The sequence below is a fragment of the Rousettus aegyptiacus genome, unplaced genomic scaffold (assembly GCF_014176215.1).
Source record: "Rousettus aegyptiacus isolate mRouAeg1 unplaced genomic scaffold, mRouAeg1.p scaffold_m13_p_7, whole genome shotgun sequence".
In the NCBI taxonomy this organism is placed as follows: domain Eukaryota; kingdom Metazoa; phylum Chordata; class Mammalia; order Chiroptera; family Pteropodidae; genus Rousettus; species Rousettus aegyptiacus.
This window is the reverse complement of record NW_023416310.1, coordinates 105280856-105536987: the sequence shown is the minus strand read 5'-3', so window position 1 is coordinate 105536987 and position 256132 is coordinate 105280856. Positions and strand designations below refer to the sequence as shown.

The following is a 256132-nucleotide window of genomic DNA, read 5'->3' as shown; positions in this document are numbered from 1 at the left end:
CTCGACGTAGCGTGCCTAATGGGCAGAGGAGCCAAGATAAGAAAAGGGGGCCTCGTGGGTCACGCTCTAGGAGGCCATGTCTTCAGGAACTACAACTCCCGGCGCGACTCGGCCAGAGCGGGGCATGCTGGGAGTTGCAGTTCCTGCTGGCCTGAAACGCCCAAGAATGAGGGGCATCTTTGGGGACTCTGGTTAGCCAGACTGAGCAGGTATCTAACATGCTCTGATCCAGGCTAGCTCTAGTGATGGGCACACGCCTCCTGTCACTGGAGCCTCCCAACTTCTCCAAGGAGGTATTATTGTTCCCATTTCGCAGACCAGGAGATTGAAGCTCAGAAAGTGGCCCAAAGAGGGGAACCAAAATCTGCGGACCCCAGAGTCTTTGCTCTTTGTATATAGATCCCTGCTCCATCCCCAATCCCAGGGTAGGGAAGAGGCACAAATTCTCTGAGAAGCAAAGGTTCTTTGGCCACGAAACCGTATTATTTTCCCAATTTTACAGAAGAAGAGACGGCGTCACTAGTGCAAGGTCACGTGGAAAGTAGCGGCTGGCTGGGACGCCAGACTGGGGGCTTGGCCCTTGTCCGTCCTTTGCCGCCGGACGCCGAGTGGTCGTGGCCGAACCGCGGCCCACCCTCTCACCGCCCGCTCCCGCGCGATTGGTGCAGTCCAGGCAGTTCCATGCAGGCACGGGAGCGGGGGTGAAGCTGAGCAGCTGGCGTAGGTCCCGCGCGCGCTTGTTGGTGAAGTTCGCGGACGGTTCCACTGGGGCGCGGGGGGGCTGCAGCGGGAGCGACGCGCTGGCCGCCCGGTGGGGATGGAGCCCCGCAGCGTCCCCAGGTAACGCCCGGTCCGGACCCTGCGCTGTCCGGCGCAGAGCCAGCGAGGACGGAGCGGTAGGGGGCGGCCGCGGGCTGGCATAGTAGCGCAGGGACTTCTAGCGAGGCCTCTGCTTGCGTTCGCAGGGCCGGAGCTCGCTGTCTCGGGACCTGGAGCCAGAGCCACTGCTCAGCAGTTTGCCTGCTTGATCAAAGTGCTCCAGTTCGGGGAGCCCCTGGGAACTACGAGGCCCAGCGTGCTCTGCGCATGCCCTGTTCGCAAAGCCCGGCGGGTCACAGGTTTAGCTGTGCTCAGACTTCCGGGACTCAGCCGCAGTCCTTTGGACTCGTCTCCTTCGTTCCATTTTACTAGCGCTCCTTGTGCCAACCGCTTGGGAGCCAGAGCATACTGGGCCCTGCGGGTTTAGGGGAATAGACCACTGCACCCCAGCGGCGTCATTACTGCGTTCAGGATTTTGGATCTCCTGGGAGTACAGAGAGAGTCTGTGTCTTGTCCAAGGTCACACAGCTTCCGTTGTCTGAGGGCCACTAAACCAGAGTGGAGGTGGTACTGGGGATTGGAAAGGCGATATGGGCCAGAGCGGAGTGGTGGTAAGAATCTTAAGTAGAAGAGACATTTAAGATGGAGGGAATTTGGTTGGACTCATCACCCTGGATCTGCTAGACGCCACAACCCTGTAGTCCCGGTTTTCATCTCTAGACGATGTGGTGACGATACCTGCTCCCTCCTCTGCAGACCCTGGGGGTTCCAATAGTGAGAGCTGCAAGGAAGAGGAAGTTAGAAAGAGCCTTTACAAGCGCCATATTCAAAAGCTCTCATATCCAAGCTCAGATCCAGACCCGAAAAGTCAGGCAGGTACCCCCAAAGATGCACAGATAGAGCCTCACTGAGGTAGGTAATCTTACCCCCATTTTACAGCTTGCCAAACTGAGCCTCAACAGAGGTGACTTCTTCAAGGTCACAGAGCTTGTAGACAAAGCCAAGGTCCAAACCCACACAAGCTGGCTTCAGAGTCTCTGTATTTAACCTTGAGTGTATTCCTGCCTTCCCTGTGCTCATAGGAGATGAAACACTGAGCTGGCACATACTAAGTGCTCAGTAAACATCATCTGTCAGTATTATCAATGTTCTGATTTTACACACAAGAGACTGAGGTGGAGAGAGGCCAAATAACTGACACGCAGTTTCAAAGCTGGGGCTAGAGTACTGCAGAGCTGAGCCCTAGACCTGGGAACAGCTTCACAAACACATTCCCACATATGCACAAAGATACTTGTTTTTAGGGGAGCCACAGTTTGGGGCTCAGATGTCAGGGTGATGTGTTCAGGCCTTTCCTGAGTAGAGAGGTCTTGGCAAGGGGCCTGTCAACCCCCACCCTAGTGTATGAGGCTCTGGGAGCTGGGAGGTCTTGGTCCTGAGCTGGCTCCACTAGGCTGTGTGTCCCTGGGTAGTTCCTCAGAATAAAGGAGTGGGGTCTTAGAATAAAGGAGTGGGGTACTTTCTGATCCTGAGAGAGAGAGGGTGGCAGCCGGCTGTCTAGGCTTTCAGGTGGGTGGATGGAGCAGGGCAGGGCCCCAGCAGGAACAGGTGCCCTGCTTTCTTCCTGCTCAAGTGGAATCCCTCCCATCTCCTGCAGAGGAGGGCTGGGAGTGGGAGCTGGAATGTAGCATCCAGTGTTTTGCACTGGAGCAATCAGGATTTGAATCCCTCTACCCTGTGATCTGGAGCCATCCACTAGTCCCTGAGCCTCTAGGGTCTCTCTCCTCCTGCCCCAGGACATCTGTGCTTTTGATTACTGAACAACCCTAGGGAACCCTGTGTTGGCATTTACACAGCATGAATTAGACTTTATGTGGGATCAGAGTGTGGTCCCAGGTTTACCTCTTAATGGCTCTATGATGGTGGGTGGGTCATATCCCTTCTCCCCCAAATTTCCACATCTATGAAATGGGGCAAATGCTGGTGCCTAGCTCTTAGGTCATTGGGCGGAGCAGTGACCCCGATAATCAAGATGGGGCTTGCCCAGACCACGCAGGGAACGCTAGAACCCCAATTTCTTCACAGAATGTCATGGCAGATGCTTGGGTAAGGGTGAGGCATCCCCACTTGTGGTTCTGGAGCCCACTGGACCACACTTCTGGGATCTGTGTCAAGGGGAGTCTCTTCCTGAGCCACTTTGCTCATCTGTACAATGAAAGTATAAGAACTGGCCTTCAAGAGGCTGGAGGGGAGCTGGACTGATGAGAATGAGGCATGCAGGAGGTATGCAGGCCACATGCCCACAGTGGGGTTCCAAAGTATAAAACTTGGTGAGCTTGAGGGGTTTTCACAGGCAAGTCCAGTTTTTTGGCTTTGTGGAAAATCTGGTAAAATTGCAAGTGATTGGTGCAAACGCTTGCTCCAGAGTGATTCTGCATGCATTCAGGAAAGTTTTTCAGGTCAGAGGGAGATGCGTTATTGGCCTCTGGCCTTGGGGGGTAACCCTGAGGGGCTGTGAGGGTTTATTGAGGGCCGCAGAGGGTCATGCATGAGAGAAGCCAGGGCAGGGACTTCCTGGTCCTTTAGCATCAGGGGCGAGAATCACACCCAGAGCCCCCGTCCTTGGGCATCCACCACCCAGTGAGAGCCCTGATGGGGGCAGGGGTGGACAGCAGTCTTGTGCAGTTAGCCTTTTGCTGTCCTGACACAATATGACAGTGATGATGTGGTTGAGGGAACCAGAGCAGCCTACTGCCAGAAGACTTGTCAGAGGCCTTGGGATGCCATCTTTGAGCTGAGCCCCAAAGGTTGAGCAGGGTTTGCCAGAAGTGAGTAGAGGGTGTTGGTGTTGTAGGCAGAGAGAATGGTACAGTCAGAGGGTTGGTGGCTTCAAAATACGCAACTGGATTGTGACTGAAAGGTCACTTTCCAAGACTGTGGAGTAGGAAGTTTTTCTTACTGTGGGGCCTGGGGCAAGTCCGGTCACCTCTTGGAGCCTCAGATCTCACCCATAAAATAAGGCTGGTGGTGTCTGCCTCCCAATGAAGGCTGGAGGATAGATATGCCCTTAAAAACTCTGAACTCCCTCAGGCCAGGAGAAGAGTATTAAGGGTTGGATTGTGACAGGGCTTTGTGCAAATGAACTGCCATGAAGTGAAGCTCAGGCTGCATCTAGCCCTGAGTTCAGAGGAGGGAGTTCAGTACAAGCAGGGAACTGACTTCACCGCTTCCTGTAGGAGGTAAGATGGGAGCAGAGCCTCAAAAGGCAGAAAAGAATGATGAATTGGTAGAAAGGAAGGGAAAGGGCGTGGCAGGCAGGGAAGGCCAGAGGGAGTTCCGCCGTGGTTGTGGGAGAGGGCTGGGGAGAGGTGAACCTGAAGTTTGCTGGGGGAAGCTTGGTAAGCATACCCCTGAAGACCAGCCAGTAGGGAGCCGTTGCAGGTTCTACCTCTACACAGACAAGCAGGGGGTTGTCTTAACAATGTGGGCACCTTCGAATGTGGGAAGGATTTCCTAATGGCTTTTGCATATTGAGAACAAAAAGGTTGGAAGGGATATAGGAAATGGTTAGAGAAAGCCATCACCCTGTATATCCCCATTTATTCTCATGCACACAGAATGTTAACTGTTGTGGAGAGAATTTGGCTTTCCAGGTAATATCTGTAGGAATGCATCATGAACTTGATTTCCCATGCCTAGAGATCTGCAGACAACCCCCAAGTACCATCTTCACTCATTGTGTTGCTGGCTGCTCACCCATGATGCAGTATCAGATTGTTGCTGGTCAAATCAACACTTCAAAGTAAGCATGTCAGTTCCCCATACTTATGGATTTTCCTATTGGATACCTTTCCTGAAGACGGATTTCTGACCCTAAAGGAACAGAGTTTTTATGGCTTAAAGACTAAAAACATTCTCTTTGACAGTAACTTTCTTTAGACTTTCCGTAGGTTATATTGTATAGGTTTTTTTTTTTTTTAAGAGCAAATGTACAAAAGCATATGTAATAAAGAGTTTATCCTCCTGACCCAGTGCTCTATTCCAGTTGTCCCTGAGGACAGTTGTCAATTTCCTGTATATCTTTCCAGAAATATTCTATGAAGGTATTGTATATATCTAATTAAAAAAAAAAAGATACATACTATTACACTCTGTTCAGCATCTTGCTTTCACTTTTTATTTTTAAATTTGGGATTATGAAATATACCAAAGCATAGAAAATGACACTATAACCTCCCCAACCTCCCCAACCTCCCCCCCCCCCCCCCGACACACACACCGCCGTCTCTGTAGCCCACCGCACGGTTTAGGAAACGTTAATATCGTGTGCTGGCATCTCCTTTAGGGGTGTCTTGGAGGTATCCCTATGTCAGTGCAGCTCATACACAGGAGTCTAGTTATTGATTATATGTATACTGCATCATTCTTTATTGGGCCTGTTCCCAGCTCTTGGATATTTAGGGCATTACTGATTTTTTACAAAAAAATTACAAAAAAATTTTTAACAATTAATATGGAGGTAATACCCTACTTTGTATGTCTTCCCAGAGAGACATCGAGACAAAGGGGAAGAAGCTTAACTTTGGCTTAGATTCAAGTACAGGTTCAGCCACACTTCCCTAGCTGTGTGACCTGGAGTGGCACCCCTCCTGATCCTCTTTACCCATCTGTAAAATGGGCAGGTTATAGTAATCCCTCTGTCTCATTGTTGCTCGGAGGAGTATAGTAGAAAAATATACTTTGTTGGGCTCAGTTACCCAATCTCCGTAGGCAAGAAGCATTCCGAAGCCCAGCCTAAGCGGAGAGCACGTAGAGTGTGACACCGCTGCTGCCCAAGCTTCAAACTGTTACCCGCGCCTTTCCCTCACCACACTGGGGGCGGGGTGGTTAAAAAAAAATGCCTCTGTGACGTCAGCGCGCGCAGAGCCAATCCTATTGCAGGGCAGGCGTTAACTCATTTACATGGCTTGCCTGCTATTGGACTGTTGGGCAATCCAGGCTGTCCCAGCTTTTTAAAGCCTCCGCGTAGTATAAACAAGGAGAAGCGCGGAGGCCAGGCCATGATGTCATTTAAGTGCAGTAGCTCTTGGGGCTGACGTCATCTCCGGGGAGGTTGCCGGACCAGGGCTGTTAGGGCTTTCCGAACCACTCGGGCTGGTCTAAGAGGACGTCCCAGCCTGGTCGAAGGTCGGCCTCATTGCACTTCAGTGCCCCAAACGGCGCCCGATCTCCAAGGAAGGGACCATGACACAGTAAGTCCGGGCTGCGGGTTTCCCGGCGGGACCCATTTCTGAAGCAGGGAAACTGAACCTTCCAGGTGCGAGTGGTTCGTAAGTTTGCATAGCAAGTTCTATTTGCAGCTGATTGGTCTTGCCCACCCCGGGGTCTCCCATCTTTAGGTTAGGCCTTGTGGCCCCGCCCCTTGCTTATGATGGCTGCGGTCACTTTAAGTGAGAAGGTGGGGGCGAGGTTTTTTTTTAAAAAAAATCTGCCTTCCAAGATGGCAGCCCACTAATCATGTGCCTAGTCGTGGCGAGTGATTGGCTCTCGGGGCCCCCGCAGGGCGGAGCTCTTGGCGCGAGGCGGGGCTGCTGCAGGCAGCTGCCGGCTACTGTTTGCCGGAACCTCCCGGCGCGCCCCCGCGAGGCCCCTCCCGCCCGGCGCGCGACCCCGCCGCTCCGAATGTTGTGAATCAAATGTGGGGTTTGTTACATTCCGCTGGCGCCGCGGACAGTTCTTAAAGGGCCAGCCGCAAGCAGCTGCGCAAACCCAGCCGCGTCCTGCGCCGCCTCTCGCTCCCGGAGGGCCTGGGCCGAAAAAGGCTGACCGCGCGTGGGCCTCGCAAGGCAGACGCCGGGAGACAAAGAGGGCCCTGGAAGGAGCCGCACTGCCCCTGGACCAGGGGGAGGGAAGGGAGCATATTGTTCCGCAGGGCGGGAGCTCTTAAAGGGTCCAGGCAGCCCCCCACCCCACCCCTTTGCCCAGGTTGGCCGTCCTAGATCGGGAACAAAGAAATCAACGTGTGGCCAGCGGCTGAAGGTGAGTCGGGGCCACAGCCCCCAACTCCCAATTTCCGCATCCTTGGAAACTCCTGACCCCCTCCCCTGGGACTGGGGGCTGTGATGTAGCTGGCTCCGCAGGGGTTAATCACGGGCAGTCCGGAGGGAGACGACGAAACCTCTAGGATCAGAGACACCCCCTTCCCTGCGTCCCCCAAGGCCAGGACGAGTCTCCCTTCTCCCGAGGCTGAGCGCTGCGGTTGGAGAGGAAGGAGCCGCCCCCTCCCCCTGCCGCCGCCACTTCCTTTGTTGTTGCTTTTGTCTCACGCCGAGCACATGGTCCGGGATCCTCCGCTCTTAAAGTCACAGCGTTCTTGCCCAGACGCCGCAGTCTGGCCTCCCGCCCCTCCTGTCTCTCCGAGCGTGGCATAAAGGAGTGAGAAGGGGATAAGGGAGGCCCCCCCCCCTCCGGCCGCGTGTCTACATATCGGCGCTCCGTCCCCATCCAGTCTCCGGGGAGAGGTGGCTAAGGAAGCTTCCTAGCTAAGGAAGCTTCCCGGAGTCCCGTAACCTGTACCTGGCCTGCGTTGAGGAGGGGCCTGCTCCTCAGGGACACTGGTTTCCTACCCCGCTAATGTGACCACCTGGTTTCTTGCGTCTTGTCTCTTCTGGTTTTACTTGGGCGCTATGGGAAGGAGAGATTTCCATCCCCATTTTACAGTTGTGGTAACTGAGGCTCAGAAACGGAGAAATTTCCTTGACCAAGGTCACTCAGGGAGTCAGGGCTAGCCAAGGACTCTTAAGTTCCAGCCTGGCTGGCGGTCCTGCCCCTCAGCCACCTCCAGGCACTTCATGCCCACCAGACAGTGCTGGGCCTGGGAGTGGGAAGAGGTAGAGAAGGGGCTTCTCATCCTGCTGAGTCTGCTCAGAGGCTGGCTTTGTTTATCTGCAGCACAGCCCCTTGTTCCTGCAAACAGCCCCTAGGCCCAAGTGAGTAGAAATGACTGGCTTCGGAGACCTGGGTGGGAGTAGCTGCTGCTGGGGCACTGAAAGTAAGACCTTGGCTGCCTCCTGGGGGAGGACATGGATGCAAAGTGTCTCCGTGTCTGTTTCAGGCAAGGTTGGATTTAGGGATGGGACCCTCAAGACTCTTCGTACAGACCTCATTGAGAGCACAAAACGGAGGAGTGCAGAAGGTAGAGCAGTTAGGAGGTGGCCACTCTTGATATTTGACCTTGAGCAAGTTGGTACCTCTAAGAGCCTCTGTTGCTTCTCTCCACAATAGGACGAATCACAGGCATCTTAGAGAAAACTGTCCTGATCTCCTTTAGGGCCTTGAATAGTTGGAATTAGGCAGTTCTGGGGGTTACTGATGCTAGTGAGAGAGTGAGGAGTTAGGGGAATCTGGGTGCAGGGGGCCAGTCAGGACCAGTTTTGTCTCTCACTGGCTGTGTAACCTATAGCAAGTTGCTTCCTTTCTTTCGGCCTTGGCTTCCTCACCTTTGAAGTGGATATATTATTCCCTCTTTGCCACTTCTGTTCCTAGTGGGACTTCAGGAATCAGGGGCTTTTTCCTTGCCAACTAGAGTATCTCCTAGGGAGGCATATCTCCCAGCTGCTTCCTGCATGGCTTGAAGTGGCCTCTGATTTCTGCTTGAGGGTGAGTTTGGAGAGCAGCCGCTCTTACTCTCTAATAGGGATCGTTCCTGAGCTTTACAGACCACTCCTGCTGTGGCCTGTGAGCAGCCCTCACCAGTCCCCTGGGAGGTGGTCTTTGGTCTGTTTCCATTTGACAGATGAAGAAGCTGAGGCTCAGAGAAGGGAAGTAATATGCCCCAGACTCTGGCCATCTCTGAGCCTCAGGGCTGCTGCTTCCAAGGGTCGCTATGAGGACTCATTAAGATGGCACGTGGGAAGTACCATCGTTATCGTTAATATTCCTCGGCAGAACTCTGGGTTCCCAGCAACTTTGAGGCCAGTTACAGCAGAGGTTCCCAAACTTAGCTGTGCTATAGAAATTTCTGGAGTATTTGATAAAAATCTAGGTGCCCTTGTTCCCCAACCCTCCAAAGAGTCTGATTCAGGAGGTCTGGAGTGGGCAAGGGGTCTGCTTTTGCAGTTATTTGGAGGTTTCTTCTGAGTCTCTCTTGGCCTTTGTTTGCTAGGCTGGATTGTCAGCAGGAATCAGGAAGGTTGTGTTTGTACACACATGTGTAAGGATATGCACTTGACCCACACCAGGTGTCACAAACCCAGTCACCTATGGTGGGCAGGTGAGGAATGGGCCTGGGATGGTCTGGAGAGAAAGCTCATGTACCGAGTGAGGCAGGTCCAGGGAGAATGATGACAGGCCAGTAGAACCAGATTTTCTGCTCCCCCCCCACCACCACCACCTGTTCCCCCAGAAAAAAAAGCCAGATTTGTAGTCATCCCAATACTAAATTAGTACTAACTTCACTGCTGCCAGACTGTGGCCTTGGCTCTGTATGATCAGCTCTCCAGCGTGCATTACCATCGGGCTTGCCCTATGTTGGATATAAGCTGGTCCCAGGCCCTGCCCACCCACTGCTTAGTGCCAGAGCCTGCACTGGATAGGAGAGGTATGAATTCCAGCTCTTCCACTTCCTGACCGGCCTTGATAGGGCTCCGTCCTGTCAGCTGGAGAAGAGTCTCTCTTTAACGCTCATTTTTTGAGAGTTAGGGACAACACTTTAAAGACAAGCACAAAGGAAATGTTCTTGCCACTATTGGCAGGAAGGAATGAGGTGTTGAGGGGACAGTACACCGGCCCCCTGGCTGTGTCAACAGGGATGTGACACTTAAAGCTGGGCATCAAGGATGCGTAGGTGTTTTGTCAGATGGAGAAGGGACTGGGGTGGGGGGCAGTGGGGGGGGGCACTCCCCGTGGTAGAAACAGCAAAGAGCTGGTCCTGTTTGAAGCACCCTTCAGCTTTGCAGGGCCTGACAGGTTCCAGAGCTTTCCTCGTAGTGGGGGCCTTTTCCCAACTTCTGGAGTCAATGAGCGATCTCCCTAACTTTTCCCACCTGGACCCCCAGCTCCCAGGGAGGAAGGAGACCTGCCCCACCCCATTCTCGCTCAACTTCCTCCCTTAGGTTCTAGCTTCCCCTTTTTTCTCAGCAAGCCCCACCTCCCACTTGGGCGTTGTGTGGGGCCCCCAGAGTAGGGGCCTGGCCACATTCCAGACCCACCCCGCCAACCATGGTAGCTGGTTTCCTTCATCACCTCCTGGGAAAGCCCTTGGATTGGACCCCTCCCAATGGCAGCAGGGTCCAGTGGGAAGTTTGTGGTCAGCACACCCCCTAGCTTTGACACTTGAGCAAGTTCCATTCTCTCTGAGCCTCAGTTTTCTCCTTTGTAAAATGGAGTTGACAGTACCGTCTTTGAAGAGTGGATGAAGTCATACATGGGAAGGCACTGTCAGATGGGTTATGGAAAGAAACAAAACTGACTTGTCTTGGAATGGGGATGCCCAAGGGCAGGAACTGGGTCAGAACCTCTTACCTGTCAATAGTGGAAGGAGAACCGGGCTCCAAACTTTATTGAAATCCACCTCAAGCTAGTCAGATAGAAGGGAAGAAGCAGGAGTTCCCCCAGGGACCCCATACCGAGTTTGCCTGACTGGAGTCACCTGGCCCAGAAGCATGCTGGCCAGTCTTCTGAAACCACCATAACCCTAAGGGGCAATGTGATCCCATTTTACAGAGCAGAAAACAGGCCTGGGCTCCCTGCAGGCCGAGCCTGTCCCTTATCTCAGCACTGAGCCCCAGTGCTAAAAAGAGGGCCAGTCCCCCAGCACATGTGCATGGGGAGCCAGGGGCACGATGGATGTCAGCAGGCTCTGGAATCAGACTGGAGATTCGATTCTGTCTTCCAGACGCCTCGTGGAGCAAGCGACTAGACTGTTCTGTGCCTCAGTTTCTTTGTCTGTTTGACTCCTAGGGTTGCGAACCCCAGCCCAGCCCCTCCACCCCTCTGCCACCCCTGATGCGACCATGGGCTCTCGCAGTGACTAGGTGGCCGCCCTCTGCCCCTGTGGGTCAGCGGCGATTGTCTGCAGGACCCAGCAGCACCCCGGGCCAGCTCTGGGGAAGGTAGGAAGGATCCTCCCAGTCCTGCGGACCCCAGAGCCCCTGGTGTCAGGGCTATCAGCTTGGGCCTGGAGCACAGGAGCCAGGGGTGGTGGGCACAGGGCCCTGAGCTATCGTCCTTCTCTAGTGGGTATTGACCGTGGCTTCTCTCCATGCTCTGTGAATGAGTGGTCCCCTCAGTCCTACCGGGGCCTCCTCTCTGTGGTGCAGCCCCGGCCGCGAGGGCCGCCCACCTGCCCAGGATGAGCGCTTACCCTCCCAGCAGCCGCCGCCCCGACTGCCATACCTCCCTGTAGAGGAGCGCCGAGCTTCGGCTCCTGCCGGCGGGAGCCCCCGAATGCTGCACCCAGCCTCCCAACAGAGCCCGTTCATGGTTGATCTCCACGAGCAGGTAGGTAGAACATCCCAACCCTGCCCCCCAGCCTCTGGCAAGCCTGTCTGCAAAGCAGAAGTGGCAGGACCCTTATTTCACTTTAACTCTGCATGTTTGGGGAGCCATTATTAGCCCTGCTTTTTAGGCTGATAGATTGAGGCCCAGAGAAGGGAAGGGCCTGCCCTTGGACCACACAGTAGATGAGTGGTAGAGCTAGAAGCCCCTTCCAGGTTCCCAGAGGGCTCTCTCTGCCCTCTGGGGCCTGGAACAGGCAAGGACAGCCAGGTCTGTAACTAGGTAGGCCCCAGCTAGAGAAAGGAGGGGACTTTCTCACCTGGTGGCCAAGCTTCCTCCCTACAGTTCCCGGGTCTTTCTCCACCCACAGGTGCACCAGGGACCCGTCCCTCTGTCCTACACAGTCACTACAGTGACGACCCAAGGCTTTCCCTTGCCTTCAGGACAGCACATCCCTGGCTGCAGTGCCCAACAGCTCCCAGCATGCTCCGTGATGTTCAGCGGGCAGCACTACCCGCTCTGCTGCCTCCCGCCCCCGGTGAGTGAGGGCCTCTGCCTCCCACCCACCTTTCATGCTCTCCCACCCCTGTTCCCACCGAAAGGCCCTGCACAGGCCAACGGCAGAACTGCTAAGGCTACAACAGTCGTCTGGGCTGTCGGAGTGCCACCCAGCTCCAGGCAGCAGCGCTGCCCAAATAAGCATGTGTTCATGTGCTGTAAGAGAGCGTCTCAGGGGTCAGGACCTCCCTGCACCCAGTGCCTATCTTAGGGTTTGGGATGGTAACTGGGCCTTAAGAGTGTAGCATCCTGCCTGGGTGGCCTAGGCCAGGGATGGGACTGTCCAGAGGGCCTCAGTGGGGACTTCTTGCTGGATAGGATGGCCCTTGGCCCTCATCACAAGCACAACCCCAGCCCAGAACCCAGAAGAACATTCTCCAGCCCCCTACCCCCTCTCTTGGCAGCTGATCCAGGCATGTACCATGCAGCAGCTCCCCGTGCCCTACCAGGCCTATCCCCACCTCATCTCCAGTGACCACTACGTCCTACACCCCCCACCGCCAGCCCCACACCCCCAGCCCGCCCACATGGCGCCGCTCGGGCAGTTCATATCGCTGCAGACCCAGCACCCGCGAATGGTGAGTCTGGGCAGTAGAGCCAGTGCTGGAGGGGTTGCTATTGGGGGCAGGGGCTTCCCTCTCTCTGACTCTAGATGACCCACCCCTGCCTTTTCTAGCCCCTGCAGCGGCTGGACAATGATGTGGACCTACGGGGGGACCAACACCCCCTGGGGAGCTTCACCTACTCCACCTCTGCCCCAGGCCCAGCCCTGTCCCCATCCATGCCCCTGCACTACCTGCCCCACGATCCCCTGCACCAGGAACTGTCCTTCGGTGTGGTGAGTGCCTCCCAACCCAGGGTCTGGGGCAGTGAGAGGTGGCCCAATTGGCTAACCTGTCCCTGCCTGTATCCCACAGCCCTATTCCCACATGATGCCACGGAGACTGAGCACCCAGAGATACCGCCTGCAACAGCCACTGCCCCCGCCTCCCCCACCGCCACCCCCACCACCGTATTACCCCAGCTTCCTGCCCTACTTCCTGTAAGTACCAAAACATCTGCCCCAGAGCCATGCTGCTCTATTTTTCTGGGGCCTCTAACGGTTAGACCCAAACACAGCCAGTGGGGTCCAGGGGACTCTCAAGCCATCTGACACCCCCCCAGCAGGCAGGCAGGCAGACAGACTCTCTCTCTCTCTCTCCTATGAGGTCCAGGGACAAATACTGGGGCCCCAGTGTGAACAGTGCAGAACTCTGGGCTTTGTTTCATGGAGGGAGTTAGGAGCAGCCCTGTGCCCTCACCCCTACTGACCTTGACCCTGGTCCCCCATATCTATCTCCCCTAGCTCAATGCTGCCAATGTCACCAACAGCAGTGGGGCCAACCATCAGCCTGGATCTCGATGTGGATGATGTGGAGATGGAGAACTATGAGGTCCCACGGAGCCCTATCCTGGGAGGTGAGGGCTAGGGGGGCCTCTGGCCTTGGCCACTGCTGACCCGCCCTCCTGCGTGTATACAGGCCCTCCTGAGCCTGGCGGAGCGGCTGGGAGACGCCAAGCCCCGAGGCCTCACCAAAGCGGACATTGAGCAGCTTCCAGCCTACCGGTTTAACCCGGACAGCCATCAGTCCGAGCAGACGCTGTGAGTGCTATGCCCCATCTCCCGCTCTCTGATCACAGACAGGCTGCATGGTGACCCCCTCCTCAGGGGTGGCCTTGTACTCTGCAATGAGCCTTTCCTCAGCCATCATTGTGGTGGTGACACTCTGCCTTCCTCCCAGGTGTGTCGTCTGCTTCAGTGACTTTGAGGCACGGCAGCTGCTTCGAGTCCTCCCCTGCAATCATGAGTTCCACACCAAGTGTGTTGACAAGTGGTTGAAGGTAACAGCCCAAGTCGCTCGCTCCCCAGTGTTCCTCGTGTGGTGAGGGAGGCGGGCGAGCTGGGGCTTCCCTTCTTAGTCATCATCCAGAAGTTCTGGCCTTATTCAGGGGACCAAGTCCCCACCAGGCAGCAGAACAGACTTGGAGGGGATAGGGGACAAATGAGAGGGGGGCTTCATGTGCCCCCCTCCCCAGGCCAACCGGACGTGTCCCTACTCTCCCCAGGCCAACCGGACGTGTCCCATTTGCCGGGCTGACGCCTCCGAGGTGCCCAGGGAGGCCGAATGAGCCCACAACTGCCCAGGAGAACCCTGCTCAAAGCTCTGGAAACCTTCCCGACCCAGGGAGGATGGGGAAGGAATGGCCAGTCTTGCCCTTCCATTCCCACCTGCATCTCCAGAGCTGATACCAGGATCAGGCCTGAGAGAAGCCCCTGCAATAAGCCCTCTGCATTTGCCAAGCTCCAAAGACCCCTTCCCCCGCCTGCCTGCCAGTCCACCTGCCACAGAGCTGCCTGAGTATCCCTGATTCTGTCTCCCTCCTGTTTGCCCTCGGGTCCGTCTTCTTTTTCCTGCTGGCACTGGGAACTAGGGGTTTATTTCTCCCAGCACAGCTGGTGGAGACCCTCGGCCCCAGGTGGCTTTGACAAGCATGGACACACGGTGGTATGCGGCCATTTCCTGAGCCCCAGGCCTAGGTCCTGCCTTCACCCCAGTCAGACTCACAGCCAGCTCAGCCAACTGGCCGTGAGGGGTGGCTCTGGCCCTCGCCCCAGGCACAGCATTCCAGCCCCAACCCCAGGCTGGAGGGCATCAGAGCCAGCCTCCCTTGCAGAAGGGAGATAGGGCCTGGGTCACGCCTGGGAGAGGGACGTCCGATGTTCTGGTGGCCACCCCTCCCTGGCAGTGATGGGGGCTGGGCTCATGTCCAATCTCCCTGCTCTGTCCTGCATGAACGTGAGGAGCAGCAGTTTCTATTTATTCATTTGGCCCAAGATTGCGTACAGGATTTGGGGGGTAGATTTTTAAACAGTTTGTTTTCTTTTCATTAAATGGGGGGGTGGGGTATAGGGACCAACTAGGGCCGAGTGCCCAGGGGACAGGAAATGGTCCAGTGGTGCCGCCCAGTCCGCATGCATGTGCGCGGCTGGGGCTGGGTCGGGCAGCTGGTGGTCATGGGCGAGGGTAGGGGGTCTGTGCTCAGCCAATAACTGCCATGCACTCACTGTACTGCACACGTCCCCAGAGCCTACCGGGACCGTACGCTTTTCAGGGCATTTCTCCCTCCAGCCAGGGCCCGTCTCCCACCTGCCTGGGCAAGTCTTCTCCAAGGAAGTCCCAGGAGGACAGGGACCAGGGAGGGTGTGGGCCCCACCTCCAGAGGCCCCCCTCCCTCGCTCGCCCTTCTGGTCCCTTTCCTGTCCTATCCCCAGCTGGGGTTGCTGCCCCGAACGAACCGCGTGTGGGGCCGGCACATCCTAGCAGGCAGCCCCTGGCGCCTGCTGCCTCAGGGATGCTCCAACCACCCTCGTTCTCCTGGCAGCGGCCCTGGCTCCCACCTCCCCCAGCCTGCCATGGGGCCCCATCAGCCTGGCCCCACCCCCGTGGAGAACCCAAAGTCTTACTGTATATAACTCCAGGTGACGTTTCTATATTTATAGCAGTGTTGAAACCCCACGTGTTTTACACAGAACCATCCTCTCCGACCCCTCCCTTACCCACCCAACAAAAGGTTTTCAAAACCCTCCGGTTCCTGGGGCAGGCGAACAGGCTCGGATTGTGTTGGCTGCAGCAGTGGTTCCAACCAGCAGCTACTGGGGGGGAAACAACATTAAAAAAAAATCATTAAAAAAAATTTATAAAACAATTATTTAGGGTGTTTGTGTTTTGCCGACCTTGCTATAGATGCCATGTTACCAATGATTTCCTGTGGTGGGGGCTTGTTATTGTTTACTCTTATTTACCAACTTCTGGCCTAGGCATGACAGTGGGCAGCATCCCCCAGCCTGGCTGGGCCCAGCACCTGTGTTCTGTGTTAGAAAGGTTTTATATATATATGTAACTACATATATATATAAATATATGTAATTGGGGGGACCCTGTTCCTTGCACATTTTACAGTTACCTCATTTTTCCCATGTATGTATTTGAGAAAATGCTAATATATAGAGAAAAAAAAATGGTTCTTAAAGCTTAAATGTGTGGTTTTTTCCATTCCATTGGATTCACATTGGTTTGTAGCATTTAACATAACTAGTATGTTGTATTATATATATGTGTATACTGATTGAAATTTTTAACAGATTTGTACTTTTTTTAAAATGAAAGTTGCTAGTTCTGCTTGACCAAGTAGTGCAATCATTATTTTTTTTAATATTGTTGCTGATTTCAGAGGGATATTCACTAATAAATGTATGATGTATATCAAGTATTGCCCAAGCTGCCTTTGTGCCTGTGTTCTTTTGGTGGGGGTGGGGGGTGTCAGTCTCAGAGTGGGCAGGGGATGGGGATGAGGGAGGTGGGCAGGGAAGATGGTTGGCCGTAGACCCTTAAGGGCATCTCCTGATGGAGAAGGGTCTCACAAGCTCCATTCGCTGATAACTTCCTCGGCTCCACATGCAAATGAGGCAGGATTCTGTTGGCAAGTGATGGGATTTCATCTAACTTATTTGAGGAAATAATCACTCACTGGTCTGTCATTAAATTATAGAGGTAGGTTCTTCAAGCATAACTGGTGGGAACCACAGACTCCCTTCATCTTAACAACTTTGTTTTGAAGGAGCTTTCTGTGTGGTTCTTGGCAGCTCCAGCTCAGTTTTCTAGAGTCTATCATGCTCTCCATGGGAAAACCATTTGTCCAGGGAATTCTAACAATTTCTGGAATGGAGTCTTGTTATACCAGCTTGGGTTGTGTGCCTATCCCCAAACTCTGCTACTGGCAGGAGCTACGACAACGTGTTTGGCCCGGCCTGTGTTACGCAGCTGCCAACTCTAATAACCTGACCCCAACTGAGACTTTGTGGACTGGAACCCCTCATCCCCAGGCTCAGTGGGGACAAAGGGCCTGAGAGCTACCAAAGGGATCAGCTTGGTGATGTTGTATTCTTCTCATCCCTGTGGTCTTTGGTGCTGCCGGGATGTCGGCTGACCTGTTAGCCTGTCAAAGCAGCATGGTCTGGGGCTCAGAAGACCTGAGACCTTGTGTTTGGGATGCCACTATCTGTAGCTTTCCTTGGTCAGTACTTCTCTATTGGCCTTTGGCTCAAGTGCAAATTAGGGGACAGAGTCAGTTGAATGATTGCCTAAATGTGTTTCAGAGAAAGTCCTGTGGGAGCATGACGATTTGTTCAAAAAAAAGGCTCCGTGTTCAAGTAAGTTTGGGGAATCCCACGTCAAAGGTAACAAGCCTGTATTTCGGGGCTTTTCTGAGCCAAGGCTCTGCCAACGTGTGTTGTAAATCCTGGAGTGGATTTTCATATGGCCACATGTAGCGCTCAAGCCGCCTTCTCTAGAGCACACTGGGAACGGTAGACTAGACTGGAGGTAGCAACTGAGTTCCCTGAGCCCTAGTGTGAGAAAATTGTCAGGTGGGGAAGTTTCTAAGATTTTTTTTAGTATTTCAGGAAGCCTATCGGAAAGAAAAATCACATGAGCATATCAATTGATATAAAAAAAAATTGTCCAAATTCATTCATGATAAAAACTCAGCAAGTAAAGGATAGCAGGTAACTTACTCAACTTGATACAGAGCATCTACAAAAAAAACCCTACAGCTAACGTCTTGCTTGTGTGAAAGACAATGCTCCCCACCACCCCTGCCAGGAGAAAAGCATTCTAAAGGGAGGGAACAGAATGTGCAAAGGCCCAGAGGTGAGGATGCATTTGAGCAAGAGCACAGGAAAAAGTTGGCCAGGAGAGCAGGGGCCAGGTCCCAGGGGCCTTACACACCACAGCGAAAGCTTCATCTGCTCTCCAACACTCTGAGCAGAGGTGTATGTACTACCCTTGGTTTCCATTTGGAGGAACTGAGACTCTGAGAGGCCCAGGCAGAAAATGGAAGAATCAGGAGAGCCCTGTAGTCTCTCCGCCCCTGCATTCTCCAAGTCAGAGACTCTGGTTTTGGATAGCCTTGGCAGAGGCCTCCCTTAGGTCTCTGCCTCCCCCTACTCCAGGTGTCAGGTGGGCCCTTCCCCACTGCCACCCACAGCTTCCTGGGCACCAGAGGCTGGGGAAGTCCTCTGTCCTTTTCAGTGGTTCTTGTGGGGCCGGCAGCCAGCCACTCCAGAAGGAGTTTTGTTTGTTTTTTTCTTTTCCTTTTTTTTATGAAGTCAGACTGATTTCAGCCCCAAATATAAATCTTCTATGTCATTTCAGAGGAAGATGGAGGATGTCAACGGAAATGGATTTCCATGCTTGTCTTTCTCTTGTCTCTCCTGTTTTCTCTGGCTCCCCTTTGGGAGGGGATGGAGGCAGTGGAAGAACCAGTCTCCCAAGTAGGTCTCACTCTTGTCGGCCCCCGCCTCGCCCTCCTCCCCTCCAGCCACCTGCAGGTGCTCGTGTTTTTCACCTGTGTTATGTCGTGTGTTCCTTCTGCTTGGATGACCACTTGCATTTCATGAGTGCCCGCCATGCTGCACTTACCCTCACAGGCAGTCAAACTGTGGCTGCCTTCCTCATAGCGGCCACTGAGGAAACTGAGGCCTGAGGCTCAGAGATGAATTTCACCCGCCCCACCTCCTTGGCCCTGAACAACACCGCGTTGCCTCAGATGCTTTAACTTCTCTCCTCCTGGTAAGCAGGCTCCATTTCCAAAGCCTAGGTCTGATGTCCCCACCTTAGCGAACTTCCCCGGCCCCCTCCCTCTACTCCGGCTTCCACAGCACACCACGGGGCTGGCTCTTCCCCACACACTCACATGTGATCAGTGCTGCTGGTCACCCAGGTCTCTGCTTCACTAGAATGAGGGCCATCACATTCGCCACACGCCCACACCATAACAAAAGGGCAAGGACACAGTAGGCATCAGTATTTTCTGAATAGATAATTGAATAAATGAACATGTGAGTGAGCAGCTAGGAGGGAAAGCGTGTGGGGAGGTGACCCAGTCCCGGGACCCAGCTGATCTTCCGTGGGCCTGCCCTCTCTTTCCAGTGTCCCAACACAGTGAAATTAACTGTTATGTGTCCCATTTCCTATTATTCTTTCATATGATGATGACCCCTCATGTCCCGCCCCCACAGCCTCTGCAGTTCTGGCAAGCTGAGACAAACCTGCCAGCCTCTGCTGTTGTTTCTACCTCAGAAACAGCCTCTGCAGAGGAGAGCATGTTGGGAAAGCCCTCCTAACAACAGAGGGTCAACAGTCACCTGTCGCCTAAGGGCCCGGCACCCAGCCCAGCTCAGCCAGAAATCAGCCACATCTGCTGAGCATGAACGGAATTGTTTCTGCAAATGTATAAACATTGTATGTGATTTTAACCGAAGTATGTCCGGAGGGAAAAAAAGCTGGAAGCAAATATGCAAACTATTAATCATTTCAGGTGATGAGAATGTGAATAATGGTTATTGTTTTCTTTAAACTTTTCTGCAATTTTTAAAAAGGGCTCTGCCTCACTGTATGGGGTGCAACTAAGCACAGAAACCCCAATCTGCTCACCATTTATGCTCCCCCATCCCAAAGGTTGCCTCTGACAACACTCTTCCCACAGCTGCCTTGGACCCACCCTTTCTGAAACCTGAACACCACCCTTTCTGAGGTCTGGCTTTCAATTCTGGGACCTGCCCCATCTTCCAACACAACTGTTTTTTTTTTTTTTTTTTAAATAAGCTAGAGTGGGTTTCTTGTTTGTTGCTTGCCAACTAAAGCCCTCTGATAAAGGCAAGAGCTGTGTGAGAACATCAGGTGTGTTGTGGGGCCTGGGTGTCTAAATTGGCACACCACACCAAGTGTGACTATATCTGCTCTCCTGGCCAGTACCTGGGTTATAACAAAGCCAGAGTTAAACCAGTCTTATATGCAATTCTGGAAGACTAGAATCATGTGGCGTAGGCACTGGCTCTGTTGGCACTTAGGTAGGAAAGTACATGGTGTATCTCGGGGACAAAGAGATCCATGTGGATCATGTGGAGAGAGAGAAAAATGAAGCTATGGCTTCTAGGATGGGAAGTCGGACAAAGGGGGCACTGAGAGCTTCTGAATGCCAGCATGTAACCTCTGTTTTCAGAGAGAAATTGGCAGTAGTGAGGAAGGTAGACTGGTGACAAGTGACTGACAAGTGGGTGCCTACCTCCACCACTTATTCTGGTCTCAATCTCACCTGGACCCTCAGTTGCCCTGAAAGCCTTCCTACACTCTCTCTTGCTCTCTAAAACAGCTATTTCAAACCTACTCAGTCTTCTTAGACCTCTGAGCCCATCTTCTCCCAGGAACCTGACAGAGAGAACAGACACCATTGCACAGGAACACCCTCAACCTCTGCCTTTGAACCTACAAATGCATCGACTTCTGCTGCCATCCTTCTCCTAAGGCCCTGCCCCTCCAGCACCCCAGGGACATCTATCTCTAGGATTCTTTTTCTGTGCATCTTCAACCTCTTTCTCTAAAATTTCATTGTTTTTGGTATGTAGGTATAATAAAGTGTTGTCCAGCCTTAAAACTAGTAAGTATTCTTCCTCACCTCTGGCCCCTCTGCTTGTCCCATACCTTTCACTGACAGATTTTGTGAGGGCTGTGTATATCCAACCTTTCCACTTCCCCTCCCATTTCATTCCTTGTGACTTCTGAAGTAGCACCAGTCAAGGTCACCAGTGACTGTCTTTGTTCCTAAAACAGTTGTCAGAAACCTGGGCACCATCCCCAATTTCTCCTTCTCCCTCTATATCTATTTAGCCTCCAAGTCTCGGGCATGCGCCTTCTAAATAGTGCTCCATCCCTTGCCACTCCTAATCCATGACTCCATCATGTCACCTTAGTCTTGCCTGATTACTTGCCCCCTCCCACCCAGTCTCCTCAGAGGTGATAGATCTGTTCAGAAACCCAAATCTGCTGTCTCTCTTGCTTAAAGACCCTCATGATAAAGTGTACGTTCCTTAACCTAGTTCACATAATCTGAACCCAACCTGTAGGAAAAGAAACAGGGGGTATACTTATTGTGTATCAGGTGTCAGCTGGGAACTTAATTCAGAAAGGTCTTCCAAGAGGCCAACAAAAATGGTAATTGGGGCTCACGGATGACTATGCAGCTCTCACAAAATCTGTCAGTGAAAGGTATGGGGGCACTTGGGAAAAGCCAGAGGAGCCAGAATTGGGGAAGAATATTTATTAGTTTTAAGGCTGGACAAGGCTTTATTGACAGTGGAGATGAAAGTACAATTAACAGGAGGTTAAGAGGGAAGTGGAACCTGGTTGTGCAAACTATCTTGGCAGGGAAGGAGACAAGGCAGTGACTTGTGGGTAAGGCAAGATTAAGGTTTTGTAAGGGAGGAGACACTAAACATTTTTAGATGGAAGATAGAGATATCTAAGCAATTGAAAAGGGAATAATTCTTGGTAAAGGTTTTGGAGATGACAGATTTGGGAGACTGCACACTGCTGGTAGGAGTATAATTTTCTGGACAATTTGGAGATAACACAAACATTTAAAACAATAAAACTTTCCATTCCTTTTTTTTTTTTTTCCATTCCTTTTTTGACTCAGCAACTTCAAATCTAGGATTCCCCCCCCCCCCCGCCCCACCACCCTAATAAGTGTGGATGTGCACGTTTAGCTGCAGGGATGTTTACCAACTTGCTATACAGAAAACAAACAAACAAAAAAAGTTTAACAATCTAAATGTCACAAGAGGATTTTGATCAATTTATGGTACATCCATTTAGTATAATACTGCATAGCCATTAAAAATATATATAAATATGTGAAAGAAATATAGCATTTACCATATTATCCCATTTCTGTAGAAAAAAATGTTTTTATATGCAATGAAAAGTTTGGGAAGAACTACATTAGACTATTTAACCATAGACATTGTGTGGCATTATGATTTTTTTGTTGTTGTTTCTTCATGAATAGTAATTATACTCGAATGAGGAAAACAATTTATAAAATCATACATATGTACATAGTGAGTCCATTTATATGTAGCTTAAGAACAGGCAGAACTTCTGTGGTAAAAGGCGGCAGAATAGTGGCTCTGAGAGGCTAGTGACTGCAAAGATATATGAGGGAACTTTCTGGGTTGAAGCGTTCTGCATCTTGGTTTTGGGGTATACACAGGCAAAGTTTTATCAAGCTGTGGAGATTTGGGCATTTTACTGTATGTAAATTATAACTTTTAAAAGAAAATACACCCACAAGACAAGAGAAAGAGGAAGCAGGTGACATCACAGAACAATTTTGAGGTGGAAAAAGGAAAATGAAGTCTTGTGACGAGACCTCAATTTTCTCAGGAAGTAGGCTTGTAGCAATGGGGTCGGTGTGAGGCACAGGTGGGCTCAGACCTGAAAAAGGGGGAATCAGGAGGTGGTGCTTATGTGGTAGACCAACTGGGGAGTCCCCCAGAGGTGGAGCAAAGGAGTGGGTGCCAAGCCAGGGCTCAGCTTGCTGTGATAGGTGTTAGGTGGCTGCAACTTAAGGAGCAAGAGGAAAGAAATCAAACAGTTGATTTTAAGAAGTGACCCTGAGTACTGGCTCGTAGCAGAGGGGCACAAAGCCAAGATAATTCTGGTAGGGAGAATGAAGACAAGAAAGGAAGGGACAGAAAGGTGAGGGCAGAGAACAGACACCGAGGTTGGAGCGATCAAGTTTGTGGTCAGAGGGGCCGCTTCTGAGGTCCTTGGGATGAAGCAGGTGCACCTGAAGGCCATGCTCACTTAAGGCATGGCACCACTGGGAGGTATGGGGGGAAGGAAGTGAACATTTGCTAAGCACCCATCCACCCACCACTAGGCACGTCACAGGTTGTCAGCTTGCTTAAGGGCAACTGAACATTGCAATGATGTATTGCGTGATATTTATAGATGATGAAACTTGCCCTCATCAGTCAGCAAGCAGCAGAGAAGTTTCAAAGCCAGATTTGACTCCAAAGCCTCTTTCTACCACTCAGCTGCCATAGTCAAAACAGGAACAGTAGAACCGGTTCAGGGAATCCATATATGTAGATGTGAGTCACCTTGGTTGCTGGTGGAGAGGACAGTATCAATTGCCAACATGTGGGGAATGGCCAGTAGCAAGCAGAACTGGACAGTCTAAGCAGATGGCATGTGCTTCAGAGGCACTGACAAGGACAGTGCATCAAAGTGGCCCGATGGAAGTGCAGATCCTACCTCCTGGTACCAAAACTCATGGGAAAATGAGCGGCATCTACTTAAGGGTTTTTTAAAGTAGTGTCTTCAGGGGAAAACCAAGTTTCAGTTTAAAGGGAAGAAACCTGGTTGTTCTGGGCCCCACTCTGAGAGTTAGCAAGAGGGGCAGCCAGGAGAAGGGTTGGGGTGGGAGGTGGGAGAAACTAGGCACTGTCAGCTGGGCTCACAGGCCATGCGGAAGGGACCCTGGGGGTTCATGGCCCCATGTGGTAAAAGTACACATGGAATGCTAACTGCAATGCCAGAGGCGTCAAGTGTCCTATATGATCTGTCCCTAAGCAAAGTCTCAACTGAAACCCCTCCCCTTCATCACATCTAGGAACCTTTAGTGGGCAAACAAATTGTTTTTGAAATAGTAATAGGAGCTATTATTTACCCAACACCTGTGTGCCAGGCACTCTGTAGCAGTTCTCTGAATCTTCAATAGCAATGCTACAATCGGCTCTATTTTACAGATAACACGGAAGCCTAGAGTTGAGGTTACTTAGCCAAAATCATGGCCACAGGCAGACTTTGGAACTAGGTATAGCTGCCATCAGGGTTTGAGTCTTCCTTAACTGTTAATTGATGGCTTTGTACATAAGCTTCACTATCGATGAAATGTTCACTTTCAGTGGATTCTGATCTAAGGTAAATAAACTCTTCCTACAGACTTATGAGACTGAGCAGAAGATATTCTAGTTTACACCGAAGCTGTATATTAAAAAGTGAAGGACCCATATTTTTGGATAAGCAACAGGGCAGATTCTAAAAGATCACAAGAATCTGTAACTCAGATGAATGAGTTCATTGCACAGGACAATGGGGAAGAGAAAGGAATGAAAATAGCAGCACAATGACCTTAGGAGGCAAGTTCCATTTCCAATAGTCCAGAATTTGTTAGATCAAAAATGACTCTTCTATGGTCACTCCTTTGCAAGGACACCAGTTTGTTCTAGCAGGAGAAATGACATTCCTTAAGAAAGTATTACTGCAAGAAAATATTCCTTTAAAATGCTTCCATGAGAATCACTTAATGACATCTGTCAGGTGCTTTATGCACATTTATTCGACTTAATCTACAAACCTAACCTGAGGCAGATGATGCAACTTTCATTTACAGCTGGGGACATTTATGCTTGGGAAAGCTTAAGAACTTTTCTGAGGTCAAAAAAGCTGACATGCAAGCCCCAGTTGGAGCCCAGGTCCATGTGCTTTGTCCCAAACCATGCCACCTAAGCTGCTGTTTTTCGTGGGAACACATTACAGATGTAACTTCTCTTTTTCTCTTGCTTCTTGGCAATGCAACACCCTGTTCCCTCCCCAATGTTTTCCAGCTTTTACTTCACATGTAGAATATCTACCACCTCTCTCCTAGACAGAAAGACCCACAACTTCTCATGAATTTTTTTGTTATAAAACATTTAATGTTAACCTACAATACAATGTAAACTTTTATGAAAAAAATTTAAAGTACACTAGATTTCTTCAGGAAATTACACATTAAACTATTCAGGTGCAGTCCAAGTTGGGGCACTGCATCCTTTGTGGATGGACTTCCTGTTGCCACGTTCCTTACAAGTCCTGAAAAACTGGTTGTGAAGTGGGAATTCTCCTTCAAGCACCAGATACACCCCCCTCCCCGATTTTGCATTCTGGGGGCTATCGCTCCTTCCCACAGTCATCTTCTGGAATTCTTTCCTTGGCCTTGGCACCATTAGCAATTTTCATAATAACTGCTCAGCTGAAGATTCTAGGTTCTTTTCAGTTTTAAGAGATAAATATTCTCCCCTGGCCATCTCTTATCCAAACATCGTAATGGAGGCAAACAAGGAGAAAGAACTATTTGCTGCAGGAAATTCTGCAGAAGTGGAAGAAAAGACTAGAAGGGCCCCACTGAAGCTGCAGAAATTCAACTGACTCCAATGGTGTCTTCGCTTGGTCATTTCCCACGGTCGTGCAGCTGAATCTACTTCAGTCTGGGGAGTGCAGGACAAAATTTGACACAAGTGTTTTTTCTTTAGTTGATGACTTGCCATTTGGAAATGACAGCTGAAATCACCCAGGAGTGACTTGGAAACAAGAGCAAATGCTTGCAGATCGTCAGCTCAATATTTTCTCCCTCGCAGGTCCCATCGAGTTCCCAGAGGTCCCTGGGAATAACACAGATTGTACTGGCATTGACAAAATGTGCATCTTTCCTGAAGGAAAGGAGATGGCACCTAGGCAGCAGCTCTAGGGTCAGCAAGGAGACTGAAATGGGGTCTGGGTGAAGCAGGGCTATTTCAATACAGGCGAGTAAGGAACATGTGCTTCAGGAGAAGCCTCTGGAAACCTAAAGTAAATGCGCAGGCTGTCCCAAGAGTTGTACTGACAAAAACAGAAACTTTTAAATATTCTGGCATCCGACGTCCTTCACTAAACAAGTTATCAAAAGGCAAGAGGCATAAAGTGCACGTTGTAGAATAAGATGCAGATGGAATTAAAGAAAAAAGTTGACAACTTCCCAAAGAGGTGTGGGCAAGGTCCTCAGTACACTCCGACCTAGCGAAGGTCCTGAATTCCCCGGGGTACTGCCAGGGAAACAGCTGCAAATTCACTGGGGAGGGAGGCTGTGAGTTAAGTGGAAAAATTTCTCTTTGCATAGTTGTCAGCAGGAAGCAGACTTCACACAAAGTTGAGTGGAGAACATGGTTTATCCTGGTATTCACTCCAGATACATTTTATGACAATAGAAAGTGATTTTGCACTCATCTGGCCTTGGGACAGCAGGAAGCAAAATATAAGAATAATAGGTAGCCAGAAGCAGAATGAAATTTCTAGAGATGGTGTTCTAGACACCTATGCCAAGACCACTGGGAAACTCTCTCGCTCCACAGGTGATACCCATGAGGCGCCTCGCACTGCAGAGAACGACAGCCAGGTCACTGCTGCCTAAGACGTCCTTGGGTTTTAGTTAAGTAAGAGAGGAAGCCTTTGGAGACTGCAAATCCAGCAAGTTATGCTTTACCTTGACAGGAACCTCTGGCCTCACAGCATGCTAATAACTAGTAACTTCAGGAGGCTGCAGTGTTCTGACAGGAGTCTGCACCAGTCTAGCTATGGAACACTTTGGAATGCTTGTCAGCTCAAGCTGGCATCTGTTAAGATGTGGCCTGACCCATTTACCCATTACTATAAACTCAACCACACAAGACATCCAGAGGTTAAAAAACTCTATTACTTCAACATAGCAATAGAGGAAGACGACAAAAACTGCCTCCAGCAGGTAGCTACATCAGAAACTGAAATCTGCCTTCTAACAGTTTACACAGGCTGAGAGAGATCTTGCTCCCCTCAAGGCCTCTACTTTTCTATCTTTAGACCACCACCACCACGTGCCCACCGAGACAGGCAGCGCACCCTCACGAGGTTTTGCTGGTTCCACCTTGCTAGTCCTCTGGAAAGGCACCAAGCTTGGCAATTCAGGAAAGCCCAGGGCTGGGCGGGAACAGCATGCATGTGTCAGAAGAGGAATGAAGAGCTGCTATCCTTTGGTTCAGACCCCACAATAACCACCTGGTACAGATGCCAAGGAAAGCTGCAGTCACGTGTACAGAGAGTACATGGAACTCACGGCGCATGTATGGGTGTATCTGCACATCACAGCCTTTGCAGGGGCTGCCATCCCAGGTCTCCCACTGCTCCAAGTGGGGTACATAGGGGCAAGAAAGGACAGTAAGAATTGGACCGAAAAGAATGACCTCTCTGGGAACTTGAGAGGGGCAATGGCAGAAATAAGCACAAACCAGCCCGGGGTACTTTTATTGTACTCTTATGGGCTAAAGAGCCCAGGGCATGAATTCATGGGTTTAAGAATTGGCTCTTTATCAGATAAAGAAAAAGAAAATACACCTATGTCAGCCTCATTCCTTTGGTCAATACAAAGCAACAGAAAAAAGTGAAGTTATTCATAAATTGTGGGAAGCTCAAGGAACATCTGAGCTGTGCCTTTTCTTCCCTCTTCTCCAGAGGCAGGAGAAGCAAGTCCTTAGGAGATGCTGCAGTAGCTGGTTGATGGAGATTTTTCACTTTTATTTTCCATAAAAGCGAGAATGAATGAGAACTAGTGGGAATGTCCCCTCCCCAGCTGGGACAATGGCTGGGTTGGAGGTGAAGAGTCTCCTCTCGCTGGAAGGTATGTGGTGCAGAGGCAGTAGGGAAAAGGTGGGCTTGCCGGCTGGGACGTCCACTGCTAACCTCGTGCGCACAGGTGGTGACTCTTGCAGGCAGCATGGTTTCTGATCCTTCCTTAGGATGCAGCAGTTTTTTTAAAAAAAATATTGTATTATAATAATAATAATATGAATTTCTCTCATTTTTTTTTGTTTGTTTTTTTTCCATTTCTTTTAGGGATTGGGGTGGGAGGGGAGAGGAAGAAAAGTGTCATTCGTCTGTTAGGTCCTGAACAAAGAGAACTTCTGTGTGGCTGAGTCCGGCCTCTTGCAGTGTGGGGGGGTTGGGCCACTCCTCTGAAGGGATGCAGGGCAGCACGCGCCGGGGAAAGTTAGCTTCAATCTGAAACTTTTCAGGGCTTTCTTTTAAGGAGAATAAGAAGTCGTGGATTACCTGCAGAGGTCACACAGAAAAAAGGCAGTGAGAAAAAAAGACAACACACACACACTATGAATGCAAGTATCTCCCAGATCTCCCCAGGATGACTGAGACATGAAGTAATCATACTACATTGGAATTCTACTACGAGGTCTTTCCATTTCACAGAGTAAATTCATAAGGCAGCTCTTTAAAGAGATTACACAGTCCTTTGCTAGTCCTACTCTGAATTGATTCATGTTTCTTCTTTGACAACCTGTCTGATATAAAGCTAAAAAATGTTTACTCAGAAGAAAAGTTGGAAGTACAGGACAGATATGATTTTCTCTGAACCGGCTGAGAGTGAGCTGCCAGCCTGATGCCCCATCACTCCAGAATACTTATGTCTTATGAAAAGGACAATCTCCATAATCATAATACTGCCCTCAAAATCAGGAAATTTAATTGATACATTACCACCATAATATAATAATTATTTAAGCCCCATTAATTTTCAACAGTTGCCCTTTATAGCAAAAAAAAAAAAAAAAAAAAAAATCCAGTACAGAATTGTGCATTGCGTTTAGTTGTCATATCTCCTAAGTCTGCTCTTTTAGACTGGAGCATATCCTCAGTCTTTCCTTGACTTTCATGACCTTGACAAGTCTTAAGTTTACTGGGCAGTTATTTTGTAGACTGTCTTTCAATTATTTGTCAGGATTAAATTCCGGTTATACCTCTTCAGCAGGAATATTTCAAAAATGAAGGTGCACTGGGCTCAATGTGTCCTATTCAGGTGAGGGCATTTTCAATGGATCCCATTACCTATAATATTCACTTTGATCACCTGCTTAAGGTGGTGCCTCCAGGCCTCTCCACCACAGTATTTCAAAACTATGGAGACATTCTGTTTCTCAAACTTCAATTTACTTATATTATTATAGAGTCGTGATTTCCTACTTTATTCAACAGGTTTTAATATTACGATCATTATTTGTATAATGTTCAAATTGTTCCAGATGGAGTCCGAAGAAGCCCTTTTGAGCTGGCATCTGTGTCTTTCTAACATGTCTCCATTGTTCTTTGCATAATTACTTGCTTTCTGACACAAGATGCTCCAGGCTGCTCCTGTGTTATCCCCACCCCAGCCCTGGAAGCTACCATTTCTCCAAGGAGCCCTGGCTTTTTCCAATGGACAATGGCATTATGAAAAGCCACAATCTAGGTGCTAGGTATGTTCACTGCTACTGGGGCGCTGCTGCTGCCAAGCAGTCTCCTTGAGGAAGTTGGAGAAGATATGTACATACCACACACCTACATCTACACGCCAGATCGCCACATACATATATCAAAGATCAATTCATCACCCTCTGCACTCGGTTCTGGCTTCAGCACTCCAACCCACCCAAGCCACTTGGGCTGTGACTTCTTTGCATTGGGCTACCCCATGTGGAACCTCTCCTTAACTTGATGGAGATCTGACACCCTCCACATGGACTGCTCCTCTTTGGGAACACCCTCCTCACCTTTCTATGGCTCTGGCAAGGTACAAATTCCTAACCGGAAGTAAGGAAACATCAGGAAAACTCACAGGCCTGAAACTTAAAACATGGGCTACCTATGGAACAGGCCACCTTTATCTTCCTGTCTCTAAATGCCACATGTTAAGAAAGGCACGGGGGATCTGCCTCACAGCCCTCTTCCCCTAACACTCTATTTCTGACTAAGGGATGCACTGTGAAGGCAACGCTAACCTCCTTCAGGTCAATCCCAAAGATGAGGAACACGGCATACCCTTACGTTCTGAGGGAATTTCTATGTTCTTTTGGTTCCACTTCTCATAAGTTATTGCCCTCTGTGTGAAGCAGTCCTTCCTTCACTGTCTTACAGTTATCTCTTTAGAGTATTTAAGGGGCTACAACTCCAGAATTTAAGGAGTAAACCCATGGTCCTCTTATCTAATTCATTCATGATTTTAGTCTATCAACATCAATCATTTTCGGTTCCTTTCTCTGACTCTTTGTAATTTTCATTCACTCTCCTCTTTTCTTGAGATGCATCTATCAGACTTACACCAAGTATTCCTGGTATGAATCCAACATGGATTTTAAGCAAGGGTGAAACAATACTTTGTTGCCTTTCAATCATTGCTTGAGAATACAGCGGTCCTGTTTTCTGTAGGGGGTATGCTCTAAGACCCCCAGTGGATGCTTCAAATTGTGATAGTACTAAATGCTATATATATTATTTTTTCCTATATAGACATACCTATGATAAAGTTTAATTTAAAATTAAGCATAGTAAGAGATTAACAACAATAACTAATAAGATGGAACTATAACAATATACTTAATAAAAGTTATGTGACTGTGGTCTCTTTCTCTGATAACCTACCTGACAACCAAGAGTGGGGTGGACAGTGCACGGCATGGACATGCTGGACAAAGGGATGATTCATGTCCCAAGTGGGACGAACCAAAATTTCATCATGTTACTTAGAATGGTGTGAAATTTAAAACTTATGAAGTGTTTACGTTTGGCCTTTTCCATTTAATATTTTCAGACCACATTATGTGGATGACAGGTAACCGAAACCGCAGATAAGGGGGGACTACTATACTCAACAGTGGTACAAAACTGGTATTTTTGGTTACCACCAACAATGGCTAGCATCATTAGGGGACAGATGGCATCACACAGAAGGTCCATTTTGATTTGCAATGGATAGAAAAATGAGTTCTAGGCTAAATATAATTTAGAATCTCTCTTATATGCTTCATTTAAGAGAAAGTCAGTTGCCATTTTTCTGCCCACTCACGGGGCCTGGGAGATTTGACTAGTTTATCCTTTGTCTTAGCATTTTAGCACTATCAAGAGCTGAGCACTATGTGCAAACTATTTCACCAAATATTCATTCGTCCTTGAGATTATGAAGGGCAGAGCTCACAGGAAGACAACACAAAAATCTGTAAGAGCACTAAAAAACTAGAAATCATTCAGTCGTATGTTATTAACTCTATGAATGTCAAATTAAAAAGGCCAGCACTGCCACTATACTTCTCCTTTACTGTTCTTTCCCATCTTTGAGCCTCATCTCCATTTACAATCAAGTGTCTCACAGTCTGAGGTTTACTTTCATTTTTTAAATAACTTTTACTGAGAACCTATTTAAAAGCCTTCGGAGATTAAGTAAGCTTTGGCCACAAACCTATTCCGTTCCACAATTTTAACAGATTTTCCTCCAAAACTCTAACAAGAGTAAATTCTGGTTAGGTTTTTCATATGCATAACAAGACTTTGGGGAGTAGACGCTCCATAAAGCTCAGGCATATACTATAGTGCAATCAGTGAACGTGCCTGCAAGCTAAAATCCATATGCAAACCAGTAGTTAGGACACATGCCAGGGGAAAGGACGTTACTTAGGAACCAAAACTGCACAGTAGATGCTGTGTGAAGCTCATTTTATCTCAATTAAAGAATTCAAGGCTAGAGATATAAGTACCTTCCCCCAATATAAACAAATGCATAAATGAGATAAACAAATAAAATGAGGAAACTATCTGCTTCCCACTCAAGAGGATGCCTCACAGCTTTTCGCTCTACTTTAGCTCTTTGAGTCTTACATTCCCTTCTGGCCTGTAAGCTGCATGAAATCCAGAACCACACCTATCATTTGTATAACCTCTAGAGTGCCAAAGACAGTGCCTTACGTATCTTTGGTTTGAAGTTATTATAGTTCCATTTCACAGATGGGCTATATGAGGCCCTGTAAGATTCTATAACATGACCACTGTTCTCCAATTAAACAAGGAGGGGTAATAAATGTGCTACCAAGCCTCACTTGACTATAGTGCATCCTCATTTCCATTATGCAATTTACTCCTATTTCTAGCGATCAGAGAAACAGCAGAATCCACTGTAGTTGTAAATTTGAAAAACCAACTTTCAATATAAACAGAAACTTCTTTTTGGTTATAAATACCAAACATAAGTTAGCATTTGAGTGTTTACAATGAGCCAGGCACAATTTGAACACTGTATATATGAACTTAATCCTAAAAACCACTACCCTATCAGAGTATCTATTACGACTGTTTTACAGATGAAGAAACTGAGGCTTAGAGATAAAGACAAGTGATCAAGAAAATACATCTAATCACCTGGGAAGAATGAGAATTTCATTCTTGTTCTGTGAGACTTTAATAAGAATCTCTGCTTTTAAGTACTTCCTTATGGAATGACAAACACTATTTACTCCTTGTGGGTGCCAGATATACATGGCAGCTCCACAAAGTGGGGATTCCTATGGGCTAAGTGGGTAGAAAGGGAAAGTGACGAATGCATGCAAAGTGCACGCACGCTTCTATTCTGAGGGGTAACTCCGCAGCTCCTGAGTGGGTGGAGACAGATCTTTCTCTAGATAGCAAGAGGTTCTGCTGGGATTCTGAAGCCAATGCAAGCCAAGCAGCACAGCAGAGCCTCCCTTCTCAAATGGACAAGTCTTGTGGGACTTCTTGGCAAGGAATCTTTTTTTTCCTTAGTAGAACTCTAATGTGATGAAAGAAAACTTTAATACTGGTGAGTTGGTAGCCAGAACTGAAAGGCATCTACGATAGTTCTCTGTACTCTTCTCTCCATGCTCCCCTTCCTCCCCGGTTCATCAGAGCAGCAGATACACCGATGAGACTCTAGAGATTCCTTAAAAGCCTCCAAGTCTACAGGTCAGACTCTATATACACGTCACACGACTCAGGTGGTCCTTACTGTTAAAGACTGTGAAAAGTGGAATCGTCTCTCTACTCGAGAATCATTGGGTAATTTGAAAATGATCTTGACACTTTCAGGGTCATCAGGGGAAGGCTCAGGGGGCAGGCACTCCAACTTCCTTTCCTTCTCCTCCTGTAAATTCTGTAGAGACACAAAGCAAAGGTGAGGTTACGGCTCCAATAGGGAAAGAGGAAATATAATCATCATGTAAAGCTACCGTGCTGTCAGTCAGAACACAAATTAGTAACTAATCTCCCAAACTTTTTGGGAATAGTCAGAAACAACCTAATTCGAAGTACTATTGCGTCACATGTATTTATTGACTATGTTCAGGTATTTAGCTCTTTGAAATAAAGGGGATGACTAAAAGACACTGGCTATAATCAAGAGGGAACACATAACGAAACAAGGTCACGAATGAAACGCCAAATGAGCTAAAACTGGGACTAAGAACAAATATTTAAAAATTACTGCTGTGAATAGCATTGTGAACCACTTATTACCTCTATTTACTTTTCACTGAATAGAGCTGTTTTGCCTTTTACTCACTGTTGTATTTTTTTAATTAAAAAATTTTTTTTAATTTAAAAATATTTTTATGAAAATGTAGTAAATATAAAAATGGCAAGGAGAATTTAAACCCCCCACAATCCCATCATCTTACAGTTTTTTTGTTTTATACTTAAGAAAAGGCCAGTCTGGGAGCCACAAGAATAGGCAAGTTTGTTACCCGTCGCCGCCGCTCCTCTGCCAACTTTTGCTGTTTCACTTCCTCCTCCTTCCGCCGTTTCCGCTCCCGCTCCTCCCGTTTCTTCCTTTCTTTCTCCTGGTCAGCCCTCAGAGATGCCAGGTACGCCTCATCCTGCTGCTGCCTCAGCACCTGGGTCTGGTTTCGTTCTTCCCTGCGGGCAGATCAAAAGCATAGAAGGAGAAGAGCAATTTCACAAAACTCTGGGTTTTCTTTCCGTTTGGTTTTGGTGATAATAAAGCATAAATTTAATTTTTTTACACTTATGGTAACATACAGCTAGTGATGAGTTGTGTTGGGGTTTATCTGCTTTAAATGTCAAGTTTTAATCACTTTTTCCTTCCCATCACTCACTCATGAGATTTAAAGAAGAGCTTTCGCTTCATTTCTTTTTTCTAGTCTCAACAATATCCTTAGTTATGTAACCTCTGTTCAGGTAGTCTTCAGATGTTCTCCAAATTGTTCTATAATTTGGTTGTAATTTTGATGTGATCACAGGAGGTGAGTACAGTATTTATGTACCCCACCATCTTGACTGGAATGGTTATGTTTTCTTATATGGAAATTTTTGGGAGTAAAAAGATTGAAATCTTGGCAGATAACTATTTCACACTAACATAAAGAAATCCAAAACAGAGCATGGCAGAATCTGAACAAGCCATCTCTTTACCCAGTTTAATTTGGCAGAAAAAGAAATGGTAAGCCTTTCCTTGCCTTTTTAACTTTCCAAATTAAACTATCTTTTTTTCTCAAATCTAACAAAAGTAGCGCAGTATTATTGTTATAAATGATCATTAGATCATATTTTATAGGTGCATACCCCTTTGGGTTACATTTTTGTATATGTTGCTTTTATAAAACCAATAAACCATATATGCACATTTTAGAAAATCTAAATATGCAGAAACACTTTATTCAGAGTTTTAGTAACCAAAGAGAAAACACTAACATTTTGGCACATTTCCTATTTTCTCTCCAAAAAATTGTGTATGCATATAGAATTATGTGTCTATATAATTAAAAAAAAATACATACCAGAATGTTAAAAGTGGTGATAGGATTATGGTTGAATTTTAAATCTCATCTTTGTGCTTCTCTGTTTTGCAAATTTTCTACAATTAATGTAGATTAGTTATATAATAAGGAAAAGTTTTATCCATTCCTCATTTGTTACATTTAAGCTCTTTATATCATGGCTCAACTATTCTAAATGAAATGATATATATTCTTGAGCACAGAGCCCTGTCTTTCTTTTGACTGACATCTCTAAGAACAGATGACCTAACAGAATTATTTATTTCAAAGTACATAAAAGTTTTAACAATAAAAGACATGACTTTTAAAGTTGCCAAGAGAGAGAAGTCATGACTGTGGGGCCCCAAGTCAGCCACCCAAACTTATAGCTGGTCTCTCTCAGATCCCCTGTACCTTTCTAGGCGTTCTGACACCAGGTAAGTCTGGTTCGCATCCATAATAAACGTCAGCTGATTAATGAGGTCATCAGGTTGAATGAGGCCTTCAAGCCGTCCCACCACAGTCATCCTCCGGTCCTTCAGCATGATCATGGCCAGGAATGGATATGTGTTCTCTCGTAAAGCCTGTGAGACTGACAGAAAGAAGACCCAACAGATCAAGGGCAGGACTTTGGGATAAAACAGATCAACTCTTAAGATTTTCCACAACAAGCAATAGAGAACTGCTATAATCCCAGCTGGAAAAGAAGAGTCTGTCTTAACTTTTTCCTCTTAGTTTCTTATTTTATTTTTTTCTTTTTGTTATATATTTGTGTCCTTATTCCCAAGTAATGTGATATAATAGGACAGGCTTTTCTGATGGGGGTGTGGTTGTCATGATGATGCTAGGGAAGGCTGCAGAGTTCAAGGACAATGGCAAGAAAGAATCTATAAAGAATCTGTCTACTGCTTAGCATAATTTTTCCCTGCAGAAGGGGTCCAGCCTAAAGCCAACAAGGCTGCAAGTCTCAGATTTATGCTACTGGTGATGACCTCTACCACGTTCTGTCTTCTCTTCCCCTCATCAAACCCCTTTCTTTCACCATGTCTTTTTATTCCTCACAAAAGAGTAAGCTTTTCTGTTTCAAAGGAGTTTAGAAAGTTGGTCTAGATTTAAATAACCAAGGTTTTACTGCAGCAAACTTTTATGCATGATTTCCTTACAGTCTGAAAGAAGAGATTTTATATGCTTCTATAAAAAAAAAAATCCTTAGTCTCCTATCCACGACCCCCCGCCCACAAAGCCATACTAGAATGGCACAATGCATGCTGCAGGAACTTATTAGATGTTTTAAAATGAACTAGAAATAAAGACTCAGATTGCAGGATGCAGGCAAAACATCTGCTGCATCTCTCAGGATGCAGCATGGGCCTGGTATGCTTGTACACACTCAAAAGTTTCTGAATAGAGGTAGCTACAAAGTAACTACATTACTCTTCACTGGTTGCCTTTATATCTTACCTCCAATTCAGTTATTTTTAGCAAAGATCTGAACTTTCTGAATCTCTATCAGTAAGCAAGGTCCTCAAACAACTAATTCATTGTGCAAGAAACTCTTAAAATTACTGATGATGAGAATAAACTCTTCAGTAAGAATTAAGAAGTCCATTAAGATTAAAGGCAAGCTGCTGGCCGAGGCTGGGTGTTTTTAAGAATAAAACAGGCTCTGGTTAACTATAAAGAATAAGCTAGATTGGGGGAATGGGTGGAAAAAGGTGAAGGAATTTAAGAAGTACAAACTGGCAGTCACAAAATAGTCACAGGGATGTGAAGTACAGCATAGGGAACATAGTTAATCATATTTTAATAAATATGTATAATGCCAGATCGGTATTAGACTTATTGTAGTATCACTTCGTAAGTAATATATATGTGTAACCACTATGCTGCATACCTAAAAGTAATATAATATTGAATGTCAACCGTAATTAAAAAATTAAAAAGAACAGGCTAGAGTCTGACAGACCTGAGCTTGCTCCAAAACTTGCTAAATGTGTGATCCTGGACTGGACTTAAACTCTCTGAACGTGTTTCCTACACCATAGAGTAGAGGTAATACAACACCCATCTCTCAGGAGTGCTGACAAGATTAAATGAGATAATGTATAAATAGCAACTAGCATTGTATCTAGCACAGAATCATCATACCATAAATGACAAACTTTTCCAGATCATTTCAAAGACATCCCAGCAATCACAATGAGGTAAATGAAACACAACTTACCCCTGTAGCCCTCAGGTCTGTTTGTGGAGCATGCCCAGAAGAGCATCCTGGTGTTTATTAGAGAAATAACTTCAGGAGCGCAGAGGGTGTTGCTGTGGAGAGATGAAAAGGACATGAGAAGGACTTGCTCACTGCGAACTCTCAGCAGATAAGGTTAAAAAAGAGAAAGAAAATAATCAACCCACTTACCGACAGAATTCGTCAGAGTCCTGGTGATCATCTCCATGAAGATAAACCAAAAGAAAACGAAGCTCCCGCTTGGCATCGTTCAGTGCCTGTGGGAAACAGAAGATCACTAATTATTATGATGACTGTGCCTTGAGGTTTTAATTAGGCTAAGGGTCCTAATGGATAAAGCTACAAATACAGGAACAAAAGAAGAAATGAGGAAAAAGGTGAGCAAGAAACCAGAGAACTGGGCTCCTATCTTCACACCCCTAGCATTTTTCTCCCTATACAAAGTCTATGCTAACAAGCTTTAATAAAAAGGTTTTGCTGTTGTTAGGATTTAAATTGTATCAAGCACATGAGAGTAGACAGGCTGACAAAGGTCCCCAACAAATCACAGAAGTCAGCTGTTCCCACAGTATGAAGGAAGATAAAAACAGGAAAGTCTGACCATGTGAAAAAGGTGAGAATTTTGCTACTTTACAGCTATGACATCTTTGTAAATAAAAAATACTGCGAAGATGATCCCAGGCTATATACTAAGTAGGGATGAGGGACTATGGGACCCAAAGGCATTCTAAAGAGAATGGGGTTTAAAAGATCTTCGACAAGGCTAGTACCTGAGATTCCTGCATATGCTTTTCAATTTGCATAATCCTGAGGAGATTACAATTCAATTACGATTTCCTGAATGACCAATGGTGGTCTTCTCTCAGGGTCACAGCAAATAGAGTGCATGAGAGGTGCCCCTCTCATTTAATATCTCTAGCACTGAGTACAGTGCCTGGCGTATAGTATGCTTAATGCTTGTTGAGTTGGGTAAGAGCAGCCAATGAGGGAGAGTACGAGAAAAAGCAGATGTGAGAGAGAATCAAAGTAGGAAGCAAGAGTAAGCATCTTTCTTTTTCTCCAGATAGATTTAGGAATCCTGGAAGCTAGAGAATAGAACCACCCTTTGGCCTATATTCATAGTGTTATTTCCATATTTTTCTTTAGCAAAGATAGGCCTAATCCCCACAGACCTCTTAATTTTCACCCCCTGAGGTAGCAAGTCAAAGGTCCGTGTGGTGTGGGTTGAACAAGATCTGCTGTCTCGAGTCTATAGTCTATCCCCTTAATTCAACTCTGTGAGGAATTGAAGGAGACTTTAGGCTTTACCTTCAAGGATCTAATAGCCTGGGATGGAGAGAAGGCACAGACACAACTAACTAAAACATAAAGAAGAATGTGAAATTGCTATAAACTTAAAAAAAAATCTACGAAAGCACAAAAGTAAAGATTACTATTTTAAATTGCAAGGCGGGTCAGGGTAGGGCACAATAATTGGGAAAGGACGTAAGAAGGCAGTGACATGAACTGGTTAAAGGATGGGTAGGATTCCAATTAGCCAAAATGTGAGTATGGCATTGCAGGTGGAGGGAAAGGTAAAAGCAAAGGCACAGAGATGGGAAAGTACATTGTTTGTTCAGGAAACAGTTTAGCTGGAACCTAAGGTACTGGGGAAACAAGTTACACAAGAAAGACCTCAAAAAGAAGCTAGGATTAGATCAAGGAGGGCCCAGCTAAAACATATGATTTATTTTCTTGATTTGTTTTCCCCCTGTAAACAGTGAAGAGCTATTTAAAGGTTCTGAGTGAAAGAATGACACGATCAGTGCTGGGCTATCCTTCCCTTTGCAGATAGAATCATATCAATATATTGGCATCTGTATGGTTTGTGGCACTGACCTGGCTGTACGTTCCCTGGTAGAAGACAGGGTGTGCCCTCCCATATTTCTCTTCAAAAGAGTGCATAAATGAAACAATGTCCCCAACGGGGTCAGTGACCCGGCTGCGAGGGTCAGGCCGTATAAAACGAAGAGCAAACCTGGGGAAGAAGGAATAAATATGACATGAATCGACTTACTGTCGTGTATACGTAGTGGGCCAGTTTGTAAAGATTCCTGTACCAGAGCCAGAGGCATGGCAGCAAAAAAGGTGCATGGTCTGGGAGTGGGCCATCAAATCTAAGAGTATAGTCTGGCTAAAAAGCTGCAAAGCACCAAGTGTTTTTCCACTGGCTAGTCAAGAAGTCAAACTACTAGGACTGTAATTCCAACAGTGGCCTAAACAAATCCTGAAGTGCTTTTTGCAGAAAAATTTAGGGTTAGAGGACCTGGGAAAGGAAGATACAATATCTAAAAAGACCACAGGTTAAGCTGTGTCCCCAGATTCTCTAGAATGGCACTAATATGGGAGCCACTAGTTATATGGCTATCTAAATTTAAAATAATTAAATAAAACACAATAAAAATTTCAGTTCCCCAGTCGCTCTAGTCACATTAACTACCCAAAAGCCACATGTGGGTAATGGCTTCCATACTGGATGGTGCACTTATAGATCATGTCCATCATCACAAAAAGTTCTACTGGACAGCACTGGTCTGGAACAGAGCTCAGTTTCTTCTTGGCTGTCCTATTTGCCTCTCTCTCTTCTTTCCGTTTTAGAGCATATTCCCAAGCTATTCAAATTATGGACAGGAACTTGAAATCTGAACTTGGCAGGCATGACTTACTTGCCTTTCAAAGCGGCAAGTAAATTCTGCTTGGTGATTTATGGCTGATGTCATCATCCATGGAGGAAATCATAAAACTGATCTAGAATACACTGGCAGATTTGGAGACCTGGCAGCCATTAAAAGGTTACCACACATCTGTTTCCAAAGAGTCCATATGATCATATTTGTATAGTACCATTTATTTATCCTTTGAGTTTCCACAGAAGGTAAGGGGGCAGAGGCTTGATAAATCAATGTGCTACATAATATTAAACAATTGCTTGGATGATACAGTTGTATTAAAATTAGTAACACATGCCATGTATATTTTTTCCCCCAAGGAAAATAATTTTCATATAACTTGAGGAATTTTCAGTACAGAAAAGGTGACTAAACTATGACACTTTCCTTACCAAATCTTGAGCCAATTCCTTATCCCTCAAATTCCCCGTGTGTACACAATTTCACTTGGAATTTCTCCAGAATAATCAAATCAAAGTGATTAACACAAACATTCCAGAGCAAATTAAAAACAAATGTAAGAAGCTATGTATGTGAGGGAGTGGTTAGAAATCCGTCAGAAGATTGATGTTCTCATACTTTCTCTGAAATTATTTTCGATTATTTTATTACTCTAAGTTTCTCTTTGATATATAAACGGATAAAGGCTTTAACTTTTTTGTTTCTCATTATGATACATTCTCATGACCTACATAATTTACGACAATCAGCTTTTTAAAAAATATAGATGTTAACTTAGTCTTCACTATGATGTTAAATAAAGGTTTTTGCATGCCCATTCTTAAGTAAAACAGGGGTGGGAAGAGTACTAATTGGTTAATTGGTGACCCCTAAGAACTTTGCTAGAGCAAAGAAGCCATTAAGCAGGTAGTCTCATAAAACGCCAAGTGGCCAAGGTAAAGGTACTGTTTGATTCTTACACTTCTGCAGCTGCTGGGTCCTTACCTCTGGCCTCTGCTCCCTATGACAAGGCAAAGGCCATCCCACACTAGGCAGGAGGTACACGTTGCCTGGATGCCCACAGACATTTCAGTTCCCCATAAAGCCTAAGCATGGGTTCATCAACTACTCAGCTCTAGACCAGACAGCCCAAGCCTGATATGCCAGCAACTTGCACCCCCTTGGACATTTTCTAGCCCTGGCCCCTCCGTAGCTTCCAGAGCTGAGCTCTTTAAAAGGTACATGAAGGAAGCAAGAAGACATGTTAGGCTGTGAAGCAAGGGGTACACATATGGAAGGGATCCAGTGTCAGCAATCTATTGGTTGTACAGACAGAAAATGGTATAGGAGTGTTTAGAGAGGTGAAACTTGTGGGATATATCTAGAGAAAAGTGAATAATCTCAAAGTAAAATATTCTGTTTCATTTGCAAGTTTTCCTTCCCAAATAAGTAGTCAGATGAAGTTACAGATGGTTTAGGATAAAAGTTACAAGGAGTGTGAAGCTCACAGATAATGGCAGTTAGAAAGGAAAGGGTGTGAAGATTAACTAGGGAATGTAGAGGTGACAAAGATGGTGGGAGAAAGCAGGATAACAACATATGCAGGTAAACTGATTCTTGAAAATGAGAGGCAAGACTACTTTAAAAGAATTCCATTTCAGGACATCTTTGTTATGTTGAATAATTTAAAATATTTTCATACTATATTAAAAGACTGTTTAGAAAGAGTATCCATTCAATCTAATGACAAATTGGCAAGTCAAAATTGATAGCGCATAAACTTTATTCTGGTCTACGTTTCAGCTCCAAAGTCTATCTACCCTTTTGCTACTAACACGAATACAAGGGTACGTACCTAAATATATCAAGTATTGTGTAATAGGTAAACCGGAATGGAAGCATTATCAAGTAATAACCCCATCCAAGCAGCCCCTGAAATTCCAAAAACAAAGTTAGATACAATTCACTCAATCTCTCATACCTTACAAAATGGCTAGTTCAGATTTTTACTCTGCTTCGTCCTTCCATGTGATCTCTCCCTCTGCAATACAGTTTCCTCTAACTGGCCACCTCTTCCTTCGAAAAGACCAACTAACTGCCTTTTATCTCAGTTAATCTAATACTATCATATTTTCCTGTTATCACATAATTTTTGTATTAAATCTGCTTCAGCACTTTTTCTGTGGTTACTTCTATTAGTTATCAAATTCATTTGCAAGTTTTCCTTCCCAAATCATAAATATTCATTCTTTCCTTTCTTCAAATTTACACATTAAAATATGGTATATAGAAATAGCAAGGAAGATAACCACTATTACTACCTTGGACATCTGTATATAACTGACAATTACATTAACCCAAATTGTAAATCTCTATATAGCTGCTAATCCTAGCAATGATGTTACTTATTATTTTAACAGTCGATTATTGTTGTTGTTATTAACTAGCATATATATCTGGCTCTACAGTTCACAGCATTTCTTTGACGCCATATTGTGTAAACCCAAGACCCTTCCTGTGTCCAAAGCCAGGAAGCTCTGAAGCCTCATTAGAGTCCCAAACAGCATCAAGCCTAAAACAAACTGAGGACATGCTAGGCATTAACAGGACTACTCCCTGAGCCATACAATAGCTCTAGGAATCTGCTCTTCTACTTCAAAATATCCAAAAATGACAGCTTACAAACTCCATTTTTAAAACAATGTCAAGTAACCCATAAAAAGGTATCATGATGAAGGAAATTCTAACTCCTGCAAAGTTAAAGAGAGTGCTTTCTTGGAGTTCTAAACTCAAGTATAAGAAGTAAGTGTAACTCTAAGAGAAACTCCAACAAGTTTTCCAGAGCTCATTATCAGTACACGCATGTGACATCTCTAATCAGGCAGTCAGTAGTGTGAAGGGGGTGGACTGGCTCTTGATTCATCTCTGGATCCACAAAAGCAAACTACCAGGTATGCTGGAGCATTCCTAAAGGCTTGCTGAAATTTAAGTGAACTATCTCCTTGTCTTTAGTCCTTCAAGACTAATTTCAAAGATATGGCTAAGTTTCTAAGTACTTCCCTAGAATTGACTTAAAATTAAGTAAAATGAAGAAACAAAAAACTCAGTAAACATTCTAACTTAAAAGTGGAAGATCTATTAAACATGTAGCAAACACTTTTAGATATGCAAATAAAACTACTGTGTACTCAAAACAAGGCGCATAAAATTCTTCAAATAACTGGCAAAGAACTGAAAAAAAAAAAAAGGATACTTACTATATCAATTAATTAAGGAATCAAGGAAAAATGATCAACCCAAAAAATCCACCAAGGAGCTAAGTCTAGCTAACAGGTTTACATTCTGAATATTTCTTTTGCTCTCATTACACAGAAGTCAACAAAACCAAGTGAATGGACTTATAAAAAGGGGGAAATTCCAGTATGAAATTAGTAACTTGCCCTTGGCTGTGGTCTTGAGACAACATAACTGTAGATCCTGTTGTCAGCTGTATTAACCTGCAGGGGTCGGGATGGAGGCGGGTTGAAAACACTTGGTACACCCTCTTGCTCATTCAGTCTGTCCTGTACAGCAGCCTGAAAAGGAAAACAGAGTAGAAAGAGTTTCTGTGATGCTCAAATCAACTCAAAAGAAGGGATGAGGCAACTGTTGCTTGGTGTTTTTAAACAGGTCACCTGAGGAGTATACCTTCACTGCAATACGGTTCATTTGCTCTGGTGGGAGGTGATGTGTGGTGATGGCTCCAGAATTCACACTGTAGAGAAGCTCCATTTAAGCAAGCACACTGCTTTTGTTCAGATGGCATGTGTTATTTGGGTAGCTGGGACACAAGGTGTCTCACTGTACAAACCTAAGGAGAGTATACAATGTAGACAGTGCCCCTAGGGGGCTGTACAGTAGAGCAGTCCTGATGGGGGCTGTGTGATGGAGGGCTTGGCTTTGGGGTTGAGAAACTCAGATCTGAATCCTAGTTCCACCACTCAGAAAAGTTGCTTGGCTTATGAGCCTCAGTTTCTCCATGTGCAAAGTGAAAGAATGATATTGCTCAAGGTTGATTTCAAAATTTAATGAGAGGACCACACATAAAGATCCTGATACAATTCCCAGTAGTCAGATGATACTCAGTAAAAAAAAAAAATCTCACTTCTGTCTCGATTTTGTCCCTGAAAATGAGTATCTGTCCCAATGTAATAAAAAAATTGGTGGCCTTAACCTGAGGGAAGTCTGGTCTTTGTCTTTGGCTTCTGTTACTGTCATACCTGACAGGAGGGTCTTTGTTACTGAATCTTAGGGTGGGGCTGGTCATAGCAGAAAAACCAAACCACGTGATTGAGGGTGGGGACTTTGGGTAATGCAGTATCAGTCAACCTGAAGACTGAGTTCAATCTCATAGGCAACCAGTCAAATCAATAATGCCTATGCAATAAAGCCTCAGTGAAAACTCTGGACACTGAAGCTGAGGTGGTTTACTGCTTGGCAAGACTTCATGCATCTTGTCACACATCTATGCCAGGAGGGTAACGCGTCCTGATATGAGAGGAGTACAGAACTTTGTGTCTGGAACTCAAGATTCTGCCCAATGCATCTCTGCCTTTAGTTGATTTGAATCTGTATCCTTTCTCTGCAATAAACCATAACTGTGAGGATAATAGCTTTCAGTGAACTATTCTACTGAATTACCAAACTTGAAGGTGGTTTTGGGAAATCCCTGAACTTGCAGATGCTCTCAAAGTGAAGGTGGTCTTTTGGAGGACCCCTGTACCCTCTAAGCTTCACAGTTGGCTTTACACTTTGCAGTGTGGCGTGGCTAACTCCAAGTAATCCTATAGTTAGTTCATGTATTTGAGTATTAAGGTACAATTCAATGAGGAAAGAATAGTCTTTCGACATCGTACTGGGACAACAGATATCCATATGCAAAAGAATGAAGACAAACCCCTAAATCTCACTACGTATGATTCAGCAGTTCCACTCCTAGATATATACCTGAGAGAAATGAATACACAGGTCCACACAAAAACTCATACACAGATGTTTACTGCAACATTACTGAAGACAGCCAAAAGTGGAAATGACCCAAACATCCATCGACTGATGAAAGGATAAAGATATATTCATACAAGAAAAAACTATTTAACAATAAAAAGGAATGAAGTACTGAAACATACTAGGATATGGATAAATCTTTTACTGATTAACTGATTGATAAATCTTAAAAACAGTATGTTAAGTGAAATAAGGCAGACACAAAAGGACAAATATTGTCCGATTCCACTCATAAGAGGTACCTAGAAAAGTTAGATTTTATAGAGACAGAAAGTAGAACTGTGGTTACCAGAGGCTGTAGAGACGGGGTAATAGAAAGTAATTCTTTAATTACTTTTGATTTTCAAAGAGTTTCAGTTTGGGATGATGAAAAAGTTCTGAAGATGGATAATGGCAATGGTTGCACAATAATGTAATGTACTTAATGTCACTGAATTGTACACTAAAAATGGTTAAAATGGTAAACTTTGTTATGTATATTTTACCACAACACACAAAATGAAGTACTGATACCTGCTATGACCTGGATAAACTTTGAAAACATGTTAAGTAAAATAAGCCAGTCACAAAAGACCACATACTCTATGATTCCATTCATATGATAGTCCAGAAGAAGAAAATCCAGACAGAAAGCTTAGTAGTTGCTTAAGGGCAGGCTGGGGAGAGGGGAGTGGAAGGGATGAGAACAGGAGGGTAAGAGCCAAAGGGTTAAAAGGTTTCTTTTGAGGGTGATGTTCTAAAAAAATTATGTAATGTTTTAAAACTGATTGTGATAATGACTGCATACAACTCTATGAATATACTAAAAACTATTAAATTTCACATTTTAAATTGGTGAATTGTTTCATATCAACAAAGCTGTTATTTGAAAACCACAACCGACAGCATTTGTCGTCAATCATAAAATCAGAGCTTTCAGACAAAAATTACAGAATTGTAGAAAACTTTTATCTGCCATTGTAAGTTTGACAGTTTCCTAATACCTTTTAAAGACTTGTCTGATAAGTTTGGTGGTGCTATTAACAAATCACATTATATAGTAAAAGGCATCAACATTTGGAAGATTAATTCAGTGAGCCAATATTTTCCAAATAACCAATGCATGAAGTTATGAAATCATGCACTGGTAAAAGATCAAAGTGTAAGACAGACCAACAGACTTCAACATAAAAGAGGATGAAAAGTTCCCTGATATGATTTTTAAATTCCGTGTTGCAATTAACCTTTAAGAAGCTACCACAGTATCAAAGAATACCTAGAGTTATCTGAAAAGGCTGCTGAAATACTCCTCCCATTTTCAACTTCATGTATGGGTGGAACCAGATTTTCTTCACATACTTCAACTAAAATTATGTATCACAACAGATTAAAGGCAGAAGCATGTACAAAAATTCAGCTGTTTTCAATTATGTTAAAATATAGTCTGTTATTTTTTAATAAACTAAAAACATATTAGTTTTAATTTGCAATATGGTAATAAATATCAGTAGATATAACCCATATAAACAGAAGCCCTTTGGAGGCTCTCAATAATTCTTAAGAGTGACATCCAAAAGTTTGATAGCCTTTGGTTTATTTGCATAAAAATATACATATATATATTTAGACAGAATTGCAAATATCTGAAAAAATCAAAAATTGTTGACATTGCTACACTGTGTGTGTAGGACTGAAAAACAGTGGTAGGGAAGTGACATGAGTGATTTTTTTTCACACTCCATCTTTACTTGAACTTTTTATTTTATTTATTTTTATTTATTTTATTTTTATTTATTTTTACAGCAGAAGAGAATAGCTTTATTAGAAGTGATATTATACTTCCAGACATGGAAATAGGCCTGAGCAAGAGAAGAGTGGCTCAAAGGCCTGCTTGAACTTTTCAAAACTAAAATTATGTTATATGTTTGATGAGTTACTAAGACTAAAGTGAAAAAAACTATACAGCATAATCTCATTTATGTGCCAAGAAAATTATATATAAATCTGTATAGCTATAGAAATGAACATAAAAATCTGAAAGAATATACAATAAATTTTTTCCTAATCCACCAGTTATTTTAATTAATTAATTAAGTATTTGATTAACAGTGTTTTGACTGAGGAAATACAGTTCAGTGCATTGTTAAAACAATGACAAAGACAGAAGCAACAATAAATTCTTGAAGAAATGTGGCCATATGTCAAGTGATTTACAACTTTGCCTCTATTCTCATAGTAGAGCTCAGATAAAGTACTTTGGGAAAAATTTGGATTCTATCAAAATAATCAGTAGAAATTTGGTTTATTCATTCAGAAAAGAGAAACCCAGAGTGTGCAGATTCATCTAGGCTCCCTCAGCATTTTGTGCAGGTTTCTACTGGAATAAACCTTTTCTTGTCACCATTGACTTATTGGTTTGTTTCCTTCAATAGATCTTATTTTTTTGTTGTTACAATTCAACAGAAAGTCATATATATATTTTGCATTGTATGTTTGCCACACATAGTTATGTTTCTTTCTGTCACCACATATTTGACCCCTTTTACCCTATCTACCTCCCTCCTCCCCCTCCCCTCTGGTAACCACTAGTCTATTGTCCATGTCCACAAGTCTTTGTTTGTCATGTCTGTTTGTTGCTTTTTGGTTTATATCCTACACAGGAGTGATATCATGTATATACACTAAAATTTAACACTAAGCTATTCATGAAGTGATGGGATTAAGGATGAGCATTTTCTTCTTTATGTATTTTAAAATTCTTTGCCTGTGTTGGTATGTACATACATGTGCATTTAATATTTCTGTAAATCATTTCATATTAAAGGATGGCTAACATTATACCAGATAACTGTAAACCAAGAAATAAACAAAGCAGGGGGCAATATTAATAAATCAAACTAGAAGTTAAGGCAAAAAGCAGCATTTGGTATTAACAAAAGATATCACAAGAAAGTTCTAACAGCCATGTGTCTTTATGTGTCAAATAAAACAAGCTATATTAAACTTAGAAAACTGTCTCCCACCAATAGACATAGAATTTATTAGTGTATTATATCTGCATCGCGTACTGCCTTTCCACAGCATGCACAAAAAGCAGGTATTCTCTTCGGCGTATCTGTTATTAACACTGGACCAGTTAGTATACACCTATCATCAGCACAATAAGCAGGGCTACAGATCTGAGAAAGTCTAAAAGGATAATACGATGCACTAAAATATCAAATGTGGATATCTCAAGTATGATTATCAAGAAGTTTCATTTTCAACTTTATGAAGTGTATTTCAAATTTTTGCAGACATATTATTTTTGTAATTAGAAAAAAAGACATTACCAATGGGAAATAAATTTATAAAAACACATTCTAGCTTGTTTACAGCCATGCCACCCTGAACAAGCCCGATCCCGTCTGATCTAGGAAGCTAAGCAGGGTCAGGCCTGGTTAGTACTTGGATGGGTGACTACCTAGGAATATCAGGTGCTTATTGCAGGTGTAGAAAATTAAAAAAGAAAAAAAAAAAAGGAATTGTAAATTGACAAGGTCCTTGCAATCTGTGAGGTCAACCAAAGGTTGCCTCACCTTTAAAAAAAAATATATATATATATATATATATTCTAGCTCATCATGTCAAGTAGTCCATTAATAGGAAAAAGGAAACAGATTTTATGTGTACATTTAATAATACAGACAGTAAGCTTTTACCCCTCAAAAAACACATTGCTTGATCAACACCTAGTCATTAACTGTAGTTAACTTCTGGGAAAGATGGAAAAGAAAGGGAGGGCAGGGTACAACATTTAAGCTATTTACATGGGGCCTAGGTTTTATCTAATATGTTTAAAAGAAATTTGAAACAAGTATTGCAAAATGTCTGGCTTTCAAGAGCTGGATGGTAGATCCATGGTTGTTCCCTTTATCTCTCTATTTTTCTCTAAGTTTGAAATATTTAATAAAAATATATATATTATTTAATAGTAATAGAAAGTTATTAAATTACAAGGGCCTCAACAGATACCTATATGAAATAAAACAAGCAAAAACAAAAGAGCAAGCTTCTAGGAATTCTAAATATGTTCCTCGGTAACTCTTAGGCTAAAGAATAAAATAAAATGCTAGAACATAAATACATAAAAGCGTGAAAATATATTAAAGATAGAATTTAATAAACAAGAAAAAGAACTGATAAATGAGAAATTTTCATAAAAACAAAACAAATAATAAAATAAACCAATCTCTAGCAAACCTCGTTTTTATAAAGGAAAATAAACATTTTAAAAAATGAGAAGAGAGGATAACATGATGAACGGATACAAAGACGAAGGAAACAAATAGATTATAAATTATGGGGAAAACATGAAAGTTAATAGCGAACAGGCAGAAACAAGTTTTCAAGTGCTGTTTTTCAAATCTATGCTATTTATACATCTCAACTCATTTAATCAAATCAGTCATTTTACAAAGCCAGCATATTCTTGAAATGAAAATCTAACAAGAAGACAGCACAAAATGTCATACAGAGGAAACACCATTTCTCCCCGAAATTTTCACACTTGTCATTCCTTTTCATCATTCAGGTATCAGCTCAAACATAACCTCCTCAGAAAGTCCTCACTTGACCACCCTTTTTAAAGTAAATTCCCAGATCCTCTCTGTTATGTTTCCTACGTTCATCTTACTCATAGCATTTATTACAAACTGAAATTATCTTGAATTAAGCTCCATGAGAGTAGAGACTTAGCCTTATTCTCTGGTATAATGCCAGAACCTAAAATTTAATTGCTCAAAAATAGGTGTTGAAAAACTTAAGTATCACTTCAGAATATATTTTCAGAAATTGAGCAGCCTGTAAGTTAACACACCACAATTAAAACAGTAATTTCAACAGACATAAAAGGGTGTGTGATAAAATTCTACATCTACTCTTGACATAAACTATTAAGATGCCAAGAATGGACAGTCAACAGATATTTGAGCCTATGAGGTACTCAGATCAGTTTTAGATGCTGGGAATACAGCAGTTAACAAAACAAAATCTCTACTCTCATGAGACTTACATTCTAGTGGATCTATCTCAGTACAACCAACATCACACTTGATAAATAAAACATAACAGGCATTATAGTGAGGACGAGATGTTTGCTATTAAAATTATCAACTGACATTGTTCTGAAGTTCTAGCTAATTCAATAATCAAATAAAAAAAATAAGATCCATATACTGAAAAACAACACTGATTTGCAGATGATGCAACTATCTAGAAAATCCAAAAGAATAAACTATAAAATATGTAATAAGAAGGTTCACATTGAGGTATCTGATTACAAACCAAATATATAAAAAACAAGTTTCCCCAAAGAGCCATTAAGTTAAAAAAAAAAAAGAGGGGCACTATACTGAGAGATTTGGTCACCATCTTTTCTATGATTTTAATCTTTGATCATAAATCTTCACCTTTTCCACGTGTTTGTTTTTATTTTTTAAAGACTTAAAATGTTGGAAGTTTTTAAAAAATTTACTGAGAGAAAAGATTCCTGCTGTGGAAAAATACATGTCTTTGAATCATTATGAAACCAGGGAAAAAGAAATAAGCTCAGAATAAATCCTATTATACCTCTATGTTCCAGTTATGTTGTTCCAAGGTATGGCGACATTGATCCATAGATTCTATGCCAGTCAGATCCTGAAAAGGATAAAAACGAAAAGTTACTTAGGGGAAAATCAATTGTACATATGTAGATATTTTTACCCCTAATAGGATACTTATGAATACTTCTGGGGAAATACACTAAAAAGTGTTGAAGGTAGATGTTCGAGTATGGTAAAATTTCACTATTCAGAATTTATCTAGTCATTTATAGCAGCTGTTACTCCCACAGAACAAAAATGAAAATTTCTTGTCTTTTAAAACTTCAAGGCATTCAATTAAGAAGGCTACCGATTAAAATCAATTCTCTTCTCAAAGTCAAGTATAAAAAATTCAAGATTTCTTCAACCCCTGGGTCCAGCAAAATATTTTTTAATGCTAAACAACTATTCTCTTTATAATACATGATATTAGGTTCTTGCAAAATATTAATGCCTTTCATTAACTTACGACCTTTCTACCTATTGGCATGTAACCTAGCTTATAATGTGAACTGTGTATACTTTTTATTAAAGAGTCTGTAATTCAGAAGTTTCCCTACCGTAAGTATTTTCCCTACTCCCTTCTTCTTGGACTGTTCTGAGGTTTCTTGTCTCTGAGCCACTCACCTTCTCTGGCTGCTCTTCCTCCATCTTTCTAAACCTAGGAAGTTCCCTAAGGGTGTGTCCTTGATTTTTATCTCTTTCCACCTCCCTCACTGGCAGTCTCATTTAATCCTCAACCTTGGACCACCCTTTCTATTCAGATGACTCCTGATTTAATTTCTGGGCCCGCAATCTCTTCCGCAGTTCAGGAGCACATTTCCAATAGCCTATTGAATATTTCCACCTAGATGTGACACCAGTACTTCAAATGTATCATTAAAACTACATGTGTATTAACACACTCACCACTCTCCCAAATATACAGGCTAAGATGACATCTGGAACTCATCTGTAAGTACTCAATCCCTTGAACTCCACACTTCATCAGTTATCAAGTTCTGACCGTTTCTGTACTACATCTGTAACCACATTTCCATTCCCATGGCCAGCATCTTTAATCAAGCTTTTATAACATCTCAAGTGAATTGTCAAAATACTTAATTTCTCTCCCTCCTTCAGACTTCTTCGTGTGTGTGTGTGTGTGTGTGTGTGTGTGTGTGTGTGTGAGAGAGAGAGAGAGAGAGAGAGAGAGAGAGAGAGAGAGAGAGAGAGAGAGAGAGAGAGACTCTCTTCTGCTCAAAACTCCTCAGCTGAATGTAGAATAAATTCCAAAATCCTTAGCCTGGCATACAAGTGTTCCTATAACGTGGACCCAACCTAGTTTTCTAGATTATTTTTCCTTACTCAACTATTTCCCTTACTCAACAATACTTAACAAATCTAACAGTTTGTGTGTATATCTAATGACTAGAATTTCCACAGAGCTAAATCCTTGTCTTCCTTCAAGATCTAATAAAAAAGCCAAAATATCTAACCATTCTTTCATGCAACAAATGTCCATTGTTATTGTCTATTCATTACTACATCCAAGGGATTTAGAGATGAATACAATAATAGTCTCTATTCTCAAGAAATTCCTCTTAACAACCAGCAAGCAATAGGAGAAAGAGATTGATCTCAACCTGACAAGAATGTGGTAATATGCATTGATGAGTCAGGTGCCTCAGGTTTTTGCCTTGATTCTGTGACCAAGGACTAGATGTGTAACCTCCACATTTTAGCTACTTTTATGTGCAATGTAAGGGATTTAATTTGGACTACATATCCCTTCCAGAACTTAAAAAAAAAAAAATTCTTCAGGTATGCAGTAGTTTATTATTTTTTTTCTGGCTTTATTGAAATATAACAATTAGTTGCTCGTATTTACATTGTACAATTCACTGAGTTTTTTTTTTCAATTATAGTTGGCATACAGTAATATATTTGTTTCAGTTGTACAGCATTGTGATTAAAGATCTATATAATTCACAAAGTGATCACCCCACTAAATCTAGTACTGCTTTTCCCTCTTACATATTTATTACAACCATCTTCCTCATGACACTCTACATGTCCATGTCTATTCTGTAACTATTCATTTGCACCTCTTAATCCTTTTTTCCTTTTTTTGCCGTCCCCCCAACCCTTCTCCCATCTAGTAGCCCTCAAAATTTTCTCTGTATCTATGAGTTTCTTTCTGCTTTTGTCGTTATTTTGTTCTTTAGATTCCACATGTACGTGAAATCATGCAATATTTGTCTTTCTCTACCTGATACATTTCATTTGGTGCAATACTGTAGTGGTTTATTTTTCAAAATTACACCGGTGGTACATAAACCATGCTGATAACATTTATTTTTTACGTTAAAAATGCTGTAAAAATTTCATACGGAAACTGAAAAGCTCTGTTAAGAACTCTAGAGCTTTATCAAGAGAATCCCTAGCCTGTTTTTAAAATATATATTTTTAATTTTTCAATTACAGTTGGCCTACAATATTCTACCCTGCCATCTTGATCAGAATCGTAGAGAACCACTAGCTTTATAGTATAGCACTGACAGTCTGGATTTTAGTTCTTGACCATTCCAGGCTCTCATACTAGTTTGGCTATTGCCTTCTGGGTTGTAACAGGGCTCCCTCCTTAAACTCCAATTTCCATACAGCCTACTGCAGAGGACTGGGTTGTCTTTGCACATTCTCTTTCAGAAGTGGACTCTACTCTTACCTTCTTTTCAGAGTGTAAATGACCACTCTGTCTTTAAATACAAAAGTTGTTTTCTCTCTCTCATGCACCTATTATGATTCCACCTTCGATTACAATTATTACGCTCATTCTACTGCCTTGCTGGAGGACGCGGGCTCCTTGAGATCAATGTGATTCACCTTATGTAATGCTCCCTAGTACCTAGCACATGGTAAAGGCTTAAAAAGTTGTAGAAAAAGTTAGACCAAGTTAAAAGAACCTCTTTGTATAAGCTTCAATTGTTTTAGCTATACACTAAAATCCTCCAGCCATTTTCACCAAATCTTACTGTACAGAAATACCCGAGGTTTTCCAACTCCCAATGTTCTGACTAATGTGAGCTGGCTGTTAAAAATACAAATTTGTAGAATCTTCCTAGAGACTAATAAGTCAGGAATGGATCCAGGCAATCAGTGCTTTTTTTAAAGCTTCTCAGCTGATTCTAATACACAACCTGGCTGGAAAATCCATGGTACTGTACAATTCTATGTAGGACCATAGATTATGAGTCACTTTTTAAAAAAGGTTATAAACACTGTAGGAGAGAACAATCAGCATAATTGCACATTTCAATATAATGAAACACTTAACCTAATTTGCAAGCAAAACCTTTCTGTAAGTAGTCAATCAGGGTAAGCTGGAAGCCCAACTGAACCAGCCTGCTTCCAATCACTACTGTTGAGTGTTAAAAACATGCTCTAGGAATAAGCAATGCTGGACACACCTAGGAATCTAGCAACAAATATTTACTGACCTATATAATTTTATTAACCAATGTCATCCCAAAAAATTTAATAAAAATAAAATAAAAATTAAAAAAAATCACAATACAAACAAAAAACCTCCCAAGAACCCACAAATATTCAATGACCCAGATATTCACTTTTTCCATTAAGTTTGCTCTCATTAAGTTTGTATCCTATTGGAGGGAGACTGACCAAAACAAACCACACACTGAGCAAATAAATGAACAAAATTTTAGTCTAGGAGATTCCTTCGGACTGGGGCTCAAGGAAAATGATAATATTTCAGCAGAGATCTATCTTATAAAAGGTACAAATCCAGCCATGGCAAAACATACTGAAAGTGTATTCCAGACAGAAGGACAATAATGCAAAAACTGAGACAAATGGATATATGACACCACGCATTTCTTAAAATTCACAGAACTTTACAGCAGAGTAAACCTTAAAGTATATAAATTTAAAAAATCATTTAGAAAGTCAGAGGATCCCAGGATGGAACACAGACAGACTTTGGCAAAGAATCTAACTATTACAAATATATGAAACCACCTCACTGAAGGTGATAGGGGAAAGGTGCTGACTTAAGTAACTTTGGAAATGAGTGGTTTCTATACGACTAAAGGCAAAAGGAACTGCACATAAGCATTATTCTCTAGCTGATAAAGTTGTTTCCCATGTGTTAATGCAGAAGCCACTGTATATATATACTGGAATTGAACAATTAAATAAACAGATGGAAGGAGCCAGTTTTCTTACTGTTGAAGTGAGAAATTACAGGTAACCAAGGGGAGAAGGCTAAAACGAACCACATGGTAATGGATGAGAGCTAGAGACATATGAATCAACGAACATGTGTTTAGCTTAATATAGATGGTTACACACAGAACAAGTTAACTCCGTAGACACACGTATGGCCTTGCTGTCAGCTGAGCGGGTCTACAAACAACAACACCCCCCCACCCACCGCCCCATAGCAAGCACACATAATGCCCAGATCTCGGTGTCTAATACCAGTCTTCAATAAAAGGAACTAGGTTCCTTGGAGAAATAGCCAATTCCAGGATTGGGGCAAGAAATACACAAAGTGAGCCTGGAGAATCTTGTAGTGCTGAAAAGTAAGGAAGTGCTCAAAAAGGCCCCCAAGATATTAGGAGGTATGGCAAAGGCATACAGAAGTCAATTGAAAGAGCTCCCAGGGGCGAAAACTGGTTTAGGCTGAAGAATAAAATAAAGTAGTAACGGATTATAATACAAAATAAACATCTGAGTTAACACTGATATAAGTACATGACTGAATAAATAAATAAATGGAGGAGAACAGACAAACATCCTATGCAGAAGAATTCCAAATTATTATGTAGATACTTTGCCTTCAAGAAGGTGAAACATAACTCTACACTCCTGAAGTGTGGGCTGTGCCAAGTTACTTTCTTCCAAAGAGTATGGAAAAGGAGGAAAAAAGATGAACTTCATAGTGGAGAAACCTGACAAACAGTACCTCAGCCACGTGATCAAAGACAACATCAACAGTGATAACTCATGTTGAGGGTCTGTACCCTCAATAAGATGTAAAGGCACTTAACCTCTGTGATCTTCCTCCCAAAATCCCATAACTCCAGCTTAGTCATGAGAAAAACATTAGAGAAATTCCAACTGAGGGGCATTCTACAAAGACCAGTATACCTGAAAACTGCCAAGGTTATCAAAAACAAAGAAGTCTGAGAAGCTGTCACAGCCAAGAAGAGCCTAAGAAGACCTGACTACTAAATGTGGTGTCCTAGATGAGATCCTGGAATGGAAAAAGGATAGCTGGTAAAACTAAGGAAATCTTAATAAAGTATGAACTTTAATTATAAGTATCAATATTGGTTCATTAATTGTGACAAATGTACCAAATTAATAACATCATACGTTACTAAGGGATACTGAGTGCAGGGTATATGGGAAGTTTGTGTACCATTTTTGCAGCTTTTCTGTAACTATAAATGTATTCTAAAATAAAAAGTTTACTTAAAAGGTGAAAAGACAAAACTTGGGGAGTACTTCTGAGACGGAACAAACTTAGCAAGATGGCAGATAAGGTCTGGGTAATAGGTGCAACAGGACATTCCTCTAGAGCAGTGTTTCTCAACCTCCTTGCATATCAGATGCAAGAGGGGAATCACAGATGTCACCCCACCGCCACCCTATGCCATTTAATCAGATTCTCCAGATGTGTAGCACAGGTACATTTACTCCTGAGGGAGGGGCACCTTCCAGGTTATTCTAATTTACAGCCAGGGCTGAGAATCACCAATCCAGAGCCTAAACAGACAGTTTTAAACAGTTAGTCGGGTTGCTGTGTAAAGAATTGTAGAGGGCATGAAAGAAAGACACTAGCAAGGAGACTCTATAGAAATGCAAGAGAAAGATTGGTGGTTTAGAATAGGATGGTAGCAGTGAAGAGGTAAAAAGGAGGGTAGAAAGAAGATACTGTAGAGTCAAAAGGATCAGATGATAAACTAAATATGTGGTGGTGGTGAGGCTCCATAGTGTAGTTAGCGCATCTGCTTTACATGCAGAAGGTCCTGGGTTTGCACTTCAGGTAGAGCCATGGACCATACCCTGGTGCCAGACCCTGGGTGCACCTCTAGTGCATGCTGCGAGCAAATATATATGTGGTGATGGAAGAGAAATATTAAGATGGACTCAAGTTTAAATGAATGGGATGATAGTGTCATTTACTCAAAATGAGAAAAACTGTTGGAATAATTTTGCTTATCTTTGTGAGAAAAATTTATTTCTGGTAAAGTATTGTAAAAGATGGGGGGGGGGGGGGTGGAAACAGACTGCCAAAGATGGATGCACTATTTATTATATCATGATGCTACATGCACCATGGGAGCGGGTTGCCTGACCTCAATGCTAGCCAGCAGGATGGCTAGTGAGCCATCCACAGGGTCAAAGGAAAAACATGCTGAATTCCTCTGGCATTCACTGTCTCAGAACAGCTGCACTCATAACCCAGATAGAGTTGCCTACCTAGGTTTTCTTTTGGTTTTGTATTTTTTAAAACCTAGTATAAGTTAGGTTAAGAAAGTTTAAATATTAGAGAAAGATTAAGGAAGGGGGAGGTTTCCCTGTGGTCCCAAATGCTTTAAACTGGTTTAAATTTTATTATATTTCTTTCTAGCTCCCCACTGGTTTAAATTTTATTATATTTCTTTCTAGCTCCCCACACTCCACAAAAAGGATTTAGAGCTTAGGGTTTTGATTCAACTGCTTTTCCAAATTTTTTTTTTTTTAATTATAGGAGAAACTGATTAATAGGCTTGGCTTCTCCTTTCTAGACTGCAAGTATCTTCAGAAAAATCCATTCACCTTTGCTTTTTGATCTTCGTAGGATTCTGCTGGTGTTTTCTCTCCCATCTCTCCACCCTCTTTCCCACTATCCAGTGCCAGTTCCCGTATCACTGCATATTGTGTAGGTTTGAGAAATTTTATTTTCTCTTCTCTGTGAGACTCTGCTCTCTCAGATATGTACAATGTTGAGTACTTATTAGACCAAGTACTCCCCATGCATTAGTCTTCACAACCATTTTAATTACATAATATTCCAATTGGCCAAAACAATTTATAAATGTTATAACTGCTTCTGATTTTCCACTATTAAAATAGCACTTTGATGAATATCTGTTTATAAAGTTTCTCTGTAATTAGAATTTTTTTTCTCCTTAAGATTTGGTTAAAATTACGGGCCAAGGAATACGCATACTTTTGAAGTTCTTGATACAAAATGACAAAATGTACTTCGAAAGACTATTCCAATTTACACTGGATAGAGTTGGTTTTAATGTGAGTCAAAAGATAAATATGTCTCAATATTCATCCCCATTTCAATGCCAATATGAGTTGTGTAATGCCAGCTTTGTTCAGAAAGAATATTGCAGTTTTGGCTGAAAACATTGCATTAGCTTTGCTACCAATTCTTTCCTCGGCAATAACATAATGTTTAGCAGCCAGCATTTGTGAAAAGAGAAAGTCAGGGAAAGTCAAGGAAATGTTAGATTCAATAACTTTAGTCACTGGTTTCAAGCTCCTCCTACATTAATTTCTTTAGGACAAGAGGTTGTAATTCTTTTACAGAACTTTCATTTCAGGAGAGAACCTATTTATCTCCATATCCCCAAGACCCAGTGCAGTGCCTTAGCATGTAGGAGAAAATATTAGAATTAATAAATGAATGAAATCTACCTCATGCCAATAATCAAAGTTTGTTTAGCTCTCTAGTTTTTAAACACTGTTCTTATTATCACTCGTTTATTCCTTCTTTGTGTTAGGATCCTCAGTACATTTTCCTCAACAATTTTATGAGATAGATATGCCATCAGGCTCATTATTGGTTGAAAATATTCCAATTCTTTAAAAAGAATTTGGTGGAAGCACCCCACACCAATTCAGGTACACACAGTAAGTGCTCAATAAATGTTAGTTAACTCTGCAATCTCTCCTAACTGGCTTACTCTTCGGAACTCTGGTTTACGTTTATATCTACTAACATTTGAGGTTATTTGAGCTGTCACTGGACAAAATAGCTGCAATGGATATAAAGGTTAACTTTGGTACCTGGATATATAGGTTAACTCTGGCACCTCCTCCTCCCTCTAATCTCTTAAAGCCAGTGTATAATTTCAACTGCTACCACAAATATCCTACTGGGCAGGTCCATCCAGGTCTGTCTTACTGAGAAACATCCTTTGCTCCAAGATAATCTTTCCCCTCAGAGCTAACTCCCCTTCCACAAATTGCTCTCCCAAGGATTTAGGATAATACTGGATTTCATCACACAAAGGTGTAACGGATAGCATTAGTAGGAAAAGGGCAGTATTAATTTTTAGGGCAAATACCCTGAACCTCAATCAATCTCTAGTAAAATGCATAAGAGAGATTGGAAGAAGTGGGCGAATTACTCTACGCCCTTCTCCCACTCCAGCCTTGGTCTAACTTCTCTCTTAAGTCAGAAGACAGGAGGATATCAACACCACTTGGCAACTCACTTCTGAAATATTGTGATCCCTAATATATCTTTTGCTTAAATATGATTCAAGGAAGATATCACAAACAATAGATGTAGTGTTTTAACCAGATGTCTCATTTGACTATTTGGACAGGGACTGGATATCTAATCATTCTACCCAAGTCTAATTACTAGCTTTTCTAAGTAGTGTTTCTCTTTCCACACCTCATATGTTTATACTAACACTGTAGGAGGCCAGTGTGAAATCTCAGTTGAAATCTAAGTACTCCCTAAATTCCGGTTGGCTTGTTGGCTCTAGCTTGTTGAGGATGCATATTTTAACTTGTTTTTAGTTATTACTTGGCAACGCCAGGGAACTTTTATTCTCTCCTTCCCACCACAGCAGCTTCCGTTTCTAAGCACCCATTACTATGTGATGGTACTGTAAATAATAAAGCTCTCATTTTCACCACTGAGAAAGAGGTTATGTACCTTGTCTAAGAAGATCCTTGTCTAGAACAACAAGTGGTCTACGGCCATGCCACCCTGAAAGTGCCCGATCTCGTCTGATCTTGGAAGCTAAGCAGGGTCGGTCAGGCCTTGTTAGCACTTGGATGGGAGACCACCTCAGAATACCGGTTGCTGTGGCGTTAAATAAAAATATGTAACAACAAACAACAACGACAACAACAACAACAACAGAATAACAAGTGATGGAGCTGAGATTGAAACCTAGAACTACCTCCAAAGTCTCTCCCTATGCCACACTGACCTGTTTTATTATTTGATTAATTCGTGTTAGAAAATAAGGAAGTTTTCAATAAGTTCTCAATTTAAATAATTTCAATTTTTTGTTTGATAATAAAATATCTAGAATTTTTCTAATTTTCACATTAAAGAGTAAAGACAAGTTGAAGACAATAACTCAACCGCTCATTTTGCACAAAAGAAAACTGAGGCTTAGTGGAGTGAACAAGCTTTCTCAAGTCTCAGGCAACACGGGTGGCAGAACTGTTCAGTCTTTGTACCCCTGGTCTCCTTTCTTCATTGTACTTTCTCAGAGTTAAATGTCAGCTCATAAATGTACATAAAATGGTTCTCCTTTATGTCCAGGGTCAACAATTTATTGGTATAGTTCTGCTTTATAGACAAAGGGTTTTGTGTCGAATAAGACTGGAAAACGCTGCATACCAAATCTCCTTTTTGGAAATCCCCAGTACATCTTTTAAAGGTCTTGAAACCCTGCCTTTATTTTAAAAGAAAATTTAACTTCGCAATTGCACACAGGGGAAAAAGGTATTTTAAAAAAGAATACTCTTACTAGCCAATGAAGAGTTTTCCTATAGAATTAGTTTTGGAACCACAAGTTTAGACCATTATTGGAGGCCAAACCAAATGCTCCATAAGAATCAAAAGATAACCAAATCCACATAGCATATTCTTAAATATGCTGATTGAGTGATTGGATGCTATGACAGTACAAAGCATTGATGTTGTGCAACTATTTGAATATACATTAAAACAACACATGGATGAACATTTCCAAAAGAAACTCACACTTCTTATACAAACAATTAAAGAGTAGGTAGAATAAGTGGTTGAGCTTTGTTAGAAAATGAGAGAACACCAGAATCTTCGATAATCCTTCATTCTAACTCTACCACTGAGCAGTCTGGTAACCTTAGGCATCTTTCTGTTGTTTCTTTATTGATAAAATGTAAATAAAAATAGTGATTAACCTATTGGATTGTAAAGATTAAGTATGATTCTTATGGAGCTTAAGTTAGCTATCATTATTAAGCAACATGAAGGAAACGTTAAAAATGAGAATGTTATAATAAAACCTGTGAAGTTTCAAGTGGACAGGAAACATATTTGTACATCAATTTGAGATAACTGGATTTTTCCCTCTTCATTTTGTTAATGCAGTATTTACACTGATAGATTTCCATATACTGAACTATCCTTGCATTCCAAGAATCAATACCACTTGGTCATGATGTGTAATCCTTTTAATATGCTGGTGAATTCAGTTTGCTAATATTTTGTTGAGGAATTTTGCATCAATGTTCATAAGGGATACTGGTCTGCAATTTTCTTGTACTGTCATTATCTGGCTTTGGTATCAGAGTAATGACGGCCTCTCAGAATGAGTTAGAAGTGTTCTCTTCAATTACTGGAAAAGTTTGAGAAGGATTGGAATTCATTCAAATGATTGGTAGAATTCACTAGTGAAGCTATCAGGTCCAAAGCTTTTTTTTGTTGTTGGGAGATTTTTGGTTATGGATTCAATCACCTTACTAGTTACAGGTCTATTCAGATTTTGTTGCTTCGTGATTTAGTCTTGGTATGTTTTGTGTTCCTAGGAATTTTTCCATCCCATGTAGGTTACCTGACTTGTTGACATATAACCATTCACAATACTCTTTTAAACATTTTTATTTCTGTAGAATCAGTAATAATGTCTCCATTTTCATTTCTGATTTTAATGATCTGCACTTTCTCTTTTTTTCTTTACCTAGCTAAAGCTTTGTCAATTTTGTTGATTTTTTTCAAAGGATAAACTTTTGGTTTCACTGATTTTTCTCTATTGCTTTTCGATTCTTTATTTTGTTTATATAGGCTCTAATCTTTGCTATTTCCTTCCTTCTGCTATCTCTGGATTAGTTTATTCTTTTTCTAGTTTCTTAAATTATGAAGTTAGGTTACTTATTTAGGATCTTTCTTGTTGTTGTTGTTGTTGTTTTAATTTAAGTGTTAATAACTATCAATTTTCCCCCTTAGTACCTCTTACGGTGTCTTATAAGTTTTGGCATGTTATGTTTTCATCTTCATTTGTCTCTATGTATTTTCTAATTTCCCCCTTGTAATTACATCTTTGATTCATTGGTTTCTTAGAGTGTGCTGCTTACATAAACTAGTGAATCATCCAGTTTTACTTCAGTTAATCACTTCTAACTTTACCCCCTTGTGGTCAGAGAAGATATCTGTATGATATCTATCTTTTTAAATCTATCAAAACATAATTCTTATATGTAGAAAATCCTAAAGTAGTCACAAAAACACCCTGCTAAAACTAATACATGCATTCAAAAAATCAGTTGAATACAAAGTTAACAAGTTTCAGTTGTATTTTTTTACACTAACAATGAACAATCTAAAAAAAAAAATTAAGTAAGCAATTCTATTTACAATTTCAAAAAGAATAATATATTTAGGAATTAACCCAACAGGGGAAAGATTTGTTGTACAAACATTGCTGAAAGAAATTAAAGAAGACCTATATAAATGGAAAGACATCCAGTGTTCATGAATTAAGGCTAAATATTGTTAAAATGTCAATACCTAAAGTGATCTACAAATTAAAAGCAATCCTATGAAAATTCCAATGACCTTTTTGGGGCAGAAATAGAAAAACTAATCCTAAAACTCATATGAAATCTTAAGGGACCCCCCTCCGATAGCCAAAACAATCTTAAAAAAGAAGGAAGCTTGAGGACTCATACTTCCTGATTTAAAAATTTACTACAAAGTTACAGAAATCAAAACAGTGTGGTACTGACACAAAAAGATATATAAGCCAATGGAATAGAATGGAGAGCTCAGAGATAAACCCTTGCATATATGGTCAAATGATTTTTGACAAGGGTGCCAGGACAGTCTTTTCAACAAATGGTACTGGAAAACTGGGTATGCACGTGCAAAAAAAATGAAGTATGATCCTTACTGTGAAATAAGAAATCACACACACACACACACACACACACACACACAGGTCTCTGCCCCAGTTCCTGACATAGAACTCCTAAAATCTTTATAAACAGAAGTTATAGGAAAATCTTTTGTTCTAACATTTAGTCTTTGACCCAGTTCTTGACTCAAAGCTCCTAAAACTCCTACAATTTCCTAAGTGGTAAGAGAACTAGAGGCATCTTTTGTTCTAATATTTGGTCTTTGACCCTGATTCCTTAGGGATCTTAAATCTCTTGGAATTTCCTGGATGACAGCTGTGTCTTTTGTTCTAATGAGGTGACTCTTGGTGGGCTCCTGGATAGGTGCTGGTTACCAGCAGACCAAGGCATGATTAGAAGCTTGGCATTTTTCAGGTCCACCTACCATTCTCCACGAAAAGGGGGGGGGGGCTGGGAATGGAGCTAGTAAATCAATCACACCACGTACCTTCATAAAGATCCCAATAATATAAGATTCAGTGAGTATGAGTGTGTGAACACATCTATGTGCCAGGAAGGTGCCACATCCCCACTCCACGGGGACAGAAGTTCCTGTACTTAAGACCCTTCTGGACCTCGCCCTATGTACCTCTTAATCTGGAGGTTCTTCTCTATTCTTTATTATACTCTTTGGATAATACCAGTAAACAAAAGTGTTTCCCTGATTTCTGTAAACCATTCTAGCAAATTATTGAACACAAGGAGGGGGTCATGGGAACCTCAATTTATATAAGGTACAAGTGACAACCTGGGACTTGGGATTGGCATCTGAAGGAGGGATACCTTGTGGGACTGAGCCCTTAACTTGTGGGATGTGATGCTAACTCTAGGTAGAGAGTGCCAGAATTACACTGAATTGAATCTAGGATAATTGTTTGATGTGTGGAAAACCCACATATTTGGCAAGTGTGGCAGCAGTGCAGGAGTAAAGGAGAAACACAGGAGAAGTATGTTTTTCCTACTCATCTTCTTGATACCATATACAAAAATTAACTCAAAGTACATCCATGACCTAAATATAAGACCTAAAACTATAAAACTCTTAGAAGAAAACAAGACAAAGGCTTTCCAACACTGATTGTGGAAACCTCGTCTTGGATATGACACCAAAGGCACAGGCAAAGGCTCAGGCAACAAAAGGAAAGACAAATTAGACTTCATGAAAAAATTTTAAAACTGTGCATCGAAAGACACTTTCTACTGAGTAAAAAGATGACTGGTTACTTTTGGAGGATGCTAGGAAACCCACTCATTATTTAAAATTTAACAAGTAACTGAAAGAATCAAATGTTTATTCTGCCTTTACTATATATACTATAACTCGGTGTAACTGGTGAGGGAACATATATCTTTATAGAGGAATCCCTATTAGTAAATAATTAGAATGTCATCATTTTGTATGTGAAAAGGCTAGGACAAAGCTAATAAATATATTAATATTAAGCTTGTGGAAAATGTGGTTAAGGATGCTAAACTGCAAGCTACGTTTAAATTTTTTACTTTTGCAAAGTTTGAATTAAGTGAAAAAACTCTACAAAGTCTAATTGTCAACACTTTTACTTCCCAAACCACAGATTTAATTCTGTATGTTTTATTTTATGTTTTTGCACTGAAGCTTTCAACATTTTATTGGGAAACGGAATACCTTATCATCTGAAGAGATAAAATAAAATATAGTTGTTCTTTTAGAATTTCAATAGGAATTTGAAGAAGCCTAAGAAAGCTTGTTTTTCATATAATCACATAACAAATAGTAAATGTTTTAACAATAAATATTTCTGAAAGTAGAAATCACTTATAATTAAAAAGTGCTGAACTTCACTTTACAAATTTTATAGTTCTTTGAGCCTGTTTAGAAATGGGAAATTTTCCTATGTTGTTATCAGAAACAAACAAACAAAAAATTCACATTTTTTTCCTATTCTGGATGATGGTATTATAATTGGGATATATCACAGATCTTTGGTTTTCTACCAGTCTCGAGGGTACTAGATTTCGTCATCACAAACTGTGAGGATATTATATCAGAAAAAAATATACTTAAATCTTAAGGTGAAATGTATTTAAAGAATAAATACACTGTGCTTCATTCATAACAGAACCTATGAACTACTAGTAGATAGTGAACTACTATCTTTTGAGTAATAAGAACATAGAACACTGAATAGTATATTATTTTAAAAAATAATAAAAATTCCACCTCCAAAATCTGAATCTGTTTAAAAAGGTGACCATAAAAAATCATATTTAACACCCCTTATACAGATCTCTGGATGGTTCTCCAACTATCTCTTCTTAGTTAACCTCTGTGGGCCTTGGTGTACTTGGATCCACACTTACTGAACACATGCTCTGTGTGGTTCACCATTTGTAATACAGGAACGACCAAAGTACCCATCAGAGCTCTAAACTCATCCATGACTCAGTTTGGAGTCAAGACTGAATCCAATAGGTGTCTGAAGAACAACAAAAATAAAAAACAAAAAATGACAACATGAACGATACTAGGTGATTAATTTTACAAAGAAGCCATTTTCTAGTTCTATATGGAGATTATAGTTTAACTTCTATTTATTTATTTTTTAACATTTTTTTAAATTTCCCCTCCCTAATTCTGTACATTTTAATAATGAGAGACAAGTCTCCTATATGTAAAATCTTTTCTATAACCTTTTTGAAAAGGACTTGCATTCCTTCAAGAATATCTTAGGCTCCTTGATAAGTGTTTAATCCCAAAATTTCGATTTTAAAAATACAACATTTTTGCAAATTCTCAATCCCACCATTTATTAAACATATCCTGGAAAAATAAAGAGAAATGCAAAAGAATATGTGTACAGTTGAGTATTCACCTGGACTGCCCCCTTTCTGACAGAGCCCTGGTATGTATCAAGCACTGTACATGGATAGTATCACTAACCCTTTTAAGAACCCAAGAACCCTTTCCTGATAAAAACTTAATACAAGGGAGTTTCTTCTCCACCACGAAAAAAGGCACCTAAGGAACACTCAGAAGGGTGGCTCCATAATGTACTGGTTAGCATGTCTGCTTTACATGCAGAAGGTCCCGGGTTTGTGCCCCAGGTGGGGCCACGGACCATACCACCAGTCCACCAGGCCCCCACCGTGGGGGCATGCCCCAGCATGTGGGAGGACACCCCCAGCCTTCAGAGATCCAGTTCTTAAGGGGAAACAGCAACATCCATAGGTCAGGGGTGGAAGTAAGTGGGTGGGGGAAATTAAAGGAGGGTGGGTAGAAACACTCACAGTTAACATAATAAGGACTGAAAGAATGCTTTCCTCCTAAGATCAGGAAAAGACAAGCATGTTTGCTCTTGCCACTTCTATTCGACATTATACTAGAGCAATTAAACAAGACATAAAAGAGCAACCAAATTAAAAAGAAGTACAATTATATTCAGATGATATGATCCTGTATATAGAACATCCTAATCTACCAAAAAAAAAAAAAATTGAATAATGAGTTCAACAAGGTTGCAGAATATGAGATCAATATACAAAAATCATTTCTATTTCTATACACTAGCCATGAACAATCTGAAAAGTATTTCCTTTTACATCACCATCAAAAAGAATATTTAGAAATAAATTGAATAAAAGAAGTGTAAGATGTGCACACACAAAACTAAAAAACACGGAGAGAAATGAAATATAAGTGGGAAGACTTTCCATGTTCATGGACTGGAAGACAGTATTGTTAAGATGGCAACACTCCCCATATTGATCTACACAGTAAACAACAATCCCTATTAAAATTCAAGGTGATCATAAAAAAGGAAAGGAACCCAGAATAGCCAAAACAATTTTGAAAAAGAACAAAGTTAGAGGACTCTCACTTCCTGATTTCACACTTATTACAGAGCTGCAATAGTTAAGACAGTGTGGTACTGGCATAAAGATAGATTGATGGAAATGAGGTCCAGAAATAAACTGTTAGTTTTGATCAACTGATTTCCCATGGTCATTCAACAGGGAAAGAATAATCTTTTCAACAAATAATGTTGGGAAAACTGGATATCCCCATGCAAAAGAACAAAGCTAGATCCCTACCTCATATCCTTTAACTAAAAAGGATCAGATCTAATGTATAAGACCTAAAACTGCAAAACTCTTAGAAAACAGGAGTTATTCTTTGTCATCCCAGATTAGGCCATGGTTTCTTAAATGTCACACCAAAAGCATAAGCAACAAAAGATACAATAAATAAATCGGACTTCATCAGAATTTAAAATTTCAAAAGATACCACTAAAAAAGTAAAAACACACATATAGGACTATGTTTTTGCCAATGATAGATCTGATAGAAAACTTGTATCCAGATTATATAAAGAACTCTTATAGCCCAACAACAAAAGACAAATAACCCAATTAAAAGGCGGGCAAAAGAAGTTAGCATTAATATGATGGCCAGGCGGAGGGCCATGGGAAGGAGGGAGCAATTGGGGGGTTCGTTTTATGAATTATATAGATGTCTAACCAAGGTACTATATATTTGAAACTAATTTAAATAAATTTTTTAAAAAATGAGCCAAAGATTTGAACATTTTTTCAAAGATAAACAAATGGCCAATAAGCACATGAAAAGATGTTCAACAACATTTCAGTCACTAGGGAAATGCAAACCAAAACAGTGAAATAACACTTTACACTTAGTAGGATGGCAAGAAGATGGACGATTAATAAATGTTAGTGAGGATGTGGAGAAACTGGAACTCTCAGACACTACTGGTAGGGAAAATGGTATGGCTGCTTTGGAAAAAGTTTGGCAATTAAAAAGTTACAGTTACCCTGTGACCCAATAATTCTACCCCTAGAAATAAAAACTTGCCCACACAAAAACATATACAATATACAAATATTCATAGAAGCATTAATAATAGCCAAAACATGGAAATGATCCAAATAGTCATCAAATATGAATGGATAAACAAAATGTGGGTTTATCCACACAATGGAATATTATTCGGCTACAAAAAGGAATCAAGTACTGATGTAGGCTACAACACAGATGAACCTTGAAATCATTATGCTAAGTGAAAGCAGACGGACACAAAAGGCCACAATGCATATGATTCCATTTACATGAAATACTCAGAACAGGCAAATCCACAGAGACAAAATAAAGATTAGTGGTTATCAGGGGTTAGAAGGAGAGAAGAACGGGCACAGGTTTCTTTCTGGGGTGGTGATTGTATCCAACTTTTATTTCAATCAAATTGTTATTTAAAACATAAAAAGAGCCAAAGCTAGAAAACTATTAGTGATGATCAGAAAACATGGTAAGAAAATGAGTAGAAGTTTCAAAAAACTCAAGGTAAATGTTCAAAATTCAACAGCAATTTTTTCAAAATAAAGAACTAACCCATTCACGAGGGTAACCAAAACTACAAAATACCTAGGAAAAGCTTAATAAGAAATACACAAAGTCTAGATGAAGTTACAAAAAATATTTTAAAGGACATGTGACATCTGTATGGAGATGTACATGTTCCTGGGGGTCAACAAGTCCCAAATTAATGTATTTTATACAACTCAATCCCACGACTGCACAAAATGATCTTTAAATATATATGAAAGAATTTATAAGAATTATGAATAATTTTTAAAAAAAGAACTGGGAAGAGTCCTGTCCTATCCGACATCAAAACAGTGTGAAACTGTTATTAGATTCAGTAATGGTACCAACAGACAGATTAAAGAAACAGAATATAGTATGACAAAGAGGCTACTCAAATCGGTAAGGGGAGGGTTGGATTATTCAGCTAACCTACAGTCTCTTCTGGAAAAAAATGAGGTTAAGTTCTTATCGCATACATAACAAAAAATAAAATTCTCCATAGATTAAAGATCTGATTTTAAAAAGAAAGCTATAAAATATTTTGAAGAAACTAGAGGGAACATTTGTATACTTCGTTAAGTGGAAGGCATTCTTAGATAAAACAGAATTTCCAAGTCAGGGGAAATGCCAATTTGATGAAATAATATTTCAAACAAGTGTTAATAAAATAACAAAATTAAGATAAATGATATCCCAAAAGAAAATATTTGCTATGTATTATTAATATCCTTTTCTAAAAATATATAAAGAACTCCTACGATTTGGTAAGAAAATGTCAAATAATCCAACAGAAAATGAACAAATGATAAGCAATTTACACAATACCTAACTATAAATAAACAAAAGAAGCTCAATCTCATTTGTAATCAGTTTATGGAACAATGGGATTCACCGTCAAATCAGCACTTTCTATTCTACAACCAACTAGGGCAGAAACCAAACCTTCCATACACTAAGGGTTATCCATCTGCATTATCTCTTAAAAACTAGAGGCTGAGACCTCAAAGGCAAGGGAAGTAAAAGCTAAAATAAATAACTAAAATAAATAAATGGAACTACATCAAACTAAAAACTTCTGCTCAGCAAAAGAAACCATCAACGAGGTAAAGAGACAATCATCCAAGTGGGAAAATATATTTGTAAGCAATGCCTCTAATAAGGGCTTAACATCCAAAATATGCGAAGAACTCATACAACCCAATAACAACAACAAAAACAAACGATACAATCAAAAAATGGGCGGAGGACCTGAACAGACACTTCTCCCTAGAGGGCATACAAATGGCCAAAAAATACATAAAAAGATGCTCAACATCACTAGCTTTTGGGGAAATGCAAATCAAAACTACGATGAGATACCATCTCACATCTGTTAAAATAGCTATAATCAACAAGACAAGTAATAACAAATGTTGGAGAGGACAGGGAGAAATAAGAACCCTCATACACTGCTGGTGGGCCTGCAAATTGGTACAGCCACTATGAAAAACAGTATGGAGGTTTCTCAGAAAACTAAGAATTGATATACCCATGATCCAGCAATCCCTCTACTGGATATTTACCCCAAAGACTTGAAAACTCATATCCAAAAAGATATTAGCACACCAATGTTCATAGCAGCATTATTTATAGTGGCCGGGACATGGAAGCAACCAAAGTGTCCTACAACAGACAATTGACTAACCAAGCTGCGGTACGATGGAATAATACTCAGCCATAAGAAGAGATGAAATACTGCCATTTCCAACAACACGGATGAACCTCAAGATAATCATACTAAGTGAAATAAGCCTGACAGAAAAGTTGAAAGTCACATGATATTACTTATACATGGGCTATACACCTAAAAGCAACAAATGAACAGGACAGAGACTCATGGACATGAATAATGGACTAGTGGTTGCCAGAGGGGAGGGTGGAGGGAGGGTGGGGGAAAAAAAGAAATAAAATGCTAAATAAATAAATAAAATGTTAAAAAAAAAAAAAGATGCTGATAAGCCAACCCTTCACTCTTATGTCTGTAATACTTCCTATTTGAAATAGCTTAAAACAAGCATTTGCGTTAGGTATTCAAACTCAACTGATTGTAAAACAAAACCCAAAACTACAACCACCACTACCACTAGACACGCAAATTAAAACAAGAACTTTTAAAATTTAATCAGATTGTCAAAAACTAAAAAAGATACCATCCAATACTGGAAAGGGTGTGGGGAAACAAGTCCTCTCTCACATCCTCTTGGTGGAAGTGTGAGCTGCCAAAACTCCCTGGAAAGCAGTCTAGCGGTAGCTATTAAAATGTACAAAGTGCATTTATTTTGACCCAGTAAAACCACATATTTAAGACATTAAACAAAAGCCCTGCTATATCAGAAACATTTCCTTTACCTTCATGTTCTAGTTGAAACCTGGTTTCCCTTGAAGCCCTCTCTCCCCTGTTTTCTCTCTTGTATCTGTGGGTATGGAAGTGAGAACTGTCCTCCTTTCAGAGACTCATCTTCCCTTCTTAAAAAGTCTACCTTCATGTAGAGTAGATTAAGAGAAGTACCACGAGTGACAAGGTCCAGGATCAGAATCACGCTTTCGACTTCCTTTGCTGTGTTCAGTTTCTTAAAACTAGTACGTAGCTCCTTCTGTTGTCCCCACTCACTTACCTGTAGTTGAAACAAATCAACATTTAGGGCCAGAGAGACAGTGCTAGGTGGTAGGAAAGAAATCAGAGTTCTGGATTCAAATTTAAGCTCCTACTAACCTGTGCTAATTACTCACTAATCCTAGTTTACTCATCAATACTGGAACCAACACCACTTGTCTATTGGGAGGAATCAATGATACAATGGATCTAGAGCACTTTGGGAAAAGTAAATGCTCACTAAATGTATAAATGACATCAAAAACGAAAACACGTTCAAATCTCAAAATTTCATCAGTGCATACCACTCACAATCCCTTCTTTGTTGGGAGTCATTTGCTCACTTCCAATCACTGCCTTTCACTCTAAAATTTTAGCTCCTGGCTTCCTATCATTCTCTCCAACCATATTAGTATCCGGGTGATCTTACTATTTGCATAATTGTTCGAATAGTCTGGTCTCTCAATTCTTTGTCTATCACTCCTCCATTCACTGCTGGGGTCAAACCGTAGACCTCACTATCACCAGTAACTGCAAGCCATCCACACGCCCCCAAAACATCCTTTCACCTCTTCAGCTTCCTCTTTCTAACGTCCTGTCTCTAAATTCTTTAACCCTGCAGGGACCTACAGTCCACTGATCCTACTACCACCTCATCACTTACTGCAGTGCCACTCATGTCCTCACTTCCCATCTTACTCATCATAAATTCTATAATCAAATATTATAATCACTCCCATGCATACATCCTCAATTCCTTTACCACTCTATCATAATCACATTCCTTTGGCTAAACCACAATTTTAAATTCCAAACCTCTGCACTTGTATCCTCACAGCTGAAGGAGGCTGAGTGTTCTTACTTTAAATAAATTTACGATCACTAACCTCAAGTGGCTCCATAATACTGCCTGGGCTTTATACTAGTTGTCTAGTCCATTCACTCCCACTTTCCTAGATGACCATACCTTTTCTCTCCTCAAACTTCTAACAATACCTCCTCCATCCTTATTTAGTTCATAATCTTGTTTCTTATATCACAGAGAAAATAATTAAAAGTTCCAACCAGCAAACCAACCCACCTACCTGCACCTGTGCCACCATTCATCTTTTCTTTTACTATGGATAAACTTAATTGTGTTCCTGGCAAAGGCCAATCCCTCCTGTCTGTACACCTGATCCTCTTCCCTCTCATTTACTCAAGGATATGGCAAATAGCAATTCTCCTACCTCTGCATCAGATTTCCCCTCTCTAATGCATGTTCCTCATCAGCATACAAAAACATGCTGATATTTCTTCCAAATTAAAAGAAAAAAATCAATCGCTCTTCCCCACTCCAGCTTCTGGCCAATTCCTTTCCTCTTTAGAGCAAAACCTGCAGAAATCTCCAATTTCTCATGCCATTCTCTTGAACTCACTCCAATCAAGACTTCACCTCCATTCCAATGAAACTTCTTAGTCAAGGTTGCTGTGATCCCCATGATGTAAATCAAAAGATTTGTTCTCATCCCACAAGTTTCTTCACTTGTATTCTAGGGCAATACACTAATGTTCTTTCTACCTCCCTTGCCATTTAGTCTCCATCATATCCTTAGAATGCTACAGACTGAAGTACCCCAGATTTTAGCCCTCGGAGATTTTCTTCTTCGTGTATACAGTAGTACCCCCTTATCCAGGGTTTTACTTTCGCAAGTTTTGGTTACATCCAAAAATATTATATGGAAAATTCCAGAACAATTCATGAATTTTAAATTGTGTGCCATTCTGAGCGGCGTGATGAAATGCTGCGTTATCCCATTCATCCCGCCCAAGACCTGAATCATCCCTTTGTCCAGTGTATCCGTGCTATATACGTCAGTCATCTAGCAGCCACCTTAAAACTATTTCTGTCACATGCTTGTGTTCAAGTCACCCTTATTTTACTTAATAATGGCCTTAAAGCACAAGCGTAGTGAGGCTGGCAATTCGGATATGCCAAAAAGAAGCTATAAAGTGCTTCAAGTGAAAAGGTATGTACATATAGGAAAAAACACAGTATACATGGGGTTTGGTATTACCTGTGGTTTCAGATATCTGCTGGGGGGGCGGATCTCAGAACGTACGCCCTTGGATAAGAGGGGACCACTATAGATTCAGAATCCAACTCCTCCTCATGACCACTTCCTCCTTCGTCCTGATCTAATTAGTTCTGGACCACTGCAAAGATTTCCTAATTGGTCTCCCTACCTCTCCCATATCTTGGCTATCCTCAAGAAAACAGCCAGAGTGACCCTAAAAAATCACAAACCCTGTCATTACTCAAAATCTTGCATGGCTACCCATCTTACCTCAGAGTTAAAGCCAAAATCCTTACGACAGCCTAGAAGGCCTTCTATGAACTCCCCTGCCTCCCTGCCTTCAACTCTGACATTTTCTCTTACTACTTCCTTCCTCCCACTCAGTTCTAGACACACTAGCCTCCTGGCCATTGCTGAACAAGGTCCCTGAAGATCACGCCTTCACACTCTTGCGCACTTTATTCCCTCAATCTGGAATCCTTATACGTCTTTCAGGTTTTCATACAAATGACACTTTCTCTGAGAGACCTTCCCTTGATGCTCCTATTTAAAATTACACTCTTCTGCTCCTCAAAATCCCCTAATTATGTTTCTCCACAGCATTTACCACCATCTAACAAAGTATATAATTCACTTATTTATTCTGACTCTTCCTGGCCTCTTCCCACTGGAATGTGAGCTCCACAAGGGTAGAAATTATGTTTAATATGCTGCTGTATCCTGTGCCTCGAACTATAACTAGCACATAGGTGCCAAATACATAAGGTATGTTTGAGAATGGGATAGATGCATACATACAAGGATATTCACTGCAGCATTATTTATAAGAAATCAAAAAGTGAAAACCACCTGATTATCTTGTCTACTAAAACTACACAGTAATAATTATGTGTAATAGTTGAGCATTTAAAGTTTGCCAGGGCTTTAGGAACACTAACATTTAATTATTGAAACAACTCCATGAGGTAAGTAATATTACCAGTGCATAGATGAAGAAACTAAGGCAGAGAAGTGACTTTCCCAAGGTCACAAAGTACAGCAGGTCCTCAAAATCATTCAGTTCAACTTCATTTCTTATAACGATTGATGAGTTGCTATGCTGTAGGAACTTAACTCTTGTTTCTGTTACTTAGCCTATGGCAAAATTGGTTTCATTACATGTTTTTTCACTTAACGTTGCAGAAGCTTTTTTCAATGTTAAGTGAAGACTTACTATAATTAGAGAAGCTAGGATTCAAATCCAGGCTATCTTCACGACCACTTACTATGCTATATTTTCATAAGTAAAATATGACCCTATTGCAATAAGACAACGAGAACAGAGCTCTCTTTTCCAATGAGAATGGGACCCATAATTAGCCAATTAATTAAAGTCACTTTAAGTGAGAAATAAAAACATTTCATACATTAAACACTTCATTTAAACATAAAGCATACACGTTTATGTGGCAATTTTTTGATAAAAGCCCATCTTTTTCCTTAGGGAATGGGCCCACTAACATTCTTTTGAAGTCTTTCTGGCATAAACCATGTCCCTAAGACACTAATTTGATTTCCTGACAACCCCAAACACTTGCTAAGCAGTAAGTGCATAATCCTTACCTGAGTGATTTTTCCCAAACATATGTTTACACCTATCCTGCCCACACCTGAGTAAACAGAACTCTTTAGCAACTTGCCTGCTACAGCCTTTCCAAAGCATTTATTTTTCAGATTAACAAAAACTCTTTTTGACCTATTTTCGTGGTTTATGTAATATATTCATATGACAAATATAACGAGCACACATTGGTTTGAGAGCAAACACAAATGACTCTTGTTAAGAGCACAACTCAATTTGTGAGAACAAAACTACCTGGGCATATTAGAGTACAGACCTCAGAAAATTGAGGACATTTGTTCAGTTAAGAGCAACTTAGGGTAAGAGAGCTTATACATTAAGCATTTGTGTATCTGTACAGGCAGAAGAGAAAAGTATCCAAAGATACACAATAACCTGGAAATGAGGATGAGGGGGGAAAAGGTGAGATTTAATTACCTTTTCTATACAATTTTATGCTGCTGACTTGCAATAAGCATATATTAACTTGGTGTTTTAAAATAATTTTGTAAAATTACAGTTGGAATATGATATATTAGTTTCAGGTGTACTGATAATTTTAAATAAAAAAGATGTGTACTTGAAACTAATGTAAATAAATTTATTTTTAAAGATAAAAAAATAAATAAGATGTGAATTTGGTAAAAACCTCTCCATTTATAGACAAGAAAAGATTCAAAGACGTGAGAATTTGCCCAAGGTTGCAGAACTAACCAGATGCTAAGTCGGAAGGCTAATTCAGGTTTGCCTCAAGTTTAAAATCTCATGTTTCTCTACGACACCAAATTCCCTGGCAAAAAATTCAAAAAGATCTATGATTTTTTTTAAATACATAAAAAACACTATGTATTTTTTCCTTCAGGTAACAGTCAGATGAAGCCAAAAGAGAAAATTTTCAAAATGAGTTTGATTCTATAGCCCAGAGTTAAGGCTTAATTTTCTATAATTTAAGAGAACAAGAGTCAGACCTTAACATTTATTTAAGAGAAAAGAAATTTCTTATTCCAGTATAAGCAGAAAGAGATGATGTTTTCCTCCACCGGCCGTGAATAGCTATAGTTTTAGTCCCTTCTCTCTGTTCACGTCATCCTTCTCCAGGTGTTCAAACCGAAAGGCAGCAAACCAAGGGACTAAGGGAGTCTGCCAATATTTGGAAATTTGGGAAAGTGGACTTCAATAAAAGTAACCTTCCCCATACCTGCATTAGCTCTTCTTAAAATCTATTCCTTCCCATTGAAACAGCATAAAACAAACGTCTGCAGTAGTTATTCATACTCTAATGGTTCCAAAATAAATAAGAGAAAAGGGTAAGTACAAAAATCTTGGAAGACATGAAACAGACTGAGAAACATGATAAGTATACCCTAGGGAGTTGTGATCAAATCACATGTCACAAAAAAGTAAAATAGAGGAAACATGAGATAGCCAAAATATTTTACTTTTCCTAACTTCAATATATCGAATGAAGCAACATATTGAGAACCAGCTCCTAGCAGTGTCACCCTGTTCTGTCTCGACCCCTGTGGAGATTCAAAGCACATGCTCCATACTGTTAGTAAAGAAAATCTGAAACCTAGTGTTAAGTCACTCCTTGGCTGAAAAAAAATTGTGATAGCTCCCATGACTACAGATTAAAATCTAAAGCATGTGTTTTCCACTTCCATTTCTCTAAATCCATCACAAGAAATACACTCCATGTCCATCCATACCTTCCTTGAACTGATTTCTCAACTTTGAACATCCTCCTGCCCTCCACCTGTTGAAATCCTTCTATTCCTCCTGCAAAGTGGCCAAGCACAGTGGAAAAAGCCCGTCCTTGAAATCCAGATCCAGACCCACTAAATTTTTTACTATAATTCCATCTCCACTACTTGACAGTTAAATGACCGTAAGTGAATACTTAAATAGATCTGTTTCCTCACCTAGGAGCAGGCATACCACTTCCTACACTTTACAAGGCTACACTGAAAATTAAGTACAACTGGTAATAAACTACTCTCTTGCCTAAGGCCTAGTAGATACTTAATGGTAACTACTAAGCCATTCTTCTCTCCTCCTCCTCCCCTTATCAATATTCCTATCCTTCCCTAAATTCCCACAGCACTTTGTTTATACCATATCATACTCTGAGCACTAACGTAACCGCACAATACTCATTATTTATGTATGTCTCTGGCTTCTCCATTAGGTTATAAACGTTATGGGTATGGATTTCTAAATTTCCAGCCACTTAGTAGTTGTGCAAATTACCTGACCTCTCAGAATCTATTTCTTCATCAATAAACTGAATGGGTACTAACACCTTACAGTGTTATGCAGAGGTTTAAAAGAGTTAATGTACATCAAATATCTGGTATAGCGCTTGACACCTAGTAAGTTTCAAAGACTGTTTAATAGCAATCTGAATGATGACTCTAATGCAGCAACTGCTTAAAGAGCACATAAATGTAAAACACATTTGCCTTATTAAATACAATTTCATAAAGCAATCTCAATACAACTTTAACCTGCTACTCACCTCTTACTGATATAGATGTCCAATGAAAACTAAAACAGAAGTTCCTGGGCGCTTTACCTCAGAAATGCTACCACACATTTATGATCTTCCAGTAGCAGACTAACTACATCATATTATAACTCACATCATCTCATTACATTTTAACATGAGGGCTTATTCCTGAAGATTTGTAGGGGGTGAAATGGTCTGCCAAAGTTACTCCAATCAAATGTCAATTATTTCTATGATAGTATTTTTCCATTTACACGCTTCCAACCCACTGCTCAATTTTTTTAAATTTATGTATAATTAATATACAATATCCTATAAATTAAAGGTGCCAGTACTCAATATAAGAAAAAACACTTCAAAATTAATTACAGTGAAATCTAATCATGGTAATTAAAGAGAAGTGAGAACTTGCTAAAAAAAAAAAAAAATCACAGCATTTGCATTCCACTCAGTTGAACAATGATACTTACACAAGTTGTATAGCACACAAGTCAAGAGCTAAGGAAAGGTTCTCTAAAGATGGACCTGGCTTTAAATCTGACACCACCCCTTACAAGCCGTGCAACCTAAGCATGTTACTTCTTAAGCCTCTTATCTCTCACCTGTAAAATAGGGATTGTAATAGTATAAATCTTAGTGTTGTATTAAATGTGATAATGTATGCTAAGTGTTTAGCAAAGTATTACAACATCATACTCAAATGGTAGTCTAAATAGCAGTGCCTGAGCACTAAGGTTCTTGGTAAACTGCTGAAATTAATAAGCATTTAGCACATTTTACATTAGGAAATAAGTGTATCATTATCTTTAATTCTCTCATAAGTTAAATAATGATTAATAAGCAGCAATACTGTTTGAGAGCATTTTAGTTTACGAAGCCCTTCATAAACCCATAAACTCATTTGATCTCCAGAACGTCCTTAGGAAGTACACATTTTTAATACACATTTTTAAGATATATATTTTAGAAGAAAATTGGTATCCATCAGGGTAACAGCCAAGATTACCCATCCTAGTGGTCCTCTCCACCTAGATTCTCCAGCTCAGAGATAAGAGCTCAGTGCGAGAAGTTCTTAACCTCATATCCACTAAAAGGAAGATTTCTGCAAGTTACCACTCTCCTCAAGCAGAGTCAAGCACATGACTCCAGGAATAAACCCAGGGTAGTAAACCCCGTCAGAAGGCACTGATGACATTTATAATGTTGCATTCATTTGTTTCCTTACTTGGTGTCCTCCCACACCTTGAGGGCGGGGGCCAGGCCTGCCCTTCCCGCACCAAAGCGCCCAACACAAGACCTGGCACCCAAGAGGCCCTCTATAAATATTTGTGGAAATGGCACGAAATGCTCATAGGAGGTTTTCTAGGAACCCGAAACGAACAACTCCGCAGTGGAGATTAAGCGTCCCAGGTAGATCCAGTCGTTGGGCAGAGAGGGTCCGACCTGGGAAAGATGGCTGAGGACGGGCGCCGCTAAGGGACACCAGGGAATCTGAACCGCTGACGGGCGAGAGCAGAAGCGGGTCTGGCAACAGCCAAGGCCGAGGACCGACAGAGGTTCGGGGGTCGGGAGCAGCAGGGCAGTTGGCGTCGTAAGGGGGGGGGGCGCCTGCTGGTCTGAGAACTTCGGGCCTAATCTCAGGAGGGTTCTGGGCTCCTGTTGGGGCCCACTTCCCAGCCCGCAGCAGCACGTGCTGCACCGAATGTACTCGCTGCTACCTGAAACTGCAGCAGCTTCTCTGTCTGCTCCTGGGTTAGATCCCGCTCCTCAGGCGCCGCCATTTTGCCGCCGCCTCTACGCTTCTGACCCGTCCGCACCGTCACCCGCCGGAACTGATATCAGCAGTCACCACGTCCGGTGAGAACGGCCGCCGGCGCGCAACTGCGTCTGCGCGTACTGGCCTAGCCGGGGCTGGTAGCTGTAGTGAGAGTTTTTGCCGCCAGAGGGCGCCACTTTCGGGCCGATCCCGAACGCTTCCGGAAATCGCCGAGGGGCTGTCGGTACCAGTCGCCCTCACGATTTCGGCGAAGAACGGATCCGCTACGGACCTCTAAAGAGATTGCCAAGAGCCGAGAAGTCCCGAATACGCTCGACAAACTCCGGAAATTCCTGAATGCCACTCCGTAGATTTCAGCCGCCTAACCGTTTCCTCGTAATCTCTGATATTCTTCAACATTTGTTAGGAAATCGTGGCAGTTCCGAAATGTCGGCCGTTTGACGTTTCATTCCTGCCCTAACATTTCCAGACGCTCCTGACCATCTCTCTCTCGGGCGATTCCGAAAGTCCCCGACTACTAGTTGTCCCTTTCTGACACCGCCTTCGAGCCGGAAGCTGTGGAAGGCTGTGGCCGCGGGAAAATCGCTGCTGGAAAGTCGCTCGCTAGGATTGTTTGGACTCGGCTACCTGGGTCTTTGATGTTTAATGGCGAAGCTTGCCGTCCATTCCCGTGCGAGTGACTCTACTGCTGCTTCAGGCCTCGCGTCTCTACCCACCGGCCGTCTTCCCTGTGACTGACAGAAGGATGATCCCGGAATGGGATCAGGAAGACAGGTTGTGGTGCAAGTGCCTACCTTGCAAAGTGCTGGACATCCTTGGGGAAACCACCTCCTCTCTGGGCTCCGTTTTGCCATTGGTGGCGTGAGGTTCCCCAGTAGACCCTGACTCAGTGCATTTTCCTCGGATACAGACCCTCACCCTTTGCTCGGTCTTAACCCCACCCCTTAATCTCTGTGCTTTCCTTGTCCCTTCCAACTTGCCACTTCTCTTCATATCTTTCTTTTGCCTTTCCACTTTTCTCCTGCCATTTGCCTCTTCTGACCACTGCCCAGAAAGCCTTGGGGAGGCAGAGGAGTCAGGGTCTCATGCAAGCTTTTCCACAAACTCCCAGTGTGACTCCTGACAAGTCCCCCCCACCTCACCCCCCACCCCCACCCCCGTCCTCCCCTTCTGCAGAATTCCACCCCTGCCCACTTCACAGGTTGGCCAGGTGAGACAAGAAAAGGCACTTTGAAAGCTAAGTCCTGTGAAAAGTACATTAAGAGATGGTAGGACTTTGGTTGTGGCTACTTCTTTTCAGGCATGTGTCAGTTCTTACCAGGTCTGCACGAACTTCTCAAAAATATCTTGGAATTTTTCTTACACCTTTAAGGTAAAATTGGAAGTAAATAGCTATGACTTTAGAGAATTTATTACATAGACTCAAAGCTCGGAGGAGACATACTGTCCAACATCTCAGGTAATGTTGGATTCAGACAATCTAGATGAGGAATGGCCAAGTCAGATGACCTCTGGATTTGTTGCACAATTCTGATTTAAGATGTACTCCTTCGACAGACATACTTTATAGTTATATTAAACACCATTGGATGTTTTTCATTTCCTCAAAGAGACATACATATTCTTGGTCTACATTTCTGTTTTCTTCTTTGAATGAAGACATAGTTACAAGAAATATTTCACTTCTTTTTTTTTTTTTTAACTCTACCATAGGAATGTGCCTCAGTGTGGGGCATACAAAATGGCAAACTGGAGAGTCCCTTCCCTGTCCAAACAAAGGTGATTTCTGCTTTTAGCTGCAGCTGATGGCTTTGGTGTAAGACCGGTATAGCCAGAACTTCTCATTTTTAGAGAGTGCTTAAAATTTGGGTTTGCATGTTGAATCTCCCCCATTTTAAAATGATGATAACTCAGTTTTTTAGGAAAACAGCTATGAGAGCAAGCCACTTTTCAGCTTGTGAGCGACCAGTCTGCCCCTCTGACTGTCATGGTCTCCTTTGCCCTGGAAGAGGCTGCCCTTGGAAAAAACCCGAGTTTTTTTTATATATATATAAATTCAAGGTGAAGAGTGTGGAAGTGTCATTAATTATCGCCTTGCCCTCTCCTTTAAGAAGTGTTTTTCCTTGGCCTTTATTTTGCCTTGTAGAGCAGTGCTAGCCAATCAAAATATAATGTGAGCCACATGCAGAATTTAAAACACTCCAGGAGCCACATTTAACAGGTGAAATTAACTTTAGTAATATATTTGGTTTAACCCAGTCTATCCCACATATGTGTTGTTGTTTTTTCTTTTGGTTGTTTTTTTGGTACTGTCTTCAAAAATCTGATAAGTGTTTTACACTTAACCCCATACCTCTTTTTGGATTAGCCACATTTCAAGTACTCAATTGCCACACATGGAGAGTGGCTTTTGTATTGGAAATGTGGTTCTAGAGCATTCCAAAGACCTTTTAAATAGATGTATTAATTATATCCATCTACAGATTTTAGGCATTCGTTCCACAAATATTTATTGAATGGCTCTGGATCAGATGCTGCAAAGGTAAACAGGACACAGCACTTCTCTCTAAAAAGACATAGTTTAATAGAAAATTAATTTCATCGCTCTCTGGAAGGATTTGTGTGTGTATGGGAGAGGTTTCTGAGTCCCAATTCTATGCTTGTAACACACTGGGCATTGTGACTGAGAGATGTCACAGAGAATCTAATGAATATCTGTTTCTCTAATCCTAGTAATCAGGCTTTGCTGACACCTTACCATTTTGTTCTTAGTAAAGGACAAATTCTGTCCTACTGAGTCATAGAATCCTAGAACAACCCCTCGATTTCTGAGTAGTTGCAACATAAGATATTTCCTATGTGTTAGGGGCACAGCATCTTGATTGCTGAGTAAACAGACCATTGAGATGTCAGCAACAGTTTTTGTTTGGCCTCCTACCAAATCAAATTGGTCATTATAGGTTAAGTGGAACCAACAGGAATTAAGGTGACTCATCTAGATTCATCCAAAAAGTAAGAGAAGGGATGAGAAAGGTAATACCAGCACCCAATAGTATGTTATAGAGCCTCAGGCTTCTGCTGGACGTATTTGGACTGATGAAACAAATTAAGGGTTGAAGGCAAAGTTTTGCCTTACATAAGTTACACATTCCTCTCTGCTCTTCAGGGAGACCTGAGTACAAACTCTGATGCCACCATTGACTGTGTACTTCGGCAAGGTAACCCTCTCAAAGCCTCCCTTTGATTACCTCTCAGCTGTAAACAGAGTAATAGTTCCTACCTCACAAGGTCACGACAAGGATGCAATCATTTTTAAAAAGTAAATCAGATCCTATCATTCCCTGGCCCAAAACCCTCTATTGGCTTCTCATTTTCCTCAGAATAAAATGCAAGCTCCATACCATAGCCTACAAAACCCTACGCGATCTGGCCCTACTGCTTCTCTGACCTCATTACTGGGAACTCATTACTCTCAAGCCTCCACCTCATTATTCTCATTTGTACCTCAGGGACTTTGCACTTGCAGTACCTTCTGCCTGGAGCCTTTCCTTGAGCCCTCATATGGCTGACCCCTTTTGACATTCAGATTTCATCATGCGTGTCCTGCGTCCTCAGAGAAGACCTAAACATGTTAAGCTTTCTTCAAAGCACTTATCACTGGATGATATTATCTTGTTTACCAGCTTATTGTTGAATTCACAGCTCTACATTCCATGAGGGTAAAAGAGGCCAAGTTGGCCTGGGCCACCACTGAGTCCCCGAGGCTAAGAACTGCATTGGGCACAGAGTACAAGATCTATAAATATTGGTCCCAGCCAGATCCTAATGGCAAAGGCTTCATGAATGTAGGTGGACCTACGGGAACAAAATCAGAAAATGAAACTAAGGCCTGTGGGATAGAGAGGGATAGTCTTTAATTAGAGCATCTCAAATCAGAAGATAAAAGGATCACCTCGGTTTTGGACGATGGAGAAAAGAATGCCGATAACAGTTGTCCTTTGAAGCAGAGATATTTTATTGTTCTTTTAAAACCCCTATGTTCATAAAAAATTACATTATTCGTGAACTGTGAACAAGTTCAAACAACACCTCAGTTAACAGGATGGGCAAGGGAGGGAGAGCAGTTGACCTATTTACAGATTGTTTAAATAACCCAGATGCATTTAAATTGTCCCCACAATTTTAGACTCTGTATGGTTCAGAGGAGGGAGAGCATATGTCCCAAGGGACAGAGTATGAGTTCCACTGAACTGGGTGCTGTGATTACCATCCAGACACTTCGGACTGTTATGCCTAGAGGTGGAGGCATTATCACCTGGCAAGGTAATGTTCCTAATTACCAGGGGCCAGGGGTGCTTTTCTACACAAGAGTCAGGAGGAGTCTGTCTGGAGCCCCGGGGCTTCACTGGGACATCTCTTGCTGCTTCCATACCCAGTGATAACAGAAAATAAGCAATTGTAACAACTATAACATGATGAGGGCAAGCTAACTAAAAGATCAGACCTTTCAGAAATGAAAATTTTAGATCACTAAACTGGAAATTGATCAGGCCAATAAAAGTATTAGCCAAGAGCAAGATAATCTAGAATGAATGCTGGAGGAAGGAGATGATATGATTACAACTTTCAGGCTTGGGACCAGCTGCAGCCACAGAGACCTAGAGCTTGTTTCACTAACTCTTGCTCCTGAAGTGTTTACTGAGGTTATGGCTGGCTACCAAATGCAAGGGGATTTTGTAAATAAATGGTTGGACTTGTATCTCCCCTCTTGGAAGGAGGGAGGGCATTTTGTTCCCGTACTAGTGAATTAATATTGAGGTAGGAATCCAGATATAACAGGAAGAAATGAGCACCATCGAGTGGTACATGGGGTGTACTGTGTCAAACATGTCATGTTTCACCATCAATTCTGGCAGTCACACCCGTCTCCAAGGCCCCTGGCCACTTGTTTCACCTCAGCCATTTCTGTGGTGACCAACTCTACCTGGATTCTGTCCAGCCTCCACCATGATGACCAACTTACCCAGACACAACCCACATACCACAAATCTCCTGCCTCCCACGCTACAGTTTGCCTCTTGTTACTAAAGTATGAGACACCACGGGCCAGCACAATGCCCACACGCACATAACCTAGAAGTGTAGAGGAATTAATAATGCCCCATGAGGCAAAACCCTGACCAATAAGAGATGAGATCCACCAGTAAAAACTCACTTCCTGTCCCATGATGGGCTGTCTTGAGATGCAGTCGTTCATCTGATCTCTCTGAGGTCTCATTCCAGACACATGGGATAGAGCAATGCACTTCCTACCAAGCAGTAACCAGCTCCTAGTACTTACCCTTCCTCTTCACTTGCCTCACTCCCCTGTTCTGTCATGTCTGATTCCTTGGTATTGCACTTCCCAGTAAAGTATAAACATGTAAGCTTTTGATTCTGCCTATCTTTTCTATTGAACCTGGGCTATGACGCTGTATATCAAGTCAGCGACTCAAGCACAGAGAAAATAATTTTCAAGTGAATTTAAGCACAGTAATTTGCCTACATATTTCCTACAGGTTATAGTATAAAAGCAGAAAGAACAGCAAAGAAATCTTAAATGATATTCAATTATCACTGTGTCTGTAATAATACTGATTTTGTTATTTTTAAACTACATATACATGTAGCTAGATATAAATAGGACAAAAAAGAATAATTAGGTAATGCATTAGACCATGATTTTCAGTGAAAGAAAAAAATATATAAAAATCTAAAATCAAAGAGATTAATTGAAGATATGATAATGTTAATTTTGAATTAGAAATATTAGTAAGAACACAATGTATTTTTCTCTTTCAAACAGGAAATATAGTTTCTGGTTCTGTTGACTGAAGAGATCTGTAAGAAATAACTACAGAGGGGCCCAGGCAGTGGTTTCTAAATGTAATTTCCAATTTCTTTGAAGAAATGACTGATTCCAGTCTGGGATGAAAATGTGTAGGATGAGTCAGGTACATCTTGCTATACCAGATAGCAAAGAAGCTATCAAATTGTTACAAGAAGCCAAAGACAGGAAAATTTAAGCATCAAAAAGGGAAATGATTATCTCTTCTCCACGGATTTGCCTCTACAACTTTATTAGAAATAAGTTGCTGTATATGTGTAAGTCTTTTTCCAGACTCTATTTTTTTTTTTTTATTGACCCTGATGCCAATACCACACTGTCTTGCTTAGAGTAACTGTATGGTAAATCTCAAAATCAGATGTTAGCCCTCCAGCTTTACTAAATTGTCTTGGCTTTACTAAAATTGTCTTGGGTATTTTAGTTCCTGCCAGAATTTTTACTATGATTGCATTGATTCTATAGACGTATATGAGGATAATTTATATCTTAATATTGAGTCTTCTAATCCATGAACAAGGACCGTCTCTCCACTTATTTAGATCTTCTTTAACTTATCTCAGCAATATTTTGTAATTTTTCATGTGTGGGTCTTTCATATCATTTGTTAGATTTATCTCTAGATTTTTATATTTTTGATGCTATTACAAATGGCATTTGAAATTTTACTTTCCCCTTGGCCATTGCTAGTAAATAAAAATACAATGTATATTGTATCTTCCTCCTGCTTCCCTTGACCTTTCTAAACACACATATTAGTTCTAATACCTTTTCTGTAGAATCCATTTTTTATGTAAGACAATCGTGTGTATATAAAGGTAGTTTTACTTTTTCCTTCTAAATCTGATCTCCTTCTCTCTCTCTCTCTCTCTCTCTCTCTCTCTCTCTCTCTCTCTCTCTCTCTCTCCCCTTCTCTCTCTCCCCCCCACCTTTATTATATTGCCTAGAACCTCGAAAACAATGTTGAATAGAAGTTATTCTTGATTTTAGAGGAAAAGTTTTCAGTCTTTCACCATTAAATTTAATGATAGCTGAAGGTTTTTCAGAGCTATCCTTTATTAGGTTGAGGCAGTTCCTTTCAATTCTTAGTTTGCTGAGAGTTTTTATTAGGAATTGATGTTGGATTTAGTCAAAGGTGTTTCTGCATTGAGACGGTCACGTGGTTTTCCTCTTTTGGTTTGTTAAAATGGTGAGTTATATCGATCGAATCTTTAAAAATTGTGGTAAAATTCACATAACAAAAGTTATAGTGTACAATTCAGTGGCATTTAGTACAATATTGTGCAACCATTACCACTAGTTCCAAAACATTTCCAGAACCCCAAAAGGAAACGCCATAGCCATTATCAGACTTTCCCCATTTCTCCCTCCTCCAACCCCTGGCAACCACTAATGTACATCTGTTTCTATGAGTTTGCCTATTCTGGATAGTTAATATACATGTAATCATACCATGTGTGTCCCTTTTGTCTGGCTTCTTTCACTTAGCATAATGTTTTAAAGGTTCATCTACATTGTAGCATGTATCACTGCTTCATTTCTTTTTTGTGGCTGAATAGTATTCTGTTGTTCCTACATACCATAGTTTTTATCCATTCACCAGTTGGTGTACATTTGAGTTGTTTCCACATTTTGGCTATTGTTAATAGTGCTGCTATGAACATTCATGGACAACTTTCCGTTACAATATCTGTTTTCAATTCTTTTGGCTATACATCTAGGAGTAGAATTTCTGGGTCAAGTGGTAATTCTATGTTTAACATTTTAAAGAACCATCAAACTATCTTCTACAAAGGCTGCACTATTTTACATTCCACCAGCAAGATGTGAGGGTTCTCATTTCACAATATCCTGGCCAACACTTATTTTCCTTTTTTTAAAAAATTATAGCCATTCTAGTGGATGTAAAGTGACATCTCATCGTGGTTTCAATATGCATTTCCCTAATGAATAATAATGTTGAATATCTGTTCATATGATTGCTGGCCATTTGTGTATCTTTTTTGGACAAATGTCCATTCAAGTCCTTTGTTCATTTTTTAAATTGAATTGTTTGTCTTTTGGTTGTTGAATTTAAAAAAATTCATTATATGTTATAGATACTGGACCCTTATGAGATACGTAATTTGCAGATTTTTTTTTCTCATTTTATAGCTTGTCTTTTTGATTTCTTGGTAGTGTCCTTTGACGCATGAAAGTTTTAAATTTGGACGAATTCCACTTTTTCTATTATATTTTTTCTTTTGTTACTTGTGCTTTGGTGTCATCTCTAAAAATCAATTGCCATAACCAAGGTTGTGAAAATTTACTCTAATATTTTAAGAGTTTTATAGTTTCAACCCTTACATTTAAGGCTTTGGTGTATTTTGGTTTAATTTTTGTATGTGGTGTGATGCAAGTGTCCCTCATCATTCTTTGGCATATGTATATCAAGTTGTCCCAGCAATATTTGTTGAAGAGGCTATTCTTCTTCATTGAATGGCCTTAGCACCCTTTTCAAAAATCACCTGAGTGTAGGTATACGAATTTATTCCTGGACTCTCTATACTATTCAGTCAATCTATGTCTATCATTATGTCAGTACCACACTCTTGATTACTGTAGCTTTGTAATAAGTTTTGAAATCGAGAAGTGTAAGTCCTTCAATTTTGTTTTTTCTTTTTCAAGATTGTTTTGGCTATTCATGGTTCCTTGAGATTCTATATGAATTTTAAAATAAACCTTTCCATTTCTGCAAAAATGATCACTGAGATTTTGATAGAGGTTGCACTGAATCTGTAGACCACTTTGCACTGCACTGGCATCTTAACAATATTAAATTTTTAATTTGACCCCTTTAATCTATAACCACTGAATGTCTTTTTATTTATGTAGGTCTTCTTTAATTTCTTTCAGCAATGTTTTGCAGTTTTCAGTATAGAAGTCTTAGACTTCTTTTGTTAAGTTTATTCATAAGTATTTTTTGATGCTATTTGAAACAAAATTGTTTCCTTAATTGCGTTTATTTTTTATTTTTTTGTTGCTAGCATATAGAATTGGACTGATTTCTGTGTGTTGATCTTAAATCTTGAAAATTTGTCAAAATCATTTATAGCTTTTTTGTGTGTGTTCTTGAGAATTTTCTGTATGTGAATCCTCATCTTCATCTATGAATAGAGGTAGTTTTACTTCTTTTCCAACTTGGATGCCTTTTATTTTGTCTCCTTGCCCAATTGCTCTGATTAGAAGTTCCAGCACAATGTTAAAGAGAAATGGCAAAAGTGAGCATTTTTGTGTAGGAAGGTTTTAACTACAAATTCTATTTCTTTAATAAATGAATGGGGGAAACTGGGCATGGGCTATATGGGAACTCTCTGAACTCCCTTTCTGTAAATCTAAAACTCTTTTTAAAAGTAAAAAAAATAAAAAAATTAATGATATAAATAAAACTTAAACTTACTTCTAGTACTCAGACTGTAAAAAAGGAATGAACTATTGATACGTGGAACAATATAAAAGAATCTCAGAAGAAGTATGCTGAGTAAAAGAAGCCAGACAAAAAAGAGTGAATACCGTATGATTCTATTTATATAAGACTCAAGATGATACATAAAGTGCATCAGTGGTTCCTGGGGATTGCAGGGTCGCAGAGAGGTAAGGAAAAGAGGAATTACAATGGGCACGAAAAAAGTTTTCAAGGTATTGGATATAGTCACTGTTTTTATTTTTTTGTGGTTAGGGTTTCCTAGGTATACACATATGTCAAAATTTATCAAATCGCAAACTTTAAATATGTGAAGTTAATTGCATGTCAGTTTTATCTAAATAAAGGTGCTCAAAAAGTATGCTTACAATGAATTGAAACCCATTAAATACGTATAAATCCAGGAGTTCATTATCATACCAAAAAGAAAGCAACCCACAAGTAAATAGGTCATTATTTACTTTTGGAGATTGCCAGAACATCAATTCATTTTTCTAAAGGCTAGTAAATTAAGAGAAACAATTAAGCGTTTATATTACTTCTACCTTTTGAGCAACCAAATTGATAATGAGTGAAAGTTCTTTTAGAATTTCCAGCTAATGCAGAAATACTGAAGGAGAATCACCACAAATTTTCAACCCTAAATAAAGTTATCGATTTAGATAAAATTTATAAAGGCTGCTAAAACCTGAGGTAAAAAGCTGATCTGGAATTTTAATATCAATGGACCAGGCTGATAGTACCTAAACCTGCTGATCAGTATTCATGTCACATGATGTGATATCTGACATGATGCAACGGGAATTTCTCAACAGCATGTACGAAACGTCCTTGCAAAAAAATTCCTCTGGAATCTGAACAAACCCCTAGACCAGGTTTTCTCAACTTGGGCATTACTGAAACTTTGGGCTGGATAGTTATTTTTTATGAGGGGTTGTCCTGTGCATTGTAAGATGTTTAGCAGCACCCCTGGTCTTTACCTGTTAAATGCTCATAGCACCCCTGCAAGTTTTGACAATACAAAAAGCTCTCTAAATGTTGCCAAATGATCCCTGGAAGGCAAAATCCACCCTGGTTGAGTAGCATGCCTCTTGATCTGACTACCAATTTATAGGAAATAATAAAAGTTCCAAAGAGCATGCTGAATGCCACCACAGGAACTCAACCCAAAAAATCCACATTGAGAGAAACTCTACCAACACAATAGGGTTTTTTCAACAATAACAACAAATTGCAAGGAAAAAAGGGGGGGGGGAAGGGAAATGTGGCAAAAAAAAAAAAAAATCAGAAAGAAACATCCTTTCTTTCTTAAAGCCAGTGAGCTAGGAAGCACCCCACAGTTAAATTTCACCACACATGAAAAGAGTGAGGTCCCAAGAGACCCCAAACCAGAACTTTAAGGAGGAATAGGATATAGACCTCCAGTAACAGATACCAGGTACCTGTCCAGTACAGGTGATTAACAGAAGTGAACATGAAGGAATACTCCAGTTTACATCATACCAGGGAAAGGCTCCTCAAAATGCTAATTTAGAATTATAATTCAGGGTTTGCTTCACTGGCTTTTACCCTGCAGAAAAGGAAAAGGGCAGACCCATCTCCTGAACATGCCCCGTAAAGCCAGCTTCTATGCAGAGCCCAGGCCCAGGAAAAAGCGGGGCTACCTTTGTGGGCAGTACAGATGCTCAAAGTTGGGAGAACAAGAAAGGCATTGGGCAGATTTCAGAGAAGAAAATGTCAGCTTCATGTTTGGTCATAAAGAGAGAGTCCTGTGCATTTGTGTGGCCTCTGAGGGCCTGAATCTTCTAGGCAGAAACTGGCAGTTCACAGACAGTGACAGACATCTCAGGAAAATTGTGAAATCCCCAGATCAACAACTATGGTGGAAGCATCCTTCTTCCATGCCCCCCAGGGACCCTGTGCCCCATCCAGCACTGGCCAGGATGCACCAAGGGTGCTAGGAATCTCTGAATGCCATCACCATTGGAGATGTGTCAGCTGGTGAGTCCTCCTCCAGCGCCTTTTGAGAAATTTTGCTCAAGAAAATGTCTCTGTCTAATTTCAGCAACTCCATTAACTCTCATGGAAGCACATTCTCTTGAAGATTAACTCTGCTTTTTTGTAAGCAATATTTATCCTCTACAAACAAATATTCTTTTAAGAAAATAAAAAGATTAAAAGGAGATTTTTCTACTGACTATGAAGGAGCAACAGGGTTCAAAATTACTCTCCCACCATAAACAACTAGAAAACTGGACAAAATATGTGATATGATTATTTTAAGATGTTAGTAGACAGCACAGAACTGTGATTCCTGAGAGAAGAGAAACAAACAAGTAAACTTTCTACTTGGAGGAATGTCTAACTACTGAGTAGGAAGGAGAATCCAAATAGAGCCCAAATAGGCCGTCCTGCGGGCCCCCTCCCTCGGCCGGTGACATCACCGCATTCCAGTCCCAGCTCCTCTTAAGAGTCAAAGAGACAAGAGATAGGAGTTTGGAGAGGTTGAAGTGGCTGGGATTTACAGGGCAGAGTACTGGAGGGGAGGGAGCTAGGCAGAGTAAAAATTCCAGAAATATACATAGGAGTTGCCCTTGAACCTTTGGCCGAATAATAATCTGCATGTGATGATATGATCTTATATGTAGAAAACCTTAAGGCTTCCACAAAAAGAACTGTTAGAAATAATACATGAATTTAACAAAGTAGTAGGATACAAGCCAATACATAAATTTAAGTTGCACTGCTTTACACTAACAATAAACATTTTGAAAAGGAGATCAGAACAGAACACCATGTGGAGGTGACTATCAGCACATAGCATGTTCACTAGTCCCAGCTCCGCAAAACCTGGAGTTGACATTTATGGCCAGTTTGTTAACTAGCAAACTTTCCAGGTCTTTTCAGCACCCCAGCCTGTGGTTGGGAAAACGAGGAAGAAGTGTGAGATGATGGTGGGATGGTGTGCTTGGACCAGGCTGAGCAAGGCCTTCAATTTCTTTCTTTCTTGTTTACACTACTAATAATATTCTCATTACAAGAGTGAAACCTACATTGAGGTACTACTGAGCATAACTGAAATAAGCCTTCACTCCAGCTCTACTTCCACCTCCTACCCACTAAGGGAACCGCTCGCTACCCAAGCTGTAGGTGTATCTTTCCTTTCTCTCTCCCAGTTCCTCTTTGATCTTCAAGTCTCAAATCAGAAAGAGAAAATCCCCAATCCCATATCTGATGGCAGTCCCCTGGATTTCCTAGTGCCCTGTGTCTAAATGTCAGAGCACCTTGCACATGGGCTGTGACTGGCTATTTGCCATCTGTTGGTCCAATGGAGTGCAACCTCCCCATGGCCAAGGCTGTGTTTTACTACATTTTATTGCCTTAGTGCTTGGGGCAGAGCCAGCAGGAAGGAGTTATTCCAACTATTTTTCTGAGGGCCACTGGGTGGAGTGGCAGGCTGCCTAGATAAATTTTCTGCCTTTCTCAGGCCAGTTCATACTTAAGGAGCCCAGCCTCTAAGTAGAAGTGCGGTCAGGTCCTACAAACTCCTGCGGTCTGAGCAGAAGTCACTCTAAATGAGAAATTTTTAAGAAATACACTGAAGCAGTGCTGCCGGGTGGGAAAGGCTCTGGACTTGCAATGAAGTGGTGAGACTTAGTGTCACCTCTCCTAGCCTCAGTTCCTCCTCTGTAAAGAGGAAAACACTCATAATAATTGGATTCATAATATCTGCCCAGTTTAGGTGAAGAAACTTTGTAGACTGGCTCAAGAGCACGGTCTGCGCGGCGGCCAACCCCTCGGTGCTCCCAAGGCCCGGGCTGTCTTCCCGCGGTGGCCACTTTGTCCAGTCCGCTTCGCCTCTAGGTGGGTCGGAACTGTGTGGCGTCCTGGCGTCCTGGAAATGAGCGCTCTGGCAGGGAGTGGGAGCGCTGTCCCGGCCTCCGGGCCCCTCGGGCTTCGCCGCCGTCTTGCTGCCGCCCTCCTGTGGCCGCTGCGAGGCGACCTCCGGCCGTCCTGCGGGCCCCCTCCCTCGGCCGGTGACATCACCGCATTCCCGTCCCAGCTCCTCCCGCCAGCACCGCAGTGACAGGCGAGCCGGGCCCGGTGGAGACGAGGAAGTGCGGGCCCGCTGCGCCGAGCCAGTCCCCGGCGAGGTCGGCTCCCTGGGCACTCCGGTGACAGTGTCGCGGCCGCCGGGCGCAGTGCGGAGCACGCGCCGGGCAGAGCCGAGCGCCAGGCGGACGCTCCAGGAGAGACGCGGGGAAAATGGCTGATGACTTTGGCTTCTTCTCGTCGTCGGAGAGCGGGGCCCCCGAGGCTGCCGAGGAGGACCCGGCGGCTGCCTTCCTGGCCCAGCAGGAGAGTGAGATCGCGGGCATAGAGAATGACGAGGGCTTCGGGGCACCTGCCGGCGGCCAGGCGGCCCTCGCGCAGCCGGGACCCGCGAGTGGGGGTGAGTCAGCGCAGCGGTCTGGGAACTGGGGTGGGGGGGGGGCCTGGGGCTCACACCGGGGTACCGGGCCAGAGCAGACTGGGCCTCCAAGCCCCGCGGTAGAATGAAAAGGGCCTGCTCCCCACCAGCCAGACGCAGGCCTGGGGCTGTGTGTGTATGTGGGGAGGACGGGGAAAGTGTGTGTGTGGGTTCTTCTTGAAGATCCCCATCTAAGGCCCCGCCTGGAGCTGTGGATCTGGTGGCTCCGGGGACAAAAATTTGTCGTGGTATTTCATCCCCAGGCCAGCTTCACTACTGCCAGTCTCTGGAATCCAACACGGCCCAGCCCTGAGCGTCTCCCCTGAGCCTCCGGGTGATCTGGCTGTCTCCGCTGCCAGTAAGCCCTGAAGGTGGGGGCAGAACAGCAGATCTCTCTGCCCCTCCGACTTAGCCCCCTCCTACAGCCGGGAAAGCAGGAGGCAATGGATGCTCCAAGAACTCACAAACCTTCCCTGGGGACTATCTGCCCTCCTGCAGTCACTGAGCTAGACACTTCACTTACATTTAATAATGTTACACGTGTTATTCAACTCATCTCAGAGATAGCAAAATCGAGGCTCAAAAAGCACAGTATTAAAACAACGAGTAAGTGGCACAGCTAAGATGGTTTAGACCTATTTCTGTCAGACTGTAAATCCTTTCCACCTGATCAGACTGTCTTCTATGTGCCTGGCTCTGAGTTAGACACTAGGGTGGGGGCCAAGTACAAAGGGCTTTTAGTCAGGTGTGGTCCTGCCCTCCTCAGTTTTCCAAAGGTGGTCTGGCACTATGTGGTTAGCTTCGTACTCAGGTTTCCGGGCCTCGTCTTTGTGACGGCACATTTATAAATGGTGTCCCTGTTCTGGTTCTGGCTTGAAAGAAAAATTTCTTAAAATATTTAGTAGCAAAGCAGATATCACCTTCGTGGGTGCATCTAAAACAGCCCTTGTTTCCTGTAAACCTTATTTTGGTGAGGATTTATGGGCCTGTTGGAATAAGTTGTAGCTTACAAAATTTTTTAAAGCGTTTATAAATGAGGTTCCTTATAGTCACGTTTGATTCATTCAATGTTTAGTAAGCACATACCGTTTGGCAGGCCCACTGGAGGGACAGACATGAATAGGACAGTTCCTGAGAGGCTTGAAATGTCTCCGTAAGCCCCTTGCTATGAGAAATATAACAAGCCTTTTGTAACATGTAAGAACCTGGAGTCCCAGAGAGCTTGAGTATCTTGCCCAAAGTCACACAGCTGCAAGTGACAGACCTGGGACTTGGTCTGTGGTAGTCTTTTGGGACGTGATAGGTTGAGGGGAGGGTCTTTTGTTGCTTAACCAAGCCAGCAGTAGAGGTCTGAAGCAGCAGCTCCTAGCAACTCAGCATGGACCCTCACACATTCCAGGAGATGCCTTCCCATGTTCCCTCACCAGTATTCATTTGTCCACACCTCCTCCTTGAGACCACCAGCTTCCCCAGCCTGGCTTGGCCTGGGGGACACCCTGTTCAAAAGAGCCGATGTCACAGCCCCCTGAGAGAGAAGCAGGTAGAAGTCAGGCTGAGGGCAGCCAGAGGTGGCTGGGAGTTGAGCAGGTGTGGCGTCTCTCAGGACACTGCGACTCCACGGGCTCACAGCCTAGATGGAGATTCCCTCTCTGGCAGGGGTGGGGCATGGATTGGCCGCATGCCGGAGGTGGCAGGGAGAGAAGCAGGGATGTAGCACTCTGAGCGTCTCTTGGATTCACACCAGCCACAGCTGCAAATGTTTGGCTGACCCCCTGAGTGGGTCAGGGGGTCTGGAATGGTGACTCAACTGGTGGCCAGGCAGAAAGGAATTGATCTTCCCTCCCAGGCCTAGGTAGTGCTGAGTAGGCATTGCCCTCCAGCAGCGTTCGGTGCCAGAAGCTGGGATGGGTGGGGAACATGTGCCTCGGCCCACTGGGAGCTGGGCGGAAGCTGGCTTCTGCTGCTGCCACCAGTCTGTACATCTGAGTCTTGTCTCCTAGACGATGCCCCTGCGCTGAGTGCCCTGACATTGGGCCCCAAGTGCCCCTGGGGAAAGAGGTGTCTGGTGCAGGCCTGAGCCTGAGCCGCACTGAGTCTCTCCTCTGGGGCTGGGGCTGGGGCCAGCCTGAACAATGGACACTGTTTCCATTCATCACCTTGGGTAGGACCCAGAAGGTTTACTTTTTCACACCCAAATAGCTGAGCGCCCAGCCAGGCACTGCCCCTGACTTGCCTAGTCAGTTCCTGGCAAGCCTGTTTTCCCAGCTGGGCCCCAGTAAGCTCCCAGGAATGTTCTGGACCCTGTCTGCCCTGTTCAAAAGGGGTCAGGAATCTGAAGGAAGCAACATGCAGGGGTTATGCCCGGGACTCGTGTCTGCTGCGCTCCTGTTCTGCCAGCCTCTGACTGCAAATGTGATTCCAAACGTGCAATAGATGGATCAGAAATTATTGTGGGAACGGATACTTGTGATCCTGTAAGTGGGTGTGTGTGGGTTCTCAAAGAAACTAAAACTTTATCTCTAGAGGAACGCTCACGGGACTGACAGACTTGGCCCAAGAGACTTTCTGAGGCCAGCATGAGCCTGAGCCTGGGGCTGGTCAGGGTGGAGGAGGGTGGTACAACTTCCTGTCCAGAGAGGTTAAGTGCACAGACCAGCATCTCATGAATGGACTCTGATAATGTAAGGCCTTGGTGGAGGAGATGCCCCAGGAGAAGATGCTACCACTGAAAACCCATCAGCCCATCTGATTTAAGCCCCCAGGCCACCCAGGCAATCCCTCTCTGAAGAAAGATTGACAGTTGACATAGCTGGTCAGAACCACTACCTCTGACAACAAAGTCGATTATAATTTATACCGACTCGAATTATTTCCATGGATTAAATGTCTCTTCCTTCAATCCCTAGATTGAAAATACAGTCGCTGCTACTTACAACTGTCTGGCTGGTAAAGGGGTACTTATCCATCTGTGGTGATCGTGTGGCCTCATGTGCCTTTTTGCTAGAAAGTACTGCAGTTTCTGAGAGGCTTCAGACAGCCTTTGCAATTAACAGTGTGCCCCAAAAGAGCAATTTGACTTCCATTTAGCCCATACTTACTGCATTCATCCATGCTGTGCAGGAGCCCTCAGGAGCTGAATAGATTCCTGATAAGAAAGTACATGACTCCTGGGAGGTCACAAATAATTGTATAAGAGGGTCAGGAATGCTGTATAGTACTCTGGAAATACACCAGAGGTGACACCTTCCATCAGTGCCTAAGGAAACAGGAGCAATAACAGAGGGCTTCCCAGAGGAGGTGACTTATGAACTGGGCCTTGGAGAATGACTGGATCCAAAAGAGCACTCTTTAGAGAGAGGGAAGGGGGAAGAAAGGCATGGAGTATGGAGTGGTGTGTTTGTGGAAGGAGGAAACCAGAACAGGGTTTGTGGGAGGGACCAGTGGACAGTGAGGAAGGAAAAATGGGTAGGGCCATGTTGTAAAGATCCCCAAGTCTGTAGTCCAAGATTTGACGTGCTCATTTGACAAATATTTATTGGGCAAACGTTACGTACCAGGCACGGGTGCTGGGCCCCAGCTGTGGACAAAACAAAGTCCCTGTCCTCATGCAGGGGTCCATTCAACTGGGGAAGACAGATAAATACATAACCAAATAAACATATCAGTCTGTGGTACATACTATAGAGAAAATACTGCCAGGGAGGAGGGGGTGCCCGAGGGGTGAATGTTGGGGGTGATCAGGAAAGGCCGATAGTAAGGCAATGTTTGAGCAGAGGCTGAAGGAAGCAGCCCATGTGGAGACGGCGGGGGTGGGGCGAGGTGGGGGGCCTTCCAGGCAGAGACAACCGTACCTGCTGAGTCCCCGAGGCAGGAGCAGACCCTATTGGCTTCTATGGTCCACAGGAAGTAGATTTCTTTTTAGTTTGTTTTTATTATATTTTTAATCAGAGAAGTGACATCAGTAAGTGCATGCTTTACAAAATGTTAGCCCTGGAGTTGGTGTGAAAGAGGGTTGGGAGAGAGTGAAGCTGCAATCAGGGAGGCCTGTGGGTGGACAAAAACCAGTCACTCTTCCTTTAATGTATTTATTCATTTGTTTATTCAACAAACGGTTTTTGACTCTTACTAAGTGACAAATACTATGCGGGGCTCTGGAAAGGACAGTGGTGAGGAGAAAGGACACAGGTGGGCTCCTCCAGGTGTTTGCCACTAGCAGGGCAGATAGACCAAGGCAGCTGTATGGGTGAGAGCCGGGGCTGGGGCCTGGCAGGGACCAGAGAGCAGAGGACAGCTTTGAGGGTCATTGTTGCAGCAGAAATCACGGGGATTTGTGACTAATCAGGTGTCAGGGATCAGGAGAAGTCCTGTTGAGAGCAAAATGAAATCCTTCTGGGAGGGGCGGAAGGACAGAAAAACAGGTAAGGTGCTGCCAGCTGGGGGCTGCAGTTCCTGCTCTCCCAGGTGGAGCAGTTGCTTAAGGCACTGCAGGGACAGGCAGAGACGCGCAGGTCCCTCTTCCTTAGACCTCACAGACCCCGCCCGGAGCCCACAGCGCCTCAGCCTGCTCACAGGCACAGGCTCTACAGACACTTGGGCCATTCCCAGCTCTACAGATACTTGGGCCATTCCCAGCTCTACAGACACTTGGGCCATTCCCGGCTGCAGCAGAGGGTTAATCCATTTCAGGTAGGTGAGGAGTTATTACTGACTGATAACCTTGAGAGATCATTTAGACTCTCTGTGCCTCAGTTTGAGAATCTCTAAAATAGGTTGATAATAACTCCATCGCAAGGCTGTAGTGAAAATCAAATGTGATAAAGGCTGTGAGAAGCCATGGTGAGCAATCAAGGACTGAGCCAAGTTGCTCATGTTTCCAGTATATGTTGGGGGTGGGTCAGTACGCACATAGGCATATACAGGTGTTGGCTTTAGGCGCTAATGTAGGACCATTCCAGGCTTGCTGTAAGCCTAGCAACCAGTGACGCTGTCTCCTTGTTCTTTTTCTAGCTGGTTCTGAGGACATGGGGACCACGATCAATGGAGATGTGTTTCAGGTAAGCAAGAATCTGCCTTAGCAGTGGTGGGGACGGACACTGAAATCTCAGGAACTTCTTGCCCCATCATCGGTAGGATTAGGGCTTCCAGTCTTCTGTTCATTGTGCCTGATACACTGGGACGTTTTTATGTTGTTTTTTGTTGTTGTTGTTGTTGTTTGTTTTTTGTTTGGTCATGTAGGAGAAAGCGATGAGAAATAGGGACCACTAGAGACAGGGATTGATGGGCTGTGGCCTCAGGCTGCCTGTGGCGATGTCCTGCTTCTGGAGGAAGGGATAAAGTGCCCCACAGTGGCATGGACTGAAGGAAACACAGGGTCCTGCACATGTTGGCCTACCAGGTTGGGCTTAGCGGCCATTTCTAATATATGAACATTTTAACTGGGCAGGCCTTTGACACAGAGATTCCACTTCTCAGAATTTTCCCTAAAGAAATAACTGGACAAGGACACCTAGAGTCTTTGGAGGATGATGTATAATAGCAGACCAACTGAAAAACAACCTAAGTGGCCAGCACTGGGTACCTGGGTGGGTAAACCAGAAACCTGCGCTGCCGTTAAAAAGCAGCTGGAGCTTTCTGCATTGACTTGAAAAGTCGCCTGCAATATACTAAGTGGAAAAGCAGCTTTCAGGATAATATGCACAGTATGGTCCTACTCTTTGGTTTAGAAATATGTTTGCACAAAAAATCTCAAAGGATACGTACCAACTGTTAACAGTGGTTAGCTCTGAGGTGGGGGTTTGGAAGGGATAAGAGAAGGGCTTTCACTTTCACTGTTTAAAATTTTTTTAAAGTAGTCCCATACCCCGCCCACACACACACCTAGAACACCTAGTAAGGATATTTCTAGTTAAAGACTGCCTCTCTATGTACCCACCTAACCCTTCTCCCCTCATATATACATACATTGGTTAAAAAATTCTTGGACTGTTGAATAACTACATTGTATACCTAAAACTCATTAATACTGTATGTCAACTATAATTTTAAAAAAGTATTTAGACTTAGAGGGCTTGGCCAGCAGATGGCATCCCCGGGATGAAACAAAACCTTCACTGGATGAGCCTTAATTTCCACAGGACCGGATCAAAGACCCTTTTGCCCCTGGGGCTGCAGCTGTCTCCGGTGGAGGAGCTGGCCTCCTGAATCCTGCTGAGAATAAACAATACTTTCTTATGTAAGAGAGATGGGCTGGTACCTTCTACAGGGAAACTGGCCAAGTCCCATCTCTGGAAAATTACTCAACTATCTGCAAGCTAGAAAAGTCAGCCTCTAGGGCGTTAGGACTTCATGTCTCCGTGGGCCTGAAAGCCCCAAATATTCAGCATTTCCTCCTGTTCAGTTAGGTGTGTCATTGAAACCCAGGCTGCTCCCCGCCCCCACACACACACTCAAAGGTCTGTGTTCTAAAGTGGACCTGGAGCTGGACAAATATCTAGAACACTATGAGGAGGATATTTTTCCTTTTCTACAGATTAAGATCCAAGGCCTTCTCCCCCCATACCCTCCGGCCAAGGCCTTTTGTGTGGCGGATCTGAGGAATCCTAGGTCTCCTCCCCAGTCTCGGTGGGAACTCTTACTCTCATTGATGCCAGTAACAAACCCAGGTACATTTATTTGTAAATCGTTTCACATCTGGGGGCATCCTAGAAACCTTATAGGAGGGGTCACAGATGAGGCCAGTCTCTCAGAAGCCAGGTCCACCCAGACCTCCTGCCCCTGATCTGACACTTTTTGTATCACATCCTTGTTGCTGGAATGTGCAGGCCACAGCGGCCTGGTGGCAGGTGGCAGGCCCCTGCAGACCCTCTTTAGAACTAAACATGGAGCAGGGTCTGGCTTGCGCTGCAGAAAGAAGAGAAGCCTTGCCTGCCCAACACTTTCAAGGGTTTGGGACAGAGCTTTTTGGGGGTGTGTGTGTGTGTGTGTATGGTGTGTGTGTGTGTGTGTGTGTGTGTGTGTGTGTGTAGGCCTGTGAGCCACTAGGGGGTCCAGCCAGGAACCTGATCCCCAACAAGGTGAAAGGACAAGCCTGCCAGGGGCAAGGGTAGGAGGCCCCTTGAACACTCCCTCCTCCTGCATAAATTCTCTCCCTTCTCCTTCCCCGCCGCCCCGCCCCCCATCATTCCCCTTTGAGCTACTTAGAGGAATCAACAGCTCAGCTTAGCTTAGCTTTAGCTGATCAACCCCAAAGGCGGATGTGCCTCATCCTCCTGGCTGTGTCTGGCGTCACAGAACGGGCTCAGACAGCATCGCCCACAGAGGTGCTCATGTAGTATCTAGCAGAAAGGTTCTGCAGGACAAGGATGCTGGGAAGCTGGAGCAAGATAAGCCTGGCCCTGACTGGAGCCTCCTGCCTTTTACTCCTGGCCATTCCTGATCCCCTCTCTCTCTAGCTTGGGAGGGGTTCAAAACATTCCTGCAGCCGCTTGGTGAGTCCTCCTGGGGCTGCCAGCTCTCATGGCAGCTGACCCAATTTCCTCACTGAGACATTCAAGTGATTAAACAGGAGCCCTGCTATGGCCCTCCTCACTGCTTACCGGCAGAGATAGGGCCAAGAAAACAAGTCCATAGTGGCTGGAGAAGAGGAACCAGCAAACGGCTTTTCAGGACTTTGTCTGCTGGCAACATCACTGTGCCTTTCCTGGTCGTGGTGCAGTGTGGCTGACATGCAGCAGTGAGCCACACGGCCTGCCAGCCCTCTCGTATGCACACCTGTGACTGGTACAGGGTTGCATGGAAATTGTTGCGCATGGGCCCTGCTTCGCACTCCGAGTGGGATGTTGCAATTCTCCTTTAACAGGTGATGAAGCACAAGAAGCCCAGGGAAGGGACTCTCGAAAGTCCCACATTTGTGAGTGGCAGGAAGTGACTTAAAGCCCAGTCCCTCCGATGCCGTTCCCGCGCCCTCCAGACCGCTCCGTAGGCAGCCACTCGCTCCTTCGCCGAGTCAGCTCATGTTCCCCGAGTGCCGCATGGTGCCAAGGTGGTGGATATAGAGGCGAATCCAGTGTGTATTTGTCCTCAGGGAACTCCCCTCTAACAGGACAGAGACCTGGGAAGAAGGGATGGTAGTACGGATGGCAGAGGCTCAGGGACTGGGGTAGCATGAGGAGCTAAGAATCTGGTTTTTACTGTATGCCAGGCACCACCCAAGAGCCTTACATGTAACACCTCATTTCACCCTCCCAGCACCCCTACCTTGTAAGTTCTGTCATTGTCCCCATTTTATGGATGAGGAAGATGATGCACAGAGGGATTAAACTTGCTCTGGTGACTCAGCTGAGAGGAGGTGGGACTTGAACCAGGCCTAGGCACCAGGAGCTGCACTAAAACCAGGGAGTGCCACAGGGAGGGGGTGCCGGAAGTGGTTTTGAGACTGCCCAAGGGGATGTCCAGCCTGAGGGGACAGCGTGTGGAAGGCACAGAGGGTAAGACAGCGGATCCCAGCTGACACAGCTTCCAGACAGCACACGTTAGTGGGCCTGGACACCGGTGTGAAGTGGTGGAGGAGGCGGACCCAGCTCAACCAGGGCCCGAGGCCTGGGGCACGGCCCCCTCCGGGCATGACGTGCTTGGAACACATTGAGTGGTGCCTCTGGATGTGCAGCTACTCCAGGGGTTCCAAGCGGCCCTTCAAGGCTGCCTCCCTACCCAGACTGGGGCAGGAACCAGCAGAAGAGTCTAGATGGAATCAGACAGCCTGGGCTTCATGTCCAGCTTTTCCTAGTCAGAGGAACTTCGTCCAGTCTTTGTCCTAAGCTGGGTATCTGATTCGTAGAATGGGGATTAGAGGCCCTGTCCTGCTGCCCCCACAGGTCTGTGGAGAAAAGTACTCTGCAGCCTGAGAAACTTATAAATTCCTTATCTAGCCACCGAGTGAGCCCAGGGGCATGTACATGGGTGAGAGGGAGAGATGGGGGATGGGGTGTGGGTAGGGCAGTCGGGAGAAGGGGCAGAGGCTCTACTTCCAGGAAGGCAGACTTATCATGCAGTCAAAGAGTAGGTGCACAAATCGTGTGAAACAGAAGTGACTTTGGTCCCTATTGGCTAATACACCCATGACTTCAGTTAGAATCCTGGCTCTGCCAGTGCTTGCTAGGGTGACCTTGGGACTTTGGTGTTAGACTTTCCCTACTAGTAAAACAAAGATAATAAAACCCATCATGTAGGGTTGTAAAAATCAAAGAGAACCATTTAATTGCAAGTTTGCTGCAAGTTCTAAAGCTTTGTAAATTAGGAGTCTTCATTTTAGGGCAAGCTTTGTGGAAATGGTGGGCCCTAAGGGATGCACAGGATGTGACTCCTGCCCAGAGGACTTTCTTTGCCCACATCTCCAACCTCGTGTCCTCCACACCCAATGGTATCTCCGTATTCAGAGTTTCCCAAAGGCACCAGCCCCACATGGCCTTTATGCTGCTGGCTCTTGGCCCGAAATGCCCTTCCTCATCTTCTCCCATCTTACTCTGCTTCCCAGTCTAGAGTGGGTATACCCTCATCTGTCCCCTCTTTTTACCTGACCTGTATCACAATGCATCCTCCAAACGTGGTCTTCATTTGTAAAGGGCTCCCCTGCCAAGCTCCCAGCTGATGGCCCATCTGGTTCATCCCTGTTCCCAAGCCTGAACATGTTAATTCATCCAATAAATGTTCTTGAACTCCTCCTATAGCCAGGCCCTCCCTGTTCTGGATACTATACACAGACAGGCTGTCTCTGTCCTCAAAGAGCTCACTTTCTTGGAGGGAAGAGACAGACAGTAAACACTAAACGAACCAGTCCTTTCAGAGTGGAATAGGTGCCATGAAGAAGATAAAACGGCAGCTGGGTAAACACATGCACACAAAGGTAACTGCGGTTGTCCGCAGACGGGACTTGTATAGGATTGGGCAGGGGTGCTGGCAGCTGGGCCTTAGGGCTGGGTTATTCCCCGAAGTGGATGGAGTGGGGCTTACTCAACTGCAGTGCTTAATATGTGTTCTCTAGATTCAAGCCCTGGAAAGGCCCCGTGGATGTCGTGAGACTTTCTAAACTCAAGAGTAGCGCTGTGAGGGGAGGGGAAATAAGATCTGCTTAACTGCCCCACCCAAGGGTGGGCCTGGATCTGGATGCCAAGCTGCACCACCCTGCCCTGGGCCTGCCCTGCCCTGTCCCCAGACAGCCAGAGATGCTGTGTGCTCCTTCCCTCTGGCTGCCCACACCCGTTGGCCAAATGCTTTCTGACCTCCATCCATGCAGACACTGCTTACTGAGCACTGACCTTGTGCCCAGGACAGTGGTGGGTACGCTGGACAGAGAGCATGTCACATGCAGCTGTATGGGGAGAAACGTTAACACCAGGATTCATGGCAGTTTTGATGAGTGCTTGAAGGAGGAGCACACAGAACAATGAAAGGCAGCAACAGGAATTCGGAGGCTATAAGCGAGGTCCTGGCCTGCCTACTGGGAGCTTGGGGTCCAGCAGGAGATGATTAGTAGAAGGTGAAGGCTGTGACAGAGCAGAGGGGAAGGGCTGCAAAATCTGCTTGGGATTGGGAACTATCCCAGAATTGGTGACTTTTGAGCTGGAAGCTCATAGGATGGAATAAGATTTCATCAGTTGGAGAAGGGAGGGGAGACAATTGTAGGCTGAGAGTGAAGGCGGGCCGCAGAATTGTGTGGGATGTGTGCACACAGGAGTGTGGAGTGCATGCAGAGCACCAGAGGGGTGGGAAATGGGGCTGGATCCCAGATATAAAACGTCTCTGGCTTGGCAAGACCAGAGCGAAGCCACATCCTTACTGGCCTGAGCTCTCAACCCCAACACTAGAGTCCATGGCTCTGGTAGGTGGTATGGAGAAGTGGCCAGAGCCCATCCTGGGAGTCAGGAGGCCTGGACTCTGGCCCTGGCTCTGCACTACGTCATGCCATCTATCTTGGCCTCAGTTTCCTCACTATAAAATGGAGATGAATAATAAGAATTCTAGCTACTATCACTGAGCCATCATTCCACGCCAGGCACTCTTTAAGTGTCTTGCTAGTATGGTTGCACCAAATCCTCACAACAGCTCTCAGAGGTAGTTTTATTATTATTCCATTTCAGATGAGAAAACTGAGGCATAGCAAGGTTAAATGACTTGCCTGGGCTATATGCATATCCAGTAAGTGGTAGAGGTGGGGTTTGAACTCAGACACTCTGGCTAAGAAGTCCAAGTTCTTTACCACAATCCTAGCCACAGCCTTCCTGCCTATCTCAGGGCTGCTTGTTCACTCAGCAAATATTTATGGAGTATCTGCTATGTGCCAGGCACCGTGCTAGATGCTGAGGACACAGCAGTGAACGGGACAGACAAAGTCCCCATCATCACAAAAATGAGATTCTGATGGAGGAGACAGACAATGGACAAGTAAACATACTATAAAGTGAGATAATTTTTGACTGTGTGTCATTGGGTAAATAAAACTGTAATAGTGTGACTTTAATGATAGTAACACAACAGACTCACTGTGTGCCAAGAAGCATTAGAAGTTCTTTACATTTTTAAAAACTCATTTCATCTTTATTATCAACCCTAAGGAGTGGGTACTCTTATTTAGCTCACTTTATGAGGAGGAAAGTGAGGCACAGAGAGTTGAGGAACTTGCCCAGGGTCACACAGAGGGAAGGGTTGCTATGGCAGCGAGTGCGAAAGAGAGAGTGGGAGTGAGGTTGTTTGAAATGTGAGGAGGTGTCCTGGTCCTTGGTGGCGACAGGGGGCAGGTAGATGGGCTGATGGACAGCTATGTATTTGTGTCTTAGGAAGCTAATGGCCCAGCTGACGGCTATGCTGCCATTGCCCAGGCCGATCGGCTGACGCAGGAACCCGAGAGCATCCGCAAATGGAGAGAGGAGCAGAGGAAACGGCTGCAAGAGCTGGGTGAGGACAGGGCTGGGCCTGGGGTCCCTCGCGCACCGGGCTTCCAACTGGGTTGGCTGTTTGGGATGTGGTGGGGGGTGGGGAAGCCTCAGGGTATATGGGGCCCCCCACTGCCTTAACGTGGGAATCGTGTGGGGATGGGGCCTGAGGGGGTGGGGGTGGCAGGGAGAAGCAGCCAGGGCAGCCCTCCGGTCCTTACTGGAAAGCTGCCACACATTCTGCTGTGGGGGTCACAGATGCTGCCTCCAAGGTGACAGAACAGGAGTGGCGGGAGAAGGCCAAGAAGGACCTGGAGGAGTGGAACCAGCGCCAGAGTGAACAAGTTGAAAAGAACAAGATCAACAACCGGTGAGAGGAGCTATGGGGACACCAGGGGGTTGTGGAGACAGGAGGAGGCTGTGGGAATAGTGAGAGGAGCTATGGCATATGGTACTGTCTTGAAAACGGGTGAAAGAACATGAAGGAGAAGCTGAAACGCCCAAGGCTGCTCCTCTTGGTTGCCTGTGGAGATCAGAGCCCTGAATTCCAAAGAGCTGGTGCACTGTTCAGCCTTCACCTTGTCACCACGACAGAGAAAAACGAGGACCCTGGGATGTGAGCCAGATTGTACTGGGGCCCAGTGGGCAACAGCTAGGCCTGGGACCTCTTTAGCATGGTTAGTGTCACAGAGTGCACAAGCCTGGCTGGGAGTGAAGAACTAATCTGGGTCCAGGATTCTGTCGCTTTTAGAAATGACAGTGCTCTGACCCAGGGTTGCTACAGCATTAAAGGAAATTAGTAGCCTGTATAACTATAACTGAAAAGCCAGGGGTAGGATGGCAGGTATAGTGGGCTCAGGGGCTGAAACAAAGTCAGTTGGCACCCACTTTTACTGTATCTTAGCTCTTCTTTCCTCTATGGTGCCTTCATTCTTGGGCACACACCCCTAGGATGTGGGTGAAGGTGGCCACCAGCAGTTCCAGGCTTCTGCTCTAGTCTCTTGAAAATAAAATAGCCTTTACTCCCAATAGCTCCAGCATAAGTCCTTGACCTGACCCTCATTGGTCGGGCATGGGTTAGGACCAGTGACTGTCCCAGTGGTGGGGGGACTCTCTGATGGACCCATCCTGGGCCATAGTCCCATTATCCGGGTTGTGCATGGGGTCAGTCCCATCCAAACCATAGGGACTGAAGTGGGGGCAACCTGATCCTGCAAAGGATAATCAGGGTATCCTGGAAGAAGGGGGATGAATGCTGGGCAGTCAAAAACTGCAGATGCCACCAAAAAACACCTTCATGGAAATGGTCTCAGAGTATTTCTGAGATGCTGCACAGGAGCCCTGCCTTTGAGGCTATGCTCTTCAAGGTACCAGGCCTGCCAGGAAGGGAAAGGCCAGCTCTAGAAAGCCACCACACTTCTATTCAAGAAGCTGCTGCATGCCAGGCTCTGGGCTGGGTACCAGAAGACAGAGATGAGACCAGAAGACAGAGAAGGACCCAGTCTGTATCCTCAAAGAACCCAGAGGAGAGAAACATTCCTGTCCAGCTGAACACAACAGTAGGGCCCTCTGCAGGGAGGCTGTGGAAGCAAGAGCTGCTGTGCATCTGGGGGACTGCGCTTTGGAGGATGATTAGGGGTTTATCAGGAGAAAGAGGGAGTTGGGAGGGAAATCTAGACCAGGGAACAGAATGATATGAAAGGACATTGTGTCTTGGGCAACAGGGAGTCAGGGAGTGGTGAGAGAGAGGTCACCTGTGCAGGGCCTTGAATGACAGGGTTGGGCAGAAAGGGGTGGTGGGGAGCCACTGAAAGTTTGTGAACAGGCGGAGTAATGTTTTAGAAAAGGCACTCATGTGGGCGGTGGAGGACCCCCACTCTGGGCTCTGAATCATTTGTCGCTGAGCCGTCTGGAACTGTGCTTCCTAACACCTTTCCAACTGGAGGTACTAACGCTGTCTCTCTTTCTCTTTAACCCTCTGCCTCTTTGTCTGTCTTGTCATCCCGTTTTCCCTCACCTAACCCCTTTCCCTCAAGGATTGCTGACAAAGCATTCTACCAGCAGCCAGATGCTGATATCATCGGCTACGTGTACGTGGGTCTCCTTTGCTCCTCTGTCTGGGGCGCTGGAGAGGGAGAGGCCCCTGTGTGTGGCTGGAAGTTTTTTGAGTCATCTGCTTGTGGGGTTTAAGAGTGTGCCAGTGGGGGCAATGACCAGAATGGGAGGTGAATCCCCAGCACAGTGCAGGACCTTCATCCCTCCAGCAAATGCTGACTGAGGTCTATTCTTCAGGAGGCAGCTTTGCTAAATCCAGGAAAAGAGAAGAATGTACTGGCCATCCCTGGGAGGAGGGGCGAATGGCAAAACAGCCTCTTGGGGGTGAGAGGTGGGGTGAAGAGGTGTCTGTTGGACAAAGCAAACAGAGTGCCAGTACAAACTCATCCCTTCTGCTGCTCCCAAATGGACTCTTCCTTCTTAGAGCACCCCTCACCCCCTGCCCCAAGTTTGATCACGACACCTACTCTGCTCAGACCACCACTGGGCTCTCTCATGTGTTCCTGGTTTGGGGTCTACTTGGTACTGTGACTGATCCAGACAAGAAATGGCAGAGGTTCCCTTTCATGTCACCCTGATTGGTTGACAGCGACACCTAGGGGTATGGGGATTATGAAGCTGAAGGTAAAAAATGCAGTGATGAGTGTGTGAGGTCACTCGGGTGCGCGAGTGACAAGTACATGCTGTTCCCGGAGCTGGGCGAACTCTCGGCAGGTCTCTGATGCTGTCTGGTTAGCCCTCCTCTCTCAGAACCAGGACACCCTGGAGCCACAGCCTGCTGTCTTTTCTTCCACCCATCTCCTGACACTCCAGTCCTTATGGGTACTTTCCCTTGCCAATGTCTGCTCAGATAGGAATAAGAAGCACACTGTTTGTCCCCCAAGTTGCTTATGGTCAGGAACATGTGACTAGAGCAACCTAGAAGGACACACCAAGCCCTTGGAGCCATGCACTTCTTGGGGAGCTAGGGCAGGCTTCAGAGATTTGGGACTATTAGCTGAACCTTAAGGGGAAGGTGGACCCTTGGTGGGGGAGGGTGAGAAGAGGGGAAGGGCATTGAAGGGGTGAGAGTTGGCAGGCAAGGTGTCACGGGAGACCCCCAGGTGCCTGTGGCTGCGGCTGTGGAGGTAGAAATGGGTGGAGAAGGTCAGCTTGGGGCCAGCTGCAAAATGCCTGTTGTGCCAGGCTAAGAAGGTTGGACTTATCCAGAAAGCAGTGGGGAGCCACAGCAGGTTTCAAGCAGGAGAGCAGAGCCAGCACTTCCCAGACTTTCTCATGCCTGTGAATCACCAGGGTCTTGTTCATATGGCGATTCTGATTCAGTAGGACTGAGATGAGGCCATGATTCTGCATTTCCAACAAGCTCTGTGGTGATGCTGGTGCTGCGGGATCACGCACTACACTTTGAGCTGCTAGGTTAGCGGGAGCCTCTTGACTGGCAAGGACAACTCCTAGGAAAGCTTCCCTCAGCCCCACAGGCCATACAAGGCCACACAGCATACTACATCTCCTCAAGCCTGCAAATATGTCACTCACAGATTCTCAGGCCAGTTAGACAGATGAGCAAGGTGCAGGCTCTGATCCTTTCTTTACAGGTAAGGAAGGAGCACCCAGTATGAAAGCAAGATCACTAGGGAGGGCCAGGACACCTGATCCAGGGCCACTTCATCCTTGGCACAGCCCATGGGGACCGCCTGGAGAGTTCCCCGCAGTCAGCAAGGGTCTGCCCCTGATGAGATGCAAAGGGGGCTTTGAAGAAGAAAGGGGCATTCCAGGGTGCCTCACTGGTCAAACAGGACACAGACCCAGACCTCCCCACCTAAGAATAGTTTAATGCCTCTTAATGATGCCCACATTTAGGTTTTGTCTACTAAATTGTATTTACTATACTTTGTCTCTCCATTCTTCCTTCATCATTGACTTCTATAACTGTTTGCCAGAACTTCTGATGACAAAGCTACCCATTTTTCCCTAACGCAATTCCAAAGAAAAGCAAAGCCTCGAATGGAGCAGCCCAGAGGCTGTGGTTCCAGAGAACAGTCACTCTGGGCTAAAAACTGCAGTGCCGGCAGACGTGCTTAGGATATGGTGGAGTCTGTCCCCATCGATGCTCCACCGATGCTCATTAGCACATGAAGGGCTTTGAAAGTCTGCATTTGAAGAACTTCCTTAACTGTTTTCTGTACATGTTTGACTAAACTATTTTCTGGAGACACAGGGTGCACAGAACACTGAGGCAATGCTGACCCAGGTACTTGAGTGAAGTAGGTGGTTAGTCAAGTCCTGTCCCTGCCAAGTTTTTGGAAACACTGAAAACAGCTGAGATGCCATGTTAGTTCTCCCATGGGCCTCTAGGTGTCAGGAGCGCAGGCCAGAAATCCCCATGGAGGTAATGACCAGAGAGTGCCTAGGCCGGGTGATGGGAGGGCTACCCTAACTTGGGTGGCAAAGGAAGACTTCTGTGAAGGGGGAAGGTCTGCACTCAGTCCTGAATCACAAAAGGCAGCAAGACGTGAGCAGGTCTGGGGAAGAGCATTCCGGGAAGAGGTGACGGCAAGTGCAGAAGCCGAGGCAGGTCCAAACCAGGCTTCCTCTGGTGCCAAGGATGTTCCTGGGGGCCTGAGGTCAGAAGAAACAGGGCTGGGGAGGAGGCCGCTGGACCAAGCAGCCTGCAGAAGGCTGGGCAAAGCCACCTGGCTCAGTGGGGGCAGAGGGTCATTGACGCAGGGGACGACAGATGGATCTGAGACGTCTGCCTATCTCCACCTGCAGGGCATCCGAGGAGGCTTTTGTGAAAGAATCCAAGGAGGACACCCCAGGCACAGAGTGGGAGAAGGTGGCCCAGCTGTGCGACTTCAACCCCAAGAGCAGCAAGCAATGCAAAGACGTGTCTCGCCTGCGCTCGGTGCTCATGTCCCTGAAGCAGACGCCGCTGTCCCGCTAGGTGCCTGCCACAAGCATGGCCACAGAGAGTGGGTCGGGCGGAGGTGGAGCACCTGCTTTGGGTGGGAGGGAAATGCCTCCGGCAGCTGCTCCTTCTCCACACATCCTGCTCCATTCGACCCTGTCTCCCAGGGCTGGGAGTGGGACCCGCACCCCTCTCACCTCCGTTCCCTCCTGGCCCTAAGGCCCAGCACCTCACAGCTCAGTCCACAAAATTGTGACTGTCTTTCTGATGTATTTTTGTCCTTGGCTTAAAGGGTGTGTTGTTAACTCTTTTACACTTATTTATCATCATTCTCATTTCTCTGGAAGCCCCAGGAGGAGTCGGGGTTCAATTTGTGCTTAGAACTCTCCCAGCTGTGGCCTTGAGACAAAGCAAGGCTATTCCCCTGTAAACCCAGGGACTCCCAGCTGGAAGTGGGTGTCCCAAGCTCTCTGTGTCCGCTGCCTGCACCCCCAGGAGGAAAGACAACCTCTCACGGAATGTTTTTGCAACCTTGATCCTTCCTGATGCTTGAACAAGCCTGTGAGATAGGGATTCTGTCACACAGCCTCAGGCACCAAGGCTCCCAGAGGGCAAGTGGGAAGGAAGAGGCAAAACCAGTGGTTCCCAGTGGAGGCTCTGTCTAAGCCTGGAGAGAGGCTGGTGAAGGTAGCCTGTGTCAGATCCCCTTCCTGGGATCGGCCGGGCCCCACTGGGTGTGGTGTGCCCACTGCGGTCCCTCATTCAGCTGTGCCCCTCTGTGGATTGGGGATTGATGTCCAGTGACTGCACCTCTTCCCCGTCCATCCGGCCAAGGTTGCAAGCTGGCTACATTCAAAATATTGTGACTTGCATAGTGTTTAAAAAGATATGAGCAATTGCCAACCATGTTAGTTTCCTAGGGCTGTTGTAACAAAGTACCACAGTGTCTAGGTTAGAACAGCAATTTATTGTCTCACTGTTCTGGAGGTCAGAGTCTGAATTCAGGGTGCCAGCAGGGCATGGTCCCTCTGAAGGCACTTGGGAGGGATCTGTTGCAGTCTTTTCAGGCTTCTGGCAGCCTTCGGGGTTCCTCGGCTTGTAGATGCATCACTTTGTCCTGAGTTCATCTTCACATCACCTGTGCATTATGCATATCTGTCTCTGACAAAATTTTCCCTTTTAATAAGGATGCCAGTCGCATTCGTTTAGGACCCACCTTAATGATCTCATTTTAACTTGATTACCTCTGTAAAGATGCAAATAAGGTCACATCTGAGGTACTGGGTTAGGATTTCAACCTATCTTTGTGGGGACACAATAATGCCTACAGTTAAAAAGCAGTGACTGTCTTCTTTAGAAGTGCCATAGTCCTTACCACTTCATAGCCGTTCCTTGAATCTTGAGGCCAAGGTCACCACAATGTACTGCTCTACATCAGTCTTTGCCTTACAGCTGAGAGTCATAGTGGGGGCAAAAAACTTAGCTGGCCCTGGTCACACACTCCTCCATTTAGAACTCCAGACTGTGTCACCGTGCTCAAAAGTGTATGTATCTTCACGCCCTGTTTGGCAGCTTGCAGCTGGTGTTGATACTAACAGTCGCACATGGAATGAATCTGCGTCTCAATCAATACGTAGCCCTATCACAGACCAGGAACAGCTGTTAGGAGACTTTACATGAATGTGAAAGCACGGGTAGCCTGTTTTCTAGAGTTTGCTAAGGTCCCAGGCCTCCTTTTTTCCTTAACCCTAAGACGCTAGGTACACAAACCACTAACAAGCATTAGGCTATGCTCTGTTACACCACACTGCTTCTCTGAGCCTGTTTCCTGTTTTCTAAGATGCACCAAGAACCAAGCAGAGATGGTCTAGATCAGTGGAACTTTAGATGTTCTCAGGAAGAAAGAGTGGGGCGAGGAGCATGATCCTCTTGACAGGACCATGGCAGGCCTCATCTGAAAGATATTTCTACTGTAAGTCTGAAATCTGTTGGGAAGATCCATGTTTTTCCCCAAATAGTTGTACCCCAGGGAATCTCTAGTTTTAACCGGTGCCCCAGGTGCAGGAAAGTTGGGAATCATTAGATGATGTAATTTCTAATTGTCTTTTCCATCTTTAGTTCGTCTCCTAAAACCAAAACCCAAGAACCTTGGGGATGAGACAGAATGAATTCATCAAACTACAAGTGGATCAGAGTTTATTAAGTAGGGAGTAGAGAATGTGTGGCACAAATAAACCTATGCAACACTTCAACTGAACCGAACCTGAGATTCCTAAAAAAAATCTGTCGGTTAGCAATTGGCTACTTCCATCCCCACTGACACGGGAGCTTGTCAGAGGAGATGAGGGAATACGTCCCGTGCAGGACCGGTGGTTGGTTACTCCTGGGGCTGGGAATGATATCCGCGAAGCTTTCAAGGTCAGGCCGCGCCGGCTTACGGTCGAGACTTCAGAGCGGATGCAGCCAGACCCATCAAGATGGCTACGACCGTGAAGCCCTGGGCGGCGATCCGGGTGCGCATCATGAGCTGGGACCGCTGGCTCTGACCCCGGTGGAAGCAATAGAGGCCGTAGGTAAGGGCGGCCGCCGTGCCCAGGCAGCCTGAGGAGGGGACAAAGCAGGTGGGGAGTGCCATGTGCAGCCCGAGACGTCCCTCCCCGCTTTAAGCTTCCCTCCTCCTTGGTCAAAATCTCTGAACGGCAGCGGGGGATGGAGGGAACGAGGTGGGATAAGTTGGTACCAGGAGGGGACTCGGACCTACAGAGTCCTGGCCACTGAATCTCACCCTGTTCCTGCTTCAGTCAAGTTTACGCCATATCGCCCCGGCCCCTCTTCGGCACATTTCTGGTCCAGTCTCATTTCGGTCCCCCCTGGCGTCCCCGTCCTTCCATATTTCATTCCCCCCGACATCACTGTCCTTTCGGCCTACAGTTCCTTCAGCACCCGCTTACCTATAGGTACCATGGGGTTCTCGCGGGTCTTGCGAAGGAACTTTTCCTTGAAACTTTCCGTAGTGCTGTAGACACTGGGGCTAAAGCCCTCAATGACGGGAGGTTGTGATGGTTCAAAGGGTGTCCCCGGAGTCATAGGGCCAGGAGTCGTCATGTCCCCACTACCAGCGGTAAGAAAAAATGGGGACCTTAAACTACGCCTCCTGATTACGTCACGACAGGGGGCGGAGAAGACGGCTTTGCTAAGCATTGTACGCAGGCGCCACAGCTCTTTGCATTCTGGGAGTCGTATTTCTATGGGGACGACTACATTTTCCAGAGAGCCTGTCCAAAGACATGCGCATTCTCGCCAGAAGGAGTTTGCTACACGAGGTCGTGGGAGTGAGAGCACGGACTCTGAGTTACCTGTGTGGTGTTCAGCGCGATGCCCAAGGCCAAGGGAAAGACCCGGAGGCAGAAGTTCGGTTACAATGTTAACCGAAAGCGTCTTAACCGGAATGCTAGACGGAAGGCAGCGCCGCGAATCGAATGGTGAGCGGGGGGGAGGTGTCGGAGTTCAGGAGGCTGGGGGCGCGCGCCGCCGGGTTGGCCGGCCAGATGACAGTTCCGTGATCTCCCTCTCTTTGTCCGTAGCTCCCACATTCGACATGCCTGGGACCACGCCAAATCGGTACGGCAGAACCTGGCCGAGATGGGGTTGGCAATGGACCCTAACAAGGCGGTGCCCCTCCGTAAGAGAAAGGTATTGATAAGGCAGAGTCCCGGTCCTTGCCCACCGCAATATTTAGCTGGGTTTCAGAACTTGATCCTGCCTATTACCTCCCTCACGCCCTTCCTGGGTTTGCGGTCTCCCCACAGCCCGCTCGGCCAGTCTTAACTCGCTGTGGTTGAGGGTCCCTTTTAGAACTAACTCGTATTCTCTCCCTAGCACACACATTGGACCGGGGTTCCCTTTAACTTCTCAACTCTTTTATTTTTTCCCTCTGAAATTAACTTGTTTAGGTCCATTAGTATCTCAATGGTATTTTTCAGAATTTATTTTTTTCTGCCTTTACCTTCCCTAAGAAGGACTCCCCAGAGTTTGAGATCTTTACTTAATATTCTTTATACTTCCCCCTAGTCATCCAGTCACCTCAGACATCCAATCCTGAGGCTTCCTTGCTGCTAGTTTCCTTGGAATAAGTCATTTTCTGGACCACCCTTTCAAGAATAGCACCCTTTCTCACTCAGTAAATTTTCCTGGTTTTGTTTTAATTCATAGCACTTGTAAATACTTGATGATAATTTATATATTTATTTGTTCATCTGTTGTTTGTGCCTCATTCCCCAAACATAATCCTCTTGGGGACAACGACTTTATGTTTTGTTCAGTACTAACTCTCTAGTACTTGGGATGTGACTGTGACTAGTGTTCAGTAAATAGTTAGCCTACCGAGTGAGTTTTCTAATTGAACTTGTCCTTAAATTCACACTTACTTTTAGGCAAGTTTCTTTTTATCCCTTTATGCCAGAGGGAAATGGTACTGTTTCTAGAACAGATGTAAAGCTGTGGCCAAACACTGTCAGGTTATGCCTCTTCATAGAAAAGATATCGAAAGTCTTCCCCTCATTGTCAATTTTGGAGTGCTTTCATGTCAGTTGTTTCATTCGATTATCACCCAAGAGGTGAGGCAGGCAAGGGGCCTTATGGCAATTTCATAGATATGCACAGAATGAGAAATTGCTAGTTTGAGTCTCTTGGGAACCATGAAGCCTCCAGGGCATTGGATCTCCTTAGCATCTATTCCTGCCTGACCTCATATCAGGATTCTTATGGGTAACGCAGTTGTGTTGGGATGGGCAGTAGCTTCTAGAATTTTTCCTCATCCAGGATCCTTCCTTTACCTACTGGTCTCATTGGCTGTATTCGCTGCAGGTCAAGGCCATGGAGGTGGACGCAGTGGAGAGGCCTCAGGAACTCGTGCGGAAACCCTATGTGCTAAATGGTGGGTGCTGGCCACATTTCCTCTAGGTCACCATGCTGAACTGTTAGGGCTGGAAAGAGTCCTCACAGGTCCTCATTTTACACCTGGAGAATGCAAGGTTGAGAGGCAAGAAGTGAGCAGGTCCAGGGTTCACAGTTAGGACTGTGTCCCCAGCTGGGACAGTTTCAGTCTACTGACTCCACTCAAGTTTAGTGAGGTCAGAGATGTTCAGGTCCCTAGAGGACAGAAAAGAAATAGTTAAGTCTCAGGCATGCGTTTCGGCCTCTTGTGAATTTAAGGATGAACAGATTTTTAGAGATTCCACCATCTCATTTAATCTTAACCAATAACAAATCAATTTTATGTATATTAAAGCTATAGTGACTATTAAAACAGAAGAGTAAATTCCTTAGGGAAGCAGGAATACTCTAGAATCCTCTACATATCCTTTTTCTGACCTGAGATTTTTAAAAAAATTTTTATGAGTTTATTTGAGCCAAACTAACAACATTGTTGGGAAGCAAGATCTCAAATGCTTCCCTGTCTGAGATTTTTACCTCCTGAAGGCAGAATGATTTGAATGGCTGGACATTTGATATAGAATCCCTTGAGTCTTTTGTGTGTCAGTGATTCTCATAAGAATTACTATAGTAGTGGGTTGTGTACACGAAACCATGTACTTATTATAGGCAAAGCTAATTTTAAAAAGTTTTAATTCTTTAAAAAATTTTTAGGGAGTGGCTCCGTAGTGTAATGGTTAGTACGTCTGCTTTACACACAGAAGGTTCTGGGTTCGCGCCCCAGGTGGAACTGCAGACCATACCCCGGGTGCATGCCATAAGTGCTTGGGAGGGGGAGGCCCACCTTCAGAAATCCAGTTCTTAAAAAGGGAAACGGCAACATCCATGGGTCAGAGGTTGAAGTGGAGTTGGGGAGAATTACAGAAGGGGAAAAAAGTTTTAATTGTGGTAAAAAAACAGATTACATAAAATTTACTATCCTAATCATTTTTAAATCTATAGTTTGGTAGTGTTCAGTATATTCACATTGTCATTCAGCAGATCTCTAGAACTCTTGCATCTTCAGAACTGAAACTATACACATTAAACAACAGCTTTCCATTTCCCCCTTTCAACCCTTGGCAACCAAGGCAAAGATAATTTTGACTATAAGTAATTTTAGTACTTAACTCCTGGAGAAGATTTGAACACCTTGTTTTCATGAACTAGTTTTCTTCATAGATAAGAAATAGGGAGTTTTTGCCTGGCTATTTTAAAAGTGAAGTCGTTATCGGCTTCATATCTTGACTTTTTCCCTCTCATGGAGCACAGAGGGCCCTGGGCCCGGCCTTAGGCCCTAGTTACTATAGCTCATTTATTTCCATATCTTGTATTGTTGTAATACTTCAAGAAAAGAGGTTCTGAGAGTTTTAGAGCTGGAAGGGAGCCCTGCCCTGTGGGCAGGCAACATTTCTTCATCTCTGTCCCCAGGACCTGGCACTAAGTAAAGATTATTAGTTTGGTGCTTTTCTTTTTTACTCATCTGAGGCTCAAAGAGGTGATGTACCTTTCAGGTAGTTGCTATACTGATAGAATATTGTGCATAGGCAGAGCCTGGGATCCAAGGGTCTGGAGAAAAAGGTTCTATCACTGAGTATGGGGATGGAGAGACAGAGCCCATTAGATGGCTGGTGTAGCATCTCTTGTGGCTTGGGATTTGGTGAAGAGGTAACTGGGCAGCTCATATAGTGTAGGAAGCAACACCTCATTCCTCGTCTTTGGTTTCTCTCACCTTAGAGCTGGAGGCAGAAGCCAGCCTCCCAGAAAAGAAAGGAAATACGCTGTCTCGGGACCTCATAGACTATGTACGTTACATGGTGGAGAACCATGGGGAGGACTACAAGGTGAGTGGCCCTGGCTTGCCAGGAAGAAACACTGGGCCCGTTGCAAAGGCACCCTGGACTATTCGTGATCTGATCTGCTCACCTAAGGCCTATTTCCTGAAACTGAGTGGAAACAATGGGAAGAAAGACTCTAGGAAATGGATCCCACTGATAGAATGCTTATAGATGGGATAGACTGGGTGGCTATCTGATGGATATGTTGTTTCCCTTGCATGGTATTTTTAAAGAACTTGAACAAGTTGCCATTTTAATCATGGGTGGTTTCAAATAAAAGTCCATATTTTTTGCTGCTTTTAAAAATCAAAAGATCTGGATATACCTGATGACCATGCCCAGATGGCAGTAGTTGGCTATGGATGGAGCATGAGTGCTCAGTTGGCCCCAGCTCCTACCTGGTGCCTGAGGCGATCTGCACCCATGTCCCCCAATATACAGTGGCTTTTAAGGTGAGGAGTCTGAGCCTCTGGGACAGGAAGTGGCTTGCCTACCACTGGCAGAGCTAGGATTTGAACATGTGCTTGTCCAGTCCTCAAGTGGCCCTTCTTCCTTCTTAGGCGATGGCCCGGGATGAGAAGAATTACTATCAAGACACCCCGAAACAGATTCGGAATAAGATCAACGTCTATAAACGTTTTTACCCAGCGGAATGGCAAACCTTCGTTGATTCTTTACAGAAAAATAAGATGGAGGTTGAGTAAGTGGTTTATACCTGCCCAGGCTGAGGCTTCCTCCTGGACCTGAGAAGCTGGAAGGAACCAAGGTTTAAGGCAAGGAAGGGTGTGTGGCTACAAATGAGGCTAGCCAAACCCCACGGAATCAAAAGGTTTTCTTCTCTCTCACTCCCCTCTCTGGGGAAGGAACTGCCTCCTGGAGACTCCAATTTCTTCTGGAGGCTCCAGGAAAAGCCAGAACCTGCTGTTTTCAGAATTGGTGGTTTGTTTGCATATGGTCTGTACAGAATAAAACAAGGCTCTTTTATGTCTCTGATGGTTTTGTGTTTGTCCCTCCGAGCTAAGCACTACGGCCACCCCTATAAGAACCTACTCAGCCAGGGCAGGAGGGCCATCTAGCCTTTCATGTGCCCTCCTAGGCATAGCCTCTTCCGCCTTCCCCTTTCCTGGTTCCCTGGCCCTACCTTGGTTTCCTACACAGTCCCATTAATCCTCCTACAAAAATCTGCCAGGAACCCTGGGCTTCTTGGAAGGGGCCTGCCTTGCCATTACTAGCCCCACTCCTATGCTGGGGGCTGTTGGACTGGCTCTCCACACCCCAGCCTCAGCCTGGCTGTGGCTTAAATGCTAGAGGTTGAGGAGCTGGCTTTTGGTCTGCCTTCTGCCTGCCTGTCCTCAATGCTCTTCTTCAGGTTACTTGATGATCTTCAGGTGTTGGCCTTGTCCTGAAGGGAACCCAAGGTCCCCAAACCTGCTTTCTCAGACTGGTGGATTGCTGAATATCACCCTAATATTTGTCAAGCCCTGGGCTATACGTTGCATGGCCATTCTCTGGGGCCAGGCCTGTGAGGAGGAGGTGATGACTGTTCCATAGCAGGATCACAAGTAGGGTGTAGGGTGGTCACTGGGTATTTGGGACTTTGTCCTCAGTTGTTAATAATACAAAAACCTTCTTATTCCTAAGATTTCTCCTGGAAGCACCTTAACTTCTTTCATCACTGCTCTTGAAAAGGGCATTTTGCATAAAACCCTATAGGGTGTGTGGTTTTATCATCATCTTACAGGTAAGGAAACAAGCTTGAGAGATGTTAATGGAGGTTTTGACGTCAGGTCTTTACAACAGCTAATACTAGGCTTTCAGTTGCTGTCCTCCCCTTTGGATCCTGAAGGAGTCCATCTGTCCCATACCATCACAACAGGCTGGGAGAGTCCCAGAAGCCCCTCCTCTATCAGACCCAGCCTAGACTCCAGCAGTGACTGGCCACTAAGCATGGCAAGCACAACCTTTGGGGTCTAGTCTGCAGCAGAGCTGAGGGCCTTCATTATTTGGCCTCATAACTTTGGTCCTTTACAGTAGGATCCCAAATTCAGGCCTTCGACGAGGATGGCCCCTTGTTTTGTTACTCAGTTCAGTTGCTAATTTTTGGAGGCCTATCCTACCACTGTCTCCTGTCCCCAGGCTTTATACATGTCCTGTAGTCCCCGTGCCCCAGATTTCTGTAGCAATAGCTATCACAGTCATAACTGCCTTTTAATCTGCTTGACATCTTCAGCTGGGTAAGTGTGGGGACCTTGCCTGGTTATCCTTGGACCCTGGCCCCAGGCAGTTGCTGAGGAAAGGCTTCCACCATGGCTGACGGCATAGGCCCTTCAGACAGGCCAAAATTGTGAGATTTTCATCAACACCTCTCTGCAGAAGACCAGGAGGCTGAGGCGGACTGACTTCATCCCCTACCAGTTCTTACAGCTGGTTCCATGGAGTCAGTACAAGCTGGTTTGGTTGATTTGATTCTAACCAAAAGCAAAGCCTTGAATGGAGCAGCCCAGAGGCTGTGGTTCCACAGAGAGAGCAGTCATTCTGGGCTAAAAACCGCAGTGTTGGCAAACGTGCTTAGGATATGGTGGAGTCTGCCCCCATCGCTGCTCCACCGATGTGCATTAGCACATGAAGGGCTTTAAAAGTCTGCATTTGAAGAACTTCCTTAACTGTTTTCTGTACATATTTGACCACACCGTTTTCTGGAGACACAGGGTGCACAGAACACTGAGGCAATGCTGACCCAGGTACTTGAGTGAAGTAGGTGGTTAGTCAAGTCCTGTCCCTGCCAAGTTTTTGGAAACACTGAAAACAGCTGAGATGCCATGTTAGTCCTCCCATAGGCCTCTAGGTGTCAGGAGCACAGGCCAGAAATCCCCATGGAGGTAATGACCAGAGAGTGCCTAGGCCGGGTGATGGGAGGGCTACCCTAACTTGGGTGGCAAAGGAAGACTTCTGTGAAGGGGGAAGGTCTGCACTCAGTCCTGAATCACAAAGGCAGCAAGACGTGAGCAGGTCTGGGGAAGAGCATTCCGGGAAGAGGTGACGGCAAGTGCAGAAGCCGAGGCAGGTCCAAACCAGGCTTCCTCTGGTGCCAAGGCTGTTCCTGGGGCCTGAGGTCGGAAGAAACAGGGCTGGGGAGGAGGCCGCTGGACCAAGCAGCCTGCAGAAGGCTGGGCAAAGCCGCCTGGCTCAGTGGGGGCAGAGGGTCATTGACGCAGGGGACGACAGATGGATCTGAGACGTCTGCCTATCTCCACCTGCAGGGCATCCGAGGAGGCTTTTGTGAAAGAATCCAAGGAGGACACCCCAGGCACAGAGTGGGAGAAGGTGGCCCAGCTGTGCGACTTCAACCCCAAGAGCAGCAAGCAATGCAAAGACGTGTCTCGCCTGCGCTCGGTGCTCATGTCCCTGAAGCAGACGCCGCTGTCCCGCTAGGTGCCTGCCACAAGCATGGCCACAGAGAGTGGGTCGGGCGGAGGTGGAGCATCTGCTTTGGGTGGGAGGGAGATGCCCCCGGCAGCTGCTCCTTCTCCACACATCCTGCTCCATTCGACCCTGTCTCCCAGGGCTGGGAGTGGGACCCGCACCCCTCTCACCTCCGTTCCCTCCTGGCCCTAAGGCCCAGCACCTCACAGCTCAGTCCACAAAATTGTGACTGTCTTTCTGATGTATTTTTGTCCTTGGCTTAAAGGGTGTGTTGTTAACTCTTTTACACTTATTTATCATCATTCTCATTTCTCTGGAAGCCCCAGGAGGAGTCGGGGCTCAGTTTGTGCTTAGAACTCTCCCAGCTGTGGCCTTGAGACAAAGCAAGGCTATTCCCCTGTAAACCCAGGGACTCCCAGCTGGAAGTGGGTGTCCCAAGCTCTCTGTGTCCGCTGCCTGCACCCCCAGGAGGAAAGACAACCTCTCACGGAATGTTTTTGCAACCTTGATCCTTCCTGATGCTTGAACAAGCCTGTGAAATAGGGATTCTGTCACACAGCCTCAGGCACCAAGGCTCCCAGAGGGCAAGTGGGAAGGAAGAGGCAAAACCAGTGGTTCCCAGTGGAGGCTCTGTCTAAGCCTGGAGAGAGGCTGGTGAAGGTAGCCTGTGTCAGATCCCCTTCCTGGGATCGGCCGGGCCCCACTGGGTGTGGTGTGCCCACTGCGGTCCCTCATTCAGCTGTGCCCCTCTGTGGATTGGGGATTGATGCCAGTGACTGCACCTCTTCCCCGTCTATCCGGCCAAGGTTGCAAGCTGGCTACATTCAAAATATTGTGACTTGCATAGTGTTTAAAAAGATATGAGCAATTGCCAACCATGTTAGTTTCCTAGGGCTGTTGTAACAAAGTACCACAGTGTCTAGGTTAGAACAGCAATTTATTGTCTCACTGTTCTGGAGGTCAAAGTCTGAATTCAGGGTGCCAGCAGGGCATGGTCCCTCTGAAGGCACTTGGGAGGGATCTGTTGCAGTCTTTTCAGGCTTCTGGCAGCCTTCGGGATTTCTCGGCTTGTAGATGCATCACTTTGTCCTGAGTTCATCTTCACATCACCTGTGCATTATGCATATCTGTCTCTGACAAAATTTTCCCTTTTAATAAGGATGCCAGTCACATTCGTTTAGGACCCACCTTAATGATCTCATTTTAACTTGATTACCTCTGTAAAGATGCAAATAAGGTCACATCTGAGGTACTGGGTTAGGATTTCAACCTATCTTTGTGGGGACACAATAATTCCTACAGTTAAAAAGCAGTGACTGTCTTCTTTAGAAGTGCCATAGTCCTTACCACTTCATAGCCGTTCCTTGAATCTTGAGGCCAAGGTCACCACAATGTACTGCTCTACATCGGTCTTTGCTTTACAGCTGAGAGACCATGGCGGGGGCAAGAAACTTAGCTGAGTCTGATCATACAGTCCTCTGTTTAGAACTCCAAACTGTCAGGGGGCTGAAGAAGGAAGTGTGTCTTCATTTTTTTTTTTTTTTTGGCAGCTTGCAGCTGGTGTTGAAACTGACAGTCACAGATGGAAGGTATTTGGGTCTGAACCAACACTTTAGAGCTGATTGCAGACTAAGAACTCCTGTTTGAGACCTTGCATAAATGTGAAAGTCAATAGTTGCCTTCCACTTTGCTGAGGTCCCAGGCCTCCTTTTTCCCTTACACAAACCACTGACAAGCTTTGGGATTATGCTTCTTCCACGACACCAGATTGCTCTGAGCCTGTTTCCTGTCTGTAAAATGAACCAAGAACCAAGTGAAGATGGTCTAGTTCGGTGGAGTTTTAAGTGCTCTCAGATGGGAATGAGAGGAGAACAAAGTACAATGGAAGGCAGAAATTCCTGCTGCTGACAGGACCCTTGCAGGCCCCATCTGAAGGAAGGTTTTCCTACTGAAAATTGGATATAGTTGTAAAGATCCTTACTCCCCTCCCCATATAGTATTACTCCAGGGAATCTCCACTTTTAACAGGTGCCCCAGTTGCAGGAAAGTTGGGGAATCATGAGATGATATGATTGCTAACGGTCCCTTTAATCTTTAGTTTATTTCTCCAAAAACCAAGAACCTAGGGGATAAGACAGAATGATTTCATCAAACTACAAGTGAATCAGAGTTTATTAAGTAGGGAGTGGCTAAGGCGTGGCACATATAGATGTATGCAAAACTCCGTCTGAACCGAATCTGAGATTCTTGAAAAACATCTGTCCCTTAGTCAAGTGGCCACTACCATCCCCACTGATGGTGGAGGGAATGGGTGGCATGTTAGGGCATGAGGGAAAACGTCCTGTGGCAGGACCAGTGGTTACTCCTGGGGCTGGGAATGATGCTGTGAAGCTTTCAAGGCGAGGCTGTGCAGTCTTATGGTGGAGACTTCAGAGAGGGTGCAGCCAGACAGCAAGGTGGCTGCAATTGCGAAGCCCTGGGCAATGAAAGGTGCTCGTCATGAGCTGGGAACGCTGGGTCTGACCCTGGTCAAAGCAGTAGAGGCCATACATAAGGGCGGGAGCTGTGCTCAGGCAGCTTGAGGAGAGAACAAGGCAGGTCAGCCACCCCGGAGGTGCACCCCACTGTGGGCCTTCTTTTCCCATGGTTAAGACTCTAACAATAGCTGGCGGGGTTGGTGTGAGGCCGAGGTGTAGGTTGAGGCAGGGTTTGAGAGTTTAAAGGTGCATCATTCCAGGCCCTTAATCTCATCCCTTCTACTCCAATAAGGTTCAGTCATCGCCAAGGCCCCTCACCACATCTAGTTCAGTCTCATTCAGGTGCCCCTGGCGTCCCCGTTCCTACTCTATTTCATTCTACGTGTCATCACTGTCCTTTCGGTCTATAGCTCCTTACAGTACCTGCTTACCATCTATGGGTACCACTGGGTTCTTGCGAGTCCTGCGCAAGAAATTTTCCTTGCCGGTTCCCCGAGTGCTGTAGACACCCATACTTTATCCCTTCCAGGGCCTCTTAGACCAGCCCACGCCATCACACCTGAGTAACAGTGCATTCTGCTCCATTCGCCCTCCATCTCATCTTTGTTCTGGTCTAGCCCAAGGAAGCTGCGGAAGCAGACGGAAAACTGGACTCTTGAGGTCCAGCCTTAGGATGTCGCAGCTGCAGAAAAAATGACCGAGTAGGCCACCTCCAGACAGAACACCACGTCTTTCCTTGGCTTACAGGGTCTATCTCCAACCATTTCTCAAAGACCTTCCTTGCCTCCTCCCCCTTTCCCGAGCTGAAAGCGTGGGAGAAAACCTCATTCTGCCTGCCAATTTCAGTTCAAGGGTGGTTTCTCCCGGTGCTGGACCACCTCGAACTAGGGAAGTCCATCGGGTGCTCACACCCCGGAGCAACAGCCTAACGTCCCTCCCACACCTTCCACGAGATTCGCTTGGAGAAAAGACTTAGGGCGAAAGCAGCCGGAATCAAAGACCACCTGCCGGCCGCAGCATCCCGGCAGGCGTCCCCCGCCTACGCGGGCGCGGTTTAAAAGGACAGGAGGGTCCTCCGGGGCTGTACCGCCCCTCCCCGTTCCCGCCCTAGCCGCACCCACTTGGGGGCGGTGCGCCGGGGCCTATTTCTCCCGCGGCGGGATTAGCAGCCCTAAGCGGGGGCGGGACTGCGTGTGGCAGATCCGGGGCTATTAGGACTTCGCTGGGGGTCACGGGCCAGGGCTGCTGGACTCAGGCCGCCGAGGTCAGGTAAGTGCGGGAGAGCAGTGGAACGGCCCCGGGAAGCGCGCGCGGCGTGCACGACGAGTGCGGCACGGTTCAGGCGTGGGGAGGCCTCTGCGGCGCGATGGTCCCGTGGAACGATAGAGGGCGGCTCCGTGCGCCTCGGGTTCCCAGGTTTTCCACCATAGCCCGGCCTCAGCCGCGGCTCTGTAACATCCGGCGCTGCTGTCGGAGTGGGGAGCAATGGGAGGCAAATGGCTAGCGGCGCGGAAGTTGGCCCTCGGCGCTCGCCGTAGCACGGCCTAGGAGGCGGGTGCTGAGTGTCGGGGCACGGTGACAAAAGGAGGGAAGCGGAGGGCCATTTGAGATCGGGGAGATAGAGCGTGGGGTTGGGACATCGTCACTCCGGAGGAGGCCCTGGTCAGCCTGGCATCTCCGGGCCTCCACGCAGGCACCTGGGTCGCCTAGCCCGGCGCGGAGAGCGAAGGTAGCGGCGACCACAGCGCCCCCTCTGGCGCGGCGGCGCCGTCTCAGGGTCCCGGCGGCCGGGCGGGGCGGCCGCGCGCGGCGGGCGGCGGGGCCGTTTGCCCGAGTGCGGGTACTGCATAGGCTCGGGCCTGTCCTTCTGGGCCCGGGGTCTCCACGGAAGCCAGGCTTGGGTCCTCAGCCCTCTTCGAGCTGCTCTCCGACAGGCGGGATGGGATGTTTTCACTCCTTAGGTCCCCCGGGTCGGAAAGGGGAGCCTGGCCCCTCGGGGCCCCGCAAAGTGGAGGAGTTGACAAATCCGGTGAAAAGGGGGGCTGAGCCTTTAAGAAGTTTGGGCACAATCAGAAGTTTGTTAGGCAGAGAGAGGCTGTGATCCTGTGACTTGGGTTCCTGGGGGTGGGGATGGGGATGGGGATGTGGAGCCTTCGGTTTGGAGGAGGGAGTGACCTGAAAAAGGGAATAGTAGTCGGGTTTGACAGATTTCCTCTCTTAAACCCGAGGAGTAGGACGTCTGGTGGACCGTGCCGTAAGAGAACAGCTGTGGGTGTTCTCTCTACATCGGGAAAGTGCTTTGGTGTCCTGGGAGAGGGGCCTGATGGGCCTTTGTGGTGTCGGGGTGTCCTCATCACTGGGCCAGAAATGTGAGCTGCAAGGCAGTGTAGCCGGTAGGGCAGGACTTTTGAAAGGCCTGCAGAACAGTTATTGGTGTGTTTGTTGAAGAAGACAATGGTCAGGAAACTGCCTCTCAAGGCAGAATGAAATTAGATATGTGCAAGCAGGATGGGCAAAAGCAATTTCTCCAGGTTCTCTAGACGCTTTCTTGAGGGTTCTCAAAATTGAAACCAAGTTTCCCCCTCTATTTTTCAGTCTGAAACAGGCAGTTCTCCAAGTGTGGTCAGCAGCCTGTTTCCCACTCACTGAAAGGCTTTGTAGAGCATTTGTTAATTAAGGAATATTTTTTGTGTGCCTACTGTGTGCCACCTGCAAACAATTTACAGCTTCGTGGGCTCCTAACCGAACCTTGGTCTCTGGGAGATATGTTTGAGGATTCACGTGGTGGATTTGATGGATTTAATTTGTTTGGCACCTGATGACTTAATGCATATTGAAGTTTGAGAACCAGTCACCTAGGGCAGAGGTGGCCAAACCATAATCAGCTGACCAAATCCAGCCTAATGCCTGTTTTTATATAGCCCTTAAACGAAGAATGGTTTTTACACTTTTAAATGGTTGGGGGAAAAAAAATCAGAAAAAGAGTAATGACATGACATGAGAGAATTATATGAAATGCAAATTTCAGTTCCATAAATAAAGTTTTATTGGATCACAGCTACCCTCCTTCATTTATATGTTGTCTGTGGCTGTTCTTGCTACAATAGAGCTGAGTAGTTGTGACAGACCGTATGGCCATAAAGCCTAAAATATCTGGTTCTTTATAGAGAAAGTTTGCCTGCTGCTGGTCTAGGGAAAGAAGGAAACATGGTAGGAAAGGAAAGCATCTTTCCAGAACAATCATGATTAGAATTAATAGATAAAATTGATTTAGGTGAATTTTATTATTTAAAAAAAAAAACGGAGGGAATAGTATATTCTGCATTAATGCAAAAGTATTTAGATGAGTGGAGGCGTGTAGGTAGGATTTTCATAGAGATTGTGAGCCTATACCCCTAATAAGTGGGCTAACCTTTATGTTTCTTTTCAAAGGCTAGATGAACTCATGGACCTGATACTTTTCTTTTGAGAAACAAATTATATTGAAAGAAAAATGGCATTTGTTGCAACACAAGGGGCCACAGTGGTTGACCAAACCACTTTGATGAAAAAATACCTTCAGTTTGTGGCAGCTCTCACAGATGTAAATACCCGTGAGTTAATCTTTTTTGTTATTAAGAACTACTTTAGTGTGACTCCATCTCTGTTGACATAAATGGTAACATTAACTCTTATTCTAATTTCCCCTTTCTCTGCCTTGTGGAGAAGCAAAGTGATGAGCATTACTGGCTGGAGCCCCAAAGAGGCATATATGTGTGTGTGTGTGTGTGTGGTCTATGAATGCACACGTATGTCTGGGAGTATGAATGTGTGTGACTGGTTGTAGGGAACTAGTTATGTGCCTTCTGTTGGACCATGACAGTCAAACTGATAAGATCTGATTGCTTCTCTTATTAAATCCAGTAATTTTAAGAACATTCTTAACAATTTCAATTACCTGATGATTTGTTTTGCCATTTACAGCTGATGAAACAAAGTTAAAAATGATGCAAGAAGTTAGCGAAAATTTTGAGGTATGAGCTTTATATTTTATAATTTTCATTTTGAGGTAAATATTCTCATGGACTTTCCGGTTGCTTCTGTTAATCTTTACTAGAAACTCAGAAAACATCTCTGTTTTTGTAATTGTATATTAAAATTGAAATTTGAAAATTTGTATGCAGTGCTGTTCAACTTCTTCATACTAGTGATAATTGCTTTGGTTTTGGTTGGGTAACTTTTTTTTTGTTTTTTTTTTTTTTCATTTTTAACGTGGTAGCTCTTTAGCCATATCCTGTTAGGATGTATTCAAACATTTGCTGTGGACTTAATGTTCAGGAAATAGATGGTATGTTTCTATGGAATGAGAGATGGATGTCAGTTTTGGCTCCATTACTTATAACTTCTGTGGCCTTGATCAAGCAATCTCTCTCTTCTGGGCCCAAGTTGCTAACATTAGTTGTTAAAACAAAACAAAACAAAACAAAACAAAAAAACCCTAAAAAGGTGGGAGGTAGAACAGGATACACCTACGTTCTGTATTTTATTGGAAGAACTGTTAGGAGACACCCAGAGACCTGGCAGGTGTATTTGAGAGGCTGAAATCACAGGGTGCATTTAAATGAACCTGTAGGAACAAGCACATTGGCTAGGCCTCTCTGAATGTGGTTGTGGAGCTCTCTGGATCAAGTGTCTGACCGCTTTCAATCCCATTTAGTGTCTGACAGCAAGTTAGCTCCTGGATTTTCTCTCAGATGTATCGATTAAGTAAACAGAAGTAAGTTTAAGTGAAGCAATTTATTTGGGCTTTTCTAAACAGTGATTTGAAATCTGTATGACATAGTCATCTGAATTTAAGGTAAATGTCTAAGTCCTTCAAAGAATTAATTAAATACTGGAATGACCATTAGTAGGTTGTTCTAAATTACCAGCACTACTTTCTCAGGAAAAAAATATTTAAGTGAAGCGAGTGAATTTAAAAAGAGAAACAATTCCCAATGATTTTAGGAGTCTTAGAAATTCATTTCACTAACCACTTAGAGATAAGATTCTAGGCTACATAAGGAAATCTTCGAGTTAGAAATCACATGAAAAATTCATATGGATCAAGAATTTGGGGGCTGAGTTAAAGAACTGGCAGAAATCTATGGCCATGTCACCCTGAAATTGCCCGATCTTGTCTGATCTTGGAAGCTAAGCAGGGTTGGGCTTGGTTAGTATTTGGATGGGAGACTACCTAGGAATACCAGGTGCTGTAGGTGTTTTTAAAAAAAATACTGGCAGAATAACTGGACAACTTATTGAATGAGTCTTTTTTACAGAAGAAATTCGATACTCAAAAAAAAAATTTAATAAGAGTTAATTTGAGCCAAATTGACAACATTTACTAGGCGAGCAAGATCTCAAATGCTCCCTGACACTCAGGTGTTTTGAAGGCTATGGACTCAGTGGTTGATATGGGCATCTGAGCAGATGAGCTCAATTTCTTGATAACCTTGGTAATGTTCCAGTATGAAACTTTTCTCTCTTCCTTGAATGTGAGTGTTTCATAAAAACTTGTAAGCTTTGGGGTTGAAGGGTGAGCACAGTTCTTGTCCCCAATGAATTCACAGTCTATTTTATTTCAGGAGGCTGTGGAGGTACTGCACAACTCCTGGGGGTGCCTCCCAAATGGTGTTCAATGCAAATGGAGCTCCTAGAATCGTACACTGGAGTGGCCCTGGGGGTGCTGATGCTCAGAGGCGCCTAATCCAAGAATCATAGTACTTTGTTTTTGCCCCTTTGGCAGCACCACACTCTTATTTATTTATTGCCTGTTTCTCTTTCTTTATAGACTACTCTTCTGAGATTACCTTATGTAATATACAGCCCCAAATACTTATCTTCAGCCCAGATCAGTGTCTTGAGCTCCACATGCTTAGATTTCACTGCCTAGGTGCCTCGTCTCATGGGCTTGTTTGACTCAATAATAGTAAAAGTTTAACTCCTTTCTCATACCTCTATTCCTGCCATCCTGTTCTCCTTAGTGCCTTTTATATTCAAGCTTTCTCATAATTTTGTTGTGCCTTTGCACATGCTTTTCTTAGAACTTTCTTCTTTTTCACTTTTCACATGGCTAACTCCTGGCCTTTAAGGTTTTAGTCTAATAACACTTCTTCAGGAAGGCAGTCTCTGCCATTGGTTCCGTCCACAAATTATGTCCATCATTAGATGTTCCCTTAGTTGCCAGCACTTCCTCCATTATAATTCTGCACTGTTCTTTTCTTGATATTTATCTTCCTCACCACACACTGCTGCTTTCCCCATCTCTGAGGGCATCAATTATGTACTTCATTTTTTTGCCATGGAACACATGCTCTAGGAGCTCAATATATATTTGTTGAAATAGCAAGTGACACCTGAAAAGGGGGAAAAAGACTTGGGTGTTAGGTACACTTAATTTGAATGTATTTCCGAAATTTAATGACTCTGACATTCAGTAATTTTTTTTTTTTTTTTACTTCTCTGAGCTTCTTTCTTCATCTGTGGAATGGGTATAATACTTAGCTTAGGGTTGGTGGGGCCAGAGTGAGAATAAAAGGCAAATAGCACAGTGCTCTGTAAATAATGACAATGTTGAGCTTTTACCATAGACAGTGTTGTAAGCTTTACATCTATTAACCCATGTCATCTTTACATAATTACCTAAGGTAGGAAATATACTCTTAACAGATGGGGACACTGAAGCACAGAGGTTAAGTAACTGTTTAGAATTCTAAGTGGGATCCAGAAACTGCGCTAGTAGCCATTTTCACTATACTATCTTCAAACTATAGTTTTGTTTCCTATTTTCCTCTTAAAATCAGTGCTAAATCAGGGATAAAGAATCAGAGATTTGATTATAATCTAATTCATTTCGACCTAATTAGTAAATTAGATTTTTAGATTAGGATTAGTAAATTATATTTTTAGTTTGTTTAGGCTCTTTATATTTTCCACATGGAGAAACGCAGCCCTAGAAGCTAAATGACTTTTCAGAGACCTTAGAGTGTGGCAGAGCCAGCCTAGAACTGGTTCCAAGTTCACCGCTTTCCACAGCATTAGTATTTCTAGTTATAACAGTAAATTTTATCATTTACTTCTCTCGAATTGGATTTCAGAAGCAATAGTCATCCCAATTTATTTAAAACTACATTATTATTAAAGCATCAAAAGTTTGAAAAATTACTGTTGGCTCTTATAAAATATTTCATATTCTTTTGAGGTTATTATAATACTATGTGAATTTGAAATGAAAATATGTGCACAAACTTAATGGGGTTTTCTTTTATTTTTATGAAATTAGAATGTAACATCATCTCCTCAGTATTCTACATTCCTGGAACATATCATCCCTCGATTTCTCACATTTCTCCAAGATGGAGAAGTTCAGTTTCTTCAGGAGAAACCAGCCCAGGTAATCTGTTTACAAATATCAATGAGAAAAAAATGTCATGTAGTAGGATTGCAAGCATTTATGAATTATGACAACTCAAAAAAACTTATAGTTCCACTTAAAAATGAGAAAGGTTTGTTACATAAGGATAACTTTTTCTAAGGCCATTACCTCCTTAGTTAACTGTTTTGGTTACATTTTGTTGAGGCCATCTCTTTTACAATTTAAATTAATTCACCTTTGCTGACTGTGTATGCTATTTATTATAAATGAATTAGAATATATAGTTTAATGACTCGCACCCTGCCTATTATCCAACCCCTATTAATTGCAATTTTTACAGTTCACAGCCAGTTTTGTTTTACCTGTCCCCTGCACACTCTTTTCATTTCTTACTCACCTTGATTATTTTCAAACAGTCCCATATCATTTTTTCTATAAATATTTCAGTTTGTATCTCTTAAAAATAACTTAAACATTACTGTAATACAAGTGAAAGTATCTTGCTAAGTAAAGCATTTTTGTGTTGTACTAGTTTAAGATGTATATATTTGATCTACCTTTTAGTTGCCAGCTTCGTAGATAGAATCATGAAAGCTTAGCTTATGACAGAATCAGTCCTTGGGCTCATGGCAATTGGAGAGGGCATTATGGGAGCTGAACTGAAATTATGAAGGGAGATCTCAAATGAAGTTATTTGTGTTTTGCTCTTAAATCCACTCCACATTTACACACAGATGTCCTTTCTGCTGGAAATCAGTTGTGAAAGGAAAAATTTGGCTTATTTGATTTGGTATACAGTTGTAGAAATACAGAAAGTAATGGTTTACAGTACAGGCTTTGGATTATCTTGAAATAACTGACAGGACTGTTTCTAAAATGGGATCTACCTGTAGTATGTTGGTTTTCAGTGCTAGGTGCAGATAGCTGTGTGATACTTTTAGAAAGCAAAAGAATTACTTTGGAACTCTGGAAGGGTTTCGTATTTACATTTTTTATTTTTCTTCACCAGCAACTGCGGAAGCTAGTTCTTGAAATAATTCATAGAATACCAACCAATGAACATCTTCGTCCTCATACAAAAAATGTTCTATCAGTGATGTTTCGCTTTTTAGAGGTAACCTTTTGAGAATTCTTGTTATTTAGCGATATTTAAAACTTTCAATGACTTTCTTATCGTAAAATACAGTGTTATATAAACTTTCAATAAAGTTTTGATTCACATGAGTCAAAATTCTTAATGTCCATTTTTCTCCATTTTGCTAACGAAATTACCGAGATTATTAATTGAAGATCGTTTTTCTTTTTGAGTCATTGATGAATTGACTAGATATAGTGGAAATCTTTGAAAATAAGTTGGGGGGTGGTCTACAAATTCAGAGTACAGGGTTCTTTGGCTTCGTGTTTTCTCATTTGTATGTCAAGCACTGTAGATGCTCATAATGAGTATCTTAATTTTAAGAGTACTTTGTAAACAGATTACCTGGGCTGGTAAAGATGCTCATATTCTTGGAGCTAATCTATCTGGTACCTGTTAAATTAAAATTGTTTTCTTGCTGTTCCCAGTCTTGATGTGTTTAGAATTCTGTTGTGTGGGCCCCTAGGAAAGATGAGCTTTGGAGGGGGAGAGAGTTGGATTCGGATCCTGGCTCCACCATGTATTAGCTGTGTCATGTTAGTGATGTGGTGTACCTTCTCTGAGCCTCAGCTTCCTTGTAGGTACATTGTGCCTGGCACACCCCCCGACTCAGGGTGTATGTGACATGTTTAGCACAGGCCTAGTACATGGTGGGTGCTTAGTAATTGTTTATTCTTTTGTCAATACTTTCAAGCAATGGAAAGTATCAGTTGAGCCACTAGTCATAAGGTCATGGTGTGACTCATCATAAATGCCAGTTGACTGATTTGTTAATGTTACTCACCAGAGCTCACTGGTTGGATGCCCTTCAGATGGTCCACCAGAGATCACAAAAACTTCCTGTCTGGGACAGCTGTGTTCTGTGGGTTAATGAATTTTTTTTAACAAATCAAACCTAAGTTGGTTGATAGAAGGTGTGTATGCAGAAAAATGCTTAGAAAATAGTCTTTAATTATAACTCTTGAATCCTTTTTTTTTTTAAAGACGGAAAATGAAGAAAATGTTCTTATTTGTCTAAGAATAATTATTGAGTTGCACAAACAGTTCAGGCCACCCATCACACAAGAAGTAAGTGTTTATCCCGATAGAATTTATAAAGTGTGTTGACAAGTTCCTTCTACTATGTAAATTTTTACTCTTTTAGAGTTGAGGGAACACATGATACTTTTGAGTGTAGAAAATACAGCACGAGTCGGGGGTAATTGTTTATGGGTTTAACAGTTACCTTGTTTATTTTGAATGTATATATGAATATTTAACTGAATTCGTTTAGCAGTTGATATTTGTTAACTAACCAAACTGTCAGGGCTGTGTTTGGGTGGTTCTGGTATTGATATTTGATGTGCCAGAGGTTCCACTCATTTTGTTATACAGAGGTTAAGATGTGGGTTCTGAAATCAGAACTGTGTTTGAACCTCAGCTCTGCAATTCAGTAGCTTTGTGACACTGGGTAAACTTGTCTTTTAGAGCCTTTTCTGTGAAATGAGGACAATCACAGTATAACCTCAAAGATTGCTTGAAGGATTATAATATAAAAGTGAGAGTTCTTAGTACAGTGATTGGCACCTACAGAGTAAGCATTAAGTATTCTGTTAGCAATAATTAATACAGTATGTTCTCTGATCACGTTAGTAAATGCCTGTTGTAGGTAATTTGGAAATTAGAAGCAGAGCGATGAAATAGAATTCTTTACGTCTTAAAAACATTGATTTTCTTTTCTTTTTCAAACCTTATGTATGTGTATATTTCCTATATAATTGCAATAATACTGTAGATAACATTGTATTTCCTGATTGTTTCTGTTCACATTCATTTTATGTATGTATTTTCTCAATCACAAAAGTTCTTTATAAAATTAATTTTAAATGGATGTATAATATTTTTGCATCCATTATATTAGGATATTTAAATTATTTCAAAAATTTTTATTTTATGACTATTACTGAATATTTGTTTAAAGTTCCGATCACTTCATAGACTGGGTTTGTCGAAACAGAATTACCAAGTCAAAGGTATTAATATTTTAATGTACCTGATATACGTTGTTGAACTGCTTTCTGGAGGATTTCAGTAGTTTATGCTTTTTTCATAGCACCTGAGAGTCTCCCTCTCGTTGCAGCCTCTCCACCATGGTGTAGTATTACTTTTGAAAGGCAAAAAGTGGCATTTATTTTAATTTTTATTCCTTTGCTCTTCCTGAGTTAGAAAGGTTGTTTCCCGTTTGTCAGTCTTTTGTATTTATTTATTTTTTTGTTCACATTTATTGTCTGTTTGTATTTTCAGTGATTTTTTTTTTACCTGTTCCATGAATTCTTGTATATTAAGATTGTTAGTGTTTTTCTTATTGTATTTTCTGTTTATAACTATCTTATGCTTTTTTTTTTTTTAGATTCATCATTTTTTGGATTTTGTAAAACAGATTTACAAGGAACTTCCAAAAGTAGTGGTATGTTTTTAATATTATTTGAATTTATTATTTATATTTATTTGTTACTTCCTTAATCTAAAGAGACTTAAGAGCACTTGAGTTTAAGGGATAATTGGGGAATGCTAATTTAAGAATGGGGAATGTTTAGTCATGGTCAGAATTAAAATCTAGGTTGATAAATCAGCTATTTAAAATTCTGACTTCACCGTTTATATTAAATATTTTATTTTTGATATAAAAGCAACATGTTATAGAAATTTTGCAAAAATTATCATTCTGTCACTTCTAAGTAATCTTTGACACTGTTTTGTTTTGTGTTTCATGTGGTCCTTTTTAACGATGGCCGCACGTGCTCACAGTCGTGAAGCCTTTTTTGTGGGGGTAGTATATACTTTCAGCATTTTTTCTGTATCATTAAAATTCTTTTTTATATTGAAAGAACTCTTTCCCAGCTGTGCTGACAGTGTAAATAAGTGTGTGTGGAATAGAAGAGGAACATCTCTTCCCCCTTTTAAGTCTCACTTGTTAGAAGGACCTGCCGTTATTGCTTGGAACATCTTTCAAGACTCTTTCCAGCAGTCATAATTCTTAGTGGCCTCCATAATTTACTGTCATGTGCATGTACCTTGACCATCTCCCCGTTGTTGGTATTGCCAATTTTAAATTCTTTACCATCACAAATGTTTGGTAAAGATCATTGTGCATAAATTTGTGTCAGTTTTTATTTTAAAGATTCTTTATGCTTAATTTTTTAAATGAACCTATGGTAAAATTGACTCTTGATATTTTAAGGATTTCGTTTATAACGTATAAAACAATTACATTCTGAGTTACCAAGTCATGTCACCTACCATTTTGGCCAGAGCTTTTCATAAGAAGCTGTCCTGTTGAATGTGAAGTTCAAATTCCATTGAGAACTATGGATGAGAGTGAGGTCCTTCCTGGTCTTTAAAAATGTCCTCTGTGCTTTGCCTCTATTCCTATCTTTGAACTCTTATTTAGAAGACTGGAAAGTGAATTTTAGGGGTGGGGGCCATTCTCCCCGCCTCACAGAGCATGCATGTCATCTTTTCTCAGTCAGGAAGAAGTTGCAGAAAATACTAGGACAAGTTTTTGTTTTCTGCTCTCGGAGGTAGAGAACGTTGTCTCTGTCATGTTGTCTTCGTGATCTTACGTAAAAGAGTGCCCTGAGTACTGTGGGGTCGGTACAGCATAAACACGTAGCCCATTGGTGTTTTCCACTACGTGTCAGGTGTATTTTATTAAGAAATAATGTGTTTGACTTTAGGGAACATGGTTTCTGTTCTTTTTATGTAGAACCGCTACTTTGAGAACCCTCAGGTGATCCCTGAGAACACAGTCCCTCCCCCAGAGATGGTTGGTATGATCACAACAATTGCTGTGAAGGTCAATCCTGAGCGTGAGGACAGTGAGACGAGAACAGTAAGTTTTTTCAGTTTTGCTTTGTTTTTTATTCATGTCTCCTATTCTTGGTAGAGGAAAAAATGAGATACCAACTTTTTTTTTTTTTTGAGGCAATACCGACTTTTTAGACCACTTAAGCTTTTTTTTTTTTTTTTCCTTAAACATTTGGAGGCATTTAAGATTAACAAATGGTGTGCATCAGGAAGCATCACCGATTCTGCTGTGCAGCCTCAAGGTGGCGCAAGTGAACTGCCCATCCTTGATGCAAAGATACAGATCAAATTGTAGTGGAAATCCAGAATCACCTGATGGAAGGAGCAGCTGACCAGGGTGGGGGCCTTTGTTCCGTCCTTAGCTTGATATTAATGAAGTCCCTTTAAACAACATATAAACCGTAGTTCAGTGCCTGAGAGCATGGGCTCTGGCGACAGCAGCTCTGGGACGATGTTCCAGCCCCACCACTTGGGTTTTCTGACTATAGGAAAGTTCATGAATCTTTGTTCTGGCCTTAATTTTTTCCCTCAATATCTGAAAAACATGTGGAATTTTGTGATGGAAGTGTTGATGTTTTCTGCAAGTAATGTATTTGTGGTATCTGCCATATTAGTAACAGTAGTGAACTTTTACTATATTTTTATGACTGAATTAAGAATAGCATCTATATTTGTTTTATTGAAATGGTTTTGCAGAAAGTTTTAATTTGTGCTAGGATAAACGAGAAACTGCATTTTGAATAAAGATTTCATTTCTTTGTTCTTCCTGAATTAGAAACTTGTTTTTTTTTTAATCCATCTTTTTTTTTTTGCTTGTCCATTGCGCATTTGTATTTCAAGTCTGACATTTTCCTTATTTGTTTTATGACTTCTTATCTAATAAGACCATTAATTTTTTCCTATATTTATTGTAAAAATTTCTCTTTATAGGTATCTTGGAAAAAAAGGGTAAATTTGTACTTGTTTTGATATAAGTAACATAATAGATATTAATTTAAAGTTTTCTCAGATGATTTGAATCTCTCAGTTTTGACAAATTTTCCTGAAGATTTTTTACTATAGGCGATTACATTGGAAAATAGAAAAACCTCTGTATTAAATGATAGTACTGTGTACTTTGTTTTCAAAGTAGTCTGGGTCTTTCGATCCAGGTATTTACAAAGATGTGTTAGTGTTCTGATTATTTCAGTGGGATGATGCTCAATAGCAGGGTACCGACTGGGGCTATTTTAAGTCCTGTTTGTTTCTCTTAATAGCATTCCATCATTCCAAGAGGATCTCTTTCTCTGAAAGTATTGGCAGAATTGCCCATCATTGTTGTTTTAATGTATCAGGTATGTGTATTAGTTTCTTGGGTTTGGGACTTGTTATTTTATGACAGAGTTCACATCTACTTATCTGTAGCAGATAGATGAGTATGGTACACATGTGCTAACTAATGCGATGACTCCTGTAATTTCTTTGATATGCCAAATTATTTTACTGTAGCAGAATGTAAAAGCATGAAAATCTGATATGTTTGCTTTTAGCTCTACAAACTGAATATCCACAATGTTGTTGCTGAATTTGTGCCCTTGATCATGAACACCATTGCAATTCAGGTATCCGCGCAAGCCAGGTGAGAGTTCTCTGGACGGCAATGTAGCTGATTGTCACAGTGCTTTAATTCTAAGTGAAAACGCTATTGTCACTTGTAAGACCTGAAAATTTTAAGTAATAAAATTTTGGTAAAATTACATTTAAAAAAATTATTTCAACTTGTATTTCAATGATGATTGTAATAGTTATTCTAGTTCCATATTTTGAAAAGATGAGCTAACACCTTGATTTTTGATGTCTTCTAAATGTAGAACTGTTACTAGGCATTGCTGTACTCGTAGCTATGGGATCGCCAAGCCTTTCTCATTTTCAGGCCTTTGTTCTTGCTCTTCCTTTCAGCATGAGTGCTAGAATATTCTTTACTTTATTCCTCCTCACCTTTCACCCTTGATCACTGACTAGGGGAACTGTAGTCATCCTTTGAACTTTTTCAGTGAAGCTTTTTTTTTTTTTCAAACTTTATAGCATCCTTCTTAAGACCTTTCTTTATTACTTACTTTCTTGACTTGTAGCCTATCTGGCTAAGTCATTTTAGGGCAGTATCTGAGGGGTAAATCAGCTCCAACAACCCTGTGTCCATAGCATGGGGTCTTTCACTGAGCAGTAGGTCCCCTTAAGCTGTTGGCTGGATGAGAGGCTTGTGGGATGCACATTGTAATTGCTGTGGAATGGCTCGGAGACCTGCTTGCTTTATGCCTCTAACCCTTTATGTCGTTTGGAACTGCATTAAAGTGTAGAGTATTTTTTCTTGTCGCTATGTTGTTCTAGTCTGTGTAGAAGTCAAACTTTGGGGCTCAGTAATTATTATAGGCTTTTAATTAATATTAATTTTATCTAAAGAGTTTAGAGCTAATATTGTAAATTTTATTCGCTTCTCATTTAGGCAGCACAAGCTTTACAACAAGGAGTTGTATGCTGATTTTATCGCTGCTCAGATTAAAACATTGTCATTTTTAGCTTATATCATCAGAATTTACCAGGTAAGTTCATTGACTTTTGTTTTAAGTCAGGTTTACTGACATGTAATTTATATGCAATTAAGTTAATCTTTTGTAGCTAAACAGGTCTATGAATTGATAAATTATATAGTTGGTAACCACCAACATATCAAAGTATAGAATGTTTTCATCACCTTCCTGCCAATTCCCTTTTATACATTTATAGTTGACTTCCTCTTCCCACCGTCAGACCCTAGCAAACACTGAAAATGGAACATTTGATTTAAAAAATCTGAATTAGGTACCCCTTAAAATTTTAGTCACCTTAAGTTTTGATGGTGAATTGCCTTCCTAAACACCTCACAAGGAGATTGTGATTATAGCTCTTTCTGAGTCGATTATAGGTGCCTCTGGTATCATTCAGAAATTGCATTAATGGGATGACTAAGTAAAGAATATTTCAAAAATTTCAATATTTACTTCTTCCTTTTCCCTAATAAAGGAGTAGTATATATTCACTATTAAAAGTTGGGAAGATTTAGAAAAATACAAAGAAGACACCCATAATCCAATTAGGTAAAAGAAATTACGATTTATGCTGCCACCCATCCTTCCAGTGTGCAATATGTGCACACACAAAAGCTTAAAACTTTTTGTATAACACTTGTTTGTTAGGCCTATTTTCTGAGTGTCCTTTGAGTCAAGCTTAATCTTACTGAATTTTTAAAAATGTTTATTAAATTGAGGTTTTTCTTAACACCTACCAGTCAGTCTAGCTGTGTTTTCCTCTTATTTTTCAGGAGTTGGTGACTAAGTACTCTCAGCAGATGGTAAAAGGAATGTTGCAATTACTTTCAAATTGCCCAGCGGAGACTGCACACCTCAGAAAGGAGCTTCTGATTGCTGCGAAGCACATCCTCACGACAGAGCTAAGGAACCGTATGTCCGTCTTGTCTGTCATGAGTCCCATCCACGTCTTCGGGGGTGGGACTATGCTGACATCTCATTTATTCGTTGTGGTACATTAAGAGTTTATTAAGGGAACCCACCTGTGAAGCATGTCTGTTGTCCTGGGTAGCGACAAGATGACGTAGATGTCCTCCGCCTGACATGCCATTGTCGTGTGAAGTCTTTTGCTCGCCCCAGTGCTCAAGTATTTTAGGCTTAACTTGTCCTTTATTGCTGTCTTGGATTTATTTCCCCATCTTTCTCTGCCTCTCGACCTTCCCCTGTCCCTGCCTCCCACCAGCGTTCTCCCTTTCTCTTCTCAACAATCTCATAATTTGATAATTTCCTTAGCATAGCTTATGTTTTACATCCCTTGGTACTTTTCTGCCTTTTGACTATATATCTTTTTAAATTGCAGATAACCATTTGCTTTCTGATTTATAATTTTAATACTTAAAAAAAATTTATCTTTTTTTATTATGGTGACATTGGTTAACAAAATCCAGTAAGTTTCAGGTGTACAATTCAACAGTAAGGCATATATAAATATTGCATTGTGTGTTCGCCGCCTATAATTAGATTTCTTTCTGTCACCACATATTTGACCCCTTATACCTTACCTACTTTCCCCCTCCTCTCTCTAATTTTAATACTTTTTATATTAGGTGTGTCCAAACTGTTAGGTTGAAGATACATCCTGATTGTTTTGAGATAATAATCATTTCCCTCACTAATTTTTCAATATTGAATGTTTGTAAATCAGAGCTTATGTAAACCTGATTTTGGGCTTCGTTATATAGTTTTTAAGTATGAAAAGAAGAGTATAGTTTGAGTGCTTACACTTGAATTAAGTAGAGCTCACATACTTTTGTACTTTTTAAATATAAATTGTAGCGTTTCTTGTATGCGGATATAGCTAAAATGAAGTTATACTTAAAACTTTTTTTTGAAATGTAACACATATAGCAAAGTGCACAAAAGAAATGTATAATTTCACCAAAAATTATAGAGCAAACACGAGTGTGAGCATCACCCAGGTGGAGAACTTGAGCACTCCTGGTGCTCACAGCCCCACTTGCCTCCAGTGCTGACGGCCATTGCACTTGTCCGGTGACAGCCACCTTTGCTGTTTATGGCTTTTCCTGTGTGTTCATCTCCGAACAATGTCAAAATAGAAGAGTTTTATATGGAACATTTTAAATTCACTGAGGTGGCTGGGTTGTGCCTTGAGTACCATCCTCAGATTAACTTTCCACCTTCCTGCCATTCGAGTAAGAAGGACTTTGGAGAGGGGCGTCTGGGGAGCTGTGTAGCAGGAGCTTCCTTGTTGAAGTGCTGACAGATTAAAAACCATTCTCATGCTTTTCATCCCACATGACTAGGCCCTTTTTTGAGGCCATAAGGCTTATTTTCCTGTCTTGTTCAAACCCGCTCCACAGGGGTCAGCTGGAGCTCTCCAGGGGAGCTCTCGGGGGTTGGTCATGTTAGACTTGTTAAATTCAGCTTTTAGGTTACTTTGTTTTGAAGGCTGTAGTGGTTTCTGGACTTAAGTAGATCACAGCATCACATCTCAAAAACGTTTATGTTGAAAGAAACATTTAAAGAATCATGTTAAATGTTAACCACATTATTATAAAATATAAAAATGTATGCATGTAGTTAAAACTTTTATATCCACAAGCATTTCACATAGCCTTACTTTTTCGGCATCTCAGATAATAGCAAATGGTAACTCGTTTTGCCTTAATTCTGAAGAGCAGTCATTTGAGAAAACTTGATGGTTTAACAGAGTTGCCATTGTTGTAAAGATTCTGATTCTGTCTTGTGGAGGACATGACAGTGCTGTACAACTTCATTTCTTATCCCTTCTCTTTGAGTATTTACTCATCCCCTAGCTAGCCCTCTAGCATTTGGTGTCTGAGCCCTTTGCATCTTTCCTTCTGTGTGTCCTTCCTCTTGGCCATCTCACTGAGGATAGCCCAGGCATGTTCCTTCCTCTGAGCTCCAAGGGACCGCCTGTTGCTTCTCTCATTTGGCACTTCTCTTTTGGCTGCCCTGCTTTGGGAGTTAACCAGAGATGTGCCTTGTGTCTTTCCAGTGTATGCATTTCTTTGCTATCTTTGACCCTCAGTAGTTGTTTGCTGGTGAAGAGTGTACTTTATTTGACTTACAGAAGCTGCCATAATGTCAGGCTTGTTTCAGAATCTAAACATCCTTTGGATGTTTGTGGCCAGAGTTTCCCGAGGGGTGTATAGAATAGAGGCCTAGAAAATGCGGATTGCCACCCTGTCTGTACATCCTCAGAAATGAGAATTGTCTCTGAGGGGAGATCAGGTTTTTCTACTCCTGTTAGGTCTTCAGGCCTACAGGGGAGAGAGAGGAGGTTTGGTGATAGTTCCATCTGCAGGACTAGAGGGACAGACGAGGCTCTGTGAGTTTCTAGGCAGTTTCATCTGGGGGCTTGGGACCCCTAACCTGGGACCTGTGCCAATGAGAACACTAAAATTCCCTAGACATTTATAATTTATATGGAGAAGTATCCTAATTTCTCTTTAATGACTATAAAATATTTAAGAGTGACTTCAGGGCAGTGGATAAAGGGGCATTTAGGAGATACTGACCCTTCTACAGATGGGTTTTAGGTGGACGGCGGCAGCTTTTAAGGATGCTGGACCGTGACTCCAGTGAAATATTGGGGGGCAGGTTTCCTGTGAGGGAACATGAAGCTTACTTTTCTTTTTCTTAGTTTATTCTGATGTTGAATGTGATCCAACTGCATTTTTGTCAGCAGATGGCTTATCAAAGCCAGTGAGTGTCTTTGACTAAAACATGGTATAAGTTGCTTTTCTCCTTTTCAGATCCGGAGTGCTAATTGACTACAGATTGGCTACTGTGAAAGTACTGTTAAATAATTTAATATCTAATTGGTTTAGTTGGTGATACGTGTAATGGATGTTTGTGTTCTAGAGTTCATTCCTTGCATGGACAAGCTGTTTGATGAATCCATACTCATTGGTTCAGGATATACTGCTCGTGAGACTCTCAGGTATGAGATTAAATTGATGATATCTGATTGATTAAAATGCAAGGGGCAGTGATTCCTGGCACTTTATCTTATGAGCTATATTATGAGTATTTCAGCAAACATTGGCTGTTGGGCCCTCACTACCATTGGATTTAGAATTGCAGAAATTTTTGGAAATGCCATAGATTACTTTTTGTGCCTTAGCGTAGAGGGGAAAATCAGTAATTTTGATTTCAGCTGTAGGTAAAACTATCTGACTAGAATTAGCATTTTTTTCTTTCTATGTAAGTGAATCTTTTTATTATAAAATAATATTTTGATAACCTTCCGAGAAGAAAGAAGGAAAGAAAACCTTTTGGTTTTGCACAAGGAGCTCTAGTAACATGGATGCTATTTTGGTATATTTCCTTCTAGCTTTTATTTCTTCTTATGCATTTTACAGTGCGTAAGGTAAATGTAGTTGTGATCATGCATATTATTTCTCAAGGAGAAAACTAAATCATCTTTTACAATGAATCAACGTTAGGTAATGAATGTTTTTAAAAATATGCAGAATACTTTAAATATGATGTAGACTGTTTACTGTGTTTGCTATATAAAACAATTATAAAATCGTAAGACATTCTTTATAACTTGGAGTTGAGCTCCCCTGAAGTTGGACCTTAGATCATGTCACTCCTTCTTGAAACCCTCCAATGGCTTTCCTTAAGGAAAAACCCAGACTCTTGACTGGGCAGCCACACAAGCTTCCTAGCTCCTTGGCTACTTTAGGCAGTTCCCACTTGGGGCTCTTATTGTTCCTATTTCCTTCATCTGGAAATTTCTCTGGCTTTTGCTCTATAGCCCCTATTTGTTCTTATAGCCTCAGAAGCAGTGCCACCTGAGAGGGGCATTGCTAGGCATCCCATCCCCCACTGGTCTCTCTCATAGTGCTGTTTTCCCATCTCCCATAGCACTAATCCCATTATTAGTTCACGTTAAGAAGTAATCAGGTTATTTCTTAACGCGTGCATGTCCCCTCTTATAAATAAGCTTCCTGAGGGCAGGAGCTCTGCTACTTTGGTCACTGTGGTATCCTGCTGCCTTGCCCAGTGTCTTGCACGTGGCAGGTGTTCAAACATTTAGTGAAAATTACTTGATGGCCCAGGCATTTTTTTTTGTATCTCTGTAAAATCGTTCTAGTATATCAGTTATTGACACGTACTGTTTATCTCTGAGCAACAAAACCCAGTCAGTGCATGATTGAGCTGGTAATTATTTCTGTTCATGTTAACTCCATGTGCCAGTGTTACTGTGACATGCATGACCTTGGAAAGTAAAGATTTAAGCACTGAGACTAGACTTTTAATCGCGTCACTGGGGAAACTGGAACCATATAAAGCGTGCCTCTGACATGCCATCCCACAACACCAGTCGTGGTGTTCCTGGTCAGGGAGTGGTCGAAACAGTGGCCTGCAGATGTGGCCCTGTGGGGATGTTGAGACACACACTAGGAGAGCTCTCTGCCCGCAGGCCCCTCGCCTACAGCACGCTGGCCGACCTGGTGCATCACGTCCGTCAGCACCTGCCCCTCAGCGACCTCTCCCTCGCTGTCCAGCTCTTCGCCAAGAACATTGATGACGAGTCCCTGCCCAGCAGCATCCAGACCATGTCCTGCAAGCTCCTGCTGAACCTGGTGGACTGCATCCGCTCCAAGAGTGAGCAGGAGAGCGGCAACGGGAGGGATGTCCTGATGCGGATGCTAGAGGTACTGGCTGTCCTGAGAGGCCCTGCATGCTGCTAAACTTGTACCTGTGCTGTACTGGCAAGTTTGTGGGGCTGCTGTGTTGCCAAGTGAACCCACGCCTTAGACCACCTGGGTTCAAACCCCTGCTCCCCCATTAATTAGCCAAGTGTCCTTGGTGGGGTGCTTAACTTCTCTGTGCTGGGTTCCTCATCTTCTAACTAGGGATAATCACAGTGTCTGCTTCAGAGGGTTCTTGTGGAGACAAGTAAAACCATGCATGAGACCTCTTAGTACAGTTCCCAGCAAGCCCCTGGGGCACTGTATAGCAAAGTGCCCAGTTAGCTGTGACCATCTCTGCACAGGTTCCCAGTTGGTTTGTGGGTAAGGGGTAGAGTGTGATCCTGCAACCAGCGGGCTGTAGTATGGACTGTAGAGCAGTCCTGAGTTGGATTCCGGCCTTGCCTTTCATGCCAGTCACCCAGCTATCCTGAGCGGATTCTTCCCAGGGGTGGTAGAGATAGTCATACATCCGTAGTTACTAGAGGGGAAAAAACAGTGCATTCTTATTTATATGAAGCAGAATTATTTCAGCACGTGGTTTCAGGGAGATTTTCTCGTCCTCTCTGCAAAGGTTTTTGGCCTGTGGAAGAGCAATGATTTTTGTCTTCCCCTTCCCTTTTCTCTTCTTATTAGGTTTTTGTTCTCAAATTCCACACCATTGCTCGGTACCAGCTCTCTGCCATTTTTAAGAAGTGCAAGCCTCAGTCAGAACTTGGAGCCGTGGAAGCAGCCCTGCCTGGGGTGCCCGCTGCCCATGCAGCTCCAGGCCCTGCCCCCTCCCCAGCCCCTGTTCCCACCCCAGCCCCGCCTCCACCCCCTCCCCCCACCCCCGCCACCCCTGTGACCCCAGCCCCTGTACCTCCCTTTGAGAAGCAAGGAGAAAAGGACAAGGAGGACAAGCAAACATTCCAAGTCACAGATTGCCGAAGTTTGGTAAAAACCTTGGTCTGTGGTGTCAAGACAATCACGTGGGGTATAACGTCATGCAAAGCACCCGGTGGTAATTCTGCTCTTGAATTTTTTTCAGTAAAAGTTGTTTTTCACAGTGGGTTTTACTCGTATAAACTTACTATACTGTCTCTTTTCCAGAAGCTCAGTTCATTCCCAACAAGCAGTTACAGCCCAAAGAAACTCAGATTTACATAAAACTTGTGAAGTATGCAATGCAGGCTTTGGATATTTATCAGGTAAGGAAGTGCCCGCAAATCAATCTGAGTATAGAAATCACCTCTTAGAGTCAGAGATGCTAGTGATGGAACGGATCTTGAGAGACATCTCTCATTTTGGATAGTATACAGTATTCGTATAGTCCCCAAGTTTGCTGTTGTTCGGTAGCACAGCACATTGCATTTACGGTGAGAATTCTTGTCACTGCGTATTTTGTGGGGGAGATGGTATAAAATGGAGTGCAATAGAAACAAGATTTAAGTTTACTAAATTGGTTCCTTTTTGGAAGAGCTAGCAGTTGCTAAAAAAAATTATTTTCCAAAATTAAGCTAAGAATATAGAATTTAAAAGATTTTAGCGGGGCATTATCTAATTCAAGTGCTCTGTTTTAAGTAAACTGATCTGCTTAGGTAATGGAATATATTCAGAGATGTTCTCTTTTAATGCCCACTTTTTTTTTTTTTTTCTGTGCTAGGTCCAGATAGCAGGAAATGGGCAAACATACATTCGAGTAGCAAACTGCCAGACAGTAAGAATGAAGGAAGAGAAGGAGGTATTGGAACACTTCGCTGGCGTATTCACAATGATGAATCCCTTAACATTTAAAGAAATTTTTCAAACTACAGTCCCTTACATGGTGGAAAGAATCTCAAAGAATTATGCTCTTCAGGTATAAAACTCCTTTCTTAAATGCTTTCAACATTAACTATAAAATTCTTTGTTCATGTGTTGAATTCTTGGTATTCGATTTATTTTGGGGATTTTCGAAATAATATGTATAAGTATGTACTTGAGCAAAATGTAGAGAAATATTAGGCCAAGACATGAAATTTTTTTTTCAGAAAGTCAAAATCCTTTTGGACCAGTTTCTTTCATTAGTAGAAATTAAATATGCGTTAGTGTAGGCACTTGGTATTTCATGGTAAGGATAAAATACCAGATTAAGTACATGAATCGGGTTGTTCCACTCAAGGCTCAGTGAATCTATTTCATTTTTTTCCTTTGGTGGATAATTTTTTAGAGTCTAATACAGGTTTGATTTTGTATTTTTGGAAAGTTCATTACTTTCTTTTAAAGCTGCTTTGAGGAAGGGATGATTTTTGTCATTCTTTTCTTGTGTTGACAGATTGTTGCCAATTCCTTCTTGGCGAATCCTACTACCTCTGCTCTGTTTGCTACAATCCTGGTGGAGTATCTCCTTGACCGCCTGCCAGAAATGGGTTCCAATGTGGAGCTCTCCAACCTATACCTCAAGCTGTTTAAGCTGGTCTTTGGGTCAGTCTCCCTTTTTGCAGCTGAAAATGAACAAATGCTGAAGGTAAAGCTCTTTCAGATCCAAGTAGTGTTTTGTTTCAGGGCTTGTTGTTGAATTCCTGTTTTCACATTTTTTCTTTTCTTTTCTCTTTTCTTTCTTTTTTTTTGCCAACACAATTTTTTTAATTTATTTTTTATTGAAGAGATGATTTATTTTTATTTCCCCTTGTCTACCTCCCCCCTTCCCCCTCCCTCTGGTAACTACTAGTCCATTGTCCATGTCCATGTCCATGAGTCTCTGTTTGTTCTGTTCATTTGTTGCTTTTAAGTTTATAGCCCACATATAAGTAATGTCATGTGACTTTCAACTTTTTCTGTCTGGCTTATTTTCGCTTAGTAGGATTATTCAAGGTCCATCCATGTTGTTGCAAATAGCAGTATTTCATCTCTTCTTATGGCTAAGTAATATTCCATTGTATATATGTACCACAGCTTCTTTATCCAATTATCTATCGTAGGACACTTCGGTTGCTTCCATGTCCTGGCCACTGTGAATAATGCTGCTATGAACATTGGTTTGCAAATATCTTTTCTGATAATGAGTTTTCAAGTCTTTGGGGTAAATACCCAGTAGAGGGATTGCTGGTTCATATGGTATATCAATTCTTAGTTTTTTGAGGAACCTCCATACTGTTTTCCATAGTGGCCATACCAGTTTGCAGTCCTACCAGCAGTGTATGAGGGTTCTTATTTCTCCACATCCTCTCCAATATTTGTTATTACTTGTGTTGTTGATTATAGCTATTGTAACAGGTGTGAGATGGTATCTCATTGTGGTTTTGATTTGCATTTCTCTAATAGCTGGCAGTGTTGAGCATCTTTTCATATATTTGTTGGCCATTTGCATGTCCTCTAGGGAGAAGTGTCTGTTCAGGTCCTCTGCCCATTTTTTGATTGGATGCTTTGTTGTTACTGAGTTCTTCATCTATTTTGGATATTAGGCCTTTATTGGAGGTGTTGCTTGCAAATATATTTTCCCATTCAGATGGTTGTCTCTTTACCTTGTTGACAGTTTCTTTTGCTGAGCAGAAGCCTTTTAGCTTGATGTAGTCCCATTCATTTATTTTTTGCTTTTACTTCCCTTGCCTTTGAGGCTAAATTCATAAAATCCTCTCTAAGTCCAAGGTCCTTGAGTTTAGTTTCTATGTTTTCTTCTATGCGATTTATTGTTTCAGGTCTTATATTCAGGTCCTTAATCCATTTTGAGTTAATTTTGGTGTGTGGTGGTAGACAACAGTCTAGTTTCATTCTTTTGCAAGTGGCTTTTCAGTTTTCCCAGCACCATTTATGAAGAGGTTTTCCTATCTCCACTGTGTGTTTTTGGCTTTTCTGTCAAAAATTATTTGCCCATATAACTATAGGTTTATTTCTGGACTCTCGATTCTGTTCCACTGGTCCATGTGTTTGTTTTTCTGTCAATACCATGCCGTTTTGATTACTGTCACTTTGTAATATAATTTGAAGTCAGGTAGAATGAAGTCTCCAGACTCATTCTTTTTTCTCAAGATGGCTTTGGCAATTCGGGGTCTTTTGTGCTTCCATACAAATCTGATGATTTTTTGTTCCATTGCTTTGAAAAGTACTGATTGGATTTTGATGAGGATTGCATTAAATCTGTATAATGCTTTTGGTAATATGGTTATTATATGGTTATTATAACTATGTTGATTCTTCCAATCCAAGAACGTGGACTATCTTTCCATTTCTTTGTATATCCTTCGATTTCTTTTAAGAGTGTCTTACAGTTTTCATTATACAGGTCCTTCACATGTTTGGTTAGATTTATTCCTAGGTATTCTTTCTGTTGCAATTGCAGAAGGAATTATTTTTTCCACTTCTTTTTCTGACACTTCATTATTAGAGTATAGGAACACTATGGATTTTTGAACGTTGATTTTGTATCCAGAAACTTTACTGTATTTACTTATCGTTTCTAGTAGTGTTCTTGTGGAGTCTTTAGGGTTTTCTATATAGAGAATTCTGTCATCCACAAATAGTGACAGTTTGACTTTTTCATTTCCTATTTGGATGCCTTTTATATCTTTCTCTTGTCCGATTGCACTTGCTAGGACCTCTAATGTTATATTGAGTAACAATGGTGATAGTGGACAGCCCCGCCTTGTTCCTGATCTTAGAGGGAAGGTTTTTAGTTTTTCACCATTAAGTATAATGTTGGCTGAGGGTTTGTCATATATGGCCTTTATTATATTTAGGTATTTTCTTCTATACCAATTTTGTTAAGTGTTTTGATCATAAATGGGTGCTATATCTTGTCAGAGGCTTTTTCTATATCTATTGATATGATCATATGATTTTTATTTTTAAATTTGTTTATGCGGTATATCGCATTAATTGATTTGCCTATGTTGAACCATCTCTGTGCCCCCAGGATGAAGCCCACTTGATCGTGATGTATAATCTTTTTAATATGTTGTTGTATTTGGTTTGCTAGTATCTTTTTTAGGATTTTTGCATCTGTGTTCATGAGAAAGATCGGTGTATAGTTTTCTTTTTTTTGTGTTATCTTTACCAGGCTTTGGTATCAGGGTAATACTGGTCTCATAAAATAAGTTGGGAAGTATTGCCTCCTCTTTGATATTTTGGAAGAGTTTGAGGAGAATAGGTATTAAATCTTCTTTGAATGTTTGGTAGAATTCACTGGTGAAGCCATCTGGTCTTGGACTTTTACTTTTTGGTAGGTTTTTGATGATTGTTTCAATTTCCATATTGCTATCAGTCTACTTCGATTTTCTAGTTCTTGATTCAGTCTAGGAAGGTTGTATTTTTCTAAGTACTGGTCCATTTCTTCTAGGTTATTAAATTTGGTGTTATATACTTTTTCACAGTATTCTTGTATGACCCTTTGTATTTCTGCAGTGCCTGTCGTAATTTCCCTTCTTTCATGTCTGATTTTGTTTGTTTGTGTTCTTTCTGTTTATCCTTTAGTCTAGCCAGAGGTTTGTCTATTTTATTAACCTTCTCAAAGAACCAGCTCTTTGTTACATTTATTTTTTTCTATTGTTTTTTGGTTTTCTACTTCATTTATTTCTGCTCTAGTTTTGATTATTTTCTTCCATTCTGCTGTCTTTAGGCTTCACTTGTTCTTTTTCTAGTTTTTTAAAGATGAAGCATTAGGTTGTTTATTTGGGTTCATTCTTGTTTTTGGAGGTAGGCCTGTAATGAAATGAATTTTCCTCTTATGACCGCTTTTGGCATTTCCCAAAAGTTTCAATATGTTGTACTGTCATTATCATTCGTTTCTAGGTATCTCTTGATCTCTCTTTTAATTTCTTCTCTGACCCAGTTATTCTTCAGTAGCATATTTTTTAACCTCCATGTATTTGTGGTTCTTCCTGATTTCTTTTTGCAGTTGACCTCTAGTTTCAAAGCATTATGATCAGAGAATATGGTTGGTGTGATTTCAACCTTCTTTTATTTGTTGAGGCTATCTCTGTGTCCCAGTATGTGGTCGATTCTTGAGACCGTTCCATGTGCACTAGAGGAGACTGCATAAGCATCTGTTTTGAGATGGAAGGTTCTGTAAATGTCAATTATGTCCAGTTGGTCTAACGTGTCATTTAAGGATGTTATTTCCTTATTGATTTTCTGTTCGGATGATCTGTCCATATCCAATAGTAGGGTATTTAGGTCCCCCACTATAATAGTGTTTTGGTCTGTTTCTTCCTTTAGTTCTGTTAATATTTGCTTTACATATTTTGGGGCTCCCTGATTGGGAGCATAGATACTAATAAGTATTATGTCTTCTTGGTGCATAATTCCCTTTATCATTATCGAGTGTCCCTCAGTATCTTTCTTTACCGTTTTTGTTTTGAAGTCTATTTCGTCTGATATTAGTACCGCTACTCTTGCGTTTCTCTGAATGCCATTTGCTTGAAATATCATTTTCCACCCTTTCACTTTGAGTCTGTATTTGTCTTTGGAACTGAGATGTGTCTCCTAGAGGCAGCATGTGGTTGGATTTTGTTTTTTTATCCAATCTGCAACTCTGTGCCTTTTTATTGGTGAGTTCGGTCCATTTACATTTAGGGTGATTATTGAAATATAAGGTCGTCTTATAGCTATTTTATCTTTTGCTTTCTGGTAGTTTGGTGTTTCCATTGCTTCCTTGTCCTTGTGTTTGTATTCTTTATTTTGTTTGGGTTTTGTGGGTTTTCCCTCTGGTCCTTCTTGTTTTATGTTACATACTTCGATTCTGAATCCTTGGCGTGTGGTTACCATATTTTTTACAAATATGTGAAAGATAGTTATATATATAGTCGTCCTTTTTCTTTTGAGAGTGCTTTATTTCTGTTCCCCTTTGTGAATTTGGATCTTTGAATTTTCCCCTTTTTAGTCATTGTTGTCTCAGTTTGTCCCTATGTATGCATTCAATACCATTTTGCTATAGCAAATCTCGTTATTTTTAAGCTTATCATGCCCTGTTCTTAGTAAGGGTTGCACTTTTCTGCTTCTATCAGCCTGCTAGTCATCTTACTCCCAATTATGTACTTTTTGTCATTTTGTTTTAGGTGAGCCTGACCCCTTTCAGTATTTCCTGTAGTGCAGGCCTTGTAATGGAGAATTCCCTCAATTTTTATATGTGTGGAAAGGTCTTTATTTCTCCTTTATAACCAAAGGAGAGCTTAGCTGGTTACATTATTCTAGGCTGGTAGTTGCTTTCACTTAATAGTTTGAATATTGGATTTCACTCCTTTCTGGCTTATAAGGTTTGTGCTGAGAAATCCGATGATAATCTAATGGGTTTTCCTTTATAAGTTACCATTTTCTTCTCCTTGGCTGCCCTAAGAATTCTGTCATTGATTTTTGGTAATTTTAATACAGTGTGTCTTGGTGAAGGCCTTTTTGAGTTGAAATAATGGGTGTTCTATTGACTTCTTGAATTCCAAGCTCCAGCTCATTCCTTAGATTTGGGAAATTCTCATCCACTATTTGTCTGAAAATGCTTTCTAATCTCTGTTCCTTTTTCTCCCCTTCGAGAATTCTCATTCTTATGTTTCTCTCCTGATGATATCAACTATTTCTTGTATTTGTTTCATTATTTTTCATTCTTTGGTTTCTCTCTTCTTCCTTCTGATTTATTTCTAGATCTGTTTTTGATATCACTGATCCTTTCCTCCATTTGGTCGACTCTATTTCCCAAGCTTGTTATTTCATTTTTCAACTCTTGTAGTGTTTTCTTTATCTCTAGAAGGTCTGTTCGGTTCTTCTTGAGGCTTTTAATCTCCTTGCTAAAGAACTCATTCTGCTCATCTAGTTGCTTTTTCTGTTTCTGAAATTGTCGATATGACTCCTTTTGGAACTCATTGAGTTTTTTCAGCAGTACTTCCCTGAATTCTCTGTCATTTAAGTCGCATATTTCTATGTCTGTAAGCTTATTTTCGGGAGATTTTTCTTTCTTTCTGAGATGCCTTGTCACCTTGGTTGTTTATGGTGTTTAAGGGACTATTTCTCCTCCTGGGCATTAATGGAAGTGTATTCTGCTCCCCCCCACCCCCCGCCCCAGAGAGAAGATTTATTATATAAAGGTCTCTTTAGTCTGTTGCAAAGAAGGCATTTTTCTTTTGGTTTCTAGGAGGTGGTGTCTAAGCCTCTTGGATCCCTGCTTTGTATAAAGCCTTAATACTTTTTTTTTCTTATAGATGTTTAATCATGCTCACTACTCGCAATCTCATTACCTGTCAGTATTAGCAACAGTTTCAGTAGCATTTACTCAGATTCCCCTGGGGCTCTGTGTTGTTCAGTCTCAGAGGATGTGTGGGAGGGGCCCCCTGGGTTTGGGGTTGGGAGCTGCGGCTCAGCCTCGGTTTTGTAACTGGGGCTGGTAAAAATCAACTGTTGTTTCTCTGCCATCCCTACTTCTCTGCTTTGTGCCCTGATGACTGGGCCCTGCTGCCAGCCATGGGGAGCTCACTGCTTTCCCAGGCAGGGCTGTTCAGGGAACTCACCACTCCTTCTCCCCTCCCTCTCCTCCTGCAGGGAGCTCTGGCGGCTGCAAGAGGCAGCTTCGTTATTTCTCCCAGTCTACCACCCGACATCTGGGTTTCTGACCTGTGGTATAGCTCTTATGTGCAGATCCCATGCTCAGACGTGCTGGATATTTTTTGTTGGGTTTTATATGTTCAGCTTAATGTTGCTTCAAGGGGAGAGATCTGGGGACGTCTCTCACTCTGCCATGTTTCTGACATCATTCCCTATTTTCATTTTTTAATAAAGTATTTGCAACAAATAAGGGCCATGTGTGAAAAACATTTCATGTATTTCTAAGCAGAGCTCAGTTTATTTGGTAATTTAAAATGGAAACTTCAGAACTTTTACAGTAGGCAGTGGGTTTAGTGTTCCCATCACTAATTTTTTTAAAAATTCAATTTCTTTTTCTGGATTATACAGGTGAAATTAGGAGAACATTGTCCTTATTTTAAAAATTGAGTGGTGCAGAAGGATATAGAAGGAAAAGAATGTCTTTAGTTGCCCCTCAAATCCGATGAGCTATGTCAGCTGTCTTCCACTTTAACTTTGTTTCTTCTGTGTGTCCATAGTCTCTGTGGCAATACATAAACATTCCATTTCAGGACTATTTATTTTTTCTACTTTAAATATTCTAACCATTTTGTGTTTCTTAATTATGATTGTGTTGGAGGACTGTATCTCTTATGTTTTTATAGGTGACTGATCCTGTAAAATTTGATCCATCAATTATTTGATTCTAGAAAATGGCTAAAAACGTACTCTTAGTTATATCACCCATTAAAAGTAGCAGATGAGAGAACAAAAACCTTATAAACATTTATTTCTGCTTATGGTAAAATACTTTAATTCCTATAGAAAACTGAATGTTATCACCAGTTGAGTTTGAAGAGAGATGTTTCACATGGGCGAGATTTTGAAGATGTAAACAAGATCTATTTTTTTTTTTTTTAAATAATAAAAGTACAGAAGGTGATAAAAAGCAACAGAATCTGTGCTTTTATGTGATGGTTCCTCAGCTTTTTTCAGTTATACAGTAATCAGTTACTAATAACTCTAACATTACTTAGTGTTAATATGAAAGGAACATACTTTTTAAAAATAAAGTATTTAAGTGTAATTGATGTCCACATAACTTGGTGTCTGAAATCAGTTTGTGCTAACATTAGATACATCTGTATAGAATAACAAAAATAGTGAAACCTAATGGTCATATATTCAAGAAAAATATTCAGACAACAAATTCAGAGAACTTTTTGTCAAGAGAAAATATATACAGTGATTTATTCTGCAGAATAAATATATCATGCCATATACAATAACAAGTTTGGAACTGTATTAGTGACTATACCAACAGTTCATATACTTTACACCTGCAAAAAAATGACGTCTTAAACTTAAACATGTCACATATCAGAACCAGGATTCGAAATATAAGATAAAAAGCTAGTGTATTTTAAAATGTTGTTATAAGCTAATAAAGTGCTTTTTATTAAAGAAATATCTTTTTTCGACTAAAACTTCCAAAGCCTTATAATCTTAAATGTCTTTTGAGGCATTTGCTTACATCATATTTTATTGATAGTGGAGTTTCGTTTCTTTAGGTTACCTTTTGCATTTTAATTGTTATAGGAAGCAGGCCACGTTCGTCTTGTTTATTTGGTCTTATGAAGGAGTGGCTGAATTTGTAAGAACTGCAGAGCTGGCAGACTTAGTATTTGCTTCCATGTCATCTTTTCAACATCATATAAGCACGTAGTGAGATAGGAACATGTTAAATGTTTCTCTCACAAGCAAACTGGTGGAAATCAACATAGATATTTTAAGAGAAATTAATTTGAGTCAAAGGTTGGAAAGTTCTTGTTTTGTTTTACCTTTTGGAATAAATTTGTCACTTATCTTCCATTTCTGTCTGGTTGCATTGGATGTTTAGCACAGTTCTGGAGGGTGTGGACCCTTCTCACGTAGAGCCTCCTAACCTGCCTTCTCTCCTTCTGCAGCCTCACTTGCACAAGATTGTGAACAGCTCAATGGAACTCGCACAGACTGCCAAAGAGCCCTATAACTACTTCCTGCTGCTTCGGGCGCTGTTCCGCTCCATTGGGGGAGGTAGCCACGATCTCCTGTATCAGGAATTTTTGCCTCTCCTTCCAAACCTCCTGCAAGGTCAGAGCAATGATTTTGGTTGCTTTTTAGTCTTGTTTACGTGCCTCAGTCTGGCTGCCCTTGGTTGCTGGGGTTCATCCTCTGCACCCAGTGAAGGTCATGGTGAGTGGGGATATTCGTGCATGTTCCCCTGAGAGAGAGAGAGAGAGAATGTGTGTGCGCGCCTGTCCCCATGTCCTGCTCTCTTTAGTGGCAGTGGGACTTTGAAGGGAGCCCCCCTGTTCAGGGCTGGGCTACCCCTTCAGAGTTGTGTTGGAGTTGGAAGGTTTTAGTCACTCCAGTTTTTATATCATTTTTGTAGCATTTGGTAAGCAAGTCTAGCAAGAAAGTTGTTTCTAATGGTTTTGTGAGATCAGGAATCCTTTGATTTGAAAGAGAATTAGAAGGGGAAAAAGCAAGTTAGAAACCTAATTTAAAAGTTTGTTTTATTTAGTTGCTAATTTACACAACCAGAATCCTATAATTCCTGTATACTTAGCTATGCTTTCAAGATACAGAGGGAAGGGGAATCTTGAGTCCATTGAATGTTTATGGGTGTGAAGTGATTAGAAATGCTATTGCAGAACTCTTTTCTTCGGCAGGGTGGGGTAGTAAGGGAGAGCTCTTGGCATCTTGGCAAGGAATTTAATTGTATTTTTGCAAATTCTTTAAAGAGAAGCCATTTACAATATAGTACATCCGGAGAAAACTAGGAAATATTTGGATATATCTTAAGCAGGGTGCTTAAGATAGCCCATAATTAGGCTTCATTGTCCACGTTTAACCCCATCCCCAGTCATCCCTCAGCTTGAACCTCTGCTCTGATCAGGCTGGTCTCCTTCTGTATGCTCTCTGCTGTCCCCAAGCTCATCTCCCACCTAGTTTTGTTCAGGTGGGTCCCCTTCTGAGAACTTAACCTTTCCCTCACGTTGTCCTCCTGCTGTGTGATGCTTTCCTTGATGACTCCTCTTTCCTGAGCTCTCTTTGGCCTGTATTAACCTGGGACCCACCATGTGTTGGGCCCATTGTTGTGTGCTTCTCTTTTTGGCTCGTCTGTAAGTGCTCTGTGAGTTGGTCCTGATCTGACTTGTCTCAGCTTGGAAGGAGCCCAGTGAATCCCTGGTCACCCTCATGAAGAGGGGAGAGATTGACTTTGTAAGGAGAAGGTTCCTCTATAAAAAGCAAAAGTGGAGTTTTAGAAAAATGTGGAGTTTTAGGGTATAGACATCAACTGGTCTTCTAGAAACTTGAAAAAAGATGTAAGGTTGTAAACCTCAAACTCGAGATGAACTCATCATATCATAAAGTATCTTTAGATTGGGCTTATTAATAGTATAAGACAATTTTTAAAAGATTGAAGTATACTATTTATATTTATAGGTGCATAATATTATAATTATAGGCACTTGTCTATTGTCACAAGAAATACGGCAGACAGGAGTGGGGATCATAGATGCAGTTACAGAACAGATTTAGTGAAGGCAGGTTATAAGGCACAGACGATCTTCCTGTCCTGATGCTGATGTTTACAATAAGAGGTTTACCAGTTATTTTGTACAGTTATTTTGCCTTGCGTCTGGGAGGTGCTTTCCCCCTCTGACTGACTGCCTTACATCCCGTTGTTAGGATTGAACATGCTGCAGAGCGGCCTGCATAAGCAGCATATGAAGGACCTCTTTGTGGAGCTGTGTCTCACAGTGCCTGTACGGCTGAGCTCTCTCTTGCCCTATCTACCCATGTTGATGGATCCTCTGGTGTCTGCACTCAATGGCTCTCAGACATTGGTCAGCCAGGGCCTGAGGACTCTAGAGCTGTGCGTGGACAACCTGCAGCCTGATTTCCTCTACGACCACATTCAGCCAGTCCGTGCAGAGCTCATGCAGGTGAGTTCGGTTCTCATCAGTGCCAGCAGAGGGCGTCAGTTGCTCGCATAACTAGTTTTTACTGAGGATTTTAGGCTAGAGATGAGCTCTCTTGCTCAGTCGAGGGGCACTCTGCTGGATAAAGTGGTGTGGCTTTTAACTTACTTTGTGAAGAGATGTGAAGAAATACTGTAAGTATTGGGTGGATGTTTGTTTTGCAGTATTGCCCCCTTTCTCAGAGGGCTTTCACAAGTGTCATGCTTTCATGAAGTTAATGACTTAAAAAGGCAGGTGTTGTGGCTGCTATTACTTTCAGGGAGATCCATTATCTACAGAAGAGATGCAGATTCTGAAGGGGGAAAGTATAGCTCTTTGAAACATTTTATATTTTTTGTTCAGTAGAATTCATATGTCAAATATCAGCTTTTTCCTTCATGTTTTGCCACTGTTACTGATTCGTAGGATGGTTGGTAATCATTAGAGGTTTAGGCTGCCTGTTACTCACATGCCCCTTTAGTGTATTTGACTTCAAGGGGTCAGCTTGCTAGCTTTCTGTGATGGAGACTCAGGAATTCCTAAAGAACAAGAGTCTGGACATAGTAGATTGGAGACAGCAGCTTGGAAGACCTGACCCAAGTGTGGGTAGGCAGTAGGGAGGGGTTCTCAGGCCTCCTGCCATTCCATGGGGCAGATAGCCCTAGGGAGAGATAGGTTCCAGGCTGCTACTTGGTTTTAGAGGCACAGTAACCCATCCATTAGACAGGTGTCACAGGCTTTCTCCAGCCGTATCTCCCAGCTGCGTCCACATCCATGTGTGAGCACTGTGACATGTGAGCACTGAAATGCAAAGCGCTTATTCTGGTGCCACCCCCTCCTGGGGAGTCGAACCAAAGTCCCTTCTGAAGATATGTGAGGATTGGGTGGGCCAGGTGCAGGGGGTGTAGGTGAGGAGGCTTGACAGCACCTCTCAGTAGTCGTTAAGGGCAAGCCTATAGAAACGTGAGGGAAATTGAAATTTTGTTTTAGAAAAAAGTACCAAGATTTTCTGTTGACTATTACTAGACACTAATGTTGGGCATTGTTACAGAAGGTGACTTAAGAAAATAGGCTTAAATAATGAGCCATGGTAATTTTCAAGACATGATAATTTTGTTAAGAAAATGTGAGAAAATTGCGTTTTTGGGAACAGTTGAGTACTTGTGTTCCTTTTACTAATTGTAAGTACCACAAGGTACACATTTATTCCCATAATGCAGGTCCCTACATGATCCATATTTTCCCACTTTGCCATCCTTTCTAATTGTGAGATTTGAAATGTAGGTGGTAATTTCTGTATCATGTTTGTAAGTTAGAAAGCCTACTAATAGAAGTAAAAACCCGAGGACTCACCCTCTAACTCCAGAATGAGAACTTTTCCAGTGAGTTGCTTTTCTCTCTTTCCAGTTCCTGATCTTGTTTTGTAAAAATGCCAAAACAATATATTGCTTATTTTTTCCTTTTGAGCTCTTCCAGTATTTGTAATATGCTACCATTTGTATTTTAGGAGCATGAAAGAACATATATGTATACATGCAGTTTTGTAAAAATGTTACTAATGTACATTACTATAAGACTAATGACATTGGTTTCTTTCCAAGGGGAACTTGTGTGTTTGGGGGACAGAGATGGAAGGAAGAATTTTCACTGTGTGGTCTCTTATAACTTTTGATTTCTGAACCATGTGGATGCATTACCTTGAAAGGATTTTAATGAAAACATGTTGATTTTTAGGCTTTGTGGCGCACTTTACGCAATCCTGCCGACAGCATTTCTCACGTGGCCTATCGGGTACTGGGTAAATTTGGTGGCAGTAACAGGAAGATGTTAAAGGAATCCCAGAAGCTGCACTATGTTGTGACCGAAGTTCAAGGCCCCAGTATTACAGTGGAGTTTTCTGATTGCAAAGCATCTCTTCAGCTCCCAATGGAGAAGGTAAATTTGGAAGTCTCTGGGAACTTCCTAAAGATACTATAAGTTTCATCTTAGGACAGTTAATTTCTATTTGAAAATTTGAATAAAGCATACTTTTTTGGGAGAGGCCAGCTTGATGGGCGAGGGGGCTTTCATACTGCCAGAGGGGTGCTGCCCTTGAGACTTTGGAACTTTGAGTTCCATCTTTCCTGAGGGAGCAGGAGGGGACATTCAGCCCTGGAACTTAGTCTGTTTTGATGCCCAGTGGGCTTTACTTCAGTGTCATTTAGAAACCAGTTCCGTTCTTGTCTCTCCACCCTGTCAGTCTGTAACTGGTTTTCTCCTCTCCTCTGTCTGTCCAAATAGCTCCTGCTGTCTTTCCTGGCTACTCAGCCAACTGCAGGAAGCTCTTTGGTTTCTCTCCACATGCCCTTTAGAACTCTTTTATGTTGTGTAAAAAAACATGTTAAAAAACATAAATGTCAGCTGTACTTAAAAAAAAAAAACCCCGCCCTCCAATCGAACAAACTGTCCCCAACATCATGCAGTGTCCTGCAACTGCTTTTGCTTTATCCTTATAGATAACTTACCCTTCACTGTACTGACCCTCCTGAGTCCTTTGTCACACGCGTTGTTCTCCTTAATTGTATTCTACATGGTTGCATTGGACTTTTCCTCCTTATTGTATAGCCAGCCCTTTCTCCACCTAATAGCCTTTGTTACCATATCTTTTCATAACATTTATCTAGTCGGTGTATATTGAGTATTTTTAAAAGGGTATTATAGTGGCATTTTGTGTGTTTTGAGTGACTTGGTCATTTCAGTAGACCAGTGTCAGCTGGGGTTCCCAAGCTCCTCACAGATCTGGTCTTAAACCAGCATTCTATATGACCTGGAATGACTCAAAGCCCTCCCTTCACTCAGGCTAACCCTGTTCTGTTGCCTCATGTTGTAGAACTCGGCATGTTTATCTTTCTGTATAAGAAATTTACCTACATACTGAGTTCTGTCTTTTTTTTTTGTTAAATTTATTGGGATAATATTGGTTAATAATATTATCTAAATTTTAGGTATACAACTTTATAGTACGTCTGTGTGTTCTAATGTGTGCTCACCACCTGAAGTCTAGTCTCCTTCCTTCACCATGCATTTGAACCCTTTTACCTTCCTTGTCTTCCCTCCACTCATCTTCCCCCTGGTAACCAACATTCTGTATCTATGAGTTTGTATCTATGAGTTTGTTTTACTGTTTGTCTGTTCATTGCTTTTTGTTTTATACGTGTGAGTGAAATCATATGATTTTCCATCTGATTTATTCCACTTAGCATGGTACTATCAAGATCCATCCATGTTGTCACAAATGGTAATATTTCATCTTTTTTATGGCTGAGTAGTATTCCATTATATGAAATACATATCCTTTATCCATTCGTCTTTTGGAGGACATTTCCATATCTTGGCTATTGTGAATAATGCTGTTATGAACATTGGCGTGCATATATCTTTTTGAATAAGTGTTTTCAAGTTTTTCAGGTAGATACCCGGAAGAGGGATTCTGGGTCATATAGTAGCTCTATTCTTAGTTTTTCGAGGAACCTCCATACTGTTTTCCATAGTGGCTGTATCAGTTTACATTCCCACCAGCAGTGTATGAAGGTTCCCTTTTCTCCACATTCTCTCCAGCACTTGTTATTTCTTGTCTTACAATAAATTCTAACAGGTGATATCTCATTGTGGTTTTGATTTGTATTTCCCTTATTGTGATGCTGAGCATTTCTTTCATATATCTGTTGGCCATCTATATATCTTTGGAAAAGTGTCTGTTCAGGTCCTCAGCCCATTTTTTAATTAGATTTTTTTTTTTTTTTTGAGTTGCATGAGTTTAGTTTTTGGATATTTGCCCCTTTTCAGAGGTATTGTTTGTAAATATCTTCACCCATTTGGTTGGTTGCCTTTCTGTTTTGTCAGTGGTTTCTTTTGCTGGACAGAAGCTTTTTAGTTTGATGGAGTCTTATTCATTTATTTTTGTTTTTACTCCCTTTGCCTTTGGGGTCAAGTTCACAAAACCTCTCTGAGACCAAGGTCTGTAAGTTTAATGCCTCGATTTTCTTCTATGTATTTTATTGTTTGAGGTCTTATAGTCAAGTCTTTAATCCATTTGAGTTAAATTTTTTTTTTTTGAGTTAATTTTTATGTGCGATGTCAGTAGTCTAGTTTGATTCTTTTGCATGTGACTTTCCAGTTTTCCCAACACCATTTGTCGAAGAGACTTTCTCCATTGTATGTTTTTGGCAACTTTGTTGAAAATTAGTTGTCCATATATGTGTGGGTTTATTTCTGAGCTTTCAAGTCTATTCCATTGGTCTGTATATCTGTTTTTCTGTCAATACCATATGGTGTAGCATTGTAATATAGTTTGAAGTCAGGGAGTACGATACACATGGCTTAGTTCTTTTTTCAGCATTGCTTAGAGCATTTGGGGTCTTTTGTGGTTCCATACAAATTTAGGATTTTTTGTTCTAAATCTGTGAAAAATGCCATTGGTATTTGGGGAGTGCATTAAATCTCTATATTGCTCTAGGGTAATATGGCCCTTTTTAACAATGTTAATTCTTCCAATCCATGAACATCCACTATCTTTCCACTTCTTTGTCTTCAGTGTCTTTCAACAATGTCTTATAGTTTTCTGAGTATAGGTCCTTTGTCTCCTTTAAGCTTATTTCTAGGTATTTTGTTCTTTTTTCGTTTGGGTTGTAAATGGGATTTTCTTCATTTCGCTGACATTTTGTTATTAGTATATAGGAATGCCACGGATTTTTGCATATTAATTTATATCTTGCAACCTTATTTCTAATACTTATAATTTATTTATTACTTCTTTACTTCTAATTTATTTCTAATAGTTTTTTGTGGTTTCTTTAGGGTTTTTGTATATACAATCATCTGCAAATAGTGGCATTTTTTTTTTCTTCCCAATTTGCATGCCTTTTATTTCTTTTTCTTGCCTGATTGCTGTATGTCTTCCAGTACTATTTTGAATAGCAGTGGTGAAAATGGGCATCTTTATCTTGTTCCTGATCATAGAGGAAAAACTTTCAATTTTTCACTTTTGAATATGATCTTAGCTGAGGGTTTATCATATATGGCCTTTCTTGTGTTGAGGTACTTCTGTACCCATTTCTATTGAGTTTTTTTAAAATCACAATACTGATATGTATCACATTGATTTACAGATGTTGCACCATCCTTGCATACCTGGAATAAACCCCCCTTGATTGTGATATATTATCCTTTTAATTCCGTGATTTTTTTTTTTTAAAATAGACTTTACTAAACATTTGGTAGGAAGCGTACTCTTTATGGGCAAAAGTTACTCAGGAATTCTTTTCTATCATCTCTCAGTCCACCTGTCTCTCCACTTCATCAAGCAGATGCCATTGTCCCCAACCCTCCTTGGCCCCGCCCCTTGGATCAGTGTTGCCCTTTCTAAACCTTAGGGATGAGGTCTCATCTCAGCCTCTCAAACGTTTATCAAAATATTTACCAAATAAACACTACTTTTATCTTAAGAGGATACCGACAACTAAAATTCTTTGTCTTTACGTGTTACAGTGAACATCCTGCGTTTGTAGCCTGTTCTCACATATTAGGCTATTTCATTGTTAGGATTCTGTTTGCTTCAGCTCCGTCAGTAGTAAGATTGGTATTAGTAGTGAAAACTAAGGCATCTGACTTTTAGTTGACCTTTGCATAGACTAAACAGAGCAAGAAAACCCCTTTAGAACTTGTTCCTCAAAGCTTCTAAAGCATAAGAGAAACCAGATTTTGAAGATATGCTTCCACAGTCTTACAGAGATTTCATGGTGCTGGCAATACTCCTTTCTGGCAGCAGCATCCTTGGGCCGCAGCTCACCCTGTGGAGCTGAAGGAGTTGACTAGGTGAAGGGAATGAACAGGGTGGCCAGGTCGATTGCTAGTGAATTTCCATGAAAACAGTCTTGCTTTTGGCATACTTTTGCAGGTGATTGGCTCATAGGTTACATTGATCCTTAAAAATAAAATTTTAAAAATTGGCCCCATATGATTTATCACCTATTGCTGGCTAGATTAGAGGCAGTAGGAGAAACAACAGCTCTGCCATGCCCCAGAAGGACTCAGACGTGTGGCTGGGGTAATGTGGGGAGGAGCCGTGTCACACTCGCATGGCCATGTGTGCTACGTCCCCTGGCCAGGTCTGGAGGGCAGGGCCTCTGTTCCTGTAGGTTCTCTCTCTGGCTCTTCACACAGAGCCCGGATAAATCTTTACTCTTTTGACACATTAGTTCTTTGAAACGTATGTACATAATTATCATTAAGGTTAATATCTTAGCTGTTAAAGGGTTCACATTATCTTTTTGTGTGATTGTGCCTCTCCTGCCTTTCTGGTCAACCTCATTAAAATGAAAAGGACTAAATGTTTATGCAGCTATGTCGATTTTCTGAAAAAGTGTTGTAAACTTTTTCTTCTTTTAAAGAAAGAATTTAGTGAAAGCCATCTTTTAAAGATGGCTTAAGGAAGCCATCTTTTAGTTTTGAACTTTGACATAGGATAGTCTGTGGTCTGTAGAAAGTTCATTATTCTTATGAAGACCTCGGTAAGTGTGTCGATGACTCAGTATCTAGTTTAATCCAGCAAATCCGCTGCAAGGGGCCTTCTGAACTTACTTAATTTCTGGAATCTCCCATTGGCTATTTAAGACAAAATTAGTAAACTCCATTTTATATTTTAATTTGAATCGTCAATTCCTTATTTCATACTTCTACTGCCTTTGCGGGAGGTTTTGTGTGGTGAATACCTGCTAGCCTGAGTAGGCCTGCTGTGCTCACTTCAAGAGAAAATACATGTTAAGATTCTTTTGAGTATTGCATATGCTTTCAGTGAAAGCTTGTCAAAATCGTGTAATTCAGTACAAACTATTATGTTTGTGTTTCTTTGTTGTAGGCCATTGAAACTGCTCTGGACTGCCTAAAAAGTGCCAACACTGAGCCCTACTACCGGCGGCAGGCGTGGGAAGTGATCAAGTGCTTCCTGGTGGCAATGATGAGCCTAGAGGACAATAAACATGCTCTCTACCAGCTCCTTGCACACCCTAAGTATGTTGGTAATTTAATTCTCTGTGATTGGTTCTATCTTGTTTTAGGAATTAGGGATAGAGAGGATCTCCTAGTTTTCTTAATGTTATGAGCATGTTCCTTCAAGTCAGGAAAATGATGTTATTTGCTTAGTAATGTTGCTCTTGGCATCTAGAGAAAATGGAAAGGAGAACTTGGGTGCTTGAGAATTAGAATTTATCTCAGTCATGATTTGCCTTTGTTACTGCCTCCTTACTAGCTTGGAAGTTTTGAGAATCAAGGGTCATGCCCTTTTTTGTCCTTTCTGATCACCATTATCCACAACACCTGTTACATGATACGTATTTAGTGGATCTTTTGATTTTCCTGTCCATAGTGATATTTTCTTTCTCTAAGTATTTATCATGTGATATTTGTATTTTTTCTTACAATGAAAGGTTGTCATCAGTGGTTGCCCTAGGGGTGGGAGAGTAAATTGACTTTTTGGGGTGACGTTATAAAATTGGATTGTGGTGATGGTTGCACAACTGTGTAAATTTAACTGAAACTCATGAACTTTGTAGTTAAAATGAGTGAATTCTATGGCATATAAATTATTCTTTAGTAAAGCTGTAAATAATCATTAGAACAGTGTCAAAAATTGAGTTAAATACTTGTTTTAAAAATGGGAAAAATACAGCAAATTAAAGAGAAGAAATAAACAAAAGAGGAGAACTACAATAGAATGGTTCAGTAAATCCAAAAGTTGATTATTTGAAAGAGTAATAAAATGGAAAAGCCTCTGGTAAGGGTAAAGAAGAGAGTAAAGTTTCTTTTTTTTTCTCAGAGGGAAGAGGAAAAGGCACAGTTAACCAATATCATAAATAAAAAGGCATTGGCACTCCTGATGTTTTTGACATTAAAAAAGCAGTTATAAGCAACTACTTTGCTCAATAAATTAAAAAATTTCAATGAAGTAGATAAATTCATAGAAAAATAGGATAGTTATTTGGCTTTTCTTTTTCTTTTTTTATATTGATAACTTTTGGAAAATACAGACCAGTTACTTTGTAGAATATCCCTCGTGTGGATTCATCTGTGTCTTCATGATTCTCTTCAGACTATGCATGTCTAGTAGAAACCCCCCAGAAGTCACATCAAGGACTGTTCGATTGTGGGTTGTCCCATTGGCTAGAATGTTGTTGGTCCTGTCTTCATTGTCAGGTTCTTTTACTGTTTGTAATTTATAAATAATTGGTGGGGAGATAGGTTGAGACAATGTAAACATTTTGTTTTTCATTGAAGTTTTATCTCCTGGTTACAGTATTTATTGATGATTCTTCCCTGAGGCCACTATTGGTATGATGATTATAAAATGGTGGTTTTCTTTCTTTTTAACAACTTTATTGAGGTATACTTTTATCCAGAATCTATCTACTTCAAGTGTACAATTTAATGATTTCTTAGTAACTTAGAGAGCATTGCAAATATAAACCAGATTTAGAACATTTTTATCCCCCCAGTAACATCCTTCATTGCCCGTTTACGGTTAATCCCCATTCCTGGTCCCAGGCGACCATTAATCTACTTCCTGTCTCTGTAAATCTGCCTTTTCTGGATGTGTAATATTTAATGTAGATGTAACCATACAATATGTGGTCTCTTGTGTCTGTCTTCTCTAACCTGATACAGGGCTTTTGAGACTCATTCACGATGGATGGTTTGTCAGTGGTTTGCTCCTTTTTATTCCTTGGTAGTATTCCATTGTATGGATATACTTCCAGTTTCTACCTCCAGTTGCCCTTTTTTGTAAAGTAAGGAAGAGCTTTTCTTTTGTTCTTTAATATTTGTATATAGCAAACAGTATAGGCTCATGGATTCTTATTTGATGGATAACAATCCATTACTTGGATGGCCAGATTGTCCAGATTTAGTCAGTGGGAGCCCCTGCAGGCTGGCTTCTGTGTTGTTTTGACATGTCCCCACTGGTTTTGGAGTACTCAAGATTTGTGTCCAAGACTGCATGCTAGCCTTAAGGAACTAATTACATTCTAGTGGGGGACAGGATAATTAGAAAAAAACAAACCTATACTATTTCAGATAGTGATAGGGTGCTATTAAATATATCAAGTTAAGAGAATAGGTGCGAAAATGGCAATTTGAAAAATAGGGTGGTCAGAGAAGTTCTCTCAGAGTAGGTGACAACGAACAGTGATCACAGTGCAGTTTGAGGGAGGAAATTGTGAGAACCTTCAGAGGAACTTTGGGAAATGCAAGCCCAGAGGCCTCCTGATGGGGGGGCACAGCAGGTGCCACTCATTGGAGAGGTGGGTGGGGCAGGGCTGAATAGGGCCTCTTGGGAGCTGGGTGAAGACTTTAGATTTTGCTTGATGTGGATGAAAGGATCTAGCTTTGACTGCAGATTTTCGTGGCTTTAAGCCAAATGCGCCACTTACTGGGTTGTTGGGAACACTGGAGAAGAGCAGGTAGGGGGGATACTGGGAATCAAATGTCTGTTTTGGGCACCTTGACCACAGTGGCATATAAGGAGCATTGTCATGACTGGAGAAGAGCCGAGAAGACTCAAGTGTAGAGTGGGGGGCAGCCTGACCTCTCTTTACTGTCTGAAGATGTTGCATGTGGGAATGGGAGGTCTCCATGTATTTTATTAGCTTCAGAGGCAGAACCAGAGAGTCAAAAAAATTAGAGGCAATTTTTTGTCATAAAAAGAACTTTCTGTTATATGGAGCTGTTCAAGTTTCAAAGAAACTAGTAATTTTTAAAATATTGATGATGACTTTTATCTTTGTGTTTGATATGTGTTTTCCTGACTTTCCCTTCTTGTGTTTTAGTTAATCTCGTATATTTGGTTATAAATGCTTAATCAATGAGCATTTGATTCTGTTCCTGTGGCACAGTGTTCAATGTATAATGGATGTATAGCTGCCTTTAAGTAATAGCATTTCCATCCCTATTTGATAATGATGGAGTTACTTCTTAGAATTCGGCTTACTCAACTGTAAAATATCAAAATCGAACATCAACTTACAAGAAAGAATTGTGAAGACACTGAATTGGCTGTCACTTTATAATTTACCTCTGATTCATTGACTTTGCTCACATTAGGGAGAGCATATTTGGTGTCTTTTGAACCATTTTTATTGGTTATAAATGTTCACGATGAAACCCGTCATGTTTGATTCCAGGTATTGCTGAAATTAAAGCAGAGAAATTAACTCAATCAGGCCTATTTGAATGAGGAAGGTGGGCAGGTTGAAAATAAATAATGGTGGAATCATCAACTGAAGACCTCGGTGTTGTGATTTCATTTTGTCTTTCAGCTTTACAGAAAAGACCATACCTAATGTCATCATATCACATCGCTACAAAGCACAAGACACTCCAGCTCGGAAGACATTTGAGCAGGCTCTGACAGGGGCGTTCATGTCTGCTGTCATTAAAGATCTCCGGCCCAGTGCCCTGCCCTTTGTAGCCAGCTTGATTCGCCACTACACGATGGTGGCTGTTGCCCAGCAGTGTGGTGAGTGGAGCAGAGGAAGTGGTTGTTTGACTTTTGTAGGGAGCTTCAAAAACTTGGTTAGGACCTTGTGGTGTTTCAGAGAAGTTGAGTTTGGTTGTTGGGTTTTGGCCTTTGTTTTCTAATTTTCCACCTACTTACATTGAAAAAGGTGCTTGGTATTTCAGTGAAGGGTACTGCATTATGAAAATTGTTACCAACTGTTATCTATGAAATACACTCGATATTTTGGCTCTTTTGTTTTTCGTGAAAAAAGAGGGCCGAATACTCTTGGGTGCTCAGTTTGTAGTCACACTTGCACCTCTCTGCTCTGTCACCTCCTCTCCGTTCTTCAGCCACCTCCTCAAGGTCCCCTTCTCAGTGCTTATCTCTTCTCCTACGAAGGTCACCTGCCTCTGCTGCAGGCATTGTCAGGCCCTGGGTGGTGAAAGACCAATTTTGTCTGTCTCTGGTTTTATTTCGAATCCACTGCAGACTGGTGCTTTATGTTTCTGAACACTTAAACTCCAAATGTTTGCAACACTTGCCAGACCAGCGTCGTCAGCAGCCAAAGCAGTAGCACTGCTCTTGTGTGTTTCCTCAATGTCCCCCACTGTCACGATCCCCTAAAAGCTTTCTCTGAACCTTGCAGAATACATAGAACTTTCCCCTTTCTAACTTCTTGGCCAGAATAGTCAGTACTATCCAGTTTCACACTTAGGTCGTTTCTCTGTGTTACCTCTGTATTAACATTAACTTACCAGCATATCAGTGAGTGTCTTGATAACTCCCATCTTGCTGGTGCTGGGTACCTGCGAGGCATTAATTAATAGCTGCTGGCAGGTCGTTCCGTGTGTGTGTTGGGTGTCATAGTTGTTGCCTTTTATTGTTGTTTGTGTGTCAGGACTATCCAGAGAGTAACCCAGCGTTGTTCCAGTGCTCTGCCCCTTGGCCTAGTTCATAATTTTTTTCCCCCATGAATTTTTTAAAAGGAAGATACTTGATTGCAGTTCTCATTTTCAGTGAATATGTTTTTGAGTTATGATTGAGAAATCTAAAAATAATACAATGTAGAATGGAAAACATTCAGAAAAATAGCCTTAATGTGACTCAGACCACTTAACATAATGACAATTTAATAGAAGTTGGTCTAAAGTACTAGCGCTGGTTTTTATCAAATTCTTAACCTCAAAGAAAAAAAAATGAAGTAGTTTTGCATTTCGAGGGACAAGAATGTCAGTGTGCATATACTCTCCTCTCTCACACTCCCTTTGTCCCTGTAGGTCCTTTCTTGCTGCCTTGCTACCAGGTGGGCAGCCAGCCCAGCACAGCCATGTTTCACAGTGAAGAAAATGGGTCGAAAGGAATGGATCCCTTGGTTCTTATTGATGCAATAGCTATTTGTATGGCATATGAAGAAAAGGAACTTTGCAAGATTGGGGAGGTGGCCCTCGCTGTGATATTTGATGTTGCAAGTATCATCTTGGGCTCAAAGGAGAGGGTAAGGAAAGATTGAGGGTGTCTTTTGTTTTGGGGGTGTTTATGCCAAAGAGTAGTTGTTCTAGAAACTAGTGGTTTAAGAATCGCAGTAACACGTTCTGGTTGTGTGTTTGTTTTTCTCGCCAGGCGTGCCAGCTGCCTCTGTTTTCTTACATCGTGGAACGCTTGTGTGCGTGTTGTTATGAACAGGCCTGGTATGCAAAGCTGGGGGGCGTGGTGTCCATTAAGTTTCTCATGGAGCGGCTGCCTCTCACTTGGGTTCTCCAGAACCAGCAGACGTTCCTCAAAGCGCTTCTCTTTGTCATGATGGACTTGACTGGAGAGGTAAGTGATGGGAGGCACCAAAGCTAATAACCAAGCTGTTTCAAGAAGCTGATTTGCCTGGAGAATAAATAGTTAGTGTGAGACAGTTCTGCAAATATGCCGTTCTAGAAGCTTCGATTTCATTACAGCATCTTTAACAAAAGGATAGATGAGAACCCCTCTGGGCTTCCTCTGGGCATCAGATTCCTACCTGGCTTGATAAGGAACAGTCAGGCCAGAGAACTAGCAGTGCGCCTGTGTCTCGTGGTGGGGAGCACCACTACTCAGTCTTGTCATAAGGCTCAGCAGTGCATGTGCCGCATACATTCCTACAGAGGCTGCATTCTTTGTGAACCTATGTGCAGATGTAACTCAAGCAAATAGAATATGGTGGGCGTTTGGCAGCTTGCTTGACTGGTAAATATGGGGACCATGTCTGCATTTACATTTTCTCTTATGGATGACAACAAGAATTATGTATAGAAGGTGGTTAAGCTACTGAAGTACCAAGTGGAGGTTATGAAATAGTCTTGTTAAATTAACTGGCGTGACATTAGGGGTACAGACTCCCCTGTGACAGTGTTTATGGCATGCAGGTTGTGTAGGAGGTGTGGGTGCTGTGGGCAGCATCACCCCCCTTTGGAACTAATGAGTTCCTGGCTTGCAGGTTTCCAATGGGGCAGTTGCCATGGCCAAGACCACCCTGGAGCAGCTTCTGATGAGGTGTGCGACACCTTTAAAAGATGAGGAGAGGGTGGAAGAGATCGTGGCAGCTCAGGAAAAGTCTTTTCACCACGTGACACATGACTTGGTTCGAGAAGTCACCTCTCCAAATTCCACTGTGAGGAAACAGGCTATGCATTCACTGCAAGTGTTGGCCCAGGTCACTGGAAAAAGTGTGACAGTGATAATGGAACCCCATAAAGAGGTGAGATTTCTGTCACTGGAACTAGATAATTTGAGCAAAACTTTTGAGACTTTTTTCCTTCAAATTCAAGTTGTAGATGATACGTAATTTATAATTTTGTGTCCACTTCACAAGGTGCTATTATACATGTGTTTTTGACCTCAGATATGCAAAAAGCAATGTGCTTATATTAATGGTTATATTGGTAATTTTCAGTGTAAAGAGAATAGAAGGTTGATTTTCTGTGTTGATAGAGCACAGTCTGATAGTTTTTTTGTTTTCTTTTAAGAGAGCTTACTCTGGAGCCTTAGGAATTAAATGCATCGGACATCCACAGCCCAGTTTTAGCACATGAAACACATCCTTCCTCCCCTAAGAGACATCCATAATAACTTTTTGCCTTTTATGGTTTTCAAATTGGTAATTGTTTTTGAGTGTTGTGATGAGAGGTATTTGCTTTTCACGGGACAGCTGCTTATTGGTGCTTCCTCCTTGCCTATCCTAGGTCCTCCAGGATATGGTCCCACCTAAGAAGCACTTGCTTAGACACCAGCCTGCCAACGCGCAGATTGGCCTGATGGAGGGGAACACGTTCTGTACTACGTTGCAGCCCAGGCTCTTCACAATGGATCTTAACGTGGTGGAGCATAAGGTGTTCTACACAGAGGTAGGGGGGTGGCGGTGCGGTGTGGTGTGGATGATGGTGACGTGTGTCTGGTAACCTGTCTTTGTGCGTGAAGACTGGTCAGGCAGCATTCAGAGAAGGCCTGGGCGGTGGCCACAGGGACCAATTCCGAGGGATGGCACTTTACATAGGTATGGTACACCTGGGTGTGGGGAGAAGGTACACCTGGGAGTGGCGACTGCAGATGTTCAACAAAATGTGAGTGTTTCCCAAATCCTCTGAACAACACTGTTAGTGCGCTGTAGGGGACCTTGCTCTTCAGGGCCTTAAAGTCATCATCTGGAGATAACACTGTGCCATCTACCTTAATTGCTGTTCCATCAGCTGGTGCCCAGAACAAGACTGGAACAGAGCAAGTGTCAGCTTATTGAATTTATTAATCACTTCAATGTACCATGCATGCCTGTTGGGAACTTATTTCACATGAATGCCCCTCTGTAGCTCTGGCAGCACCCAAGAAGTGTGGACACTGAGTTATTCTTATTTTGCAGATGCAGAAACTGAGCCTGAGGGTTCGTTATACTCTGAAGGCCTCCAGCAGGGGACCTATAGACCTTAGGTTGCTTTAGAGCCTGAGTCCTAATCACCGCACTGTCCTGCGGGTTCTCTACTTGATTAGTGGACTTGATTTGCCCTTCGACCCAATAAAAGATGGCAAGTGGCATCTTCTAAGTATTTGTCACTGTAAACATTCCAGTATGTGGTGATGCTAGACAGTGACAAACAGAAATTAAACTTTAGATACAAATTATAAGCGGTAATTCTTAGAATACAATAATGCTCTGGTGATCAGTCTCAATTTGAAATTTTTGCAAGACATGAATCATACTCTTAGAAGCATTATCAGAGTAAATTGAGGCAAATGTCCTAAGGAAGTCAGTTCATCCCGATGCACACTAATTCTGAATTTCCAGTTGTGAAAATTTACCTGTGGACTTTTTAAGTCCTGTGTGTATGCTTGAACATAGGGTCACTGAATCATGTGTTCCAGCTTTGATCTTGTATACCTTTTTATAATCCCTGTATAAGAGTCATCACTCCTAAGCCTTGACTGAGAGAGAGTCCAGGAGAACCACCAGTGGGTTTTGGGGGCAGCTCCCTCCTAGTGGTTCTAGAGGCAGATGTAGTTTAACCTGTGTGGAAAATTCCTCACTAAGTTCAAACCAGAACCCAGTAGTGTTGAGTGATATATCTTGGGGAATGAAACTGGTTTTCTAGGTGATTGTCAATGTGGTGCCTGCATCAGAACTTGCAAGGATCTTGGAAAAAGAGAGTCTCTTGGGTCCGTCCTCTCTCTGGAGATTCGGGTTCAATAAATTTGGGGTCAGACCTGGGAACCTACTGTCCGAAAGTGTCCCAGGGGTTCTGATGTGTGGTCACGTTTGGAATCTGGCTTTATGTTATAGCTACTTAGATATAGATATAGGTGTCTATGTCTATAAGCGTGCATACATACACCTGTTTACATCTGAAGAGTATTTTTGAAGGTCATACAAGTAACTACTAATGGTGGTTTCCTAGGGGCATGGAATAGTGTGCTAATTTGAAGTGCTTTTCACTGTATATCCTTTCTTATTAGTCTAAATATTTTATTAGTGGAAACCTTTAAGGAAAAAAAGGTATAGTCTATACCATTTTTTGAGGATATAAATAGAATGGGAAGATAATAAAACACTGTATGATACTTTAGATACTAGATACATAAATATATACAAGTATGATAAAAATGTCTAGAGGGATAACCACTAGAATCTGAGTTATAGTATTCCCACTGACTTTCAACTTCCTTCTTTATGCTTTTCTGTACTTGAATAGAAAAAATATTACCACTCAAATATTTGATTGATAGCACATACGTTTGCTGAGCACTGGCCCAAGGCACTGGGAAGCAGCTCTGAATGAGGATGAGATATGTCTACCATCATAGAATGAGCAGTTCAATAAAGTGACAATTTCTCTGTAAAGAAAAATGTGGTATCGATGGGTGAGAAAGTAAAAATTTACTTTCTTACTTTCTGACTGAGTTTGCTTTAGAATAAGGAATCTCAGTCACAGTTTGATAAATTATTTAGGCTTCGAGTTTAGTTTGTCAATTGTTAATTGTGTTGTGGGGTGTGTGGAAGATTGCTGTGTTCTTTTATTTGCAAGGTTATTATGTCTTTACAGTAAGAGCAGGTTAAATTGTTTTATTTTTTTGCAGCTCTTGAATTTGTGTGAGGCTGAAGATTCAGCTTTAACCAAGTTGCCCTGTTATAAAAGCCTTCCGTCACTTGTTCCTTTGCGAATTGCAGCATTAAGTAAGTTAATGTAAATCTGAAGTAAATCACTGGGTACAAAAGTGAAAGGGGACAGTGGCCTATTTTTGTTTATTTTTTGGCTTTTTATATTTTTAATTTTAATTTTTTTTAATTATAATTTTTTACTCCCAGAAATATTTTTGTCATTTTTAAGTTGGGATCAAAAAATGTGTATATTTATTTATCAAACTATCTAATGCTATTAGGATTTAAGTCATTTTTAGCTATAGTAAACTATGGAATTTACTCTGTAGAAAACTCTTTATAGTTCTCTTATGAATCTAATATTCTGGTTTAGGAGTTGTCATACTATTCAAATAGTGCCATTTAGGAGTTGTCATACTATTCAAATAGTGCCATTTTCATCTGCATCGAAGTATATATACAGTAGGTACATGACAACCTTTGTAGACTTTGTAATGATTCAGAGGCATTTGCGAACCCTCCTGTCTGTAGGCTTTCATGAACGTCAGTTATCAGTGTTTAGCATAGGAGTCCTGCAAAGTTTAGGATAATACACTGTCAGTGCTCACCCTTGTACTTAGGAACAGTCATCTGCACCTACCTTGCCCTTTTTTGGTAAATAAATACCCAGTGCAAGTTTTTTTAGATGACTTTGTCTCTTACTTTGTTGGTATTTATATCCTGAATAAAATATTGTCAGAGTCCTTGAATTAGTGGTAGAAAAGCAGAGACAGAGACTGTCGTACCCAGGCTTGAGGACAGGGCTAGGCTGTTTGAGACATCACAGGTCAGAGTGAGGGTGGTATGCCGCAGGGGCATTTGGCAGCTTTGAGCTTTTCCTCTTGGGGTTTTTCTTTGGGGTGCTTCTCATACATTCTTGATAGCTAATATAGGCATTAGTCTGGCAAGAATGTTATCTTTTAACAGGGTAGAGATGTGTCCCCTTTCCTAATGTATTTTCAAAGCCTTTAACCCTATAAGCTGGGAGGAGGCTGCCTGATTAGACATGGATAGTGGAGAGAAGCCAGGCTGTGTGTGTCTGTTCCCTTGGCATGAATTCAGCATGTCTGCCCGCAGGTCAGCCATGCTCACCCTACATGAAGACATCTTGGGGGTAGCAGTGTCAGTGGGGATCTCTTTTATTCCTCCTTAGGTCCTCTTCTTCCTAGCTGGAAGATGTAAGAAGGGTGTAAGATTTCTCATGGCTTGTCTGGATTGTCTGGCAGGCTGTTGATTTCACTCATATAATGTGAAATCTGGCCTCAGGAAAGACAAAAGAAGACATGGTCTTCTTTTGTCTTTCTTGAGGCCAGATACTAGGAAAAAGGTATCTTTTCTGTTGGTTGGTAAGAGCCTTTAGACAAAGAAATTGTTCATGTATTTTCAGGTTAGTAATGAAATTGTATTGATTTTTCTCCCTAAAGATGCACTTGCTGCCTGCAATTACCTTCCTCAGTCCAGAGAGAAGATCATTGCCGCCCTCTTCAAAGCACTCAATTCCACGAATAGTGAGCTCCAGGAGGCCGGAGAGGCCTGTATGAGAAAGGTGAGTGAGCGGGATATGTCTGTGTGCGCAGGTGTGTGTGTGTGATTCTGCCTTAAAGTTCTTTCTGTTTACCTTGGCTGTGTGCCTGGGAGTCGCCTGTGGTTAATACAAACTGAATTGTAATGATGTCTTTACCTCTTCTATAGTCATACTGAACCTTTACAAACATTAAACAGTAATGACTAATCTTCCTCATTTCATCAGCTTCTGAAGAATATGTGGTTACTATTCCGTTTTCCCAAGGGAAGACAAAAACTTGCTGCTAGAGTTGCATGTGTGTTTCATTCTGCTATAAAGTCTATTCTGTTATATGTTTTCATTTGTAACCTTTCTTTTTAAATAGTTTTTAGAAGGTGCTACCATAGAAGTAGATCAAATCCATACACATATGCGACCTTTGTTGATGATGCTGGGGGATTATCGAAGCTTGACACTGAACGTTGTGAATCGTCTGACTTCAGTAACTAGGCTCTTTCCAAACTCCTTCAATGATAAATTTTGTGATCAGATGATGGTAAGCCAAATGCATATAAATATACTCTGTAATAAACAAGAAAAAAATTTTAAATAAGCAATATACTTACACAGTTTAAAACTCAAAGGGTATGCTGTGAAAAGCCTCCCTCCTTTCTGTCCTCCAACTGTCTGCCCCCTTCTCGAAGACACCCCATTTTAACAGTGTCCTGCATGTCTTTTTGAGATGTTACATTGTAATAGAAGATATGTTCTTTTGTTTCTCACAAAAGGAAGCATGATATACACACAGTTTTTACTTTTTCTATTCACCGCCCCATCATTTTATATCAGAATATAAAGTGCTTCTTCATTCTGTTTAATGGTGACTTAATATTTTGTGTGGACATGCCACAATTTATTTAACCATTCCTCCACTGATGACCAATCAAGATTGTTCCCATTATAGACGATGCAGTGAAAAACTTGCAAGAACTCTAGAGGTCCTTTGGGTTTTTAGAATTATCAGTGAAATCAGTATGCAAATAAAATATTAGTTTGGCAATGTTTAAATTTGAAGTGTTAGCAGATGAAGTAGGTTCAGCTATTAACTTATGTATTCACTTTTGCTCTGGTAACTAGACAGTTATACACAACTTGTTAACTTATGATTTTATGGTATGTTACTACAAAATGTGCCTTTGGCCATTTAGATATTTTCAGGTACTGGATGTGTTATTTATTTTTTGATACACTTTATCCCTAGCAGTCAATAGGAATGAGTAGATAGCTAGATTTAGGTATAGAGTGGAAGGAATGTAGATATGTGTATGAAAACCTCCCAGCTTTTTACTTCATACTGGTTTCTTTATATCTATAGACACATGAAAAATGAACAATGACCAAAACACTTAACTGGGAATTGATAGTATTATGATTGATCCTAAAAATTGTAATGATGCCCTAATAGTAGAGTATAATTGGGAAACGTATTATATGGAAGCAATTTTCCAAATTGGCTTCCAAATATATATAATACACATACTTACCTACTGGTTTACACGCATTCATGAGTTTGGTTAAAGTAAGTGAAATTGCATCACCTCCTAATCAGAGCACGAGTATATACTCTATCTTACATAATATAACTGTTCTTTCAGATATGAGATCCGTGCATGTGTTCTCAATGTCCTAATATTTTTGTATTTGTCTCCTTTTTAAAATGAATGTCTCTTACCTCTGTCAGCTGTTCTTTCTTAGTGTCTGCATGCTTGCCTGAAGCAAAGTTGGTGGATTTTTCTTTTTTTTTTTTTTTTTTTTTTTTTTGCATTTTTTGTGCGTCCCCACCCTCCTCAATTTAACCCTTCAGGTCTGCCGTGAGCTTGGAATTCATTCAGTAAACACTGTTATCTAGCCTTTTTTAGAACAGTGTGAAGAGAACTGTCTCACCATCTAGTTTCTGACTAAGGCCAGGAGTGTCTTTATCTATAATAAAGTGCATGGGTTTTGTGTTTCTGGTTTGTTTCAGAGGATTGTTTTTCCTTCTCTGGCATTATAGCGGCTTTCTGAGTGGTTGAAAATCCTCTAAAAGCAGAGAGCGATTGAAGCTGCTGTTTGTTGTAGCTATTTTCATCTACCAGTCATCTCACCCGACTCCAGCCTGGACCTGTTGTGTTGATGCTGTTTTGTGTTTGTGGCTCAGTTCTTGCCGACCTATCCTGTGCCCACTGTGCTCACCAGGAGTGGTGACCAAGGACACATTTGTCCTTATTTAGTCATGTCCTCCAGAATTGTGCTCACTTAGTTTATTTCTCCTCATACGATGTGCATTTGAGGCTACTCTGCAGGGTGGGCCTTCATAGAAACAACCCTGGACATTTTTCTTTCTTAGAATTTGAATGGCTCAACATTTGGTCTTGAAGTCTCTCTTGTGATTAGTTGTTTTGGATATCTCCTTATCAAACTAAAAATGAATTTTATATACCAATTAGCATTTTTTTTTTTCTTTTGGGACAGCCAAAAGTAGAATGAATGGTGACGTAGTTGGCCATTTTCTGCACCATTAATTTTGTTGCTTTTATGTCTTGGTATAAATAGCTATTCTAATAAGATATAGGTTTTATGAACATACAATTTGGTGATATCTTTCAAGGAATTTTATTGGTAAAATGTTAGCTAAGTGTACTTTGTTTCTTGAAGTGTGTGTTGTTTTAGTGTTTCTCCAATATGTGTTCCTTGGAACATTGGACCTGCAAAATGTAGGTTTTTTTTAATGAAAAACAGCTCGTTGGCTAAGTAAGTTTGGGAAAAACACAGCTAACTGTATTCTCCTCTTGAAGTTTTACATTAAAGGCTCAGAGAAAGTGTTTAGGTGTATTTAAGCCATCTGTCCCCAAGCCTGTTTTACCATGGAGTCTTTTTCGAAGCAATTTGTTAACTTCCTGTAGAACATCAGTGTTTTGAAGAACAAGTTGGACAGCGTAGGATAGTGAAGATACTTCTCTTATTTATTTGGGTGCTCTCATTGTGGTCTTAGTTGTAGGCTCCAAGGGCTAGTCTGCCGGGTTTTGCTGGACACCATGGGTGGGACCCTGACTATCATATGCCTGGGTCAGGCCACAGTCGCTTTGGGCTCAAGGATCACTCTCCACGCTCTGGTGGCAGAACACAGCCAATCACAGAACAATTGCCCTCGTTCTGCAAAGAAGGAAATTGCTATCTATCTGTGCTAACAACATAGCCTCTGACCAGATGGCAGCCATGCTCATCTTCACCAACCCTTCCCCTGGGATCCGTTTGCGTTTCTTATCCTCAGCCATAGTGGCCACCTTTCTGTTTCTGGCTTCAGGGACTTTGTCTCTCATTTTCTCTGCCTGGAGTGCCCTCTGCTTGTGCTTCTGGCATGTGTGCCTCAGCAGGGCCCTCCCTGGCCTCCTCAGTCCTCTAAGCCTTGTCCTTGTTATCCTTCACAAGCCTTACTGTAATTGTTGTTCCACACAGCATGCACCTGTATTTTACCTTGTTCTTGCTGGAACCTGAACTCCACGAGGAGGGATGTTTGCGCGCTCATTTCTCTACCCCAAGTCCTAGCATAGTGCCTGCAGAACTCAGCAGCTGTGACACAGAGTAACACAGTAATATGGTGACAGTAGTGATGAGAGACACTAGTGAACATCCTGATATTGGAATGGCCATGTTTTGGGATGTGTTCTGTTGTAGCAGGGTATATTCAGCCTGTGTATAGCACGTAAACAAATGCCAATTATCTCACCACTAGTTTGATGGTTTGGCTATTTCAGTAATAGAAACACTACTGTTCTCACATTAAATGCGATGGAAATTAATGATTGCATGTGAATTTTTACCTAAGAACGGCATTTAGGAATTGAAATGTTCCTGTTGTGAGGAAGAAATGTCTAAGGATTTATTATTTTTTTTAACAGCAACATCTGCGAAAGTGGATGGAAGTGGTGGTCCTCACCCATAAAGGGGGCCAGAGGAGCGACGGAAACGTGAGTGACTTGTTTGTTTCTGGGAAGGGCCACCCTGCCGGGCGCTGCCGTTACCAATGTTAATATCGGAGCAGTGCTTTTAATTAAAATGCCGGTCAGAAATCTAGTTTTATATGATTATAGTTCATTTAAATTATAAAACGTATTTTAGTAGCATTGTATTTCTTTTTTCCTTAATTGTTGAAAAAATTCCTTTTTCTGTTTCTTTGAAAATCTTCTTTTGTTCACTTTACTGTGACGTTTTTGTTGATGAGAATTCTGGAAAGCTTGAAATGTTAGTATTTCAATTTTACTAGTTTCACTTTAAGATGTATAAAGTGTATTTTCTAGACTGTTCTTGGCAGCTGTTGTTTGCATGGTGGTGCATTCTCAGCTGTTGTTTTTCATTGCTTTTCATCATCATCGCCTCATAAAACCAAATAGAGATTTTAGGACTTAAGAAACCGTTAAGGAGAATGTAATAAAGCACCACATAAAATAAAAGAATTTGTGTTTTCCTGGTTTAAACCTCCCACTCCAATTGTTTGCCAAAAGTCAAATGGCCAGTACTTCGGAACACATTTTTATGGTTTTGAGGGAAAACCACCTTAGTTAAATCTTTTTAAGTGTCCAGTGTTGGTCATTAAAGACTTTGTCTCTTAAAAATGAATGGTTGTTACTGTTTTGACTCTAATCTTACTTGTATGTGTTATTATTCTTGTAAAATATTTTTTAAGTTGATGCTCGTCCTGTCAGTGAGGTTGTGTTTTCCGTACGTTCCTGTTTCGTCCGGTGAAATTGTGCAGCGGTATCCTGATGAGGGAATCCGGTAGCGCGTCACAGGCATAAGTTACCGTGGCTTTTGTCCTCCGTGCCTACTTGTCAGATGCTGTGCTTCATTCCAACCTGATTTTTTTTTTTGGCTTTCTTATGCTTTGTTTTGACCATTGTGTGTCAAGTGTTTTATTTATGTAAGTCTTGTTTCCTGCTGCTTCTAAAGAGCCAACTAAGCAAAACTAAACCAAGATTTTTAACTTTTTTTAGGAGTGTTATGCCATCCATGACCTCTTTAAAGGTTTGTTATTTATGTAAACAGGAAAAAAATCAGGGAGTCTGTGGGGGAGAGCAGAGTGTATTTTAAAAGCATAAGTTCTTGGGAGTAGGTGCAGGTGCCTCTGCTTTTTCGCCCTGTCTTTCATCTGTTAGCTATTTTTGCTCTAAATTTTTTATTTATTTTTATAGTAAGCTGGTAATTATCTGAAACATATAGCCAGTTCTAGAATAAATGTTAAAAAACCTAGTGGGTAGATGAATGACTTCTATTAGGTCAAAAAGAGTTCACAAACTTTTATGCCAAGTTATTCAGAGGGGTTGGGGGTGGGGCATTTGTACAAGGGATGGAATGGTGGGTTGGGAAGTCCTTGAGCTCCTGCTGAATGAAACATGCTGGTTGTCGGATGAGTGTATTCCCCGAGCAGCCTGGAAACATCCAGCTGTGTTTGGGGTCCACAGGCAGCACGGCCATGCTCCGTCGCCTCAGCCCCGGGCCAAGCGCGCCTTTCTGCTCCTGAACGCTGGCCATTTTTTATGGATGCTGTCCAGGACTAAGAATGGGTCTTGGAAAGTAGTTTGTACCTATTTGGTCAAGTCCCCAAATTACATGGCCTCGTTGATAAACTATAACTGAAGACATATTAAATAGTTACTAAAAATAAATAAAAGCTCTTCTGTAATGTCGCACACCCCCGATGATCAGAGCTTTGCACCATCATGTTTAGGAAGGTTTGCCTATTTAGCATTGAACTTACAGGACAGAACTCATGACCACCTGTTATGCCATCACTGTACACACACATGCGCGCGCACACACACACAGATGCACGCATACTTCCACCATGTGCACACCCCGGTACACACCCAACATGCATATGTGCATACACACACACATACACACACACACACACACAACTTCATAAGGTGCCCAGGTATCTGATCATCGTGGCTGTGGGTTCTTCTGAGTGTGGGGGCTTCAGGCATGACTAACTGATGGGGCTTAAGCCTCCTGGACTCTCCTAATTTTAGCTAGGAAAGAGGGTTTTTTTTTAATATCTTAGCACTTCACATAAAATCTTAAATTATTCACTCTAAACAAAATAGTTTTTAAATGTGTTTGCATACAAAAAGGTCTTACAGTTTCTCCCCCTAGACAAGAATTCCAAAATTCCTTTTTTTTTTTAAGGAAAATTGATTTACTGAAGGAATACACTCTATTCGACACTATCAGAAGGGCTGTTTGACATCTGAAGGGTGGAAGGTGTTTTTTTTGCTGTTGAGCATTTATTAATTATTGTGTGCTTTCTGATAATTGTGTCTTTACTGTCTTGTTTACCCCAATAATCCTTACTGTATATGAGTATATGGGAAGTTTTTGTGTAAATAACATAAATAGAAAAAAGATGATTTTCCTCCCCATCCTCAGGAAAGCATTTCAGAGTGCGGGAGATGTTCCTTGTCTCCATTCTGTCAGTTTGAGGTGAGAACAACCTATTAATAGTCAGTTTATGACTTGCAATGTGAAGAACAGTTTATATTTTCTTTTCTTTTCTTTTCTTTTTACCTTTTTGTTGCCTTTTTTCATGCTGTAATTTTTGTTTTGGTTCAGCCTGCCATGGAAGGGGTAGAGGTGAGAATTTCAGTAGAGGCTCAGGAGGGGGTCGTGGTCGTATTTGGTTTTGCTGTGACTTGTGGTTCTGTGATGGACAGAGTGCGTTGTGCCTTTGAGTGCAGTGAGCCGTATTGTCTGTCTGTGGCAGAGTTGTATTAGTATCATTGCTGTGAACTGTCCGGGTGCCACGCATGTTTTCTATTAGGATGTTTTAAGCAAGATTCTAAGTTTTTTGGTTTTCTACACGTTAGAATTGCAATGTCTCCATATTTAATATGCAGTTGGATATTGCTATCATAATGTTCATATGAACTCATACATTTAACAACATCTGGAGAGGAAACTCCACAAAGGATATATTATACCTGGAACTGGGAGAAGTTATATATTTTGTCGCACTACTGACTGACTGCCTTGAATATAGAACCTCGTTGCCTGCCCGCACCTAGGCCCCTGCATTTCTCGCCCACCACACCGATGTTGTCACGACACTGTGATTTTGGGCAGTCAAACTCTGAGCTTTCCCTCTTGTAAAATGGGGATGATAACATCTGTCATTCCTGTCTTTCAGTGGTGTGAAGACCAAAAGAAGTGATATTGTAACAGTGCTTTGAAAAAGAAAAACCATGGTATAAAAGTAACATTGTTAGAATGTTATTCTAATTTCAGGGTAGAGCTTTGTCTGTCCCAAGACTGAGAACTTTGTAGAACTCGAGAGGTGGCATGGAGGCGACACCAAACTGATTTTCCTTATCAACGTATATCATCACTCTTTTGCCTTTTGGTTTAAAGAAGCATTTTGGGAAGTATCTCAAATGCTGCTGAGATACGGTCCCTCACAACTAGTGTTTATCATCCCCATTTTACTGCGTGTAGAGTAAGGGCTGTCCAATTGCACACCTTGTAGGGTGGTGCATCAGGGAGTCTTCCCTTCCCTGTGGTCGTGGGGAGTTATATTGAAATGCAGACACAAAACTGGGGAACTGAAACTGAGAACAGAAAGTTGGAATGACACTCAGAACAATTGGCCACTGAGCTGTTAGCACATTAAATGGTGCAAAATTCTTGGTGTTTCACATTTTTCATATTCCAAATAAAGCAGTTTGTCGGCTTTATTTTTAGGCCTAATTGACAAACACTTAGTATCATAGTCAGTTATTTGCTATTTAATTTCCAGGTTAATTAAGTATTTTTAAAGAACTTTTTGATAAGTTTTGAGGCAAAACAAATCTTTGCCCCCAGAGTTTAGTGCGTTGGGAAGACCCCGTGATGTCACAGCAAACCGAGGGAATCCTAACACTCTTAGAGCTACGGGCATGATCGTCCCCTTCTCTGTGAGGGGCCAGCCCAGGCTACCTGTAAGGTCTCTTCCACCACTTGTCAGTGTGTGAGAAAACAAACACAGCACAGTCACGCCAGGTGTACACAGTCAGCTCCCTCTACCCTCCACTGACAGATAAAATCTGAAGGCCAAGGGCAGTTAGTCTCCTTAGGCCACAGCTATGCTGTGAGATCGGTAAGTCATGCTTTTTAGACGTTAACTCTGCTTCTGGTAGCCTTGCGAATGTATCTAGACCGTAGCAGGGCCTGTAGGAATGTATCTGTAGCCAGCAAAATTAATTGGCCTATTTTGTAATTTCTGGTTTTCTTCATTAGGAAATGAAAATTTGTTCGGCAATTATAAACCTCTTTCATCTGATCCCAGCTGCACCTCAAACTCTGGTCAAGCCTTTGTTAGAGGTTGTGATGAAAACAGAACGGGCTATGTTGATTGAGGTAATGGCCAAACTTAGGATTAATTCTGATTCTTTCTCTGCCCGTTGCTGATAATATTTTCATGTTATATTTTAGATGTATTACTCTAACAGTGTAAAGATGCTAGATGTTAATATTTGCTCTGGTTGTTAGCATACTCCAGTTACAAGGGGGAGAAGTGTACACTTCTATTGCATTAGGTCCGTAGAGCAAGAGCAGCCTCCATCCTTGAGAAGAAGCATTTTCACCACATGTTTTGTAGGCCGGCAGTCCCTTCAGGGAGCCTCTGATCAAGTTTCTGACTCGGCACCCCTCGCAGACTGTGGAACTGTTCATGATGGAGGCGACGCTGAATGACCCGCAGTGGAGCCGAATGTTTATGGTAAGGGTGTCAGGAGCTGGCAGCCAACCCTGCAAATTTGTGTCAGCCAGTGTGCTCAAAAATCCAAAACTTATCTCTCACTATTCAGTGTCAGGCTTTATTTTTCTATAACGTATTTGAATATTAGAAACGTGTGTATGAAGAGTTCAACTTCAGGAGTCTCTGTAAAATTTTGGTAGTGGTAATGAAAGAGCTGATAGGATTATCAAAATCTTAATCAGAAAGTGTGATTACTGTTTAAAAAGCATTTTTTGAAAGGGTGCTTACAGTGTTTTATTTTTTCTGGCCTGCCTAAAGAGATTTAGAAAGAATCTTAGAGTTTATATTGTATCTGAATCTTTTGTGATTTTCTTTTTTTTTTTAGCTAAAAACAACTTGTTTTGTTTTTAGAGTTTTCTAAAACACAAAGATGCCAGACCTCTGCGAGACGTGCTGGCAGCTAACCCCAACAGGTTCATCACCTTGCTGCTCCCCGGTGGTGCCCAGACCGCGGTGCGCCCCGGCTCGCCCAGTGCCAGCACGATGCGCCTGGACCTTCAGTTTCAGGCCATCAAGGTAGCGTCTCTTCATTAAACACTGGAAATCTTAAAAGTTTAGTCAAGACACAGAGAGAACCTGCCAGTTCCCTAATTGTCTCTTCTTTGACAGATCATAAGTATCATAGTTAAAAACAATGACTCCTGGCTGGCCAATCAGCATTCTCTGGTGAGCCAGTTGAGACGTGTGTGGGTCAGTGAAACCTTTCAAGAAAGACACCGGAAGGAGAACATGGCTGCTACAAATTGGAAGGAGCCCAAGCTGCTGGCCTACTGTCTGCTGAATTATTGCAAGTGGGTACATTTGTCATGCTTCACATCAAGTGACTTGTTCTGTCTAATAAGCTAAACTGGAGCCTCTTTCCTAATTTGCGTATAGCTGTGGTTCATTGGAAGTGTGTAGTCAGAATGGTGTAAAGAGTGGGTTGTACCATAGCTGTTTAAAGATAAGTCAGAGATAATACATAGTTATGAAACTTGCCAAAATTTAACCTATGTTCCATTTGGCCCTTCAGAAGGAATTATGGAGATATAGAATTGTTGTTCCAGCTGCTCCGAGCTTTTACTGGTCGTTTTCTCTGCAACATGACGTTCTTAAAAGAGTATATGGAGGAAGAGATTCCTAAAAACTATAGCATTGCTCAAAAACGTACCCTGTTTTTTCACTTCGTGGACTTCAGTGACCCTAACTTCGGAGATGAACTGAAAGCCAAGGTGAGTCCCGCTGTTAGGCAGTAGAAGCCACAGGTGTTTGAGCTAATTGTCTAAGGAACCAGGGACACTATTTATCTTCTGCTGTGTCTGTTTTGACACTTAAATATAGCCCGGCTGTTTATGAGGAAAATGCCATTGTTGGGAAACATAAGGCAGATCCAGCAGTGAACAAGTATTGAAAAGTAGTTCGTTAGTTTCCCTGTTTTTAGAAAGTGACTTGTTTGAGATGAGAAGAGTAAACCAGGCTGACATCTGTTTTCCCCAGGGTTTTAACTTACTTTTCATATTGACTGTTTAAATAAGAATGAAGATTGTCAGTTGCATAGAGTTCTTAGATAAAACTTGATAGAGTTCTGACTTTATGGGTTACAGTAGGATCAAACTGGTGGGTCTGCCCACTTTATTAAAGAAATAAAGAGCATGACTTTGTTTTCCTCCTCTATCATTCTGAAATTTTTTTTGTAGGTTCTGCAGCATATCTTGAATCCTGCTTTCTTATACAGCTTTGAGAAGGGGGAAGGAGAGCAGCTCTTAGGACCTCCCAATCCAGAAGGCGATAACCCAGAAAGCATCACCAGTGTGTTTATAACCAAGGTGGCTGACTAACAATGCATTGGCATGAAAAGTAACTTGGCAGATGAGTGTGTGTGCGCGTGAGATGGGTTCATTGAAATAAGCTTAATTCCCTAGGGCTTTTATTTTTCGTGATTGCATTAGTCTGTGGCATTAGTCTGTAACAGTCCCCTTTATCCAAGGAGGGATACGTTGCAAGAGCCCCCAGTAAATGCCTGAGACTGTGGATAGTACCGAAGTCTACATATTCTATTATTTCCTATACATACACACCCATGATGTTTAATTTATAAATTAGACACAGTAAGAGATTAGCAATGATAGTAAAATAGAACGGTTATAACAGTATGCTGTAATAAAAGTTATATGAATGTGGTTTCTCTCCAGTAATTTTATATTTTTCAGTCTAAACCTATTCCTGAATCTGTGTGACCACTTTTCCTTACTTGCAGTTAATGGCTTGGTGTCATTCATTTTACGGAATCCTTTGCTGAAGTCTTTGTATAGGTTCAGTGCTTTCTGGCACAATATGTTGCCATGATTGGAACACATTTTCTGCTTATATCTTCTACCCACAAATGTAATGTTTTATCCATTTTAACTAAGCACTTATCACACACTGTGGCTAACTTTTGCATGAGGTACAATGGCAAAACTAGCTCGAGTTTCCTTTTTTATTTTCACAATTTTACAGATACAAGATTCGTTCTTATTGTAGATCTTAGCAACCTAAGCATGGGATAGTTTTCCTTGTTAAGTCTATAATTTTTACTTTTTCACCTAAAGGAAGCACATTATGGCTTCTTTTCAGCATATCTGAATTGCCAGCATCACTACTTTTTGGGGTTATTAAGTAAAATAAGGGCGACTTGAACAGAAGCATTGTGACACCTCAGTAGTGGATCTGATAACTGAGACAGCAGCTCTGTGACTAACTGGCAGGGAGGGTCTTCGGCGTGGAGATACCAGACAAAATGATGGTCCATGTCCTGGGTAGGATGGAGCCGGGGTAGTGAGAGATTTCATCGTGCTACCCAGAATGGCACACAATTTAGAATTTATGATTTTTTTTCTGGAGTTTTTTATTTAATGTATTCGGAATGTAGTGGGCTGCTGGTAACTGAAACCATAGAAAGTAAAATCATCGATGGGGACGAGGGGTGATCACTAGTATATTATAATTTTTATTAGTGAAATTTTTTATTTTTATTTATTATTACTTATGCCTACAGCACCTGGTCTTCCTAGGTGGTCTCCCACCCAAGTACTAACCAGGCCCAACTCTGCTTAACTTCTGAGATCAGACATTGGGCTTGTTCACAGTGTCATGGCCATAGACCATGGACCATGACTCCACTGGGGTGTGAAACCCAGGACCTTCTGTGTGTAAAGCAGACATGCTAACTGCTACACTATGGAACCACATCCTGTTAGTGAACTTTTTAAGGCACCCTCACTTTGGAATGAATTAACTTTTCTACATTAATAGATTCTAGTGAGAAACAATATAGCTCAATGAAAATTCAGATATTAAAGTTATTTTGTAAAAACCCTATTGCTGGTCAGTAGAGTTTTAATACTATATTTTCATCTTTAGCTTTGCAAAGGAATCTGCTGAAAAGCCAGGGAGACTGTTAGACTGGATACAGTTGTCTCTATGATCCTTTGTTGCCAACTTAATGAAACATCTTTTAGCAGTATGATGTCTGAAATTAGCTTAAGTTTTAAGTCTTTGCATCTTTTACAATAGCACTTCCGTGTGCCCTAAGGGGGTGTTTTTGAATTGTTTCTCAGCACTCCTTGGCTGTGCTCTGCAGGTTAGGCTGTTGAACTTAACAGGAAGGTGTTGTGTTTGCCTTGAGGTTGTTAGAGTGTTCTGTGTATATGTATGTATGTATGTGTGTGTGTATGTATGTATGTATGTATGTATGTATATATATATATATATATATATATCTCGTTTGTCGGAGTGCTGTGAGCAATTTGTTTTCCACATCTGCAGTGTACCACGTATACATTATGCTCTTCAGACGGACATGGTTCTCTCACCTGTTCTGTCACCTGTTCTGTCTTGGAGTTCAGGCAGAGGGGACTATTGTTTCCATCAGCAGGTTACTGGTCGGTCTTACTTTGTGCCCTCCCTGCAGTTTTGACCCCACCCCCATCCTCCAAGGGAATGAGAGCTAAGCCCAAGGAATTATTTTTGGTCCACATACTGACTTTACACAAGTGAGGAGTTGGGACTTTGAACGTTGAATGAGGATAGATGGCGTTGGGCAGGGTGGAGCCCCGAGAAGGGGCCACAGTGAAGAGCAAATCCAGGGGAAAGAGTTGGGGGAGATTTTGGTGTTTTGGATCTTTCTAGTAGACAGTAGTCAGAATACTCAGTTGAATGATGGTCAGTATACTTGATTCAATAGAGACATGTAGAATAGTCTTCAAAGAGTGAACATATTTTCTTATATTTATGAAACAAAATCAGATACTTGATTACATAGAAAAACATAACAATTTCTTAAAAATAGAGATTTTCTTCTAGGTAACATTTTCTGATTGTAATACTGAAAAACAAGGACTAGGTAGTTAATAATTGACCAGGAAAAACGTCTCAACTACTTAGAAATTAAGAAACTAAGTTCTAAATCACCTTCTGTCAAATAGGAAGTCCTCTTTTTTCACCTGAAGCCACTTTACTGTCTGCATTCTGAACGTAGGCCTGCTTTTTATTTGCAGTGTTGAAACAAATTCAGCGAGTTTCTGATCCATATGTATTAAAGGGAAGTTGGTGTGACATTGGTTCCTTCATTGTAAAACTTTATATAACTTTATATATATAGTATGCATGTGAGTGTGTGTGTGTGTGTGTGTGTGTGTGTGTGTGTGTGAGGTTTAAACTTGTATGACCCTTAGTGGGTGACACAGTTCAAAACGAGAAATGAATTCTTTTAGCTCATCTCTCCTGCAGGTCCTTGACCCAGAGAAGCAGGCGGACATGCTGGACTCCCTGAGGATTTACCTTCTGCAGTGTGCTACGCTGCTGGTGGAGCACGCCCCCCACCACATCCACGACAACAACAAGAACCGCAACAGCAAGCTGCGCCGACTGATGACCTTCGCGTGGCCCTGCCTGCTCTCCAAGGCCTGCGTAGACCCAGCTTGCAAATACAGCGGACATTTACTTCTGGCACATATCATTGCCAAGTTTGCAATACATAAGAAAATTGTTCTTCAGGTACTTTACCAGGCTCCGTCTGGTTCCCCTGATATTCATACATGTACACATTGCTCCCCATCGTGGCCTCTCCTCCTCTGCTGTCCTCGTGCTTGTCTGCCAGCTCATAAATACTATGAAAGCTCCCACAATCAATCATTCTTCTTTTCCTGCCCATTACTGCTCTGCTCTCGTTTCTCCGCAGCCTTGCTTTGAGAACAATAAAATGTCTGTCTCCTTTGTCCACCTCCTGCTCCTCTACCCACGCATTCTGGCTTCCAGTTCTCCATTTCATGGCAAATGTTTTGGAAAAGGACCCCAGCCCTTTCCTTAGCTACAGACAGTGGGCACTTTGGAACCCTTATCTCATAAACCCTCTGCCATATTGGTAATCTTGAGCACGTCCTCCCCAGCTCCCTCAGCGGTTTAGGCTTTGGTGTCAGGCAGCCCTGGGTTAGAGTTTTGTGACCCTGAGTGGATTGGTTACTGTGTCTGTAAGAATTCAGTGTAGTAATACACTTGAGTGCTCAGCCTGTCTGTCCCGTTAAGCATTTGGTAAGTAATCACTCTTTCCTATTCTGCGAGTCACTCTTTGTTTGCCTCTGAGCACTGTGTCTCATGGACATCTGTGGTATTAAGACCCAGGTCCCTTAATAAAACCTGTGGTACCTCAGACATCCCCTCCCACAGGCACTTGAAATATAAATGCAATCTCTGCGATTGGCACTACTCTCTCCCAGTCAGCCCAGTTGGAGATGGGAGGGCCACCGCCGACACCCTCTTGTTCTCCCCAGCGCCCAGGCATAGGCAGGTCCTGTTGATTTCCAACACCTTTCCTATCCCTCCACCCTCAGTAGCAATCAGATTGTCTTTGTGTTGCCTTGAACTTACATCAGGACTTCACTGCTTACTCTAACTCTTGCAAGACTGCCTCTGATCAGGCCCTTTTCATTCCACTTTCTATACTGTGGCCAGAGTGAAATGATCTGTATACCTCGACCGACTTTCCACAAGTTACGCTGGGCATAACTCTGCAAGGAGCTCAGTTTCATTCGCCTCAGTGTGCTGCACCCCAGCCTGGCATGGGCATGTCGTAGGTGCTCAGTAAATATTAGAATGAATGTACTCATTCATCAAAACTTAATGAAGGAGAAAGCAGCTGTGTTGTTTACCAGTAAGAGAGCCCTGAGGAATTTTGTAAGAATTGTTTTGCAAGAATATTCCTTAGTTCTAAGTTGATTGTTTTTATCTTGTTTTCAAAGCCTTCATTCTCACTTTAGGTAAGAATTTCTCTCTTGTTTTAGGTTTTTCACAGTCTTCTCAAGGCCCATGCAATGGAAGCTCGAGCAATTGTCAGACAAGCGATGGCCATTTTGACTCCGGCAGTGCCAGCCAGAATGGAGGATGGGCACCAGATGCTGACCCACTGGACACGAAAGATCATTGTGGAGGAGGGGCATACAGTCCCTCAGCTCGTTCATATTTTGCATTTGATAGTGCAGCATTTTAAGGTACGTAGAGAATAATGTAGGTTGATGTGTAATGCATTTTCAGCCGTCTGATTTGGACTTTTGCCTATTTTTCATTTTCTGCAATAACAAGTGGTTGGTTATTCATCTTTTAGTAAAAGTATTTCTCTTTCATTGTTTCATATACATATATGTATGTGGCTTTATCAATGTGAGAATATCATAATTTAGAGAATGTGTCAGGTGGATGCTACTCTCTGTCTAGGCTGCATTTTTCTTGTAAGCACTCAGTTAACAGTGAATACAGGTGAATTAATTTGGGAGGAGTCATCGTAAACTCTAGTTTTTGGTAACTTGGCTTAAAAAGTTGTTCTTATTGCTGGCATCTCTTCTCAATAGCCAGAGTGCCTACTTTGTTAGATTCGTTCATATGTAAATGTTTTTTGTAGATTTTGGGTAGAGGAGAAGGGAACTATAATGGTATTGAGTTGAAAGTGTTTACAGCCAGTTCTTTTAGATGTGGGAATCTGCTTTTCAGCGTGGCTAGACTGTTATGTCAGGTCTGATGCATGTGACTAGCCTTGCCTCCCTGAAGAGAATTGAGTGTTTCAACATTTTTTAAAGATAATGCTTAAAGTCTGAAATATACTGTAATGGGACTCAACCAGGGATAGGAAAGTGATACACACACACACACACACACACACACACATATGCATACAGTAATGAGAATTTCCTCATTAAAGTTGTGGTTCAGAATTCTTGAGCAGGAGGTTGGCTCGTGAGTATGTCGTGAGATGGGTTGTTTGCATATGTGCTGGGATCACAGCGCAGAGTCCCGGCCGTGACAGAAGTCCCGTGCCCACAGGTGTACTACCCAGTGCGGCACCACTTGGTGCAGCACATGGTCAGCGCCATGCAGAGGTTGGGCTTCACACCCACTGTCACTATCGAGCAGAGAAGGCTGGCTGTGGACCTGTCAGAAGTTGTCATCAAGTGGGAACTGCAAAGGATCAAGGACCAACAGGTAGAGACGTTAGCCCTCTGGTGTCTGCCCCGACTGTATTCCTTTGCTTCTTAGTAGAAATCAGTAAAGTCTAATATGTGTGTGTTTTTTAAGCCGGATTCAGATATGGACCCAAATTCAAGTGGAGAAGGAGTCAACTCCGTCTCATCTTCCATTAAGAGAGGCCTGTCGGTGGATTCAGCGCAGGAAGTGAAACGCTTCAGGACGGCCACGGGAGCCATCAGTGCAGTAAGAGCACGTGCACACGCCATGTGTGCTTCCTCTTACAGACTCTCCGCTTCCTTTTGGGAGTTCAGTCACTTAGCAGACTTAGAATGTGGGTACACAGCTGGGAAAGGCCGCACTCAGCAGAGAGAAACCGAATAACATGTTACTCACCCAAAGTGTTTTCCAGGTTACCAGACACGTTTTTCGGTACCCACTTAATACCATTAGAGTTCTGGTGATGATGGTTAATTACTTGCAGAAAGACATTACGACAAACTTTGAGGCAAGAAAAGTGATTGAGAATGTGCCCATGTCTGTTCAGTTTTTAAAAAGACAATGTGTATCTTATTTGTTCGGAAGGTAGCTGCCAAGAGAGCCCTAGGGGTGCTCACTCACCTTGCCCTTTGCTGAGATGATGGCTTTGTAACTGTCTGTCTAGGGTTAATTTCTCTGCGCCCCCCCTCTATTCCTCTAGAGTATATGGCCCCTGCCTCCACCCTGTGCTCAGATTAGAAACCAGGAACCGTCTGTGATTTGTCCCTTTCCTTCTCTCTGCACTGCTGGTCAAGTGCAAGTCATGTCAGCCCAGCCACAAATACCCATGCCCTTCTCTCATCTCTGTCCACACCACCGTGGTATAGCAAGTGCCCCACCATGCCTCTCACTGGGATTACTGAAACAGCCTTCCAGTTCCGCTCACTGCTCTACCTTCATCCCTCTTTATATACTTTCACAAAGTAGAATACAAAAACACTCTTTTCAAACTTTAAGTCATGGGAACCTGGGTGAAGGGGACATGGGACCTCTGAACTGTCTTTGTAATTTCTTGTGAATATTATAATTGTTTCAAAGTAAGAACTTCATAAATTAAGTCAGACTGTCTTGCCCCTTAGCAAGCCCTCCCCTTGACTCTGGCCCCTGAGGCCCATGCGACCTGGTCTTTCTGATGGTCTTTCTGCCCATGCCCCTTGCTCAGCTGCACAGGCCTTCCCTCCATCCACTTCAGAAACACCCAGTTCCGTGCTCACTTAGGACTTGTCTCCTGGCTCTGTTTCCTGTCGCTGGCGCAGTTTTCTCTCCTCCCATGGCTGGCTGCTGCTCCCCCTGAGAGCCACCTTGATGTTATCCTTTAACTTCCTGGACCACGCTCCCTTCAGTCTCGAGCACATGACCCATTACTTTTCATGGCTACTTTGTTAGTTGTCTTGTGGCTACCATGCCTGCCTCTGGTGTTCCCAGTGCCCAGAATGGTGTCTTTCCCATTAGTGGGCTGCACGTGTCAGTGCCATACATGGGAACACATTGTTGAGAAAGTTCTTTCCACCTTTTCTAGGTGTTTGGGAGGAGCCAGTCGCTGCCTGGAGCAGATGCCCTTCTTGCCAAGCCCATTGATAAGCAGTACACGGACACCGTGGTGAATTTCCTCATCCGCGTGGCTTGTCAGGTGCGAGTGCCGAGTGTCCTATGGTCAGGATTCTTCAGAACAAAAACGACAGTCGACTCGAGTGTTTTCTGTTACAGTTTAGTTATAAAAGAAATAGACAAACCCAGTTCTGTCACTTTCATATTAAGTTCTGTCGATTTCATGACATGCTAATATTTCTGAAATCTGCCTGGTTTTATAATTGAAATGATTTTTTTTACAAATTTTCTTTTAGTGGTGATAAAATTCTGATGAATGGAATCTTGGTGTGGGTCAAACATGGTAGTTCAGTAATCTTGGGCAAGTTATTTAATGTCCAGGTTACCTATCTCATAAAGGTGCTAGGACAGTCGAACACATTTAGTAACTTAAATGCTTTTTATAACTTGCATTTATCATTCATATTAACATTTCCATGGATTTATTGGAGATCCATTCTGAAACTTTTCATTTTTATATTTCAAAAAACATTGTAAATGAAATTTTTATAAATATTTTTTTTCACTTTGGGAATCTTAAGTATTTATAATTATTAAACAAAATAGTGTATCTTGCAATACTATTGAACTTTGCAAGCACTGAAAAGACCCTATTAAACTATGTAACCCCTACTTTTTTGCCTGCTGCAGTGTGCCAGTGCAGCCTCAGTGGTCCAGAGGGGAGGAGCACGGGCCCTGCTCTTGGAGGAGCCTCTTGACACTAATCAATCAATCACAAATGATTGCAAATCACCACTGACCCCACTGCAAGGTGTAGGGAGGGTGCCGTGGGGGAGGGCCCCTGAATAGATGGCTGAGTTGAGTTAGGTGGGAGAAGAGATGGCCGTGGAGAGCTGAGATGCAAGGGTGTAGGGCACGGACAAGAAGCAGTGCCACATGGCAATGACTGTCAGTGCCTGTGCAGCGAAGCATGGGCTGAATGTGAGTGAATTTCCAGGTTAACGACAATACCAACACTGCCGGGTCTCCTGGGGAGGTGCTGTCTCGCCGCTGTGTGACCCTCCTAAAGACTGCGTTGCGACCGGACATGTGGTCCAAGTCTGAACTCAAACTGCAGTGGTTTGACAAGCTGCTGATGAGTGTGGTAGGTGTGGGGTCGGGTGGTATTGCTTGGGTTCGGGGCCGGGCCCTAAAACCCAAGCCTTCTATTCCTTGGCCAGTTGTGGCCCCTTGCGCTTTCTCTTCTGGCCACTGTTGACCTTCAAAATAAAACAGCCAGTTATTTTACCAGCAAAATGGGTTTATTTGGAAATAGCAGAGGAATTGCAGGCTAGAGCAAAAAACGTAAGCAAGTCCAGCAAGCAAAGGAGAGAAATGTTACTTTCTGGAGAAAAAGGGAGGATGTTGGGAGGGATGGTTTTGAACAAAAAAAAAGTCTGTTGGAGGAATGGAGGAATGCGAGCATACAAGGTGGCAAAGGTTTCTAGTTGGATGAGTTGATGGGCAGGGAAGGAACTTTTCTTTCCTCCTGCTGGAGTAGTAAGTAGGGTATGTTGTTTTTCTGTTGAGGTCTGTAATTGATAATTTTTCCTGTTGGAGGTCTGTAACGGACTGGAGTGGTACTGCCCGAGGGCTTCCCCTTCTGGCCTTTTGACTCCATTTTAAATGAGGTTTCCTTTTATTATTTTTATACTGCTAATACAGAGAAGGGACTTTCACTTCCTGAAAATGGTTTTTTAAAACCTCAGCTCTCACTTCCAGCCCAGTTATTTTGGAAATATAGTAGTTCTCTACTATATTTATATATTACAGTTGTTGCTTTTTGAAGTCTTATTTCTTAAGTGACACTGGCTTGAAATAAACATTATTAGTTGATTTATGCAACAACCTTTAAAGTAAATGAGTTTTTAAAGTATATGGACATAAAATTCGTTATTGAGCATGGTATAGTCAGGTGACAAAGAAATAGTCCTAAATGCTGATTATTTGGTGGGGTTTTGCTTTGTTTTATTTCTATAGATACCTCAATACTGTAATTTTCTGGTGTTGTTGCAAAAATTGACGTTGTTGCTGCAGTTTCTTGAAAGGTTATGAAGGTTACTGTGCTATCAAAACGGCAGGATTGTAGGCCCCTAAGTCTGAGGCTTAGACTTTCCTTACCACTTCTGGATTGTCTGCAGTCCGTATTTTCTCTTTGAAAGGTCGAGTTACTTTCCTATCACATACAGTCACAGTTGACTCGAGCTCAGCCATAAGTGGACAGCCCCTGTTAATAAACAGGCTGACATTTTCTTAACGCATTGTGCCATGCTCATAGAGCCTTTCCACCTGTTTCCCATAGTGAGAGATTTTACCTCACAGCCCATTGCCTACACATAGCATATCGGCAAGGCGTGCGCGCACATAAACCACAGGAGCAAAAGTTTTACGGAGCAGTACTTTACTACAAACCATGTACTCTTTTTTTATTGTTTGTTTCTTGTTGTTGTTGTTTTTTTTGTTTTTTTTTTTTGAAATTTTGGCATCTATTAGGTTGATTTCATGATACACAGTTTCAAAGATATTTCCTTTGGAAGAATATTTGGATTTTAACTAAAAAGATGGAGACAAGCAAAATTCATTGCAGAATTGCCTTTTTAGACCAGATTTTAGTGATTTGCAGAATTTTAACCTTACTTAATATTGACTATTAATATTTTTAATGCGTTTTCAAAAGGTTCAATTAAATATTTAAAGCAAACTTATTAAAATAAACATGAAATCCTACTTATTAAAATATGCTGATCACATGTTTTATATGCATGTGTTCATCCCTTAGTGTTTTTTTACTTCATTTCTACATACTTAATAACACATAGTATTAAATTTTGTTTGACTTACGTTTCTGAGCTTTATTGTACTATAGAGTGTTTCGTCTGTGTGTGACCTGTGTTCTCCTTTCCAGGAACAACCTAATCAAGTGAACTATGGAAATATTTGCACAGGATTGGAAGTGTTGAGTTTCTTGTTAACTGTCCTCCAGTCTCCAGCCATCCTCAGTAGCTTCAAACCTCTGCAGCGTGGAATTGCTGCCTGTATGACGTGTGGAAACACCAAAGTTTTACGCGCAGTCCATAGCCTTCTCTCACGCCTAATGAGTATCTTCCCAACAGAGCCAAGTATGTGACCTTTTCCATTGGTGCCTGTCTTGTTGAGTGGATGTGGGCACAAAGCTTATTATTTGAGAGTGTTACTCTATGGAGCATTTTATTATCCCACTTTAATTTGTACTTTCAACTTTTCTTTTTAAAAAAAAATTGACAAACCGAATGGCAGTAGTCATTGCATTAAAATATTAGTCTGCTTTGGGAATGCATTTCTTAATCTGTTGAACATTACTGTTTTCTTAATGCATTAAAAAGAAGTTAGGTTAAAGTGTTTTGTCAAATGCTGAACAGTTGACAAGAACGAATTTTGGCATACTGTAAATACCATAATTGTATTTAGAGCATGTTCAGGTAAGGCTTGATGACATAAAAGGTCAGTTAGCTCCATAAGATAGGAGGCAGCCCACAGGTGAGCACAGTGCATCTTGTGGTGGGGTAAAAGTGCCCATGCCAGTTGCCACAGATCCCCAAATAATTAAAGCTCAGTCCCTCGTGAAAGTTAATGTCCCCGGGCCTGGGCAGGCCCGAGAATCCAAACCCCAGAGCCCAGGTTTTTGCTTCTGTTTCAGGCACTTCAAGTGTGGCCTCGAAGTACGAAGAGCTGGAGTGCCTCTATGCGGCTGTCGGGAAGGTCATCTATGAAGGGCTTACCAACTACGAGAAGGCTACCAATGCGAATCCCTCTCAGCTCTTTGGTCAGTATGTGCTTGACTTGGTTCCCCATCAGTGGTTCAGCTGGGCATCGATTTGTCTGTGTTCCCTGGATGAGCTTTCTTTAGAAGGGAAAGACTCAGGATGTTAGGTGGAGCTTTGAGCTGACGTGTTGTCAAGGGTGTTTGTGTGTGGTTTGGTGCATAACAGGCCACGGTCCCCTGTGGTCTTTGAGGTGAACAAGCCCATTCTGCCCAATGCCAAGTTCTTCATGCCTCAGCCTCTCATACTGGGTTTGGTTGCAAGGGGAAGTGCCCCGTGGATCCTGCCGACTCCATTTTGTACCAAACCCAGAGATGCTGTTGAAGCAGGGTGCCGACATGTAGGTGTACTGCCTTCACAGTGCGCTCACCTGCCGGCAAGCCACTCAAGCCAGGAACTCATCCCCGTCTACTTGATGAGCCTCTGACTGCCCCAGGAAATGAAAACTGGTTTCTTGGGTAATTGGGGCAGGTGTGTGACTTTGGCCTCCCGGTACCCGGAAGTCAAATGTATACTCAATCTGCTTTTTGTCAAACTCGAGTCTGTGAGTAGGATTAGACTTCAGGTTAGCAACTCTAAAATTTTTTTCTCCCTTATTACATGTTCATTGTAGAAAACTTTGAAAATACAAATGAAGGGAAGCTAAATAAGTTACCTGTAAGTCTCTCTACTTAGTAATACTCAACATTTTGGAGTATTACTTTTATCTTTTTCCTATACATGTGTATGTAAGTATATAGAAAGCCATTATTATGCATACACTTGTGTCTGTGTTTGTAAATGGAATACATTATTTTTAAATGAATTTCTTGATCTCTAAACTCTTCCTACTTGCTACTTAAAATTTAGGAGTGAGATAAATTTACTTAAAATCATATTCCTTGCTATCTACACTTGCTGTCTGTATTCTGGAACCAGATAGATTTTGCGGGTGAGGAATGCTTTTGTGACTATTTTTTTTAAGTAGGCGTACACAGTAGATCCTGCTTTGTAGTCTGGCTTCCATCACAGTATAGCATGAATATCTTGTTTTCGAGAAGAGCTAACCGCTGTTGGCTTTGCTTCCCTCCTGTGTTAAGGTGACAGCAGGCAAGGGGCAGCCTGTTGAGCTGGCCACACTACTCTCCTCTCTGTGATGGACAGCAAACTTGACTTGGCCCTCATGTTTTTTCCTGTTACTGATCTCATGTTTTTTTCCTCTCTGCACAGTAAATGTGAGCATGGCTGCCAGTAACAGCCAGAACACATTCGCCATCTTCATCGTTGTCATCAAATGTCATGGGTTACCTACTGTAGAATCCGATCGGTCATATTTACTACACTACTAAGAATTGGTCATATTTACTACACTACTGAGCCTTTTAACAAAGCAAGCCTGAAGTTATCCAAATCTGTAAATGGCTAATAAATACCCTTTTTTAGTTCTGTTAATGTGTAGGTCAGGGTCAATATGTATATAAAAATGCTGGTTATGAAAGATAAATTTTCTTTACATGCTCAGTGTTCATGTTCTGATGTTAGTTTGCTGTTTTTTAATTTTTTAGATAAGGCAACCCTTGGTTGACCTCACAGATTGCAAGGACCTTGTCAGCTTACAATCTCGTTATTTTTTTAATTTTTATGCTTACAGCACCTGGTCTTCCTAGGTGGTCTCCCATCCAAGTACTAACCAGGCCCGACCCTGCTTAGCTTCCGAGATCAGATAGGATTGGGCTTGTTCAGGGTAGCATGGTCGTAGACAAGTTTGCTGTTTTTTATCGACCTTATTATAACATAATTTTTCAGAATAAAGTGCAAATTGAATTCTAACATTTGTCATGCCCAGATAGTCTAGCTAGAAAAAGAATTTTTCCTCTTCCCTCACCCCAAGCATATCATGGGACAAAAAACTTTACCTAGGGTGGTTTGCCATAACATAGATAAAATCCAGAACTAAAGGTAAGAAGTAAAGGTACCAAAGCACAGAAATCTGTTCTCATGCTTATGATGCTGATCATGACTTAAGAAGAGTGAACATATAATGCTTCACAGTATATTAAGTGCCATATAAAATCTTATAATGTTGACATTTGGGATTAATCTGTACTTTTGTTGGAAATAGCACATTTTTGTTTAGCACATTTTAAAATGTTTTCAATAGCACATTTTTTGTTAATTGCTCAATTTTAAATTTTCTAAAAAAACAATTTCTGCCTTTTAGGAACCCTCATGATTCTCAAGTCTGCCTGCAGCAACAACCCAAGCTACATAGACAGGCTGATCTCCGTCTTTATGCGTTCCCTGCAGAAGATGGTGCGAGAGCACCTCAATCCACAGGCGGCGTCGGGCAGCACAGAAGCAACCTCAGGTAACAAACTTGACTTGGTCTTCACATTTTTTCCTCAGACTTTAACACCTAAACAGTGCTAACTGTGTGACAATTCTAAAGCGAGCACTCACACCTGTTGTTTTGTGCAGTTCCTCATCATTTGCCCTTAACAGAGTTTCTAAGCTTTTTGATTAAAACCAAAATGAGACTCCTTTTAAAATGAATTGCTTTTAAAGTTCGTGACTGAAAATGAAATTTTTAAATGGTTGGAAATTTCTGTGGAACACTAAATGGGAGTGATCTAGCAATTTTGCTGTAAAACAGATTGTTTAATCAGAGCTGTTGCATCTGACAAAGAATTAAGTCACAGGTTCCAGGCCTTAGGAGTGGGCTCCAGGGTGACATGTTGAGTGTGTGGGATTGGCAGTGGTTGGCACTGCTGCGCCATGCTCCTTGGAACATAAGTGACATGAATGTGACTTCACACGTGGCTATACCTCAGGGTTGTTCACACGGGTTCCATCAGCTCCATCATCCCCTTCCCCGTGGGGAGCCTCTTATAGGGCCACCCTTTCAAGGTGGTAGAATAGCAGGAATGTGATCAGGTACTTCAGATTACAGAGCTCTAGGTGCTGGAGAAAGTATTTGGGAGATAATGGGCAGAATCAATATGCCACACAATGCGAAGCACTTGCCTATTGGTGTTCGTTGGTAGACATTGTTGGGGTGTTCTTTCTCCACTTGAGCAGGAACAAGTGAGCTGGTGATGCTGAGTCTGGAGCTGGTGAAAACACGCCTGGCTGTGATGAGCATGGAGATGAGGAAGAACTTTATTCAGGCCATCCTGACCTCCCTTATTGAAAAATCACCTGACGCCAAAATCCTCCGGGCTGTGGTTAAAATCGTGGAAGAATGGGTTAAAAATAATTCCCCCATGGCAGCCAATCAGGTGAGGGGCTGTGCTCTGGCCAGATGACCTTACTTTGTATGTAAAAGAAAATTCAGGCGGCATCACTTTCTCAGCTCTTCCTTCTGAAAGTTCTCAATCAAGCAAAACGTCTGTTCGTCCTATATTTACATTCACAGTATCTCTTTTTAAGTTGGGTTTTTCTCACTGTATTTAACAGATTTTATATAGAAACTTAATGTGGTTTTACTTTTGTCAAAATGTTAAATGAACCTTACTTGTTAGTCTTTTCTGGTGGTGAAGGTGAGCCAAAAAAAAAAAATAATAATGAAGGACTATTATTTAATAAGATGGTTTGCAGAGTTCTGATTTGTTTTATAATTTAGTTGCTTTCTTTCCAAAGTGAACTGTAGCCCCAAGGAAAATTATATTGGCAGCTGTCTTGATTTTAAGCATCCAGAGATAACCAGGGCCATCTTTGATTTTTGTCGTTGTTGTTGTTGAGATATAGCTGTCTTACTTTACTTGACAAAATTGTAGGAGCTTAAAAAGTAGTAGAGCAGATGCCTGAAATACTTTTGAACATGTCTTTCTCATATAGAAATAATCAACCTTTTCTTTTGAAAAAATAAATTCATACAGACACCTACACTCCGGGAGAAGTCCATTTTGCTTGTGAAAATGATGACCTACATAGAGAAGCGTTTTCCAGAAGACCTTGAATTAAATGCCCAGTTCTTAGACCTTGTTAACTATGTCTACAGGTAAGTACAGCCATTAATTAGATGTTTCGTTTATCCGTCTATAATATGTTCTTTGGTTAGCCAACATTACGTGACTTCTAAATTTTTTTGTTATACCTAAGTTTTATATGTTCATTTATAAACTAAATCACATAACATAGTTTGGCATCCTAATGAAACCTTTTGCACAAATGCTACATCAGCCTATGATGATTTATAACATGCTCTTGGTTTTTGTAAAGGCATTTTGGGAGGTTGGTACCTACTTGTTTTTTATTGGTTTGCTTATGGCTCGTGTAGCTCTTCCATCTCGGTGTTTTCCCTTCGACTGCAGGGACGAGACACTGTCTGGCAGTGAGCTGACTGCGAAACTTGAGCCTGCCTTTCTCTCTGGGCTACGTTGTGCCCAGCCACTCATCAGGGCCAAGTTTTTTGAAGTTTTTGACAACTCTATGAAACGCCGGGTGTACGAGCGCCTGCTTTATGTGACCTGCTCCCAGAATTGGGAAGCCATGGGGAACCACTTTTGGATTAAGCAGTGCATTGAGGTAGGTAAAACTCAGCTCACCATCTGCGGCTGTGGCACCAAAGCTGGGAGGTGTCCACACACACTGAGATGATTTAGAAATCTCCACCATAAAGCCTCTTTTAATCTCTAGTAGGTAGAAAAAAAGACTTTTAAAGCCATGTTTTCATCTGAAGCTTTTTTTGGGGTAATTTTAAGCCCTTCAATGAGAAAGTTAAGTAATATTCCTTAGTTTGTAGTTAAAGATTAGTTTTTCTGCAAATATAAGAATTGCCCATTTTGTTTCCATGCCCTAGAAGATTTAACATGCTGTACCCAGTCAGCTCTCGTCATTCTTAAAGCAGGAAGGTGGGGCCAGGCCAGCCTGACATTGCCAAGGGCTCTAGTCCCTCCGGGTGAAGGGCCGGCTGCTGGTGACAGAGGCCCATGTAAAACAGACAGTTTCAGGGCACGGTTAAGTCAGGTGTTCTTTGATTTTTTTTTTTTTTTTTTATGGGATTGTAGTGAGACTTCTTGTTTTCTTGTTTCCTTGTTATTCAAGTCAGCTGTCTCTTATTCTTTGGCTTAATCATCAGCTTATTGTACTAGAAGACCTGGGTTTTCCCGTAGCAGGTTACTGATACTGTGCAGGTAATTCTAGTCTACTTAACAAGAGTGAATGAGACTAGAAGGTTTACTAAATTACTTTGTCTAATGAGACAGAAGGTTGTGAAATTCTCTTTGAGGGAAAAGAAGGGACTCATGATGCCGGGTTTCACTGAAAGCCTGTTAGCATTTCTGTTTGTGCTGAATGCATGTTTTCTTAGTGCCATATGGACACATATTTGGAGCTTTGCGATAGAGGACGAGGCGGGCTGTAGGGCACAAAGAAGGAGTCTCTGTTCCTTCTCTCCCTCGTCCTCTGTATCTGGTCCATTATCAAGTGTTACCTGATCGAGGCCGCTTGCTTTTCTCTCTTCCCTCTTCTACCTCCCCCTCTTGGCCACCATCATTGCTCACAAGGATGACAGGAACAATGTCCTTAGCATTCATCTACCTTCCCTCTGACCCACCACAGTTTTGTTGTTGTTGTTGTTGTTACAGAATTCTTCTTTAAGAACAAAGGAGATTGTATTGCTCCTTGTTATTTTGCTTGGTACAAAATCAGCCTCCAGGTTATGGTCCTTCTGGCCCTTAGTAACCAGACCCTTGCCTCTCTGTTCAACCTTGTGCTGTCCCTCTCTCCCTCACTCATTAGCCTCCAGCCTTATTGGCCCTCCATGTTCACAGACATGCAATGTTCTTGACACCTAAGCTAAGGCAGGGTACCTTCTCTGTCAGCCTCCCGTTCCTCTTTGTGTCAGTTTTGGTCTTGTCCTTCCCGCTGACTCTTCAGCTGCATGAGGGTAGGGAATACAATCTCTGTGAAGCTGACAAATGAGTCTCTGGGACCTTACACAGCACCCGGCAGGTGCTCAGTGAATACCTGTAGAAAGAATGCTAGAGAGCTTGACTGGGGAGCACCATGCGCAGAGGCCGGTAGTGAAGCATGTGGGGGGCGAGGGACAGTCACAGAAGTGTTATGTGCAAGTCGGAGTGTTACGTTATGGAAGATCTTGTGAGCCACGCTGAGGAGCTTGCCCTGTCCCTGGAGGACTGTGGGAAGTCATTGGAGGGTGTAGGGAGGTAGCTGTGTGGAAGGAGATGGGTTTGAGAAGGGCATGTCAGGATGAGCCAGGAAGTTATGTCTAGGCAGGAGGTGACAGCTGCCCAGCTGTTCAGGAGGACTTGGTGATGTGGTATGGAAGATGAGAGAAGGAAGAGTAGACAGATGAAGCAAAGGAAGCTGTCTTCTCTGTGGGAGATGCCTCCGAGATCACAGGAGAGCAGCCTGTCCTGTGGGGGGAGGTGCCGAGTTGTGCTTTCGCGTAGACATGGAGTCAGAGGGGTCTGAGTAAGGGCAGTCTGGAGGAGAGGGTCAGGCTTTCCATCCAGGTTGTGGGCCTGAGAGTCATTAGCATGTGCATACACGTTGAGATGACTAGGTGATGAGTGTGGGTCCCCACGCCCCAGATGCCAGGCCTGTGTCCTAGGTTTTGATTTTCGTCTGCAAATCCTCTAGCTGCTGTTGGCTGTGTGTGAGAAGAGCACTCCCATCGGTACTAGCTGCCAAGGAGCTATGCTCCCATCCATCACCAATGTCATCAACCTGGCTGACAGCCACGATCGAGCTGCCTTCGCCATGGTCACACACGTCAAGCAGGAGCCACGGGAGCGAGAGAACAGCGAGTCCAAGGAGGAGGTAACGGCGGCGTGTGCGGTGCCCTATTCAGGGCAGAATGCCCATTTCTCCAAGTCTGTGGCGGCCTGAGACTGTTTTAGGGCGAGAGTGCTGTATTAAAACCCGTCTGCCCGAAAGCTCTGAACGTAGTATCTGTGTTCAGTTAGGTTTTTTAAAAATTGAGATATGGTTGACATATAACATTATTGGTTTCAGGTATACAACATAATGATTCCATATTTGTATGTATTGTTAGATGTACCACAGTAAGTCTTGTTAACATCTGCCACCGCATGTAGTTACAGATTTTTTTGCTTGTGATGAGAACTTTTAGGATTTATTCAACTTACATATATGTAACACAGTATGATTAACTATAGTCACCGTGCTCTACATTACATCCCCAGGACTTATTTATTTTATAACTAGAAGTTTGACCCCCTTCATCCATTTTCCAGCCCCACCCTCCCCAACCCCTGACCTCTGGCAACCACCAATCTGTTCTTTGTTCTTTTTTTTCCCTGTTGTTTTTAAAAAAGGTTTTACATAAGTGAAATCATACAGTATTTGTTTCTGTTTTATTTCACTCAGCATCATGCTCTCAATGTCCATTTATATTGTCGCAGATGGCAAGATTTCATCTTATGGCTAAATAATAATCCATTGTACATATGTACCACATCTTTATCTGTTGACCCATTGATGGACACTTGAGATTATTTCTAGTCAATTAGATTTTTTAAAGTTAGAATTGATAAGCATTTCATGTTGCCATTATGTTTTGAGATAAGTAACTTCATCATGAGCTTGTGCTGCTTAGTACATGGTATTTTCCTGTTTGGTAACTTTTCTCTCCAAGGGAAAAGCAGCCCATATTGTATTTTAAAGCACTGCTCTGGGGAGTGACTCCACTGTAACGGAATCATGGCTCCAGCTGGTTCCAACAGCAGTGGGCTGTGACCCTCCCACATCTTTGCCTGGTCCCGGCAGAGATAGCTGTGGAGGCAAGAACTGGCCAGCAAGGCTGTTGCCTTTGTCCTGATGGCTCTCAGTGCTCCATGAGGGAGTGGCTGACACCGCTTCGTGGACCTTTAGGTTGTATTTCCCTTAGGTTGTTGGCTCTTGGAAGCTCTGTCTGGAGTGTTGGGTTTTAGATGATAGCCACCCAGTAATGAAGGAGGCATCCTTTTTGCTCTAAAAGTGGTGGTTTGTTCCCTCTCCTGTATGTGAGGTATTTACTCATTTTATTAACAAACAAAAACTAAAAATTTTCTTCACTATATTGCTAAACACTAGATCGTTTGGTGGCATGATCTTTCTGTAATCCCTCTGCATGAAATACATTGTTAACTCTGAAGTGATTTTTCTGCATTTTCAAGGGTCTTTACCAAATGGTTGATAACTTACTTAGAGGCTAATTTGGTGATTGAACTTTGTGACTTCCCAGAAACTTCAACAAATAGGGTTTATTCTTTTTTGGAATGAGTCGTATCAAACATCGTGCCAACAAGGTTCTGTGCGGTGGCCCTGACACTTTTCTTAATCTGAATGAGGACATTAGCTAGGCAACTAGACTGCATTTCGATGAATGATAGGCTGTAATTCCTAGTGATCGTTATTGTTTTTATTGTTTATAGTTTGTACTTTATTTTGCTTTCTGTAATCCAAAGTAAATGGTGACATTTTTATAGTGTCATCTAAAAAGAGAAAGATAGGTCTAGTTTTAGTTAACCTGTTTTAGAATTTAAGGTTATTTAAATAATTATAAACTTCCAGGAAATTAACTAAAATTTTACTTGCCAGAAGTGTGTAACAAATTTATGAGAGCTGTGTTTATTGGGTTTTCTTTAACGATTTGACTTTTTGTTTCAATGTGTATTTGTATTTGTTTTTAGGATGTAGAGATAGATATTGAACTAGCTCCTGGAGATCAGACCAGCACACCCAAAACCAAAGAACTTTCTGAGAAGGACATTGGAAACCAGCTACACATGTTAACCAACAGACATGACAAATTTCTTGATACTCTTCGGGAAGTGAAGGTCTGTGTGCAAGTTTGGAGGGATGATTGTGGGTTTTTTCTCCTCTGAATATTTTGGATCCTAAATCAGGATTATTCTACAGCAGTGCAAAGTTTTCTTTTGTGAGTAACACTAATTTTCCTTCCACAGTTGAAACCGGTATGGTTCTGTGGGACTCTAACGTGGATGTTTTATGTAAAGATTTGAGAATTACATTTTCTTATGGGAGAAAATAAGAAGAAGAGGTTAATTTCTTATTACTATCCCGTGAAAGAAATATAAAAATTATTTACTAAATATATGTGATTCGCTGCTGAATTGTTTTTCAAGTGTAATTAAAAAGAAAATGAGAATGCGTTAATGTGGTAAATCAAGTCCCCTTTTAGGGGAGAGAATCTCCAACTACACCTATCTCGAGATCTATCCAGATGGAAGCTCTTTGGTCTCCACAAAGTCGCAGTTTATAGATATGATCATTTTTTGGGTAATGACTCCGCGACTCTCATGGCTCCGTGTATCAAGTTACTTCTGGAGAGTATTACAAGGGAGCAGGGATACTGCTGTTCACATCAGGAGTTCCGTGGGCTCCTTGGGCTTCAAGCAGGCTAGAAACCTGGCTGTTTATTTAGAAGTGCTGGCAGCTAATTTAGATTTTCAAGCACAACAAAGCTGTGGACAAAAATGCGTCTGTGGATTTGATATGCTCTTTGGGCCCTTGGAGTCCAGCTCTGGCCCCTTTTATAGAGTGTTGTGTTCACTTCATTCCAGTTACTTTTTCATCTCTTGTCCGTTGTCAATTGCATAGACTAAATTTCCATCGTTCTTGATTTGTTCTTCAGAATTGTACTTGGTGGCAAAAAATTTGCCTTACATGCATGTGTGTTTCCTCTTGCATGTTTTCAGTGGCCTCTGGTTTGATGGTGCCTGTGTATCTCTCAGGTGCATTTTCAGCATCTGCATGTTTGGAATTGCCCTTAAAGTTAAAAAATGGAGGCATGTCACTGATGAGCCCTTACCCACATCTGTGCTTGGCTGCTGAGCACACCATGGGTTGGTTTCTGGTGCTCAGAATCTGTGTTTTCATTCTAACATGACGCTCAGATTTCCAGAAGTGTGAAAGTGGAGGGGCGTCTGTCTGGCACGGTCTGCGTCAGTGAGTCTGCTGAGCGTGGATGTGTGAGGCAGCTGCGTGGCAGGGTGGTTAGCACCAGCCCGTGCCCGGCTACCTAACCGGTTTTCTTTCTGTAGACTGGGGCCCTGCTCAGCGCTTTCGTCCAGCTGTGTCACATTTCCACAACACTGGCGGAGAAGACGTGGGTCCAGCTTTTTCCCAGATTGTGGAAGATTCTGTCTGACAGACAACAGCATGTGAGTATACATTTCATATCCTGCTTTGGAAAATGTAGTTATAGCTTTTGAGAAGTTTTTATGAAAAATCTTGATTAAGTTTCAAGGGATGAAGAAACTACTGTCATGTCAGAGTGAAGTATCAAAGGTTGGCAGATGCTGTGTGAGAGAGTCAAGATGTGCAGATTTTAGAATGAAGACCAAAATTAACTTTGTCTTTGGTTTCAGGCTCTGGCCGGTGAGATTAGCCCATTCCTGTGCAGTGGCAGTCACCAGGTGCAGCGGGATTGTCAGCCAAGTGCACTGAACTGCTTTGTGGAAGCCATGTCCCAGTGCGTCCCTCCGATTCCCATCAGACCCTGCGTTCTGAAGTACTTGGGGAAAACACACAACCTTTGGTTTCGCTCCACACTAATGCTAGAGCACCAGGCTTTTGAAAAAGGTCTGAGTCTGCAGATTAAGCCGAAGCAAACAACGGAATTTTATGAGCAGGAGAGCATAACTCCACCTCAGCAGGTGAGGCCTCTTCGCATTTGTAATTATGTCTTCCTTGTCAGTACACCCTTGATAAACATCTCCCAGGGGATTTTAAATTCCAGCACAGCAAAACTGATTTTTTGGGGAAAAAAGTTTTTGTCATGAGCACTCAGAACCATGATCTGTGTTTTTAGGAGATACTGGATTCCCTTGCTGAACTCTACTCTTTGTTACAAGAGGAAGATATGTGGGCTGGTTTGTGGCAGAAGCGTTGCAAGTATTCGGAGACAGCAACTGCCATTGCTTACGAGCAGCATGGATTCTTTGAGCAGGTAGCCACTGTCAAATGAAATGGTTGGGTTCTATGGTTAAGGTGCATAATTATAATATTCTGGTGTTCTTAAGTCAGTTCACATTTAAGTGGGACGTTTATTGTTTTATTTGAAGCATGTATCTTACAAATAAAGGCCCTTTGGCTGAAGATGCAATTTAAGAGAAACATACATGGCACAAATGTTTTTAAAGCTCACTCCTAAGTCATTTACTGTTAGAAGATAGTGGAGATGCCTTTTATCTGTACTCATTGGTCCTTTTGGAAACGGTGGTTGACATTTCGTGTTTAAATTTTAATCCTCCTGCTTATCCTTTCAGAGTAGCATGGGCCATGGTCCCAGGGTATAGTTCTCAGCTTTGTTTAGGACACTGAGCCCCAGAGACACCAGAAGCATAGGTACAGGCTGCAGCCCTTGCTCTCATCGCTGGAGGATGGAGCAGTTCACCCCGGGTCCAGGCGCTTTCCTGCTCCTTCCGTTCTGTGTGGGGAATTGTGCACCTTAGTTCTTTCTCTCTCTCCTGTTCTCCGTGAATAGAGAATTTCGGGGGACAAGTGATCGTAGAGAGTGTGAGGCACTTCTGGGTCTATGGTCCACCCTGCCCTAAATAACTGAGCAATAGTTGAGGAAAAGTTTCTAGTTAAACAGTAGTTTGAAAGCACTATTAACTTTCTTAGGCACAAGAATCCTATGAGAAGGCAATGGATAAAGCCAAAAAGGAACATGAGAGGAGTAACGCGTCCCCTGCTATCTTCCCGGAATACCAGCTCTGGGAGGACCACTGGATTCGGTAAGCTGGGTGGTGATGGGTTCGAATCAATTAAGGCAACTGTGAAAAATCTCTGAAATTTTCTCATGAGTGTTTTTAAAAGGGAACTTTGTTACTTTCTTTATGGTCCCATGGAAAAAAGAACAAACGAACATCCGCAAATAGTTTTAAAGTCTCGAGAAATTCAAAGTGTCTGTTGGAGAAACAGTGGCTGTGGTGCGCTGAGCTCTCTGCTGTGCGGTGGGCGGTGCTGGGCGTTCCAGGGGTGTAGTTTCTTTCGGAGGGCAGGTGACCTTGCCCAGAATCAAGCCTGGCATCCCACAAAGCCCACCTTTGGGGCGGCGGTGTTTTCTTTCTTCCATGAAAGGGAAGTGAATGACTGTCCTTGCCCTTTCATGAATCTGTTGGTTTGTTGGTAACAGCTTTTGCTCGCGACTCCCTGGTCTTCTAGGTGCTCTAAGGAATTGAACCAATGGGAAGCCTTGACGGAATACGGCCAGTCCAAAGGTCACATAAACCCTTATCTCGTCCTGGAGTGTGCTTGGCGGGTGTCCAACTGGACCGCCATGAAGGAGGCGTTGGTGCAGGTGAGACCTCCCTCTCACCTCCTCGCTGACTCGTCCACTCTCAGATCACATTCCCCATAGATGCATGGCGTTTTTTTGCCAAAGTCGTGAATCTTCTCTGGAAATTTCTCTTCACTTAGAACAAACTGGGCATTTTGGCAGATGAAAGATAGCTCTTGGGAAGCAAGAATTATTTTTGGTTATCTCTAATACCTTTCCTGATTTTGAGTGAAATTAGAAATTAAATATATATTCATCATCCAGTTACAATAATAAATATGGGGTGTGGAGACCTTGGCTTCTATGAGAAACAAATTAATAGTGCCCGGAGAAATTTGGAAGAACAGAATCAATTTTATTGGTGGATTTTATTGGCGGAAGCACTACTAGAAGTGAGTATAGCAAGGTTGAATTGTACAGGCCCAGCGCCTGGTAGGTTAGTTGCTGTCAGTAAAAGTTTGTTGAATAAAAAGGTATTGTATTCAAAGCATGTTACGTGTCATGCAAGTGATGGTGTGTAGTGTAAGTAAAGTTGAGTTATTATCTTGGTTGAACGCCACATTTTTTAAAAATTGAATTCTGTCCAGAGGAATTTGGTGCATTATGGGCGAGTGGGCACACAGTACAGTTCCCTTTTTCCCACAGGGAAGCTTCTGTTGGAGGCATCAAAAGCTGTTGGACAGTATAGCTCTGTGTATTATCTGAACCCCACAACACATTATTATTACTGCTTATTATTGTCTTCGATTGCAGCCATTCTTGTTGCTCTTTATTTTTTCCTGCATATGTGCCCATCCATCAAACTCTCCCTTGACCGCCCTCCCTGCTGCTGCTGTTCAGGTTTTGACCTTTTCTGTGTGCTGTTTCTGTTAATGGGGTTTAAGGGAAGGAAATGCTTTCCTCCTTTTCTCACCGTTTACCTAGAGAAAGTTTACTTAGATTCACACCAATGATTTTCTTAATGTGGAGAGTGCAAAAGCACATTGAGATTATAGGCCACTGTCTTTGAAATGAGAAACCTAAAATTTTAACCTGTATTGTAGCTACAGTGCATATTTCATTACTAATGTCACTTTTCAACAAAATGCAAAAGATTGAAGAACTGAAATAGTCACAAACTATTAACCACAGAGTGGTTATTAGAGCCAAAGTCTTGATTTCAGATTGGGATCTGGGAAATTGCTCATCTGATGCAAGGAGTTGTATTACTCGGAGAAAATAACCAATTGCTTATAAAGGTTAAAGAATATATATACACATATTGCTTACAGAATGCATTTAATCAATTTTATAATTGATTATTCTTTATTCTGATAATCATTCCGCTGAGTCAATATTTATAGCTCACTCTAATTTTTAAAAATCTTTCCAAGGTTTCACTTAGCTGGGTATATGCTGTATCTTATTGTCCATAGGTCTGACAAATGAATTTCCTCTTTCACAAAGTCCTGATTATTTCTAAAAATTGTAAGCCATTTTATTTACTGATTATAAAAAAGCTCAAAGTTTGTGAATAAACACTCTGGGTAATTTTTAGTAAATTAATTTTAAATGGTCTTGATAGTACTAATTTCTTTACTCATTTGCTTTAAAAAATTCATTACTTTATACTCCTGCGAAGTATGATTATAAGGCTGCTTACAGTAGTATGTTTTTGGTATAATTTAATAGATGGGGTAATTTTTTTCATTGGGGGGAAAATGTAAAGCAGTGTCATTGTTCTTAGAGTTACAGAGTGATGTGATTGATGAAAGCCCATGTTAAATAGTGTTTAAATTCAGAAAATGTGAGAGGATCATGTTGGAAACAGAATTGTTCACAAGTTTGCTTTGTGGATGTTGGATCATTGGATCATTGAGATCTAAGGGGCTAGGAATGTGAATGTGCTTTGAAAAAGTAAGACATTAAAAAACAAGACCAGGGTATTTAGAAATGCTAGATGGCATGATTACTACCATTTTTACTTTTGTATCATTTGAATAGATAGCACATGACACTAAACTGTGTGTGGTTTTTATTGTTACTTCTCAAAGGTGCTTCAGAATAAACATTTGTTGATCTTCTTACAGCAAGTCCTATACAGTTTCTTCAACAGAGATATCCTTTCATCTTCGTATATGCAGAGATTATTTTTTAAAAGGCTTTAGTTTTTTATCATTTGTAGTTTTAAATGGACGGAAAAATACGATTAGTTCTGATGCTTTCTTAAGAAGGTGGGGAGCACACACAGGCTCTTGGGGTACACCTGGAGCCCTTACCTGGCTGTAGCTGTGTGTGTGGGGCTGGGCTTAGGGTTAAGGAGAAGGATGTGATGGCTCCGTGAACTTCATGGTAGAACACATGACCAAGATGTAAGAAGTCTGGGGAAAATTTCATAACATGATAAAACGTGGCTTTTAAATGACAGTAAAATTTATGAATGTTGACTCATTCTTACAAACTTGAATCATTGCCTCTGCTTTCTTGTATAAGTGTGGGACAAGTTAATTTCCAAGGATAACAATTGAATTGGAAACAATTCAGAATTATACTGATATTTATCAGAGTGGAGATGAACATATATTTAACACTTTAAAACTTCAGGTGGTGACGGCTCATCTTGTCTCCTGTAACAGTGTTGATTAGTTTACTGTTTTTGGAACTCCTGATGACCTGAAAGCAAGGAGCCAGTGGCATGGTTTTGTAGCTGGAGAGGTTGGCCATTGACCAGTGTTCAGAAAAGGAGAGTATTCAGAAAAAAAGCAAGAAAATAAATGTTTATAGCTAAATTTCTGCTTACTACTTTGCTTAATTGGCTACAAAAAATCGACTTTCTTATTGTTGCTTTCTGCTGAGAGGAAGAATACCTACCCATAGCTGCCTGTGTAATGTTCTTTTACCACCAGGTAGAAGTAAGTTGTCCAAAGGAGATGGCTTGGAAGGTCAACATGTACCGTGGATACCTGGCTATCTGCCACCCTGAGGAGCAGCAGCTCAGCTTCATCGAGCGCCTGGTAGAAATGGCCAGCAGCTTGGCCATCCGGGAGTGGCGGCGGCTGCCCCATGTGGTGTCCCACGTGCACACACCTCTTCTCCAGGTGGGTGCAGTGCGTCAGTGTGAGCAGACAGAGTACTTCCTGTCCAGGCCTCGGTCCGCGAACCGAGCTGGGCAGTGGAGAGGAAACTCCTCCGCATCTTGCCCCCTCTGTTTAAACTCATCCCCATTGAGAGAGAGGCCAGAGTGAAAATGTAGAGCACTAAAATGTTACTTTTCCTTTCTGGAGCTTCTAAGGGATTTAAGTGACAAGTCGTTCTTGGGAGTGATTTTAATGATTTTTATTTTTGCTTTAGGGTTGTTTTTTAATGCTTACTCTGCCACCATCAGTGTGATGCCACCATTTCGTTCCAAAAGGTCTCTTATCCTCTGTGACCCTTAAGACTTCTGGTTAAATTTCAGAAATCTAAATGGAATGAACTAAACTTGAAATATAGATGAAAGCATAAATTCTTGTAGGCAATTTAGACCAAAACATCTGAAATTAAGTCAAACAACAAGATACTGAGTACTGACCTAGATGCTATGTTTGGGAGATGCAAAAAAATTTTAAAACATAGATTCTGCTCAAAGGAGCATCCAAATGGAGTGAAATGACATATGCATAAGAAGCAGAATTTAAAAAGGGAGACTGTGATTCAATGCCATGCAGGCAGGACAGAAAATAAACATAAGCATTTAGAGAAAGGAGAAATTCCTGTGGGGGTGGGGAGGTGGAACTCGATGGGTAGAATTTGGATAGGCTTAGAATTGTGACCAGGGCGTTCCTGGTAAGGAGACGGCACCAGAAGTTTGGAGCCAGCAACACATCTGGAGTTTAAAGGGTAATAAATTGGATAGGCTCATAAGGGACCTGATCGAAAACGTGTATACTAGCCTAAAGAGATCATCAGAACCATGTTTTAAGATGCTGAATATGGCTGTGGGATTTTGAATGTTGACGGAAGGAAAGCTTGAGGGCAGGGCCACTAGGCTGTTTTCCTAGACATTGGTAGACAAAGAGCCAATCACAGTTGGAAAAGGGAATTGTTTTGGGAGCTAACCATGAGCAAGGTTTGGTGTCCGCACCATTCTTCTCCCAGTCTATCTTGAAGTAGCCATAGAGCTGAGGTTTTAAATGGGAGGGTGGGGTGGGGCTGGGGGATCAGGAGAATAGTGTCGGAGTTAAAAAATAAGTTTAAATATGGAATTTAAGGTATCTGTATAAGCTAGAGGGCTTCCTTTCATAATTGAATTATGGTATCTTTACCATAAATCAGCTTCCTGATTGACTGGTTTATTTTCTCGTTTGATCTTTGGTGCCGTGCCTGCTGTGGAATCTCTCATGCTCGTCCCATTCAGGCAGCCCAGCAAATCATTGAACTTCAGGAAGCTGCGCAAATAAATGCAGGCTTACAGCCAACCAACCTGGGGAGGAACAACAGCCTGCACGACATGAAGACAGTGGTGAAGACCTGGAGGAACAGGCTGCCCATCGTGTCTGACGACTTGTCCCACTGGAGCAGTGTCTTCATGTGGCGGCAGCATCATTACCAGGGTAAACCTACCTGGTCCGGCATGCATTCATCATGTAATTTTCCAGACACCCCACTGTTCTGGTTTCATGTCTTTTTTTTTTTTTTTTTTAACCAGATTTTCTATTTTTTTTTTTTTTTTGGTGGGTATGGTGGATGGTGGTGGTATGGTGAGGGTAAAGATGAAGGTGGTGAAAGATGGGACGCATTTCCCCCTCCCTGTCACGTTTTTCTAGCTAGAACAGAAATGCTGCTGGACATTGACTGTTGCATCAGGCTCAGGCTGGTGCCCTCGGAGCTCCAGGTTGTGGCACTCTTTGCTTTGAAGCCCCCCCAAGGAAGAGCTGCTCTCAGTGGCAATGCATAGCCTTCTCCAGTTTTCTGGTCTCCTCTGCTCACCCCCTAAACCTGCCAGGCATGTTCATTTAGAGCAAGCTTCATGATTTAGGTAGCCAAGATGGTAACACTCAGTTATTAGTGCTTTTTGTGTTTTACTTTTGATATACACAGAAAGGTAACGAGGGTTTATCACCGAGCTCCCCGTTTTCATAAAGCCATGTGTGTTCGTTTTTCATTTTTTATTTAAGCCTATGGAGGAACACTTTGAAAATGTTTGGCATAGACTGATAAGTCATTTCTTTGCTCTCTAGCTATTGTAACGGCGTATGAAAATAGTTCTCAGCATGATCCAAGTTCCAATAACGCTATGCTTGGGGTTCACGCATCAGCTTCAGCAATCATCCAGTATGGAAAAATTGCGCGAAAACAAGGGCTGGTCAATGTAGCTCTGGATATATTAAGTCGCATTCATACTATTCCAACCGTTCCTATCGTGGATTGCTTCCAGAAGATTCGACAGCAAGTCAAATGCTACCTCCAACTGGCGGGAGTCATGGGGAAAAACGAGTGTATGCAGGTAGAGTGCCAGCGGGGCGCGGTGCCTGCTCCAAACTGGGGAGGTTCAGTAAAGAATGACGAGAGTGTTCTGTGGAAACTCCTGGTGCAGATAATAGGGAAGGAGGATCAGAACTTTCTACGAACATAGCCTTAGTAGTGGGGAACAGTCCTACCAAAGCAAGAAAGGAAAATGAAACCACTTAAGTATGTGAATTATATTTTATTGTTTCTGTTCTATAGTAATCACCTTAAAGTGTTTAGAACTGAACCTGACATTTAGTGATTCAGTTTAAATACTACTTGTCAGTCGGCAGACAGATCTGTTGTCAATTTAAAGTAACACTTGTCAGTGACCTTTAGGACTTACTGCTTAGATAAATATTTTAATGAAGTTGTTATATTATTGTCTAGAAATTCCAAGACCTTTTTTGTCTCCTCTTTTTTTAAACAGGGCCTTGAAGTTATAGAATCTACAAACTTAAAATACTTCACAAAAGAGATGACAGCTGAATTTTATGCACTGAAGGGAATGTTCTTGGCTCAGATCAATAAGTACGTATGTTATACAGGAGGAGAATAAAGAAAAACTCAGCAGATTATTAAAATAGGTATTTATAACTTGAAGCCAATGTGAAGGTCCATCTGAAAATTGGTATGATTTAGTGATAAATGTCAGGCATGATATTTTAGGTAGTATACCTCTGCAGAGATAGTAACTTGCAGCCGATTGATAAGCCAGTTTGTTGTGTAGTACTTTAAAAGCTTTTGAACAAGGAGTTGCTTGAACACAGAACTGCCAATAACATGGCTTCATTTCTCCATGTCTCAACATACCATTTTGGAACAGTTAATCTCTTTTATGAAGATGATTTTTGTTTTAGAGCAGGGATCAGTCAGCTGTGGCCTGCAGGCCAAATCCAGCCAGCGCCGCCTGGTTTTTATAAATGATGCACTGGAACACAGTACACCACTGATGTGTCTATGGCTCTTCACGCTTCAGCCACAGACAGACTTGAGGAGTTGTGACAGAAATTGTATGGCCCACAAAGCCTAAACCATTTATTAATTGGCCCATTACAGAAAAAAGTTGCTGAACCCTGTTTTAGAGAAATGAACGTCACATGAAATTTTATAAGTATACAAATGAGATATGCTTACAAGATGCTGCCTGTTGCCATATATAGGGCTTTTTAAAGCCCATTTTTCACATTTTCAGTATATAGGGTTTGCATTTTTAGCTTATTTTAGAATGAGGAAGTGATTCTATCAAGATAAAGGGTTTTATGCTTTAAAAAATGTTTTAAAGTCATATGACAGAATATACCATTTGGAAGTGTACAGCTCAGTGGGTTGTATACTATCTTCACAGCATTGTACAACCATCATTACTTGGTAATTCTAGAACAGTTTCATTGTTCCCAAAGGAAATCACATACCTGTTAGCAGGCACTTCCTGTTCTCTTCCTTTGTCCTCTGACAGCCACTAGTCTTTCTGTCTCTACAACTTGCTTATTCTGAATATTTTTTATAAATAGAACCATACACAGCGTGGCCTTTTGAGTCTGGCTTCTCTCACTTAGCACAGTGCTTTCAAGGTTCATCATGTTGTAGCCCGTGTTGGTGCGTCCTTCTTTTTCAGGGCCGAATAACATTCCATTTCATATTCATGTATTTATTCATTCGACAATTGATGGACATTTGGGTTGTTTCCACTTTTTGACTATTATGAATAATGATCTATTAGCATGCATATACAAGGTTTTGTGTGAGCGTGTTTTCCGTTTTCTTGGGTATATGCGGAGGAGTGGAATTGCTGGGTTATATGGTGCTTTTTTATCTTTGAGAAACTCCCAGTTGTCCATAGTAGCCATACCATTTTACGTTCCCACCAGCATCGTTTGTGCTTTCCATTTTTTCAGGTTTGTATTTTTCTGGTTATAGCCATACTAGTGAGTATGAAGTAGTATTTCATTGTGGTATTAACTTGCATTTTTCTAATGATTAACGATGTTGAGCATTTTTTAGGTGCTTCTGTACCATTTATATATCTTTTCTATAGAAATATCTATTCAATTATTTTGCCCATTTTTAAATTGAGTTATTTGACTTGTTCTCGTTGAGTTCTAATTCTTATATGTCTCGATGTAAGTTTCCTTCAGATACGTTATCTGCAAATATTTTCTCACATTCTTTTTACTTCCTTGATAGGGTTCTTTAATGCACAGTTTATCATTTTGATGCAGTCCAATTTGTCTGCTTTTTCTTTTGTTGCTTGTACTTATGGTTCTGTATGTAAGACACCATTGCCTAACTCAAGGTTACGAGCATTTACTCCTATGCTTTTTTAAAAGAGTTTTATAGATTTAGCTCTTACTTTTATGTTTTTAACCTATTTTGAGTTAAATTTTTTTATGTGGCATGAGGCCATATTTTTGCATGTGTATATCCTGTTGTCCCAGCACCATTTTTTGAGAAGACTTTATTTCTGGACACTCAGTTCTGTTTCGTCGATGCGTATGTTCATTCACCCTTACATTGGTGCCGCACTGTCTTGGTTACAGCTGCTTTGCAATAGGTTTTGAAATTGAGAAGTATCCTTTAACTTTATTCTTTTTCAAGTTTTTTTTTTGGAGGGGGTCAGCATTTCATTTAACAATATTTTATAGTTTTCAATGTATAAGTCTTACATTTCTTAAATTAATTGTATTCTTAAATATTTTATTCCTTTTGTTGTTATTTTAAATTGTTATTTTTTTCAGATTGTTCATTTCTAAGGTACAGAACTACAGCTGAATTTTACATATTGATCTTATGTTTTTCAACTTTGCTGAATTTATTTGCCGTAATAGTTCTTTTGTCAATTCTTTAGGGCTTTCTCCATATAAGATTGTGTACTCTACAAATAGAGATAGTTTTGCATTTTCCATTATAATCTGGATGCCTTTTCTTTTTCTTGCCTAATTGCTCTGGCTAAGCATTCCAGCACTAAGTTTATTTTATTTTTATTTTTTTTTGATGACCCCCTCACCCCACTTCCACCCCTGACCTATGGGCATTGCTATCTTTTATTAAGAACTGGATTTCTGAAAGCGGGATGTCTCCTCCCACATGCTTGTGTCGCAAACCCAGGGCTGGAGCACCCCAGGGGCCTTGGGGCAGGCATCCAGGGCACCTGGCTCATGGACCGTGGCTCCACTGTGGCTCGAACTCAGGACTTTACTATGTGTAAAGCAGATGTGCTAACCACTACTCTATGGAACCACCGCCCCCAGCACTCAGCTTAAATAAATAAGTTTAAGGAAAATGGACATCCTTTTCTTGTTGCTGATCATAGAGGAAAACCTTTCAGTCTTTTATCATTGAATGTGATGGGCTTTTCATATGTGGCATTCATTATGTTAAGATAGTTCTATTCCTAGTTTGTTGAGTGTTTTTATTGTGAAAAGATGTTAGATTTTGTCAAATTCTTTTTCTTTATCAACTGAGATGATTTTCTTTCTCCTTTATTCTGTTAATGTGGTGCATTACATGGATTCACTTTGTATTTTGAACCACACCTTTCATTGTCGAGGTAAATCTCACTTGGTCACTGTGTCTAATCCTCTAAATATCTACTCGATTTGGTTTGCTAGTATTTTGTTGAGGTTGTTTGCATCTGTATTCATAAGGGATGTAGGAATGTTGTTCTCTTATGGTATCTTATACATTGTTGGTGTGATACTAACGTGATGTAACCACTGTGGAAACTATTTGGCAGTTCCTCAAAAAATTAAGCATAGACTTATCATATGACCCAGCAATTAGACTCCTAGGTTTATACCCAAAATAATTGAAAATGGCTGCTCATGTAGGTACTTACCTGCTCATGAATCTTCATAGCAGAACTGTTCACAATAGCCAGAATATCAGAACAACTCAAATGAATAGGTAAACAAACTGTGGCATATACATAGGATGGAATAGTATTCAGTCATAAAAAGGAATAAAGTACTCATATACACTATAACATGGATGAACCTCAGAAACACTATGCTAAAAAGCCAGACACACAAAAAAATCACATGATATATGAGTCCATTAATATGAAATATGCAGACTTAGGTAGGTCCTGAGAGACAGGAAGCAGGTTGGTGGTGACCAGGGGTTGGCGTTTGCAGGTGACGGACGGTGGCAGCTTAACGGCTTGGGATTTTCTTTCGGAACTACGTAGAGGTGGTGGTTGTACAACATTTCGAATGTACTAAACTCCACTGAATTGTTCACTTTATAATGGTTAATTTCATATTATGTGAAGGTCACCTGGAAACAAAATCAAATTTGTGTTGATTTCTGTGTCCTCACAGGTCTGAGGAAGCAAACAAAGCCTTTTCTGCAGCTGTGCAAATGCATGATGTGCTGGTGAAAGCTTGGGCCATGTGGGGTGATTACCTGGAGAACATCTTTGTGAAGGAGCGGCAGCTGCATCTTGGCGTGTCTGCCATTACCTGTTACCTGCATGCATGCCGGCATCAGAATGAGAGCAAATCAAGAAAATACTTAGCCAAGGTGAGGCCAAAAGACTTGACCAGAGAGATTGGTTGCCTTTAAGTTTGGATGAAAATTCAGCTATTTCTGAACCTGTGCTGGCTGTGAGGCTTATTATTTCATGCCTTTACTCTGAATTCTCATCTCTCTTCAAAGTATCTTCCATAGTTTTGTTTTAAAGTTGAGAAAACTGAGGCCCGGACATATTCAGGGTCCCAGGACTTTAAAACAGCAAAACCGAGCCTGGAGTCTGGGTCTTAGGACACAAGTCCAGTGTTCCGTGTGTGACCTCACACTGGACAGAGGTTCCTGCAGACTGCTGAGGGGTTTTTAAGGAGAACGGACCTGCGAGACACTTGTAAGATTCTGATCTCTCATTTGCACGGACAGTGCACATAGAGCAGTCATCTCTAGTCTCAGGTCACACTGAATCATGTGATTTCTGCACACACTGCAGGGTGAGGTCACAATTGCTGGCATTCTCATCCCTTATTGTCCCAGAATGGCATTGGGCACAGGGGCAGTGACTGACATGCCCAGTGCCGATTGCTTGAGGTATATCTTCGTCAGTATTGCTGCCTCTTGTCACTGCCAAGAAACAAATAAAAGCCAGAATTAATTGTAGCAGAAAACTTAATAAGTTGTTCTGCTTTTCTGGTTCATTCATTAAAGGTTTGGGTTTTTTTTAGAATTCTTTGATGTGGTGTTAAAATTTGGATGTACATCAGTACATAGTCGTTACAGCTGACTGTAGAAACAAACTATCTGTTATAAGACAAACTACCTGAATATCTGGCTCCAAATTTGCTTACTTCCAGATTGTCTCACAATCTATGAACACTAGGCAGCCAACATGTGGCCCACCTGATACTATGGTGGTGTTCATCTGGGATTTTTAGCAAAAGTCCATTTTGTTTTGGTGAGATCCCGAGTGTGAATTGGCAGGTTGGCAGGCCCTCGCCACCTGCCCGTTGCCTCCTTAGGTTCACCGGCCACCACTAGCCAGCCGATTGAATCAGTCGGTAATGGTATTAAAGGTAAATCTGGATAACAACTTTATTTAAATTTCAGTTTTATTTAAGGTTTATCTGTTAAGTTTGGCAGTATTGTTGGCCCTTTGGTAGATGTTTCCACATTGCCAGTAAAGCTGCTCTCTCTATGTGGTATTTTAACATTGGGAAGAAGCCACTTAAGGGTCTCAGAATTTATATTCAACTCAGACTTTTTCCTTCCGTCTTAGGTGCTGTGGCTTTTGAGTTTTGATGATGACAAAAATACTTTGGCAGATGCTGTCGACAAGTATTGCATCGGCGTGCCGCCCATCCAGTGGCTGGCTTGGATCCCTCAGCTGCTCACCTGCCTGGTCGGCTCTGAAGGAAAGCTGCTTTTGAACCTTATTAGCCAGGTGGGAATAAAAAGGTGTTTTTGTGTACACACACACACACACACACACACACACACTCACACTCTCTCTCTCTCTCTGTGTCTCTCTGTCTCTTCCTGTCTCTCTCTCTCTCTTTTTTTTCCAGAAAGAAAATGTGCATGTTCAAATTAATAAAAATAAAGAGATGGGAACATGCACACATTTAGATATCACTTGATATAAAGCACAATTAAAAATTGTTGAAGAAATACCCCAGGGTTGAAATGAAATAATCTACTGTAGCATTACAGTATTAAAATGGTAATTTCTTTACTTGAACACATTGCCACATAAAATGCAAGTAAACATTCTCTCATATAGCTGCTTTCCTGTTATATGTTAGGAACTCTTTAGAGCTTCTCTTATGAATAAAATTCACCTGTGAGTGTGATGGTTGTTGGCCTTTGTACGGTTGTCCAGCTGCTGCTGTCTGAGGCTTAACTTTGTATGCACCTGGGGGTGGGGTTAGAGATTTGGACAGGTGGTTTTAATGACCATTATTTGAGAATTGTTCTAGAATGTCCCTCTTCTGTGAGAAGACTCCAGGTAGAAGACAGACCAAACAGTAGAAATTTGGAGACAGTTCAGTCTTGGATACAGTATCTTTGAGCTTTCTTTTATAAATTTATAGTCATAAAACTTTTCATGAATGAATAGCATTATCAGCAAGCACTAAGCAACATGCTGCTCATCTTCTTTCAGTTTACTTTGCTTTTTACATGTGGTGCATCATCTCCATCATACCTAGAAACTGTTTTAGTTTTTCCTTGAGGGGAGGTAGCTCTTTCTGGATATAGGCATTTTTCTTGGGAATTATCTGTAGGGATGTTTATTCGGTCTATTTGCATTGTCATACATGGGACATCTTTTAATGTTCATTAGCCAGCCACTTTGTGGCCTGTGGCCGAGCTAGATAATATACACTCAGCCCTTTTGAAGGAGCTGTAGAACCCCAATTTGGTACAACTGATTCTTATTACTGTAAGTAGAAAATTTTCAGTTTCTTCCCTGTTGCAGTTACACAGGGTGAAGTTATTCATTAATGAGCCTGATTGTCGGTTAGCTAGAACCATATCACAGTTCCTGGTGAGCGGCACCAAACACAAGGACTGACTGGGGTCGTTTTGTGTTTGCCCAGGTGAGACTCAGGATCTTGTGCATTTCGCCTCCCTGAGATTTACTGAATCGTGGAGGTGTGGTTTCTGTGTCGTTACTGGTCCCCACACAGAACTGCTGAAATGCACCATGTTGATCTTTCTTGGATCTTTTAAAACTAAACTAGATGTTTTACTTGCTGTTTAATCTGGCCTTATGTATTAAATGATCAGTGGTGCAGTATTTGTATCCTTGGTCCAAATGCAGACAGCTCCCCACTTAAGATTGACATCAGTTATTTCGATCAGTTATTTCGATACAGCCGTCTTCATCCAGGAGCACCGTGGTGAGCAGTGCTCTTCATTACTCCATGTCTCTGAGCAGGTCGGACGAGTGTACCCCCAGGCAGTCTACTTTCCCATCCGGACCCTGTACCTGACCCTGAAAATAGAGCAGCGTGAACGCTACAAGAGCGGTATGTTGTGGGTGGGGCTGGCCGGCCAGGCGGCAGAGGGCTGGATTTGCGGGGCATTCCACGTCCAGACTGCTGTGCACACACTCCCGTCCCACAGCTGACTTCTTAGAGCATGGGCCGGTGTTCCCTTTAGCCAGTGAGAGGACACTTTGGGGCCAGAGGGCAAAGCTGATCTCTGCATGAAATTTCTGGTTCTCCTTTGCCGTTATGTAATTGGGCATCCATTTACCTGAGTGATTGGATCCTTAAGTAGAAATCATATATGAAATTTTTAGCTATAGAAAACTAAAAAGTTTAATTTGTCTCATTAGTTATAAAACACCTTGGTAAGCAGTATAAATATCAGTTACTCTGTTATTAAGGTTGCAAGTAATCTGTGAGAAGATTCTTCAACTCTCAGAAGAATCAGCATAGAAATCAATCTTAGCAGATGTAAAAATTTACTCAAAATATAAGATTGGATCTATATTTTAATCTATATCGAGCAGTCCCAGTTTGTAAAGAAATAACTTATTTGATGGTTTCAGTTACCCATTACGCGTGATACTTTGTAAACAATTAAGGAGTGTTTGCTTCACAATGTTTTTAATACCCAGGCATTCATGCTGCCAGGCCAGAGTCTTCCTCAGGAGACTCTGCTGGGCTGTGGAGGCATTGCCCGCTAATGAGCCAGGTGGGCTAGGAGATCGTGCAGCACACATCAGCTCTAACCTCCTGGTTCTCCCTACGTAGATTCATGGTTTGGTCATTTGAAAATTAAGATTTTTTTATTCTAAGTGAGCTGAAGCTACAAAAATGAGGTTCAGGTGTTTTATAACCTATTTCTCGTATAGCAAGTGACTATATTTTTGAAAAATAGCCATTTTACACATGTGGTTTAGCTTTCCTAGATTAAAAAATGTAGACTTGCTCATTAACTACTTTTAGATTCTCTGAGCCGTATAGTACAAGGAATGTATTGCAAATAACTTTTTCTAAACATTTAAAAAACGTTCACACTTAGAGTCAAGTTGAAAAGGAGGAGTTCCCCGAATACTTGTGCAGCCTCACCGGGCTTGCCAGCTAGTGTGCTGCCACGTCTGCTTTCTGTCAACATGTATACTGTGTTCTGAACCATTCGAAACCAGCTTGTAGACAGTCCCTCTCGGTGCCCAAGGCCCTGAGTGCACCTCTTCTTAAGACCAGGGCATTCTCCCACACAGTCCCTGGGGAAACAGCCTCGTGACAAGTTAGCACACCGGCAGGAACCAGTGTTCCTTTGGCCGGTGGGTCCTCTAGAGCACCAAGCTCTAGCATCGGTCAGTTTTGCGCTGACATTGGCATTGTGTGTGTTGCTCTCAGATTCTGGACAGCAGCAGCCAAGTTCAGTGGGTAACCAGTCCCATTCTGCATCAGATCCAGGGCCCATAAGAGCAACAGCACCCATGTGGCGCTGCAGCCGAATCATGCACATGCAGCGGGAGCTCCACCCAACCCTCCTGTCTTCCCTGGAAGGCATCGTCGATCAGATGGTCTGGTTCAGAGAGAACTGGCACGAAGAGGTATTTGGCTGTGGTCTCAGGACTGTCATTCTGTATGCTTTTGTGGTGGTGTGACCCTTAGTTAGCTGCCTGGTTATTTCCTATATTTGTTGAACAACAGAGCAGGCAAATGTTAATGCTGCATGTGAGTGCAGTTGTATTTAGGGTGGTAGACTTCAAAAGAAGACAAAATTACGAAAGCCATTGCTGCCCTAAAATGCTTGCTTTGCTCACTTGTATGTGCTCAGTCACTTCAGTGCCACCGATTGACCAGGCAGCAGTGGTGGCCATGAGTAGGAGCAGTGGCTTAGGTAACTGACCAGCTTTTAATCCCAAGAGGTGGGAGTTAGTCTAACCCAGTGATCTTTCCAGCAGCCAGGCCACCCCCTTGATGGTGTTTGTATAAGTTGGTGATAAAACAGTTAGCCTTGCTGCCCAGGTATTTATCTAGTCAGCCACGAGGCGCCCTCGTTACTGCCGTGTTCTTCCGTGTGTGCGCATGCAGACATGCGGCGTTTAGCACTGAAGCCTCTGAAAATGAACCAATAGAGGGGTACGTGTATGACCCAAAAAGAGAGGGTGGGTTTTGTTTTTCATTGTTACAAATCATAGCTCATGGTGTGGAGCACACTGGTTTGACACCGACAGTGTGCCAGTGCCACAGAGATTGCCCCGGTTGTGGTGGGGACATGCTGGACAGATGCTTTTTGGTCGGTTAGTTGCTTGAATGGAGAGCTCTCTTTTGTGAATTGCATTTGGTTTCTTTTCCACCAGGTTCTCAGGCAACTCCAGCAGGGCCTGGCGAAATGTTACTCTGTTGCATTTGAGAAAAGTGGAGCAGTGTCAGATGCCAAAATCACCCCCCACACCCTGAATTTCGTCAAGAAGTTGGTGAGCACGTTTGGGGTGGGCCTGGAGAACGTGTCCAACGTCTCGACCATGTTCTCTAGCGCCGCCTCCGAGTCTCTAGCCAGAAGGGCGCAGGCCACTGCTCAGGACCCTGTTTTCCAGAAGCTGAAGGGCCAGTTCACAACTGGTGAGTCTGACTTAGTTCCTTCAGCAGTGGGGAAGTTTGCACTCACTCTTTTCCCTCAGTCTTTAACATATACAGTAACTGTATTCGTTTATTTTCTTACCACTTTCCTGAGCAAGCTGGTTATACTGTGTTTAGATTCAGATCACAAGGGAACCATGAGAGTTGCCAGCCTGGGGCTAGGGCTACCTGTCCTCTCCAGTCGAAGGGTCGAGGTTTGGACCCAGAGCGCCAGGCTCTACTGCAGGGTTTGGAAATAGGAGGGTTTTGGGCTGAACTTTCTGCTCCCTGATCCCTTCTTCCATTTGGTTTTTGTGGGGAAACTCAACAGTGTAAGATAAGTCAGACTCAGAAGTGCAGGGCTCTAGGTGATAAGCAAAGTTCATACTTGTAGTGGATTCTGGTGGCGGAATGATAGGGAGATTATGCTTTTATTGCTTGTCCCTGGTTGAGGTTCATGCATTTTACTAGACCCAAGGAACGTGAATCTTGGCTTCAACAGGTTCTGTATGATTTGAGCTAAATGGGCCAGTCTCCCTCGGCCTAAGTTTTTATCTGTCAGACAGGAATTCTCATCCCTCCAGCATGAGCAGATATGACGGTGTCGTCTGGAGCTCGGAGCATTTGTCCCACTCCTGCTGTGTCTCCATCCCACTGTTCCTCGGGCAGAGTATCTGGGGTAGGCTCTCGCCTTCTGGGAACCCCAGGTCCCAGACTTTAGCCTGAGTAACTTTTGAAGGCTTTTATGTTTTGAGTATTAAGCTATAAGTTATTATCATGTGAGAACAAACTTTGGTAAAATCTCCCAGAGCTAAAAGAAACATTTTAGCTTAATTACTGCTTTTGTAATTGTATTTAAATTATTCTTCACTGATTTGTTAAGCCATAAAATAAATGGTTAACATTTTTAGGTGTTTAAAGTATCTTTTAAAGACACAGTCTTTTGTGGTTAAAACGTGTGCGTGCGCGCGCGCGTGCGCGTGTGTGTGTGTGTATATATATAGAGAGAGAGAGAGAGAGAAAAGGTCGAAACAATGTAAAAGAAAATATCCCACTAATTGTTAAGGATACTTAGCAGTTGCCACCATGAGTTACTCTAACTCCGTAGGAAATACAGCACAGGCCCAGCTGTCATGCTAGGAGGCCCCGAGGCACGGGGTGGCCAGTCTCTGAGGCCCGAGCTACTGAGCCACCACTTGGGAACATGCTCTGAAAAATGAGTCCTGCCCTTATATCTTTTACCCTGAAGTGCTTCCATCGTCTTAGATTTTTTTGATAAAGGTCACATGATGTGTCATCTGTTCGCTTACTCTGGGAAAGGAAGAGTTTGAGGTGAAGGTTTTACGGGAATCATCGTTTCTTACTTAAGTGACACTCAGTATGTCTTCATCTTCAGATTCCAGATTATTAAATCAAATGTAGTCTGAAATGAAATAATTAAAAGTGGGACACATCATTTGGATTTGATGTAAAAAAAAAAAAAAAAAAAAAAAGACAAAATTGAAACTTGAAGAGAGCCATTAGATCTGACCACTCTCAGGTACTCAAATCTGGAGCTCTCCAGCCCATCTGGTCATCTGTGCCCAGGAAGGACCATCTTTGTATTCCAGCACTGTGTTCCAGCTATAACGAGTTAAAAGGAGGTCCAGACACAGAGCATCAGATTATCCCAGAGAGTGATTTATTTTCATGTAGAGACTCACATACGAATGTTCATAGCCACTTTATTAGTAATAGCCCCAAACTGAAAACTACACAAATGCCCCTTGGAGAATGAATAAACAAAGTGCGATACTACCATACTGACACAAAATAAATAAATAAAGACTTAACACACAGCAACTTGGATGAACCTCAGAGAAATTATGCTGAGTGCAAAACACCAATCTCAAAAGAATACCTACTGCATGATTCTTGTTTATGAAACATCTGTGAAATAATGTAATACTAGAGTTGGAGAAGTGATTGGTGGCCAGGCATTAGGGTGGGGGACGAGGTGGGTGTGGCTGTCAGGGGCTCCTCGAGGCAGCCTCGGGATTGACAGGAGAGCACCTTGACTGTGGTGCTGGTTATGCTGGGGACAGGGTTTTACCCTCTCTGGTGCCTCCCGTGTTAGTATCAATCAGGCTCTCACTGGTTCCTGGTTCCAAACTCATGTTGTTGACCCCTCAGCCGTATTTCACTCTAGTCCAGCCTACAGCAGCCCTCGAGAAGGTAGAGGTGGGGGGAGGCAAGTCTTTGCTGAGTCTGCAGGAAGCTCTGCCTCCAGCGAGGCTGTGAGAAGAGAGGACAGGAGTCTGGGCAGGACCTGTGCCTTCTGGGGTAGTCCTGCCCAGATTCACTCCACGCGTCCTAACTCTGGGCAAATGAGAATGCAGAAGAGCATTTGAAAGGGGCTCTGGAGAGCCCTGGCACCTTTGCTACTGTCAGCGTGTGTGTGAAGGCGCCTCTGCCGCACCCATATCACTTGGGCCTCAGCATGAGGGCACTGCTTACTTGTAGTTCCTGTGAATCCATGTTTTAAACAGAAATGGTTGGACTTTTCCTGACCTTCAGGCTCTGGCAAGTTAAGTGATGAGAATCCTTTTCTCCACTTGTGCTAATCTGGGTGGGAAACGAGGTGTTTTTAAAGAAGGACTTTTCAATTTCATTGACCTTTTAATATTGAGTATTAAAAAAATTGAATACCAATCAGGGTATTTTTTAATTGCTTAAGCAAAAATATGTTTTCCATTTTTGTCATTTTGATTTCTTCCTGTAATTCCTTCTGGTGAACTGATTTATAATTTAGTATTCTCTTGGGTATTTTCTCCTGTAGCTTTAGCTTAATGACTGTGTTGGCTTTGACTCAAGGGTCCTGGGTGATGCTTGTTTTCAGAGGTGACCTTTAGGGCTGGCAGGTGGGCTCTGGGCACCTTTTGGAGGGCTTGATGCCGAGACGTTTACGTTGCGGCCTCATGGGTTCCCTGCGTTTTTCCTGAAGGGAGCTGGTTGGGCGTGAGGTTCCAGTGTTGTTCATCTTGGTCACCAGGAGAGCAGGCCCTCGCCAGGGCTTCACTTGCTTTCTCCAGCCCCAACTGACCCTTTAAAGAGCAAGAGGGGTTCCGGGACTTGGCGCTCGTGTGTCGCTGGGAGGTGCTTGAGCAGACATGTGGGGGTAGAGTAGAGATAGCCCAGATGACTGACGATGCCTTTAATCATATTTTATTTTGAAGATTTTGACTTCAGTGTTCCAGGATCCATGAAGCTTCATAATCTTATTTCTAAATTGAAAAAGTGGATCAAAATCCTGGAGGCCAAAACCAAGCAACTTCCGAAATTCTTCCTCATAGAAGAAAAGTGCCGATTTTTGAGCAATTTCTCAGCACAGACAGCTGAAGTAGAAATCCCGGGGGAGTTTCTGATGCCGAAGCCGACACATTATTATATCAAGATTGCCCGGTGAGTGCTCCCGGCCCAATCATGAACTTGTCCCCAGCAAACGGAGCCGTGACAGGCCTGCAGGGCAGACCCCGTGCAGCGTTTCAGAGAACACAAAATTGTTCTAGAATTTGAGTGATCAAGCAACTGAAAGGGACTGGTTTGATGGGTTAAACGTTTGAGTCAAGTTTGTGTTTGTGTCTAAAACAACCTTTCCTAAGTCATCATGAACTTGACAGTTTCCTAGTCTTTTGTAAACTCTTAAAGCGCAGTATTCAAAACAGAGTTGGACAGTTGTAAAATTTCATAGAGCATTTTGCCTGTCATTTGAAATGTAAAGAGTGCCGTGAAAAGCCTTCCCTCAGCGCATACGTGTTTCATTTTATTTCCAAATAAGAGCAAGGCTCTGCTTTTCCATTCAGCCAGGATTCGGTTCCCCTTTCCTCCAAAGCCAGCTCGGGCCCTGGCCAGCCCTCCTCGTCCCCAACTTCGTCAGTGGCCGAGACCCGCGGTAAGCGTGAAGGCAAGGGTGTGCCAGGACCCACGCTTGCTCCTCAGGGCACCTGTGAGTGCCAGCCAGGACCATCCTCCTGACGGTCAGCCCCAGGCCCTCCTAGCTCTGCTGCTGTGCTCAGGGCCAGGTTCGCAGCCTGTCTCCAGCTCCCGGGCTTGGACCCCGGCATGATTCTTTTGAAATTCTGGCTTCATCTTCTCTTTTGCCTTTTGTTCTTCCTCTGCCACGGTTTCTGCTATTTCGTGATGTTATTGCTCTGTAACTACATAGTCTGTTTTTTCCATGACAGTTCTCACTGCCACTTTCGGAAAGCTCCGCCTTCTTCTCAAAGAAGAGGGTTGGCCATTGAGACTTGGAGTCAGTGCTTCACGGTTTGCTTGTTTTGGTAGGTTTATGCCCAGGGTAGAAATTGTGCAGAAGCACAACACCGCAGCCAGGAGACTATACATCCGCGGGCACAATGGCAAGATCTACCCGTACCTCGTCATGAATGACGCCTGCCTAACAGAGTCCCGGAGGGAGGAGCGCGTGCTGCAGCTGCTCCGCCTGCTGAACCCCTGCTTAGAGAAGAGAAAGGAAACCACAAAGAGGCACTTATTTTTCACAGGTAGGAGAGCCGCATTGGGGGTGCAGCGCAGCAGTGCACATTAGTCCGGGAGTTTTCACATGCACCCTTTGTCAGCGACTGGGACCGCATCAGGCTGCAACAAGCTAGGCAGTCCTAGCGAGGAGAAACAGGTCCCTCGGGCAGAGCCCCCGCTCCTGGAGGGAGCCCCTCCTGGCCTTTAGGCTCCTAACTGCAAGACAGGTGCTTGGACGAGTATTGGAAAGGGAGGCCCCGTGCATCTTTGCTTCCCTGGGAATCCTCCACGCCCTGGTGAAGCCTGGGCTGACGGAGGGCTTGTTGTGGGTCTGATACCAGCACACTTCAGCGTTAGGTGAGGTCTCTGAACTTCTGGACCTTACGCTGCAGCCTTGTGGGCACTGCCCGAGCTTGCCTTCAGGGAGAGAGATGCAGGGCCTGGGAAAGCCACAGAAATCTTGGTCAAGTGACAACCAACGGCATCTGAGGGAGGTCTTTCAAAACTGAGTTGTCGTGGGTGTTTCATGAGTGACCTGGTTTCTGTCTGGAACGGGCATAGATGAGATGCCTGTGGTTCCACGCAGAGGAGAAAACCACTGTTAAAACTTTTTATCATTTAGTCGCTAAGGTTAGGAGCGCATTTCAGTGCATATTATCTAGTTAGATACGGAAATTTCTTCTGATAGCTAAGGTGTAATCCAACCCATTTTGACCTAAAATTTCTTACTCTTAAGTTCAGTATCCCCAAATTAAGAGGTAGGTTAAAAAACCAAGTCTATAGGAAGCTGTATGCATTTTAACATGTATGTAACGTGATCTATAGTGTTGATCTTGGCTGTGGGTAATAGGTTGTTCTTTGCTTCTTCTAAAGAAGCAAATTCTTGGTTGTTGTCAAATGGTAATGCAGATCCACGCCCTGGAGTCCTTTTGGAATTTCTTTATGGATCAGAACCATGGCAGCAAGCTAGTGGCTGTGGTTTAAGTGACACAAGGCTAAATTCTTTTCATCAGAAGTCAGACCATCTGTGTGCACCACGCCGGCACGACCCACGGGCAGGCGGTCCCCACAGCCCAGTGACGGGCAGTGCAGGCGCAGGTTCGCAGCTGCCGCCCGCCGGCTCAGCAGCCCCAGTGCAGCTGGCAGAGTCTCTTATTTTTTGTTTAAGACTGCTGCCTCCTAATGAATTTCTGTTCATCCGTGTCTTCAACACAGGGCGGTGGTGGCTCAGGCTCTGTCACCAGTAGATTTGAGCTTCATGGTACATGCTGTGAGCCCACAGTTCTCCCCCCTTTACCCCATACTCGCTTCCTCTGCTCATGGTGGGGGCCCAGTCACCTCTGCTCCCAGATGTCCCTGAAGGTGAAGTGACGCTGCCCCCTGGTATTTTGCTCTCAGCTGCCCCCCCATATCTCTCACCCTTTCTCCTCAGTTCCTCGAGTTGTGGCGGTGTCCCCGCAGATGCGCCTCGTGGAAGACAACCCCTCTTCTCTCTCCCTCGTGGAAATCTACAAGCAGCGCTGTGCCAAGAAGGGCATTGAGCACGACAACCCCATCTCCCGTTACTATGACAGACTGGCCACGGTGCAGGCGCGTGGGACCCAAGCCAGCCACCAGGTACTGAATTGGGAAAGTCAGGACTTTGAGCTGCTGCCCGAGGCCTCAGATGCGGCTGCTTTCTGGCTGCTTCTATGACAGGGTGCTTAGAGAAGTGGTGGGTGTTGCGGGGCGGGGTGAGAGCTTCCTGTTTTGGACTTGTGAGGTGAAAACGCGCTGGCCATGGACCTCAGCGAGTGATATCTGCTGTAGGCCATTTGTTACAGCAGGACAGAGGTAAGTTTTCAGCCTTGGAGCGTTTCTTAATCCTTTACCTGCACTTAAAACAAGCTCAGAAATTAGAATTTAAAAAATATGGCAAACTCATTGGCAGCCAAACCTGGTCTAAGTGATGTGAAGCTGTTTATCCACTTAAGTTTGTGGCTATCGGTCGGTTTTGCTGCGGCGTCAGGTAACATGCAGTCTCTGTACTGTATATACTTCCTAAAATACAGAAAGTGGCAAATCTGGAAAAACATTAGGCCCAGCTGTTTTGTTGCCTGGGGTGGGAGCACAGGGTCCCCCCGCAGGTCACTCTGTTCCTGCACTGGGTGGACAGTGGGGCAGATGTGGGCTCTGGGTGAGAAGGATTTCCCTGGGATTGTCGCCAAGAGACAGCTCTTTTAGCTTGCTTCCTAGATGCCGCCGTGGTCCTTCCGGTGCTTTCTGAGGGGGCCTCCTGGGTTCTAGACAAGAGCTGGAAGCTGTGACCTTGCCTCCATTCTCCCATGGGCTCATTTCTGTTTGTCTGTTTAGGAAGGTGGAGCCCCGCAGGGTGATCGTTTCACGTGATGGCGGTGCTCAGGGTGCAGGCAGGACCCGAAGTGGTCCAGGCCATAGGGTCTGCTGCAGCCTCCCACCCCTGTGAAGGCAAAGAGAACAGAGGCCCTCTGTTCTGAGTGACCTCTGTGGACAGCATGCCACCTTCATTGGGACACAGGGCAGTTTTGGGGTGTTCGTGGGAGATGACTGGATTGTATTCTTCAGGCTACATTTACCTTTGATGGTGTGGGAGTCAGTGATCTCTATTTGTAAATACATGCCTCTACTAGAAATCCTTTATTGTTTGTAAATAGCACGTGTAACTTAGGAAGTTGGTGATTGGTCCAGCTTAGAAACAGTGCTGGTTCCTTCTGGGCCAGCTAGAGATGCTGACAAAACAAAATAATTCCAGCTCCTGCCCTCCTTTTACTCTTTGTACCCTAGTTGCATTATTAACTTTGATCTTCTGTCCTTTGAATTTTTTTGTAACATCTTTATTGAGATGTACTTCATATGCCATAAAAAAAAAATCACCCTTTAAAATGTACAATTCAGTGTTTCCAGTATAGCCACAGTTTTTCAGTCACCATCTTTAAAACATTTCATCATCCCAAAAAGAAACCTCATGCCTGTTACGAGTCACACCCTATTCCTCTCTGTCCCCAGCCCCTGGCAGCCACAGATCTATCTCTGTGAATTTTCTTATTCTGGGTGTATCATATCCATGGAGTCATATAATATGTGGGCTTTTGTGGCTGGCTTCCTTCACTTAGATACTGTTTTTAAACTTCATTCATTTTGTAGCATGAGTTAATAGTTTTTTTTTTTTTGCTGATGGACGTCTGGGTTCTTGATACTTTTTGAGTATTGTGATTAATGCTGCTGTGAACATTCATGTACATGTTTTTGTGTGGACGTATGCTTTCATTTCTCTTAGGTATATACCTAGTAGAATTGCTGGGTTATCTAGTAACTCAACATTTTGATGAACTGCCAAACTATTTCCCGAAATGACCGCAGTGTATGAGGATTCTGATTTCTTTTTGATTACAGCTGTCCTAGTGGGTGCGAAGTGCTAGCTCATTTTGTTGATAGTGATATTGAACATCTTTTCATGTGCTAATTGGTTATTTGCAAAATATTTTTGGAGAAAAGTCTATTCAAGCCCTTTGCTCATTTTTAAATTGGGGTTTTTGTCTTTTTATTGTTGATTCTAAGAGTGCTTTATGTATTCCGGATATAAGTGACTTACTAACTTTCCTGTGTATTGGCTGTGTTTTCCTGATTCTTTGTATGTCATAATTTTTTGTTGATAACTGGACATTTTAAATAATGTGGCAACTCTAGAAATGAGATCCTTCCTTCTCCCTTCCATCTAAGGTTTGTTGCTGCTGCTGTTTGTTTAGTGACTTCTCTGGACTTCTATAAAGTCTATGTTTTTGTCATGTGCAGCTATCGAAATCTGCTCAGTTAGCTCAGTCATCAGCTAATGGTTTGAAAGAGATTTTCTTACATGCCTTGAACCAATAAGTGTCACTTTTTTGTGGGCCTTTGTGCATGTGTGTGTCAGGACATGCCTTCAACATGGCCGGGTAGTTTGCAGCTCTGCCTTAACCTTTACTTTCCGCTAGTGCAGTGTCTCAAGGTCAACCAGAAATGAGTGCGGACGGCCTTCTGAGGTTTTTCATGAGCATGAGAATGGCCTTCTAGATTCTCAGGAATATAATACATTGGAGCTTCTCAAATGTCATCTCATTCTGCAGCTCTTCCTCTTGTTTGGCCAGGCTCTGTGCACTCCAGCTGTATCCCTGCCTCAGCACCTGCGGTGTTAAACTGTGTCACTGTGCGGTTTTCAGCAAATGCCTTACAAATAGGATGTTCCTCACTGAGTGGACTCTGAGTTCGGTCAAACAGACATGATCCCGACGAGTAAGACTTTTCTCTGGAAGCTGGCAGACAGGTTGAATAGTGGCATTTCTCTGGGGATGAGGCTCTTTTGGGGATCACCAAACCCATTCCGCTCACTACAATGACAGGTTGCAATTTTTTGTAGCTGCCAAGGTTGCAAGGCTGTCCTAGAGCTGTGGAGAAAAGGGGATGGGGATGCAACAATTAAAATGCCACAAAGCTTACTGTTTTCACCAAGATCAGCCTTGTTTGTTTTTTTTTTTTTTTTTTTTTTTTTAAATTTTGAATAAAAGCTGCTCAGATTGTTGTAAGCCTTTGTTTAATTTTCAGAGTTCTGGAAAAGGTGATTTTGATGATTTTTATCATTGTTCTTAACTGCTTTTCTGGAGGAGCAGATTTACTCTGCTATCTCAGAAATGCTTCTTTCCATTTTACAGATGAAGAAATGGACAGAAACCGAATGCGTGATTGATGGTCTGCATGGTTCTTGGTTTGCTCGGGGCTGGCATTCTAGTGGTTATTCAGAGAACACGGGTAGGACTTAGCCCAGAATAGACTTTGTATTTTTACCAATTGGTCTAACAGGAACTAAATCAACTCAGTAAGCTTTTTATTGAGGTTATCTCTTAAATCGTGATGTTTGCAATAGGCTTGTGAGTCTTCCAGTACCAGAGTTCAGTTTAAAGTGTTGTGTGGCATCTGATCTAATTTTAGACTGGCTCCTTCGGTTTGTAAAACTTTTTTGTCTTTCATAGTCTTAGATGTGAAGTGGTATTGTTGGTAGCCAGCCGTTCTCTTGTTCTTTTTGTTAACCGGCCTGGCATGTTTTGTAGTTATTCAGATATTTACCTAATTTTTCGGTAAGACGGGTGTCGCACATCCAGCACCTGAGGCTTTTATTTAGACAGCTCCGTTGTTGCTTTGAGCACAAGACACGGAACCCCGGGAGAGAAACCGACCAATCTTGTGCATCCTCACATTTAGTCAAAGGATACTGCACATGGTGTTTGTTGACAAAATTCACTGTACTGGTGCTAAGAAATTATAATTTGAACATGTTTTCCTTTTGAAAAAGTCAGGCAGAAGAGTCACGGAGCAATATATTGTTTCAGGTTCTTCGAGACATCCTCAAGGAGGTTCAGAGCAATATGGTGCCACGCAGCATGCTGAAGGAGTGGGCACTGCACACTTTTCCCAACGCCACAGACTACTGGACCTTCCGGAAGATGTTCACCATCCAGCTTGCTCTGATTGGCTTTGCGGAATTCGTCTTGCATTTAAATAGACTCAACCCCGAGATGTTACAGATCGCTCAGGTAATTTGGTGTCAACAGCCCGACTCTCTCCTTGAGACAGGTCTGCATTCTGCTGTTGAAGTTCCTAAAAATGTCTCCTTCTGAACTTTAGGACACTGGCAAACTGAACGTTGCCTACTTTCGATTTGACATAAACGATGCCACTGGAGATTTAGATGCCAACCGTCCTGTCCCTTTTCGCCTCACACCCAACATTTCTGAGTTTCTGACCACCATCGGCGTGTCTGGCCCGTTGACCGCCTCCATGATCGCTGTTGCCCGGTGCTTCGCCCAACCAAACTTTAAGGTAGGTCGTGAAGTCGTCTGTGAAAAGCACAGGCTGCGGCTCTCAGAGCACACTCTGGCCTCACCAGAGGTGCCGACCTGCTAACGGGGCCCACGGCGTCAGGGGAGCGCATTGTTGCTGTGCCAGGAAAGCTTATGCACCTGGGCAGAGTAAAATGCTCTTTATCCAGAGTGTTCAGGATGTTGGGGAATCTAGAAGCTTCTATCGGATAATTTTCCCCTGCTGTTTCCATTACGTGCAGGTCTCGTTTACTCCGCTTGATAGCTATCTTCTATTTCTTGTTTTGTAAACCTTTCTGCTCTAACGGGCAGAAGTGTTCTTAGTAGGATGGTGCCTGTTTTACTAGGGTTGTAGTGATGGGGCCTAAATGAATGTGACAGGTGAGGCGCATAGTAAACTTCTAGTGAAACGAGATATGGCAAGATGCCCCTGGGAACATGTGATAGCTCTGCCCGCAGTGACGGGACAGCGGCCACATCTACCATTTTCCGGGTGCCATCTTGGGGTCTGGCACTGCACTGGCTGCTTTGATGGATTCTCAGCAGCTTCTCCCAGCAAATGTACAGATGGGGATGCTGAAGCCAGGGAAAGTGAGTGGCATGTCAGATGTCACATAGCTAGGGGAGGGCAGACGGGATTCAGATCCAGTGCATGCTGGCTCTGAGTCTGTCTTCACTGTTGGGTAGAACAGTTTACCTATTTTTTTTTTTTAAACTTTCAAGATCAGTGATACACTTTTTTCCCCTTAATCCCACCCCCCACCCCGATAAACAGTTTGTGTCTAGAGAAGGCTTCAGACACTAGTTGTTTTCCCAAAACATTTACTCAGGATGTTTTTAAATTATTGACTAAACTCTTAACTGTGATCGAAGATTCTACATCTTGATCTTTTTAATGTGCAGCTGTACATCAGTGTGGAATTTTGGGACATCGCGATGAACTGATTTGAACATGAGTAAAAATAAATAGCCTTTAGGTTTCTCCTTGAGTAAGGAGTTTGTGCTCTAAGGCAGTGAATTGCAGTTCACTGTTAGCCGCTTTGCTTTAAGGCTTGAAATACAAGTTCTTGTTTAGATAGAAATGTTATCCTTCTGGAAAAAATCATAGGGTAATCTTTAGAATGATATTTTAGTTTGAAAGCTTTAAAAAGAATGAAGAAGGTACAACTTACTTTAATTTATCTTTTAACTACAGTTGACATACAGTGTTACATGCTTCAGGTGTACAGCATAATGGTTAGATGTTTATAAACCTTACGAAGTGATCCCCCGTTAAATCTAGTACCCATCTGGTACCATACATAGTTATTATAATATTATTGACTATATTCTTTAAGCTCTATTTTACATCCCCGTGACTTGTTTTGTAACTGGCAGTTGGTACTATTAATCCCTTTCACCGTTTTTTTTTACCCGGCCCCCTAACTCCCCTTCCATCTGGTGACCATCACTTTATTCTCTGTATCTATGAATTTGTTTTCTGTTTTATTTGTTCATTTTTTTTCAACTCCATATATAAGTGAAATCATGAGATTTGACTTTCTGTTTGACTTATTTTGCTTAGCATAACACCCTCTAGGTCCATCCGTGTTGTCGCAGATGGTAAGATTTCATTCTTTTTTATGGTGGACTAATACTCCATTGTGTGCGTGCACCACCTCTTCTTTATCCATTTGTCTACTGCGGACACTTAAGGTGCTTCCATATCTTGCCTATTGTAAATAATGCTGCAGTGAATATGGTGTATGTATATGTCTTTTGGAATTAGTTTTTCTGTTTTCTTTAGATAAATACGCAGGAGTGAAATTGCTGGGTCATATGATCTGTTTTTAATTTTTTGAGGAACCTACTTACTGTTTTCCGTAGTGGCTGCATCAGTTTACATTCCCAGCAGCAATGCACGAGGCTTCCCTTTTGTCCATATCCTTGCCAACACTTACTTGTTCATTGATTTATTGAAAACAAGGCCTGGTACAGTGTGGAGGAACACTGCGTTACTCACTGCATAGATGTACTGGTGTACATGGGGAGACGTTGGGCCTTCTCCAGACTCTGGGATTTCTTCATAGCCTAAGTACAGTGAATGCCTTCACATTAAGCTCAAATGTAGACCATTCTCATTGCATGCCCCCCTCTGGGACCTCCTCAAGCCTTCCTCACCTCTTCACAGCACCCAGCACTACCTGGCATATTACACATTTCTCCGTTGGGACATGAGTTGCATCAGAGCAGGGGTGTTGGTGTTTGATCACTCTCAGCTGCAGTGCTAGAAGCTACCTGCCTGACCAGGCCCTTGACAGGCAGTCAGTGCATGGAGTGGAACAATAGACAAATCGGCTCCGGTAAGCAGCACAAGGTTGCAGGTGCCGTTGGGTGTGTGTGCGCTAGCTCTGTTAAAGGCCAGACAGAAATGCCGTGCCTCCATGCCAAGGCTAGGCCACCACTCCCCATGGAGCACTTCATACCCCAGTGGCTTCCCAAGAGCATCTGCAGGACACACGGCCTGGCCCTGGAGCTGACCGCCCGGCGGGGCCGAGCCCGTGCTCACTAGGAAGCCGTTCCTCTGGGTGATTCTCTGTTAAACGCAGATTGTTTCATTCTCTCCTCGCACAGGTGGACGGCATCCTGAAAACTGTACTTCGGGACGAGATCATTGCTTGGCACAAAAAAACACAGGAGGACACTTCCTCTCCTCTGTCAGCCGCCGGGCAGCCAGAAAACATGGACAGCCAACAGTTGGTGTCCCTGGTTCAGAAAGCTGTCACCGCCATCATGACCCGCCTGCACAACCTCGCCCAGTTCGAAGGTGGGGAGAGCAAAGTGAACACCCTGGTGGCTGCTGCAAATAGCCTGGACAACCTGTGCCGTATGGACCCGGCCTGGCACCCCTGGCTGTGACGCCACCGCGCCCAGCGCCCGGAACGTGGAGGGCGCCTCTCAGGCTCTGAGCCACTGGCCGTACGACTCCTTTCTGCCTTGTGCATTTGATTCTTAGCAGTCCTGCAGTTTTACTGCAAGGCAGCTATTTCCCTGGTAGTTTGTGTGCGAGAGAGGGTGACTTCAGTTGTACAGGGAGCCGGACTGTGTGACGGCGAGGTGACTCGAAACGGCAAAGCTGAAACTTACTCCATGGTTTTAAAACAACCTTTTAAGGATTCCTCAGCCTGGAATTTCTTTGCAAATCCTCTATCGTATCCCTCCCTCAGTGTGAGTGTACAGATGGAACTGTAGGAAACAATTCCGTAATGTCCATTTTTAATTCTTTCAGAAGTAGCACCTCACAGGAGCTTCGTGCTTTTGTACAGACCTTTGTAACGTGTACAGAAAACTCGCTTTGTTAGAGAAACAGGAATTATGAACAAATTGTGCTGGTTTTTCTCTAAGCACAAACTTTTATGCTGTATGAACCAGCTCTGGGAATCTTCACTGAGCCTTTGACGTGGACCCACGAGCCTCGTCACCCTGCAGGGACGCCATTCCTCGTGCGTTCCTATGGATTCCACTGGGAGAGTCGGCAGGTGGCTCCTTGGATGTCTTCTAGACATTTACTGTATACCTGAAAAAAAAATCATTTCTTCCTTCCTAATTTAAAAAGAAAGAGCAACAGCAGTTTGTTAACTCCAGTCTGTGTTCACATTTTTATAAATATGAGTACTGAGAATGTTCTATCTAAATTTGTACAGTGTGATTTTTTAGAATAAATATTTTATAAAAGGATATGTTGTCCCTTAAATGTTATAAAATGTTTGTTTTATGTGAGTGTTCCTTCTCCCTGAGCGTCTCTCTGGCCCATGGGGACTGGAGGTCCAGGGCCAGCACGGGCTGCACTCCAGTGTGGCTTCGTGGTGACAGGTGTGTGTCTTAAGCAGGAACTTGGCTTGGAACTCGACTCTGAACCAGACACTCAGCATGTTTTGTGATGGTGACTAGAAATGCTGGTCTTGACTTCGACGGCGTGAACGTGTGTCTGGGAATCTGGTCCCTTTCAGCTTTGTTCACATATTTCAGGGCTACAGCCGCGTGACCTGTGTTCGCGGAGGGGACAGCCATGCAGGCAGCGGCTCTTTGTGGCTGGAGGCCTCCGCTCGGCGGTGCCCCCGGTAGGGCCTCTCCTGGTGCTTGGAGCATTTTTCCTTGCGCTCGGTTGTGCCGATTTGTCCTTCCTGTTCGTCCGCACCTCAGGTGGGAAGTGACAAAGCAGAAGAGCTGCTGCCCTGGAGGACATGGGAGGGACTGTTCTCTTTTACAGGCCGTGACGTATCCTAGGAAGAGAAACAGCGAAGCAGGACAGAGGGATGCGGGATGCTACTTGAGTGCAAAAATGACAATATCGAATTTAAAAGGACTCTCGCCCCATGGGGAAGTGCCCTGTCTGCTGTGAAGACAGCGTTCACACAACGTGGCCTGTTAGCGTGGCCCCCTTTCAGGGCTGGGGCTCAGGGCCCTTTCAGGCCGGAGACTTTCCTAGGCCTTCCTCTGCCCCACCTTGTCCCCTTATGCCCCAGGCTGGCGTGGGGTGAAGCCTGTAGCTGAGTTCACTCAAATTCCACCACAAAGTCCTGTCTAGCACACAGGGCACAAGCCAGTGTGCTAGAAGCAGCGAAGCTGTAGACCACGATGGTGCTGGGTCTTGGACCAGGGGACCAACGGGACAGCTGGAGGTCGTCACGCTGGTGTCCAGGCTCCTCAGCGGGTAGGTCCCTCAGCCCCAGCCGGTGGCTCCCACTTCCCAGAGGATGGATGTCCAGCTCGGAGAAAGTGAGTAGCTCATCCCCAGTCCCAGAGCCAATCATGGGAAATGGATTGGATTCCATCCTGCTTGACCCCGACTCCCTTACCCCCGGCTGCGCCTGGACCAAGGACGGAGGTCGAGGGGCCAGGTTTTGTCCATCCTATTGGACTCTCCCATTTTTCTTTGGAGCTAAGTGTAAGTTACTTTATAATTAATTACTTGGAGAGCTGTTTTGGTGAGGGTGTCTTTAATTCAGAATGACAGGAGCTGTGTATCTAAAATGACAAGTGATTGCAGACTGGCAGCTAATAGGTGTTGTCATGGAGCCATCGGGTCCGAGGGAGAAGGTGTCCCTCTGACTGTCCTCCTGTGTGTGCATCAAGGCCTCGCAAGCCTGGGGTCGGGAGTTGCTTGACACATTGAGTTGCTTTTGTGCTCCGGGAGAGTCGCACAGTGACTGGAGACGTACGTGTGGCATGTGTGCCAGGGGGTCGGAGTCTGTGTGCTGATGAGAAGGGGCCCGGGCGCCATCTCGGGTTTGCACACACTACGCCCTGGGCGCTGGCCTTGGTTTCTAGAAAAACTAGCCTTTGAACAGGCAGATCAGGAGAGAGTCCCCAGGGGAGATCCAGCACCTGAGCTCCATCTGTGAGCGGCAAGATCAGGGACCCGGAGTCGGGAGACCTGAGCCTCAGCTTTCTCAGTTGAATATGGCCTTGCTGGGAGCCGGGCCCTCAGGAGGCGAGGAAGGTCAGAGAAAGGGCTTGTGATCGGGGGGGCCACACACAGTGTGTGCCCCATTTTCCAAACACTGTCAAGGTAAGTACTGTTATTAGATGTCTTTTTTTTATTGTGGCAAAATATATATAACAAAGTTTATCATTTTAACCATTTTAAGTGTACAGTTCAGTAGCGTTAAGTACAATCACATTGTTGTACATCACCACCATCCATTCCAGAATTTTTTTCATCTTCTGAAGCAGAAACGGTGTCCCCGTTAAAAACTAACTGCTCTTTCTCCCTTCCCCCAGCCCCATGCAAATGCCCATGTGTCTCTGAATTGGAGCCCTCTGGGAATCTCATCTACATGGAATCCTGCAGTATTTGTTCTTTTGTGATTGGCTTATTTCACTCAGCATATCTCCTCAAAAGTAATTTCATTTGGTACCATATGACAAAATTTCCTTCTTAAGATTGAGTAATAATCCATTTTATACACACACACACACATATCACATCGTTTATCCATTTATTCTTCCATTGATGCACACTGCCATTTCTTGGCTAGTGTGAACGATGCTGCTGTGAACATGGGTGTACGAATATCCGTTTGACTCCCAACTTTCAATTTTTGGGGGAATATACACTGAAGTGAAATCGCTGAATCATATAATTCTGTTTTTCATTTTTTGAAGAACTGCCACAGTTTTCTATCACGGCTGTACTATTTTACATCCCTACCAGCAGTGCACAAGGGTTTCAATTTCTCCACATCCTTGCCAACTCTCGTTTTTTGATAATAATCATCCTAACATGTGTACAATGGTATGCATCTCGTGGTTTTGATTTGTAGTTCCCTAAAGATTAGTGATGAACATCTTTCCATGAGGTTATTGACCATTTGTATATCTTTGGAGAAATATCTATTTAAACTTCTTGCTCCTTTTATTGAGGTTAAGTCATTGGAGTTTTTTATATATTCTAGGTATTAACCTCTTACCAGTTATGATTTGCAGGTATTTTCTCCCATTTTGTGGGTTGCCCTTTTATTCTGTTGATAATGTCCTTGCACAAGTGGTACAATTTAGTTAAAATTTTTGTTGTTTGTGCTTTTTGGTGTCATATCTAAGGAATCATTGCTAAATCCAATGCCATGAAGCTTTCCCCCTGTTTAAGAGTTCTATAGTTTTAGTTCTTTGATTCATTTTGAGTTTTTACATATGGCGCAAGGTAAAGGTTCAACTTTATTCTTTTGCATGTAGATACCCAGTTTTCTCAGCACCATTTATTGAAAGACTGTCCTTTCCCCACTGAATGATCTTGGCGCCCTTGTCAAAAACGATTTGGCCATATATGATGGGGCTTATTATGGGTTCTCTATTACGCCGGTCTACATGTCTGTCTTTTTGACGGTGCTATACCATGTTTATTCCTGTAGCTTTGTAGAAAGATTTTAAATCAGCAAGTGCAAGACCTCTAACATTATTTTTCAAGATTGTTTAGGCTAATTGGGGGTCCCTGAGATTCCTATGAGTTTCAGGGTGAGTTTTCCTGTTTTTGCAAAAGTGGTTTTGGGATCTTGTTGGGTTGTGTTGATTCTCTAGATTGGTTGGGTAGTAATGGTAACTTATCATATTGTATTCCAACCCATTAACCCAGATTATCTTCCCATTTATTTGTGTCTCCTTTAATTTCTTTCATTGTATAGTTTTATAGTGTTCAGTGTACATTTCTTTCATTTCCTTGGTTAAATTTATTCCTATTTTATTCTTTTGATGCTGACTGAAAATGGAATTGTTTTCTTAATTTTCCTTTTGGATTGCTGATAGCATATAGAAACACAACTGATTTTTGTATGTTGACCTTGTATCCTGCAACTTTGCTGAATTTTTTAGTTAGAACAGTTTGTTTTGGTAAGAAAGAAAATCATTTATTTTAAAGTAGTATTGGCAGAAATTTTCTTACAGAGAAAACCATTTTTTAGTTGTTGGACAAACATGGCAAAAAGTATGAAAAGACAGGCCTCAGTTTAGTTTCTTGAAGGGAAAATAAGAACTAAGAAAGGGTTTGCTGAAATGCATCACTTTAAATAGAGGATCACGAGAGATAAGACTTGGGTCTCCAAGAAAAGATGGGGCTCAAGAAACATGGAAGAAGATGGGAGAACCAGGAGACGGTTTGCAAAGGTGGTGGGTACTTCAGGACGGGGGAGGAACGAGCATGTCGGTAGGCACCTGGACCTCCTCTGGCTGATGAACTAGCTAATTGTGGGGGTGGAGTGGGGAAGAGAGGATAAGACCAGGGGTGAGGATAAAATGAGGATAAATGAAGCACAGAGCTGGTCTGAAGCTTTATCTATCAGAAAGGAAGTCAGTACACCAAAGAGGTTTTCATAAAGGATAATCAAAACGGTAATCCTTTATTATGATGTTTTGATGTTCAATGTCCTTTTTAAAGGAAGTGCTGGTGATAAAGATGATTGTTATTAATGCCATACTTGATTAAGTAAAAATATATTCGGTCTGCAAAACATCTTGTTATGAGTTTCCTTACAATTATAATAGTGTAAGATTTAGCTGTAGCTTATATTTAATTTAAAAATTCTATGTAGAGTCAAAAAAATGTGGACCTATATCATCTGTGCATATAGATGAAAATCTCAAAATGCCACCACATATAAGATCTGTTCTGCTCCTATGCCTCATGAATGTGTAGTGTGATAAAATCTCGTTGTGGTATATTACCCTTTACATATATTTCTGGATAACATATGCATTCTTTTTAAGGAATTATTCAGTTACTATATTCATCTTAAACTTATCAGTCTGCCTTCAAATGATATACTTCACTCATAATGTAAGAATCCGACAGCAGTAAACTTCCATTTCTCCCTCCTGTTATGCTATTAATGTTATATATTTTATATGTTATTAACTCCATGTTACATTAGTACTATTACTATTATTTGCACTACCACGCATTCTTAACAGGAGTGATATTGTTCCCTTATCATTGGGGGGAAGTGGGTGAATAGATAAAAATGTCTAAAAAGACTCCTTAAGAAGGTGATAAATATTCATTTTTTAGTTCTGACAGGGTTTTGTGTGTGTGTGTGTGTGTGTGTGTGTGTGTGTGTGTGTGTTTCATAGTTTTTTTCTATGCGATCATGTTCAGTCTGCTTTGCTCTCTCTGGTTTCTGAAAGGGTATGGGGACCAGGCCAATTCCCCCACACCATGCTGTGCCACACTGGAGAGAGGGTGGGGCAAAGGCAAGTAAAAATGCCTTCAGTTTCCTACTGTTTTGAATGCAGCTGCTTCTTAATTGGGCGTGGTTGTTGTTGTTAATAGATCTTTGCCTGATCGCTGGAGCTCCCAGTCTCTAGTTTTGTCTTCCTGGGGGATGAGGTCCTAGGGCTTCCTGGTCCTTCATCTTGCTGATGTCACTGTAGGCAGTTTATGTACATTTATTTTTATTTTCTGAGTTATAATTTACACAGGCATAAATTCTTACGTAAACACATTAATCTTAAAACTAGACAAAACCCGGCCTGTGGTTCGCAGAAACGAGCCCTGAGTCCCTGTGGTACGTACGCTCAGTACAGATCGTGCGGCGAGTGACCTGGCAGGTCCAAAGCTGTCCTCTCTCACCCTCTCATTCTCTAGACGGAATAAAAGGAACAGGATTCCCTTTTAAACTCAACAATTATGGTCCTTAATTGGGGGCTTAAAGTTGTACTTTAGAACTTCCATTTATGTTTAGTTTCACTAAGTAAAACTAAATGAGAGAAAATGCAACAGTATTTTAGAGAAATGAGAAATTGCTCTTTTTCTGGGTCAACAGAAGAAACTAGTTAAGTAGCAAAACAAAAGTACTATTTTTATGCTATCCAGAAGCCCAATAAGATGGAAAAAAGTTTGTAATAAGATTATATTTTATGTTGTACACTTATAAATCATATTCTAAAACTTAGAGTATTATGAAACTTTCATTTGAGCTATTGTGTAATCACAAATAACAGCAATAAAATTAAAAGAGAAATGGTCAAAATTATTTTAGAACCCAAATTATTGCTGTATTTATGGATCACTTTAGTGGACTTATTAATAACAAATTCTGTATTAATACTACCTGCAAATAAAATGAAGTAGAAGTAATTAACTTAGAACATTCACATTTAAATATTCTTCAGGAACTAATCATTGTTCTAGAATAATTCTATCAAGATTCTGATTTGAACCACTGAATAACCTTTGAACTAAAAGCAGTGAAGCTAAAAGAGAAGCAGTTACTGCAGTATGGAGATTACGGGGCAGAGTGTGGCGGAGGTTCTGGGTCCGGCAGACTGTGCCTCAGGCTGTGTGGACAGAAGGGGGAATCCAGCGCTCGGTGCAGACTTTTCTGTTGTTGGTGGGATATTTCTTGGAAGACCATTTTGGAGGAGGGAACTGAGAATTCCGGCGGGTGTCATCATTTTCCTGAATAGGGAGAAGGACAGGTGCTCTCGGGATCAGTCCCTGGGGCCCCTGGGAAACACCTGGGTCTGAAGGGGGGACCAGCGCCTCAGCCAGCGCCTGGGCAGGGGCGGGTCCCAGCTCCTGGGCTCTGTCCGGCCATCTGGAGCACAGACATTGCACCCTGGCTCCCTGCTCCGTCACAGCTCCATCCTCCTCCTTCCTCAGCAATCTGGTTCCTCTCAGGCCTCTGCCAGATGCTTCACCTAGAGCATCAGGGACATGTGTTAAACTGAATTCCTTCTGAGTCGTTTTTGTCTGAAGTGTTCCTTTACTTTTCCTGAATTACTATGTTTCTCTTGTGGGAAATGAGCTGACCTTGATAATGATTGTGGAGGGTTTCTATTTCCAGAAGGATTTTGGTCATTGTAAAGACAAGCGCAGCTCTTTGCATGCATGGCTCATCTTTTGCTTCGGGAGGGTTCTCCTCTCTTTTCACAGGGAATTTGCTCTTGATTGAACATTCAATAGAAATCCATGCCTTTATCTCAGTGCAGTTTCTACGGCTGTTGTTTTAACTTTGGAGTCATTAAGGGCAGACTTAGAGCATCCCAGCACAAACTTCCTCAGTTCTGTGATCAGGAGTTCATGCTGCTGATGATGGTCCCTCAGAGTCAAGCAGTGTTTCCGTCGTGCAGTAAGGATGAGTCCCGTGCACCACTGCCTTCAGGTACATGGCAAGCCTATTTTCAATATTTTTCAAACCCAGACAATCCTATAACTTTCACATGTGAACTACCATTGATACATTAAAAAATCATTTCCAACTGAAATTTTTTTATTAGGTTGTGAATTTTAATCTTTCCAGTTTTATTGAATATAATTGACAACATTGTATTAGTCTAAGGTGTACAACACAATGACTTGATACATGTATCTACCACATGTATCTACCACTGTGTTCTCTGATTGGCGAAGTGTTCTTGGGGGATTTTTAATACAAGCTTTAAGAGCATTGATGATCTTATCCTTTGCTACTTTAGCATACACTTGGTTTCATCTTTCTTCAAGTCAGTTTCTCAAAAAATCCTTCCAACTTGCCTTCCGAGGGATTTCCCTTTCCCATTAGAGCTGTCACTTCCAGGTCCAAACTGTCACCGTCCACGTCCTCCACGATGTCGCTGGCCCTCCTGTGGGACTGGCCCTTCCTGTGGGTGCCCTGCGGTGGCTTCGCATCTTCACCAGCTCCCCGCGGCTGCTACGTGGTGAGTGGGCTAGAGCGGGTTAAAGGGGAAGGGGAGGAGTGTCGGTGTTTGGATGGGCCCGCTGGTGGCCCGCCCCTCCATCCTGGTGGCCCCTAGCTCGAACAGCTGGTGCCAGAGAGCATAGCCTCGGAATGCTGTCTGCAGTGGGAGCTCAGTGCAGGGAAGGGCTCGGGGTGGCAGCTGACAAGGCGCGGGGCAGCTGGGGAGCTTGTGTGGCTCTGTATGAAAGACTAAAAGTCTTTTTATATCAAAGAATGGGGTGTGGGGGGGAAACTAATAGACAACACGGTGGTGTGAAAGCTTTCCTAAGTCACGTGGCACTGCACCCTCTGGCCAGAGCATGAGGCTGGGAGAGGCCCCGGGCTGACGGGTTGGGGCAGGGTCCACAGCTTTTGTGTGGAAGCCAGGAGGCCAGGGCTGATGCCCCTCGGGTGTTGTCTCAGGCCGTGGCTGCAGGTTTGAGGGTGGGCCCTTCACTGATCTCAGTGGACCACTGGATGTTTTAAACCTGCATTCACCCCGTCCCCACCACCCAGACCCGGGGCCCAGAAGGCTCCATCAGGCCCCCTCGATGTCGCCCTCCCCAGGAGTGTTCTTGACACATCATTCTGTCTGTTTTGCCAACATTTCATCCGTGTTGCTATCAGTTGATCTATTTTAACCTAACTTTATAGGTAAAGAAATGGAGGCTCAGGAGTTTAGTAAATCCCTGGCACGGTCACATTGGGCTGGAGCTGGTTTTAAACTCAGGACTAATGTGTCTAATCCTGTCCAGTCTCTGGGGAGGTCACGACCAGGGCTGCATCTCTGCCCAAAGACATCATGGATTGTGGTTCTGAAAAGTGCCCGCCCAGCACCCCTGCCAAGCATGCTGGGTTCCCTGTACTTCCAAGGGGCACTAACTCCTGGGTGGCAGGAGAGGAGAGGCAGCAGCCTGCCCCTGACCTCAAGGCACACTGAGGGAGCAAGATGCTGAAAAGTAAGACCCCTGCGTGGGAAAGAGCGCTGCTGTTCGCAAGTGCACGACGCTAGAACGGATGGGCCGCGATAACAGCACTTCCGTGTCTGCACGCCGCTGAGCCCTTTACACGAGAACACTTCGGTTGGGACAATGCCCTGCAAGGCAGGCGCTGTTATCCCCATTTTACAAGGGATTAAGTTAAGGCATAGGTTAGAAAATGTGTCCAGGGTCACGTTACAAAGCCAGGATTTAAGCCCTCATCTTAACTCTTCTCTTAATGATGCCACCTTGCCTCTGAGGGCATTGACAAGGAAAAAAATGTACATGTGTTTTGTATATACGTCTGCATTTGATCAGGTAAAATAAAGGCGAGTGAGCTGTTAATATGACTGCTTGAGGGAAGGCCTGTGTTTGTTGGTGGATGTGAGGATGAAGGAACAAATTAGTTCCCAACGAGCAGGCTTTAAAAAAAGTTATCAAGATTATAGGCAGGGTATGGGGACACTGATGGGTATAATGTTTTATTTAAAAACAAAGTATCGTGACTTGGATAGTAGAAAAAGCCCCGGCGAGCTTCACCTTGAGCTCAGCACCCTCCTTACAGACAGCGGAGTGCAGGACTGTTTGTTTTAGTGACTGTGACAGGGCGGCAGATATTAACAGAGCAATATCAGGGAAGTTAGTTAGTGGAGGAGGAAGCAGCAGGAGTCTCTCTACTCAGACAAGCACTGGAGTCGCAGAATTTGCGGTAATTATTTTGGAACTCGGGCGTCTATTTGAAAAATTGTGGCTGGTAACTCCTGGTTGAGTTTGGTCAATTTTAGCTTTTAGTGCAGTGGTAACTGCTCACCCGTGTTCCTGGTGCAGGTTGCCAGAGCCAGGGTAGGCAGGAAGGACCTTGTCCTCCATCTACCAGGTTCTGTGTTCTGATTGCTGCTTTTGACCAGGGAGGTGCAGACAGCCACTGTTGCATCCCTTACCAGCTAAAGGAGCTTCTAGTGGAAAAATGGTGGTTTTATTTTTTCCTCTCCTTTGGGAACCAAACATCTAAGGATTAGGATATTCAAAAGCAACTGCATGAACAACCTCTATAAATTGACGGACTCCAGCCAGAAAACTATTAGGGAGCTAGGACCCCCAATCACGAAGCCACAAACTGAATTCTGTTAATACCCTGAATGACTGAGAGGATTCTTCCCTGATTAAGCCCTGAGAAGAGAACGCAGTCTGGCTGCTGACACCTGGTTTGCAGCCTGTGAGACCCAGAGCACAGGACCAAATTAAGCCGTGCCAAGAAACATGTGAGTTACTTTTTTTTTGGAAAGCAAACACCTACACAGGGGAATTTAGAAAGCTACACATGTCCAGGGAGGACACAGGCTTAGGAAAGACCTGAGAAGACCTTAAGCTTTTACCTCAGGCTGATCAGAGACACTTAGCACAGAAAAAATGAACAAAAACCCTGGGGAAAGAAGAGAATCTGATTTCCAGAGTTACATTATAAGATTTAAATGTCCAGTTTTCAAGAAAAAGTCACAAGAAATCATCACCGAGGAAGCACAGACAGCAGACTTGCTAGAAGAGGACTAACAGGAAAATAATATATAAACAGCAGATATCAATAGAAATATAAATTATAGAAAGGAACCAAAAGAGTTCTGGAGCTGAAAAGTATAATAACACAGGAAAAATTTTAGGTTTTCAGAAGCAAATTTAAGCAGGCAGAAGAAAGAACAATGAACTTAAGGCAACTGAAATTGAGAAAAAAGATGAAGAGGATTTGAATAACATATAATACAGAACAATCCATTCTACATTAGCATAATACACATCCTCAAGTGTATGTGGAACATTCTCCAAAACAGACCAGATGTTAGGTCATAAAAGCAAATCTCAATAAATTTTAAAAGACTGAAACCATACAAAGTATTTTTTCTTACCACAATGAGAAAACTAGAAATAAATGAGGAAAATTCATAAATATGTGGAAATTAAGCAACACATCACAAGGGAAATTAGAAAATATCTTGAGATGACAGTGAAATCAGAGCATATCAAAACAAAGCCATGCTCAAGGAAATTTATAACTGTAAGTGCTTACATTAAAAAAGTCTCAAGTCAACCAACCACACCTTAAGGAACTAGGAAAAGAAAAAAAACTAAACCCAAAATTAGAGATGGAGACGAGAAAACAAATCATAAAGGGCAAGTGTTGGTTCTTCGAAAAATCGACATAATCAAAAAATCAACGTAATGAAAAGCCTTTAGCTAAATAAGAAAAACAAAAGACAACTAAAATCAGAAGAGAGGTAACATTAAGTGTAAATTTTACAGAAATAAAAAGGATTATGAGCATAGCTGACCCTGGACAACACAGGTTATCTGTTTAAAACTTTTGACTCCCCCAAAACTTAATTAGCCTACTTTTAACTGGCTGGATAACAATTAACACATATTTTGTATGTGTATTACACATGGTGTTCTTACAAAGATGTAAGCTTAAAGAAAATATTTTTTTAAGAAAATTATGAGAAATTCATTTATAGTACTGTATCAATAATCTGCTTATAAGATGAATTGTCTGACTGTATCAATACTGTCTTATATAAAAAGAGTAGATGTTATATTACATTAGACATCAAAAATGAAAAAAAATTGTATCTACTTACACATATAACGACTCGTCCATTGATGACTGCTTTATTGTAGCTTAGTCTGGTTGAAATAATTGCTTTCATGGTAGTTAGGAAATCTCAAATGTTTCCAATGTATTAAATAAAATCTGTGGCTTTTATTTAATAAAGTGGACCATGCAGTTCAAACCTTTTGTTCAAGGGTCAACTGTACCAAGAATAACTGTATGCCAATAAAATGTATGACCTAGATGAAATGGACAAATTTCTAGAAACACTCAACTTACCAAGACGGAAGAAAGAAAATGAGTAGACATAGTAAAGAGAGTGAATCAGTAATCAAAAACCTTCCAACACAGAAAAAGCCCAGGACCTTCACTAGTGAATTCTACCAACTGTTTAAAGACGATTTAACACCAACCCTTCTCAAACTGTTCCAAAACCTTGAAGAGGAGGAAATGTTTCCTAACCTATTCTGTGTGGCCAAAGATGCTACAATAAAACTGTAGGTTAATATCCCTCATGAATATTGATGCAAAATATTAGCCAACTTGGTCCAACGGCATAGTAAAAGGATTATATATCATGACAAAGTAGGACTTATTCCTGGAATGCAAGGATCACAACACGAAAAAAATTAACGTTGATACACCATGTAATAGAATGAGGTAAAATCAAATGACCGTCTCAATTGATGTAGCGAAATCATTTGACAACACAATTTCATGATGAAAACTCTCAATGAGAAACAGAAGGAAACTACTTCAACATCATAAAAACCATATACGAAAATCCCACAGCTAACATACACAATGACGAAAGACTGAAATAAAGCTTTTCCTTTAAGGAACAAGAGAAGGATGCCCACTTTCACCACTTCTATTCAATATATAGTACCGAAGTCCTAGCCAGAACAATCAGGCAAGAAAAAAAGTGAAAGGCACTCAAACTGGAATAAAATGTTTGTTGCTGTCACAACTAATATGTGAAATCAGCAAAGTTGAAAGGTACAAAATCAACAAACCAAACCAAAATCAGTTGTTTCTACATACTAACAAGGAACAATAAAACTAATGTTCATTTAAAATAGCATTGAAAAGAGTTCAAATTCTTAGGAATAAACTTAGGCAAGGAAGCAAAAGACTTACACACTGAAAACTATAAACATTGCTGAAAGAAATTAAAGAAGATGCCGGTATTAGTCTGTAAAATCTTTTTTGGGTATCGTGGCCCAATTTGTCACATAAAGTTAACTATAACAGGCTTGCTGACGCCTTCTTGTTCCTGCTGCTGTGGCTCTGGTCCGGGAGATTTGGTGGGTTGGGCTGGTGGTGCAGGTGCTTGAGACCTCGAATTCCTGATCATTAAGAATCCCTTCTCCCTAACACTTATCCTACAAGACTAGGGATCCCAAGTTGTTTGTAAGAACCAACTGTATCAGGAAAAACTCGGCAAACTGGTTATGCAATCTCCTTGGGTGGTGGAACCCTATTGAAATTCAGTACTTTCCGGAGTTCGGAGAAACATGGCAGAGTGAGAGACATCTCCAGATCTCCCTTTGAAACAACAAGCTGAACATCTAAAACTCAACAAAAACAAACTACACACCAGCACCTCTGAGTATGGGATCTGCATATAAGAACTACCATAGGTCAGAACCCTGGGTTGTCGGGTGGTAGACGGAGAAATAAAGAAGCTGCCTCTTGGAGTCCCCGGAGCTCCCTGAAGGGAAGGGGGAGGGGAGAAGGTATGGTGATTTCCCAGAACAGCCTTGGCTGGAGACCTGTGAGCTCCATGCAGCTGGTGGTCGTGCCCAGTCATCGGGGCAGAAGGCAGAGAAACGGGGATGGTAGAGACACAACAGTTTATTTTTACCAGTCGCGGTTGGTAAAAATGCGCTGTAGCCTCCATCCCCCAACCCAGAGGGCCCCTCTCCCTGTACCCTCAGAGATGGAACGCTGCAGAGCCCCAAGGGAATCAGAGCAAATGCTACTGTAACTGTCGCTAACACTGACAGGAACTGAGACTGAGGGTAGTGAATGTGATTAAACATCTATAAGAAAAAAAAGACATTATTAAGACTTTATATAAAGCAGAGATCTAAGAGGCTTAGACATCACCTACTGGAAACCAAAAGAATACCTTCTTTACAACAGGCTAGGCACCATTATATAATAAATTTTCTTTCTGGAAAAAAAGGCAGAGTACACTTTCATTAATGTCCAGGTGAAGAAACAGTCCATTAAACACCATGAACAACCAAGGTGACAAGCATCTCAGAAAATAAGCATAAACCTAAAAATATGTGACATAAATGACAGAGCTCCAGATGGTACTTCTGAAAAAACTCAGTGAAACTGAAACAAGTCATATCAACAATTTCAGGAATTGAAAAAACTAGATGAGCAGAATGAGTTCTTTAGCAAGGAGATTGGAACCCTCAAAAAGAACAGAATAAAACTTCTAGAGATTAAAAACACACTAAGAGTTGAAAATGAAATAGCAAGCTTGGAAAATACGTTGATCAAATGGAGGAAAAGATCAATGATATTGAAGACAGAAATCTAGAACTAAGAAGAAAGAAATAAAAGAATGAAAAATAATTAAAGAGAAATACAAGACCTACCTGATACCATCAGGAGAGGAAACATAAGAATAATGGGCATTCTCAAAGGAGAGGAAAAGAAGCAGAGATTAGAAAGCATTTTTAGACAAATAGTGGATGAGAATTTCCCAAATCTAAGGAGTGAGCTGGAGCTTGGGATTCAAGAAGTCAACAGAACACCCAATTATCTTGACACAAAAAGGCCTTCACCAAGACGCACTGTATTAAAATTATTAAAATCAATGACAAAGAATTCTGAGGGTAGCCAGGGAGAAGAAAACGGTAACTTATAAAGAAAAACCCATTAAATTATCATTGAACTTCTCAGCACAAACCTTATAAACCAGGAAGGAGTGAAATCAAATATTAAAACTATTAAGTGAAAGGAACTACCAGCCTAGAATAATGTATCCAGCTAAGCTCTCCTTTGGATATGAATGAGAAATAAAGACCTTTCCAGACATACGAAAATTGAGAGAATTCTCCACTGCAAGGCCTGCACTACAGGAAATACTGAAAGGAGTCAGCTCACCTAAAACAAAAGGACAAAAAACAAAAACAAAAACAAACCATAATTAGGAGTAAGGTGACTACCAGGCAAACAGAAGCAGAAGAGTGCAACCCTTACTAAGAATAGGGCATTATAAGCTTAAACATTAAGAAGAGAATTGCTATAGCAAGATAGGAATAAACATTCAGCATCCACAGGGACAAACTGAGAAAACAGTGACTGAAAAGGGAGGATTCAAAGATCCAAACTCGCAAAGAGGAATGGAGTTAAGGCACACGCAGAAGAAAATGGGTAGCTGTATATATATAACTATCCTTTACATATTCATAATGGTAACCACGCACCAAAGATTCAGAACTGAAATACATAACATAAAACAAAAACCAGAAGAAAAACTCACAAAAGCTAATCAAAATAAAGAAAAGAGAAGCACAAGAACAAAGAAGCAATGGAAACACTGAGCTACCAGAAAACAAAGGATAAAATGGTTATAAGAAGACCTCATATTTCAATAATCACCCTAAATGTAAACGGACTGAACTCGCCACTAAAAAGGCACAGAGTTGCAGAATGGATCAAAAAACAAAACCCAACCACATGCTGCCTCCAGGAGACATATCTCAGTTCCAGAGATAAATACAGACTCAAAGTGAAAGGGTGGAAAATGATATTTCAAGCAAATGGCATTCAGAGAAAAGCAAGAGTAGCAGTATTAATATCAGATGAAATAGACTTCAAAAAAAAAAAAAGGTAAAGATACTGAGGGACACTTCATAATAAAGGGAATCATGCACCAAGAAGACACAACACTTGTTAATATCTATGCTCCCAATCAGGGAGCTCCGAAATATGTGAAGCAATTACTACTAGAACTAAAGAGAGAAACAAACCAAAACACTATCGTAGTAGCGGACCTAAATACCCGACTGTTGGATATGGCAGATCATCCAAATAGAAAATCAATAAAGAAATAATATCCTTAAACGACATATTAGACCAACTGGACATAATTGACATTTACAGAGCCTTCCATCCCAAAACAGCTGCTTATACATTCTTCTCTAGTGCACATGGAACATTCTCAAGGAGGGACCACATACTAGGACACACATAGAGCCTCAACAAATAGAAGAGGATTGAAATCATACCAATCAGATTCTCTGATCATAAGCTTTGAAACTAGAGGTCAACTGCAAAAAGAAATCAGGAAGAACCACAAATATATGGAGATTAAACAACATGCTACTGAAGAATAATTGGGTCAGAGAAGAAATAAAAAGAGATGATCAAGAGATACATAGAAACAAATGATAATAATAGTACAGTATATCAAAACTTTTGGGATATGGCAAAAGCGGTCATAAGAGCAAAGTTCATGTCATTATAGGCCTACCTCCAAAAACAAGAACAAGCCCAAATAAACAACCTAACACTTCATCTTAAACTAGAAATAGAAGAACAAATGAAGCCTAAAGTCAGCAGAACGGAAGAAAATAATCAAAATTAGAGCAGAAATAAATGAAATTGAAAACCAAAAAATAGAAAAAATAAATGCAATGAAGAGCTGATTCTTTGAGAAGGTTAATAAAATTGACTAACGAGAAAACAAAGGACACAAACGAAATCAGGGATGAAAGGGGAAATTACAACTGACATCGCAAAAATACAAAGGATCATATAAGAACACTATGAAAAAGTATATAACACTAAATTTAATCATCTAGAAGAAATGGACCAATACTTCGAAAACTACAACTTCCTAGACTGAATCAAGAACTGGAAAATCTAAATAGACTGATCAGTAGTATGGAAATTGAAACAATCATCAAAAACCTACCAAAAAGTAAAAGCCCAGGACCAGATGGCTTCACCAGTGAATTCTACCAAACATTCAACGAAGATTTAATGCCTATTCTCCTCAAACTCTTCCAAAAAAAAAATTGAAGAGGAGGCAGTACTTCCCAACTCATTTTATGAGGTCAATATTACTCTGATACTAAAACCCAGTAAAGATAACACACAAAAAAGAAAACTATAGACCAATATCTCTCATGAACACAGGTGCAAAAATCCTAAATAAGATAATAGCGAACCAAATATAGCAACATATTAAGAAGATTATACACCACGATCGAGTGGGCTTCATGCCAGAGGCACAGGGATGCTTCAACATCTACAAATTGATTACTGTGATTCACCACAAAACAAATTGAAAAATAAGAATCATATGATATCAATAGATGCAGAAAAAGCCTTCGACAAGATACAGCATCCATTTATGATCAAAGCACTTAACAAAATTGGTATAGAAGGAAAGTACCTTAACAAAATAAAGGCCATATATGACAAACCCTCAGCCAACATTATACTTAATGGTGAAAAACTAAAAACCTCCCCTCTAATCTCAGGAACAAGGCAAGGCTCTCCACTATCGCCACTGTTACTCAATATAACATTGGAGGTCCTAGCAAGTGCAATCAGGCAAGAGAAAGATATAAAAGGCATCCAAATAGGAAACGAAGAAGTCAAACTGTCACTATTTGCAGATGACATGATTCTCTATACAGAAAACACTAAAGACTCCATAAGAACACTACTAGAAACAATAAGCAAATACAGTAAAGTTTCTGGATACAAAATCAATGTTCAAAAATCCATAGCGTTCCTATACTCTAATAATGAAGTGTTTGCAATTGCAACAAAAAATAATATACCTAGGAATAAATCTAATGAAACATGTGAAGGACCTGTATAATGAAAACTGTAAGACCCTCTTAAAAGAAATCGCAGAAGATACAAAGAAATAGATATTCCATGTTCTTTGATTGGGAGAATCAACATAGTTAAAATGACCATATTACCTAAAGCATTATACAGATTTAATGCAATCCCTATCAAAATCCCATCAGCATTTTTTAAAGAAATAGAACAAAAAATCGTCAGATTTGTATGGAAGCACAAAAGACCCCGAATCACTAAAGCCGTCAGTGATTGATTCAGTCTAGGAAGTTGTATTCGGCTATGAAAGAATGAAATTTTGATATATGCTCTAACATGGATAGACCTTGAAAATGTTATGGAAAGGGAAGTCAGTGAGATATAGGACAAATATTGTATGATTCCACCTCTGTGAATTATCTACATGAAGAATAGGCAAATTCATAGGGAAAGCCAGTAGAACAGAGATCATCAGGGGGACAAGAGAATGGGAATTATTGGTTAAAGAAAGAGTTTCAGTTTGGGAAGATAAACAGGTTTTAGGCATAGGGTAGTGGTGATGGTTACACAATACTGTGAAATGTATTTCATGCTACTGTATTGTACAATAATCAATGGTTAAATTGATAAGTATTATGTTATATACATTTTACCACATTAAAAAATATGTATATATAAAAAATGAAAACCGAAATATGACCAGTGAATGACGGAGAGGTCAACAGACTAGCAATGTTCTCAATCCCGCAAGTTTTTGCTTGACAGAGAACTTACAACTGACTGCCATTTTCATTAGTTATGTCTACCATTTTGTTCTTAAGTTTTTGTCCTTTTTCCATAGGCCTTTGCCAGTATGTCTGACCACTGACTTCCTTTCTTGTGGTATTGTAAAGAAATTGGAATCTCATTTCCACACCAAAATAACAGATGCCAAAAATGTAAAGTTGTGAGTTTATTGCATATGTAACAAAATGAACCTGACCTCCCGGGTCCAGCCTGCTGTACAATCACTGTTTTGTGTTTCCAGCTGGTTCCATAACCACATTAAATAGAACTAGTATTTCTTTAAATACTTTTGATTTTGACATAAAACAGAACATTAGTGTACAACTTTCACAAAATAAATCAGCAATAAAAACAGTGGGAAGAATAACAAGGATAGCAGCAATACTTAAAAACAAGACATTACAAAATAAATTAAAAAATACATTATAAAGTGGTTGAGAAACAAAAATAAACAAATTTTAAAAATTCATACTATGTTTTGGGAAGGCTGCCGAGCGGCACGCACCTGGCTGCAGATGGGGGCGGGCGGGGCGCTTTCTCTGCAGAGGCCCTTCCTCACAGCGCAGATCCCAGGCCCACCCGCCCTGAACTTGGACCATTAGGCTGAGGGGAACTTCCATCAGGGGGCAGAGTCTCCCTTCAGAAGTCAAGAGAGCTCGGGTTACTGTCCCCCCAGCAGCCCTCTCGCTTTTCCTATCTAAATCGCTGGCAGAGTGGTGGTTTGCTACATCCCTGAGGGTCAGCTGCTGACCGCTGGTGAGGCAAGCCTGAAAGTCACGCCCCTGAAGCATCTGGGCAAAGAGGCGAGGGGACTGGGGTGGCTTATGGGATTACCTAGAAGGGTGACAAATGAGAGCACACATGTGAACAGGGTCCCTGCAGGCCCAGAGTGGAGTAATCGGGAACTTTTACCAATTACTTGCTACACTGTTCTTTGGTGGGGATGAAAAGGCCCAAACCACTGGTGACATTTAAGCTTCTAGAAGTGCCGAGGCAGGCTGGCTTGGTGTGAGTGACTCGGAGCTCCTAAGAGCCCCGCCCTTTTGGGCTCCTTGGTAACACTCACCGCTGACCAGGGCGCCACACAGGGGGCAAAAAAGCAGAGACCAGGCCTTATGCTCAGGTAACTCGCACGTCCCTAGAAGCCAGGACACGACCCTCGGATCCTGCTGAGGTGACATGTGACATGCGAGAGCAGCATGGGGCTGGCAAATGCAGATTCTGAGGGTTGTCCCCGCTCCTCCTGACAGTGGGCATGGAGTGAGAAAGGAGTCAAATGCTGCTCCCAAGTCTCCAACCAGGAGACCCTCGTTTCCTCCTTGTCACCACCGCTGCCCCCGGAAGGAGCAAGTGCCACCTTCCCACATTCAGTCCTCTGATGGCTGTCTCCTCCTCCTCCCATGGTTTAGGTTTATGTGAGAGATGACACCTGTTTGGTGGGAGGTCTGTACTTTTCGTTTCCTCTATCTTCCAGAGGAAGATTACGAGGAAGAACCGAATGGAATCATCGGGGAGGAGCTTCTAGAATGCCCTCAGGAGGTGTCATGGTAAATGAAATGCAGGATAAGCCCGGCTGAAGCAAAGCAGAAATCCTGAAAGATTCAGCCCACAATCCCACCTGGACTTTGCGGATGGACTGAGCTGCCCTTCGGCAGACACCATCTGATCTCCCTTCTATCTAGAAGCCCGGCTCTCTCACACCTCCTGGGACCCACAGCCGGCAATCCGGGGCCCACCGAACTGGGCAAACCTCTGTGCAGGGGGAGGCCTGTCTCCTAAGAGGTTGATCCTTCCCCCCCACCCCCGGCCAAGTCAACCTACAGACTGCTTCTGAGGCAGCCAAGGACACACAGCAGGACGCAGAAGTCATGGTGAGTGTGCCTCCACACCCACTAGTCTACGAGTGTTAGTAATGAAAACAACAGTGAGACAGTCACCAAAAGCTCCTTCCAAACCCATCTCAGACCCACAGCTGGACCCCAACGCTTAACTCGTAAGCTTCAAGAGTGAAATTTCAACAGTGAAATGCTTTGCTAATGAATTACCCTGTGCTTGCCCCCAAACACAAACAACAAAAAACCAGGCAGGAAAATGCGCTGCTGGCTGCCGTTTTTCACTGATGTTTAGCTATCTGAAATCAAGCAGATCTGTTGAAATACTGATTGAACTTTTGTGCAAATTGGAAACGGTAGAGGCGTGGCTTTGGCCTTGCTCATCATACAAAGACATCTGAGCAAGCAATCGAGTAGCAACTGTCAATGTCACCCTCTGACGCTGGGGAAATGGGCCAAATGAGTCAGGGTGGAATCATCCCCGTCTGCTGTCAGGTTTACACCCACACCTCACTTTTCATAAAACAGTAATGTGGGGTGGATTCCGGTCCCCCCTCTCCCTTTTAAGCTAGTTTGCACCAAGCCAGCAGCTATAACAACAGAATTTTGTTGTATTAGTTAAGCTCTTAGCAATTTCTGCATAATTGTTAGTATTCAAGTGACCAAGTTGACACCCTGCTACATACAGGTGGTACAGCTTGGGAGCTGAGGCTGGTTTGGGTTCTTTCATATGTAGTTTTTTTCACTGGAAAAATACTTCGAACTGGACAGGTGATGTGACAAAAGGGGCTCTTAAAAGGAAAGATCACTTTTCTCTATGCAAAACAGAATTTTTAACAAGGATACCTTGAAAGGAAATCCCTGGGCCTCCAGCTGACTCTGCCCCAA

General features: G+C 42.5%; 6 protein-coding genes and 3 pseudogenes across 26 annotated transcripts; 6 read left to right on the top strand and 3 right to left on the bottom strand.

Annotated features, from left to right (window-relative positions):
• Positions 1-5370: 5370 nt before the first annotated feature.
• On the top strand, positions 5371-16193 carry RNF44 (ring finger protein 44). 7 transcript variants are annotated; one of them, XM_016158263.2, is made up of 12 exons: positions 5376-6071; positions 6805-6858; positions 10780-10931; positions 11097-11319; positions 11687-11854; positions 12279-12452; positions 12551-12712; positions 12792-12916; positions 13220-13307; positions 13395-13516; positions 13656-13755; positions 13981-16193. In XM_016158263.2, exons 3-12 carry the CDS (start codon positions 10825-10827, stop codon positions 14041-14043), a joined length of 1332 nt encoding a protein of 443 aa, XP_016013749.2. In that variant the 5' UTR covers positions 5376-6071; positions 6805-6858; positions 10780-10824; the 3' UTR covers positions 14044-16193. The 7 variants fall into 7 exon arrangements, with proteins under 7 accessions (XP_036080621.1, XP_036080619.1, XP_016013749.2 ...); XM_016158269.2 differs by having other exon boundaries at positions 5916-6071; positions 11109-11319; XM_036224726.1 differs by having other exon boundaries at positions 5373-6858; positions 12288-12452.
• Positions 16194-26845: 10652 nt separating this feature from the next.
• Positions 26846-77951, bottom strand: FAF2 (Fas associated factor family member 2). Its single transcript, XM_016158261.2, has 11 exons — positions 77808-77951; positions 49721-49789; positions 42526-42660; positions 40941-41017; positions 38316-38454; positions 36609-36694; positions 36420-36511; positions 34610-34787; positions 33164-33335; positions 32431-32574; positions 26846-27701 (listed from the first exon to the last, which is right to left on the bottom strand). Exons 1-11 carry the CDS (start codon positions 77868-77870, stop codon positions 27519-27521), a joined length of 1338 nt encoding a protein of 445 aa, XP_016013747.2. The 5' UTR covers positions 77871-77951; the 3' UTR covers positions 26846-27518.
• On the top strand, positions 47480-47598 carry LOC118605650 (annotated as a pseudogene).
• Positions 77952-91278: 13327 nt separating the features above from the next.
• Positions 91279-108893, top strand: CLTB (clathrin light chain B). Of its 2 annotated transcripts, XM_016158271.2 has the most exons (6): positions 91279-91666; positions 96692-96738; positions 103516-103633; positions 103870-103981; positions 105648-105701; positions 108439-108893. In XM_016158271.2, the coding sequence occupies exons 1-6, from the start codon at positions 91480-91482 to the stop codon at positions 108608-108610; spliced, it is 690 nt and encodes a 229-aa protein (XP_016013757.1). In that variant the 5' UTR covers positions 91279-91479; the 3' UTR covers positions 108611-108893. The 2 variants fall into 2 exon arrangements, with proteins under 2 accessions (XP_016013757.1, XP_016013758.1); XM_016158272.2 differs by lacking the exon at positions 105648-105701 and having other exon boundaries at positions 91285-91666.
• Positions 108894-110753: 1860 nt separating this feature from the next.
• On the bottom strand, positions 110754-111725 carry HIGD2A (HIG1 hypoxia inducible domain family member 2A). The gene is made up of 2 exons (XM_016158273.2): positions 111526-111725; positions 110754-111175 (listed from the first exon to the last, which is right to left on the bottom strand). Exons 1-2 carry the CDS (start codon positions 111677-111679, stop codon positions 111009-111011), a joined length of 321 nt encoding a protein of 106 aa, XP_016013759.1. The 5' UTR covers positions 111680-111725; the 3' UTR covers positions 110754-111008.
• Positions 111726-111818: 93 nt separating this feature from the next.
• On the top strand, positions 111819-119031 carry NOP16 (NOP16 nucleolar protein). The gene is made up of 6 exons (XM_016158270.2): positions 111819-112056; positions 112159-112267; positions 113441-113510; positions 115286-115392; positions 115947-116086; positions 118647-119031. The coding sequence occupies exons 1-6, from the start codon at positions 111950-111952 to the stop codon at positions 118816-118818; spliced, it is 705 nt and encodes a 234-aa protein (XP_016013756.2). The 5' UTR covers positions 111819-111949; the 3' UTR covers positions 118819-119031.
• Positions 119032-122423: 3392 nt separating this feature from the next.
• Positions 122424-235746, top strand: LOC107517500 (transformation/transcription domain associated protein). 14 transcript variants are annotated; one of them, XM_036224992.1, is made up of 73 exons: positions 122424-122555; positions 124719-124879; positions 125250-125299; positions 128590-128700; positions 129692-129796; positions 130802-130885; positions 132207-132263; positions 133563-133688; positions 134920-134997; positions 135193-135281; positions 136146-136242; positions 137001-137139; positions 140116-140194; positions 141686-141920; positions 142593-142959; positions 143049-143146; positions 143602-143796; positions 144253-144444; positions 152426-152591; positions 154197-154453; positions 156203-156403; positions 161364-161515; positions 164815-165014; positions 166274-166491; positions 166617-166814; positions 167461-167721; positions 168206-168352; positions 170586-170682; positions 172071-172192; positions 172536-172706; positions 176089-176157; positions 178616-178669; positions 178799-178819; positions 180458-180577; positions 180819-180938; positions 181329-181493; positions 181587-181768; positions 181990-182188; positions 182654-182782; positions 185727-185993; positions 187277-187483; positions 188310-188468; positions 188562-188696; positions 190009-190119; positions 191035-191181; positions 192982-193195; positions 193753-193878; positions 196077-196223; positions 196931-197133; positions 197734-197855; positions 198169-198382; positions 200462-200641; positions 202516-202662; positions 203890-204009; positions 204217-204504; positions 204660-204797; positions 205475-205587; positions 206018-206153; positions 209018-209209; positions 210508-210736; positions 211331-211596; positions 212029-212129; positions 215921-216122; positions 217342-217506; positions 219004-219094; positions 220436-220635; positions 221389-221650; positions 224863-225088; positions 225971-226188; positions 227595-227779; positions 231541-231744; positions 231836-232030; positions 234643-235746. In XM_036224992.1, the coding sequence occupies exons 2-73, from the start codon at positions 124780-124782 to the stop codon at positions 234925-234927; spliced, it is 11646 nt and encodes a 3881-aa protein (XP_036080885.1). In that variant the 5' UTR covers positions 122424-122555; positions 124719-124779; the 3' UTR covers positions 234928-235746. The 14 variants fall into 14 exon arrangements, with proteins under 14 accessions (XP_036080885.1, XP_036080888.1, XP_036080884.1 ...); XM_036224995.1 differs by having other exon boundaries at positions 168206-168367; positions 196934-197133; positions 210508-210703; XM_036224991.1 differs by having other exon boundaries at positions 168206-168367; positions 196934-197133.
• Positions 126408-126526, top strand: LOC118606022 (annotated as a pseudogene).
• Positions 195498-195616, bottom strand: LOC118605925 (annotated as a pseudogene).
• Positions 235747-256132: the final 20386 nt, after the last annotated feature.

What these genes read in the sequence shown, in the direction of transcription:
- RNF44 (XM_016158262.2), top strand. Translation starts at nt 10,825, where the DNA reads ATGCGACCATGGGCTCTCGCAGTGACTAGGTGGCCGCCCTCTGCCCCT. An exon ending in CCGGGCCAGCTCTGGGGAAG is followed by an intron (nt 10,932 to 11,096) that starts GTAGGAAGGATC and finishes TCTGTGAATGAG; the next exon opens with TGGTCCCCTCAGTCCTACCG. An exon ending in AGACCCAGCACCCGCGAATG is followed by an intron (nt 12,453 to 12,550) that starts GTGAGTCTGGGC and finishes TGCCTTTTCTAG; the next exon opens with CCCCTGCAGCGGCTGGACAA.
- FAF2 (XM_016158261.2), bottom strand. Translation starts at nt 77,870, where the DNA reads ATGGCGGCGCCTGAGGAGCGGGATCTAACCCAGGAGCAGACAGAGAAG. An exon ending in TCTCAAGACCACAGCCAAGG is followed by an intron (nt 41,018 to 42,525) that starts GCAAGTTACTAA and finishes TTGGAATTTCAG; the next exon opens with GGGCTGCTTGGATGGGGTTA. An exon ending in ACCAGGGAACGTACAGCCAG is followed by an intron (nt 36,695 to 38,315) that starts GTCAGTGCCACA and finishes TGTTTCCCACAG; the next exon opens with GCACTGAACGATGCCAAGCG.
- CLTB (XM_016158271.2), top strand. Translation starts at nt 91,480, where the DNA reads ATGGCTGATGACTTTGGCTTCTTCTCGTCGTCGGAGAGCGGGGCCCCC. An exon ending in GAAACGGCTGCAAGAGCTGG is followed by an intron (nt 103,634 to 103,869) that starts GTGAGGACAGGG and finishes TGGGGGTCACAG; the next exon opens with ATGCTGCCTCCAAGGTGACA. An exon ending in GCTGATATCATCGGCTACGT is followed by an intron (nt 105,702 to 108,438) that starts GTACGTGGGTCT and finishes CTCCACCTGCAG; the next exon opens with GGCATCCGAGGAGGCTTTTG.
- HIGD2A (XM_016158273.2), bottom strand. Translation starts at nt 111,679, where the DNA reads ATGACGACTCCTGGCCCTATGACTCCGGGGACACCCTTTGAACCATCA. An exon ending in GAACCCCATGGTACCTATAG is followed by an intron (nt 111,176 to 111,525) that starts GTAAGCGGGTGC and finishes TCCCCTCCTCAG; the next exon opens with GCTGCCTGGGCACGGCGGCC.
- NOP16 (XM_016158270.2), top strand. Translation starts at nt 111,950, where the DNA reads ATGCCCAAGGCCAAGGGAAAGACCCGGAGGCAGAAGTTCGGTTACAAT. An exon ending in TGCCCCTCCGTAAGAGAAAG is followed by an intron (nt 112,268 to 113,440) that starts GTATTGATAAGG and finishes TATTCGCTGCAG; the next exon opens with GTCAAGGCCATGGAGGTGGA. An exon ending in ACCATGGGGAGGACTACAAG is followed by an intron (nt 115,393 to 115,946) that starts GTGAGTGGCCCT and finishes CTTCCTTCTTAG; the next exon opens with GCGATGGCCCGGGATGAGAA.
- LOC107517500 (XM_036224988.1), top strand. Translation starts at nt 124,780, where the DNA reads ATGGCATTTGTTGCAACACAAGGGGCCACAGTGGTTGACCAAACCACT. An exon ending in TAATGGAACCCCATAAAGAG is followed by an intron (nt 167,722 to 168,205) that starts GTGAGATTTCTG and finishes TGCCTATCCTAG; the next exon opens with GTCCTCCAGGATATGGTCCC. An exon ending in TATTATATCAAGATTGCCCG is followed by an intron (nt 225,089 to 225,970) that starts GTGAGTGCTCCC and finishes TTGTTTTGGTAG; the next exon opens with GTTTATGCCCAGGGTAGAAA.